General features: G+C 33.3%; 2 protein-coding genes and 1 long non-coding RNA gene across 5 annotated transcripts; 2 read left to right on the top strand and 1 right to left on the bottom strand.

The window, feature by feature from the left end:
* The first annotated feature begins 220 nt into the window (after positions 1–220).
* LOC143079717 (uncharacterized) lies at positions 221–2,434 on the top strand. Its single transcript, XM_076255252.1, has one exon. It carries the CDS (start codon positions 221–223, stop codon positions 1,790–1,792), a length of 1,572 nt encoding a protein of 523 aa, XP_076111367.1. The 3' UTR covers positions 1,793–2,434.
* A 10,520-nt stretch (positions 2,435–12,954) lies between these two features.
* LOC143078160 (uncharacterized) lies at positions 12,955–16,068 on the top strand. Its single transcript, XR_012979079.1, has 3 exons — positions 12,955–13,027; positions 14,914–15,122; positions 15,761–16,068. It is a non-coding gene; the product is annotated as an uncharacterized LOC143078160 (long non-coding RNA).
* Positions 16,069–23,483: 7,415 nt separating this feature from the next.
* LOC143079716 (coiled-coil domain-containing protein 149-like) lies at positions 23,484–195,627 on the bottom strand. Of its 3 annotated transcripts, XM_076255250.1 has the most exons (13): positions 195,374–195,627; positions 184,631–184,786; positions 150,952–151,008; positions 121,054–121,158; positions 88,221–88,343; positions 79,263–79,435; positions 77,658–77,730; positions 63,483–63,570; positions 59,459–59,597; positions 46,151–46,227; positions 39,434–39,859; positions 24,267–24,292; positions 23,849–23,985 (listed from the first exon to the last, which is right to left on the bottom strand). In XM_076255250.1, exons 1-12 carry the CDS (start codon positions 195,440–195,442, stop codon positions 24,288–24,290), a joined length of 1,491 nt encoding a protein of 496 aa, XP_076111365.1. In that variant the 5' UTR covers positions 195,443–195,627; the 3' UTR covers positions 23,849–23,985; positions 24,267–24,287. The 3 variants fall into 3 exon arrangements, with proteins under 3 accessions (XP_076111363.1, XP_076111364.1, XP_076111365.1); XM_076255248.1 differs by lacking the exon at positions 24,267–24,292 and having other exon boundaries at positions 23,484–23,985; positions 195,374–195,625; XM_076255249.1 differs by lacking the exons at positions 24,267–24,292; positions 195,374–195,627 and adding an exon at positions 190,267–190,467 and having other exon boundaries at positions 23,484–23,985.
* Between the last annotated feature and the right edge of the window lie 34,690 nt (positions 195,628–230,317).

The raw sequence follows: 230,317 nt of genomic DNA, 5'->3' as shown, positions 1-230,317 counted from the left end.
GTCGATCAGAAAAGCAGCTGATCATTATGGTGTTAAAAAATCTACCCTTGGGGATCATGTGTCTGGAAAAATTGCAACTGGCAGGAAAAGTGGTAGAAGCACAGTTTTTGAACTGGATGTTGAAAAACAGATTGTTGCGAAAGCCCAATTGGTGTCACAACAAGGGTTCGGGGTATCGAGAAAGCAGCTTATGAGAAAGGAAGGGCAATTAGCTCGTACAATGAAGCTTAAAACTCCATTTAAAAAAGGCATTCCGGGTCAAGCTTGGTGGGACGGATTCAGACAAAGAAATCCGGAACTAGTCCTTCGAAAGCCAGAAAAACTAGCAAGTACAAGGGCTAGAAATTTAAATAAGCCAGAAGTTGATAACTACTTTAAAGATCTGGATAACACCTTAACTGAGCTAAATTTAAGAGATTCGCCAAATGCCATTTGGAACATGGACGAAACTAATTCAAACATGGAACACACACCTGCTAAAAAGTGTTCTAGAAAAGGTGTTAAATCGGTCCCGGGATTAGTTTCCAACTCAAGGGAATCAGTTACGGTTGTCGCCTGTATTAGTGCCGCAGGTATTGCAATGCCCCCAATGAATGTTGTAAAGGGGAAAACGGAAAAATCATTAAATGGATTTAACAAGTCAAAAGGGCATGAAAACGCCGTGTGGGAATTTCAAAAGAATGCATGGATTGATGATGCAGGATGCCTTAAATGGTTCCGTGAGGTTTTTCTACAGAACTGTGGTCCAACACGACCACAACTGTTAATAGTAGACCAACACAGGTCACATGAGGCGTTGGATTTACTGGAAGAAGGTATGAGGGAAAATGTTAGGATACTTGCACTACCTCCCCATACTACACATTTCTTGTGTCCGCTAGACCGCACCGTATTTGGACCGTTTAAAAAACATTACAATTCTGCATGTGACGATTTTACCATGCAATCACCAAGCAATCTGGTAATGAAATGGAATTGGCCAAAACTTAGCAATGATGCGTTTAAACTAGCATTCAGCCACAGAAATATTGTGAGCGGTTTTAGAGCGTGTGGTATATTTCCTTTCAACCCGTCTGCTATTCCACTTGAGGCTTACATGCCTGCCGAGCCTACAAACATTGAATATCCCGAACCTGAAATTACCCGAGAAATTACCACCACAGAGACAAGATCCGAGGAGGAACAGCATGATATTGACCCTAACCCTACAAATACCAGTACCACAGATCTACCGCCATATGATGGTGTTAACCCCGAAATTAATCTCGAGCTCCTCTCTCAGATCGCGGTTGAAAACCAGGATTCAATACTTGATGAAAAAGAAAGGGAAGAGGTGGAAGAAATTTTTAATCTCTCCGTATTAATTGGAAAAAGTACTGAACCGGAAGTAATTGATTTGCCGCTTACTCTCCCCCCTGACAACTCTGGAGATAACATCAGGCACAATTTGCTTCAGGATCACACAGTTGAACCAATTCAACATGGTGCAATTAAACAAAGGCGAGATGACCCTCTATGGTCTTCAACAATGATGCAATCCCCATTAAAAGTTGTTGATTGGAATTCAGAAATTAACAACATTTTTACGGTCGCTTCACATGCAAGTATAAATGAGAAACCGCAAAAAAGAAAAAAGAAACAAACCGGTCACCGTGTCTTGACGTCCGATGATTGCATTGTTGAAAAACGCCTGCAAAAACAAAAGAAGGAAGAGAATGATACTAAGAAGAAGGCCAACGCAGAAAACAGAAAGAAAAAGGCAATTGACGTATTTATCAAGAAAATGAAGTGAATTGTAGCGTATATGATGTACTCAGTTAAAACAGAGCCGTATCAAACAAATGACTCTAGTTATAAACAGTTACGATAAAGCTGTTTGGCTGAACCAGTTTAGTAAATGCATTTCTAACATTACAATCCTCAATGCTCTTCAACTTTGTACTTTATTTGGCCTTTCATTATTTTTGATTCAAGCGACACTGATGAGTCTGGTATGGCCGAAAATCGTGTCTCTGGCGTAGAAAAAATATAAGCACAATACTTTAATTTTAAATACCGTAACAAATTATAAATTTTAAACTTCATTTTATTTAATATTATCTGCTAATCCAAAAGCCCGAGACTGAAGAATTCGTATATACCCATAGCTTGGCCTGGTTCTCTCTACTTTTCTAAGGTATTTCATCATCACTGTACATATGTATATATTTATATACCAGCATATACTACTCGTCTAAACATCAACCCAACAATGTTAGATCTGTAAATTTGCTTTCGCAAATTTTTGGTTCTTCCCTCGCCGGGATTCGAACCCATGCTTCTGTGATATCGTGACACCAAATCGCCTGCACTGCAGCCGTCCCGCTAGACCACACGACCACCTGGGCTCTCAAAAAAAGAGTTTTCGGTGGGCATGTGTTACTTTATATACCAGCATATAGTACCATAGGTAAATAAAGTAGCTAAGTGGACACAGTCTAAATATGTCATCGCAAACAATGAGCAAAACCCATACTGTATACATAAAAAAAGATGTGGTGTAAGTACCAATGAGACAACTCTTGTATAGTCAGCTATAAATGTTCCAACATAATAAGATTTATATGAATTTATCTAAGCATACAAATCTCTCTATCACTACCGTTGAACAGTGTTTCTGTTTGTATTATTTACGGATAAGATGTATATGACAGTGATGACAAAATTTGGTGAGCAACAAACATACCAATAATTTGGGATTCAGCAGCAAAACCTGTGTATACATACATACATCAGTGATCACAAATACACGTATACTTACACTTTCAAAATACTTACAACATTCTATATATATATTCGTCTACTGAATAACAGCCCAACAATATTAAATCTGTAAATTTGCGGAAGCAAATTTTTGTTCTTCCCTGGCCGGGATTCGAATCCATGCTAATGAGATATCGTGGCACCTAATCGGCTTGCACGAGGAAAGGTAAAACTCATCCACAGAAAGCTTGATTTTTGTTGAGCCTAGGCGGTTAAGTGGTCTATATTGTGCTACGTTATCTCAGTGGCACGAGTTCGAATCCCGGCCAGGGAAGAACAAAAATTTGCTTCTACAGATCTAACATTGTTGTGCTGTTATTTAGACGAATTATATATATAGTTTAAAGATAAAAAAAAACACAAAAAATAAATTCACATTATAAATCGAAAATCGTTTTGTAGCGCTTTTACTGCATCTGCTACGGTTAAAAGACAATATTATAAATAAAACGAAAATATTTAAAGAGAAGTAATAAAAAGAGCATATAGCCGGGAAGATTGAGTACAAACTGACACAAAAAACATTCAACGACGACGACGAACAATTGAAACGCCTTTGTTGTATTTCATTTGGAACTGAACTATTTTGTTCACTTTTTAATCATAATACGATAAAAAAAAAAAATTTTTAATAATCAAACATGTTATAAATCACAAAAACGTATATTCATTAAAACTATCCTAAAAAAAAGTCAATAGTCCATATTGTAGTTTCAATTATAACACGTGTCTTTAATTTGAGTAGTGTCCGAAGTTCCCCATTTATACGTCCGAATTTCCCCATTGTTGTCCGAATTTCCCCAATGGCCACGATCTTCAGATAATCGTTATGGATTGGTCCACCAATCACAGGTAAGTATGTGCCAATAGCTATTTTAGGTCGGGAAAATCCTCTTCTATCATGATGATTGGTCGTTTGAAACTTTGGGGGTTCTAACTTCTCTTAAATTAAAACGCATTTGAGACAAATTACGAAGTGTCCGAACTTCCCCATCTTTACCCTATGTACTTACAACTCATATGTATAACAAGTTATTTAACAGAACAATCAGAAATATCTGGACCAAACCATTTGTTTGTGATATATGAACAAAAACATCTAGACAATAAATTTTATACCAATGTTTACTGTTGACGCTACTAAAAGGTGTCTTCTGTCACGTCCGCGTTTTTGGCAGGGAGTGCTTGTTTGTCCAATTATAATAACTCCGGTTGAAATATTATATTTTTCTTTTTTTTTTATTTCGAGGGCATTTGAAACTATCTAAATCGATCAGTAGCTGTTAATTAAAAAAAAAGCAGCAATCTTTCATGAAGATATGGGAAGGGTATATTTATAAAAAAAAACTTGTCAGATATTTTGATACTGTGCGGGATTCAACATTAAGGTTCGGTTCGTTGGATACCAATTTTCATGGCTTTCATGGGTACAGGTGAACCAATATTTTAAATCAACGAATTATTTTTTTTCTATAGGCTTTGTATGCATAAATTGTCAAAACCACGAAATCAATAGATGAAAAATAAACATAAAATTGGAACTTGAACAATCAAAATTCGGGTATGCAACAACACAGAACGGTCTTAAATCCCATTAAAATTGTTTCAATAGTTAGTCTTTATAATAGAAAATAGCTTTTGCAAATGTTATTATTACTATGAAAATGAGTATGGTACGATAGTAAAAAAAGGAACAATTACCGAACATAACCTAAATACTGGTGCCTTAAAGTTTTAAACAATGAGAAAAGAACGATATAAACAATTAAAAGAAAGCCATTTAGTTTAAACATATTTTATCTGCAAAAGTAGCAAAATGGATATAGATATGAACAAAGAAAAAACATTTTATAATGACGATAACCGAAAAGTAATACATGTTATACAAAAATCAAAACCCTTTCTCTCGCGATGTTATGCTGCTGTCAGCGTAAAAGTGTAATGTTAACTGAAAAAATAATCCATTTATCAGTAAACTACAGAATTAAAAAAAGTCTTAGATGTTATTTCTTGGTCTTCAAGATGAGCTTCTGTCTAATTTCCATAACAATCAATGAAGGTTCACACATTTGTCATGTCAAAAAATGTAATCCAAGACTTTCTGTAAATGTAAACTGTAATATTCAAAGTCCATTCATCAGAAATATGCTATCATGTATAAACGAAAAAAATAATTATATTTTCAAACATTTGCTTCAGACATTTTAAAAAGTCATTCAAAAACTTCAGCAAAACTTTAACCCTAGACTGTATCTACTTGTTAATTGTAAAAAAAAAGTCTATTTACCAGTAAAAAACGGAAAATGAAAAAAAATATTTTCAAACAATCTGGATACTGTCTTTTGGTCATAAACATGATAAACAACCTTCTGTCCAATTTCATGAAATTATATGAAGAGCTGACAAAGTTACTGATGTCTCAAACAAACTTTAACCGAAAAGACTGTACCTAAATGTTGACCCCGACGCCGACGACGTAATCTATTATCGGTATGTCCCGCTTTATTAATAAATTTCACAGGCTCGACAAAAAGGGCGGAAATACAATGTACATGTACAAGACTGGTCTGGATTGGAATGAGAGAATTTAAGAATTCATCATTTTTTTGAAATTGAATGTTTTGAATCGTTGTGTAATTCTGACATAAGATTGTAGAGACTCAAAAATGTATAGTATACATATTTACAAGAGAGTTGTCTCATTGCACTTATACCACATCTTCTTATATCTATTTTCCTGAAATGTAAGGTCACCATCAACAGCCAAGTAAAGCTTACATGATTCACGCCATTATTCCGACATCCCATTAGTCCAACAGCTCATTAGTCCGACAGCCCATGTATCCGACAACCCATTAGTCCGACAGCCCAATATTTCAACACTTTTTTTAGACGGGCGGTATAATGATTGGGTCAACATTGAGACATTACAATACAAGTATAATATAATTATCATTATATCACCATTATATCACCATAGGTCTCAGTCAGAATCAGAGCCAAAACAAAATAGAAAAAACAACTAACGGTTTTGAAATCAAATAACAGTATCAAGACCTGTTCTACACAAGTCAAAAGAACTTGATGGTCGCAAATACCCGTTTACTGTCTCCACTAACGCGTCGCCAGTAAACTTAATTTGCGACAATCAAATCCCCAATTGATGCCGTCGGAGCTTAAAATAAAATACAGTTATCTCCTAAATATTAGAGAACGGAGTTGGTCTTTTTAGAGAAAATTTACACATACACTGAAGACAGATGCATTGTAGGAATAATGAGCTGTCGGAATTACGGGCTGTCGGAATATTAGGCTGTCGGAGTAATGGGCTGTCGGAATAGTGGACTGTCGGTGTAATGGGCTGTAGGAATAATGGTTGTTGGACTAACGGGATGTCACCATATCGGCAATGATATAGCATACATTTGTACATCTTTCTAATTAATAAAATTTCTTTCGCTTCATTGTGAAAATGGAACTTAAAAATTGTGAAAACATTATTCATGTGAAAGCCATGTAAAAGAGGATCGTAATGGGGGTACCTTTATGACGAATAACGGTGAAAAAAATCTTGCAAAATGACATGAACTGTAATATCCGGTGCATGACCATTTTCTTAATGACGTTTAAAAAAAATCGTCTGCTTTTGACAATTTTTTGTTTCCCAAAATAACTGTAACGATTAATTTTTTAATATCTCCGAATCTCGAGAATATGCGGCTACATGTATGAAAGAAAGAGATAACTATCTTGTGGGAACGACATATAAAGTCTAAGTCTGTGGTGCACTGGTTGTTGTTTTTTCCTGTATATCATATATATTTATTGTTTGCTTATGTGTTGAAGGCCGTACGGTGACCTAAAATTTACGTCATTTGGTCTAGAGTGGATAGTTGTCTCATTGGAAATCATATTGTATTTTTCTTATTGTAACAAGAAGCGTCAAGAAGCGACAAGAAGAATACTTAACAAAAAAAAATATTTTGATTTACGGACAGTAATAAAGTTATTTTCCTTCTTTTTTTTTTTTATTATATTCAATTTGATAGATATTTTGCTGTCATATTATGCTTTTAATTTGTACATGTACTTGTGTTTAAGAACAATTATATATTTATTTTATAATTTTTTTAACACTCTCTTTGTCTAAAATATAATAAACTGACTGCATGCAAAACGCATTATTCGTGAACCAATGTCCAGAAAAGAAAATATTAATAAAACGTGAATATTTTGTTTTGTGTATTGACTCTTTAATCTCTTGAAACCATGAATAAAGCAATAACAGAATCGCACTACGATCTGTGAAAAAAATGCAAATTTTGATGATCGTAGTACGATCGTGTAGATCGCGGTAAGGTCGTACCACGGTCGTGGTGAGGTCTTCATGATCGTGATGAGCGTGGCCAACTTTGAACATGTTCAAAACAATCGTGGTGCGGTCGTGGCGAAATCAGGTCGTAGTAGAAGCGTAGTGAGAGCGCACTAAGATCGTAGTAAGATCGTAAAGGTCGGTGTACTATCGTAGCGAGAGCGTGATTCTATTCACCAAGACCCAACTACGCTTCAACTACGACTATACCACGCTGTTCACGACCATAGTACGATTATAGCACGCCCTTGCCGTCTTCATCGCGCTCTTCTTACGACCTGACTACGTTCATACTACGACCATCATTCTCATTGTCATTTTCACATAAAAGATATTAAATCTCTCCGGCCTTTATTTGTCTGTATGTAATTAGGACTTCTTGTCCATTTTCTCTAACAGCTCAACCATGCTTCTCGTTTTTTTTTATAGATTAGATCGTTGGTTTTACCGTTTGAATGGTTTTACACTAGTAATTTTTGGGGCCCTTTATAGCTTGCTGTTCGATATGAGCCAAGGCTCCGTGTTGAAGACCGTACATTGGCCTATAATGGTTTACATTTATAAATTGTTACTTGGATGGAGAGTTGTCTCATTGGCACTCATACCACATCTTCCTATATCTATTGACACATCTGTGTCATCTCTGCTATCGTTCACTAAAATGTCGTCATTTGAGCTTTCTGGACCAGCAATAGGTTGTAATTTAGGTTGAATTAGTCGGTTCTTTATCTCTGCCTGATCAGGATTCGTTACTATCAGAGCTCTCTCTGCCTCTACATCAACCCCTACTACTCGCTCACGTGTTCTAGTAGATTTTGGTGGCATGACTGTATTGTTTCCGAGAATCTACGTCTAATCAGAAATAGAAGGAATTGAACTGTATTGATATGGAACACGATGTTGACGTTATTTCTGAGAATGTAGTAAGATCGCGCAATGAACGTAGTATAATCGTGGTAATAAGAACGTGCTATAATCGCAGTAGAAGCGTGGTAAAATCGTGTTCAATCGGATAACTCGTGGTATGATCGTAGTGAGAACGTGATGAGCGTAGAAAGATCTTGAAAAGCGTAGTTAGGTCGCAGAATAAGCGCGGTGAGAACGTGGTATAATCGTAGCGGGATCGTTGTAGAAGCATAATGAGGACGTAGTAGCATCGTGAAAGCAACGAAAATTTACATTTTCATGCCGCTCATACCGCGACCTCACCACGATCTGAATTTATTTTAGATCGCGGTGAGCGTGTAGCGATCGTGGTCTAGTGGGACTGGGGCTTAAGTTAGACCAAAGGATTAGACGAATCTCTTATTTGATAATATAAATATACTGCAATTTGATACCGCAGTCCCACTAGGCCACGATCGAACTACGATCTGTGAAAAAAATGCAAATTTCGATGATCGTAGTACGATCGTGTAGATCGCAGTAATGTCGTATGACGGTCGTGGTGAGGTCTTCAAGATCGTGATGAGCGCGGCCAACTTTGAACATGTTCAAAACAATTGTGGTGCGGTCGTGGCAAAATCAAGTCGTAGTAGAAGCGTAGTGAGAGCGCACTAAGATCGCAAAGGTCGCTGTACCATCGTAGCGAGAACGTAGCGAAGCGTGATTCTATTTGGAGAGACTGCGCTACGATCTCACAACGACGTTATTACGACCTCACTACGACCATCACGTTCTCACCAAGACCCAACTACGCTTCCACTACTATACCACGCTGTTACCTCAACTTGCAAAAGTTAAGACACGTACTGTAAATGGAGGAATTTTTTTAAAAAAAATTTGCCAATATATTTTGGCGGAAGCAGAGTTACGAGAGTAAATCAGATCTGCACACACTTTTAGAGAATCGTGTAGCAGTCATGTGTCCTCGTGTACGGCCGAGTAGAGATCGAAGAGTGGTCGAATGTGGTCGCGAAGGGATCGGGTATTGGCCGAATTGGTCTGGGATAAAATAAATATAAAAGTCGCAGTGATTTGGAAGCGATCGGGCATTGGTCGAGTTAATCTGGAAATGATCGGACATTAGTCATGCAAAGGTCGAAATGATCGAGTACTGACCGGTAAATTTTTTGTATTCTGATCAAACTCGATCTCTACACGATCCTTTCCCGATCGATTCGACCGTTACTCGACGAATTGTCGATCTCTTCTCGAGTGAATTGCTTCTCGATCCTTACTTGAATGTTTTTGACATGTCAAAAACTCTCGGGTAGGAAGTCAGATCGATTAAGAACAAGGTAGACTATCCCGAGCATGCTTGTCGGTTGAGTCAGACCAGTCTCCCGATCACGTAATTTGTCTTGATCGGGCTTGATCGAGTTGATCTGATTGGCAGTGTGAACCTAGCTTTATGATTGATTGCTTGTTGTTTTCTGAACGTTCAGTGGTAATATTTCATGCAGATTAATGACAGAGAGAATAACTTTCAAACAATAATTTTGATGCTGCATGCCTTGTCGTTGAAAATGAATGTTTAAAAGTCCAATAAAAATACATATAAATAAAACCAGGACAAGAGAGAAAGAGAGAGAGACGACAAAAAAAAAAAAACCAAACCCCAAAAACAGCATTATACCAAATATAAAAATATTTTCCATAGATTTTTTATTCATAGTAGGCAACCCTCTTTGCTGGTTGGCTGTAGCATGTTGATCTCACCGACTTTTTAATTTTAAAAGAGACCACTAAAATCGACTTACTAAATAACATATATATCATATGGTTTATAGAATGGAAAATAATTACCCCCCCCCCCCCTAAAAAAAGTACCAAAAAAAAATTGGCAATCAAAAAAAGAATAGAAAATAACGGATTCTTCTGAAGAATACATGTTTTTAATTATTCAGCAATGATAACATTTTATACCACTGATTAAACAATTCATGACAGAGGTCAGACCAAGATAACTATTGACCTCAAAAAGCTCTGTTACAGTAATAGTGAGAAAAAATAATAAAAAGGCCAAGTGATCAATTTCATGCGTCTGAAGCGCCAATTTGGAATTATGTTCACCATTATTTTCACCATATTCGCTTAGCGCAGAATATTTGGGTACTCGCGAATACAATCTAGTTCTAGTGATCGAATTTTTATTCTATCAGATATCATATTTTTGTATGTCGTCTAACCAACACTAGCACTGTCTCTGTTATAAAACTGAACGTTCAGCTTCTCAGTACTAGTACCTCATTTCACAAATAAAATATGATGCAATATACCTTTAATATGCCATCTTAACTTCTGTTTATTATCCGAGATATTTCTTCTTATGTCCCCTGAATTACAATTTATGTATGTAATTTTTCTGTAATTTATATATATTTGCCGTTCGCAATGATTAATATGTTTATTCGGCATGCCATACTCGATAAAATTGCGGACGTGATAGAAAGCACTTTTTACCAAAACGTCAACGGAGATTACATTCCACGGAGGTTACATTTGTTCATTTATCTAACATGACTGAAGATTGAAGTTGTACTAAAATTAAATGCTGAGATCTGTTGGCTAGGGAATTTATTTCCATTACCAAAATGTGTGTTTGTTAAAAATAGACCAATCAACGGAGATGTGACAATTTTCTACTTATCTAGGACTTGCATGAATATTATTCTTTTACTTAAATTAGAAACAATTTTAGTAAGTCTGCCTTTTTGGAGGAACAATTATGTCAATTATTAATATGACTTTCTTGGATTAAGACTCTTACTCTCCGTCGTTTACAAGCAAATTTTCTCCAACGATACAGCCGGACAGCGAATCCCTGATTTGTCCGTTAAAAACCCGGATTTATTATTCGAGAATCAAGTGGAGATAATTTCTGAGAACGTCATCAACAGATGTCGCTGCGTAGAAAAATAATTCCCCGCGGAAGACGACCCGGCAGGAAATCGTGAATGTGTTAAGTTATAAGAATTTAAACGTATGACGAGCGGTATGCATGATATGATAAGTTTTACAATTATTTTAAAGATATAAGAAGTCAAAAAAATGCATCGTTGAATCAGAAATTCAAGTCATTTATTTTCAGCCTTCGGAACCGCCATTTTTCAACATCGACTGTCATTGACAAATATTCAACTCGGGACGAATTGACACAAACCCGTTTTACCTAGGAAAAATAAATATGAGATGTTTATATTGATAAACTGGAACATGGAGAACAGAACTGGGATAGTCACATGTCGTTACCATTCGTTGTTTACACACGAGCACAATTTCAGTACACATCACAAATTCGCCGTTTCAGAATCTAATGCATCCTGGGTAATATTTTCAAAAGCGTACACCAAAGCGTTTTGATTGGTTTAAAACGTCCTAAACAATCGAAATTCAACCAATGACGTAACGTTATTTTCACTTTGGGGTACGAACAATGAAATTACCCATGATGCTTTAGATTCTGAAACGGCCAATTGGTGAGGCCCTACGGGGACTCCCTATTTTTTTTTCTTGAAACTTCTCTGCTCTTGACTAAAACAGCTCATAAATATGAAAAACTTGCCACTACGGAAAAGACAGTCACCATGTCGTTGAAATGAACAAAATCTGTTATTTTTTTGTGATTTATTTCCCTTTTTCCATGCCCCAGTACACAAAAATACAAAAAATGAACAAAATTTGTTTTACTTTCTTATAAATCACTCAGATGTTATGAATTCAGCACATTAAACATATAACACAAACCTCCCAATAACATCCCTTATCAGTGCATTATTTTTTGGGAAGTCCAGGTGTAAAATTTATAGTGACACTTGTCAGAGGGGGAGGACAGGGGGGTACCATTCTCCCTTCTCCCACCTCTCTTCTCCTTTCTCCTACCCCCGTTCTCCTTTCTCCCATTAGAATAAAACATCTCCTTTTAAGATATTTTTTCTTGAAATATTAGAAATTTTTTTAAAAGGAGAGATATTTTATTTTTTCTCCTTTCTCCAACTTTTTCTCCTTTCTCCCAGCCTTCCTCTCCTTTCTCCTACCCTCTTTCTCCTTTCTCCCACTCCCTTTCTCCTTTCTCCTACCCCCTTTCTCCCTGTCTCCCTTACCCCTGTCCTCCCCCTCTTGTCAGGTTTTGTCCTGAATGACATGACTTCAGTGTAAACAAGGATTTGTATAGTAAAATCCTTGGTGTAAACATTCTTAGATCTGATATATCATAGATAAATTACAGAAGAAAATAGTTTGAACAGAGTCAGATCCTTATTTTGTAGCTTTCAGATGTAATTTCAAATGAATGAAGATGATATCACATCATAATATAATATTGTTTGTGCTTATTCCCTATTCATCTTCTAGCAGTCATTCAATAGTTGTTCATTAGATGATTGTACAATTTGCATCCAGTTTGCCTAAATTAATCTCTATTTATGAATTTCAGTTCATTTTATTTTAACAATTATTGTTAAGCTGCATGTACCTGCATTTGATGAGGATTTATATATTAGGTCAGCATGGTATTTTATTTTTTAATTCTTCATTATTACACATATTTCAGTATAACGTGAGGGTACCCAAATTGCACCTATTTTGACAGTTTTTTAACCTACGTTTTTTTATGCTTCAGACAAAAGTTTTCATTATGAGTTTATTTTGTAGATGTATCATTATTTAATATATGATTTCACCAAATTAATTTTAAATCCATATAGAATCATAGAAAAAATGGTCTGACAGTAGGACAACCGGAAGCGCCTGAGTAAGGATTTCGTTTCACGTTTCATGCCGATTGTAAGTTCTCTAAAAAGGGGGGTAATTTCAAGGCCCAAAAAGTTGCAAAATATAGGCTTCTGAGGCTACACGAATTTTGCTGAACGTCTCGGGTTCCCACTTTAACTGTTGGCTATTTTATACCTGGTATAATATTTCATTTGGAAAAAAATATTTGTGTCCTGATTTCATACCAAAATGTAATATTCATAAAAATTAAATCTTCCATAAACATAAAATACAAAGGGAAAGAGCTTACAGACACAGACTCCTCTTTCCCATATAAAAGAAAATAGATAGCCATGCGTCCTCTAAATTCATATCTCATATTTTAAAAGAAATTTACACATTGAAATTAACCACTGAATCTCCATTCCATTTCAGAGCTTACACCTGCATTAAAATGTATCCCCATGACCAGGAACTATTACAAATTTACGGTCACACTAAATTAGCAACAAGAAAAATTTTAGCGACAAGAAGAATTATTTTAACGACCAGAAGCGACAAGAAAACATTTTTTTTTCTTAAAATTTCTTATTTTAAATAAACATTAAAAGAATGTGCAAAAGAAAACAGTTTTAGCAACAAGAAATTTAATATTGATAGATAAAAATTGATAATTTATTTACATGATATTTTATTATTTATTATGTTTCACAGTATTACGTTTACCGTGTTATTATGATATTACTTTTATTTGTTTTAGAACAATAATATATTTATCTTATAATTTGCTTTTTAAAACTCTCTTTGTACAATTTATAATAAACTTGCAGAAAATACACGCACAAATTGGACCATAAAAAAGAATAGGTTTGTTTGCCCAAACGCTACCTACCCAGAAAAAAGCTGCCTACTCAAATTCTTTTATTGTCCTGATTTAAAGAAGTTTTTTTTTTATTAGATAGGCATGAAGACTAATTAACACCCGATACTTCAATTTCTCTTTTTGAAAAAAAAAAAAAAAAATGCCTACCTACCTACTCACTGTCTCAGCCTTTGGGTAGGGTTTGGGCAAACCAAAATATTTTTAATTGTGGCCTTGTGAAATACAAAGAACTGAAATCAGAGACATGCATATATACATATATATGTCTCTGTTAAAATAAAAAAAATATCAATTTATTTCTGCCCGTATATTAAAAAAAAATTGAATGTATATTTCTTTATATTTAATAAAAAAAAATGTGTTCTTGTCGCTAAATAGTCTTCTTATCTCTAATTAGTTAGACCCCAAATTTAATATGCCTGTACAGATTCTTTATATCCCATAGGCGGATCCATGGGGGGCCCGGGCCCTCCCTTTCGTTGGAAAAATTTGGTTGATTATATAGGGAATCAATGAAGCATGACTGGAGCGGCCCCCCCCCCCTTAGGTCACTCACCCCCCCCCCTCTTATGAAAAGTTCTGGATCCGCCACTGTATCCATTATGTTATATTATTCCTATAGGCTATAGTCATATATACAGTGTATACATGTATATACAAACTAATTAGAAACGATAATCCATCATGTCTATTGCCAATATTAATTACTTTTAAAAAATGTACTCCAACTACATTAATATCATAATATTATCAAATTAATGGTGTTATGACAGTGGTGGTTCATGGATTGAAATTAAAACTAGGTTGTGAGTGCCCCATAAATGTATAAAATTTCAGCTTGCATTGTTAAATGGACATGTTGGATATTTATGTACACTATTATAATATGTTTTCTTTGCCTGTAACTTTTATGTATTGAGCAGAAATGCTAGAGGCATAATCATTTATAATACATAATAAATATATAAAATTGAGAATGGAAATGGGTAATGTGTCAAAGAATCAGCAACCCAACCAAAGAGCAGACAACAGTCGACGGCCACCAATGGGTCTTCATTGGAGCAAGAAAATATGTTTTTTCTTGGTAATTTATTTTGCAAATTTGTATTCATGTGTTGATAATAACAATGCAAAATTTTGCTTTGAATAATTTAGTATAATTGATTTAGTAATTGTATGTACATTTGCTTTATATTTACAGGATGGAGAAAGATGTTCAACTTCACTATGAATCAAAAATTCAAAACAGAGGACTTTTATATATCAACAAAAACACTTGCAGAACATGCACATATATGATATACATACAGCAAGAAAACAGTAATCAAATGGAATGTCAAAGACGAGTAATGTTGAAAGCAAAATTATTTTGTTTAAAATAGAAAACAATTTGACTTGAATATATTAAGGGTAAGTAATCCAAATGTGTTTGTTCAGGGTAACACCAGTGGGTTATTTACAATGCGCTATGATTTCAATCCCACAAATATGAAACAAAACATGATAGACATTATGAATTAACACTATTTTGATAAGGAAATAGACTGAAAATATTTAACAGTTAGACAAGAAAATTGCCAATGGAATAAATTTGGAATGGAAGTTAAAATTTATAGTTTATAGGTCCATGAATTATACACAGACTTTAAAGCCAAGTGGTATACTTTTAATAGTTTAAAGATTTTATACTACATGTATTATCTATGCTGTATAATTTCAAGATAGTTTCATTTGGATTCAAAACCTAATTTCAAGAATGAAGGGTACAGTAATTTAAAATTAATTTATAAAGATAAAAAAAACAATATAAGGGAATTAACTCTTACATGATGTGCATCATATCCATGAGAATGTCAAAAGTGTTTTAATAAACTTTTAATTTTACCATTTTTTTTTTTCAGATAAGAAAATGACTTAAGCAGACCATATTTGGGTCAAAGATGCCCATAACAATGAAATATAATATATTAAAACTATCATTCATCTTTACTTTTCAATTGAATCAACAAACTTAATTTAATAACAAAATATTTTTTTTTTATTTTCAGTACACAACACATCCTGTCAGAAGAATAATTTTACTGGAGGATGAAAATTTTGATACCTGGAATCAGCAATGTATATGAAATTTGTTATGAGAGATATATTCATGTATAGAATGGTAACCGAGGTGGTTCAAGTGTTTATTGGCAGACATTTTTGTTGAACTTATACAGGATTGAATAAATGAAACTTAAGCTGACTATGGGCTCAATGTGTTGTAAAAAGAGGATTTTGAAATATGCAGGACTCATCAACATTAAAATGTGCATAAGTGAAATGTCACCATATTTAGTAAAAAAAATCAGATTATTGACTCAGTTGTTTTCATAAAAAAAAGTTTCAAAGCAATATCACTGTTGTATAATTAATAAGATTCCTCATTTTTGTCGAGCCCTGCGACTTTTGTTGCAGAAAGCTTGACAAAGGGATAGTGATCCGGCCGCTACGGCGGCGGCGTTAGATAACTACTGAAAAGCTTTATATTTTAGAAGGTTGAAGACCTGGATGCTTCATCCTTGGTATATAGATGCCTCATGTTACGAAGTTTCCGTCAGTCACATGTCCAATGTCCTTGACCTCATTTTCATGGTTCAGTGACTTCTTGAAAAAAGGTTAAGATTTTTTGTAATGTTAAATTCTCTCTCATTATAAGTAATAGGATAACTATATTTGGTATGTCATACCTTGCAAGGACCGCATGCCCGTCAGACAGTTTTCACTTGACCTCGACCTCATTTCATGGATCAGTGGACAAGGTTAAGTTTTGGTGGTCAAGTCCATATCTCAGATACTATAAGCAATAGGTCTAGGACATTTGGTGTATGGAAGGACTGTAAGGTGTACATGTCCAACTGGCAGGTGTCATCTGACCTTGACCTCATTTTCATGGTTCAGTGGTTATAGTTAAGTTTTTGTGTTTTGGTCTGTTTTTCTTATACTGTATGCAATAGGTCTACTGTATTTGGTGTATGGAATGATTTTAAGGTGTACATGTCTAGCTGGCAGGTGTCATCTAACCTTGACCTCATTTTCATGGTTCAGTGGTCAAAGTTAAGTTTTTGAGTTTTGGTCTTTTTTTTTCTAATACTATATGCAATTGGTCAACTATATTTGGTGTATGGAAATATTTTATGATCTACAATGTGTATGTCAGTCACACAGGTTTTATTTGACCTTGACCTCATTTTCACAGTTCATTGCTCAATGTTAAGTTTTTGTATTGGTCTGTTTTCTTAAACTATGAGCAATAGGTCAACTATATTTGTTGTATGGAAGATTTGTTTGCTGTACATGACTGCCTGGAACAGTTCATCTGACCTTCACCTCATTTTCATGGTTCATTGGTCAATGTTTAGTTTACTTGGTTAATGTTAAGTTTGTGTAAAAGTTGTAATAAAGCTTTATATTTAGGACTATCAACATAATATCAATGATTAGTAAAGAAGGCAAGACATTTCAGCGTGTGCACTCTTGTATTGTATACTTCTGAAAAACGAATATATCTTCCCTCTGGACTCAAGTGTTTCCCTTTTATTTTGCATGCGTGTAATTTAAAGAAAGCTCACTTTAACTTTTGGGCTAATTCAAGTTTTACCATTCCAGAATTATTTGACTTTTTTCATGGTAAATTAGACTTTTACCTTTCACCCATATGTTGTAAAACTCAATTTTGCTTTGATATTTTTTCAAGAATTGAATCACAAGGCTGAATTTGATCAAATAAGCTCACTTTTGGATATTTATCACATATCACATACTTAAATAATCTATTAAATTGTAAATGGAAATGGGCAAGGTGTTAAAAAGACAACCCAACCAAAGAGCAGAAAACATGTCTGACAGAGCAGAATTAATAGTGTGCTTAGATTGATTTCCTTCACTTTTGCCTTATTATTGAGATTTAGTGAAAGAATTTAATTATTTTATCCCTATCAATTTAGGGAGAGGGGAATCAGTATTCAACACTGCATTACTACATGTATAGCCTATCACCAGTTACAAATGTATGATACAACCAACCATACAACATAGCCCCTGTGACTGAAAGGAGAAAAGAGATGCACAACATACAAAACATATTCCATATGGCTAGCTACATTGTATCATTTGAAATATTTCATTGATTTTTTTTAAGTGGAACAGTTTTTTGTAAGAAGTTATTTATTAAAGGTACTACAGTTCCCTTTCAGTTTGCCTGCTAAGGCTTAATTACAGTTCTAATATGAAAATAAGATGCCGTCGGAGCTTAAAATACAATATTTTTATCTCCATTCTAATGAAACTGACAGAAAACAACGTTAAAACATGTATTTAAAATCTGTCATATGGCGTCTGCGCTTGCGCGTACGTCCCATAGCATGAATTGTCAATTGATGCCATGTAAGAAAGTGACGTGATCCAATCAAAATGAACGTTACAAACGTTGTTGCATTAGAATGTTGGGTTGATGTTTAGACAAGTTGTATATTGCTATATATAATTATATATATATATGACTAATAAATAATCATTGACCTAAGAAACTGCAGATTTGAATTAAGTAAAGTCAAGTAGAGATTGAACCTTCACTGCAAACCAGAAAAGCCCCTAAAATTACGCATGCCTTTGATAAAATTAAAAGAGCCCCCCCCCCTTTTTTTGACAAAAAAAAGAAACAAAACAAAACACATAACGATAATTGTATTAACGAACGAAAGGAAAATTATGAAAGAAATCGATATGACCAAACAGATCAGTTGTTCATTTTAAAAACTCAGCGGCCGGTAACAACACAAAGGGTAAAAATATGCACGAAATGAATCCTGATCAACTATAAGTACGATGTAAACAAGTCAATCGCATGATGATGATGTGATGTAGGCCTTTAACTGTTAGTTTACCAAGTAAGGCCTGTTTTGGTATAACGTTGATATGGATTCAACATATTGCATGACTTTCTTGACATTAAGATAAACAAAATTGATACAAAGAAGAAAAGACTCCAACTTTTAATGACATTTTACGTTGACATTTTCGGCGCCGGAAATTGACAACATTGATCTATATATTGACACAACATCGGATGGGGTCGATTCCGGCATATTCTGTTAAAAAAATCAGTAGCACTTAAAATTTATTGATGTCTTAAAATATATTCGTTTTGTTTCAATGATATTAAGTTGAAAATTAATTTCGAGAGATGAATAGCTATCGTGTACTTCAGAAACAAGTGAAAGGAGGACCACGCCCCCATAGTGGGGACATACAAAATAAAGATGCCCGTTCTCCATTTCTACTCGATAGAAGTGCCTAATTTTTTCATAACATCTGCATTATGTACCAAAGAATATAAAATGAAAGTATAAAAAAAATCGAGGCGGAGATTTTTTAGAATCATCTAATAATTATAGCAGACCAATAGACGTAATAGAGAAATAGGCGAAAATGGCGCCTTCTTCAATTTCGAAAAAAAATCTATAATTTTACAATTTATTGACACATATTGATATTTTTATAGGGGTTACATATATAAGGATTCAGCTATTCATGATAGATGAATGAATATTAGCTTTAATAACAGAATCTTTTCAAATTTTACCGGCCATGCAATGAAAAACCTTCAAAAAAAATGAGACCCCTACTTTAAAATGGGTACATTTTTTTGCCTTACTTTGGACACCCCTTTTCTTTACGGATTTTGATGTGAAAAACTAGCGAAATTACGATGTAAAAATTTTAGGGTAATTGAAGGATATGCTTTTTTTTGTACCCCTTTTTAATATCGCTATTTAATTCTACAGTGCAGAAAATCGAAATCCGAAATTCTATGTCCAGATGTGAAAGAATAAGATTTTCTTTTATTTTTTTGTTCAAACATGAAAATAATAAGTAAACTCATATATTTTTCTTTTATAAATGTGCTTACAATCAACAGCATTTACCGCCTGTACTTTGCTGTAAACGAATGAATTCTTTTTACAAAAGCGCGCCATTTTTCAGCTGACGTCGGCCGACGCAAAAAAGTCCAATTTTCGGCGTAGGACTACTGAGCGCCGCCGAATCACATTTTGGCCAAAAAGGCACATCCGGTTGTCCTACTGTGAACTGACCTCCAAACCATCAATGATTCTGTAATGAGGAGTACCCAAATTGCATCCATGCTTAAATTTGCATCGTCAAAAGTCGAATAACAGAGTTGTCGTTTAATTTCTTCAAATATTTGCTTACTCTTAATTTTTTAACAAATAGATACTTTTAACACATTGTATTTGCTAATTTTAAAAAGATGACGTTTTGATGACGTCGCACGGTGACGTTTTCGTACATTTTGCTTTTTCAGTAAACACCTCATCTGTTGATAAATACTGTGAACATTTTGTGTATATTTAAATAGTTTTACCTATGTTGAAAGACATGCATGATATAAAATCATAAAAATTCAAATTGTTTAGTCTCTTGGAAATCTTGTAAGATATCCGCAGCTATTTTTGGTAAATAGGTGCAATTTGGGTCCTCGGTGCAATTTGGGTACCGTTACGTTATAGTCCTATATATGTTACCAGATGTGGTTTTATATCATATGTCTCTGATGGTACAAATTATACTTTTAAAACAGATTTTCATGTTCATTATATAATTATTTTTTCACACCCCATGGCTTTGTTTTATGTTGTGATTGTTTTTTTTTTCAATTTGAGTAAATGCATTACTATCCCACTAAATTACATATAATTAGTGAAAAAGCTATTTTCAGTTTACAGTATATTGTCATTTAAATTTTATCATGTGTATAGCATGTTTTGCAATATTTAGTTATTTGATATACATGATTGGGGATTGGGTTTTAAGTTGACAAATACTTATAGTAGCTGTCACACCCAGAATATATCCTGATACTCTTGGCATTGACCATAACTGTTATTGCATATATATGTACACATGTTCTATGTATAAAGTAACTTGACATTTCTGTTAGAGACTAAAAGTGCATTTTTTTTATATTTGTATAAGTACTCAGAAAAGCAAGGTATCTCATTTTCTTTATCATATTATTAAGCTTTCATCAAATGTATTTATTCTAGAAAAATATAAAATTTCCTTTATTTTATTAAATACAGACATGACAACTCAAGGGGACTGTATGGGTATCCATGTTCTATGTTTAGATTTATATCTCCTAAGCCCTATTAAGTTCTGGATGATTTAAAAAAAAACCAGAAAGTTCAAACTACTACTTTTCATAATTATATTTTAAAATATAATCCCTTTTATAAAGTGAGACAGCACACAACTAAACACATGACAGGTTTGCAACCACTGTCAGGCCAAATCTCAAAATATAGTTAAAATGAAAAACCACTGCAGAGAACAAAGTTCTTTAAAGATAAAATGCAATTATGACATTAATTTGTTCAAGAAAAGATTTTACTTTTTTACTCAGTCTCTCAATACAAAATGAAATAAAGCCCTGATTTTGTTTTTGTTATTTATTAATTTTTCTCAATTTTTATTACCTTGTAATATTGCTACTTACAAACACATAGAAATTACTTTTTTGGTAAAGCCTTAATTCTTATAGAGTACTTTGATTAATTCAATTTTTAATCAACATTGTCAAGGGTATGATATCATATGCCAGTGACCAGAACTGGAGAAGTTGTTACATTTCAGTGTTCATCATTAATAGACCTGACATAAAAAAATACTTGCATATATAAACATATTTGGAATGGAAATAAACATTAAGTTCACAGATATAACTGATATTGGGTCTTAACAGAAATTCTCTAAAAACAATACTGTAGAATAGAATATATACAACAAAATTGTACATTTTATACCCATAATCTTTATAAAATATATTTTCATGTAGATCTACTAGGAAACAAATTTGTTTCTGCATCACTGAATGCTGAATCAAAATGAAGTATTTATGTGTATTCAAGAATAATAATTGATTCTTCTAAGAAGATGTATGCCTTGCAATAATTATTTCCATCAAAGTATGACAAAATAGAGGAAAACATGCAATCAGGGAATATGCTGAAACATTTTTTCCCCCTTTTATGATGGAATTTTTTCACCAAAGCTTGGGGCAAGTATTTTTTCTTAAATTTACAAGTCCAAAACCCCTCACTTTATGTAAAATATTTTTAACCACATAGGATACTTTTTTATATTTGTTCTAATTGTGTGTAGTATTCTAGTTAAAAAACAATATGTTTTTTTCTAACTGAATGTAATAATATAGGCAATTTCCCTGATTTCTAGATGATTATAAGATATTTTTATGGAACATGTCATTAAGTAGTGATTTACCAAAGCAGACATACATTCTGTTATACTTTCTGTCACTGTTTGGGTCCTGATACCTAACAGGTGCCCTCATTCAAATGATTAATTATAATTTCCAAGGTATTTTTTATATTCACACATTTTTCTATCGCACACTGATATATTATTGGATATTTTACCCTAGAATCACTCTTTCACTTACTAAAATTGAGCGAAATGCTTATTTTCTCTCGTTTCTGATCAGCCGTCCCTTCAACAACTTTTTATTCGAGTTATCTCCCTTTGGCCGGTCGCCAGTTTTGGACCTGTTGAATTGACACAATGCGTTTTACCTGGCGAGTTTTGGTAACAATAGGCATTTCAGGTTCATAATATCAGGAGGTATCATCCCTCTAAAGGAATATACGTTACCATTCCGTGTGTCATTTCAATTAACATTTATTTTCTGAGAAGTGTCGCGGCCGCGGCACGTTTTTTCATCTTTCCCAATCAAATAATCAAGGAAATTCTACTTTTTCATTCTTAAAAAAATAACGTAGTTAAAGTTTGAAACCTGCCGTATTTAATGATGTATTTGGTTAAGCATGATGAATACATAAAATAGCTATACGCCGTCGATTTCGTGGCGTCATTGCCGTTACTAAAAAATGTCATTTTTTGAACTGAAAATCACGTGATCAGAATAATAAAATCGACGCCATTATGAGATTTGCTGTCCGGCTGGATAGAGAGTGCGAAATCCTGGGATTCCCGTTCTAAAAATAAAAAGCGATTGTATAGCGATCGAAAAATCTAACGATTCGTCAACGTATGCTTTATGAAACGCACGTAAACGTAATCGTTATGTAGTCGTTGGTTACACGCTAAAATCTACTTAGTCGTTATTAGCGATTGCTTTATGAAACGGCAGCCCGGTAAATAGTCTAATTCGGTTGGTCACATTCAAGAAAGGGAAGGGGATTGTAGTTACGACGTAAGGAACATATCCGATATCATTTGTGATACGGTTATTCCATAACGGTCAACCAACTCGTGATGGCGTCCGTACAAGACACCCCCTTTCTGAAAAAATATGTAGATTAATTTTTATTATCTAACTCATCAAAGGTTTGATCAGCAGAAACTTTCATACAAATTTAAAAAAAAATAATTAACAAAATCATTATTTCTCCATTTCAGAAATTTTCTCATTTTGTTTGCTCAAGTACGAATTACATGAGTGAACACCTTAATTCAAATTGAAAGAAGAGCTGACAAAACATGAAGGGTGATAAAGTGGACAGGATGAATATTAAACCAACAATTGTGTAAATATTGATCAACCATCTACTTTCTGCAAAATGAAGCTTTACCGAAAAAGCTAAATCAGTACTCACTAAGGCCGGATCTTTCAATAAAGATTTTCTTCTCAAAATAATCTATCATAATTAATCCCAAGATATAAATGTTTCCCCATATGATAAAACATTTTTTATTGTTTGCATCAACAGAAATAAATATTGAAATTGTTTTCATTGGCTATTCTGTAATATTAGTTCCAATAAGACCAATTCCATAAAAGAACTGATATATAATTCTGTATATCCAATAGTTATTATTAAGATTTCAAAATGTTGACTGTATTCAATAAACTATAAGGGGATTCAACATTCATTCTCGTTTGAAATGTGGGTTAAAGTCTCCTTTATTAATGAATTATTGCATGCCACAGTTGAAGCTTCGCACTTTTTTTCTTCATTTTTAGATTTCATACTGGCATCTGTTTGTGATTCCTCGGATTGCTGGTTATTATCAACACTTGTCTCTATTATGAATTGTCCATGACTTTTCGTTTTATGAGAAAACCCCACCATTTTGTTTGTGACATCATTCATTAACGATTTCAGTTTACTTTCAGTAACAGTTTCTTCATATTGTTGCTTCTGTAAAGAAATATCTACCAGCTGTCCTCCAGATGCTTAAAAATGACAGAAAAGGGATTGTATATAAAATTTTATAACATTAAATAGATTATTATAACAATGATCTAACTAAATCTTCATCATTAAAAAAGTTGTAAGGGTTCCGCGGAACCCAGTGTCTCGCCTACCTTTGCTGTTAACGCAGGTTTAACAAAACTGAGGAAAAAAATCAATAAAAATATTCCTCTCATTTTTATTTCTTTGTCTTTTTTTTTTGTCCAAGTTTGGTAAAAATCCAGGATAGTATATGAATCTAATAAATGTTTTTAAAACTTACTCTGCAGACTGTGTGTAATGTTTAAACTGGAAGAAAAAATTAAGTACATTTATAAGTAAAATACGGATAAACAGGTACCACATTTTAACAAAATTTCCTTCTAGATTTTGATCATAAACAAGCTTCTGTCAAAGTTTGGTAGAAATCCAGGATAGTTTAAGAAAGTTATATAAAATTTTTAAAAACTGAAACAATTGAGTGAATGTAATGTATCCTGGCAGAAACACTAAGTCCATTTTAAAAGTAAAATACAGAAATGTAACAAAATTTACTTCTGGATACTATCTCATGACCATAAACAAGCTTCTGTCCAAGATTGATAGAAATCCAGGATAGTTAAGCAGAAAAACTAAGTCCATTTATAAGTAAAATACGGAAAAACAGATTTTTTTAATGTAAAATTTACTTCTTGATACTATCTATATAATTATAAAGAAGCTTCTGTCTAAGTTTTGTAGAAATCCACCATAGTTTAAGAAAGTTATTACAATTTCAAAAACTTTAACCACAGAGTGAATATTTGTGGACGCAGCCGACGACGGAATGTAGGATCGCTATGTCTCGCTGTTTCGACAAAAGTCAAAGGCTCGACAAAATAGTTTATATTCAATAAATACAGCTGAACTGATCAAAAGGGTCGTTGTGAGCTATTGCCATTTAATAACGTAATCAAACATAAGACTTCAAAACAGCGACTGACATAAAAACAAAGAAGTAATGTGAATTACGAAACCATGAGTGTTTATATATAATAAATATTGAAAATACCAAAAACATGTAGCACATAACTTTTTCCATAAATAGTGGAAGTGTGCAACCCGCTATATAGTAAGGAGATCATGATGCCCCCGAACTTACAACTGTGATTGAAGCAGCATTTGAATGAAATTTCTATCTAAAGTAACAAAATATGTGACCAAATTGTTTGCAATGCACGGTAGGGATATTTGCAAATGTATGCAAAACACCCTATAACTTAATTAGCGCACAATTCAAAATAATGCTTAACCATCGATGTGTTAATGAACAGCAGATCATAGATTGCATATCATTACTGTGTCGGGAGTTATGATGGGTCTAATGTTAAGAAATCTAATTTTGGTATCATCTATCGATTCAAAAACTACAATTATTTTGCTATTCTATTACTACAACTTTTCTAAGGTAAAAGTAGTCACAATAGAAAAACTTACTTCTTATTCTTAATACAATTTACATTTAGTTTTATTGTTCATTTTAGAGTTAATTGTGAAATAAGAGGCTTCTTAGAGCCTGAATCGCTCACCTGTTTTGTTTTGCTTCTATCTTTCATCAATGATTATTTTTGCTTTTCAATATATACGAATGAGTGGCTTACAAATGCCATTTAAATATTCTTTGTATTTGTCATATAAACTTCAAAAGCAAATACATGCATTTTACCCATATGTTCCATTTTAGCCATAGTGGCGGTGTTTTTTGACGTACAAGGACATAACATACAAACTTTATACTAGATTCATTTGAGAAGATTGTTTAAAGTTAGAAAACATAAACAAAGTGTGTAAAACTGTCTTATAGGGCAATAAGTCCTTACGACATCAGAGGTTCAACCCTGAACAGTTGGGGCAAAAATGAACACAATATTCGTGCTTGATACAGGTTTGAATTTGGATTGTAATTAAATATTTGACAAATATTAGGTTTCTGACACAGAATAACCGTAGTCTAAGAAATAAGAATTGGTTAAATGATATGAATTTATATTCAATATTTTGCTATTGTGCAATACAAGTTGATGCGAATTGATCCCACCCCCCAAAAATTAAAAAATACCCCCCCCTTTTTTTTTTAAAAACCAATCAATTCTTTCCCTCAATAAATTGTCATAATGTCCATTCCAATTTCCAATAGAGTGTGCAACCATAATTACCCAAATAATTTAAAAGCAGTGTAAGTGGATGTTACAGTAATCCAATTTTTTTTTACATTTTTCTTAAAAGTAATTGTCCATTAACCAGGACACCCTTGATTTTCCCACTTTTATGCCCCTAATTCCTAAACGGTTTGAGCCATAAAACCCCCAAAGGAAATCCTAACCATCCCTTTCTGGTATGGAACCCTTTGATATAATTTCAGAGAGATCCATACACCATTCCACAAGATATTGTCTGAAAACTAGGAAAATGCTAATTTGGGCCCCATTGTGACCCCCCAAATCCTAAATTGTTAGGACCACAATCCCCAAAATCAATCCTAACCTTCCTGTTGTGGTTTTATTTTCATGTTTCTATTTACTTGTGCTAAAGTTAGTGTCCGGAAACCAAATATCTTCAGACGACGACGACAGGTTATACCAATATACGACCCCAAAATTTTCGCGGTCGTATAAAAACTGCAAAATTTCCTTAAAATTACCAGTTAAAGGGCAGAACCCAAGAATTTGAAGGCAGATAGATCTTGACCTAATCAACATTTTCACCGCCGACAGATTTGCTCTAAATGCTTTAGTTTTTGAGAAATAAGCCAAAACCTGCATTTGCCCTCTATGTTCTAGTTGTGGCCATGGCGGCCATGTTTATTAATGAATCAGAAATAAGGATACAATTCATAAACTAGATTCCGAAAGGAACATTCATTTAAAGTTAAACAGTATTAGGCACAGTTATTTCAGATGAGAAGATTTTTAAATGTAAGCAAACAAGAACAAATTGTGTAAAATTGTCTTTAAAGAGCAATAACTCCTTAAGGAGTCGATTGGCATTTTTGGTCATATAAAATCCTTTAGTAGATAAACTCATCATAGATACCAGGACTAAATTCTATATATACGCCAGACGCGCGTTTCGTCTACAAAAGACTCATCAGTGACGCTCGAATCCAAAAAAGTTATAAAAAAAGGCCAAATAAAGTACGAAGTTGAAGAGCTTTGAGATCCAAAATTCCTAAAAGTGTTGCCAAATACAGCTAAGGTAATATATAGCCTGAGGTAGAAAAGCCTGAGTATTCCAAAAAAATCAAAATTTTGTAAACAGTTAATTTATAAATATAACAATATCAATGATAATTCATGTCAGCACAAACAGTCTGACTACTTGGCTTGTGATACCCTCGGGGAATAAATCTCCACCAGCAGTGGCATAGATCTTACTTTGCTGAACATTATTGCTCGTAATAGTAAATCTCTATCTATTATTATATTCAAAATAATAACAAACCAGATGCTCCGCAGGGCGCAGATGTATATGACCGCAGAGGTCGAACCCTGAACAGTTGGGGCAAGTATGGACACAACATTTAAGCGTGATTCAGCTCTGAATTTCGATTGTGATTAAATAGTTGACACAACATTGGTTTCTGACACAGAATGAATGTGGTCTAAGCACTTAAACTTAAAAACTTAAAAATTTTAAATTGGACATTTACCTATTACGGTCCAATATCCAAAATCTAAATACATGGTTAGATTCAGCATATCATAGAACCCTAAGAATTCATTTTTTGATGAAATCAAATATTGTTAAATTTTAGACCTTTAGACCTCAATGTTGACCAATTTGATAACCGGGCCCAAATATTAAAAATCTAAATACATGGTTAGATTCAGCATATTGAAGAACTCCATATATTCAATTTTTGTTGAAATCAAAAAAAGTTTAATTTTTGACCCTTTGGACCTTAATGTAGATCAATTTGAAAACGGGACAATACTGTGCAATTGAATATTTCTTGTTATTGCGCAAAACTGTACAATTGAAAATTTCTTGCTATTGCGCAATATTGTGCAATTAGCAATTTCTTGCTATTACGCAATACTGTACAATGGAAAATTTCTTGCTATTGCACAATACTGTGCAATTGAAGATGTCTTGCTATTGCGCAATACTGTGCAATTTAAGATTTCTTGCTATTGCACAATACTGTGAAATTGAAAATTTTTTGCTATTGCACAATACTTAATAAAATAATTTTGGACCCCGATTTGGACCAACTTGAAAACTAGGCCCATTATCAAAAGCCAAAAATCTAAGTATATGTTTAAAATCAGCATATCAAAGAACCCCAAGAATTCAATTTTTGTTAAAATCAAGCTAAGTTTAATTTTGGACCCTTTGGACCTTAATGTAGAACAATTTGAAAACAGGACCAAAAATTAAGAATCTGAAAGCACGGTTAGATTTGGCATATCAAAGAACCCCAATAATTCATTTTTTGATGAAATCAAACAAAGTTTTATTTTGGACCCTTTTGGCCCCTAATTCGTTGGGACCAAAACTCCCAAAATCAAACCTTCCTTTTGCGGTCATAAATCTTGTGATAAAATTTCATAGATTTCTATTAACTTATACTAAAGTTATTGTGCAAAAACAAAGAAAAATGCTTATTTGGGACCTGTTTTTGGCCCCTTATTTTTAAACTGTTAGGACTAAAACTCCCTGAATGAATCCCAACCTTCCTTTTGTGGTCATAGACCTTATGTTAAAATTTCGTAGATTTCTGTTTACTTATACTAAAGTTATTGTGCGAAAACCAAGAAAAATGCTTATTTGGGCCCTTTTTGGCCCCTAATTCCTAAACTGTTTGGACCAAAACACCCAAAATCAATCCAAACCTTCCTTTTATGGTCATAAACCTTGTGTTTTAATTTCATAGATTTCTATTTACTTTTACTAAAGTTAGAGTGCGAAAACCAAATGTCTTCTGACGACGACGCCAACGTAATACCAATATACGACCAAAAAATTTCAATTTTTGCGGTCGTATAAAAATTGCAGAATTTTCTTAAAATTACCAATTTAGTGGCAGCATCCCAACAATGGGTTGTTGAATTCGTTTGAAAATTTATAGGCTGATAGATCAGACCATTTTCTCATTTTAATCCCATGTCAGATTTGATCTAAAAGCTTTAGTTTTTGAGATGTAAGCCAAAAACTGCATTTGACCCCTATGTTCTATTTTTAGCCATGGCCGCCATGTTTGTTGATGAATCAAAACTTTGGATATTATATATAAACGTGATACTCGAGAAGGGACATACAGCTAATGTTTGATGGTATTTGGCCCAATAGTTTCAGAGGAGAAGATTTTTAAAATACTTTACGACAACAGACGACGACGGACGCCAAGTGATGGCATAAGCTCACAAGAAATTGTACATCCGTAAACAGTAACACTGGTTGATGGAAGGTAAGACAATGTATTATATTAAGGAAGCTGGCTTGTCATGTTTTGGAATTTTGGTCAGATTTTCGGAATCCTCTGGTTTTACCCATTTGAATACATTAACAAATTTTGCCCGGTGACCCCCATTTTTCTATTTATAATTCTTTTACATGTATAAAGATAAGCTGTCTGTTGAAGTCTTTTAAAATTTTAATTACTTTTTAATAGTTTTTGAGGACTTTAACTTGTCAATGATAAAGCTATGAAAAGTCAAGAGAGAACATTTTCCCGCCAAAATTTCAATGGCTAATATATCGAAAACGAGCACGGTGACCTACATATTTTTTTCGCTCTTTGGATTCCTTTATTAATCCCCTATCAATATAAACTAGTGTTTTGAAAAGTTAATTACTTTGAAACTGAGAAGCGAACTCCCTTAATTATAAGCATTAATGTATGTTAATTATGTAAATTTGCAAATTTTCAGAAATTAAATCGAGAATAAAAATATTTTAAGGCTAGATAGCGACATTACTAATTACGCAAAATAAGCCAGTTGTACCATCAATTTTGAAATTTTATAAGACAAGGAAAAACTTATTATATTCTTCGACTCGATATTATATATCATCAATCCTAAGTAACATTAAGGGAGTTCGCTTCTCAGTTTCAAAGTAATTAACTTTTCAAAACACTAGTTTATATTGATAGGGGATTAATAAAGGAATCCAAAGAGCGAAAAAAATATGTAGGTCACCGTGCTCGTTTTCGATATATTAGCCATTGAAATTTTGGCGGGAAAATGTTCTCTCTTGACTTTTCATAGCTTTATCATTGACAAGTTAAAGTCCTCAAAAACTATTAAAAAGTAATTAAAATTTTAAAAGACTTCAACAGACAGCTTATCTTTATACATGTAAAAGAATTATAAATAGAAAAATGGGGGTCACCGGGCAAAATTTGTTAATGTATTCAAATGGGTAAAACCAGAGGATTCCGAAAATCTGACCAAAATTCCAAAACATGACAAGCCAGCTTCCTTAAGATATTGACGGTAATACTATATTGTACAATGGATAATGATCTGGGATGTATCATTTAGTAGCCACGCCAGGTTGGAGAATGGATGCTAATCCCAATACTTGAAAATGAATGTCACGCTCAACCTGTTAAATAGCGCGTGAACATTTGTTTAATGGGACATACATGGTTTGTTTGCCACTGAACATACCCCACCACCCTACATCACGCCTGTAGGTGTGATTCCAACCGTCATTATATGACCCTTCATACTTTTTGTGAACTGCCCCCAGGTTTGTTTTTGAGGCAATATAACAATTGTAATGGCCTTTTCAGTGTTCAAAATCGGAAAACGTTAAAAGTTGCCGAAATCCGGTGGAGTAGGAGTCTTTTGATGGCCACTTGAATACTAGTACGGGCTGTATGTATAAACTATTATCATACATACATGCATATATATAAGGTACAGGAACCCAAGGAAGTAAAATATGACCATTTATAAATCTGGTCTGTAAAATCTAGGTGACTGTTTTGTCAAATAACATAGGGCCAATAAAACAGTATGTGAGGTTCCAGTTACATATAAACAGTATATTGAGTCTATTGGAGCAGACTTTTGACTTAAATAGTGCACCATGAAAAATGACCAAAAAATATTAAGACTAAAAAGTCTGGTAGATAGATATAAGAAGATGTGGTGTGAGTGCCAATGAGACAACTTTCCATCCAAATAACAATTTATAAAAGTAAACCATTATAGGCATGGTAACTTGAATCCCACCTATATTGTTTTGGGTCCAAACGGTACCAATGTTTCTTTACCAGATGCAAAAAAAGAACAAAAGTATAGCCAAAACCGGGCAAGGAATCAAAATGATACATTCCTTAATCTTAAATAATTTCCAAAATTTGTAACAGCAATTTTTAATAACATAAAAATAATTTTAAATGGACACGATTTGTCGATAATAAATCCCAAGCCAGTCATATTTACATTCAGTCAGTATGGATACAGATCCACCTTCAAAACAAGAAATACAGAAAGCCATCAATGGACCAGCTGAATGCAGACCTATTTAAGATAGATCCAGTTCTAGCAGCGGATACTTTACATCCAGTATTCCAAAAAATATGAGAACAAGCTGTTATTCACAACAGTTGGTCTGAAGACAACCTCATAACAATACCAAAATCAGGAGACATAATGAACAACTGGAGAGGAAACAAATTACTATCCATTCCAAGTAAGGTCTTCTGCATAATTCTAATATCAAGAATATCAGTGCCCTCACTACAAAAGTCAAAAAGTCTGAAAAGTCTGAAAGTGTCTTGCTAGTATCAACATTGTATAAACATGTCTCGACACTATCTGCATCATCTGATAAGAGTCTTGATTAGTCTCTACCAATTCTTGACTGTCTTAAATTTGTCTCAATCAATCTTGACATTCTTAATAATGTATAAATATGTCTTGACACAATCTTGACAGTCTTTAAGCTGTCTGTATATATTTCGACACATTCTTGACAGTCTTAAAGATGTGTTGACACTATCTCAGCAGTATAAATTTCGCCTGAATTGTGTATAGACACATTCCACACTGTTGGCTTTATAAGTATTTTGATATGAGCGTGACTGATGAGACTTATGTAGACGAAACGCGCTTCTGACGCACTAAATTATAATCCTGGTACCTTTGATAACTATTTAAACACTTTCTTTTGCTGTTATATACTCATTTTTATTATCGCTTAACTAAACCTAGAGGAACCAAGGACTTTTATTGTTAGTTACCCTTTGAGTACACCTAAGTGGGAAAACACCGAATAATCCCCGATGTAGTTTAATTTTGATTATTTTTTTTATTAAACGTTTAATTAAATTGTTTTCAGTACTATATGTCGAAGTTACTGACAAACAGCATTTGAGATTTTTACCGGTCGAAGAACTGCCAGTCAGATTTGCTTTACTAGAATGGATGACTTGAGGCAGTTTTAAAATGTGACCATGCGTCTCTTTTGATTTTATGTTAAATAATTTAACTTCATAATTTTATTAAAGAAAATCCCATTTTAGTACTAAAAATTTAAAGAACTTTTAAAAATGTAGTGGCATGGTCACTCAACTGATAAGTTGCATCGCTGATTACAGGTAAAGCAGTAATTTTCCATATGACAGTCGCGTGTACCCTGGGGTGAGTATAACTTATTTGGAATACCTTAATTCTATTGGGAACATCTTGTCCACATATAATACTTAATATATATATTGCAACAGATAACATAACACAAATTTTCTTCTGATCTTATAAATAATTACTAAATGATTTAAACCAATCATACGATAGACAAATGTCATTCTACATGCATAAAATTCAGTGTTAATATGGTAAATAAACAATTAATGTATCAAACTATGGTTTTAATAAATAGCAAAGTATTATTGTATACTAATTAAGTCTTTCCACTTTTCTGTGGAAAGACTTATTGTTTTTCTTCTGATTATTAAGTCTTTTCACTTTTTTGTGAAAAGACTTATTGTATTTCTTCTGATTATTATTATTTTTTTCTTCCGCCAAATTTTGTTCTTGCGATAAATGTTTGTTTCGCAATATGTCGCTTAGATATTTCTCATATGGTATCCTATAATTTATGCTCTTTTAAATCTCACCCTGTTAAGGCGAACCATTTTCTTTGTAAGAGTTATCTCCCTATTCACTGTTTATCATCTGTGTGCATCTCCTTCGTAACAAAAAAAGATAGCGCCAAAATTCTTTTTACAGATTGTTCGATACATCCTCAGGAATTTTTGGCTTATTTGGATCGAAGCTATTCGATGACATTTTATAGGAGATTACCTTTACAAAATAAATTTGTCGGTATGTTTTTTTAACTCATAAACAGTTAACCGTATAACCCTGGAATGTTTATATTTGAGTCCCCTAGGTCCTAACTTAGAAAATGAGGTCAAGGTCAAAAATCAAGGTCAAATTCTCAATTGTGACTTTTGCTTGTTTTTGCATTTTCTCAGACACTTTGAAAGATACATATAAGAGAACAAGTGCAAAATGTCCGCTTTATTGTTATGAAGATATGATACATTAAGTCTGATACAATTTAATGGCATCTTATAGGAGTTAATGCCCCTGGAATGTCTTGATATGAGGTTATTTGATTATAACTTCAACTAAGATCATTATAAAGGCATTTGACCTTGTATAAAAGGTTAAGTGACAAATGACCTTGAAAAACGACTACCGGAAGTGACCTTGAGAAACCGGAAGTAGAATTTTTTGCAATTTTTTCATATAAATTTACTCAAAATCCATACATTTTGTCATATAGATACATAAACAGATTACTGAAGACTAAAAATGACTTCCAACAAACCGGAAGTGGCCAAGTATCTCCCATTCTACATACAAAAGTATATAGAAACTATATATTTTTGGAATCAGTGTGAAAGAAGCTATCATATGAGACCGGAAGTGACATTCATTTCACCGGAAGTAGCATAATATCTCCCTTATATCACTCAACAATATAATTAAACCATTATTTATCGCATCAGTATGAAGAAACTATCTTCTTATCAAAATTTCTTTGGTGTGGAAAGACTTTCAATTGTTCTCTGAACAATTGGTTTTTAATTATTAAGTCTTTCCACTTTTCCGTGGAAAGACTTATTGTATTTCTTCTGATTATTATTATTATTATTATCATTTTTTTCTTCCGCCAAATTTTGTTCTTGCGATAAATGTTTGTTTCGCAATATGTCGCTTAGATATTTCTCATATGGTATCGTATAGTTTATGCGCTTTTAAATTTCATCCTGCTAAGGCGAACCATTTTCTTTGTAAGAGTTATCTCCCTATTCACTGTTTCTCATCTGTGTGCATCTCTTTCGTAACAAAAAAAGATAGCGACAAAATTCCTTTTACAAATTGTTCGTTTCATCCTCAAGAATTTTTGGCTAATTTGGATCAAAGCAATTCAATGACATTTTATAGGAGTTATCTACCTTTACAAAATAAATTTGTTAGTATGTTTTTTTAACTCATAAACAGTTAACCGTATAACCCTGGAATGTATTTATTTGAGGCCACTAGGTCCTAACTTAGAAAATGAGGTCAAGGTCAAAGGTCAAGGTCAAGTTCTCAATTGTGACTTTTGCTTGTTTTTTCATTTTCTCCGACACTTTGAAAGATACATATAAAAGAATAAGTGCAAAATGTCTGCTTCATTATAATGAAGATATGCTACATTTAGTCTTATACAACTTAATGGCATCTTATAGGAGTTGGTGCCCCTGAAATGTCTTGATAAGAGGTTATTTGATTATAACTTTAACTAAGTTCATTATAAAGGCATTTGACCTTGTACAAAAGGTTATGTGACAAATGACCTTGTAAAATGACTACCGGAAGTGACCTTGAGAAATCCGGAAGTAGCCTTTTTTGCAATTTTTTCATATAAAAGTACTCAGATTCAATATATTTTGCCATATAGATACATAAACTGATCACTGAAGACTAAAAATGACTTCCAACAAACCGGAAGTGGCCAATTATCTCCCATTCTACATACAAAAGTATATAGAAACTATATATTTTTGGAATCAGTGTGAAAGAAGCTATCATATGAGAATGGAAGTGACATTAATTTCACCGGAAGCATTATAGTATCTCCCTTATATCACTCAAAAATATAATTTAACCATTATTTATCGCATCAGTATGAAAAAACTATCTTCTTATGAAAGTTTCTTTCATGTGGAAAGACTTTCAATTGTTCTCTGAACAATTGGTTTTTAATTATTCCAAGGATTTGTATAGTCTTATTGATTTATCAGAAGAAAATTATGAAATGAAATTATTTAACATAAAAACAAAAGAGACGCATGATTATTTTTCTTTATACAATATACTGTTGTTTCAAGTTACACTTACAAAAGCTGGGCATGTACATTTAAAATAATTGAAAATTTGGTTGTATAAATATTTTATAAATACAAATATTGCTATGTTGATATAAACCAATTTAAATGTTGGTTTGTAAATAATCATGCTTTGTAAAACACAGTTTGTTAAGTAAATTTAAGACACAATTCAAAATGTTCAGAATATGCCAAGCTATACTGAAAAAAAATAAGAATGCAGAAAATCTGTCGAGAAATTTCAAGACAGTATTCAAATGTCAAGATGTTGTCAAGAAATGTAAGAGCATAATCCGAATGTCGAGAATATGTCGAGCAAATTTCATTCAAATTTAATATAAATTAGAATTTGTTAAAAAAAAAATAAGACACACGTCATACTTTTTGAGATTGTCGAGTAATTGTTCATGCAAATTAAGACAAATACTGTTTTTTTTTCAGACTTTTGGACTTTTGTAGTGCATGAGTGACAGATAAAACTGCTTGTGAATGATATGGACTTCGAAAAAGCCATAGACAGCTTACACAGGGAAGGTCTTTGGAAATTTTTAAAACTATGGAGTTTCAAGTAAGATAGTGCAACTCATCGAGCAGTTCTATGCAAACTTCTCATGTACCTTTAACTCTGAAGCTGACACTATTTTCCTTGTAAAATCAAAAGTACGGCAAGGATGTGTTATTTCGTCTGTTCTTTTAATAATTGCCATTGATTGGGTAACGGGAAAGACCTTAGCAGAAAGTTACACCGGACTGAGATGGACTGACGATTGAGGATACAAAATAAGTTCATGATTTAGCACTTTTATTGCATACCGAAGACCTTTATACAGGAGAAGACAGGAAAGCTAGAAAAATATGCTGGAATGATTAGAATTGAGATCAATGCCAAAAAGATAAAGTTAATGTGCCTCAAAACAAAGAGACTGCCCGTCGTTTTTGTAGAGAGAAACAGCTGGATACAGTAGACTTATTTATTCACCTAGGAAGTTGTATAACAACAAAAGGTGTTGCTGAAAGAGATATTGGAAAAGCTAGATCAGTTTTCATTAGCCAATTTCTGGAAAACAATAGCGTTTTCAAAGAAGACCAAGCTTAGACTCTATAACAGCTGTGTATTATATTACACCTTTATCAATTGTATATGATTCAGTACTGGAGAATGACTCAGAAAGATATCAAAATACTCTGCAGCTTCCTGACATATATATGAGGAAGATAATGAAAATATTCTGGCCAAACAAAGGCATACAGGGGATCATAAACACCAAGGACATTGAGACTTTGTTGATACTAAGAGATGGAGGTTGCATGGTCATGTTCTACACAAATCATCTGAAGACACATGACCAAGGTAGCCCTTAGATGGACACCAGCAATAAAAATAAAAAAACGAAAGACCAAAAGCAACATGAAGACGCATTATAGAAATCGAATTTAAAGAAAGGGGATATACCTGGGGCACAGTAAAAAGAAAAGCAAACAAAAGAGCGGAAGAAACGTGTTCTTGACTGATGTGCCATAAGACATAGCAAGGACTTCGTCAGTTGGTATTGGTTGGACTGCTGTAACCACAAGGGATAATTAAATGACAAAAAAACAAAGTTTGGTTTATGCTCACCTCTCAAGGTCGTATTAAAATCGAAAAAATAGACTGAAAATGCCATTTTTTTGGTAGGGGTGGTTTCAAACCCACTACCAAATATTCAACATCCCACTAAAAATAAACTATTTCGGACAGAAAACTCTACAATAGGTGGTCCAAATTACATAGCAGACATTTTGATTTATCCATCATTCATCACATTAACACTATGTCACCTTTGATCTTACTGCTATAGTTTTTGAGGTAAAAGCCCAAATTTGCATCCGATCTATTTTTAGCGATAGTGCCCATTTTTTTTTAAATAAAACTTTTGATATAATTTATAATACAGCTTCCCTAATGAACATTCAGTTTAAGTTTAGAAGTATTAGACGCAGTAGTTTCAGAGGATTAAATTAAATATTAGCAAACATGACGATCAAATTGAGTAACATTGTCCAATAATAGGCGATTACTCCTTAAGGAATCAATTGACAATTTTGGCCATCTTAATTTTTTTGTAGATTTTACTTTGCTGAAGATTGTTGCCGTCTACAGTTAATCAATATTTTAAATAATATTCAAGATAATAACAAATAAAATGCTTCGCCGAGCGCGGCCGGATGCCACAACAGAGGTCGAACATTGAACAGTACGTGCAAGTATGTACACAATATCATAGCTTGATATCATACAGTCTGAATTTGAATTGTGATTTTTTACATAATAAAGGTTTCTGACACAAAATAAATGTGGTAACAGATCTTTGAAATTTGAAACGGATTGAAATATTTGCATTAAATAAACGCATCATAGACACCATAATTCAATTTTGTATTTACGCCAGACGCTCGTTGTATCTACAAAAGACTCATTAGTGACGCTCGAATCCCAAATAATTAAACAGGCCAAATAAAGCATTGAAGACCAAAATTCCTAAAAGTTTTACCAAATACAGCTAATACTGTGATATTGTGCAATTTTGTACCTCTGCCCAATACTGTGCAATTGAGGATTTCTTTCTATTGTGCAATACTGTGCAATTGGATATTTCTTGCAATTGCGTAATACTATGCAATTGCAGATTTCTGGATATTGGTCAGTATAGTGCTATTGCGCAATACTGTGCAATTGATATTTCTTGCTATTGTGCAATACTATGCAATTGAAGTTTTCTTGCTTTTGCGAAAAATACTGCAGCCATTGAAGATTTCTTGCTATTGCTCAATACTGTGTAATTGAATATTTCTTGCTATTGCTCAATACTGTGTAATTGAATATTTCTTGCTATTTCACAATACTGTTCAATTGAAGATTTCTTGCTATTGCAAAATACTATGCAATTGAATATTTCTTGCAAGATTTCTGGATATTAGTCAGTATAGTGCTATTGCGCAATACTGTGCAATTGGATATTTCTTGCTATTGTGCAATACTGTTCAATTGAAGATTTCTTGCTATTGCACAATACTATGCAATTGAATATTTATTGCTTTTGCGCAATACTGTGCAATTGAAGATGTTTTGCTATTTCGCAATACTATGCTATAACGCAATACTATGCCATTGAAGATTTCCTGTTATTGCACAATACTTCATATAAAAATTTACACATCATGTTGGGTGTGTATCTCTTGCTCAAATGTAAATTGACAATGTGTACACATCTGTTTTTGATTGTAATGTAAAAGAGGGACGAAAGATACCAGAGGGACAGTCAAACTCGAAAATAAACTGACAACGCCATGGCTAAAAATGAAAAAGACAAACAATACTACACATGACACAACATAGAAAACTAAAGAATAAGCAACACGAACCCCACCAAAAGCCAGGGGTGATCTCAGGTGCACTGGAAGGGTAAGCAGATCCTGCTTTATATGTAGCACCCGTCGTGTTGCTCATGTTATAACAAATCCGGTAAAAAGTCTAATTCATGTATCTGAGGGCCTCAGAGAAGAAAACGTATTGTTACTATCTGTGTACCTTTTTTTTTTTTTTAGAAAAGAAAGAACTATTGTAGTTTAAGATGTAAAGTAAACAGCATGGAATGATTTTTTTGTAGTACCAGTCCTATACAAACTTTTTCTTTTGTTGTACAGTATCACACATTTCCAAGCTTAGAGGTAGAGCTGAGTTCTTGCAAACATGCTAAGCTATTCTACATTCTCTATGATTTGTCCTATGCAAGGAGCTTGTAATTTTTTTTTAAGTAGCGTGTGTCATATGTGTTGCTTTTGTTTATTGTTTTGTCAGTTAGTTTTCTCATTTGAATTCATTTACATTATGTCTAGTTGAGTTCTTTTATAACTAACTACAGTATTAGTTTTGTCATTATTGAAGGCTTTAAGGTCACCTACTTTTACTTATATTCACATCATCAAAACTCTTGGGATACTTGTCTCATTGGCAATCATACCACATGTCTTTAGTATAATAAAGCACAATAAAAATATCTAGATAAATTTTGCCCTTTAAATTCACTTACACAATAAATTGCTCAGTTTTAAATCATCTCTTTCAGTACATTTCACTATTTCCTCCTTTGTAGGAAGAAGGTCTAGGTCATCCAGTGAAACTGCATTATGATCTGGAGAAAGGAATTCAGCAGAATTTCTATAGTCTTTTGACACACCCTGAATCTGCATAAATGAACTGTTAAAATTAGTATTTGTAATATCTCCATGAAGCACAAGGCTGTTATCAGGAGAATTAATATAACTACAATGTGTGGGACTTGTCGTTTCACTGCTGGAATGACTGGTAAGGTCACACTCTAGGTCATCATTATTGAAGTGATCAATATCTTGACCTGTATCTTGTGCTGTATCTTCACTTGATTGAGACATGAGCGGAATTAGTGTCTTTACATCTTCACACTCTGCCCTCAACTTTTCCAGGTTTGGAAGATTGCCTTAAATGACAAAGTAGAGTGAAATATGTTTACATCAATTTAATTTAGTTCTTGTGATTTCAACTTTTCCCTAAAAACAAGTTACAGGCTTATGTTTATAAAAGAAAATTTTGTCAATAAGACACAAGTATGAATACCATTGGGATTAAAATTATTAATACGTAAATTGTCAATTTGTAAATTGTCAATGTGTGTAAGTCCTCAAAGTATAAATTGTCAATTTGTATAGCGTAAATGTGTAATTTCAATTTCTTAATTCGTAAATTGTAAATTTGCAACTTGTATCTTTGTCTTTCAAAAATCTTAATTCGTAAATTGACAATTTGTATATGGATAATTTGTTACTTGTCGATTTGTTAAATGTCAATGTGTTCAATGTTGATGTGTGAAATGTCATTGTTGTATTATGCTAACGATCATAATGACGACAGATGGCGCTCAGTTTCTTCTTCGGCGTATAAGTCTCCTGTAAGAAGGAGCACCACCATATGGAATATATGTTTCGGACCATATGAGTATTTGAACCGTACCCGTACGGTCTGACAAATTTTAAGAAGTTGGTCAAGTTTACTGATTAGACTAGAATATATATTACAGATAAGATAACTGAAATCTCGAATCAATTTTAAAAGTTAACTTGTAAATTGAATAAAAACTTTTTTTTTTTTTTAACTATTTAAAAATTACAGGTTATTCTAATCTGTAAATCTCCTGTATTTAGCAAATTACATGGAATTAATTTTCACTCATTGAAATTGAAGTTATTGGAAGTAATCCAAATGTTGGAAGATTTTTTTGAAGAATATTTAAGAACAAAATCAACGGTACCAATTTTCTTGCACCAGATGCGCATTTCGCCAATACATGTCTCTTCAGTGATGCTCGTGGCCAAAATATTTCAAATCCAAAGCTTATATAAAAGATGAAGAGCTATAATCCAAAAGGTCCAAAAAGTATAGCCAAATCCGTGAAAGGAATCAGAGCTTTGCATGAGGAAGAAACATTCCTTAATTTATAATAATTTCTATCATTTTGTAACAGTAAATTTTAATAACACAAAAAAATCCGTATTTTCATGCCAGTACCGAAGTACTGGCTACTGGGGTGGTGATACACTCGGGGACTAATAGTCCACCAGCAGAGGCCTTTACTACCAAAATCTACAAAAATACTGGTAAGAAATTATAAAAAAAAATCTATAGAAATAAAATAACTAAAAACTTAAATAAGGATTCATATAAACAATTTAAAAATACATAATTTAAATTGAATGTTCGCTTATTCACTTTATTCATCAAATTGTAATAATATTGATTTGTAAAAGCCAATAAAAGATATGTCGGCAAAAATTAATCCATACTGATCCAAATACATATAAGATCCGGCTCGTACTAGACCGTACGCGTACGGTCCAACTATTCTTATGCTCTGGAACACATACATAAGTAATTTAATGAATTATATGCAGCACATACATATATAAAAAAAACCAAAACAAATAGATAAATACATTGTTTGTTTTATATGTCATGTATACCAGGGACTCGGTTTTATAAATAATAGAGGTGACTCGAATAAGCATGTTCGTTAACTGAACTGGTCACCACATCTGTGATGGGGTGTATCACTTCCTGTATAATTAGATACATGGTGTGTTAGTGACCTAAAACGACATATATGTGGTGAGAGCGATATGGAATTCCAAATGGAATTTACTGACACTTATATTTATCGTAGTAGGTCACTAGCACGCTGTGTAACATATTTATCTGACCGACTATCTTCACATTTGGTATTTTGACTAGCGGCCTATCAAAGTGATCAAGTCTCCAATACTTAGTATGAAGATCCTACTTCCATTTGTCCAAACAGAAAACAAATGACAACAATAACCACTTTTTAGCTTTAACATTGTTTTATTTCAATCGTTCATTATATGATCAATTTCTCCGTCTGTTGAATCACTTCAGATTTCTTTTTTTTTTGGCAAGGGCAGTAACTCCGTTATGCCAACAATAAAACTTGTTAGCTTTAATTATGTTTTAAGAACTTATTTGAACCTTTCATTATTAATTTCTTTGTTTGTTGAATCCTTTCAGATTTTCCCTCAACACCGTGTTGTGTTTATAAAGGGTTGTGGCAGCCACATCGCTGCTTTTTATTTTGTTTTGAAAGGGCAGTAACTCTTTACTAGCCCCATATGGTAACATATCATGTAGGGTTTATATTATCCCTTTATTTTTTTAGGACACCCTATATCAAATATACATTATCACCACATGTAGTCCTTTAACCAAGCGTATCTCTATAAATCTAGTAGGTAAAGTAATAAGGTATATATAGATGTGTCGCTGGAATGGGCTTCCTTATCAACTTCGCAAATAGATTACTATCACTTTCTAATTAATATTTGACCGAGTCAAAGATAAAAATGTTTTACATCAAATTTGTATTTTGCAAAACAAAATGAATGAAGTTTTATTTTAAATGAGTCACTTAGTTAATGTTTACTATATATATTAAAACTGTGTTGAATATGTACTATTTTGTAATAAAATCTAAAGAAACAAGAAAAAACTAAACGCGGACCTAAAATGAACGACCAATTATGTGATTTCTTCAGACTTTTTCAAATACTAGAACCATCACATTCACTTTTCGGGGCTGAAAATTTCGGAGCCCAGTAAATAAAGAATGTTCGTCCATTTGCTTCTTGTGTTAAAAAAACATTAGATAATTACATTCTTCTCTGAAATTTGCATATTGAGATTATAATATTAAAGAATAATATCAACCAATTTCTCCCATTATACATGTGGTCCAAAAGGAGTAGGGTCGGTAAGGACCGATTTTGGCCTCAAATTTCAGGTTCATCTGACAAAAGATTTTGACCACTTTTTAAACACTTAAGTGTCTATTTTATTTGAATTAATTAGTTTATGTGAAAGATTTTAACAGATTTAGTCATTAAAAACGATCCGATTCAAGCTCAAATATGAAAAATTTACCTAATATGCCGAAAAATGTCACTTTTCAGATGGTTTTTGGTGAAAATGGAAGTGGCCGCATCCGTGTTCATCTTCAACCTTTATATATGTTATGTATTATCATAAAATACAACTTACATTTCAATATTAAGGATGAACACGAATGCGGCCACTTTCGTTTTACACGAAAACCGTCTAAAATTCAACTAAAATGCTAGAATTATGAGGATTTCAGTAATTCAGCATGACTTAATGGTGCTAGTACCGGATATATGTGTATTGTATTGTCAAAAACAGCCCATATTTATGTAGCAGAAGCATTCTACTGTCCAATAAATAACTAAAGGTTTACATTTTAACAATTTTGTAAAACTGCTATATTTTGGGGCCAAAAAGTGGTCTTACTGAACCTACTCCTTTGTGGCCCAGAACAATATAAGTATAAATTTTCCAGCACCGTCTTATATTTCATGTATATATTTAGTCTAATTTTGACCCTGTCAAATATTAAGTAGAAAGTGGCAGTTATTTATATTTGCGAAGATGACAAGGAAGCCCATTTGAGCGACATATCTATATATACCTTAATACAGGAAGTGAAACACCCCATCACAGGTTTGGTGACCAGTACAGTAAACAAACATGTTTATTTGAGGTCACCTCTATATAAAATCGAATCCCTGGAATACAAGCCATATAAAACAAACAATGTATTTATCTACTTGTTTTTTTATATACATGTGCCGAACATAATTGATTTAAATAACTAATGTATACGTTCCCTATGGCCGTGCCCCTACTTACAGGAGGCTTATACACCGAAGAAGAAACTGGGCGCCATCTGTCGTCATAATGATTGTTAGCATAATACAATGATGACATTTCACACATCGACACTTCACATATTGACATTTAACGAATCTACAAGTGACAATAGTTTAGTATAATTTAGTACGGCAGACACGCGTTACATCTACATAAGACTAATTAGTGACGCTCATATCAAAATATTTATAAAGCCAAACAAGTTCAAAGTTGTAGAGCATTGAGGATCCAAAATTCAAAAAAGTTGTGCCAAATACGGCTAAGGTAATCTATGCCTGGGATAAAAAAAAATCCTTAGTTTTTCGAAAAATTAAAAGTTTTGTAAACAGGAAATTTATAAAAATGACCACATTACTGTTATTCATGTCAACACCGTAGTGTTGACTACTGGGCTGTCAACGTCCACCAGCAGTGGCATAGATCCAGTGGTTTAAATAGTTATCAAAGGTACCAGGATTACAAAACATCAATATACAAATTGACAATTTACGATTCAAGAATTTTGAAATGACAAAGATCACCGTGTAGAACGCCACATGCGGAGTGTCGGCTATTTTTGACACGAGGTGGCAATTTCGAAGTGACGAAAAACTATCAAAGTAAGTTCAAGTATCAAAATTTCTTTTTTTAAAACTCTTAGTACCACATTATGTATTGCACAGAAGGAACTGATATATAATCTATTTCCTGCAAGCAGAAGCAGTCGTTTTCAGTGCTCTGTTTTCTCAAACACCTCTCCCTAGTTTTCTGCAAATTTCTGGATAAAAAACTATTTTAGACGACTTCTACCTGTATCATTTATATAGAATTGAATTCCTTTCATGGAATTTTATAAAATGCCAGCTAATCTTACTTAAAATTAATTGTTGGTTTTAAAACTAGTTTTTCATCAAAATATAAAGTGTCGCTTGGGTGTCAAAGTTTGTGTCTCAAGGGGTAGAGGCTTTTGATAAAAAAGGAATAGATTTGCATATAAATAGGGGTTTATCTTATACATTTTACTACAAACACATCTATTATATTATGATAACACATTACAAACTGAAGGTACTTCATTTTGCCTGGTTTTTTTTTAGACATGTGTTTTCATTTCATAAATAGTAAAAAATGACTCAAAATATTTTGTTTTAAAGCTGGAAAATGATTTCTTTTTCTTTTCAGTCACTATCATGGTCAGAAAAATTCACGACTGTGGCTCAATACACCGAAACATGGAGGAAAATCATAGAAGAGAGCTCCGTATAAGATTTGGCCGAAGCCACCAACAGTCACACTTCATCATTGGCATCAAATTCTTTATCAGGTTCCTTTCAAAAGCACTCGTGCACGCCACAAAAAGCACTCACTCCAAAATGGATTCGATTACTCTCTCCAATGAAACACTCTACGGCATTTTAACATCAAATTAAAGTAGAGCTTCAAGCAGACAAAAAGGCGATGACACTACTATTCTTTACGATTTCAAAATCTTAAAAACTTAATTTGGCTAGTGATTTTTTTTTTATCTTTTATCCAAATGGTAAAAGAAAATAATTTTTCTTTAGACAATATTTCTACACTTCTTTTCCTGGTGATGGTAAGATTAATGACAAAAAGAAAAACATCGGAAATGTGGTATAGGGGAAAACAAATAGGTGTTGGAAAATAGGTGGCTACAAACTTTTTCACTGTAGATTTTTATATGTTATGGGTGGACCAAAAAGTATCGGACATATAACCAAAAACTTGTGTGAGCGTGGAATGGCCGATCCCGAATACGCATTCATCTATACAATTTCATTGGGTTAAACCTTCAACTTGTAGATAACCACCATATAACAGCCTATCATTTGAACTTGGAATTATTTTAAATTATGGAATTTGCATAATTTCTTGTTCTTGAAATTTTAAAAAAATTCCATGTTTATTCTGTGCTTTAATGTTCTGTGCTGCGCATACAGAAATTTCTATTACAAATAAGATTGAACATTATCAATAGAATGAACTGTGCCGTGCACAACACTATCTATACAAAATACATTGTATAGAAAGTGTTATGAACCGCTCAAAACATTTTAATACCAAATAAACATGGAATTCATTAAAAATTCTAAGCACAAGAAATTATGCAAATTATTCATATATATTCTATAATAAAAAATAATTCCAAGATCAAATAATAGCCTGTTATATGTAGATGCAATCAAATGTGCAGTTTGACCACCATGAATCGTATCTAGTAAAATAAGTAACATTAGTATTATTCAAGAAAACTTTGCTATTAAATGTGTTTTCCAGTTCAGATCCTATGTAAATCAATTTTCTAGAACCTCGATTGAAGTTGGGAAGATAATCAAAATCGTATGCAACCTATTCATGAATACCAAAATCATGTTAAAATTTTAATTTGCGAGAGTAAGTAACCAAGTGCAATGTTAGTACCCTTATAGGACATAACTCTGATTGTAACAGTAAATACTCATTTAGTTGTAACACACACATGGTACATTCCATAATCCAGCAACTTCTAATGTCTTGATCTTTTTTTCTAGTTCTGAAACTCTATTCCCTAAAATTCTGAAAAAGAACAACAACCCTTTAGCTATTTTAACAAGAGTGCACAAGCTGAAATATCTCGCCTTCTTTACTAACCATTGATATTAATATGTTGATAGTCCTAATAATAAAGCTTTACTACATAAACTTAACACGATCCAAGAAAATGATGGCAAGGACAGATAGACTGAACGAGAAAAACATATACACCTTACAATCATATTCATTTCACCAAATATAGTTGACATATTACTTGTAGTTTCTAAGAAACAAACTTAACCAAGAAAACTAAACATTGACCAATGAACCTTGAAAATTATGTCAAGGTTAGATGTATAATGACATACAGACATGTACAACTTTTAAAATCAATATCTGCATTAAATATAGTTTACGTATTGCTTATAACAATGTAGTACATAAGAAACAAACTTTAAACATGAAAACTTGACATTGACCAACACCTTACAATCCTTCCATACAACAAATATAGTTGACCTATTGCTTTAAAAACAAGAGGCTCTCAAGAGCCTGTATCGCTCACCTGAATCTACTTTGGTTTTTGAAATCATATAAAAAAAGATCAGATTTGGTTTAAAAAAGGTAATATGCCATTCCATTCTGTGATTTTCTAAAAAGAAGTCATTTGTATGCATTTCCCATAGGGTCCTATGTTAAACTAAGTCTCTCGCTGACGGCCATCTTGGATGTTGGATGGGCGACAAAGTAATAACACTTGGTCAGCATCTCAAAAGGAACATTCATGCTATATTTGGTTCATTCCATGCAGTGGTTCTCTAAAAGAAGACATTTGTATGTATTTCCCATAGGGTGCTATGCTAACCTAATTAGTTATCAAAGGTACCAGGATTATAATTTTGTACGCCAGACGCGCGTTTCGTCTACATAAGACTCATCAGTGACGCTCATGTCAAAATATTTATAAAGCCAAACAAGTACAAAGTTGAAGAGCATTGAGGATCCAAAATTCCAAAAAGTTGTGCCAAATACGGCTAAGGTAATCTATGCCTGGGATAAGAAAATCCTTAGTTTTTTCAAAAATTCAAAGTTTGGGAATCAGGAAATTTATAAAAATGACCACATTATTGATATTCATATCAACACCGAAGTGTTGACTACTGGGCTGGTGGCTGGCGGCCATCTTGGATGATGGATCGGCTACAAAGTAACAACACTTGGTCATCACCTCATAAAGAGCATTCAGTCTATGTTTGGTTTCATTCAATTCAGTGGTTATCTAAAAGAAGTCATTTGTATGCATTTCCCGTAGGGTCCTATGTAAAACTAAGTCCCCCGCTGGCGGCAATCTTGGATGTTGGATAGGCGACAAAGTAACAGCACTTTGTCAGCACCTCATAAGGAACATTCATGCTATGTTTGGTTTTATTCCATTCAGTGGTTCTCTAAAAGAAGTCATTTGTATGCATTTCCAATAGAGTCCTATGTTAAACTAAGTCACCCGCTGGCGACCATCTTGGATGTTTGATCGACGACAAAGTAACAACACTTGGTCAGCACCTCATAAGGAACACTCATGCTATGTTTGGTTTCATTCCATTCAGTGGTTCTCTAAAAGAAGTCATTTGTATGCATTTTCCATAGGGTCCTATGTTAAACTAAGTCCCCCGCTGGCGGCCATCTTGGATGATGGATCGGCTACAAAGTAACAACACGTGGTCAACACCTCATAAGGAACATTTATGCCATGTTTGGTTTCATTCCATTCAGTGGTTCTCTAGAAGAAGTTCAAAATATAAAAAGTTAACGACGACGGACGACAGATGACAGACGCCAAGTGATGAGAAAAGCTCAGTTGGACCTTCGGGCCAGGTGAGATAAAAAACCAGATCAAAACATAACCAGGTGCTCCGCAGGGCGCAGCTTTATACGACCGCAGAGGTCGAACCCTGAACAGTTGGGGCAAGTATGGACAAAACATTCAAGCGTGATACAGCTCTGAATTTGGATTGTGATCAAATTTTTGACATTACATGTTTTTTTTTTACACAAAACAAATGTCAAGATTTTACAAATCAATTAAAGATTTCTTCTTCAAACTTATTTAAATCTAAAATTAAATAGTTGACACAGCATAGGTTTCTGACACAGAATGAATGTGGTCTAATGAACTTAAAATTTTTTTTTTACCTTTGAGCAATTCACTATGCTGTTGAATATCAATCCTCTCAAAAAAATGTTTGAAGAAATTTTCCTTTTATTTATGAAATCTGAAATGAGAAAAATTTAACCCCCCCCCCCCCCCCATTTTTTTTCACATCCCCGTTTCCATTTTTCCAAAACTGATATCAATTCAAATTTCTAATGGAGTTTGCAATGAATGGTAAAGATTGGTTGGTAGTAAAAGTGAATATACATTGTTTATTGTATAAAACAATAAAAAAAACTTCATCAGCAACATTTTATATTGGCAAATTTCCAATGAAGTTATTTACATAAAGTTTTTGGCAAATAAAAATAGAAAATGACATCATAGTCATGTCTGGCAAATGTCCAACATACATTATCTAAAAACATTTTAGATAAGATAAGGAAAAGTAGAGGCTCTCAAGAGCCTGTGTCGCTCACCTTGGTCTATGTGCATATTAAACAATGGACACAGATAAATTCATGACATAATTGTGTTTTGTTGATGGTGATGTGTTTGTAGATCTTACTTTACTGAACATTCTTGTTGCTACAATTATCTCTATCTATAATGAACTTGGCCCAGTAATTACAGTGGAAAATATTTTCTAAAAATTTACAAACATTTATGAAAAATGCTAAAAATTAACTATAAAGGGCAATAACTCCTTAAGGGGTCAATTGACTATTTTGGTCATGAAAACTTATTTGTAGATCTTGTATTGCTGAACATTATTGCTGTTTACAGTTTATCACTATCTATAATAACATTCAAGATAATAACAAAAAACGGCAAAATTTCCTTAAAATTACAAATTCAGGGCAGTAAACTAACAACGGGTTGTCCGATCGATGTGAAAATATCAGGGCAGATAGATCTTGACCTGATAGACAATTTAACCCTATCAGATTTTCTGTAAATGCTTCGGTTTTTAAGTTATAAGCCAAAAACTGCATTTTACCCCTATGTTCTATTTTTATCCGTGGCAGTAATTTTGGTTGGATGGCCGGGTCTCCGGACACATTTTTTTAAATTAAATACCCCAAAGAAGATTGTGGCCAAGTTTGGATTAATTTGGCCCAGTAGTTTTAGGAGAAGATATTTGTAAAAGATTACTAAAATTTACGAAAAATGGTTAAAAATTGACTTTTAAGGGCAATAACTCCTAAAGGGGTCAACTGACCATTTCGATCGTGCTGACTTATTTGTAAATCTTACGATGCTGAACATTATTGCTGTTTACAGTTTATCTCTATAATAATATTCAAGATAATAACCAAAAACAGCAAAATTTCCTTAAAATTACCAATTCAGGGGCAGCAACCCAACAACGGGTTGTCTGACTCATCTGAAAATTTCAGGGCAGATAGATCTTGACCTGATAAACAATTAAACCGTGTCAGATTTGCTCTAAATGCTTTGGTTTTTGAGTTATAAGCCAAAAACTTCATTTTACCCCCATGTTCTATTTTTAGCCATGGCGGCCATCTTGGTTGATTGGCAGGGTCACCGGACACATTTTTTAAACAATATACCCCAATGATGATTGTGGCCAAGTTTGGTTTAATTTGGCCCAGTAGTTTCAGAGGAGAAGATTTTTGTAAAAGATTACTAAGATTTACGAAAAAATGGTTAAAATTTGACTATAAAGGGCAATAACTCCTAAAGGGGTCAACTGACCATTTCGTTCATGTTGACGTATTTGTAAATCTTACTTTGCTGAACATTATTGCTGCTTACAGTTTATCTCTATCTATAATAATATTCAAGATAATAACCAAAAACAGCAAAATTTCCTTAAAAATACCAATTCAGGGGCAGCAACCTAACAACAGGTTGTCAAATTCATCTGAAAATTTCAGGACAGGTAGATCTTGACCTGATAAACACTTATATCCCATGTCAGATTTCTCTAAATGCTTTGGTTTTTGAGTTATAAGCCAAAAACTGCATTTTACCCCTATGTTCTATTTTTAGCCATGGCGGCCATCTTGGTTGGTTGGCCGGGTCACGCCGCACATTTTTTAAACTAGATACCCCAAAGATGATTGTGGCCAAGTTTGGATTAATTTGGCCCAGTAGTTTCAGAGGAGAAGATTTTTGTAAAAGATTTCTAAGATTTACGAAAAATGGTTAAAAATTGACTATAAAGGTCAATAACTCCTAAAGGGGTCAACTGACCATTTTGGTCTTGTTGACTTATTTGTATATCTAACTTTGCTGAACATTATTGCTGTGTACAGTTTATCTCTATCTATAATAATATTCAAGATAATAACCAAAAACAACAAAAATTCTTTAAAATTACCAATTCAGGGGCAGCAACCCAACAACGGGTTGTCGGATTCATCTGAAAATTTGAGGGCAGAAAGATCTTGACCTGTTAAACAATTTTACTCCTGTCAGATTTGCTCTAAATGCTTTGGTTTTTGAGTTATAAGCCAAAAACTGCATTTTACCCCTGTTCTATTTTTAGCCATGGTGGCCATCTTGGTTGGTTGGCCGGGTCACGCCACACATTTTTTAAACTAGATACCCCAATGATGATTGTGGCCAAGTTTTGTTTAATTTGGCCCAGTTGTTTCAGAGGAGAAGATTTTTGTAAAAGTTAACGACGACAGACGACGACGACGACGACGACGACGACGGACGACGGACGACGGACGCCAAGTGATGGGAAAAGCTCACTTGGCCCTTCGGGCCAGGTGAGCTAAAAAGCTTCATCAGCAACATTTTATATTGGCAAATTTCCAATGAAGTTATTTACATAAAGTTATTGGCAAATAAAAATAAAAAATGACATCATAGTCATGTCTGGCAAATTTCCAACATATATTATCAACTACTATTCTATACAAAGAAAAATAACTCCAATTGAAAATTAATTGCTATTGCACAATATTGTGCAATTAGATATTTCTTGCTATTGTGCAATACTGTGCATTTGAAAATTTCTTGCTAATGCACAATACTTGATATGGAATCCTGATTTGGACCAACTTGAAAACTGGGCCAATAATCAAAAATCAAAGTACATGTTTAGATAAAGCATATCAAATAAGCCCAAGAATTTAATTTTTGTTAAAATCAAACTTAGTTTAATTTTGGACCCTTTGGACCTTAATGTAGACCAGTTTGAAAACTGGACCAAAAATTAAAAATCTACATACACAGTTAGATTTGGCATATCAAAGAACCCCAATTATTCAATTTTTGATGAAATCACACAAAGTTTAATTTTGGACCCTTTGGGCCCCTTATTCCTAAACTGTTGGGACCAAAACTCCCAAAATCAAACCCAACCTTCCCTTTATGGTCATAAACCTTGTGTTTAAATTTCATTTATTTCTATTTACTTATACTAAAGTTATTAAACGAAAACCAAGAATAATGCTTATTTGGGCCCTTTTTGGCCCCTAATTCCTAAACTGTTGGGACAAAAACTCCTAAAATCAATCTCAACCGTCCTTTTGTGGTCATAAACCTTGAGTCATAATTTCATAGATTTCTATTCACTTAAACTAAAGTTATAGTGCGTGGGACCAAAACTCCCAAAATCAATCCCAACCTTCCTTTTGTGGTCATAAACCTTGTGTTAAAATTTCATTGATTTCTATTCACTTTTACTAAAGTTAGAGTGCGAAAACTAAAAGTATTCGGTCGACGACAAAGACGACGACGACGACGACGACGACGCAGGACGACGCCACCAACGTGATAGCAATATACGACCAAAAAATTAAAAATGTTTGCGGTCGTATAAAAACACTGAGAGATTAACTGTGAAAATGAGGTCAAGATCAAATAAAATCTACAAGACTGACATCTACATTTACTTAAATATTTCCATATACCAAATATAGTTATAAGAAAAATAAACTGTTATCACAGAGATATGTCTCGCCTTTTTGTAATTTTGATTATGCAAATGTTGAAATCAAAATAGCAATATTTACATCTTACAAAAGTTATGGAAATATTTAAAGTCAATGAACCATGACTGAATTACATGGCTCAACAATCTCCATGTAAATGAGATGTGCCAATGCTAATACAACTGCATACCAAATACCATTGACTTATTATGAGTTGTTACCAAACCTAAATACTAACATTAACTTGTAAACTATGTAAAAGTTTCAAAGTCAATAAACCATGAAGAGGGGGTGGGGCTATATAATCTCCTTGGAAACGATACTTGCAAATGCCAATAAATATGCATACCACATATCATTGACTTAACATTAGCAGTTCATCTGAAACTGATCCAATCACAAACTAATACATGTAAACTAAGATAAGTTTCAAAGTCATTAGACTGTGACTGAGGGGCGAGGCCAAATATTTTCCATGGAAATTGAGATGTGCCAATGCTTATACAACTGAATACCAATTAACATTGACCTACCACTAATGGTTTCACTTGAACTGACCTAGTCAGAACCTAATACATGATAACTTTGAAAATTTTTAAAAGTCAATAGACCATGACTAAGGGGTTGGAGCCAAATTATCTCCATGGAAATGAGATATGCCAATGCTTATAATAACTGCATACCAAATATCATTGACCTACCACTTGCGGTTCCCCATAAACTGACCTAATCACAAACTAATACATGTAAAATAAGCAAACGTTTCGAAGTCAATAGACCATGACTGAAGGGGCAGGACCAAATATTCTCCATGGAAATAAGATGTGCCAATGCTTAAACAACTGCATACCAAATATCATTGACCTAACACTGTGGTTCACCATAAACTAGACCTAATCACACACTAATACATTGTTGACGCCGTCACCGGAAACAGCACACCTATGTCTTGTTTTTTGACTCCGTCAAGGCGAGACAAAAATCTGAAACACAAAAACTTGACTATGACCACCGAAACATGAAAATAATTTCAAGGTCAGATGACACTTGCCAGTGGGCATGTACACCTTACAATCGTTCAATACACTAAGTATAGTAGACCTATTGCTTATAGGGGCGTATGACATTTGCGCCGATTTTGAAAACTTTCATTCTTTCATTTGCGCCGATTTCATTTTTTCAAAATAAGGAAACATTAAGCCAATCAATTGTTGACTGCAGAAAACTAGTGGGTTCTAAACTTCCAAATGACAGTAATTTTTTAAATGCGGTTGAAACAATTTCTAGAGATTTGTGTGATAAATTACATCAACAGAGGTTAACTCAGATCAATGCTCTATCATTATAAAAATTCCTCATTCATCACATGGAATTGAACTTTTTTCAATACTTTTCAGAGTTCAATACAGTTATATCCATGTTATGATTGATACTTCATAACATTTGTACAACTGGCTAACAAAAAATGGTCTTTAATGATATATAAAAATAAGATTTGTCTCATTGGCACTCATACCACATCTTCTTATCCACATCTTCTTATATCTATTCACCTGTAACTTACTTGTAATTTACCTGTGCAAAAATTGGCACAAATGGAAAAAAATATATGCGCAAATGAAAGAAAAATCGGCGCAAATGCAAAACGCCGGCTTATAGTAATTTGTAGCTAATATATGGACTGGACCACGAAAACTTAACATGAAATGAGGTCAAGATCAAATCAAAATCATATTGTAGCCATTCTATAGAAGAATGGCTGTATCTATACTATAGGAATCTAATAACAAACAGCATATTACATTCTAATTTTTAAAGTAATGTTGATAGAGCTCTGAAATTAATGTACATTTCATGATTATGATGATAGATTAGAGTTTAATGTCAAGTGGCACAAATATATATAAATACATGTACATATGGAGAGTTGTCTCATTGGCACTCATTTAATTTTGCCTTTGTGTTGCTGAATACTGAATAGTTTTAGTTGAACTTCAACTTACTTTGTGAATGCAACTTCATATTGAGTATGGTCGAACTCCTAGGTAGATGACTATTGGGTTACTGATATTATAAATCATAGAAATTTTATACTGATAGTGATACTATATAGATTTGATGCAAAATATGCTATTAAGTGATTTAGAACATAACAAGCTTCTGTCCGAGTTTCAAAACCTTTAACCAAAGAGTGAAATTTTCTGGATGCTGCAGCCGGAATGAAGAATCACTGTGTCTTGCTTTGGCGACGATAATAAGTCACAAGCTTGACAATAATAGAATCAAACCTTATAATACCCTGTCTTTTTTCAGTCAGAGTTTTTTCTTCTCTTTCAGTTGTAAAAATACATGATGTCCAACTATATTTTTTACGTTTTAAATCGCCGCGATATAGCCTTTATGTGCTAATGCGGCGTAAAGCAACCAACAATCAATCAATCAATCATGTTTTAAATAAGTGAACAAATATTTTTTTCTGTCATTTTTTTAAAACAAACAATTTTTCTTCTCTTCAGTGATGAGTCAAATTATTTTTTTCTATACATTTACCAGAAATAAAAAAAATTCAAGACTACCTTTATTTTCTTCTGTTGACTAGCTAGGGGTTCAGCCTTTGAGGCTGAAATTTCATGCAGGTTTTCAACAGTTAAATGAATAAACTTGGCATCAGATCATAATATCTAAATATAAAGTTGAAAGCAAATGTCTTGTTACATCCAGGTGTCATGTTTCATCTTATCTCAGCAAAGATTTGAGCAAATAGAAGCATATGTCCATCTCCCATATCATTTATTTTTTAAGCTTGACATCCCTTAAGACCATTTCATTGTCATGTGTTATGCTATTTGAAACCTTTATTTCCATGAAAAGTACATTTGTAATAGAAGATGTTTTTTTCTAACTTTTAATAACTTCTGAAAATTGTTTTTTGTGGAAAATATTACATTTCATATTTCAGCCCCGCTTTATTTGAAAACCTCTATTTTTTGGCCCATGGTCATTGAAAATTAAGTTTGCCAATTTTTTTAAGATTCAGTTTGCTATCTTTTACTGTAGATAAATGATATCATATACTTAGGGACATTAAAAGTGCACAGTTTTGTATCTCTTAGTTTTTTAAGCCAAAATTTGATAGTTGATTTTTTTTCTATTTCAACATCACAATTCAGCAACCAAAGTTCAGATATAAAAAAGACCACATTTTCTTTAATTCATATCATATGGCTTTGAAACTGGATAATCTGTCTCATAATACCTAAAGCTTATGTCATACCAAGTTTTTCACACCAAATAGGCCCCACACCACAATTAATGACCCTGTTTGTCCACGAATATAGTTAAGTTAAGGTGTTTTTTTTTCTTTTTTTCATTCTCTGCCTTCCTGATTTCTTAGTTTTTATAGGGTGGAAATAAAATAAAAGAGTTAATATGAATTGTTAGATGCATTATTTTAACTATTCAGTTGTGGGAATGTGTGATTAGTCCAGTTGCAAAGGTAAAATTTATAGTTTTTGGAATATCTATTGACTTGTCCATACCAGTAGGGATGTGTTTTGGCTAATTTAATGAACTATACAGTAAGTATTTTCCTTCAAAGTGGACATAAAATAATGTGAGACTTGTGCTTTAGTTATCAAAGGTACCAGAATTATAATTTAATACGGCAGACGCGCGTTTCGTCTACATAAGACTCATTAGTGACTCTCAGATCAAAATAGTTATAAAACCAAACAAATACAAGTTGAAGAGCATTGAGGACCCAAAATTCCAGAAGGTTGTGCGAAATCCGCCTAAGGTAATCTATTCCTTGGTTAAACATTACACAAAACAGAAAAAAATTAAAATTCACAGTGTATTTTTTTTTTTTTTTTATTTCACAGAAAAAAAAAACGTTATAAAGAAATGATTGGGAAATTAATTGTGCCAGGTCTGTGGTCTTATGAACTTTCCCCAATCTTTTCCCAAGGAAGACAACCGTGATCAGCTATTAATTTTTTCACCTGATCTTTGGGTATTTTCAACTGCAAATGTGCTAAATTTTGAACTTGTTTGGAACTGAGAATTGTAATGGTGATCATGTCGGACCAATTTTCAACTGCAAGTTGGTTTCTTACACAGCTTAAAAAGTAAATCATGACTGATTGACAAAATTCAAAGATCCAGTTCTACCATAAACATACTTAACAGTAGCTTATGGATAATACACTGAAGGTAATAGATCATACATGTTGTCATTCTTATTCTTGTAATTAAATTACAAAATCAATTAAAGGAGAATGTTCTATCTTTTATTTTTCACAAGGAATCAGATATATATTTCTTTCTATGTGCATATATTTTTATATTTGATATTAACAATCACTTTAATATTCTTGTGTCTATTGAAGAAGCTATATCCTGCTACCGGTATTCTAGCTACATGTTCATTTTTTCTTCACAAAAATATAAGTACTAAAATCATGCAAAACAAGAAAAGCTTATAAGCTCATCACCCATATAAAACAGATATGACCCTCTTTTTTACTAGCGCACAAAAGAGCACGATTAAAAAATGCCACATCTGTATTCAACATTTAAAATTGTTGTCACACAATTAAACCCCCATGGAGATTTTCAAAAGTTGGCAGGTATAAAAAGTCATCTTTAGACTAAATCCTTTGGAAGGGTTGATTGTTATTATGGTCTTGGACACATGAGTTATCAGTTTGTTGTGATTTGATCAATCTAGTTTTCTATTATTACAAGTTCTCTCAAATCTGTACAAGAAAACGGCTTAATGTATGTTCAAAACAATAAATGAAAATCAAATTTTGTCGCTGCATTGAAGACCCATTGGTGACCTTCACCTGTTATCTGCTCTTTGGTCGCATTGTTGTCTCTCTAACATCTTCCCCATTTCCATTCTCAATTTTTATTTTTCATGATATACAGCAACAAAATACAACCACTCATTTGCCATCTTTTGACTTTGTGTGTATGTCTATTCTCTGGAGGTGTTGCTTGTTCATGTAAAATTTTGTCTTTTGTTCTGTTTAATATAATATATTTCTTGTTGTCCCTTTTAAGTAAGACCACACTTATAAATATTTTGGTTTGTCAAAACCCTACCCTAACATGCCTAAGGTAGAGATAGTCGGTAGGTTGGTAGGGACTTTCTTTTCTTTCTTTCATCAATTAGAGTGTCAGATGTTTTTTAGTCTTCATGCCTACATGTTATTATATCTGACTTAAACAAGAGTGCACACGCTGACATGTCTCGCCTTCTTTACTAATCATTGATATTATGTTGACAGTCCTATATATATAAAGCTTTGTACTGTAAAACTGTCACATAAACTTCACATTAACCATGAAAACTAAACAGTGACCAATGAACCATGAAAATGATGTCAAGGTCAGATGAACCATGCCAGGCAGGCATGTACAGCTAACAGTTCTTTCATACAACAGGTATAGTTGACCTATTGCTTATAGTTTTAGAAAAACAGACCAAAACACAAACACTTAACACAGTGCAATTAACCGTGAAAATGAGGTCAGTGTCAAATAAAACCTGTGCGACTGACATATAGATCATAAAATATTTCCATTGCATATAGTATAAGAAAAAAGACCAAAACTCAAAACTTAACTTTGACCACTGAACCATGAAAATGAGGTCAAGGTCGGATAACACCTGTCAGCTAGACGTGTACACCTTACAATCATTCCATACACCAAATATAGTAGACCTATAACATACAGTATAAGACAAACAGACCAAAACACAACCAGGTGCTCTGCAGGATGCAGCTTTATAAGACCTCATTAAAGCTTGATACAGCTCTGAATTTGGATTGCGATCAAATTTTTGACATAATATGAGTTTCTGACACAAAACAATGTCAAGATCTTACAAATCTATTGCTTAATATTGTGCAATTAAAGATTTCTTCTTTAAACTTTTCAAAAATGTAGAATTTGAGAAATTTGAAGAAGAAGAAAAAAAATTGTAAACAAATACACTCCCACCCCCCCCCCCCCCCCTAACCCTGTCATTTTGACAGAGAGATCCATACACAGTACAGTTACACACAAGTTATTGACTTGAAACTAGAAAAATGCTTGTTTTGGCCCCTATTTTGCCCTTTATTCCTAGACTGTTAATTTCTAAACTTTTGGGACCATAACCCCCAAAATCAATCCGCAGCTTCCTTTAATGGTTATAGACATTATGTTAAAATTTTATTGATTTCATTTTACGTATTCAAAAGTTGTTATCCGGAAACAATCTGTCTTCGTACAACGCTGACAACGCCGCAGACAACGCTGTGATACCAATATACAACCAATTTTTCAGTCATATAAAAACTTAACTATAACCACTGAACCATGGAAATGAGGTCAAGGTCAGATGCCAGTTTGCAATGTACAGCCTAGTCATTCCATACACCAAATATTCATTTTTTTTTATATAAATAAGGAAGTTAGTTTTCTAGTTTGAATTGTTTTACATTGTCATATGGGGGTCTTTTATAGCTGACTATGCGGTATGGGCTTTGCTCATTGTTGAAGGCAGTATGGTGACATATAGCTGTTAATGTATGTGTCATTTTGGTCTCTTGTGGACAGTTGTCTCATTGGCAATCATACCACATTTTCTTTTTTTTATATAGACCTATTGCTTATAGAATCTGAGATATGGATTTGACCTCCAAAACTTAACCTTGTTCACTGATCCATGAAATTAGGTTGAGGTCAAATGAAAACTGTCTGACAAGCATGAGGACCTTGCAAGGTACACACATACCAAATATAGTTATCCTATTACTTATAATAAGAGGGAATTTAACATTACAAAAATCTTAACTTTTTTTCAAGTAGTCACTAAACCATGAAAATGAGGTCAAGGACATTGGACATGTGACTTACGGAAACTTCGTATCATGAGGTATCCATATACAAAGTATGAAGCATCTAGGTCTTCCACCTTCTAAAATTAAAAGCTTTGAAGAAGTAAGCTAACGCCGCCACCGCCGGATCACTATCCCTATGTCAAGCTTTCTGCGACAAAAGAATCAATTTCAAACATCAGGGCAGTAAAGTATTTTGAGTACTGATAGGAATCTTTTTTCTGGATAGGTAGGGTAAGGGCAAACTAATGTATTCTTTTTTATGGCCTAAAAATCACAGCCTCACACACACTTTTCATATTTAATTATTTACTTACTTGTTTGTTTTTCTTTGATGAGACAAAGCTAAGTTTTTATCATTGACAGTTTCAAGCAAAGCTGATGCAAGAGCCTGAAGGTCTGACATAGCTTGGGGTGTAGCTGCCATCTGTGTGTGGTCCTCTAAAATCTGATGTACTGGAAAAAGAAGAAATCTTTTCTCTTATTATTAAAACAAGAGTGCACATGCTAAAATGTCTCGCCTACTTTACTAATCATTGATATTATGTTGATAGTCCTAAATATAAAGCTTTATTATAACTGTCACATAAACTCAACATTAACCAAGAAAACTAAACATTGGTCAATGAACCATGAAAATGAGGTCAAGGTCAGATGAACCATGCCAGGCAGACATGTACAGCTAACAATTCTTCTATACAACAAATAAAGTTGACCTATTGCTTATAAATTAAAGAAAAACAGACCAAACACAAATACTTAACACTTAGCAATGAACCATGAAAATGAGATAAAGGTAAAAAAAAACCTGTGCAACTGACATATAAATCATAAAATATTTCCATACACCAAATATAGTTGACCTATTGCATATAGTATTAGAAAAATTGACCAAAACTCAAAAACTTAATTTTGACCACTGAACCATGAAAATTAGGTCAAGGTCAGATGACACCTGTCAGCCAGACATGTACATCTTACAATCATTCCATACACCAAATATAGTAAACCTATTGCACATAGTATAAGAAAAACAGACCATATCACAAAAACTTAACTATCACCACTGGACCATGAAAATGAAGTCAAGGTCAGATGACACCTGCCAGTTGGACTTGTACACCCAGCAGTCCTTCCATACAACGAATATACTAGACCTACTGCTTATAGTATCTGAGATATGGATTTGACCACCAAAACTTAACCTTGTTCACTGATCCATGAAATGAGGTCGAGGTCAAGTGAAAATTGTTTGATGGGCATGTGGGCCTTGCAAGGTACGCACATACCAAATATATATATCCTATTACTTATAATAAGAGAGAATTTAACATTACAAAAATTCTTAACTTTGAGGCATCTATATACAAAGTATGAAGCATCCAGGTCTTCCACCTTCCAAAATATAAAGCTTTAAAGAAGTTCGCTAACGCTGCCGCCACTGCTAGATCACAATCCCTATGTCGAGCTGTCTGCAACAAAAGTTGCAGGATCTACAAAAATGGGGAATATGTCCCTATTGCATACCATTTACAGTTATAAAGGGACATAACTAAAGTGACTCTACCGTAATTTGTTGTTGATCTGAGTTTTGTAGCACAATGTAATAAGTGTGGTTTTAAAGATTCATAACATTTGGTTGAGACACACCTAAGTTAGAGAACATACACGAAAAATTCAGCAATTTATATGTTTATAAGGGACATAACTAAAGAACAGTAGAAGTGACGCTATACCTTATTTCGATCTTAATCTGTAACATGTGGTAATAAGCATTGGTATAAGTTTCATAATATTTTGTTGAGGCAAACAGAAACGAATAAAATACTTTGCCTAACGCACCTGGTACGACCACAGTGGTCAAACCATAACAGTTGGGAAGTTTGGACACAATATTTAAGCTTGATGTCAAACTGTCTGAAATTTTGACATAATAAAGGTTTCAGACACAAATTAAATGGGTAAAAGATCTAAAAAATTTGAAATGGGTTGAAATATTTGTATTAATTTTCAATTGAAGATTTCTTGCTATTGCCCAATAATGTGCTATTGCACAATACTGTGATACTGTGCTAATGCCCAATACTGTGCTACTACACAATAATTGGATATTTCTTGCTATTGCCCAATACTGTGCCATTGAAGATTTCTTGCTTTTGTGCAATATTGTGCAATTGAAGATTTCTTGCTATTGCGCAATACTGTACAATTGAAGATTTCTTGCTATTGCGCAAAACTATACAATAGAAGATTTCTTGCTGTTGAGCAATACTGTGCGATTGAAGATTTCTTGCTATTGCACAGTACTGTGCAATTGAAGATTTTTTGCTATTGATCAGCATATAACTGAAGATTTCTAGCTTTGCACAATACTGTGTAATTGAGCATTACTGTTCAATAGATGATTTCTTGCTATTTCATAATACTGTGCCATTGAAGATTTCTTGCTATTGTGCAGTACTGTACAATTGAAGATTACTTGCTATTGTGCTATTCTGTGCAATTGAAGATTTCTTGCTATTGCCCCATACTGTACTATTGTACAATACTGTGCAACTGAAGACTTCTTGCTGTTGAGCAATACTGTTCAATTGAAGATTTCTTGCTATTGCCTAGTACTGTGCAATTGAAGATTTCTTTCTATCGAGCAATACTGTGCAGTTGAAGATTCCTTGCTGTTTGGCAATACTGTTTGAATGAAGATCCCTTGCTGTTTGCTAATACTGTTTGAATGAAAATTTCTTGCTATTGCCCAATACTGTACTGTTGTACATTACTGTGCTATTGCGCAATATTGTGCAATTGAAGATTTCTTGCTATTGGGCAATACTGTGCAATTGAAGATTTCTTGCTTTGGAGCAATACTGTGCAATTCAAGATTTCTTGTTATTGCACAATACTGTGCAATTGAAGATTTCAAAAAATTTTAAGAAAAAAATATATGAACTCCAAAAAAAGAATATCCAAGAAACATTTTGACCACATTTATTGGGAGTAATTAACCAAAAACCCAACCCCAGATTTCCCTTTGAGGTACGGAACCTTGAAGTACAATTTTAGAGCTATTCGTACACTAGTACATATACACAAGTTGTATAAGAAACTACAAAAAGGTTTGTTTTTGGCCACTACATTTTACCCCTATGTACTATTTTTAGCTATGTCAGCCGTGTTGGTTGGCAGGAATGGTCATGGAACATAAATATTAAACTAGATACCCTAATAATGATTGTGACCGAGGTTAAATTCGTCTCAGTTGTTTCAGAGGAGAAGATTTTTGTAAAAGTTAACAGACAACAAAGACGATCAAAGATGCCAGGAGCCAAGTGATGAAAAATTAATTTCATTGCCTAAAATTAAGTCTGTTATATATACAACAGTAAGCAGGATCATTTTCTAAGAAAGGTGATTAAAAATTACAATACATGTAAAAAATTCAAGTAATGTTCGATCAAATTATCCTTATTTTCAATACAAAATCAAGCAAACACAAAGTTTACTCGATCTTGTTAGAACAGAAAAGTGAAAGTCTTCTTCACTTTTTTTCAGCAAAAAAAAATGGGATGAACATCATGACCATAAAGATAAAGCCTTTAAAACTATGCTCATTAATCATTAAATTCAGATAAATGAAAATAAATCAGTTTTAAAATTTTGCTCTCAATGGAAACCAACTTTGGGACGTACGAACAGACGTACAGAAAGACAAGGGTAAAACTTAATGCCCACTTCATTACGGCAGGGACATTAAAACTTCAACCACAGATTGAACCATAATTTTGACAGAATGATGAATTTCGGATTGCTATGATTCTCTTAAGGGACATAAATGTTACAGGCTCGACAAAATTTCATTGAACAGAAAAGTGTATAACAGTAAACCCCTTCCATTGGAGCAGGGTTATAATTAAAAGATAAAAAAAAAATGGAAACGTATAAACCTTCTGACAAATATTGGAAATACAGTTATGTCCTAATATTGTAGGCATATAGGATCACTTGACACTTCATAATTAAGTAGTCAGCACTTCTGTGTTGACATGAATTCTCATTGTCACAATAATAAAAGAGGGAATATAAGTCAACTGTTTACAAATAAGTTTTTCTCTATACTAAGGACTTTTGGAAATTTTGGCCCTAAATGCTCTTCGACTTCATACCTTACTTTGCCTTATACAATAGAATAGAATAGAATATTTGTATTTCCAAAATTACAGGGCCCAGAATGGGCATAAAATCAGATACATTGATTGACATAATAGACATAGAGAATCATTGATGAGTCATGTAGACAAAACCTTCATTTGGTGTACAAAATTTTAATCCCGAGAGTTTAAATACCTTGTTTCTGTGTAATAACTAACCCTCCACTTCTACTTTGTCCTAGTTTTAATGAAGAACTTTTAGTTTTTCTTCTCTCTAGTAAATTCTACAAGAAAAATATTGTAAATCTAGAAATTAAACATATGTTTTAATTTGAAACATTTATACCTGCAAGTGTTTTGGCAAAGAATATACAAATAAAGAATAGGCATTGGCAATGTAACAATTACATTTAAAATTAAAAAATATCTATCTGAGGTACCAGTGCAATCACTAAATCAATAGTGCACACACTTAAAAGATGGATGAAAGATACCAGAGGAACAGTCAAACTCAATGATTGATAATAAACTGACAACGCCATGGCTTTAAATTAAAAGACAAACAGACAAATAATAAGGCACAACATACATTTGACATAGAAAACTAAAGACTAAGCAACACGAACCCCACCAAAAACTGGGGATGATCTCAGGTGCTCCAGAAGGGAAAGCAGATTCGCCTCCACATGTGGCACCCGTCGTGTTTCCTATGTTATTACAAATCCAGTACATAGTCTAATTCGGTAGGTCACATTCGTGAAAAGGGAAGGGTATTGTAGTTACGACATAAGGAACATATCCTATATAATCTGTTAAACGGTTATTCCATAACCAACTCGTGATGGCGTCCATAAAACTTACGAAGGGATGTCTTTAAAAAGATGAGTTAAAAAAGATATTTCAATTTTAATGCAAAAAAAATGGCATTATTTTCACCAAAGGGAGATAATTTAGAGCTTTTTCAATGATATAAACATTTTAAAAGTCATCTGGGGCCCACACAAATTGATTTTTTGGGTTGATTTTTATACCATATTACAAAGTTACAACTAATAGTGTAATAAATAAAATTTGTAAGGAAAAAACAATTGTTTAAATTTTTGCTGAATTTTTTGTTTACCCTCTAGCCTCCTTAAGTTAAGTTCTGTACTACATAAGAGTAGTAAGCTTATTTGTATTAAAATTCTTTAAAGCATAATTTTCAATAAGATACAAAAACAAGATGTGGTATGATTGCCAATGAGACAACTCTCCACCACAGACCAAAATGACACAGAACTTAACAACTATAGGTCACTCTATAGCCTTTAACAATGAGCAAAGCCCATACCACATAGTTGTTGATTCCTTATAATGTTTTTATATATATTTTTAATTAAGAAAGAACACAACATCATTTTGACAATAAACCAATGGCTATGCATTGAAACTTTCAGAAATAGATACATGTATCTGATTTTGACACACTAAATATATATTGTTTATAAAATAAAATCTAATTCTAAACAAACTACTTGTCTTTTTTTATGAGATACTCAAAGTCTACTTATCAATAAGATACAGAGTTTGTTTTGATTTCAATTATGTCTAATTAATAAGGAGATTTACATTATATTGCCCCAGATTATATATTATACTCTATTGATAACGGGGCGTTTATAATCTGTAATTAGGTTGGTGATCTAAACCAAGGAGGTTATATGAGAAGGAGAGTGAACACTCTGCTTGATACAAAATTAGCATCCCCAGGATAGCAGTTCGATCAGAGAAAAATGATAAAATTAGAAAGAAACCGACATGTTTATCACCCACTTGACATGGCCCTGGGCTGTTACCGCGAGCAGTTAGGGCTATTAGATCAATCGCATATGTCACATGATTGTTATCAGTGACTGGGTCATTAAAGTTCAGGTGTATTTTTGGTACCAATGCCGTGTATAGGTGTTTATGATATGGAAAAAGATTCGACCACAATTTCAAAATCAATCGTCTGTCTACGGTGAAAATAGATAAAGAAATGACAAAGTTATGAGGGTTTAAAGGAAAGTTATTTTGCGATTTTTATTCAACACTACATTGTTTTAAACAAAGATTTTCGCTTCACTTTTCAATTTCTGTTTATGAGAATTGGCAGGTGATAATCATAGAAAATATACGAATATGCAAAGTATTACGGTGTCCGGTAACGACCGCAAGGAATAGTTGCAATTGAAACATAGAGAAATTTATCGGGAAGAACGTAATAGTGGCTTTCTGTTGATATTAACATTGACGGCAATGAAACAGATGTTCGTTTCATTTCTATTGGTACTAAAAGTTTACTTTTAACCAAAAAAAATAATTTTTAATTACTTAATAAAAAATATCACAAAAAATCTTTTTAACATGTCAATAATTGAATATCCGGTCAGTTTATGACACCTCGGGTGTTTCCATTCTTACTCGGGTACGTAATTAAGACAAAATCTCCCTCTGTGACAGGTTCGATCTCAACTAATTAGCACCCACTTACAGAAAAGTCGGTAACAATTTATGTGTAATTATTGTCTTTCGTCCTCTCTCCTTCTCATATAACCTCCTTGTCTAAACAAAAGGAACAAATTATGCATAAATTATCCTATGTCATTATAATTATAAATTTGGATCTTTAAAATTAGCTGAACTGATTAATTATTCTACTTTTTTAACATTTTTTTCATAGAAAACTTTCAACATTGTAATTTACTATGTTAAAATATACCTGTTTTTAATGAGTAAATAAAAAAAGCTAACTTAATTTGTTACAAAAGCAAATTTGTGAAAAAAAAACTTAAATATAAACAAGAAGTAATTGTAACAGAATACGAAGTCTCCCAAACAAACCTCCCATATTCATTTGATGTGTTTCATTTCTTTTGATATGTTTGATTGTCCCCTACAAGAATTTATATGGTTTAGGGGTGGGGATCTGGACCGTTTACAAGATACTAGCACATTTTCAAATTGAATGGGGTGGGGGTGACGACCCCCAGGGGCTTCCCTTCAATTTCATTTCATTTCATTTGTTTTATTGTCCCATCCAAGAATATATATGGTTTAGAGTTGGGGATTTGGACCGTTTACAAGATAATAGCATATTCTCAAATTTAAGGGGGTGGGGTAACCCCAGGGATTCCACCTTTATTTCATGCGATTTGTTTTATTGTCCTATGATCATTTCTGAAGACTTTGTGTGTTTATCACTTAAAGTTTTCAAGTAATATTTATTTGAAAGTTTTCGAAAATAAAATTCCATAGGGTTCTTTAGTAAACCCCTCCTTTCTTTCGGCCCCCCCCCCCCAAAAAAAATACCCCTTAATAGACTCCAATGCACAAACGAACAATTCATGGTTCACCTAGACATATTAGTCTAACATTTAATGAAACCCTAAGTAAATCTAACAAGTGATTTTGGAGAAACGCTGCGGACAAGTTCAAATTTTAAAGTGGCGGAAGAAAAAGAAAAAGAAAAAGAAAAAGAACTAGAATTGCCATTGCAAGCAATAGCGGATGTCACATTACCCCCATTGCCACTAAGCGGCAGCCATTTCAAAAAATTTAAACATATATGGTGGCTAAACATCTTTCTGTAAGTTTTCAGTACATTTAGAGCATTTTAAAAATTATCACATTTTTGTGGTTTTCATAGCAACAGCAGCCATTTGACATTTTCAAAGTCAAAAGTCTCATTAATACATGCCAGTTAACAATAATATCAAGTTTCATTAAGTTCAAAGCATTTTGATAGTTTTTTTTTTATATTTTATCAGTTTCCAGGACAACGGCAGCCATTTTGGAAATGCCAAAGTCAAAAGTCTGTTTCAGACTTGCCAGTCAACAATCACATCAAGTTTCATTGAGTTTGAAGCATTCTGAAATTTTTGAAATTTTTGCTACTGTATCCATGGTTACAGAAGAGTTCCAATGATTGTCAAAATCATTCAAAACCTGTATATAGTGGACAACTATATTGTGTAAAAATTTGATAATTTTTAGTTCAAGCATACCAAAATTATTCACCAAACCCTGAAGTTTTTAGAGCATTTTGACACTTATGCATTGTTTTCATGGTAACGGCAGACATTTTGGAAATTCCAACGCCAAATTACGCATCTACCAATGTTGCTCATCGTTACTATGAAGTTTCACAAAATTTGGAGCATTTTGATATTTTTGAAATTTTTGGTGTAGTTTCCATGGCAACATAGTAGTTCCAATGATTGCCAAAATCATCCAAAACCAGTATATGCTCGGCACCTACAATGTATCAAAATATAATGATTCTATGTTTAAGCATATCCAAATAATCCACCAAAACCAAAAAGTGGAATTTTTCACAGTACTTCCGTATCCATGGTAACGGCAGCCATTTTTTATGTTCTTAAGACCTACTGCAACCGAAATTTTGTGTTCCTCATTATAGTTAACTTTCATTAAGGTTGGTTCCATTAGCTGCGAGAAAACTGCCGGAAAAAATAGGTGGAAGTATAATAATAATAATTAAAAACCAATTGTTTAGAGAACAATTGAAAGTCTTTCCACATGAAAGAAATTTTGTTTAGGAGATAAGTTTCCTCATTCTGATGCGATAAATAAAATGGTTAAATTATATTTTTGAGTGATATAAGGGAGATAATATAATGCTACAGGTGAAATTAATGTCACTTCCGATCTCATATGATAGCTTCTTTCACACTGATTCCATAAATATATAGATTCTATATACTTTTGTATGTGGAATGGGAGATAATTGGCCACTTCCGGTTTGTTGGAAGTCATTTTTAGTCTTCAGTTATCAGTTTATGTATCTATATGACAAAATATGTGGTTTCTCAGTACTTTTATATGAAAAAAATTGCAAAAAAGGCTACTTCCGGTTTTCCGAAGGTCACTTCCGGTACTCTTTTTTCAAGGTCATTTGTCACCTTACCTTTTGTATAAGATCAAATGCCTTTTCAATGGTCAAATGATAGCTTATTGTACGCTGATTCCAAAAATATATGGTTTCTATACAATATTTATTAAATAAAGGGGATAATTTGTTACTTCCGGTTTGAAAAATGTTACTTCCGATACTATCTGAATATTCACTTGACACTGATTCCAAAAATATCTGGTTCTATATACTTTCATAATAATACAGTACAAAAAATAGCTACTTCCGGTTCACACAAGTTTACTTCCGGTTGTTTTTTTACAAGGTTAAATGGTTTGAAACCTATTGCAAAAGGTTTTATGGATTTATCATGTATACATTTGAGGTAAAATCAAAGGTCAATATCTAGAACGTCAAATTAAGCTTTGACCTTGAGATCAATTTCAACGTCATAAACAAAGTACCTCAATTCAAAAGATCATAGGTCTTAATTATATTTGGTTGATGAGTAATATCACCATATGCGTATTTTCAAATACAAGAGGGGAGAAAACTCCCTTTAATGTTCAACATACCCTTGCAATCAAAATTCCACGTGGTATGACATGACGCAACTAACAATTTAGGAAAAGTAAATTGGTCGATATCTTATACAGTTTCTGGAAATTAGTGGAAATAAGCCAAATTCAAATTTAGAATATGACCTTGACCTTTGACCTTGACCTTATTTTCAGTTTTTTTGGACCAAGGACCTCAAATAAAAAGATCCTAGGTCTCTATCACTTATGGTTTACAAGATAGAAATGCATATCACTTATATCAAATGCATAAGGGGAAATAACTCTCATATGGAGTGTTCATATCGCTTCGGTAAAAATAGGACAAATCATGTAAAGGATATAACGAGCAATTTTATAAAATAAATTTGTCGCTTTCTTTTACGGTTGCAAAGGAGTTCTGGACACAAGGAAAACAGTGTTTGGGTAGATAACTCCTACAAAGAAAAGTATTCAGTTACGCAGGTTAAATTTCAAAGACGCATAAACTGTTTGATATCTATGGAACGCCACAGCTGTCTTATGTGGAATTCTGATATTACTTTATGTTGTTTTCTTATAACTTAATGATATTTTGTCTTTACTTAATATTGTTTGACATTACGTAATGATATTTTAATATAACTCAATATGGAATAGTCATTACTTAATGATATTTCAATATTACACGATATGGTTTTGTATTGACTTGATGTAGTTTTGCCATTACTCAATATGGTTTTGTCAATACTCGATGTGGTTTCACCATTATTCAATATGGTTGTGTCATTAGTCAATGCGGTTTTAACATTTCTTGACGTGTATGTAACTTAACGTAATGTAGTTGTTTCATTACATGATGTGGTTTTGTTATTTCGTAATGATGATTTGTCTATTCTTTATATGGTTTTAACATTACGTAATGATGTTTCAAAATTTGACGATTTTACACTACTCTGTTTTATTATTTGATGTGGTCTTGACATTCTTTGATGTGGTCCTGTCATTCTTTGATGTGGTTATCCCATTACTTGATGATGTAAAACTACGTGACCAATTCGGAAAAACCTGTTCTATTTTAAGATAGATTTCAATGTTGCATGTGCCTTGAATGTGTGTGGCCATCCATCGAATAAGTTCATTCGAATCAAAGTTCGGGTTACTGTTTGAATTAAACTTTGAGTTAGTTTTCGAATTCAAGTCATGCTTAGAATTAAAGTTCTTGTTAGCATTGAGTTTCGAGTTGGACTTCGAGTTTGAATGTATGTGAGTGATAAATCATAACCTAACATCGGCCTGTAACAGTAGTGTAAAAGCACAACACGAGAAAAAATGTAAACTATACAAAGTGATGCCCCCGCACTCCACTCATTTAACCGCTTATACCCCAAAAAGGACAAAGTGCAATTTTTCTCCCAAAGAGGAAAAATAATAAAAAAAAAAAAAAAAACCCTGACCACATGCACACCTTCAATACATGTACAAACAGCCAGTAGAGTGATAAATTCCAAGAATTCAAACTGTAGGAGGAGTTGTCTGGAAACGCCCTACTTATGCAAGTAAATTTCTCCCAAAATGACAAAGTTCAACTTTCTCCCAAAAGAGCAAATATTAATAAAAATTAAACCCTGACCACATGCAGTACACCTTCAATATATGTACAAACAGACAGTAAAGATAAAAAACTTCCTAGGATTCAAACTGTTGGAGAGTTATGCGGAATAACTATATACCAATAATGGGACGGACAGACGGACGGACGGACAGAGGTTAAACACTATGCCCCTAACTTTCAGTTGCGGTAAAGTTGCGGTGGCTTAAAAATAGTTTTAATTGGCTGACTCAATAGATCAGTGTTACTGGGTAATTTGTATCCATCGGGGTGATCTCGGGTTCCCCAGAAAGGTAAAGAGATTCTGTTCAACTATGGCACCCATTGTGTTATTCGCGAATTTAAACTGAGTGATTTGGTTTTATTTGATAGTTCACATTCGAGTAAAAGATGACGGTATTATGGTTACGACAACTGGAACATGTTCGTCGTCACATGTGAAAGATATTCCAAAAAGTTTATTTTTCAATTAGTGGGAGGTAGATCAGAGAACTCAATTGATTAAAAATAAAAGATTGATTTTCGTATATACACGCTAAAAAAAAAATCGGAGAATTCTTATTTTATAGTATTGATGCTTTGTCGCTTAGTCCGAGTCCCCCCCCCCTGATTTTCCTGTAACTAAAGTGTGAGTTGGTTTGAATTGTTTCATTTGTTAACAATAAAGTATTAGTCTTTTGATTTTTGTCGGGCCTGCGACATCAATGTAGCGGCAGTGAGACACAACAACGTCGTCGATAGTGGCGTCATTTCGGGACCTTTTATAGCTTACTATGGGGTATGGGTTTTGCTCATTGTTGAAAACGATACACTTTTTTAGGTAAATAAAACCGAATTAAACTGTTTTGACATGATAAATTTATAACCTCCATGAAGTGTTTTTAAACTTGTATAGGAGTTGTTCCTCAATATCAAGAAAAAGCATCTACAGAAAAACATATTTTTTTACCGATGAATGTACAGACGATCAACATTACGCTTTTACACTGAAAGCAGCTACATCAGGCGAGACACAACGTTCCATGGAATATTTTACAAATTTATTATAATACTGCTTCTATTTGAGAACTTTGGATGAAATAACAGGACCAAGTGGTTTGGGGATATCCAAATTATGTCCGAAATACTGTAAAATGTTTAGATTTATTTTTATTATTATTGTCTACCGTTCCCCTTTTTCATACCAAATAACTATGAACAACCACTCGAACTTTAATTTGAACTTTAACTTTGGCCATACCCATCCAAAGCACATTAAACAAACGACATATTGAAATCTGTTAAAAAATAAGACATATTTTTTTCGAATTGGTCACGTGGTTTTACCTCATCAAGTAATGGGATAACCACATCAAAGAATGACAGGACCACATCAAAGAATGACAAGACCACATCAAATAATGAAGCAAACACATCAAGTAGTGTAAAATCGTCATTACGTGATGTTGAAACCATATAAAGAATAGACAAATCATTATTACGAAATAACAAAACCACATCACGTAATGAAACAACTACATTACGTTAAGTTACATACACATCAATAAGTAATGACTATTCCATATTGAGTTATATTAAAACATGATTACGTAATGTCAAAACCATATTAAGTAAAGACAAAATATCATTAAGTAATAATAAAACAACATAAAGTAATATCAGAATTCCACATAAGACAGCTGTGGCGTTCCATAGATATCAAATACCAACTTAGAGGCTCCATAGGTTGCATTTCTGTAAATATTGACAATGCAATTTCCCATAGGAACTCCTTTTACGGCTAAAACTGTACCACTTTTACTATGAAGTTTTGAAAAAAATCTTATCCTAGAATTGAAAGTTCATTTGCACCACAATTTTTTTCAAAGGTCAAAATATAGGGCTGTGCGGCATATTTTCAACGTTTATATGCCCCGAACTTCTCAGAGTTGAAACTTACACTTATTTTCTTAACTACCCCTACCTCGAATGAAAGGTTACCACAGATTTCAATGTAAACAATAAGCACGTGTTTATTTACTGGTAACATTCCCCAGTTCTGTCTCTGCGATATGGAACACAGAGAGCATAACTGGGAACCAGTATGTAAACAAAATTAATTTTCTATGAATATTCTATTTCTCCCCAAAAGAGGCGTGTTGTCAGAAACAGCTGTATTTACAAAGTGCAACCTATAGAGCCTGTGTCGCTCACCTTGGTCTATGTGAATATTAAACAATGGACATAGATGGATTCATGACAAAATTGTGTTTTGGTGATGGTGATGTGTTTGTAGATCTTACTTTACTTAACATTCTTGCTGCTTACAATTATCTCTATCTATAACAGTACTTTCTGTGGAAAATGTAATTGAAAATCTTCAAATTTTAAGAAAATTGTTAAAAATTGACTATGAAGAGCAATAACTCCTAGGGGGTCAATTGACTATTTTGGTCATACTGACTTATTTTTAGTTCTTACTTTGCTGTACATTATTGCTGTTTACAGTTTATCTCTATCTATAATAATATTCAAGATAATAACAAAAAAACAGCAAAATTTCCTCAAAATTACAAATTCAGGGGCAGCAACCTAACAACCAATTATCCGATTCATCTGAAAATTCCAGGGCAGATAGATCATGACCTGATCAACAATTTTACTTCCTGTCAGATTTGCTCTTAATGCTTTGGTTTTTGAGTTATAAGCCAAAAACTGCATTTTACCCCCATGTTCTATTTTTAGCCATGGCGGCCATCTTGGTTTGTTGCCTGAGTTACCGGACACATTTTTTTAACTAGATACCCCAATGATGATTATGGCTAAGTTTGGTTAAATTTGGCCCAGAAGTTTCAGAGGAGAAGATTTTTCTAAAAGATTACTAAGATTTACGAAAAATGGTTAAAAATTGACTATAAAGGGCAATTACTCCTAAAGTGGTCAACTGACCATTTTGGTCATGTTGACTTATTTGTAGATCTTAGTTTGCTGAACATTATTGCTGTTTACAGTTTATCTCTATCTATAATAATATTCAAGATAATAACCAAAAACAGCTAAATTTCCTTAAAATTACCATTTCAGGGGCAGCAACCCAACAACAGAGGTCCGATTCATCTGAAAATTTCAGGGCCGATAGATCTTGACCTAATGAACAATTTTACCCCTCAGATTTTCCCTTAAATGCTTTGGTTTTTGAGTTATAAGCCAAAAACTGCATTTTACCCCTTAGTTCTATTTTTAGCCATGGCGGCCATCTTGGTTGGTTGGCCGGGTCACCGGACACATTTTTTAAACTAGATACCCCAATGATGATTATCGCCAAGTTTGGTTAAATTTGGCCCAGTAGTTTCAGAGGAGAAGATTTTTCTAAAAGATTACTAAGATTTACGAAAAATGGTTAAAAATTGACTATAAAGGGCAATTACTCCTAAAGTGGTCAACTGACCATTTTGGTCATGTTGACTTATTTGTAGATCTTACTTTGCTGAACATTATTGCTGTTTACAGTTTATCTCTATTTATAATAATATTCAAGATAATAACCAAAAACAGCTAAATTTCCTTAAAATTACCATTTCAGGGGCAGCAACCACACAACGAAATGTCCGATTCATCTGAAAATTTCAGGGCAGATAGATCTTGACCTGATGAACAATAAAACCCTGTCAGATTTGCTCTAAATGCTTTGGTTTTTGAGTTATAAGCCAAAAACTGCATTTTACCCCTATGTTCTATTTTTAGCCATGGCGGCCATCTTGGTTGGTTGGCCGGGTCACTGGACACATTTTTTAAACTAGATACCCCAATGATGATTATGGCCAAGTTTGGTTAAATTTGGCCCAGTAGTTTCAGAGGAGAAGATTTTTGTAAAAGTTAACGCAGGACGTCGACGACGGACGACGACGGACGCCAAGTGATGAGAAAAGCTCAATTGGCCTTTCGGCCAGGTGAGCTAAAAATCTAAGTGACATATTGCGAAACAAATATTTATCGCAAGAACAAAATTAGGCGGTAAAAAAAAAAAAAAATAATCAGAAGAAAAACAATAGGTCTTTCCACAGAAAAGTGGAAAGACCTAATAATCAGAACAAAAACAATAAGTCTTTCCACAGAAAAGTGGAAAGACTTAATAATAATACAGAACCAGATGCAGGGCGCAGCTTTATATGACCGCAGAGGTTGAACACTAAACGGTTGGGGCAAGTATGGACACAACATTCAAGCTGGAATCAGCACTAAATTTAGATTGTGATAAAATAGTTGACACAGCATAGGTTTCTGAAACAGAATGAATGTGGTCTAATGAACTTAAAAAAAACTATTTTGCCTTTGAGCAATTCACTATGCTGTTGAATATTAATCCTCTCAAAAAAATGTTTGAAGAAATTTTTTTTATTTATGAAATCGGAAATGAAAAAAATTGAACCCCCCCCCCCCCCCACCCCAATATTTTATTTTCACATCCCTCTTTCCCTTATTCCAAAACTGATCTCAATTCAAATTTCTAATGGAATTTGCAACAATAACTACTCATTTAAATATATATTAAAATGTAAAAAAAGTGCTTGTTATCACTGAATGGTAAAGATTGTTTTAATTTATCAGTTGGTTGTAAAAGTGAATATACATTGTATATTGTATAAAACAATGATTTAAGTTGATTCAACTACTATTCTGGACAAAGAAAGATAACTCCAATTGAAAATTTCTTGCTATAGCACAATATTGTGCAATTAGATATTTCTTGCTATTGCACAATACTGTGCAATTGAAAATATTTACTATTGCACAATAATGTGCAATTGAAGATTTCTTGCTATTGCGCAATACTGTGCAATTGAAAATTTCTTGATATTGCACAATACTGTGCAATTGAAGATTTCTTGCTATTGCTGAATACTGTGCAGTTGAAAATTTCTTGCTATTGCCTAATAAATAATATAGTAATTTTGGATCCTGATTAGGACCAACTTGAAAACTAGGCCCATAATCAAAAATCTAAGTACATGTTTAGATTCAGCATATCAAAGAAGCTCAAGAATATAATTTTTGTTAAAATCAAACTTAGTTTAATTTTGGACCCTTTGGACTTTAATGTAGACCAATTTGAAAAAGGGACCAAAAATTAAGAATCTACATATACAGTTGGATTTGGCATATCAAAGAACCCCAATTATTCAATTTTTGATGAAATCAAACAGTTTAATTTTGGACCCCGATTTGGACCAACTTGAAAACTGGGCAAATAATCGAAAATCTAAGTACATTTTAAGATTCAGCATATCAAAGAACCCCAAGGATTCGATTTTTGTTAAAATCAAACTAAGTTTAATTTTGGACCCTTTGGACCTTAATGTAGACCAATTTGAAAACGGGACCAAAAACTAAGAATCTACATACACAGTTAGATTCGGCATATCAAAGAACCCCAATTATTCAATTTTTGATGAAATCAAACAAAGTTTAATTTTGGACCATTTTGGCCCCTTATTCCTAAACTGTTGAAACCAAAACTTCAAAATCAATCCCAACCTTTCTTTTGTGGTCATAAACCTTGTGTCAAAATTTCATAGATTTCTATTAACTTATACTTAAGTTATAGTGCAAAAACCAAGAAAATTCTTATTTGGGCCCTTTTTGGCCACTAATTCCTGAAATGTTGGGACCAAAACTTCCAAAATCAATCCCAACCTTTCTTTTGTGGTCATAAACCTTGTGTTAAAATTTCATAGATGTCTATTCAATTTTACTAAAGTTAGAGTGCAAAAACTAAAAGTATTCGAACGACGCAGACGACAATTTTGCTGTTGTTTAAAAAGAAACAGAGGAAAAGCAATGTCACCCGACATTGTCGATCGGGTGACATAAAAATAATAATAATAAAAATAATTGAAGGTCTTTCCACCAAAAACAATGTATTCTAATAGGAAAGTTGTAAAATTAAGTTTAAAATGTCATTTCAATCGTCAAATGATAGCTTATTGTACGCTGATTCCTAAAATATATGGTTTCTATACACACAAAAAAATAAGAGAGATAATCTGTTACTTCCGGTTTGAAAAATGTTACTTCCGATAATATTTGAATATTTACTCGTCACTGATTCCAAAAATATCTGGTTCTATATACTTTTATATCAATGAAGTACAAAAAATAGCTACTTCCGGTTTACACAAGGTCACTTCCGGTTGTTATTTTCAAGGTTAAATGGTTTGATACCTTTTGCCAAAAGTCTCATGGCTTTATCATGTATATATATGAGGTAAAAGCAAAGGTCAAAATCTAGAACGTCAAATTAATCTATGACCTTGAGATCAATTTCAAGGTCATAAACAAAGGACCTAAAATCAAAAGACCATAGGTCTTAATTATATTTGGTCAATGAGTTATATCACCATACGCATATTTTTAAATACCAGAGGGGAGAAAACTCCCTTTTACGTTCAACGTATCCTTGCAATCAAAATTTACGTGTTACGACATGTCGCAACTAACAATTTAGTAAAAATAATTTTTTGATATCTTATACGGTTTTTGGGAATGACATGAATGAGTGAAAATAAGCCAAATTCAAAATTAGAATATGACCTTGACCTTTTACCTTGACCTAATTTTCATTTTTTTGGACCAAGGACCTCAAATAAAAAGATCCTAGGTCTCTATCACTTATGGTTTACAAGATAGAAATGCAAATCACTTATATCAAATGCATAAGGGGAAATAACTCTCATATGGAGCGTTCATATTGTTTCGGTCAATTTAGGACAAATCATGCGAGGATATAATGAGCAATTTTATAAAATAAATTTGTAGTAATCTTTTACGGTTGTGAAGGAGTAGTGGACGCAAGGAAACTAGTGTTTGGGGAGATAACTCCTACAAAGAAAAGTATTCCATTACGCAGGGTAAATTTCAAAAGTGCATAAACTGTTCGTTATCATATACCAAATATCTAAGCGACATATTGCAAAACAAATATTTATCGCAAGAACAAAATTAGGCAGAAGAAAAAAAAAAAAATAATCGGAAGAAAAACAATAGGTTTTTTCCACAGAAAAGTGGAAAGACCTTATAAGAACTGAGCAAAACAATAAGTCTCCAAACTTTGTTTGGGAGACTTAATAAGTGATTAATGCAATGAGATGTCATCTCTCATAGTCATTCATGTTGAAAGTCAAAATTGCAAGATTTTTTGAATATTTCGGATCCTTAGTAAGAGATTCTATCTAGAAAATAACCGTCAACTGTATGTCAGGTGTTTGTGGTCTGGGATATCTGTTGAACAGACTTAATTTTTAGTTCCTTTTGCCTTTTCAATTTATTTTTATATATTATCAATTACAAAACCTTATATTTAGAAACTGTTGCCATAGCCATTGATTTTTCTTCTGCCATCTGCTTTAAGCTCTCTTGTAAATACCTACAAATATGATTAGATAAACATGAAAAAATGTGGTAAAGATTGTCAATAAGACAACTATAAACAAGAGACAAAATGCTTAAATGAAAGCAACTATAGGTTACTGTAAGACCTTCAACTATGAGCAAATCTTATAATGTAGTAAGACATAAAAGGACATGGCAGTGTTAAAAATTGTAAAGGTTGCCCTTTGTAAATACACAAACCAGGCCTTTTTTGGGGAGATATATAATATTCATAGATATTTTGTTTTGTTACTTCCAGCAGGTTAGCAGATATGTTTTGATTTTTGACTAAAACATTTGTAAGGGTTCGGCGGAACACGATGTATCGCCTACTTTTGCTGTTGCAGACAAAGACAAAATGTAGAATCATTATGTCTTGCGTCACAGGCTCAACATAAATGGAGGAAAAAGTAATAAAACATTTCCTCTAGATACTATGTTTTGATTGTAAGAAGCTTCTGACCAAGTTTGTAAAAATCCAGGATTGTTTATGAATCTTATAAATGTTTTAAAAACTTTAACCGCAGACTGTAATGATTACTGGCAGAAAAACTAAGTCCATTTATTAGTAAAAAATGTATAAACAGGATTTTTTTACAAAATTTCCTTCTAGATACCATCTAATGATCATAAACAAGTTTTTGTACAAGTTTAATACAAATCCAGGATAATTTAAGCAACACGTTGGGTGCCACATGTGGAGCAGGATCTGCTTACCCTTCCGGAGCACATGAGATCACCCCTAGTTTTTGGTGGGGTTCGTGTTGTTTATTCTTTAGTTTTCTATGTTGTGTCGTGTGTACTATTGTGTACCTCTTTTAAGAAAGTTATTAAAATTTCAAAAACTTTTAACCACAGAGTAAATATTTGTAGTTACGTTTCAAGTTTATATAATTACATTAGATGTATGTTTCATTATAATACTTTATTCTGATTGGCTAACTGCACATCACATGTTATTCCTTAAGCAATTGCAGTACTCAATAAAACTTATCATTCATGATAACACATGGTCCCACAATAAAGTGCACAGGTGAATTAAATATTTTTTTTTTTTATAAAATTCGTGTTTTCATGATCATAGCTAAAAAATGTAATTATAAGTATTGAATGCTTCTTTTTGTAACTTCATAGGGTTGTAAAAGCGTTGACCGTGCGCACATTTTTAGAATGTACTTCGGTCAACGCTTTTAAATCCCAATGAAGTTACAAAAAGAAGCATTCAATTCTTAAATAAAGATTCATCTTGAAAAATCTCAGATTCCGTGAAAAGGGATACAAGCAGAGAGTTCATATATAAGCCAAACCAGTTACATCATCATTTATGTGATTAGGTTAACTTTTCTGAAATTGGAAGTATCGAAGAAATTCATTATTTTTTTTAAATTTCAAGGGACAGATGTTGACTCTTATGATATACCTCCTCCTTTTATTGTTTTGGTCATGTAAAATATGATAAAGAACTAATTGATTTGAATATCAATCACAGTTATTTTATATCTCTTTGTACAGTTTAAACTAACTTACTTGTTTTCCATACCAAGTGCATCTATATCAACAATTCTGTTCTCATCTCCTTTTAGAATGTAATTGAGTTCCTGGTTCAGTCTGTCATATTTACTTTTATATGCCACCCTTTCAATTACTAATTCTTCTTTTTCATCTATCACTTGTTGAAGATCTCTTTCTAACTGATTAATCTAAAAATTAGATTTAATAATATTTCATGTTGCTAGTGATATTTGACAAGCATTTCATATCCTGTAAGGGTTTTCAGGGAATGGTATCATTAACAACTCATGAATTGAAAAAGAAGGCCATCAAATACATTTGTACTAGGGATGTCAACGAGTACTCCAGTATCGCTCGGTAGTACCAAGTATCGATTAAAAAAAGCATATTATGAGTATAGCATGACAATACATAGTCCCCTATCGGTGTCATATGGTATTTTGAACCCCCTAAAAAGTGAACCTAGGGTCCAGGGTCATTTTTCACATATGGTATTTTGACCCCCCCCCCCCTGAGGTATATTGAACCCTCCTGTTTTTGATCAATAGTATTGCAGATAGCCAACAAATTGTAAATTAGATTATCATTTTTTTTAATTTCAGGTTTTAAGGAGGGGTTCAATATACCGCAGGGGGGTCAAAATACCATTGCTAAGTAAAATTTTCAAAACATCTTTTCCAGCATGTTTTACATAATGGTTATTGAAAAACTGGTCATTATCGTGATATATGGACTGCCCACAGGACAGTGGTATAGACTGAGACAGCGATAATGACTGAGCCAAAGGCGAGGTCATTATTGCTGTCGCAGTCAATACCAACGTCCTACGGGCTTTCAATATATCACGATAATGACCAGTTTTTCAATAACTATTGTTTATTTCATTGAGAAACTGTTTTAAAAAGAATTCATAAAAAAAAATTAAAATTGTTGAAAGTAACCTCGAGATAATGTACGATTTCTTTAGGATAGAGTGAAGACCAGTCACAGTTTTAGATATCTATATAACAAGTCACTTCAATATTTGAAATACAAAATAAAGTTTACTTTAATTTCATCAGTAGCAAAACGGTCATTAGAGTTATCTGCACTAGCAGACGTGTCTTCTCTTTTCCTAACTGTAAACTGCAAACACGTCTGAATCGCGTTGCGCTTTATTACGGACGTCACTCAAACAGACAAACCACGCACCACCGGTCATTATCATGTGAAAGTCTGTTAATAACCAGTTTTCCGGTCCGTTTTGTTCTGTTAATGACTGATGGAACTTATTACTGAAGAATAAAGAATTTCTTGTGGCCTCTTTTTATCAAATAATTTAAGATAAGCTTATTCTTAACCGATATGAAATAATAATACATACAAACTACTTATTGGAGTATTATTACTATGTTAAGGAGTTAGAATAGCTTGAATTTTTGAAATTCAAAGATATAGTAGGGGGTTCAATATGTCGCAGGGGGTTCAAAATACCATGGCTAAGTAAAATTATCAAAATGTCTTTTCCAGCATGTTTAATACATACTAACTACTTATTGGAGTATTTTGACTATGTTAAGAAGTTAGAATAGTTAGAATTTTTGAAATGAGAGGTCTATAGTGGGGGGTTCAATATACCCAGGGGGATCAAAATACCATCGCTAAGTAAAATTTTCAAAACATCTTTTCCAGCATGTTTAATACATACAAACTACTTATTGAAGTATCATTACTATTTTAAGGAGTTAAAATAGGTCGAATTTTTTAAATCCAAGGATATAGTAGGGGGTTCAATATACCGCTGGGGGTCAAAATACCATGGCTGAGTAAAATTTTCAAAACATCTTTTCCAGCATGTTAAATACATACAAACTACTTATTGGAGTATTATTACTATGTTAAGGAGTTAGAATAGCTTGAATTTTTGAAATTCAAAGATATAGTAGGGGGTTAAATATGCCGCAGGGGGGTCAAAATACCATGGCTAAGTAAAATTTTCAAAATATCTTTTCCAGCATGTTTAATACATACAAACTACTTATTGGAGTATTTTAACTATGTAAAGAAGTTAGAATAGTTAGAATTTTTGAAATGAGAGATTTATAATAGGGGGTTCAATATACTGCAAAGGGGGGGGGGGTCAAAATACCATGGCTAAGTAAAATTTTCAAAACATCTTTTCAAGCAAGTAAAATACATACAAACTACTTATTGGAATATTTTTACGAGTTCAAATAGCTTGATTTTTTGAAATTCAAGGATATAGTAGGGGGTTTAAATAACATGGCTGAGCTGAGACTACTATGTGTTATATAAAAATTTCAAAACATCTTTTCCAGTATGTTTAATACAAACTACTTATTGGAGTATTTTTACTATGTTAAGAAGTTAGAATAGTTAGAATTTTTTAAATGAGAGGTCTATAGTGGGAGGTTCAATATACCGCAGGAGGGGTCAAAATACCATGGCTAAGTAAAATTTTCAAAACATCTTTTCCAGCATGTTTAATACATACAAACTACTTATTGGAGAATTATTACTATGCTAAGGAGTTAGAATAGTTAGAATTTTAGAAATGAGAGGTCTATTGTGGGGGGTTCAATATACCACAGGGGGGTCAAAATACCATGGCTAAGTAAAAATTTCAAAACATCTTTTCAATCAAGTAAAATACATACAAACTACTTATTGGAATATAACAATTATGTTAAAGAGTTATAACAGCTAGATTTTTTGAAATCCAAGGTCTATAGTAGGGGGTTCAATATACCATGGTAGGGGTGTCAAAATACCATGGCTAAGTAAAATATTCAAAATGTCTTTTCCATCATGTTAAATACATACAACTACTTATTGGAGTATTATGATTTTGTTAAGGAGTTGGTATAGCTAGAATTTTTGACAAGAGACGTTTATAATAGGTATTCAATATTCAATACCATGGCTAAGAAAAATGTTCAAAACATCTTTTCAAGCAAGTAAAATAAATACAAACTATTAGAATATAATTACAATGTTAAAAGAGTAATAACAGCTAGATTTTGTGAAATTCAAGGTCTGTCTATAGTAGAGGGTTCAATATACCATGGTAGGAGGTCAAAATACCATGGCAAAGTAAAATTTTCAAAATATCTTTTCAAGCAAGTAAACACCGCAGGGGGTCAAAATACCATGGCTGAGTAAAAGTTTCAAAACATCTTTTCAAGCAAGTAAAATAAATAGTAATAATACTCCAATAAGTAGTTTGTATGTATTTAACATGATGGAAAAGATGTTTTGAAAATTTTACTTAGCCATGGTATTTTTGACCCCCCTGCGGTATATTGAACCCCCTACTATAGACCTTGAATATCAAAATTTCTAACTATTCTAACTCCTTAACATAGTAATAATACTCCAATAAGTAGTTTGTATGTATTTAACATGATGGAAAAGATATTTTGAAAATTTTACTTTGACATGGTATTTTGACCCCCAGTACCATTGTATATTGAACCCCCTACTATAGACCTTGGATTTCAAAAAATCTAGCTGTTGTAACTCTTTAACATAGTTATTATATTCCAATAAGTAGTTTGTATGTATTTATGTATTTTACTTGAATTGAAAAGATGTTTTGAAAATTTTACTTAGCCATGGTATTTTGACCCCCCCCCCCCCTTTGCAGTATATTGAACCCCCTATTATAAACCTATCATGTCAAAAATTCTAGTTATTCTAACTCCTTAACATAGTAATAATACTCTAATAAGTAGTTTGTATGTAGTTAACATGATGGAAAAGATATTTTGAAAATTTTACTTTGACATAGTATTTTGAGCCCCAGTACCATGGTATATTAAACCCCTATTATAGACCTTGAATTTCAAAATATCTAGCTTTTATAACTCTTTAACATAGTTATTATATTCAAATAAGTAGTTTGTATGTATTTTACTTGCTTGAAAAGATGTTTTGATAATTTTATTTAGCCATGGTATTTTGACCCCCTGCGGTATATTGACCCCTTATTATAAACCTCTCATGTCAAAAATTCTAGCTATTCTAACTCCTTAACATAGTAACTATACTCCAATAAGTAGTTTGTATGTATTTTACTTATTTGAAATGATATTTTGAAAAGCCATATTTGGCACAACTTTTTGGAATTTTGGATCCTCAATGCTCTTCAACTTTGTACTTGTTTGGCTTAATAAATGTTTTGATATGAGCGTCACTGATGAGTCTTATGCAGATTAAACGAGCATCTGGCGTACTAAATCATAATACTGGTACCTTTGATAACTATTTACACCACTGGGTCGATGCCACTTCTGGTGGATGTTTCGTCCCCGAGTGTATCACCAGCCCAGTAGTCAACATTTCGGTGTTGACATGAATATCAATAATGTGGTCATTTTTATAAATATCCTGTTTACAAAACTTTAATTTTTTCGAAAAACTAAGGATTTCTTATCCCAGGCATAGATTACCTTAGCCGTATTGGACACAAATTTTTGGAATTTTGGATCCTCAATGCTCTTCATCTTTGTACTTGTTTGGCTTTATAAATATTTTGATATGAGCGTCACTGACGAGTCTTATGTAGACGAAACGCGCGTCTGGCGTACTAAATTATAATCCTGGTACCTTTGATAACTTTTTACTTTGCATGGTATTTTGACCCCCCTACCATGGTATATTGAACCCCCTACTATAGACCTTGGATTTCAAAAAATCTAGCTGTTATAACTCTTTAACATTGTAATTATATTCCAATAAGTAGCTTGTATTTTTTTTACTAGCTTGAAAAGATGTTTTGAAAATTTTACTTAGCCATGGTATTTTGACACCCCCCCCCCTTCTGTGGTACATTGAACTCCCACTATAGACCTCTCATAACAAAAATTCTAGCTATACTAACTCCTTAACATAGTAATAATACTCCAATAAGTAGTTTGTATGTATTGAACATGATGGAAAAGATATTTTGAAAATTTTACTTTGCCGTGGTATTTTGACCCCCCCAACCATGGTATATTAAACCCCCTACTATTGACCTTGAATTTCAAAAATTTAGTCACTTAAACTCCTTTATAAAGTTATTATACTCTTTTGAGTAGTTTGCATGTATTTTACTAGCCTGAAAAGATGTTTAAAAAATTTTACTTTTTAGATTTAACTGAGCCATGGTAATTTGATCCCCTCCCCCTTTTTACCATTGAAAATTAAAGCTGAAGTCTACCATTGCATTCTTTATAAATGTTTCAAATTTCATATAATTAAAGTGTTCAAGCTACATGGTCTAGTTATAATGCTTTGAGAAGTTTTTTTGAAGGAAATTTGGTTGGTGAAGACTTCAAAGCACTTATACCAAGAAAATATTTCTTTTAACCTATCATGGAAAATTGACCTCCCCTTCTTTTACGAATAATTTTTAATCTTTGATTAGCTTTTATGTAATGTAAAATGTTTTATTAATCATCTAGAATGAAAAAAAAGGGGGGTTCAATTTACCATGGGGGTCAATTTTCCATACATGGGGGTGCAATTTACCATGGGGGGGTCAATTTACCATAGCGGTATTTTGACCCCGGGGTCAATTTACCATGGGGTTCAAAATACCATATGACACCGGTTAAAAATCATTGTAATAGAACGAAATGCTAACTTAATCTAAAACTTGTTATGGTGTTAACTACATAAAATAACAAACAAACCTACCAATTAATTCTTCCAACAATTTACTCCCAGAAAAGGGAAAAAATCCATTTATCTTAATACAATATCTTTAACAAATCTTTAGAAAAAAATGATTTATTTCCCTTTGAACAGAAATCTAGTAATTGATAAGTATATCAAAAATCTAATTCTAGGGAAAGTTAAACCAGGTACTCCACAGGGTGCAGCTTTATATGACCGCAGAGGTCAAACCCTGAATATTTGGGGCAAGTATGGACACAACATTCAAGATTGATACAGCTCTCAATTTGGATTGTGATTAAATAGTTGACACAGTATAGGTTTCTGACAAAGAATGAATGTGGTCTAATGAACCTAAAAATATTTTTTGCTTTTGAGCAATACACTATGCTGTTGAATATTAATCCCCTCAAAAAGAGTTTGCAACAATAACTACTCATAAATACATCATAAAATATCAAAATATAAAATGACAGTCATGGTTATAATTAATATTAATTGATAGTAACTTCTAACATGTTTAAATATTAATTTATAGCTAATCATCTCAAGACAATCATCATTTCTTAATACATATTTTACGAGCAATGTAAGGGAGGTAAACACACTATATTTAACAGTATTCTTTAAATAGAATAAACTTACCTCCCTTACACTGCTTTTAAATTGTCTAGATTGTGCTTTAACCAGAAAAACCCTTGTTTTCCCCATTTGTTAAATGTTTGCCCCTTATTGCTAAATGATTTGTGCCAGAACCCCCCCTTAACCATCCCTTTGTAGTATGGAAACTTGTTGTATAATTTCAGAGAGATTTATATACTTAAAAATAAGATATTGACTGAAAACTACAAAAATGCTTATTTAGGCCCCTTTTTGGCCCCTAATTTCTAAACTTTTAGGACCATAACCCCCAAAATCAACCTAAACCTTCTACCTGTAGTATTAAACATTGTGGTAAAATTTCAGAGCAATTGAAATACTTATTTGCAAGCTGATATCCTGAAAATACATTTCTAGGGAAAGTTAAAAATAAATGAGTTATTTCCCTTTTAATAAGTATTTCATCAAAAATCTTATTCTAGGGAAAGTTTAACAATGAGAACATAAAACAAAAGACCAAATATCAAATCAATATCTTCAAGCATCAAGAAAAAAGTATGGAAAACTGATTTGCCAGACTGACTGATGGACTAACGGACATACAGACAGAGTGCAAACCTAAAGTCCCCTTCGACTTTGTCGGTAGGGGACTAAAAATTATATAATTGACTAATCTGTTTCTTGTTACAATGATGTTGCTTTCTATCGTTTAAACACAAATTCATTTTTCTTGAAAGTTCCTCCTGGGAAATTGTTTATTATTCAAAATTAAAAAAAGCTGTAAGGGTTCCACAGAACCCAGTTTCTTGACTATTTTATGAATGAAATTAATGTTTTAAGAACTTTAACTGCAGACTGTATGTAATGTTAACTTGAAGAAAACTAAGTCCATATATAATTAACATACAGAAAACTGGAAATATATTTTTACAAAACTTTCTTCTGCATAATAGCTTTTGATCATAAACAAGCTTCTGTCAAAGTTTGGTACAAATCCCGGATATTTTAAGAAAGTTATTAAAAAATTTCAAAAATTTAACTACAGAGTAAATGTTATATTAACTGGCAGCAAAACTAAGTCCATTTATAAGTAAAATACGGATAAACAGGATTTTTTTATTTTACTAAAATTACTTCTGGATACTATCTTATGATCATAAACAAGCTTCTGTCCAAGTTTGGTAGAAATACATGATATTTTAAGAAAGTTATTAAAATTTTAAAAACTTTAACCACAAAGTGAATGTTTGTGGCCGCCGACGATGACGCTGAGGCCAACAACGGAATGTAGGATCCCTATGTCACACTTTTTCGACAAAAGTCGAAGGCTCCACAAAAATCAAAGTAGGTTCGAATGTTTGCGTCTTACTGTCATTTAAGATTCCTCCAAATAGAGATACATGTACAATATATGAACAAGACCATTTACCCAAGGCTGACACTTTTAGCTAATTTTAGTCACTCCCTCATATTTTCATCGTCAGGACTCTTAGTTACCTTACAAATTTGAGAAACGCTACGTCCCAGAAAAAGTTGACAGGATAATATTTTTAAATAAGAACAAATTCGTTGTACCCTAGCTGTATCAACCCTCAGAGAATGATTAATGGCATCAGTAAGTTCTAATAATCACCCCTTTGTTCATCATTAAATGTGGGTTTTTTTTTTACGGATTTACAAATACTGTTGTTCAAGTTATAATTTGTCCATAGATATTAATTAATTACTTGATTAGATTATTAACAGATTACATGATATATACATGTAAGGCCTAAAATAAAATATTGTTTGTTTCCCCGATCCCGACCGACCCTCCAAAAAACAGCGACTCATAATATTTTATTGTCAAAACAATGTCCAATATTATTTTATTCATTTCCGATTTTCAGGCTTGCAGGATCGACCAATATTGTTAAACCTTAATGGAAAAAATAAAAATTATTTCCCTCCCTACCTTCACACATCTGGCTTTGCAGTGTTGGGATTGGGGAAAAAAAAACAATATATTAATTTAGGCCTAATAAATAAGCTATTAATTGTGGTATAAAATTCCTTGAACTGTTATCTAGTCCTAGGTAAAAATGTTTAGGGTTTTACGAACTTAAGATAACCTTCAATACATAAAAAGGGTCATTTTTTAAATGTCATACCAATAAAGTACTATAGTATCGCTTGGTTAATCCAACGAGTAATCGATTAGTAAATTTTCACCGAGTTGACCTACCCAATTTGTACAAGTGACTTAACAATATCGTGAAACAATATTTTGTGTTAATTTCTTCTAGTTAACAGAAAATAATATATCATTTTCAATGAAGACAAATATCCTCTTTGACATGCTGTTGACATATACTGACAGATTTTAAAATAGCAACACTATATTATTATTTTTTTATTCCCATTTTCAAATATGCAATTTTTTTATAATTTTTTTTTATATTGTCTAATAAAAATTAGCAAGCCTGAAACTTGCATTGATGGATCAAATCATGTAATATGCACTGAAAATCTGGTTAATCGTCGCATAAGACTAAAAGAGTAGTATCTAGAATTAATAATTGAGATGTGACCTTGACATTGGATCCAACAACCAAAAACATCAATAGATATCTTTCCTTCTCAGCATGCAATTCAACCTATATAAGAAAATGTGATTTAGGATTGACACCTATAATTCACCAAAGAATTTTATTACTTTACAATTATTTTTACCTCTTCTCTCGATGCTTCCAGTTGTTTGACAAGATCTTCCCTTTCATGTGCAGGAAAATGTCTGATGTTAATGCCTTCGTCTGAAGTTCCAACTCTTTGACGAGCAATCTGTTCTCTTAAAAGCTGAAAAGTTATATCTAAATGAGACACTCATACACAAGATTCTAAAACAAATTAAAATAACTGGAATTCAATAATACCAACATCTTCATTTAATCCACATCTTTATTCATTCATATAGTAAACAAACAAAAAAATACAGCAATATATCATATCCTTGATACATACTTGCACATTATTAGTTGCATATCACTAAGAATCTGATGCCTGATCCATAACATATATCCTTCATACATACTTGTACATGATGTCATCAATATGCTGATATCTGATACCAGTATATAACTTATCCTTGATTATACTTGTACAGAATTGCTTGTAGGTCACTAAGAAGCTGATATCTGATAATAATGTACCTTTGATACATACTTGTACAGAATTGATTGTAGGTCACTAAGAATCTGATTTCTGATAATAATATACCTTTGATACATACTTGTACAGAATTTATTGTAGGTGACTAAGAAGCTGATATCTGATTTATAATATACCTTTGATACATACTTGTACAGAATCGATTGTAGGTGACTAAGAAGCTGATATCTGATATATAATATACCTTTGATACATACTTCACTGTGAATCATCGCCACCGGAAATTGGGTACTAACGAAGCAGAGAGAAATAGAAAAAAAAGTAAACAAGTTAAGAATTCATTCAATTTAAAGCATTTCCATTCATTTGATGAGGGTGCCGCTTATAAAATGATTTTCTGATATATAATTCTTTAATCAAGTTATCGGGCCGATAAGTACAAAATTAAGGCAAGATTTTGTGTTATACTCCAAAACTTGCCCCTTAGTACCGGAAAATTTAGAGGTAAATCGTCCTCTGTCGCCCCATTGTCAAGATATTGAACTGTTTTTCATTATTTTTCCAGACACGTTTTTAGATTATTATAGTGTGGCATCATATTTACTGAAATTTGTTGACAAAAGATGTTTTTTAAAGAATATAGACCATAAGAAATAACTTTCCCGGGTACGGCAACTTGCTTGTGTTGACAAATTTACTGTATGGCAACTTGCTAATTTTAAAATATTTACATGCCGTCCTTTCAAAGAAAATAAAGTATTTAGTTCAAATATAATCTAATAATGCATTTGATAAAAATACTATTCGCTTGACAGTATTTAAGATGTATACACAATACAAGGCTTTAACACAGTTCTATTACATCTTTTACATACCAGATGTATACAATTAAAAAAGCAGGTAAATGTTGTAACTTTTGAAAAGGCATGTCACTGTTTCACTGACCTGTTTTTATTCCCCTGACGTACTGCTAAGTGTAACCCATGTCTGTGCGACCCGTAAAATCAAATAACATCTACTACGAACAGGTTGAAATATTTTTCAATCCTAACGGTGCATACTCATAAATTCTTATGGAAAATCCACGAAAATATAACTGTTGGTTTGATAGCGTTCATTTATTTATTTGCCTTCGTAAACAGTTTTGTTAAAATACTGTAATCGGTAAATTCCTATCATGAAAGAATAACTTGGGTACACCTTTTAACATCCAGGCGTGCTTAAGTTGCACTTTTTTCTTTTTATTAATTAAAATGATTTTAATTTTAGCATCTATCTAAAGATTATATTATTTACACACACACACCTACACACAATTAGGGATAACTGTTTATTTTGAAACACAATTAATTCACATTTAAATTCATCCAAACAGATCAGGCCGAGATCCATACGACCATACTTTTATAAGTTTTAAAACAGAGAAGGTGAATGTGTTTGTAAACAAATAATCACGTTTACAAATGAATCATTTCAGAAATTAAAAAAAATAAGCAATGCATTTAACCCAGCACATACTTTATGTGTCTGTCCGAAGTCTCAATCCTGTAGTTCGGTGTTTAACCTTGGTTCATCTATATCATATTTGTTGTTTTTCATAAAAAATATTGTTGAGTTAGGCCGTTAGTTTTCTTGTCGGGGCTTTTTTTTAACCGACTATAGGGTACTATTTTTCGTTGTTGAAAGCCGTACGATAGCATATGATTGCTTGCATACATTTTATTTGACCCTGATGGATAGTTATCGTATTTGCTATCATACCACATCTCCACTGTTTATATTAAAAAAAAACCAGCATCAACAAAAGATGAATGGTCGGGTTTTTTTGTTTTTATTAAACTTACAATATTTCACCCTAATTACAAATAAGACAACAGTCGTTAGTAGTATAACGATATATGAATGTATTTAGGATAATATGGTTGAAAAAAAACTTTTTGGACAAAGTCGAATAGCGGTACGCAACGACGACTTCTGAACGGAATTAACTGCATATAGTTTATAATATTTGATATTAAGTTTATTTTGTATATTTGTAAGCCTGTAAAGCTTTGATATCGACAAAATATTGTCACTTGATATTATCTATACAGTGATTAAATTCATCTTAAAATTACAATATATTGCAAGACGCCGTACAGACAAAAGTTGTTATTTTGCAATTCGCCGTACAACGTCCTGCAATTTGCCGTACAATAAACAAACAATATTTTTGTCCATATTCTTTAAAAAACATCTTTTTGACATTAAATTTCAGTAAATATGATGCCACACTTTAATAATCTAAAAACATCTGGAAAAATAATGAAAAACAGTTCAATATCTTGACAATGGGGCGATAGAGGACGATCGACATCGAAATGTTCCGGTACTAAGTGGTAAGTTTTGGATTATAACACAAAATCTTGTCTTAATTGTGTACTTATCGACCTATTAATTTAAAGAAGTATATATCAGAAAATCATTTCTTAAGCGACACCCTCATCGAATGAGTGGAAATGCTTTAAATTGAATGAATTCTTAACTTGTTTTTTTTTTTTCTATTTCTCTTTGCTTCGTTAGTACCCAATTTCCGGTGGCGATGATACACAGTGTACTTGTACGGAACCGATTGTAGGTGACTAAGAAGCGGATATCTGATAAAAATTTGTAAGGGTTCCGTGGAACCCAGTGTCTCGCCTACTTTTGCTGTAAATTGCAGGATCAACAAAAATGAGGGAAAAAATCAATAAAAATATTCAGCTTGATACCATGTTTGGATTGTAGGAAGCTTCTGTCCAAGTTTGGTAAAAAATCCTGGATAGTTTATGAATCTAATAAATGTTTTAAAAACTTTAACTGCAGACTGGATGTAATGTTAACTGGAAGAAAAACTAAGTCCATTTATAGGTAAAATACAGATACACAGGTACACAATATTAACAAAATTTCCTTCTAGATACTAGCTTTTGATCATAAACAAATTTCTGTCTTAGTTTGGTATAAATAAAAAATAGTATAAGAAAGTTATCAAAATTTTAAAAAAATTTAACCACAGCGTGAATGTGTTGTTTCCTGGCAGAAAAAGAAGTCCATTTAAAGTAAAATATGGATTTGTCATTTTACATAATTTACTTCTGGATACTATCTTATCTATAATACTAAAATTACGAGGTCCAATTTGTCAGCCGTCATCGGGTAAAAACGACAAATCAAAGAACTCAACTCTATATATAACTAATATAGGACAATGGTGTAGATTAAAAATTACACCGGTCCAGACCCTTTTGTTTTCCACATAATTAATATTGCCAATAATTAACAAGTTCCGGGTCGAATCCGATACCCGATACCAATAGTATATTCACCTGTTAGCTATTACCTTATCTGTACGTTCCGCATTTGACAGGCGCACCACCAAACGGTGTACTTAGGATTTTGCTATATACACGGGTCATAATCAAAGGGCTGACACTACTTAATTCAATCATTGTCAAATTGTTCCCTTTTGTAGTTTTATTCAGCAATCAGCAAGACTTTCTAAGGTAACTAATATAGGACAATGCTGTTGATTAAAAAATACTCCATTCCTGGATAGCCAGGACCTTTTGTTTTCCAAATAATTAATATTACCAATAATTGATAAGTTCCAGGTCGACGGGTTCAAACAGAAAGATTTGAAAGCAGAGAAAACTTTGTATCTTATAATCGACATGACTTTATCAGATGACAATACTAATTACTAAAATAAGGCTTAGGCATAGTTATATACTTTAATTCAGTCACGGACCCGCGATATCACGGGTCGGTACTTGTGATAATAAACAAGCTTCTGTCCAAGTTTGGTACAAACCAAGGATAGTTTAAGAAAGTTATTAAAATTTTAAAAAATACAACCACAGAGTGATGTAATGTTTTCCCGCAGAAAAACTAAGTGCATTTATAAGTAAAATACGGAAAAAATGGAATTTTATTTTCACAAAATTTACTTCTGGATACTTTCTTATGAGCATAAACAAGTTTGGTAGAAATCCAGTATGGTTTAAGAAAGTAATTAAAATTTCAAAAAACTGTAACCACAGAATGAATATTTGTGGACGCCGCCGACGACGACGATACCGACGACGACGGAATGTAGGATCGCTTAGTCTCGCTTTTTCGACTAAAGTCGAAGGCTCGACAATAATATACCTTTGATACATACTTGTACAGAATCGATTGTAGGTGACTAAGAATCTGATTTCTGATAATAGTATACCTTTGATACATACTTGTACAGAATTGATTATAGGTGACTAAGAAGCTGATATCTGATAATAATATACCTTTGATACATACCTGTACAGAATCGATTGTAGATGACTAAGAATCTGATATCTGATAATAATATACCTTTGATACATACTTGTACAGAATCGATTGTAGATGACTAATAATCTGATATCTGACAATAATGACAGATACATAATTTACCCTTGTTAATACTTGTATAAGATTGGTTGTAGGTCACTAAGAATCCGATATCTGATATATAACATTGGTTGTAGGTCACCAAGAATTTGATGTCTTATTCATAATGTACCTTTGATTAAATAAGAAGATGTGGTATGAGTGCCAATGAGACAACTCTCCATCCAAGTCACAATGTAAAATAAACTGTTATCACACAATATGTCTCGCCTTTTTGTAATTTTGATTATGCAATTTTGAAATCAAAATATCAATACTTTAACATTTTACACAAGATATGCAAATATTCAAAGTCTATGAATCATGACTGAGTTACATTGCTAAACAATATCCGTGTAAATGAGATGTGCCAATGCTAATACAACTGCATACCAAATACCACTGACTTATTATAAGTCATTCCAAAACCTAAATACAATTGTTAACTTGTAAACTACTAAAATTGGTACTAGTACATTTTTTCTTTAATTAATAGGAGGTAAACAAAACACAAAAATATCAAAATTGATACTAGTCTCGAACATTTTTTTTTCTTTAATATATTTAGTAGTTTAGTATTCAACATTCATAGACTAAATGCTGTTTAATAGCTAGATTTCTATGCATTGTGTGTATAATATTTTTTCTTTTCATTAATCTTATATCTTATTGCGCAAAAGACTAAAGATTATTTTAAAAGTTTTGTCTGGTTTTCATGAATTCTATAGTCCTCGTTTCACGTTTCAAAGTACTCCAAAAAACCTGCTGTAGCTCTTCATATTATCAGTCAAAAATCAAGTTTGTTTGATAACAAATTTGTTGTTTTCTATTTTTATTTCATGTTCAACAGAAATCAGTAACGTACGTATGTACCTGTAATTTAATGTGTCCAGTTCATCAAAATTGAATGACTAGGAAGGCAAGGCGAACAAAAAAGTTATTGACATCTAGCTACATATATAATTTGTGCATAAATAGTTTCCTTAAAAAAAAATTCCAATTGGTTTGATAAAAAATCTGAAATAAGACTGGCAAAATAGCACCCTTTTGCCGGATAAGGTAAAATAACACCTAAGAGGCTATTTTGCAGGAGCCGGCAAAATAGCGCGAGAACCATATTCGAAAATCTACTTGATATCCTAATGTTAACGATTAATTGACATGGATATACGTTTCTTCGAAATAGTGATTGGATATTGTTTGATTGAGTGGTTATTTCATTTCGAAGTGTGTGTCATGGGAAACGCCCAGGTAAACAGAGACCCTCTCCATATGATCCAGAACTTTCGAAACTGGAAATAAACTAGAGGCTCTAAAGAGCCTGTGTCGCTCACCTTGGTCTATGTGAATATTAAACAATGGACACAGATGGATTCATGACAAAATTGTGTTTTGGTGATGGTGATGTGTTTGTAGATCTTACTTTACTAAACATTCTTGCTGCTTACAATTATCTCTATCTATAACAGTACTTTCTGTGGAAAATGTTAATGAAAATCTTCAAATTTTAAGAAAATTGTTAAAAATTGACTATGAAGGGCAATAACTCCTTAGGGGGTCAATTGACTATTTTGGTCATAGTGACTTATTTTTAGTTCTTACTTTGCTGTACATTATTGCTGTTTACAGTTTATCTCTATCTATAATAATATTCAAGATAACAAAAAAAACCGATTATCCGATTCATCTGAAAATTCCAGGGAAGATAGATCGTGACCTGATCAACAATTCTACTTCCTGTCAGATTTGCTCTTAAAGCTTTGGTTTTTGAGTTATAAGCCAAAAACTGCATTTTACCCCTATGTTCTATTTTTAGCCATGGCGGCCATCTTGGTTTGTTGGCCGAGTTACCGGACACATTTTTTTAACTAGATACCCCAATTATGGCCAAGTTTGGTTAAATTTGGCCTAGTAGTTTCAGAGGAGAAGATTTTTCTAAAAGATTACTAAGATTTACGAAAAATGGTTAAAAATTGACTATAAAGGGCAATAACTCCTAAAGTGGTCAACTGACCATTTTGGTCATGTTGACTTATTTGTAGATCTTACTTTGCTGAACATTATTGCTGTTTACAGTTTATCTCTATCTATAATAATATTCAAGATAATAACAAAAAACAGCAAAATTTCCTTAAAATTATCAATTCAGGGGCAGCAACCCAACAACGGGTTGTTCGATTCATCTGAAAATTTCAGGGCAGATAGATCTTGACCTGATAAACAATTTTACCCATGTCAGATTTGCTCTAAATGCTTTGGGTTTTGAGTTATAAGCCAAAAACTGCATTTTACCCCTATGTTCTATTTTTAGCCATGGCGGCCATCTTGGTTGGTTGGCCGGGTCATGCCACACAATTTTTAAACTAGATACCCCAATGATGATTGTGGCCAAGTTTGGATTAATTTGTCCCAGTAGTTTCAGAGGAGATTTTTGTAAAAGATAACTAAGATTTACAAAAAAATGGTTAAAAATGGACTAAAAAGGGCAATAACTCCTAAAGGGGTCAACTGACCATTTCGGTCACGTTGACTTATTTGTAAATCTTACTTTGCTGAACATTATTGCTGTTTACAGTTTATCTCTATCTATAATAATATTCAAGATAATAACCAAAAACAGCAAAATTTCCTTAAAATTATCAATTCAGGGGCAGCAACCCAACAACGGGTTGTCCGATTCATCTGAAAATTTCAGGGCAGATAGATCTTGACCTGATAAACAATTTTACCCCTGTCAGATTTGCTCTAAATGCTTTGGTTTTTGAGTTATAAGCCAAAAAATGCATTTTACCCCTATGTTCTATTTTTAGCCATGGCAGCCATCTTGGTTGGTTGGCCGGGTCACGCCACACATTTTTTAAACTAGATACCCCAATGATGATTGTGGCCAAGTTTGGTTTAATTTGGCCCAGTAGTTTCAGAGGAGAAGATTTTTGTAAAAGTTAACGACGACGGACGACGACGACGGACGACGACGGACGACAGACGACGGACGCCGGACGCAAAGTGATGGGAAAAGCTCACTTGGCCCTTCGGGCCAGGTGAGCTAATTAAACTTCATGCAGAATTGAGAAGAAAGAACATTAAATTTCCAATTGACACTAGGAGAATGGCTAATTGGCTCTAGTTCGTTGTTTTGTTAAACCTTCCGAGTGTCGAGGAAATAAGCGGCGGTCATAGTAAATAGAAGTTACATCACAAGAAACAAGTGCGCAATACCATAATGCACCTTAACAATGTAAAACAAAACAAGAGTGCACACACTGAAATGTCTCGCCTTCTATACTAATCATTGATATTATGTTGATAGTCTTAAGTATAAATCTAAGCTTTATTACAACTGTCACATAAACTTTACATTAACCAAGATAACTAAACAAAGACCAATGAACCTTGAAAAAGAGGTCCAGGTCAGATGAACCATGCCAGGCAGACAGGTACAGCTAACAATGCTTCTATACAACATATATAGTTGACACATTACTTATAGTTTAAGAAAAATAGACCAAAACACAAAAACTTAACACTGTGCAATGAACCGTGAAAATGAGGTCACGGTTAAATAAAACCTGCTCGACTGACATAAAGATCATAAAATATTTCCATACACCAAATATAGTTGACCTATGGCATATAGCATTAGATAAAAAGACCAAAACTCAAAAACTTAACTTTGACCACTGAACCATGAAAATGAGGTCAAGGTCACATGACATCTGCCCGTTAGACATGTACACTTAACAATCATTCCATACAACAAATATAGTAGACCTATTGCATATGGTATGAGAAAAACAGACCAAAACACAAAAATTTAACTATAACCACTGAACCATGAAAATGAGGTCAAGGTCAGATGACACCTGCCAGTTGGACATGTACACCTAACAGTCCTTCCATACACCGAATATACTAGCCCTATTGCTTATAGTAACTGAGATATGGACTTGACCACCAAAACTTAACCTTGTTCACTGATCCATGAAATGAGGTCGAGGTCAAGTGAAAACTGTCTGATGGGCATGAGGACCTTGCAAGGTACGCACACATCAAATATAGTTATCCTATTACTTATAATAAGAGAGAATTCAACATTACAAAAAATTTGAACTTTTTTTTCAAGTGGTCACTGAACCATGAAAATGAGGTCAAGGACATTGGACATGTGACTGACGGAAACTTCGTAACATGAAGCATCTATATACAAAGTATGAAGCATCCAGGTCTTCCACCTTCTAAAATATAAAGCTTTTAAGAAGTGAGCTAACGCCGCCGCCGTAGCCGCCGCCGCCGCCGGATCACTATCCCTATGTCGAGCTTTCTGCAACAAAAGTTGCAGGCTCGACAAAAACAAATTATGGAAATAGAACAGCAATTTAGTAGACTTAGTGTGTACGCTTCCGTGCAATGTTTAAATCTTCAGCTTTGAATAATAAAGTAACTGTTTGTTCAACTTGACAATATTCCAACAAGAGTGCACACGCTGAAATGTCTCGCCTTCTATACTAATCATTTGCTATATATGTCTCTGATATTATGTTGATAGTCCTAAGTATAAAGCTTTATGACAACTGTCTCATAACTTAACATTAACCAAGATAACTAAACAAAGACCAATGAACCATAAAAATGAGGTCAAGGTCAGATGAACCATGCCAGGCAGACATGTACAGCTAACAATGCTTCTATACAACATATATAGTAGACCTATTACTTATAGTTTAAGAAAAATAGACCAAAACACAAATAATTAACACTGTGCAATGAACCGTGAAAATGAGCTCATGGTCAAAAGAAACCTGCGCTACTGACATAAAGATCATAAAATATTTCCATACACCAAATATAGTTGACCTATCGCATATAGTATTAGATAAATAGACCAAAACTCAAAAACTTAACTTTGACCACTGAACCATGAAAATGAGGTCAAGGTCACATGACATCTGCCCGCTAGACATGTACACCTTACAATCATTCCATACAACAAATATAGTAGACCTATTGCATATAGTTTGAAAAAAAACAGACCAAAACACAAAAATTTAACTATAACCACTGAACCATGAAAATGAGGTCAAGGTCACATGACATCTGCCCGCTAGACATGTACACCTTACAATCATTCCATACAACAAATACAGTAGACCTATTGCATATAGTATGAAAAAAACAGACCAAAACACAAAAATTTAACTATAACCACTGAACCATGAAAATGAGGTCAAGGTCAGACGACACCTGCCAGTTGGACATGTACACCTTACAGTCCTTCCATACACCGAATATACAAGCCCTATTGCTTATAGTATCTGAGATACGGACTTGACCACCAAAACTTAACCTTGTTCACTGATCCATGAAATGAGGTTGAGGTCAAGTGAAAACTGTCTGACAGACATGAGGACCTTGCAAGGTACGAACATATCAAATATAGTTATTCTATTACTTATAATAAGAGAGAATTCAACATTACAAAAAATCTGAACTTTTTTTTCAAGTGGTCACTGAACCATGAAAATGAGGTCAAGGACATTGGACATGTGACTGAAGGAAACTTCGTAACATGAGGCATCTATATACAAAGTATGAAGCATCCAGGTCTTCCACCTTCTAAAATATAAAGCTTTTAAAAAATTAGCTAACACCGCCGCCGCCGCCGCCGGATCACTATCCCTATGTCGAGCTTTCTGCAACAAAAGTTGCAGGCTCGACAAAAATAACAGTATCATTAAAAGTCCGCCCGTACACTTTGGCCCGCCAGTTTGAACCAAGCTCTACAGGTAACTACTCGATTGAGTCGGCGCTTCAATGTTTTCAGTCACTGTCTTTGAATAAGCATGTTCCTACCGCGGTTGCATGCTCGGGAAGTCAGTGATCGTGAAACAAACGAACCTGTTACGGTTATTTTGCAGAACACTGCCTTTGATCACCTCCACCTAGACAAATATAACAGTAGCAACCCAATGACTATATTTAACCAAAGAACATCCAGAGGTCGTCATACAGTAATCAACAGTAGACAGGTGTCAATTCAGTAGTTAAAGATCGAGTCATTGCAACTATAGTTAATTCCGCAAGTCCGTCCAGCATACCTGTCAACCTATAACAATGAAAATGCAAGTGATGACCTGCATAGAAGAATGAAATCTCAGCCCATAAGGCGTACAAATTTTTCAGTATTTAGGGGACATTTTTTTTTATAATTTATATCAAATTAATTTTAAAATTTTACAGAGTATTAATTCATTGTACTTGAGGGCCATTGATAGATTTTTGTTATATTGCCTTAATTCCTTTTTCATATTCATTTCATGACATTCAATGTGTCAATTTCTGTTTTCATTCCATACATAAGTCATATATGAATGAATATGAATGAATACTTTATTTGCGAAGCATATACATGCTATGGCAAACGCAAATATATACAATATAGGACAAACAAAAAACAGCAGAGAACAGTAGTTACAGAGTATACAATAATATTATGACAATATATGTGATCTAATTTTCTAAGCTGCATTTCAATAGCTATATAGTTTTACTCTCTGAGATTTAGAATGAGCTTGTAATAAATTATCTAACTTGTGCTGATTTGTAAACAGTAGAATAAAGGTAACAAGAGGCTGTCACAACGACAGCAAACCGGATTTATTAATATTTATTTGTGTCCTGGCAATATCACAAGAACCATTACTGATGAATGGTGAAAGTCAAAATCGTCAATATCAAATTTGACCTCCATTTTGTCATCAGTATCAACATATTAAAATTTGAAAAGCTTAGATTGAATGGTTCATGAGTAAATGCAACAACGTGAATGGAAACGCCATTTTACAATCTTTCAAGAACCATAACGCCTGAACGGTAAAAGTCAAAATCGTCATTATTGAACTTGACCTCTATTTTGTTATCAGTAACAACATATAAAAATTTCAAAAGCTTTGGTTAAATGGTTCATGAGAAAATGCACGGACACGACTGGAACACCATTTTTCAATCTTTCAAGAACCATAACTCCTGAACGGTAAAAGTCAAAATCGTCATTATTTAACTTGACCTCTATTTTGTCATCAGTAACAACATATTAAAATTTGGGAAGCTTTGGTAGAACAGTGCATGCGTAAATGCACGGACACGACTGGAAACTCCATTTTTCAATCTTTCAAGAACCATAACTCCTGAACGGTAAAAGTCAACATCGCCATTATTGAACTTGACCTTCATTTAGTTGTCAGTAACAACATATTAAAATTTTAAAAGCTTTGGTTGAACGGTTCATGAGTTAATGCACGGACAACATTTGATTGCCGCCCGCCCGACCGCCCGACTGCCCGACTTCCCGACTGCCCGACTGCCCGGCCGCCCGGCCGCCCGCCGTACATCCGCAAATCAATAACCGACATTTTTGTCACAAAAATCCGGTTAAAAATTCTATACGCACAGATCTATACGTCGGACATGATAAAACAAAATGATTCGTCCTCTAAAACATTCATATTGCAACATATACATATTCTGTTTTCTCTTTGAGTATTTAAACGACCAACTTCAACATTTAATTTAAGTGTGCCGCTACGTAGTTTTGTTAAAATAGAAACATTACAATGAAAATCTAAGTATTTCTTAAAAACCAAATACTAGTTTATATCGTTTATAAATACAAAGTTTGTTACATTCTTCTAAAGCTGTATTCCAGCTTTGTAAAAATTGATCTCTAATACGTGTTTTTATACAATCAAATGATAATTTACTAGTATCTTGTGAAATCCGTACATCATAAAATCCAAGGTTACATAACAAAGGAGTAGGTCCGGTAAGGACTCATTTTGGCCTCAAATTTCAGTTTCATCTGACGAAAGATTTTGACCACTTTTTAAAGACTTAAGTGTCTATTTCACTTGATTTAATTAGTATAAGTGAAAGATTTTAACTGATTTAGTCATTAAAAACGATCCGATTCAAGCTCAAATATGAAAAATCTCTCAAATATGCCAAAAAACGTCACTTTTCAGATGGTTTTTGTCAAAAATGAAAGTGGCCGCATCCGTGTTCATCAACAAACTTTATATATGTTATGTATTATCATAAAATTCAACTTACATTTCAATATTAAGGATGAACACGAATGCGGCCACTTTCGTTTTACAAGGAAATCGTCTAAAATTTAACTAAAATGATAGAATTTTGAAGATTTCAGTAATTTAGCATGACTTAATGGTGCTACAACCCGATATATGTGCATTGTATTGTCAAAAACAGCCCATATTTATGTAGCAGAAGCATTCAACTGTCCAATAAATAACTAAAAGTTTACATTTTACAATTTTGTAAAACTGTTATATTTTTGGGCCAAAAAGAGGTCTTACCGGACCTACTCCTTTTTGACGTTAGACGCCCAATTAGTGTCACCATTATTTGCATCTTCGTACAAAAGTTTACAAACTTCATATACAATATAAGGTTTATTAGTTACAATATGAATCCAATATTTCAGGATTTTATATTTTCTCAAAATATGCAATGGCAAGTGTACAAGTTCACCATATAAAAAAATTGTAGGGACTTTTTTTACCAAGTTTCAAAATAAATCTACACAATCTATTATATATATCAGCTCTATATATATCACCAGCACGATGAAAACCTCATATCTCAGACCCATAACTTAAAACGGATCCAACCATACTATCGAATAGAAAAATGTGTTGTTCAGTAGTCACATATATTTGTTTCAATGAATTTATTAGTGAAGATAACGCTCTTGATCCTTGTTGAGATAAACACTTTTGAGTTTGTAAAAATTTTCAATTATAGTGGAGCAAGACACCGAGGTATACATAGGAGTTCACAATTTCTAATTCTCTGTCGTTGTAATAAAAACGGTTTACCACAGGCCTCAATCCATTTCGAAATACAACAACTTTTGTCTTCTCCGTGTTACTTCTATGTTCCATTTATTACAATATAATAGTAATTTATTCAGTAAATGCTGCAACACATTCGTCGATTTTCCTAAAAGTACAGTATCATCAGCAAATACGATCAAATATATTAAAAATCCATTTAGAGACACGATGTTTATCTGTTTCAACGGAAATATCTTGAATAATGTCGCTAATAAAAAAATAAAAAAAACCAGCAAAGGCGATAAAGGTTCCCCTTGTTTCACACCAAGAAAATTGTCAAACGCATCTGACAGCACTCCTCCAGATCGTACACGAAGACGCACTGACAAATATAAAGTTTTAACAATAGAAACAAATTTGTTACTAATGCCATTGTTTAGCAGTTTGTACATTACAATTTTTCTGTGTAGCTTATCAAAAGCCTTGCGAAAGTCCACGAAGGCAAACAAAAGTTGGTGTACTAAAACATGTGATATAATTCCATGCAGTGTGAAAATGGCATCTATAGTTGAACGACCAGGACGAAATCCAAAATGATTGTCTATTAATTTCTGTTCGTCTTCCGACCACGACAGCAAACGTTCCGTTAATATGCTAGTAAATATCTCAGAAAGAATGTTCACCAATACAATCGGCCTGAAATGACAGATAAGTCTAGTTCGAAGTAAACAGGCATGTGATCCGAAAATTCGTTTATAGGTAGCACTTTAAAATCATTGATTAATCTATATTCGCTCGGGGGCACTAGTAGGTAGTCATTTACACTTCTTCCTTGGGCCGTATAGAACGTAAAATTACCATCTTTGTCATTACAAAGTCTGCCATTGGCTACAACTGTTGATTGGCAATTTTTGGCTTCAATATAATTCTATTGTCTATTCTTATGTCTTTATTAAACTATAAACTAAACCCACCAAGTAACAGGTACCTGAAAATAATATAAACAAAATAATAGAAAACAGAGTAGTTAACAATCTAATCCTTTTCTCTTTTCACTAGAAATGTTAATGTCCAAATAAAAATGAAAACGAAGGCAATTAAAATGTCATAGTATCAAGTATTTATCTGATCTTTCTTCTTCTTTTTTTTATTGTCAGTTGCACTTATTACAAAAGGCTTGAATTCAAAAGTCCTTTTTCAAAACAACGTAAGATGTCTTGTCCAGAAGCACCATGCTTTGTAAGAGCATTGGCGATTTGTTCATTAGTCTGAATTCATTTTACTTCTTTAAGCTCTCCACCTTGAAGCAATTGCTTTATTGCATTTATCTCCACCCTCAATCTCTTTTCTCCAACAGGTTTGTCAAGAGTATATTGCATGATAAAGGTCTTTGTTGTCAACGAAACAATCTACTGGAGTATGCATCAAATCGTTCTCATTATGCATTAATTCCTTAAACAGAGCTGCTAAAGATATAACACAGTCCACACCATTAGCTAAGGCCAAGGCTTCGCTTGCCAAAGTACTACGTAAAACCCTTCTTAATTTCTTAAACTGCCAAGTGATTGGGTTCACTTTACCATCATCGCCCATCAAAAGCAAAACATAACCACCCTGACTTCCACCATCTGGAAGATTTCCAAATAGTGCATCACTGAACAAAAATAAATTTCACATTATGTCCAAGATTCTGGAATTGCTGTGAAACGTGATCTTTTTGCACCTTCCTAAAGTGCTAGACTTAATTTTTGATGAAATAGCAGCAACATCAAATGCAATGTCTGGACGTGTATGTCTTGCTAATCATAACAATTGTCCTATTTTTTTATCTCAATAGTGTCTGTTCTGATGATGAAAGAGGAGATGTTTTAACTCTGTCTTTATCTATTAAAACAGTCTTCAACTTTCTGACATAGTCTTGCTGGCTGAGTACAATAGTTTCATTTTCTTGGCTGAGGTCAAGACCCAAATATTTGAAAGACTCACAGGATTCTTTCCCTACCTTGAACATATCCCTAATTCTGGACACAACACTTTTCTCAAAGGAACTGGATCCTGCCCAAAGAAAGTCATCTACATGAACTGCTAGGACACCAGTCAAACCTTTTTCATTATACCAATAAAATACTGCTGAATCAATTTTGGATACTGTTCCTCCACAATCTAACAATGTTAATTTTACTTTTTCGTACCACTTTAAGGATGTATCAACAAGACCATATACACATTTGTTAAGGCGCAAGACTTTACCAGTTGCTTAAGCTTCTTTAGGAGGTCTCAAGTAGACTTCTCTTTGCATTTTCTCTCCATGGGAAAGCAGTTTTAATGTCCGCTGAATCAATTGACCATCTTTTACTAGCAATAATTGATAAAATTAGTCGTAGAGACTGCTTTTCACATGTTGGCGAATTCTTTGGTATCTCATCTAGGCTGTCTTCTTCAAAACCTTTTGCTACCAATCTAGCTTTTCTATGAAATTCGTTCTCTAATTCTTTCATAGTATAAACCCATCTTGTTGAAATACAGTTTTGACCATTGTCTTCAACTTCTTCATAAACATTGTGCTTTCTCCAGTTATCCAGTTCTGCCTCTCTAGCCTCAGTTAAATCAATATCACTTAAAAGTACATCCTCATTCACCTCATCTGATTGGTTAACAACTTTCAAATCATTAACTGTTCTTAGATCAATTGATATCTGATCACCTCTCATATTTTCTGGCTGATTATATTCTATATTGTACCAGCTCTTTTTAACAGTTGTAGCCTTTCCTGCCCTGCCTAAAATTATTGCTTCTCTTGTGTCATTTTCACCAGGGATTTTAAAATTCACTATCTGATCCTTCTTTGATTTCATACAATCATTTGCCTGTGACTCAGGATTATGTTCCATACTTTCCTCATGTATATCATTCTCTGCCTGATTTTCGAAATCAAAACTGTCTCTCCCTTCAGATTAAGGACCATCTTCACCATGCAAACTACCATTCAAGCTACCAGCATGACTATCATTTTGATCAGCACTTTCGTCTGCAGATTCTTCAACATTTTCTTGGTTTTCATCATTCTCAGTATCATTTTGATGAGGCTCTTCATTGTCACTCGAATAGTATACTAAGTCATGATCTGGTTCAGTGTTGTTGTTATATGTCGCAGCTTGCGGCTAACGCACAGGAGTTGACTTTGTTGTATGCTTATGAATAATCTTTTGTTTTCTTTCAACATCAATGTGTCTTTTTATTCTACTTTCATGTACACGCACAAATGTACCTCCATATCGTACAAAAACAACTACTGTGGGTTCATTTTTATTCGTGGTATACCAATTTTCGTGGGTTTCGTGGGTCACAGCGAACCACGAATTTAAGAATTCAACGAAGAATAATCCCGAGAAATGTGTATGGAGTCGGATGTTTATTTCCGGTTATGTTATGCAGTTCTAGTATAGTGTTGACTAGCGATAAACATTGTAACATAACACGTGTGTTTTATTGAAAGAAGTATTTTGATTAAATCTATAATAAATATATCAAATATCAGTGATAATTTACTTTTTAAAATTGATTAAAACTGTTATGGAAAATACTGCAAGTTGTTAATTACCGTGTCATAGTTTGGTTAAACAGCGATTAAAAATCAATAGGATTAAGTACAGGGATATTGCCCGTAGGTAAAAGTGTTTATGACAGAAACATTTATTTTCACACCTTATACTTATATCACTGTTTATTATATCGTGATAAGGGAAATGAGCTTTCAATCATAAAGTTTTGAATGCCTTATAGAATTCAGACAAGAATTTATAAATTGTAAAATAAATAAATAATTAGTTGTCTCTGTACATTATTGTAATCGAAGTTATCAATGAACACTTTAACCTTGTATGACAAAGCGAGGAGTTTGACAATTCAAAACTTTTTCAATGAATTCCTTCTTTTTTGTTTTGTTTTATTATTGATCAAACCTAGGAGGTTATATGATCTCCTAAATCAAAAAGAAATCCACGAATTACGTATCTATTTTGTTGTTGTTAGCGATCCACGAATTTACGTATACCACGAAACGTCTTTTTTTCTCTATCCACGAAAATTGATACCCACGAAAATAAATGAATCCACAGTACGTTATCTTGACGAATTACCCAGCCTGGTCCTTTCCACTTATTGTCTCGAAGGAAGAAAACGTTGTACCTTCTGATGCAGGAGGCTTGTTAACTATAGTCGATGGCATGTTTGGGTTCCTTCCAAAAACTATTTGATATGGACTGTAGCCATAGACATTTAACAAACTGTTCTTAGCATGAACTGCCCAACTGACGGAAGTCTCCAATGAAAGGTTAGAGCTCTCTCTCATTTTATTGATTGTTTCTGTAAGCGTTGCGTTGTGTCTTTCCACTACACCATTGGACCACGGACTTCATCCTGCTGTTGTTTTTACTGACATGTTCAAGTTTTTTGCCATGTCTCTAAATATCTGTGAATTAAATTCACCTCCATTATCTGTGTAAACACCAACTTCAGGTGCACCATAAACGCCAACCCATATCTGCATGAACCTATCTACAATGACTTTAGAGTCCTTTCTTCTGATGATTGCAGCTGCACTCAATCTGCTAAATAAGTCAATAGCATGTAGATAATAAAAGTTATGGTCAATTTCATAAAGGTCCATTGCCACAATTTGATTGAAATCATTTGCATGTGAAAAGACAACCACTGGTTTAGCTTTTGGATGCTTGAACTTATGGCAAATTAAACACTTTGTGCAGATATCTTTAAGAATGTTCTTTGTTTCAGAATCAACAGAACCAGCACTTTGCAAAAGGGATACAAGTGTATCTGATGATGCATGTCCAAACTGCTTGTGCAACTTAAAAAGAAATTCCTATTTCTTCTTAAAAGATAATTTTGTATCAATGATAAAAACCTCCTCAGTCTCATTTTTATTTCTGTTTGTGCATTGCTTGTCTTTAATGTTGATACAGTAATGACCACTTGAAGTTAGGTTCACATCAACTAACTGTCCAAACATGGTAACCTTGTCATTGCTGAGATCTAGAATAGTGCTTGCTCTTTTCAGAGAGGTTTTACTTAACAATAACGGTATTTCATAATCCACCACTTCTGTTTCAATTGAGCACTTAACTGACCCAATTAGTGCTGGAATTTTCACTTTCTGATATGAATATACTGTTTGTCCATCACCAAATTTGAATGGTACATGACTTTCATTACAAGTAAGTTGATCAAGTCCTGTATCAAGTGATTCTACAAATTCGTATAACCATTTAGAACCTCACACTGTCTTGGAACATGCAGTATCAATAACTGCAGCATTGTAGGCTTCTGCGACAAACACTGTTAGAGGCTTAAATTTTTGTGCTGAGGTAAATAATGTTATGTTCACAATTTCATTTAACTCATCACTCTCATGTTCTGTTAAATTCACATCGAGCTGCTTGTGAGGACAATCCTTGACCCAATGAAATTTGGAATCACATGTTATACATCTTGAGACATTTCCATTGAAGACTGGATTCATTTTAGTCTTAAGTCTACTAGAGTTGGTTGATCTATCAGCTCGATTCCGAGGAAAATTTCTTCTTGAACTTCGACCTCATCACTGACAAAAGCTGATTCTTCTTTTACAGTTACAACAGAGTCTCGTTCTCCAGGAAAATTTTGAAATTTTGATGCAAATATCCTATTCAAAGCAGATTTCATTGTGTCGAATTTAAGGTCAGAACATGCAGTTAATGCCAGCTGACGATTACTTTGACTTAACCCATCATTGTCAAGAAGTTTAAAAGCTAGAATTGCACCTGGGAGTACCATTTCATATTTATTACATTTATTTTATCTCTGCTCAAACTCAATGATATAATCAGACATGCTTACATCATCTACTCCGTGGAACTGATCAAATACAGTATATGCAGCATAAGCCTGATCTATTTCATCCTTCTCAAAAAGCTTGTCCAACTCAGTTATCAGCTTATCTAGCTTATCAGCGTTCATTATCACTGAACTAGTATATATTTGTTTAGGGGCCAGCTGAAGGACGCCTCCGGGTGCGGGAATTTCTCGCTACATTGAAGACCTGTTGGTGACCTTCTGCTGTTGTTTTTTTCTATGGTCGGGTTGTTGTCTCTTTGGCACATTCCCCATTTCCATTCTCAATTTTATCTACTCCTTCGTCAACATTTAAATCACTGGGATCTACTTCCCTTGGTTTTCCTTGTAGTGACAAAGCTAAAGCCAAACCTCTCTTCTTCTTGTCAAGATAAGTCACGAGTTGCCACATTAAAACTTCATTTTTCAATGTTGATAACTTTTATCTTTGGTCAAACCTGGTGGGTTCTTGTAACTAGGTGCTGTTGCCATCTGTATAAGCTCTGCTATCACTGTTGATTGGCTATTTTTTGGCTTCAATATAATTCTATTGTCTATTCTTATGTCTTTACTAAACTATAAACTAAACCCACCAAGTAACATGTACCTGAAAATAATATAAACAAAATAATAGAAAACACAGTAGTTAACAACAACTAAACCCGTGTTAAAACACATTTGTAATAGTTTACGGCCATATGCATCAACTGTTTTGCCCATTGAACTTCTGTCAGAAATAATGAGGTTTACAACGTGCTCTACACTTTCAACATATTTATCTAGATCATCATTGAGTAAAAAATCACTTAATTCACCTATGCGGCTATTTAAATCTCCACACACCAAAACAATACCTTTATCCCTATAGTTATTTACAATACTTTCAATAATATCGTGAAAATCTATATCACATAATTGGTAATAATTAGATCTTTCGTGTGGTACATAAGAAAAACAAATAAAAATATCTTTATCAGTATTAAAGAAACTATGGTCAGGTTTTAACAGAATAATACCATCATTTAATTCTTTTTCAACAATAATACCGTTACATAAACAAATCTTACAAAAACAGCAATACCTCCTTCATTTCTAGTACCTATATATTTATTACGAAATACACAAGAAATTCTTTCAAAACCATTTATAACTAACAAGTTATTATTTTTTAACCATGTCTCACTGAGAAATAAAATATTATAATCATTTGTTAAGTCCAAAAAGTCATTATCTTTGTAGACTGAAGTTAAACCATGAACATTCCAACATTTATAACTAACAAGTTATTATTTTTTAACCATGTCTCACTGAGAAATAAAGTATTATAATCATTTATTAAGTCCAAAAAGTCATTATCTTTGTAGACTGAAGTTAAACCATGAACATTCCAACATAGACATTTTAATTTACAAAATTGTTCTCTGGATTTGTCCTATGGCAAATATTCCTTCCCATTTACAAATATATGGTCTTTCACAAAGTAAGTCTTAATGTCCCGTTCGCGTAAATCCATTACAATCGGCAGCTTTTCTTTTCTTCATTTCTGAAATACCGAAACATGTATCTTTTAGATTTTTTGCGTTTTTTTCACCAAATCCCGGCTTTCAAAATTTGAAAACTTCACTAGAATCAGACGAGTCTTCTCACCATGCTTTCCTAGACGATAGGCCTCAGCAATAGATAACTTTGTGGCCACATTTTCTATTTTCAGACTTTCATCGCAAAATTTGTATATGATGTGGGTACATTGTTCACCTTCCGATTCCGGTATATTGTAAAATATCAAATTATTCCGCATGGACCTCATTTGAACGTCTATTAACTCGCTCTTCAGTTTGGTATTTTCCTTACGAATAACATCTAAGGTTTCCCCTATTTCATTTCTGATTTAATTTGCTTCGAAATCTTGTCAAGTTCAGTTATAAATTTAGAAAAAAACAACTTTCTGTGTATCAATATCGTTGCTGATAAGCTGGGAGCTTCTTTCTGCCTGGTCTATTCGATCGTCTATCGATTTGGCATTTTGTTCTTGTTTATTTACTTTAGAATTTATAGACGTAACTACCGAGTCAATTTGTTCGAGCTTACCCAACTTAATTTCAAAGCTATCCATTCTTCGGAACATTTCGTCAACCCAACCTGGCCTTTGTTCTGGAAATTGTTGGGCGAGAGTTGATGTGTGATGGACTTGGTGTATAGGATACAACATTATACCGGGGTTACCGTTAATAGGTGTAGAGCAAAGATGTTGACTCTGGTTCTGCATTTGGAACATCGGACTGGGGCTTTGTGAATACATTAAATTTGTATCGTTAAAGTACCGTGGTTGATTAAAGCTACACATTAAATTCACATTATCTACTGTAGAAAAGGTTTCATTGTTTACATTTCGAACATCATCTGAACCATTCAAGTGTTCACTTATGTGTTCCTCTTTGTTTACGTTTGATAACTTTTTTTTATTCCTTTATTTACTTTTCTTTTTAAACGGTTTTTTCTTCTTTTTTTTTTACAACAAATAAATATTCTTTATTCTTCAAATTGCTTGTTACAACTTTACTTCATTGTCCAAGCTTCAATAAAATATCCCTGTGAAATGCTTTCCGAGTATCCAGGAAAATACACAGAATATAATAAAATATAAACATTGTTTTTTTTTCCATCAATTAAATCAATTTTAACTTTATGAAAAATACATTTTGAGATACTGTTTTGTTCTCATTCATAAACCTTCGTATCATACACATCTAAAAATTTCCGTTTTTGCTCGGATACATAGTACGACTTGTAAATACAAAAACCTAGTATTGTCAAGAAATAATTAAAACCGTTATACCCTTGATCTGATTTTTTGTATCCAAATACTATATGTTTTGCTAGTATCTTGTTTTGAAAATTAATTTTTGATAGAAGATAATGCACTTTCTCCCAAAAATCTTTCAAAAATGAACATGTAATAAAGAAATGCAAATAATCTTATTCTTTTGTTTAACAAAAATTGCATTTATCGTTTTTTTTTCTTAACGGATTCATCAAAAGCAGTATAATCACTTGTGTTGCTATTACTGTTACTGTTATTTGTTCTTTTGACACCTCTGCGAGGCATATTACCATAAAATTTTCACATTTTCTTTCTCTCATTAAAAAACACTGCCGTCCTCCATTTGTCACATGACTGTCAGATCATATCAGCCGTTGATATTCAAATAAAATTTGACCTTTTGGATTATAGCTCTTCATCTTTTATATAAGCTTTGGATTTCAAATATTTTGGCCACGAGCATCACTGAAGAGACATGTATTGTCGAAATGCGCATCTGGTGCAAGAAAATTGGTACCGTTAATTTTATTAAAAGAGGTAAAGATGAAGAAGAAAAAATTAAAATTTTTATTTTTTAATTGTTCTAAGGTAGAAAAATAAGTAAATGTATTATTCTGCTATGTTTTTGCATTCAATTTTATCTTTTCACAAAAAAACATAAGTTTAAGGAGATTATTGTGAGATGACAAAAAAGGGAAAGTAACTTGAATTGTTTTTAAAACAAAATTTAAATACACAAATTATTTACGACCTAAAGCTACGGTAATTGGTGTTAATTAACAGTGTGTTTGACACCAAAGCTGTCAAGTGCAGCCATGCACTAAAATTGGTCACTTGATTTGAAATCACACAGGTAGTTGAACTTCTTGTCCAGGAAGAAATACGAATTTACTGAATATTTCAAAAGAAAATCTCTTACGAAATCAGTCTAAAGGCTTAGGAATCCGGGTGAAAACGGTCTATTTTCCGAATTCCCGGGTTATCTGGTCACCCGGCGGGCAGGACGGTGATCCCTCAGAATTGTGAAAAACTCGGGTCACACCCGCAGGATCCAGGTCAGTTGACAGGTATGTTTTAAGCACGATCAACAATAGTCGAAAGCACCTTCGGTACCTCTTGGATCATACAGAACAAAATTAGGATTTACCATACTACTGCAACAGGGACTGAATAATAGCATGGAGATTCAAGTACATATACTAGTATACGTCTGCATTTCTTAAGGATATGCAACTGAATATCTTGTATTGGTGGAAACTTTGCTTAGTTTGTTAAGTATACGTAATATCTATGTAATTTAATGTATTTTATTTTACTCCGCTGGGATTTCCCCAGGTCGTTTGTTCTCTTAGTAAAGTCGGGTTGCTTATATACATAATAACTAGAGGCTCTTTAGAGCCTGTGTCGCTCACCTTGGTCTATGTGAATATTAAACAAAGGACACAGATGGATTCATGATAAAATTGTGTTTTGGTGATGGTGATGTGTTTGAAGATCTTACTTTACTGAACATTCTTGCTGCTTACCATTATGAGGGTCTGGATGGGGGGGGGGGGGGGGGGGAGTTGTCTGTTATTCTGTAACATTTAATTTTCACCCCTTTTTTCTCTAATCTTTAAAAAATTAACGACTTTTTTTGGCCTGTTATTCTCTAATCTTCCATTTTTTAAGGGCATTATTCTTTAATCATTTCACCCCATCCAAACCCTCCATTATCCCTATCTATAATGAACTTGGCCCAGTAGTTTCAGAGGAAAATGTTAGTGAAAATTTACAAATTTTATGAAAATTGTTAAAAATTGACTATAAAGGGCAATAACTCCTTAGGGGGTCAATTGACCATTTTGGTCATGTTGACTTACTTTTAGGTCTTACTTTGCTGTACATTTTTGCTGTTTACAGTTTATCTCTATTTATAACAATATTCAAGATAATAACAAACTAGAGGCTCTAAAGAGCCTGTGTCGCTCACCTTGGGTCTTGTACATATTAAACAATGGACACGGATAAATTCATGACATAATTGTGTTTTGGTGATAGTGATGTGTTTGTAGATCTTACTTTACTGAACATTCTTGTTGCTACAATTATCTCTATCTATAATGAACTTGGCCCAGTAATTACAGTGGAAAATATTTTCTAAAAATTTACAAAAATTTATGAAAAATGTAAAAAATTAACTATAAAGGGCAATAACTCCTTAAGGGGTCAATTGACTATTTTGGTCATGCAAACTTATTTGTAGATTTTATTTTGCTGAACGTTATTGCTGTATACAGTTTATCTCTATCTATAATAATATTCAAGATAATAACAAAAAACGGCAAAATTTCCTTAAAATTACCAATTCAGGACAGTAACCTAACAACGGGGTGTCCGATTCATGTGAAAACATCAGGGCAGATAGATCTTGACCTGATAAACACTTTTACCGCGTCAGATTTGCTCTAAATGCTTTGGTTTTTGAGTTATAAGCCAAAACTGCATTTTACCCCTATGTTCTATTATTAGCCGTGGCAGCCATTTTGGTTGATTGGCCAGGTCACGCCACACATTTTTTAAACAAGTTACCCCAATGATGACTGTGGCCAAGTTTAGTTTAATTTGGCCCAGTAGTTTCAGAGAAGAAGATTTTTGTAAAAGATTACTAAGATTTACGAACTAGAGGCTCTAAAGAGCCTATGTCGCTCACCTTGGTCTATGTGAATATTAAACAAAGGATGCAGATGGATTCATGACAAAATTGTGTTTTGGTGATGGTGATGTGTTTGTAAATCTTACTTTACTGAACATTCTTGCTGCTTACAATTATCTCTATCTATAATGAACTTGGCCCAGTAGTTTCAGAGGAGAAGATTTTTGTAAAAGATTACTAAGATTTACGAAAAATGGTTCAAAATTGACTATAAAGGGCAATTACTCCTAAAGGGGTCAACTGACCATTTCAGTCATGTTGACTTACTGTGGGTTCATTTTTATTCGTGGTATACCAATTTCCGTGGGTTTCGTGGGTCACAGCGAACCACGAATTTAAGAATTCAACGAAGAATAATCCCGAGAAATGTGTATGGAGTCGGATGTTTATTTCCGGTTATGTTATGCAGTTCTAGTATAGTGTTGACTAGCGATAAACATTGTAACATAACACGTGTGTTTTATTGAAAGAAGTATTTTGATTAAATCTATAATAAATATATCAAATATCAGTGATAATTTACTTTTTAAAATTGATTAAAACTGTTATGGAAAATACTGCAAGTTGTTAATTACCGTGTCATAGTTTGGTTAAACAGCGATTAAAAATCAATAAGATTAAGTACAGGGATATTGCCCGTAGGTAAAAGTGTTTATGACAGAAACATTTATTTTCACACCTTATACTTATATCACTGTTTATTATATCGTGATAAGGGAAATGAGCTTTCAATCATAAAGTTTTGAATGCCTTATAGAATTCAGACAAGAATTTATAAATTGTAAAATAAACAAATAATTAGTTGTCTCTGTACATTATTGTAATCGAAGTTATCAATGAACACTTTAACCTTGTATGACAAAGCGAGGAGTTTGACAATTCAAAACTTTTTCAATGAATTCCTTCTTTTTTGTTTTGTTTTATTATTGATCAAACCTAGGAGGTTATATGATCTCCTAAATCAAAAAGAAATCCACGAATTACGTATCTATTTTGTTGTTGTTAGCGATCCACGAATTTACGTATACCACGAAACGTCTTTTTTTCTCTATCCACGAAAATTGATACCCACGAAAATAAATGAATCCACAGTATTTGTAAATCTTACTTTGCTGAACATTATTGCTGTTTACAGTTTATCTCTATCTATAATAATATTCAAGATAATAACCAAAAACAGCAAAATTTCCTTAAAATTACCAATTCAGGGGCAGCAACTCAACAACAGGTAGTCCGATTCATCTGAAAATTGCAGGGCAGATAGATCTTGACCTGGTAATCAATTTTACTTCATGTCAGATTTGCTCTAAATGCTTTGGTTTTTGAGTTATAAGCCAAAAACTGAATTTTACCCCTATGTTCTATTTTTAGCCGTGGCGGCCATCTTGGTTGGTTGACCGGGTCACGCCACACATTTTTTAAACTAGAAACTAGATACCCCAATGATGATTGTGGCTAAGTTTGGTTTAATTTGGCCCAGTAGTTTCAGAGGAGAAGATTTTTGTAATAGATTACTAAGATTTACGAAAAATGGTTAAAAATTGACTATAAAGGGCAATAACTCCTAAAGGGGTCAACTGACCATTTCGGTCATGTTGACTTATTTATAAATCTTACTTTGCTGAACATTATTGCTGTTTACAGTTTATCTCTATCTATAATAATATTCAAGATAAATAACCAAAAACAGCAAAATTTCCTTAAAACTACCAATTCAGGGGTAGCAACCCAACAACAGGTTGTCCGATTCATCTGTAAATTTCAGGGCAGATAGATCTTGACCTGATAATCAATTTTACTTGTGTCAGATTTGCTCTAAAGGCTTTGGTTTCAGAGTTATAAGCCAAAATCTACATTTCACCCCTATGTTCTATTTTTAGCCATGGCTGCCATCTTGGTTGGATGGCCGGGTCACGCCACACATTTTTTAAACTAGATACCCCAAAGATGATTGTGGCCAAGTTTGGATTAATTTGGCCATGTAGTTTCAGAGGAGAAGATTTTTGTAATAGATTACTAAGATTTACGAAAAATGGTTAAAAATTGACTATAAAGGGCAATAACTCCTAAAGGGGTCAACTGACCATTTCGGTCACGTAGACTTATTTATAAATCTTACTTTGCTGAACATTATTGCTGTTTACAGTTTATCTTTATCTATAATAATATTCAAGATAATAACCAAAAACAGCAAAATTTCCTTAAAATTACATATTCAGGGGCAGCAACCCAACAACGGGTTGTCTGATTCATCTGAAAATTTCAGGGCAGATAGATCTTGACCTGATAATCAATTTTACTTCATGTCAGATTTCCTCTAAATGCTTTGGTTTTTGAGTTATAAGCCAAAAACTGCATTTTACCCCTATGTTCTATTTTTAGCCATGGCGGCCATCTTGGTTGGTTGACCGGGTCACGCCACACATTTTTTAAACTAAATACCCCATTGATGATTGTGGCCAAGTTTGGTTTAATTTGGCCCAGCAGTTTCAGAGGAGAAGATTTTTGTAAAAGTTAACGACGACGGACGACGGACGACGACGGACGCCGGACGCAAAGTGATGGGAAAAGCTCACTTGGCCCTTCGGGCCAGGTGAGCTAAAAAAGGGTTAAAAATTGACTATAAAGGGCAATAACTCCTAAAGGGGTCAACTGACCATTTTGGTCATGCTGACTTATTTGTAAATCTTACTTTGCTGAACATTATTGCTGTTTACAGTTTATCTCTATCTATAATAATATTACCCGTATGTTCTATTTTTAGCCATGGCGTCCATCTTGGTTGGTTGGCCCAGTCACGCCACACATTTTTTAAACTAGATATCCCAAAGATGATTGTGGCCGAGTTTGGATTAATTTGGCCCAGTAGTTTCAGAGGAGAACATTTTTTAGCCATGGCGGCCATCTTGGTTGGTTGGCCCAGTCACGCCACACATTTTTTAAACTAGATATCCCAAAGATGATTGTGGCCAAGTTTGGATTAATTTGGCCCAGTAGTTTCAGAGGAGAAGATTTTTGTAAAAGATTACTAAGATTTACGAAAAATGGTTAAAAATTGACTATAAAGGTCAATAACTCCTAAAGGAGTCAACTAACCGATTCAGGGGCAACAATCTAACAACCAGTTGTCCGATTCATCTGAAAATTTAAGGGCAGATAGATCTTGACCTGATAAACAATTTAATCCCCTGTCAGTTTTGCTCTAAATGCTTTGGTTTTTGAGTTATAAGCCAAAAACTGCATTTTACCCCTATGTTCTATTTTTAGCCATGGTGGCCATCTTGGTTGGTTGGCTGAGTCACCGGACACATTTTTCAAACTACATACCCTTAGATGTTTGTTGCTAAGTTTGGTTTAATTTGGCCAAGTAGTTTCAGAGGAGAAGATGTTTTGTAAAAGATTACTAAGATTTATAAAAAAATGTTTAAAATTGACTATAAAGGGCAATAACTCCTAAAGGGGTCAACTGACCATTTTGGTCACGTTGACTTATTTGTAAATCTTACTTTGCTGAACATTATTGCTGTTTACAGTTTATCTCTATCTATAATAATATTCAAGATAATAACCAAAAACAGCAAAATTTCCTTAAAATTACCAATTCAGAGGCAGCAACCTAACAACCATTTGTCCGATTCATCTGAAAATTTGAGGGCAGACAGAACTTGACCCGATAAACAATTTTACCCCATGTCAGATTTGCTCTAAATGCTTTGGTTTTTGAGTAATAAGCTAGAAACTGCATTTTACCCTTATGTTCTAATTTTAGCCATGGCGGTCATCTTGATTGGTTGGCCGGGTCACGCCACACATTTTTTTTAACTAGATAACCCACTGATGATTGTGGCCAAGTTCGGTTTAATTTGACCCAGTAGTTTCAGAGGAGAAGATTTTTGTAAAAGTTAACGATGACGGACGCAGGACGACGACGGAAACAGGACGACGACGGACGACGACAGACGCCACGTGATGAGAAAAGCTACAGGACCAGGATCTAAAAAGGAACATGAACTCTGAAGAGCTCTTTAAACGACTGCTATTAATAAACAAATATACATGTTCAAGCTCTTATATCTAGGTAATAAGAGCAGATACGTATATACAACGCAAACATACAGACAGACAGCACATGCATGTATTAATACTTAGATAGCACATGCAAAATTAAGTTAAGCAAGATATATATTCAAACAGATGTCAAATAACATCAAATAGAACACACACAGTAATTAAATCCCTATTTTTCTAGATTGCTCGACACCTGTCGGGATTTCCCTAGGTGAACATTCTACCTTTTTCCTCCCTTTTTAGCTAACCTGGCCTAAAGGCCAAGTGAGCTTTTCTCATCACTTGGCGTCCGGTGTCCGTCGTCGTCCGTCGTCGTCGTCGTCCGTCGTGGTCGTCCTGCGTTAACTTTTACAAAAATCTTCTCCTCTGAAACTACTGGACCAAATTTAACCAAACTTGGCCACAATCATCATTGGGGTATCTAGTTTAAAAAATGTGTCCGGTGACCCGGCCAACCAACCAAGATGACCGCCATGGCTAAAAATAGAACATAGGGGTAAAATGCAGTTTTTGGCTTATAACTCAAAAACCAAAGCATTTAGAGCAAATCTGACATGGATTATATATTGTTCATCAGGTCAAGATCTATATGCCCTGAAATTTTCAGATGAATCGGACATTCCGTTGTTGGGTTGCTGCCCCTGAAATGGTAATTTTAAGGAAATTTTGCTGTTTTTGGTTATTATCTTGAATATTATTATAGATAGAGATAAACTGTAAACAGCAATAATGTTAAGCAAAGTAAGATCTACAAATAAGTCAACATGACCAAAATGGTCAGTTGATCACTTTAGGAGTTATTGCCCTTTATAGTCAATTTTTGACCATTTTTCGTAAATCTTAGTAATCTTTTAGAAAAATCTTCTCCTCTGAAACCACTGGGCAAAATTTAACCAAACTTGGCCATAATTATCATTGGGGTATTTAGTTTAAAAAATGTGTCCGGTGACCCGGCCAACCAACCAAGATGGCCGCCATGGCAAAAAATAGAACATAGGGGTAAAATGCAGTTTTTGGCTTATAACTCAAAAACCAAAGCATTTAGAGCAAATCTGACATGGGGTTACATTGTTCATCAGGTCAAGATCTATCTGCCCTGAAATTTTCAGATGAATCGGACATTCCGTTGTTGGGTTGCTGCCCCTGAATTGGTAATTTTAAGGAAATTTTGCTGTTTTTGGTTATTATCTTGGATATTATTATAGATAGAGATAAACTGTAAACAGCAATAATGTTCAGCAAAGTAAGATCTACAAATAAGTCAACATGACCAAAAATGGTCAGTTGACCACTTAAGAAGTTATTGCCCTTTATAGTCAATTTTTAACCATTTTTCGTAAATCTTAGTAATCTTTTCATCTGAAACTACTGGGCCAAATTTAACCAAACTTAGCCATAATCATCATTGGGGTATCTTGTTAAAAAAAATTGTCCAGTAACTCGGCCAACAAACCAAGATGGCCACCATGGCTAAAAATAGAACATGGGGTAAAATGCAGTTTTTGGCTTATAACTCAAAAACCAAAGCATTAAGAGCAAATATGACAGGAAGTAAAATTGTAGATCAGGTCACGATCTATCTGCCCTGGAATTTTCAGATGAATCGGATAATCGGTTGTTAGGTTGCTGCCCCTGAATTGGTAATTTTGAGGAAATTTTGCTGTTTTTTTTTGTTATTATCTTAAATATTATTATAGATAGAGATAAACTGTAAACAGCAATAATGTACAGCAAAGTAAGAACTAAAAATAAGTCAGTATTACCAAAATAGTCAATTGACCCCCTAAGGAGTTATTGCCCTTCACAGTCAATTTTTAACAATTTTCTTAAAATTTGAAGATTTTCAATAACATTTTCCACAGAAAGTACTGTTATAGATAGAGATAATTGTAAGCAGCAAGAATGTTTAGTAATGTAGGATCTACAAACACATCACCATCACCAAAACACAATTTTGTCATGAATCCATCTGTGTCCATTGTTTTATATTCACATAGACCAAGGTGAGCGACACAGGCTCTTTAGAGCCTCTAGTTTCTTTATTATTTATTTTTATTTTGAAAAATATTTAAAAAGACATAATCTTTCAATCAGTTTAATTGGGGTCTGGAGCTGGCTATCAGTAACTACTAGTAGTCCTTTGTTAATTTATGCATCATTGTCATTTTGTTTAGTTTCTTTTGTTACCTATTCTGACATCGGATTCAAACTTCTTTTGAAATGAGTTTTACTGTGCGTATTGTTGTGTATTTGTTTTTTCTACATTGGCAAGATGAAAAACGGGGGAGGGTGGTTTATATATCAAAAAACATGTTTAACCCCGCCGCATTTTTGCGCCTGTCCCAAGTGAGGAGCCTCTGGCCTTTTTTAGTCTTGTATGATTTAAATTTAGTTTCTTTTATATATTTAGGAGTTTAGTATGACGTCCATTATCACTGAACTAGTAATCATTTTAGTTTAGGGGGCAGCTGAAACATGACTCCGGGTTCATGGTTTTCTCGCTGCATTGAAGACCCATTGGTGCCCTTTGGTTGTAATCTGCTCTACAATCGAATTGTTGTCTCTTTAATATATTCCCCATTTCATTATCATTGTTTTATAGAAAAAAGTTTTCGTCTCTAAGAGAGAAACAAATAATGCTCAACAATAGATAAATGCTCTGTACCTTTTAAAGAGAATGTCCCTTACATAACAAGAAATTGTCAGGTAATGCAAAGGAATCCTGTCAAACCAAAAGCCACCAGGTGACATTAACATTCATATGTATTTCCAGAGTTTAGACTTTCTGTAATGTACCAATAAATATTTTATCTTTCCCTTGTACACACATGAAGAAATATATACCATAAGGATCTTTTAGAAAAAAAAATGAATATCATGGAAAATTTTCGATTATTTGATTTTTGTTTAAAATAAATATTAATGCTACACCATAATTGTTTTGAAACAAATATCAGTACTCTAATTTAAATCTTATATTTAATAGTATTTTTTATTATTTCATAGACAACTAGACATCATTGCATCTGATTTTGTCATTAATTTTTTTTAATTCAATATAAGCAAAACCAGGTATTAAAACCGATAATGAAAATTTAACTTGTGCACAAAAAACTTGTGATTGCAAGCCTGTCTAAGTCGATTCATAAACAGTTGTGGTAAATTCTGACACAATGTTCAATAATCTATATTAAGAGAGATCCATTCACTTTAACACTTAGTTATTGTCTGGAACTAGAAAAATGCTTGTTTTGGGTCCCTTTTTCCTGCATGGTTAGAGCAATTTCCCACAAACTCAATACCTGCCTTCCCTTTGTGATATGGAACCAGATGGTAAAATGTCAGAGAGATCCATACATTTACACACAATTTTTTGAATTTAAAGTACAAATAATTTCAGAGAGATCCATTCACTTAAACTTTAGTAATTGTCCGGAAACCAATTTTTTTTCTGACGAAGATGCACACGACGATGACTTCATAGCATTTTACGAACCCATTGCGGTTGCATAAAAATATGACAAAGTTTGGGTTATTCCTGCTTTTAATGCAGGGACCCTCATTTACATTCAAAGATCGTCAGTAGAAAAAAAATTCCGGTATTGATTTATGTGACTTCCATATGTATTTTTTTTATCTCAGTACCTTAATGTCTCCGTTAGCATCATGAAGCTTTTGCTTAAAATCTTCCACTTCAAATTCTAATGACTTATTTCTCTCTTTGCATGAAATCAACGAGCTTCCAAGATTCTGAAAGATAAAAAATATTTTAAAGAACTAGATATTTGCATTATACAACTGTTTTTCCTTTAAAAACTTATATTGATGACTCCCTATTGCAAGATCAGTACTATAATAAATGTTGTGAGAATACAGTAGTTTAGACAAACTTAATTGCATTTTTATGATTCAATTTCAATGAAAATAAATTGCTTCGCTGAGCGCAGCTGGATACGAACGCAGATGTTCAACACTGAAAAGTTGGGGCCAAAATGGACACAATATTCACGCTTGATACAGGTCTGAATTTGGATTGTAATTAATTTATGGACACATAATAAGTTTCTGACACAGAATAACTGTAGTAAAAGAACTTCAAATTGGTTATATGATTATATAATATGACGACAACGACAACGTGATACCAATGTACGACCAAACATTTTTCAATTTTTTTGCGGTCGTATACAAATCAGTTATTATCACAACCCAGAGAATTGTTTTTCTTATGTTATATTATTGATTCAGCTGAATTTAAAATGTTTCAATCTGTAGAAAAGATATAAAATAAGAAGATGTGGTATGATTGCTAATGAGACCACTCTCCAAATGATACACAAATTAACAGCTATAGGTCACCGTAAAGTCTTCAACAATGAGCAAAGCCCATACTGCATAGTCAGATATAAATGACCCTGAAATCACAAGTGTTAAACATTGCAAACGAGAAAACTAATGTCCTATTTAATGTACAAAAATATGAACGAAAAACAAATGCGCAACACAGCGATAAACAACAACCACTGAATTACAGGCTCCTGAATTGGGACAAACACATACATACAGAATGTGGCTAGGTAACACATTTTATCGGAATCCCAACACTCCTCTAACCTGGAACAGTGGTGTAACAGTACAACATAAGACTGAATTATAAAAATCAGTTGAAAAAGGCTTCTTGACTGATCAGATGAATACAAATAGAAATACCTATAACAAAAACATAAAGTGAACATGGCTTGGTTCTAATACATCCCAACAACAACAAAATATTAAGAACAGATCTAAGAGTTCTCGCAATTACTGACAGGTAGTTCAAAGACAATAAAAACTAATAAAACAAACATTCTGTGAGTATTGCATGGCAATACATAGTCCACAACCGGTTAAAAATTCATTGTATTGGAACACAATTCCAACTAGATATATAACTTTTTATGGTGTAAACTATATACATGTAACAAATATCAAGTCAATATCTTCAAGCATGACGAAAAAAGTGTTAAAAACTGATTATTCAAGTGAATTTTCTAAGTCCAAGGGCCATAACTCTGGACAAAATCATCAGACCGGACAAAATTCGAATTTGATCTTTACCTTGTCATGATAAAACAATACACTGAATATTAAATCATTATTTTTAAGCATGAAGAAAAAAGTGTGGAAAACTGATATGCCTGACTGACGGATGGACAGATGGACAGACAAACGGACAAAGGTGAAAACCTAAAGTTAATATTAAACAAAGGACACAGATGGATTCATGACAAAATTGTGTTTTGGTGTTTGTGATGTGTTTGAAGATCTTACTTTACAGGACAATCTTGCTGCTTACAATTATTTCTATCTATAACGTAATTGGCCCAGAAGTAACAATAGCAAACATTTTGTAAATATTAACAAAAAATTACAAAATTTATGAAAATTGTTTAAAAATTTACAATAAATGACAATAACTCCTTAAGGGGTCAATTGGCCACTTTGATCATGTTGACATATTTGTAGCTCTTACTTTGCTGTTCATTGTTGCTGTTTACAGTTTATCTCTATTTATAATAATATTCAATATAATAACCAAAAGCTGCGAAATGTTCTTAAAATAATCAATTTAGGGGCAGCAACCCAACAACAAGTTGCCCGATTGGTCTGAAAAATTCAGGACAGATAGATCTTGACCTAATAAACAATTTTATTCACAGCAGATTTTCTCTAAATGCTTTGGTTTCAGAGATATGAGTAAAAACTGCATTTTACACTATGTACTATTTTTAGCCATGTTGGCAATCTTGGTTCACGGCCAGGTGATCCGACAATTCTTTTAAACTAGATACCATAATGATAAATGTGGCCAAGTCTGGTTAAATTTGTCATAGTAGTTTAAGAGAAGATTTTTGTAAAAGATAACAACAAGAGTGCACACGCTGAAATGTCTCGCCTTCTTTACTAATCATTGATATTATGTTGATAGTCCTATATCTAAAGATTTACAAGAGGTTTCTAATAAAATGACATACGTACGTAACTCGACGTACGGACGTAATGGGACGGGTTATTTCCAACCATCAAATTTGGTTGAATTCGCTCTAAAGTCTAAACAAAGTATAACAAGACTTTTAAAATCACACACTGGAATGATCGTCCATATGAATTTTTTTTATTATGACGAACAAATTATAGAAATATTGATATATTTATATTAATCACGTGTTTTTCCGGATTCCTGCCTTTATTTTACTGACATAAGACCACTTAACAAACGTATCCCATACCTATCATGCGTACGATTCGAGTTATCTTTCGTGGTTTTAATTATGAAAATAATTTTTCAATATAGTTTGCAGATAAACGCCCCATTATACTTTATTTCAATCTTTCTTTATAGTGTATCGATCTTTTTATTACATTGTTTCGGGAAAAATATTCAGAAGGATATGTTTCTGACAATTTCAGAAATATCGAAAGCAGAATTTGTCAGAATCTATCTTTATAAAGATTGCAAATTCATAACTATCGCTTTCATTTACTTTATAAAAAAAAGATTTTTCATTTATTATACAATATATGCATGGATAAAGAAATACCAATATATGTGTTAGTTTTTTCAAGAATTAAGGTGTGTTCGATAAGGTATTATTTTGTATCATTTTTTTTAACTGGAATGCTATCGGAGTCCGAATACAAAAGATGTTTCCAGGGAATATATGCAATATCCCTTGAAGTGAACTCACTAAGAGTATTTTATCTATTTTTTTATGAAGAACTAAAAGGGGCCACCGAATTCTTTTTTATGTGTAAATTATTCACGGAAATGTTTAAGGAAAGTAACATTGAACAACTACATAACATAGTAAGATTTTGTTGCCGGATGCGAATACAAGATGCATCATAAAGTGAATAAGTTAGATACGGATATTTTTTAAAGTAACAGACAAAGTATAACTCAACTCGCAAACAACTGATCAAAACAAAAGGTCATAACTGCGCGCTTTTTTTTTACAAAGAACTTGTTACTTTTGGTAGGTTAAGTTTTGAACAGACATTTGACATTCCTACATTTTATGGAGTACTCTTCTACATTGTTTAATATAAGCAATACTTTATTGTTCTCCAAGATATTACATGTATCATTCATACATGTTGACAAAAGTTAAATTTATAAAGTTAAGAGACATAGTGTATCTTAAACTTAGTATTTCCAGATTTGTAAAAAAAGCATTTTAGAGGAGGTCATACATATAATGTTGTCTATCTTTATTCTAACTCCTAACCGGATACTGAGAATTAAGCCTTTAACAAGAAGTTTCATTGAAATATATTGACTGAATGCACACAATAAATATATTTTAATGATATAATTCCACAAATCTGAATTTTTCGTAGACAGTATATTTTTGCCATTGTGTGACCTATCAAGAGTATGATCACCCTACACCTATTTTGCGATTCATATTTTCAAGTAACCGTTCACTCCCTACTAGCATAGCCGTCTTTACGCCAAGGTGAGGCTTTAACTGCCAGGATTTAAATAATTTGCCTCACCAGAAATAAATTAAAGTTACGGTACTGTCGATTGTTTGACAGTTGGTTGCTTAACGTCCAGTGGCAAATCTTCCATGCACAATTAGCGTGTAGAAAATGTGACATTATATCTAAAAGATGCATCGGATTCAAATTTCGTACTCTGATCGGACGGGACAGCGTGCATATTCATCTCGCATATCTAAACGGACTCCAAACTTTGACAATGGTTTAAATGCGTATCGGAACAAGACCAATAGTGACCATATTTCTATTCCCTTGATCATCTTTTAGAGGTTTCTGTCAAGACGTGGCAACCAAAGAGACAGATATTGAACGCCAAATATATTAGAAAAAATTATTTAAAGAAAATTGACCTTATATTACACCTACGTTTGTACGGGCTCTTCCTAGAATGCATGCACCATAATAATTAATGAAGATATGAATAAATTAACTGGTTTAGTAAAGTTTAGTTTAGTTTAAACAATATTTTATTCAAATAAATTGAATTGGATTGTAAAGTGTAATAATATTTGTCCTACAGATGCGTCCTCATAAATTCATTTGATAAAATTCTACGGAAAGGTGACACAGATGCAACAGCGATTAATGTTTTTGTTTACCTTCGACAAAAGTATAAATTATAGAATTAGAAGTATGCTTAAAAGGAGAAGAGGCAAGTCGTTTACACCTTTTACATTCCGGCGTGTTTGAAACGGTTTTCTTTTTCTTATCACATGAAAATGAGAATATGGTCACGCTTCATATTCCATTATTTTTATTTCTTCAAACATAATTTTGATTCATGAGCATTAAGAGATAATAAATGGGTCAATTTACATGACGAAGAAATGATCGGTGTGTTTGATTACCGGTTACTGAACTAAGTATTCAGTGGCGGATCCAGAACTTTTCCTAAGGGGAGCCCGCTGACTGACCTAAAGGGGGGGGCCATTCCAGTCATGCTTCAATGATTCCCTATATAATCAACCAAATTTTTCCCACGAAAGGGGGGGGGGGGCCGGGCCCCCCAGGTCCCCCCCTGGATCCGCCTATGGTTTTCCCTTTAAGTATGTTTTCGATGAAATCACCCCAAATTTGATAACACAATATGGAAATAATTAAAATAGTAGTTTGTTCTAATTTCTAGATAATATTTATTCCAACAAAGTGTGTGTATTCAACGAGCCAAAACGTCATGCAGTCTATTGTCCCCTCCGTCGACCTTCACTGCAATAGGCCGAGATACGGTCAGATAGGTCGGTTATGACGAGTAATTTCATTTTATTGGACATCTCTACTACAACTGTCACATAAACTTAACATAAACCAAGAAAACTAAACATTAACCAATGAACCATGAAAATGAGGTCAAAGTCAGATGAACCATGCCAGGCAGGCATGTACAGCTAACAATTCTTCCATACAAATAAAGTTGACCTATTGCTTATAGTTTAGGATAAATAGACCAAAACACAAAAACTAAGCTCTGAGCAATGAACCGTGAAAATGAGGTCAAGGTCAAATAAAACCTGCCTGAGTGACATATAGATCATAAAATATTTCCATACACCAAATATAGTTGACCTATTGCATATAGTATTAGAAAAGAAGACCAAAACTCGAAAACTTAACTTTGACCACTGAACAAGAAAATGAGGTCAAGGTCAGATGACACCTGTCAGCTAGACATGTACACTTTAAAATCATTCCATATTCCAAAAATAGTGGACCTATTGCACAAAGTATAAGAAAACAGACCAAAGTACAGAAACATTTACTATAACCCCTGAACCATGAAAATGAGGTCAAGGTCAGATGACACCTTCCAGTTGGACATGTACACCTTACAGTCCTTCCATACACCGAATGTACTAGACCTATTGCTTATAGTATCTGAGATATGGACTTGACCACCAAAACTTAACCTTGTTCACTGATCCACGAAATGAGGTTGATGTCTAGTGAAAACTGTCTGACAGGCACGAGGACCTTGCAAGGTACGCACATACCAAATATAGTTATCCTATTACTTATAAAAAGAGAGAATTTAACATTACAAAAAAATCTTAACTTTTTTTTCAAATAGTCACTGAATCATGAAAATGAGGTCAAGGACATTGGACATGTGAATGATGGAAACTTCGTAACATGAGGCATCAATATAAAAAGTATGAAGCATCCAGGTCTTCCACCTTCTAAAAGCTTTTAAGAAGTTAGGTAACGTCGCCGCCGCCACCGCCGCCGGCACCGCCGCCGGATCACTATCCCTATGTCGAGCTTTCTGCGACAAAAGTCGCAGGCTCGACAAAAATAAACCAAAAATTGTTAAAAATTGACTATAAAAGGCAATTATTCCTTAAGGGGTCAACTTACCATTTTGGTCATGTTGACTTATTTGTAGATCTTACTTTTCTGAACATTATTGCTGTTTACAGTTTATCTCTATCTATAATAATATTCAAGATAATAACCAAGAGCTGCAAAATTTTCTTAAAATTACCAATTCAGGGGCAACAACCAACAACAACTTGCCCGATTGGACTGAAAATTAAAGGGCAGATAGATCTTGACCTGATAAACAATTTTACCATTTGTCAGTTATGCTTTAAATGCTTTGGTTTCAAAGATATAAGCCAAAATCTACATTTTACCCCTATGTTCTATTTTTAGCCATGGTTACCATTTTGGTTGGTTGGCCTGGTCACCGGACACATTTTTCAAACTAGATACCAATGATGATTATGGCCAAGTTTGGTTAAATTTGGCTTAGTAGTTTCAGAGAAGAAGATTTTTGTAAAAGTTAATGACGACGGACGACAACGGACGACGATGACGACGGACGCCTTGAGTGATGAGAAAAGCTCACTTGGCCCTTTTGGCTAGGTGAGCTAAAAATGACTATGTGCAATGTTAAGATACATGAATCATCAGATTGTAGATCCATGAAGGTGAATAAGTATACAACAATAATATATAGTTTGCTTTTAAGTTACTGATAATAAAATCAATATTGATATACAAATAAAAACAATATTCAAAGATCTTATGACTTGGATTGAATTGGTAACCTTTTAGAATAAGTTTAATTAAAGGATTGATAAGTTTACCAGGATCGTTTCTTAATTTTCAAGCACAGTTAACATCTCTGTAAAAATGATGATGTGCTGTCCCGTTCATTCAAACTTCGAAATCTTTTTTTTTCTATGGAAGAATTAGGTAAACGTTTAAAGCAATTTGTGGTAACGAAATCCCTTACTTAATAATTTATGAGTAATAGATAGATTATGTTCATTTAAATCTAAAACATCACAACAGACACCTGCATTTTCCAACAAGTTGTGAAACGTAAACACCGTAAGATGGTGCCAAAGGAACACCACCATTCAGAAAAAGGAAAATTAACAATAGGGAACAAAAATCGTCCCTTTTGTTGTAGTGTGGAGTTTCCCGTGTAAAACTGAAATATCTAAATCTAGGAAAGAATAGTTATTTTATCGTATGCATTTGATTTATCTACAGTAAGTTTCTTTGGGTAAATTTCGGCAGTAAAAGACCGGTAAGTAAAGACCCGAATAAACTATTTGTAATTGATAATTCAACAATACTTACCATTATCTTGATAATATTTTTTAATTATTTAGAAAAAAATATCATCAAGATAACGGTACGTACGTGTTGTTGAATTTATCAATTGAATGCAATTCAGACTGGTCTTTAATGAGTTTGGTCATAAACTGTTAATCCTAACAGTACAAAAAGTCTGATAGTAAACGGGTTCAATTAGTGCCCATAGGGGTACCTACAATATGTCGATAAACTTTGTTACCAAAACGTACGCAAATATTATCAAGTTAAAAATTAATAGCTTCAATCATCTCATCACACCTCCAGTAAGTATATCTAGCATATCAACCTTTCTCATTAGAGAAGAAGGCCTTAAATGAGTTGCAGCTAATAAACTTGGATTCAGATTTACCAAAACGACCATTTAATCAATTGGGAAAACTTTTGTTTGATACGATTTCAATTTCTGCTCATTTTTTTACTGTCAAATTATTATTTCTTTCTTCTAAAAACCTATTTTCTGAATCTTTGTCCAAGTTCGTAGTTGTGCCTTTCTTTGTCATAATACAGCATATAAAAGAACTTGAAAAATCTCAGATAATAATAAAATGCATCATTGTTTTATTTCCCACCCGAAAAATATGCCATGTCAATTATTATCAGCAACTATTTAATATTATTCACAAAGAGTGAAACGTTTAAAACCAGGTTCATTCACCATTTTGACAGTTGTTGTCCATTCGTTTGATGTGTTTTATCCTTATATTTGCCATATGATTAGGGACTTTCCGTTTTGAATTTTCCTCATATTGTTGTGATTTTACTTTTTAAATGGACTGGGAACAGATGTACAGACATGTGACATCAGCACATGTAGTTTTGCGCATAAAATTCAAGTGAAGATATTGGTGTATTGTATATGAATGAACAGATCTGCCTTGGTATATAGCTTTAAGAAGTTTCATGAACATCTGTAATTCAGCATTTGTTGATAGTCCTAATGCAGAAAGGACGAGAAGTATACAATGCTTCATAACAAGTAGAAGATATGTTTCAAGATAATTTAAGGTTGTAGGAAACAATGTAACATGGTAGGAGCATGGTTGACTATGGTTTTTGATTGTAAGAAGCTTCTATCCAAGTTTTTTAAAAATCCAGCATAGTTGATGAATCTAATAAATGTTTTAAAAACTTTAACTGCAGATGGTATGTAATGTTAATAGGAAGAAAAACTAAGTCCATTTATAAGAAAAATACGAATAAGTAGGTACAAAATTACCTTCTAGATATTAGCCTTAGAATGTATTATTTCCTGGCAGAAAAACTAAGTCCATTTAAAAGTAAAATACGTGAAAAAATGAAAAAAATGGAAGTTTACATTTGGATACTATCATAAACAAGTGTCTGTCCAAGTTTGGTACAAATCCAGGGTAGTTTAAGAAAGTTATTAAAAATTTTAAAACTTGAACCACAGAGTGAATGTTATGTTTCCCGGCAGAAAAACTAAGTCCATTAATAAGTAAAATATGGAAAAACGGAAATTTTATTTTTACAAAATTTACTTCTGGATACTATCTTATGATCATAAACAAGCTTCTGTCCCAGTTTGGTAGAAATCCATGATAGTTTGGGAAAGTTATTAAAATTTAAAAAACTTTAACCACAGAGTGAATGTTTGTGGACAGCGCCGATGACAACAAGTCTAAGTTTTGTAAAACCCAGGGATAGTTTATAAATTAACTGTTTACAAAATTTTGAATTTTTTGAAATACTAAGGCTTTTCTACCTCAGGCATATATTACCTTAGCTGTATTTGGCAACACTTTTAGGATTCGGATCTCAATGCTCTTCAACTTCGTACTTTATTTGTCTTTTTGTTAAACTTTTTTTGGATTCGAGCGTCACTGATGAGTCTTTGGTAGACGAAACGCGCGTCTGGCGTATATATGAAATTTAGTCCTGGTACTAGTATCTATGATGAGGTTATTAAGAAAGTTATTAAAATTTTAAAAAATATAACCACAGAGTAAATATATGTGGCCCCACCGACGACAACGACAGAATGTAGAATCTCTAAGTTGTTATATTGATGCTGAGGTGGAGGAAATAAATAATTTCAAAATTAAAATTTAAAATCGTCTTGTTATTCATAGATTGTGAAACTAGTATACGGGTAGGTCTTCTTAACCTGCCTCGCTGAGCGCAGCTAAATACGCCCAAAGAGGTCCAACCCTGAACAGTATGGGCAAAAATGGAAACAATATTAAGCTTGACATTCTTGATACAGGTCTAAATTTGGATTGTAATAATGGTAATAATATAAAAGGATTATGAATAAATATAGTTAAAGAGTGTAGTGTATTAAATTAACGTTTTTTGATTGAGTTAAGCATGCCAATTGATATTTTATCGTATGTTTTTCTATGCTGTGATGTTATGCTATTGTTTCAGAAAAAGGGAGAAGGTTTGGTACCATTAAAACGTTTAATCCCGCTGCAAATGTTTGCACCTGTCCTAAGTCAGGAATCTGATGTACAGTAGTTGTCGTTTGTTTATGTTATTCATACGTGTTTCTCGTTTCTCGTTTTTTTATATAGATTAGACCGTTGGTTTTCCCGTTTGAATGGTTTTACACTAGTAATTTTGGGGCTTGTTGTTCGGTGTAAGCCAAGGCCCCGTGTTGAAGGCCGTACATTGACCTATAATGGTTTACTTTTTTTTAAATTGTTATTTGGATGGAGGGTTGTCTCATTGGCACTCACACCACATCTTTCTATATCAAAGAACTTTTAATTGGTTATATGAATAGAATTTATATTCAATTAAAGATGTATTGCTGATGTGCAATACACTGTGCTGGTGCGCAATACTTAGTAAATCTGTTGTCAGACTATTAACAAATAAAGTTCAATTTCTTCTCAATGTCATATCTGAAATTTATGAAAATCCATAGGGAGATATCATCAATAGCTATAAATAATTCACCAAAGTTTCATGAGAACTGCTGAAAGCATTTTTTGAGTTATTGTCCAAAATCTGGAAAATCACCCCTTTTAAAATGAATAAAACCCCATCACTCAGAAATGTGAAATCCAAAATTTATAAAATTCTAAAGGGAGCTTACATCAACAGATATAAACAATTTCCCAAAATTTTTTCCAAGTTGATGAAAGCATTTACAGTTATAGTCGAAAAACTTGAAAATCTCCCCTTTTTTAATGAATAAAACTCCAAACTTGGAAACGGTAAATCTGAAATTTATAAAACTAGAGGCTCTAAAGAGCCTGTGTTGCTCACCTTGGTCCATGTGCATATTAATCGAGGACACAAATGGATTCATGACAAAATTGTGTTTTGGTGATGGTAATGCGTTTGTAGATATTACTTGACTGAACACTCTTGCTGTTGACAATATTTCTATCTACAATGCACTTTGCCAAGTAGTTAGAGTGAAAATATTTTGTAAAAATTTACAAAAATTTACAAAATTTATGAAAATTGTTAAAACTAGACTATAAAGGGCAATAACTCCTTAAGGGGTAAATTGACCATTTTGCTCATGTTGACTTATTTGTAGATCTTACTTTGCTGAATATTATTGCTGCTCACAGTTTATCTCCATCTATAATAATATTCAAGATTATAACCAAAGACGGCAAAATTTCCTTAAAAATACCAATTCAGGGGCAGCAACCCATCAACCCATTGTCCGATTCATCTGAATAGTTCAGGGCAAATAGATCTTGACTTGACAAACAATATTACCCATTGTCAGATTTGCTCTAAATGATTTGGTTGCAGAGTTATAAGCCAAAATCTACATTTTACCCCTGTTCTATATTTAGCCATGGCGGCCTTCTTAGTTGGCTGGTCGGATCATAGGACACATTTTTTTAACTAGATACCCTAATGATGATTGTTGCCAAGTTTGGTTAAATTTGGCCCAGCAGTTTCAGAGGAGAAGATTTTTGTAAAAGTTAACAGACGACGCCGGACGACGACGACGAGAGACAACGGACGCAAAGTGATAAGAAAAGTTCACTCAGCCCTTTGGGGCAGGTGATCTAAAAACTAAAGGATAATCACATCAATATATATAAACAATTCACCAAAGTTTTATGCATATTGGTTAAAGCATTTTTGAGTTAATGTCCGACATGTTGAAGACGAACGGACAAACGGTTAACGGTATACCATAATACGTCCTGTAAACAGGCGTACAAAAATGTATTAACTGTTTGATATCATATACCAAAACAGAGACGAAGAGAAAAATTAAAGAACCTTAGTGAGCACGCTCACATACCCCACGTCCCCACATTCTCATTGGAGAAATTAAATAAGTGTAAGAAAAAAAATTGTATAAGAAAAAATATTGAATAAAAATTTCCTGTCAAAATGCACCTCTTCATAGTATGCCCTTATTATCTACAAAATTTCATGAAATTCTGATGTGTGGTTTCAGGAGTTGAGATGACAAACTGTTGTAGAAGTACATTGACGCAAATAAGTTCAAAGGGGCATAACTCCTAGAAAAAAAATGAATCGTAATTTCCTGTCGGTATGCACATCTACGTAGTATGTCCTTATTATCTACAAAATTTCATGAAATCTGTTGTGTGGTTTCAGAGGAGTTGAGATGACAAACTATTGAAGTAGTACCTTAAAGCAAATAAGTTCAAAGGGGCGTGACTCCTAGAAAAAAAATTGAATCGTAATTTCCTGTCGATATGCACATCTACATAGTATGTCCTTTTTATCTTAAAAGGTTTCATGAACTTCTATTGTGTAGTTTCAGAGAAGTTGCGATGACAGACTGTTGCAGAAGTGCATTAAAGAAAATAATATCAAAGGGGCGTAACTCCTAGAAAAAAAATTGAATTGTAATTTCCTGACGAAATGCACATCTACAAAATATGTCCTTTTTATCTAACTAGAGGCTCTCAAGAGCCTGTGTCGCTCACCTTGGTCTATGTGCATATTATACAATGGACACAGATAAATTCATGACAAAATTGTGTTTTGGTGATCATGATGTGTTTGTAGATCTTACTTTACTGGACATTCTTCTTGCTACAATTATCTCTATCTATAATGAACTTGGCCCAGTAATTACAGTGGAAAATATTTTCTAAAAATTTACAAAAATTTACAAAAATTTATGAAAATTGTTAAATAATGACTATAAAGGGCAATAACTCCTTAAGGGGTAAACTAAAAAATTTGGTCATGTTGACTTATTTGTAGATCTTACTTTGCTGACCATTATTGCTGTTTACAGTTTATCTCTATCTATTATAATATTCAAGATAATAAGCAAAAACTGCAAAATTTCCTTAAAATTACTAATTCAAGGGCGAAAATTTCAGGGCAAATAGATCTTGACCTGGTAAACACTTTTACCCCATGTCAGATTTGCTCTAAATGCTTTGGTTTTTGAGTTATAAGCCAACAAGAGGCTGTCACGACAGCAAACCGGATTGATTAGGTCTTTCCACTTTTCGTGGAAAGATCTTTTGTTTTTCTTCTGATAATTTTTTTTTTCTTCTGCCGTCTGAGATGCTTTTTTGTCTTACAACATATCGAATGGATTTTTTGGCCAATGATGTTGTACAGTAATGAGGGTTTCAAACCTCACCCTGTGTGACCGAACACTTATTCTTATAGGAGTTATCTCCCCGCATCCCTTTTTTGTTGTTATCGCTATATCTCTAAAACCGTATAAGATTTTAACAAACTGTTTTCACCAAATTGTTCGTTTATTCTTCAAAATGATTTGGTTTATTTTGACTTGAGTGATCGGAAGATATCTTATAGGAGTTATTTCCCTTTGAAAATTTGAGATAGGCGATTTGTTGGATAAATTCATACGTTATAAGTCGTAGAGGCCTACAGTCTTTTGATATGAAGTCCTTGGTCCATTTGAAGGAAATTGAGGTCAAGGTCAAAGGTCAAGGTCATGTTCTAAATTTTGAATTTTGCTTGTTATCGTTATTCCACAGAAACTGTGACAGTAAATGATATGTGTTTGCCAAATAACTGTTTACAATAAGGCGCAACTTCAACCTATTTCAGTCAAAGTGTTTTGGTTAACCCTTATAGGAGTTTTCTCCCCTTATGTATTTCAAATCAGTATTTCTCCACAACCATACAAGTGATTGACCTCCGGTCTTCCGTTTTGAGTTCACTGACCTATGACTTTGAAATTGAGATCAAGGTCATAGGTCAAGGTCATGTTATAAATTTTGAATTTTGCTTGTTATCGTTATTCAAAAGAAGCTGTTACAATTAATGATATGATTTGTTTGCCAAATTACTGTTTACAAAAAGGCGCAACTTCAACCTATTTCAGTCGAAGTGTTTTGGTTAACCCTTATAGGAGTTTTCTCCCCTTATGTATTTGAAATCAGTATTTCTCCACAACCACACAAATGATTGACCTGGGGTCTTCCGTTTTGAGTTCACTGACCTATGACTTTGAAATTGAGATCAAGGTCATAGGTCAAGGTCATGTTATAAATTTTGAATTTTGCTTGTTATCGTTATTCAAAAGAAGCTGTTACAATTAATGATATGATTTGTTTGCCAAATTACTGTTTACAAAAAGGCGCAACTTCAACCTATTTCAGTCGAAGTGTTTTGGTTAACCCTTATAGGAGTTTTCTCCCCTTATGTATTTGAAATCAGTATTTCTCCACAACCACACAAATGATTGACCTGGGGTCTTTTGATTTGAGATCACTGACCTATTACCTTGAAATTGAGGTCAAGGTCAAAGGTCAATTTGACATTCTAGATTTTGACCTTTGCTAAAAATTATTTTCTGTTCATACTAAAACAATTAAGTCTTCTGCATATACCTATTAATCTTATTTTTTTATATCAATTCGAAGAACCAAATTACATCAACAAGGAGTGACATTTTCTAACATTGTTTTTTAAATTTCATTCTTATAATCGAGGTGGAAAGAACTTCAATTGTTCTCTGAAGAATTGGGTTTTAATTAACATTTATTTGTGTCCTGGCAATATCACAAGAACCATTCAGGGTTTCCGCTGGCGATAAAAATTCGTCATTTGCGAAAGAATTTGGCGAAAGAAATATATAGAACGATTTATTTTCCTCCATCTTGTTTATTTACTTTTTTCGAGTTTCTCGGACTTTACCTATCAGACAATACTCGGAATTCACCTTGACATCATTAAGATTTGGACAGAAAATCAATAATCAGCTGATTGCATTTTATAGCTATCGACAACAAAGGACTAATTAATAAAGGTGTTGATTGAATTGTTTGACAAAATGATATGGTTAAATGGCTTCCGCTAAATGTCACATACATAATTTATTTACCACTTTGCGACGCACGTGTTTGAAGCAAACTTTTGACGTCTCCTCTCTTTTTAAAGATAGTTTAGAAAAGATAGCTGTTGTTGTGACGAAAAATTTTCAAAAACAAGAAAAATCTCCGATTTAAAACTTTAATTATCTTTTGACTTTAATATAGGTATTTGATTAGGGAGACTGCTTTAAAGTCGTTTGAGTGACACGTGTGTTTCAAGCATAGTTTTACGTCTCAACTTTTTCATTTACGATGGTCAAAAAATGAAACCTGTCGTTATGAAGAAATCTATCCAAAAGGTTGGGAACAACCCCTTGAATGAGAGTAGCCCTTCAATGTTATGACTACACATGAAATGAGGGATCAAAATATCATGTGATAAAAGCTTTTGTTTTGTTGTAAAAACCACTTCTTAGTACAAAATTAAAGGGCACATCAATATTTTTCTTTTAAAGAAACTTTCCCTATGAACTATACTGGTATTATATAATCAAAACCTGTCCATTAATTTTGTTGTATTCCAGGACTTATATCTTCTTTATTATTAAAAGTATAGTGGCCCCCTCATTTAGAAAAGTTGTTTAAAATACAATGAATATTTTTCCTTTTTATGTTAAAAAAAAAATCTGTTGTTTTAAAGTAAATGTTTAGTGTTTATTCATTAAATGTAGACTCTAGAATAATCATAGACACGATTGGGCAAAATCACCTCATTTAAGGGAAAAAGGGGGTGGGGTGTAAGAAAAAAAGGTAAATTTTTAAAGAAAAATATAGTTATATCTTACTTGGCGAAAAAAATAATAAAGTGGCGAAAAATATATTGTTTTGGCGAAAGAGGTGGCGAAAAAAATAATTGACCCAGGGGAAACCCTGGAACCATTACTGATGAATGGTGAAAGTGAAAATCGTCAATATCAAATTTGACCTCCATTTTGTCATCAGTATCAACATATAAAAATTTGAAAAGCTTACATTGAATGGTTCATGAGTAAATGGAACAACGTGAATGGAAACACCATTTTACGATCTTTCAAGAACCATAACTCCTGAACAGTAAAAGTCAAAATCGTCATTATTGAACTTGACCTCCATTTGTCATCAGTAACAACATATAAAAATTTCAAAAGCTTTAGTTGAATGGTTCATGAGAAAATGCACGGACACGACTGGAAACACCATTTTTCAATCTTTCAAGAACCATAACTCCTGAACGGTAAAAGTCAAAATCGTCATTATTGAACTTGACCTCCATTTTGTCATCAGTAACAACATATTAAAATTTGGGAAGCTTTGGTAGAACAGTTCATGTGTAAATGCACGGACACGACTTGAAACACCATTTTTCAATCTTTCAAGAACCATAACTCCTGAATGGTAAAAGTCAAAATCGTCATTATTGAACTTGACCTCCATTTTGTCATCAGTAACAACATATTAAAATTTGGGAAGCTTTGGTAGAACAGTTCATGTGTAAATGCACGGACACGACTGGAAACACCATTTTTCAATCTTTCAAGAACCATAACTCCTGAACAGTAGAAGTCAAAATCGCCATTATTGAACTTGACCTTCATTTAGTTGTCAGTAACAACATATTAAAATTTAAAAAGCTTTGGTTGAACGGTTCATGAGTTAATGCACGGACAACATTTGATTGTCGCCCGCCTGACCGACCGACCGCCCGGCCGCCGTACATCCCCAAATCAATAACCGACATTTTTGTGACAAAAATCCGGTTAAAAACTGCATTTTACCCCTATGTTCTATGTTTAGCCATTGTGGGCATCTTGGTTGGTTGACCAGGTCAGGCCACAAATTTTTTAAACTAGATACACCAAAGATGATTGTGGCCAAGTTTGGATTCATTTGGCCCAGTAGTTTCAGAGGAGAAGATTTTTGTAAAAGATTACCAAGATTTACGAAAAATGGTTAAAAATTGACTATAAAGGTCAATAACTCCTAAACGGGTCAACTGACCATTTTGGTCATGCTGACTTATTTGTAAATATTACTTTGCTGAACATTATTGCTGTTTACAGTTTATCTCTGTCTATAATAATATTCAAGATAATAACCAAAAACAGCAAAAATTCCCCAAAATTACCAATTCAGGGGCAGCAACCCAACAACAGGTTGTCGATTTCATCTGAAAATTTGAGGGCAGATAGATCTTGACCTGATAAACAATAATACCCCACGTTAGATTTGCTCTAAATGCTTTGGTTTTTGAGTTATAAGCCAAAAACTGCATTTTACCCCTATGTTCTATTTTTAGCCATGGCGGCCATCTTGGTTGGTTGGCCGGGTCACGCCACACATTTTTTAAACTAGATACCCCATTGATGATTGTGGCCAAGTTTGGTTTAATTTGGCCCAGTAGTTTCAGAGGAGAAGATTTTTGTAAAAGTTAACGACGACGACGACGACGACGACGACGACGACGGACGATGGACGACAAGTGATGAGAAAAGCTCACTTGGCCCTTTGGGCCAGGTGAGCTAAAAAGGACACGTGAAATTCTGTTGTGTGGTTTGAAAGGAGTTGCGATGACAAGAAACAGGACTGACGGACGGACGGATCAAAAACATTATACCCTCCCGCAACTTCGTTGAGTGGGGTTTCAAAATATAATTAAAACATAAACTGTTATCACAGAGATATGTCTCGCCTTATTGTAATTTTGACTACGCTAATGTTGAAATCAAAATAGCAATGCTTTAACATCTTACACAGGTCGGGAACACTACCTTATATGGAAATGCATGAATTAGCATACTAATGTCCTCGAACATGTAATTGTTTTTTTACGTTTGACGAAATTTACTTTTACCTGGGTTTTTGACCAATCAACTAAATGAGTAACAATGCATGATGGACTACTACGTGTTTACAATCAACCAAACAAGCATGTTATTTACTGAAATAAACACATTTGTTTATGCAATGCAGGATTGACAATATGGCTTAGTTTTTCATTTTTTGTATCCAAATTTATAGTTCGTGATATAAAGTATTCGTTCCATGCTCAGATTAATGAAAAGTTGTTTCTATGCGAAGAAACAAGTGTTTGAATTACCGGATGTACAGCCAGTAATAGTTTGATGATGACACTGAAATTTCAGGTATTTGTCCAGCAGACAGCAGCGAAACAACAGTGAAAAATACAATTACCCATCAGACAAACTTACTAGTGTAAAGTTAGCCGTCGATAATAGCCGGTGCTAATATTCGTGGGGTTCAGCAACTGTTGTATAGCTTGTAGCTATAGATAGTTAATAAAAAATTAGAATCATATGAATTTTGTGTTCGTAAAAAGGCAAAGACTTAGAGTTTGTTAAAGATCTGACGAGATTACTAAACTTTCTAAGATTTCACAATACTAATTTTATGATATTGTACCTTCTTATATGATTAAAAAGTAATTTAATTCGAGGAAAAGAATGTGTTTACTTCTTTGTCTTAAACAACAAGGAATATTCATCAATCGGAGCCAATTATAGCCGATTATACGGTATGGGTATTTTTCATTGTTGAAGGCATTACAGATTCCTATCACTACTTACATCCATTTCATTTGAGCTTAAATGGGCAATCATACCACATCTTCTTATTTTTGTATACAAACATCTTTCAGAATGTTTGATTTTCCATTGTGAAATATATTTAGTAACGTCTGTAGAACACTAGGTAATATTTTCATTTTGAGAATTTGAAAAGATACAGAACATGCACAAAGCCTATATCATCCATCATATTTCATCGAAACTACACAAGACCCAGAGGCAAATTTAGTGGGGGCCCCTTTATGGGAAAAAATGAATATAGTGAATCACTGAAGCAAGACCAAAGCGGGCCCCTATTAGGCAGTCAATGGGCCCCTACTTATGAAAAATTCTGGATCCGCCAGTGAAGACCTTTTTGAATTCTTGTCTGACAGTGTTAAAAAAATCTATAGGTATAATTGATTTTTTACATATTTCTGTATTTGGGACTTACTGGTCATTTTGTTCTAAAGGTAGTGAAGCAGCAACTGTTTTTCGGTCATTTTATTTTCGTCTTTGCAAAGTTCGATTTTTTTCTAATAGAGACATTGGATTTTTTTAATGGACTCGTACATTTACCAACCTTATTAAAACCATTAATAATGATATCCATTTTATGTGCGACAAGGTGGTAGCATTGATATATTTTGTGAAAATTGCAGCATTGGAAATAAAGCTATTATATTTCTTTCTTTTTTTGGGGATACATTTCTTCTTCTTTTGTATATTAAATGAAGCTGTTGTTGGTTTTTTTGTGTTTTTTTTTTTTTTTTTGGGGGGGGGGGGGGATTGGTTTACACATGTTATTATTGATCCTTTTATAGCTTACTTTTCAGAATTAAACCTAAAATTGCTTACTTTACAAGATTGTGTCTTGGGTGGAAAGATGTCTCATTTGGCACTCTGATTGAACATATTACTTAATGAGTATTGATCAAATATTTCAGTCTTATCTATGAATGTAAGGGGCATAAGAGGTAAACATGCATCTATTGTTTGTTTTCAAGAGACTCACAGTAATGAGGATATCGAGAAACCTTGGCAAAATGAATGTCACTGCAACAATAAAAGTGCTGGTGTTAGTGTGATGATTAAAAGGGTCTACATTTTAAGATTCATGACCAGAAAGGTCGTTTTATTGTTTTAGACTTATCATTATATGAACAAAAGCTAATCTTTGTAACTGTTTATGGATTTAATACTGATGAACCATCATTGTTTAGTGATATTTTACACAACATATCTTGCTTTACTAATACTAGCATCTTAATGTGTGGTGACTGGAATGTTGTACAAGATTTTCATATGGACACTTATAATATTCTGCACAATAGAAATTTGAACTCTCCTAATAAGATTGAAGAAATTTCAAAAACTTTAGATCCATGGAGAACCTGTCATCCAGATGACAAAAAATTTACTTGTCGTCAAACCTCTCCTATCAAGCAGAGTCGATTAAATTATTTTTATTAAGTGAAAACTTATTTTCACTTAAGAAAAGTACAACCAGATGCTCCGCAGGGCGCAGCTTTATACGACTGCAGAGGTCAAACCCTGAACAGTTGGGGCAAGTATGGACACAACATTTAAGCTTGATACGGCTCTGAATTTGGATTGTGATTAAATAGTTGACACAACATAGGTTTCTGACACAGAATGAATATGGTCTATCAACTTAAACTTAAAAACTTAAAAATTTCAAATTGGACTTTTACCTATTATGGTCCAATATCCAAAATCTAAATACATGGTTAGATTCAGCATGTCATAGAACCCCAAGAATTCAATTTTTGATGAAATCAAATAATGTTCAATTTTAGACCCTTTAGACCTCAATTTGGACCAATTTTATAACCGGGCCCAAATATTAAAAATCTAAATACATTGTTAGATTCAGCATATTGAAGAACCCCATATATTAAATTTTTGTTGAAATCAAACAAATTGAAAGTTTAATTTTGGACCCCGATTTGGACCAGCTTGAAAACTGGGTCCATAATAAAAAATCTAAGTACATGTTTAGATTCAGCATATCAAAGAACCCCAAGAATTCAATTTTTGTTAAAATCAAACTAAGTTTAATTTTGGACCCTTTGGACCTTAATATAGACCAATTTGAATACAGGACCAAATATTAAGAATAAAAATACACGGTTAGATTCGGCATATCAAAGAACCCCAATGATTCGTTTTTTGATGAAATCAAACAAAGTATAAATTTTGGACCCTTTTGGCCCCTAATTGCTAAACTGTTGGGACCAAAACTCCCAAAATCAATCCCAACCTTCCTTTTGTGGCAACCTTATGTTAAAATTTCATAGATTTCTGTTTACTTATACTTAAGTTATTGTGCGAAAACCAAGAAAAATGCTTATTTCGCCCCTTTTTGGACCCTAATTCCTGAACTGTTGGGACAAAAACTCCCAAAATCAATCCCAACCTTCCTTTTATGGTCATAAACCTTGTCTTTAAATTTCATAGATTTTTATTTACTTATATTAAAGTTAGAGTGCGAAAACCAAATGTCTTCGGACGACGATGACGACACCAACGTCGTACCAATATACGACCAAAACATTTTCAATTTTTTGCGGTCGTATAAAAATTATTCCTGGATACAAAACAGATCACTCAGCCATTGTTTTTTACCTTTTCTGCCAGTCTTGATAAAAGGGGTAAGGGATATTGGAAGTTTAATTCACAGTTGTTGAGAGATACTGAATATGTTGAAAAGGTAAAGATGTGTATTAAGGATACTGTTTCTGTGTATCTATCTTTCAGACAGTAGAGATGACCTATTTCATGTACAACAAAGTACTGAAGATGAAAATCCGATACTTGTCCATTACACACAGTATATCTAAATCAAAAGAATAAGAGCTACTCTGAAACTTGAAGAAGATATACAAAATTTAGATATTATTATGAATACAGCCCCTACTGAAGCTGTACAGATCGATTTAAATGATAAACTAGAGGCTCTCAACAGCCTGTGTCGCTCACCTTGGTCTATGTGCATATTATACAATGGACACAGATAAATTCATGACAAAATTGTGTTTTGGTGATCATGGTGTGTTTGTAGATCTTACTTTACTGGACATTCTTCTTGCTACAATTATCTCTATTTATAATGAACTTGGCCCAGTAATTACAGTGGAAAATATTTTCTAAAAATTTACAAAAATTTACACAAATTTATGAAAATTGTTAAATAATGACTATAAAGGGCAATAACTCCTTAAGGGGTAAACTAAAAAAATTGGTCATGTTGACTTATTTGTAGATCTTACTTTGCTGAACATTATTGCTGTTAACAGTTTATCTCTATCTATTATAATATTCAAGATAATAACCAAAAACTGCCAAAATTTCCTTAAAATTACCAATTCTGGGGCAGCAACCCAACAACAGGTTGTCTGTTTTGTCTGAAAATATTAGGGCAGATAGATTTTGACCTGATAAACAATGTATTCCCTGTCAGATTTGCTCTAAATGCTTTGGTTTCAGAGATTTAAGCCAAAATCTACATTTCGCCCCTATGTACTATTTTTAGCCATGGCGGCCATCTTGGTTGGTTGGCAGGGTCACGCCACACATTTTTAAAACTAAACACCCAAATGATGATTGTGGCCAAGTTTGGTTATATTTGGCCCAGTAGTTTCAGAGAAGAAGATTTTTTATAAGAATACTAACTAGAGGCTCTAAAAAGCCTGTGTCGCTCACCTTGGTATATGTGAATATTAAACAAAGGAAGCAGATGGATTCATGACAAAATTGTGTTTTGGTGATGGTGATGTCTTTGTACATCTTACTTTACTGAACATTCTTGCTGCTTACAATTATCTCTATCTATATATAATGATCTTGGCAAAGTAGTTTCAGTGGAAAATGTTAGTAAAAATTTACAAATTTTATGAAAATTGTTAAAAATTGACTATAAAGGACCATAACTCCTTAGGGGGTCAGTGACCATTTTGGTCATGTTTACTTATTTTTAGGTCTTACTTTGCTGTACATTATTGCTGTTTACAGTTTATCTCTATCTATAATAATATTCAAGATAATAACAAAAAACGGCAAAATTTCCTTAAAATTACCAATTTAGGGGCAGCAACCCAACAACCGGTTGTCGGGTCAATCTGAAAATTTCAGGGCAGATAGATCTTGACATGATAAACAATTTAACTCAGTCAGATTTGCTCTAAATGCTTTGATTTTTGAGTTATAAGCCAAAAACTGCATTTTACCCCTATGTTCTATATTTAGCCATGGCGGCCATCTTGGTTGGTTGGCCGGGTCACCGAACACATTTTTTAAACTAGAAACCCCAATGATGATTGTGACCAAGTTGATTAAATTTGGCCCAGTAGTTTTAGAGCAGAAGATTTTTGTAAAAGTTAACGACGACGAACGACGACGGACGAAGGACGACGACGGACGAAGGACGCAAAGTGATGGGAAAAGCTCACTTGGCCCTTCGGGCCAGGTGAGCTAAAAATTTAGAAAAATGGCTAAAAATTGACTATGTATAATAATATTCAAGATAATAAGCAGAAACTGCAAAATTACCTTAAAATTACTAATTCAGGGGCAGCAACTCAACAACGGGTTGTCCGATTTGTTTGAAAATTTCAGGGCAAATAGGTCTTGATCTGATAAACACTTTTACCTATGTCAGATTTGCTCTAAATCCTTTGGGCCAGGTGAGCTAAAAAGTTAGAATCCATGAGAGAGTAGAAGATAACGGGTTTACTATTACGGTCCCGGGCAAACTGGCATGAAAATGCTGAAAAATGTTCCCAATACTTTTTAAAATTAGAAAAGAGAAATTTTAAAAAGAAGACAACGGTTGAAATGCTTGGTGATCAAGGTAATCATATATCAGACCAATCCACGATTCTCTCAGAACAACATAATTTTTATAAAAAATTGTATTCAAAGAGAAACATTGATTGTTCAAGTGTTTTTCACGATTTTGCCCTCACCCAGGAACAACATGACCTGTGTGAGGGTAACTTGACATATGAGGAATGTGCTAAAGCAATGAGTAAGGTGAAAAATGGGAAATCCCCAGGAAGCGATGGATTTTCTGTCGATTTTTACAAATTCTTTTGGAGAGATCATGTTATATCTGTATATTATGTAATGTTTACTCTTCTCTCCAGAGGAGCTGGAGTTATAATATATTATCAACCAACCAAGTTTTACATGGCAGCAGAGTGAGATCCACCCAATTTTGAAGAAAACAGATTAGAAATTGACTTTTGTAGAGAAATAACATTGTAGCGTATAGAGACTAAATATTCAGTGTTGTGATTTCTAGTATAGTAAAGTGACACTCATCTTAGTGTAGATTAGCTTAGTGTATTGGAGATTAGTGAAGTGTTTTGTAGATTAGCGAAATGAATTGTAGATTAGCGAATTGTACTGTAGGGTTAAAATGGTAGCATCGGTCAACTATAAAGTACCACCTGTATTTACTGAACAGAAGCTTCATAGCAGATGGATTGATGAAATTAAAGCATGGAAGGGCTTGACTGATCTAGACAAAAAGAAGATGGCTATAGAGATAGCATTGTCACTCCCTGAAGAAGGACTAAATTCCATTCGAGATAAAGTGTTTAGCAACTTAAGTTTAGAAGCCTTAAATGCAGATGATGGAGTAGATAAGCTCATTGAATTTATGGACAAAATTTTCAAAAAAGATGAGCTAAGTGAAGCTTATGAAGCATATTCTGAATTTGATAGATTTAGGCGGAGTGAGGTTAGTTCAATGGAGGAGTATGTAACAGAATTTGAGAAATTGTATAACAAAACCAAAAAGTTTACAATGGAACTGCCACAGCCTGTGTCAATTACGAGCAAGTTGAATCACTCTTCAAGCAGATGGCAACTTCTCTTGAAAAGTTTTTTGGACAGCAAGCTAGCAAAGATATGGGAGACAGAATTAGTGGAAGCAGCATGTATGGCTGATGAAGAGGTAAATTATTCAAGGAATCGTTTTGGGCGAGGTAGAGGATATAGAGGGAATCAAAGTACAAATAGAGCAAGTGATACAGACCACAAAGCAACTCTAATTACAAAGCAAAATTCAACAAATCTGTCAATTCAAATAGACCTGATGGTTTGCCACTACGTTGTCTCAGTTGTGATTCAATTAGACATTTGGTAAAGCAATGCCCACACTCTTATGAAAATATGGCCAAGTCAAATCAAGGTGTTGAAAAAGCTGTGTTGTTTACTGGAAATAAGTCACAGGAAGCTCTTGTTCTTTTGACAGAATCTGCCAATTCAGCAATATTAGATAGTGCTTGTACTTCCACTGTAGCAGGGGAAACATGGATGAAATGTTATTTAGACTCCCTCGACTCTTTTATAAGAGAAAAAGAAGTAGAAAACCCAAGTGAAACTCTTTTCAAATTTGGTGGAGGTACAGTTCTGCAATCAACAAAGAAGGTAACTTTTCCATGTGCTATTGCAGGTGTTGAATGTGAAATTCAAGCAGATGTTGTAACAAGAGATATACCATTGTTGTTAAGTAAGGACTCCATGAAGAAAGCAAAAATGAAGCTAGATCTTGAAAATGATAGTGCAAATATATTCGGAAAAGATGTTCAACTGCAGAGCACATCTTCAGGGCATTATTGTGTACCAATAGATCAATTGAAAATTGATATTAAAGTTACAGCCGCTGCACTTGTAGCAACAAAAATGACCAAAGACAAAACCAAAATCATAGAAAAACTACATAAGCAGTTTGCTCATTCATCAGCCAAAAGACTGAAAACTTTGTTGAAAGATGCAGGTGGTTATACCAAAGAACACTTAAATTGTGTGGATGGAATAACAGAAGGTTGTGATGTCTGCAAGAAATATAAGAAAACTCCAGCTCGACCATTTGTCTCACTTCATTGGGCCACAGAGTTCAATGAAGTGGTTGCCGTTGATTTAAAGGAATGGAAACCTAACACATACTTTTTGCATTTAATTGATATTGCTACAAGATTTAGTCTGGCTACAGTTATCAAAAGGAAAACACCAGATGTCATAGCGGACAAGATAATGTCTCTGTGGATAGGGAGTGGAATGGGACCTCCAAAGCGTTTCTTAGCTGACAATGGTGGTGAAATTGGAAATGAAATTTTCCGTGCTATGAGTGCTAACCTTAACATTGATGTAATGCATACTGCTGCTTATAGTCCTTGGCAGAATGGTATTTGTGAACGTAATCATGCTGTGGTTGATGACTGTGTTGCAAAAATATTGGAAGATCAACCAAAACTAAATTTAAACGTAGCTTCAGTATGGGCCTTGAATGCAAAAAACAGTCTCTCCATGGTATATGGATGAAGCCCATATCAACTTGTTTTTGGAACAAACCCAAACTTGCCAAACGTGCTCAATGATAAACCTCCTACTTTGGAGCACAATACAGTCAGTCAGACATTTGCCATTCATCTAAATGCATTGCACTCTGGTAGGCGTGCTTTCATACAAGCAGAGTCATCAGAAAGAATAAGAAGGGCTCTAAGTCATAAGATTAGAGCTTCTGGTGAATGTTTTCAGCATGGAGATAAAGTTTATTACAAAAGAGATGATGATAATAAGTGGAAAGGCCCTGGAACCGTCCTTGGTCAAGATGGCAAAGTAGTGTCTGTAAGGCATGGAAGTATATATGTCAGGGTTCATCCATGTAGGCTTATCAGATGTGGAACAGAGTTAAATGATATGCCATCTAAGCAACTAAATGTAAACAAAAACAATGCACAACCAGTTAGAGAGAAAATTCATCAAACTGCAATTTATGATAGTGATGATGAGGAAAACATCAATAGAAATGTGGAACAGAATATAGAGGAACAAGAACCTGTACAAAATGAAAATGATCATCAGCAAATTATACAACTTCCTCAAATGCAAAATGATGACAATGAACAAGTAGATCAAAATATTGCACCTGGAGCAGCATTTGATTACCTTGAACAGCATGTAAGGCCAAAATAAAACAAAACCAAAGACATTCCATATGTATGTGAAAATATAGTATACAAAATGAAAGAAAATGACACATGGGTCAAAGCTAAGGTTGTGAGTAAAGGTGGTTAATCAACTGGAAAAAATTGGGCTTATTTGAACCTTCAGGATGAGAATGAAGATGCTCAGGTTGGCATAGATTTTGCTAAAGATGTTCAAGAGTGGTGTACAGAACAAGATGTAGATGAAGACAATGCAGTTGTTGTTCCTCAATCTAGGCATAATGAGAACCAAGTGAAACATGCTAAACAGCTAGAAATGGACAATTGGAAATCATTTAAAGTTTATGATGAAATTCCATATTCAGGCCAAAAATTAATGTCAAGAAGATGGGTTATTACAGAAAAAGAAATAAATGGAGAAAGAAAAGTGAAAGCTAGGTTGGTAGTGAGAGGGTTTGAGGAAAAATATGAAGTAAAATCAGATTTACCAACCGTTCACAAAGAAAGTCTAAGATTATTTTTACCTATAGCTTCTACTTCTGAGTTTGACATTCATTCAATAGATATAAAGGCAGCATTTTTACAAGGTAAAGAAATAGACAGAATTATTTTTGTAAAACCTCCAAAAGAGCTTTCTTCTGATAAATCAGTAGCATGAAATCTAAACAAGTGTGTTTATGGACTTATTGATACCTCTAGGAACTGGTTTCTTAGTGTTAAAAGGGAACTTCTACAACTAGAGTTTATTCAGTCTAAGCTTGATCCTGCCATTATTTATTGGCACAAAAACAACAATCTTGAAGGATTTTTCCTAATGCATGTAGATGATTTTCTATGGGCAGGAAGTGAACATTTCAAAAAGCAGGTTATATGTCATCTAAGGGACAAATTTGATTATGGGAAAGAACTAGACAGTAATTTCAGATATATAGGTCTAAATATTCAACATGAAGGCAATTACTTACAGCAACATGATTATACAGATGAACTGAAGAAGCAAGAGCTGACATAAAGAATGGCATATATCCAGAAATTGTTGGTCAGTTACACTGGATTGCCACACAGAGTAGACCTGTTTTGTGCGTTGATGTTTTGGATCTTTCCACTTCTGTACAGCTAAGTGAAGCTAAGACTCAATCAAAGTTGAATAAAGTAATCAGAAAAGATAAAAACAATTCATACATAAATAAATATCCAAACTTAGAAAGTCTAAAGAACATTGAGGTAATACTCTATACCGATGCTTCATATGCCAATTTATCTGATCGTGTTTCAAGTGCCGGTGGATATGTGATATTAAAAGTACTCTAGCTGCGGAAGCTTTACCACTTGTTGATGGACTAGATGCTTGCAATTTTGTACGGAGCATTCTTCAAGAAATGATAAAATTAAATGCAAGAGAATCTATTCCAATCAAGTGTTTCACAGACAACAAATTTCTGTGTCAAAACATTCACTCAACAAAACTTATTTCTGAGAAACGATTGTGTTTAGATTTAGCTAGCTTCAAAGAAAGTGTTAGTCTTAGTGACATCACAGTCACATGGATTAAAAGCAGCCGCCAGATATCGGATTGTTTAACTAAAGCAGGAGCTGATTTCCATCCCTTGATCAAAGTTCTCAGTACTGGGAAAGGACCATGAAATTGAAACCGAACATTCAAATTGACAATGTTAAAATTTTAGACATTTGTTTTGTTTTCTTAAATATTTTAAATTCTCGCATGGAATAGACCATTAACATTTCAAGTTTTGCCAACAGACAATTAACTTTTAGTTTAAAGAAAGACGCAGGAATGTGTTATATCTGTATACTATGTAATGTTGACTCTTCTCTCCACAGGAGCTGGAGTTATAATATATTATCAACCAACCAAGTTTTACAGATCTTGGACCATTTGTTTTTCGATCATTATTCTATGGATATGAGTGGACTTTTTTTCAGATTTTCAATATCAAAGTGTCATAATTTTTATACCAAAAGAAGGGAAAAAAAGGCGATATATTGGTAATTGGCGACCTATTAGCCTATTAAATACAGACATTAAGATAGCTTCTGCAGCTATAGCAAACAGAGTCAAGTCAGTATTACCAATTATTATTAGTGACACTCAAGAGGGATTTATCAAGGGGAGATTCATTGGGGAGAATACTAGATTATTGTATGATTTGATGCATTATCTTGAATATCACAACATGAGCGCCTTACTTTTATTGATTGATTTTGAAAAGGCATTTGACTCTGTTGACTGGGTATTTTTACAAAAGCCATTAAAAAGTTTTAATTTTGGTCAATCGATGTGCAGATAGTTCGAGACTCTCTACAAAGGTGTTAAAAGTTGTGTAATCAACAATGGCAATTTATCTATTTTTTTCAATCTCGAGAGAGGTTGCAGACAAGGTGACCTGCTCTCCTCTTATTTGTTTGTTATTGGTGAAGAGTTATTATTGTTGAAACTTAAGTCAAACCCCAAAATTCATGGTATCCTCATTAATGAAAAACAAAAACTTTTAAGTCAGTATGCAGATGATACTTTTCTAACTTTAATTGTTTTGATTCTTTTTATATGTTATCTGGGTTGAAAATGAACAATTCAAAGACAAGAGCTGTTTGGATTGGTAAAAAAAAATATTCTGATCAAATATTGTGTCCTAATAATATCTTATGTGGTCACACACAAACTTTAGATTTTTAGGAATAGATTTTTCACTTGATTTAAAAAGTATATTTGATATTAATTTTAGAAAAAAGATCAAAGAGGTTTCAGCTATACTAAAAAACTGGCAACATAGAACATTAACATTACTAGGTAAAATCACTGTAATTAAGACTCTGGCATTGCCGAGACTGATTCATTTGTTGACTGCCCTGCCAAATTTACCTCACTCACAATTATATGAGCTGAGTGCTATGTTTTTTAATTTCATTTGGAATGGTAAGAGCGTAATACTCTTATTGCAGATTTTTCACAGGGAGGTTAAAATATAGTGCATTTGCAGTCTTTCTGTACATATCTAAAATTATGTTGGGTAAAGAGATATTTATCAAATTCAGAGGGTACTTGGCAGAATGTTTTACTAGCAGAACTAAAACAGTTAGGTGGTGACAGAGTCTTTACATTTCAAAATTGAAACGGCCAAATTCAATTTAAAGCTTATTAGCAGATAAACATAATTTGAAAATAGCTCTTAATTCTAAAACCAAAGAAAGATAATTCTCGTAATCAATGAAAGATAATTTCATAATAAAAATTTTGTTTAAATTTTATAAGAAGCATTTTTATGCTAATAATAACTAATGTCAAAGTAATAATAAACGAGTGACTGGTAAAAAATAATGTTAATCCAATTCTTAAAGCAATGCATGCATATATCATACACTTAGTCTTCTGTGCACAAAAGCTTTAAATTGTACTCAGAATATAAAAGTTATAAATAACTTAGTGTGTGTTTCTTATTCAGCAATAACATAAAATGCTGATACTAATACTTATATAAGAAGTATTATTTCATTATATAAAATCTAAAGAAAAGCAAGCATAAAGAGTTTTTAAAATATATATTTGATAATACTGTATTATAATTAAATCACCTTAGTGCTGGTTGAACATCTGGATTTGGTTTCATCTAAGGATGGTGAATAACATGGCTGAAATAAATAAATGTCATTTGATTTTATCTATGCAAAGTCTTATTTCACAAATAGACTAGAAATGGCATTGTTAGTGAGTGGTGGTTCCTTGAGTAATGAAAATCTAAATAAACATAAACAGCTGTGCCACGAGCGCATGATACGCCTGTCATCTTGTGTGTGAATTTTTATGCAATAATCATGAATAGTTTCTGAGATACAGCTTTATATGTAGTGCTCACAACATTATATGCATAGCTCACAACATTATATGTAGTGCTCATAACAATATATGCAGTGTTCACAACATTATACGCAGTTGTCAAAACATTATATGCAGTTGTCGGGACATTATATCATGTATATGCAGTGGTCACAACATTATACGTTTTTTGTTGATGAAGGTGATGATCAATGATGGTGATGATGATAATTGATGTATGTGAAGGTGGTGGTTCATTCGGTAAACTTTGGAATTTTTTATTGGAAATTACCAAATACAATGTTTTAGACTTTAAAGAGAGAAATGTATGTATTACTGAAAAATTATTACACAAGGGTTTTCGATATCACAAACTAGTCAAATCATTAACTAAATTTTATCATCGGTATAAGGACATCATTCGTAAATATAGCTCAACATGCAGACTTCTTATACGTTCAGGTATTTCACAACCAATATTTTATGGAAATTTTCTTTATAACGCACAAAAATGTCAGTATTCACCTCAGAAGCTAACATAACATTTAAATAGACTTATTAAGAAGGGATATAGTTACGTTACTGTTGTCAGGTCATTAAAGATTGCATATTTTGGCGTTAATATTGATTCACTTATAGGGTCTTTGCATCGGAACTAAACACATTTATTTAAAAACCAGTTGTTGGCATGACACGGGTTATGTTCTTCTCATATATGTTATGATGGTATGATAATAAACCCCTAACGGGAAGGATTGTGCCTGATATTCATATGATGAAATCATAATCTTTCAATCAGTTTAATTGAAGTCTGGAGCTGGCATGTCAGTTAACTGCTAGTAGTCTGTTGTTATTTATGTATTATTGTCATTTTGTTTATTTTCATCTTCTGACATCAGACTCGGACTTCTCTTGAACTGAATTTTAATGTGCGTATTGTTATGAGTTTACTTTTTTGCATTGGCTAGAGGTATAGGGGAGGGTTGAGATCTCATCAACATGTTTCATCCCGCCGCATTTTTGCGCCTGTCCCAAGTCAGGATCCTCTGACCTTTGTTAGTCTTGTATTATTTTTAAATTTAGTTTCTTGTGTACAATTTGGAGTTTAGTATGGCGTTCATTATCACTGAACTAGTATATATATTTGTTTAGGGCCCAGCTGAAGGATGCCTCCGGGTGAGGGAATTTCTCGCTGCATTGAAGACCTGTTGGTGACCTTCTGCTGTTGTCTGATTTATGGTCGGGTTGAGGTCTCTTTGATACATTCCCCATTTCCATTCTCAATTTTATGTTTGATAGTGACCCGCAAACAAATTTAAACAGTTGTTGAAGTCATGTTATCAAGGCAATTTGATTGAACTATATCAGAAAACAATAACGCCTGCTATTGTCTACAATTGGACAGACATAATGTTATTAATTTATTGGAAATTCATTCTGAGGAACAGATGAAACTAAGAGGTGAATGAATGAACTAGGTCTGTTCGTCGTAAGAAATATGCATGGCATAATGTTAGTTAAATAATAAAAATTTTAGTTAATGAAAATTTGTATGATATATGCCTCGAGTTCATTTCCTACTGAAGATCTTTAGCAAGGTGCCACTCAATAGTCGGTATTTAGTTTTAAAAAACTAATTACATTTTAAATAAAAAATAGTCGGCTTTCTATAAGACCTAAGTGCCATATTCATTCACTTATATATATCATGATCATTATTTGGCATCAATTTTCAGAATTTGATATTTTTACATGAATAAGTTTCTAACAGATATGGAAAATGCAGTTTAAAGCATTTCATTGTAGGTGTTTAACGTAACTTTACATCTATTATTCCAATTTTTTACAAGCTTTTTAGCATGTCAAGCAGTTTCATAAGAAAAATTTACCCTTTCAAGATCCAGTTTAACATTTTCATTTATAGTTATCATCTCTTATGAAAACTTAGTTTGTGGGGATGAATAAAACGTTTACTACGTTTGTTCATCAGTCCGCAGTTAATATATATGCACAAAAGTGGTATTCTTGCCAATGAAACAACTTTCCACAAAGGAACCAAATGACACAGAAATTAACAACTATAGTTCATAGTACGGTCTTCAACAATGAGCAAAGCCCATACCGCATAGTCAGCTATAGAAGGCCCCGAAATGATAAATGCAAAACATTTCAAACGAGAAAACTAACAGCATAATTTATGTACAAACAAACGAACGAAAAACAAACATGTAACACATCAACAAACGACAACCACTGAAATACAGGCTTCTGACTTGGGACATATACATACTGAATGTGGTGGGTTTTAACATGTTAGCGGGATCCCAACCCTCCCTCTAACCTGGGACAGTGGTGTAACAGAACAACATAAGAACAAACTATGAAAATCAGTTGAAAAAGGCTCAACTCATCAGATGGATACAAATATAAATACATCTAACAAAAAAACAGAGTGGACGTGGCCGATACTTGTATATCTCAACAACAAAAAGACACTAAGTACTGATCTTAGAGTTCTCGCAGTTACTGACAGCTAGTGCAAAGCCACAAACAACTAATAAAAAAAAATCATGCCCCTAAGTTTTTGCATTTAGGTAAAGATTGAAACAAATTATTGGATAGTAACGATTGTCCATGAAAAAAGAGTCATCTTGACCTAATCAATTCTGGTTAAGATACATTAAGTCATAGAAATGATATCTTTTAGATCGCACTTCTTTGATAATAATGGACCTTGAAAAAAGTTGGTTGCCTCGACCTATGTTTTATGATTGGTTAATTCTGATTAAAATGTGTGTTAAGGTTCAGATGATAGCAACAACACATAAAAGAGGAATATATGTTTTAATACAACCGCAATTTTTTTTTTAAATGGTCTTATATTGCTATCACGTTGTGTCGTTGTCGTCGTCATCGTCGTCCTGTCGATGTACATTAGTTCCACCTAACAGAAGTTTTAATAGAAACTTTGTTATAAACATTGTCATTAATATCTATACCTAACTAATATTGTTTATCATTTATTCCGTTAGGAACATATACTGTAATATTTAATCCTATGGAAATAATATTCCAGAATAATTTTTCCTTTTGGAACTTATATTATGAAGGAAATTCTATTCCGAGAAAGTCTGAAGTCTAATAACTTTTGTATAAGTAAATAGAAATCAATAAAATTTTAATACAAGGTTTATAACCACTAAAGAAAGGTTGGAATTGAATTGGGGCTTATGGTCTCAACTGTTTAGGAATTAGGGGCCAAAAGGGGGCCCAAATAAACATTTTTTTTTAGTTTCCGGACATTAGCTTGTGTTGGTATGGGTCTCTCTGAAATTGTACCACAAGTTTCCATACCACAAAGGGATGGTAAGGATTGGCTTTGGAGGGTGGGGTTATGTATCGTGTACTTGGCTGGGGGACTATGGTAAGCACAAGTAACGAGAGACGAATAAACTGTTTCTCAAATCAATTTTTATTACATCTCCATGCTACTACATTGGCAGACGACAACTCAACGTAATCATAATAGCTAAAACATGTTCTACGTTTTCTGACATAATAGTATAACTTGTGTGAGGCAGTCCCGATTAACCAGAAGACCCAAAATAGGAATATAACATCCCCGCCCCAAATAATCAAATTTGAAAAATTTTGTCTGGTTATCGGAAGTGCCGAACCCATTACAATATAATTTGAAAGACTGCTTTCTTCCTTAATCCATTATATATTTCTACATTCATACTGTAGTATACTCTGAGATATTTCATACCATTTCTTGCTACAATTACTTAAATAAGCATACATGTCTATGTCATGATATTGTATATTTTGCAATGGTAACTTTGCGTTCCTATCTTTGTGAAATTAGTAGAGATATATACTCTTAAATTGACTTCAAATGAAAATATCAAACTACAAAAGCTTACAACCAGACACGCACAAATCACTCACAATCACACACACATACAAGATCAACATAATAATATGAAACAGAAGATTTTATGTGTAACTCGCACACGAAATTAAGTACCAAGCACAATTTTATATTCCACAATATGTCTTAATTGCAAGTAAATTTGGTTGACTTAAATTCAGTTAGTATACAGTAATAAAATATCGGCATAATGGTAGTTGTAGCTAAACGCAGTCTTCTTTTTATATAAATCGTTGAGATGCAATCATCACCAATAAAACTAAAACTAATGTTTTAACGACAGGATTTTATCTCTGACTATAATCCATCCTAATTGAACATATTATATAGACGATACAATTATCACCAAACAAAAATGGAAACTACGGTATAATTACAACGTGATTTTCATTCTGACTGTACACCAGTATAATTGATCACTATTTAAGTATTGGCGATACAATTATCACCAAACAAAACTGAAACTAAAGTTTTATAACAACGGGATTTTATTTCTGACTGCACTCCAGCATAACTGAACACTTATTATAACATTGGCGATACAATTATCACCAAACAAAAACGGAAACCAACGCCTTATATATATAACAACGGGATTTTCTCTCTGACTGTACCACAACATAATTGAACACTTATTTTGATATTGGCGATACAATTATCACCAAACAAAATCGGAAACCAATGTCTTAATACAACGGGATTTTCTCTCCGACTGTACATCAGCATCATATAACACTTATTATTTCTTTGGCGATACAATTATCACCAAAACACTGTAAATTTCAATGGGAATAGATCTTTGATACAAATTATTTACACAAAGCGCAATCTAACATATGTTGACTACATAGTCCTCATTCAATTAAAGGAGGAGGTCGTTTAATCATGAGTTCCTGAGTTTTCGGTGGTAATTGTGAACCTGTAAGCCACTCGGCATTTTAGGCAGGTTCACCAACTTTTTGCACGAGATATAGGAATCATTCCTTATTCGCTTTTTCGCCAAAATACGTTTGACTTTGAAAACGCCAACATTGACTGTTTCCAACGCAACAGAATCTAAATTTGTAAAATCAGAATCTATTATTTAAATCTGTTGAAGGAAATGTGGATAACGGGAAAGCTGGCCTCTGTACTTTGATTGATTGACCCATTGATTGAAAACACAACAGCGGGTAATATGAATTCCCATTCTTTCCATTTTTCTATATATGGGGTAATGTATTCCGCTAGTGTTCTGTGTGTTCTTTCCATAGCCCGAGACAATGATGCATAAAACTCGGTATAAAATCCTGATGAACACCAAACATTTTACAAACTTCCTGTGTACAACTTCCTATAAACTCAGAACCTTGGTCTGAAATCAGTGTTTCACATACTCCAAATTGATATACTAGACTAAATACTGCATTTGAAACAGTAAGCATATCCTTATTCCGAATAGGCAATACAAATAGATATTTTGAGAACATATCGCTTGCAGTAAATAAATATTGGTTTCCGTTCGGAGATGTTTTAGCGGCTTTTGTTTTCAGATTCGTAATTTTCTGGATTGACAGTCATGACATGACGCAACATAATCTGTAACAATTTTTCCCATCCTAGGAAAATAAAAATCATCTCTCAAAAACTCCAGTGTATTTTGAATACCGCTATGACCACCTAGCGGCGAGTCATGAATCATAAATAATATCGTATCGATCATTTTGTGAGGAACAGCTAACTGATATGCGGACTTGCTTTTATTTGGCTCTGATTTAGCTTTTCTGTTTCGATACTGTACACCATGTATCAATATATAATCTGGAGCTTTCAGAAGTATGCGCCGAGCATGTTTTTGAGATAGAGGGAGTTGGTTATCTTCCAAATAAGTAATAATATGTTTATATTCAAAATCATTCCGTTGTTCATTTTTTACTTTTGCCATGTCCTTTACTCCCTTACACAAATCAATATGATTCTTATCGTCAGTTATTTCCTCATTTGTTGACTCCGCGGAATTTGTACTTTTAGCACTGTCATGTGGTCATCTTGAATTGTACTCACAAATTGGTAACAATGTTCATTACATATTCAGTAACCATTCACTTATTGAACAACCAATCACAATGTATGTTACATATTAAGTAACCAATGATAATGTTTGTTACAGGAGGAAGTGAGTAGAGACATCGCTGTAGTTGTAGCAGTTGTGGTTCAAAATATTGATATTGCGTGTCCTGGTAACGTTCTTTTTGTTTCCCATGGCCGTAGGCTCATCAGTGTCGGTGTCATATGGGTCCTGATTTTTGTCGCAAAATAATACTTAAACTATCGGTATTTCCTTTCCAGTATGAACAATATCTTTGTCGGACATATCATTAAGACGTAGATTTCTGATGTTTAAATAATTCCGCAAAGTCTTTACCACCTTGTTATTCAATTTCTCAGACTTCATCAGTTATATATGGGAAATAAGGATCTTCTTCCGTTGGACTTTCAACTTGTAAACTATTTGGGTTTTCACAGCGAGACAAAGCGTCCGCAACCTGCATCTGCTCAGCAGGTTTGTACTCAATTACGAATAAAAATTGTTGTAAAGCGGCAAGACATCTTTCATATATGGCCCCTTTAAATTGTTTCTGAAAAAGAGGTTGAAGCGCCTGGTGGTCACATTTGACTATGAATTTAACACCCCTTAAATAATTGGCACAATCTAGTACGCTCGTCACCATACCTAAGAGTTCCAACTTTGTCGGTCCATATGATTGTTGCCAAGGCTTTAGAGATTTTGAACCAAAGCGGATTATTTTCGGTTTACTAATTTGTGAATCTTTTTGGTAAAGCATATATCCAATGCCTCGAGAAGATGTATCTACTGCCAACCAAAAAGGTATGTCAAAAGACGGAGAACTTAAAATTTCCGAGTTAATGAGACGTGTTTTCAATTCATTTAATGCCATTCTTTGTTCAGATTTCCATTCAAAACGTTGATTTTTCTGCAAAAGTCTATTAAGTGGATAAATCAGGACACTGAAATTGGGAATAAATTTCCTAAACCAGTTGAACATGCCGATAAGACGACGGAGCTGTTTAACATTTTTCGGTTCTGGGTAATCTGTTATAGCCTGAATACAGTCCTTGGGAGGGCGTATACCGTCCTTTGATAGCTCATGACCAAGAAAAACGCACTTCTGAGTTCTGGTTTGCAAAGTAACACTTCTTTGCACCTAACTTTAACCCTGCTGATCGAAATCTTTCGAAAGTCTCGTTCAAGTCGTTCAAATGTTTCTCAAATGTTTCCGAGCAGAGCAGGACGTCATCCAAGTAACACAGACATGTCCTAAATTTCAATTCATGGAGCACCTTGTCCATTAACAGCTGAAAAGTATTTGGAGCAGTTTTTAGACCCATCGGTAAAATTTTGTACTAAATCCGACAGAGATTCAGTTAATTCTTGCAAATTTGGAACAACGTACTTGAAATCCTCTGTTTGAGCGTTCAAATGACGAAAATCGCAGCAGAACCTAAAATTTTGAGAAACCTCTTTATCGGTATTGGCACTGCGCTTTGTTACTAAAACGACGGGCTGGTGATTGGCAATTCCTCTGATTCACTAACAGGTGTAATGATACCTTGTCGTAGTAAATCTTCCAATTGTTCCCGTAATATTTCACGCTTATACGGTGGTAACCTATATGGATTCTGATGTTTTGATACTGCATTTGGTTTGAGATTTATTTTATGTTCATGTAAATTCGAGATCCGGGTTCTCTTTCGTGACAAACAAATCTCGATTTTCATATAGAGACATCGTTGTAGTTGTAGCAGTTGTGGTTCAGTCAAATCTTCGGCAAAATTTGGCAAACATATTCACACTTGAATCTACTGATTTACTCGGGTTGAAAGGAAGGTCCTGTCCTTCAACAATATCAATGCTTTAAGTCACAAGTTCTATATTTTGTACTTTAGAACTGTCTGTATTGTCACTCATTCTAACATATTAATTATCATTTGATAAAACAGTAAATTCTGCAATATTTTTGCCTTTGGGCAGTGTAATACGAACGTTACTTGCATTTAATATCTTTATACGAACCCTGTGATTATGTGGTACAACAACAAGCGATTTCGCTATCATAAGTCCCTGATGTAACGCAAATTGACTATTCAAGCATACCCCTTGCAACCCTACCATTACAAAATTTGACACTTTGTCGCACGCCAAAAGCTCAGTGTTTTGCTCAATACAGATTTTCTTTGTAGTCTGGACATGTATGTTCTTTACACCATAAGAAAAATCACTAAAATCTAACAACACTTTATGAGTCCGTAAATATTCAGTCCCCAAAATTATGCGAAACAGTTGGTAGAATGTAAATATCAATAATTTGCTCCTGGTCATGAATGATAGCTTTTAACTTCGCTGTTCCAAACACTTAAATCTTGTCGTTATTAGCTAGTCTAATTTCAGGATCTGATAATTGGTGAAATGAAATTTTCAGTTTATCAGAAATTGAATCAAAAAGGTTCTTTGATGGCGTTACCTGTATCTATAGGTGCAGCTACATTCAACTGATCAAAAACAACTTGCATATACAAAAATTGAGAGTTAGCAGTCACGCTGGCACTTACTGCGGAAACCCCGGACGGCTGTGCCTGTCGGCCAGGTTCATTTGGTTTCCCTGAACTATATTACTTATTGTAAAACAAAAGGCTGTGGTGTGTCCAAACTGATGACATAGCTGACATTGAGCGTTCGGCTGTGACGCACCGGCACTGTTCCAGTTACACACTCGTTGAAAATGACCCAACCCTTTACATTTTCTGCATTCTGCGTTATCAAACCTAGATTGACGGGGAAACACATTATTTGGGGGCATTTCATTTCGTGTATTTGATTGCTGACCAGTATTTATTTTAGAAACAAATTCTGTAAGCAACTTTATTTGCTTCTTCATTTCGCTTAGCTCTGAAGCTTTCTCTGGGGGTTCCACATGCTGAAGTTGCGGCTTATGTTTTATTGCATTAACAACATCATTATGCATTTTAGCTGCTGTTAAAGAACTTTGAATGTCACTCAAATGACCAGTTCGGACAAAAAATTACATCTTATCTGGAAGCCGACTAATAAATTTAGCTACTACCTCATCATCTGGCTTCTGCAAAATTTGTGCTTTTTCTAGTATCTGACTATAATAATCCTCGAGCGACTGACCAGGGGACAAGACCAAACTTTGAAATAATTTCGCTCTCCATTATTACAGTGGCGCTATGTAAATTAAAATTTATGAATTTTTCTTTAAACAAAACACAAATATTTTGCCAAGACTGTTTTGACTCATCGCTTAAAGAATTGAACCATGTAAGTGCGGGTCCTTTTAAATGCAAGTGAAACGCCGTGATTCAGCGTTTTTCCTCCTCAGTTAAGTCGTAAAGTAAGACATAAGATTCAAATTCTGCTAAAAACCGCTTAGCATTATCATGTGGGTACCCTGAAAATGTGCAACATTTAGCCATTTTATCCATAGTTACGAAATGTCGGTAATGGTACAGGCGTATCTGGGACTGTAGCTATATTAAATGCTTGAGGGGTAGTGTCGCTTTCATTACTGGGTGTGGGAACAGTATCAACAACAGAGGACTTGGATTGATCAAGGTCTGGAAATTCGTTTTCCTCAATAAAACTATCATTCAAAACGGAAGCATTATCGTCATCACGATTACTGTTTAAAGGAACTGTAATACTTATATTCATTTCACATATTCGGCCCGTGTGACGAGACAACCCTCACCAATACCATGTAATCCTACCTTTATGTATATATAGATATAATCAAACTGTTTTATACAAATAATGATCCAAGAATATAGGGCAAGGCAGTCCTCACCAAACGACCCTTTTTTATATATATATATTTCCCTGATTTGGTATACAATACTAGAAGTGACGAGGCAGTCCTCATCAATTAATACATCAAGCAGATTTTTGTTGTTGAAACAGTTGAAGTGGCAAGGCATTCCTCACCAATAAATATCATCTATATATAAGCCAACTTTGAAAAAACTCATTTAACCATAACGATGCAGAAAATAAATCAGTAGTGTCAATCTCAACAAGGTCACAACGTGCGGACAAAAGACACCAAAATGTCAATCACTTGTTACCTGCTTGTCTCCTCAAAATTTCATGAAACTTAACAATGTCTGTAAACTAGTTTATCATCTTTTAAAATCCTTCACCATATCGTGTACTTGGCTGGGGAACTATGATAATCACAAGTAACGAGAGACGAATAAACTGTTTCTCAAATCAATTTTTATTACATCTCCATGCTACTGCACTGGCAGAAGACACCTCAACGTAATCATAATAGCTAAAACATGTTCCACGTTTTCTGACATAATAGTATAACTTGTGTGAGGCAGTCCCGATAACCAGAAGACCCAAAATAGGAATATAACATATGGCTCAAACTGTTTAGGAATTAGAGGCAAAAAGAGGGAAAAACAAGGGTTTCTTGTTTAATGGCCAATTAAGACAATTTGAAACCAGTGTAAGGAAGGTAATCCAAATATATTGAAGTAATCCAAACATAATGTATGATTAACTCTCTTACACTGCTTTAAAATTATGTGTAAAGCTTTTTTTCTCATATCAGATTTCAGAAATTTTGCAAAAAAAGTGGGGGATACATTTTTTTCTTCTTTTTCGGGTTGGGGTCAATATGCAACAGCATAGTGTATTGCACAAAATCAAAAAAAACGGGGGTTGGGGGGTTATATTTCTAATTTTGGGAGGAGTGGGGCAATTGGCAATAGCGTAGTGCAAAAGCAAAAAATTAAGTATCAATTCAAATATATAACCAATTCTGAGTTCTTTGACTACAGTTATTCTGTGTCAGAAACCTATTTTGTGTCAAATATTTAATTACAATCCAAATTCAAACCTGTATCAAGCGTGGATATTGTGTCCATTTTTGTTCCAACAGTTCAGGGTTGGACTGGTACTAGTACCTCTGTGGTCGTATCCAGCTGGGCTTGGGGAAGCAATTTATTAAATACTTAAAGTATATATATATTAAGTTGCGAATATAATGAAACTGATCTTCAAAATAAGTTTAAATGCCTTGATGTGGAATAAATTTGGTAAATTGATCATACTTCTTAATTTCCTTATTTCACTCAGTTTTAAATATTGTATACTTCCTTAATGCTAACATGACTTTAATAACTGTTTCAATTTGTTTGCTGGGCATTACCAATTATAGATTTGATAATTTCCGCTAAAAAAAAACTGAAGTTTACCGAATTTGAACCACAACCATCACATACATCAAACAACATCATCACCATCACTGATCACCTTTATCAACAAAAAACATATAATGTTGTAACCACTGCATATAATGTTGTGAACACTGCATATAATGTCCCAACAACTGCAAATAATGTTTGGACCACTGCGTATATTGTTGTGAGCACTTCATATAATGTTGTGAGCACCGCATATAATGTTGTGAGCACTGCATATAATGCTGTGAGCACTGCATATAATGTTGTGAAAACTGCATATAATGGTGTGACCACTGCATATAATGGTGTAACCACTGCATATAATGTTGTGACCACTGCATATAATGTTAATCATCTTCATAAGGCAGTCAGGGTGTTCCATATGATACACAAGATGATTTTGAGACGATAACTTTTCAAGTCAATAAATACAAATAATGGGGTAAATTTCACTCATTTATCATAGAAATGTTATAAAAACTAGAGGCTCTCAAGAGCCTGTATCGCTCACCTGATTCTACTTGGGTTGAAAAATGTTAAAATTTGGCTACAAAGTAACAAAACTTGGCCAGCACCTCATTAAGAAAGGAACATTTATGCTATGTTTGGTTTCATTCAATTCAGTGGTTCTCTAAAAGAAGACATTTGTATGTATTTTCCATAGGGTCCTATGTTAAACCAAGTCCCCTGCTGGCCGCCATCTTTGATGATGGATCGGCTACAAAGTAACAACACTTGGTCAGCATGTCATAAGGAACATTCATACTATGTTTCGTTTCATTCCATTCAGTGATTCTCTAAAAGAAGTCATTTGTATGCATGTCCCATAGGGTCCTATATGTTAAACTAAGTCCCCCACTGGCAGCCATCTTGGATGATGGATCGGCTACAAAGTAATAACACTTGGCCAAAACCTCATAAGGAACATTCATGCCATGTTTGGTTTCATTCCATTCAGTGGTTCTCTAAAAGAAGTCATTTGCATGCATTTCCCATAGGGTATGTAAAACTATGTCCCCCGCTGGGGGCCATCTTAGAGAATGGATCAGCTACAAAAATAACAACACTTGGTCAGCACCTAATAAGGAACATTCATACCATGTTTTGTTTAATTCCATTCAATGGTTCTCTTAAAGAAGTCATTTGCATGCATTTCCAATAGGGTCCTATGTTAAACTAAGTCACCTGCTGACGGCCATCTTGGATGATGGATTGGCTACAAAGTAACAACACTTGGTCAGCACCTAATAAGGAACATTCATACAATGTTTTGTTTCATTCCATTCAGTGATTCTCTAAAAAGAAGTCATTTGTATGCATTTCCATTAGGGTCCTATGTTAAACTAAGTCCCCTGCTGGCAGCTATCTTGGATGATGGATCGGCTACAAAATAACAACACTTGGTCAATACCTCATAAGGAACATTCATGCCATATTTGGTTTCATTCCATTCAGTGGTTCTTTAAAAGAAGTAATTTGTATGCATTTCCAATAGGGTCCTATGTTAAACTAAGTCCCCCGCTGGTACCCATCTTGGATGATGGATCCGCTACAAAGTAACAACACTTAGTCAGCACCTCATAAAGAACATTCATGCCATGTTTGGTTTCATTCCATTCAGTGGTTCTCTAAAAAAAAGTCATGTGTATGCATTTCCCATAGGGTCCTATGTTCAACTAAGTCCCCCCACTGGCGGCCATCTTGGATGATGGATCGGCTACAAAATAACATCACTTAGGCAGCACCTCATAAGGAACAATCATGCCATGTTTTCTTTCATTCCATTCAGTGGTTCTCTAGAAGAAGTTCAAAATGTAAAAAGTAAACGCCAACTACGGACGACACCAGACGCGAACACCAAGTGACGAGAAAAGCTCACTTGGCCCTTCGGACTTGAAGTATTCAAGCAGAATGAACAACCAATATAAAAGTTAACTGTCTCCAAGGAAGTTTCAATAAGTTCTTACGTAAAAATTAAATTTACACCGCATTTCAGAGAGGGACATAAAAGGTTTCTTTTTAAGTGATTAATTTGTTGTAATACAGTATTAAAAAAAAATCATTTTCTTACAACTATATATTTATTAAAGTATTTCCTAGGAAAATGTTCTATCATATCAGAATATAAGAAATTAGGAGAAAAAGCTCCCCAAAACACCGAGTATGGCTTGTTCTGTCAACTGAATATTCAAGGTAGAGTCCTATTTCAAAGAATTTTTCTCATAAAATGTGTTTTGGAGACTCAATCCACTCAGAACATTTAATATTTTATAATATTTCCTTTAAATAGCAAGAAATTTTAACAAATGAGACTACTCACAAGGTCATAGGTGCATGTACAGCAGAAAAGCCCTTCGGACCCAAGAAATTAATAACGTGTTGTTTTCAATATTTTTTTCATCACTGGGTTGGTACCTCTGCTGGTGGACTATCAGTCCCCAAGGGACCTTAATAGTTTCTTAATATTTTCTAAATTTATAAAAGGACAATTTTAATAAAGTTTATTAAATCATGTCAGTACCGAAATACTATCATCAGCTCAGTAGTCAGTATTTCGGTACTGACATGATTTAATAAACTTTATTCAAATTGTCCTTTTATAAATTTAGAAAATATTAAGAAACTAAGGTTTCAACTCCCTCAGGCAAAGATGGCTTAAGATGAATTTGGCTATTTATTTTAGGTATTTTTGACATATAGCTCTTTAACGGTTTTGGTACTTATAGATCTATGGAATTCAAATGATTGGTTTGAGCGTTCCTGATGAAGGTAAATCCAGAAAAGCGCTTCCGACACAAGAAATTAATAACGTGTTGTTTTCAATATTCCCATATAAGGTGTAATACCACCATTTATTTTCTCTACTTTAGTCTTTGATAAATTTGCACTTTTCAAAAAATTGTGCAGAATTTATCTTTGTTTTATTAATACAGAAATACTTGGCATGGGTAAAGTTTTATCCTGTCCAGTACTATAGAAAATATTTCACATAATATTTCATTGCATAAAAGAAAACAAGAATGTGTCCATAGAACACGAATGCCCCACTTGTACTACAATTTACATGTTCAGTGGACCGTGAAATAGGGGTCAATACTTAAATTTGTCATTAAAATTAGAACCAGATGCTCTGCAGGTCGCAGCTTTATACGACCGCAGAGGTTGAACCCTGAAGGGTTGGGGCAAGTATGGACACAACATTCAAGCTGGATTCAGCTCTGAATTTGGATTGTGATTAAATAAATAAATTTGGTGTATTTACTGTCTTCTGATTGGTTAAAATTATTAGTTTTATTTTCAATGTTGTCAATTTTGATGGCGACACGCCCACTCTGAAGTTTAGTATTCATACGCCAACATGTTTGTACGTTGTTTTTGTTAATATAAATTATATAAAAAGTTCTTTGTGCCTTAATTTTTGATAGAAATTTATTTATAATGAATGGCAATAATTTATTTTGATTTTATTGAACCATAAAACTAATTTTTGACTCTTCACATTTCACATAATCCACTTCGCGGATTATTCAATGTGAATAGTCAAAAATTAGTTTTATGGTTCAATAAATTCAAAATAGATAATAGCCATTCATTAAAAAGCTGACACAGCATAGGTTTCTGACACAGAATGAATGTGGTCTAATGAACTTAAAAATTCTTTTTTTCTTTTAAGCAATTCACTTTGCTGTTGAATATTAATCCTCTCAAAAAAAAAATTGTTTGGAGAAATGTTCTTTTTATATCTGAAATCTGAAATGAGAAAAGTTGACCCCCTCCCCCCAATTTTTTTTTCATCTCCCCTTTTCTCTTATTCCAAAACTGATCTCAAATTTTTAATGGAGTTTGCAACAATAACTACTCATTTAAATACATTATAGTCATGGTTAAAATTAATATCAATTAATAGTAACTTCTAAAAAAAAATGGAGAATGTGTCCAAAGGGACACAGATGATGCCCCCGCTAGCATATAACGTTATAAAAGGACATAACTCAAGAACTGTAAAAGTGACACTGCCAAAAATTGAACTTAAACTGAGTTTAGAGGTAATAAGCATTATATACACATTTCATTAAATTGAGTTGAGACAAACTTAAGTTAAGAGAACAGAAACAATTTTTTTTTCAATTTTTTTCATTTGTAAAGGGGCATAACCCTAGAATGGTAATCAAAGTGCTTATAATCACTGAATGGAAAAGATTGTTTTAGTTGGTAGTAAAAGTGAATATTGCATGGTATATTGTATATTGCATTGATTTAAGTTGATTCAACTACTGTTTTGGACAAAGAAAGATAACTCCAATTTTCAAAGAATATTTCATAAAGCATTGGTTTTAGGTGATTCAACAACAACAAAGAACGATAACTCCAATTTATTGTTTTGAAACTACAAAAATGCTTGTTTTTGGCCCCTTTTCGGCCCTTTATTCCTAGACTGTTTGCCCAATAACCCTTAAAATATATCCCAACCTTCTACTTATGGTATTAAACATTGAGTTACAATTTCAGAACAATTGAAATACTTATACACAACTTATTGTCCTGACACTAGATAAATGCTTGTTTTGGGCCCTTTGGGCCCCTAATTCCTAAACCCTAGGGACCATAACCCCCAAAAGCAATCCCAAGCTTCCTTTTGTGGTAATAAACATTGTGTTAAAATTTTATTGATTTCTATTTATTTATACTAAAGTTATTATATGGAAACTGTCCGTCTTCGGACGATTCTGACGACGCCGACGAGAACGCCGACGTGATACCAATATAAGAACGCAAAAAATTTGCAGTCATATAAAAATCATATCATAGGGAACATTTGTACTAAGTTTCAAGTTGATTGGACTTCAACTTCATCAAAAACTACCTTGACCAAAAACGTTAACCAAAACTTTAACCTGAGCAGTGAGTTCGCACTATCTTTTTCTTTGTTCATTGGACAATAAAATTGGGGTCAATACTTTAATTTGGCATTAAAATTAGAAAGATCATATTATTGAGAACATGTGTACAAAGTTTCAAGTTGATTGGACTTCCAACTTCATAAAAATCTACCGTGACCAACAACTTTAACCAAAACTTCAACCTGAGCTATGCAGTTTGCACTATCTTTTTCCTTTATTCAGTGGACCGTGAAATTGGGATCAAAACTTTAATTTGGCATTAAAATTAGAAAGGTCATATCATGGGAAACATGTGTACTAAGTTTCAAGTTGATTGGACTTTTACTTCATCAAAAACTACCTTGACCAAAAACTTTAACCTGAAGCCGTAGGAACGGTTGCACGGACGAACGAACAGACGAACGGATGTGTCCAAACTTTAATTTGGCATTAAAATTAGAACCAGGTGCTCCGCAGGGCGCAGCTTTATACGACCGCAGAGGTCGAACTCTGAACAGTTGGGGCAAGTATGGACAAAACATTCAAGCGTGATACAGCTCTGAATTTGGATTGTGATCAAATTTTTGACATTACATGGTTTTTTTTTACACAAAACAAATGTCAAGATTTTACAAATCAATTAAAGATTTCTTCTTCAAACTTTTTAAATCTAAAATTAAATAGTTGACACAGCATAGGTTTCTGACACAGAATGAATGTGGTCTAATGAATTTAAAAGTTTTTTTTTGCCTTTGAGCAATTCACTATGCTGTTGAATATTAATCCTCTCAAAAAAATGTTTGAAGAAATTTTCTTTTTATTTATGAAATCTGAAATGAGAAAAATTTAAACCCCCCCCCCTTTTTTTTCACATCCCCGTTTTCCTTTTCCCAAAACTGATATCAATTCAAATTTCTAATGGAGTTTGCAACAATAACTACTCTTTTAAATACATCATAAAATATTAAAATGTAAAATAAAGTGCTTGTTATCACTGAATGGTAAAGATTGGTTGGTAGTAAAAGTGAATATACATTGTTTATTGTATAAAACAATAAAAAAACTTCATCAGCAACATTTTATATTGGCAAATTTCCAATGAAGTTATTTACATAAAGTTATTGGCAAATAAAAATAGAAAATGACATCATAGTCATGTCTGGCAAATGTTCAACATACATTATCTAAAAGCATTTTAGATAAGATAAGGAAAAAAAGCTTCACCAGCAACATTTTATATAGGCAAATTTCCAATGAAGTTATTTACATAAAGTTATTGGCAAATAAAAATAGAAAATGACATCATAGTCATGTCTGGCAAATTTCCAACATATATTATCAACAACTATTCTATACAACTCCAATTGAAAATTAATTGCTATTGCACAATATTGTGCAATTAGATATTTCTTGCTATTGTGCAATACTGTGCAATTGAAAATTTCTTGCTATTGCACAATACTTGATATGGAATCCTGATTTGGACCAACTTGAAAACTGGGCCCATAATCAAAAATCAAAGTACATATTTAGATAAAGCATATCAAATAAGCCCAAGAATTTAATTTTTGTTAAAATCAAACTTAGTTTAATTTTGGACCCTTTGGACCTTAATGTAGACCAATTTGAAAACTGGACCAAAAATTAAGAATCTACATACACAGTTAGATTAGGCATATCAAAGAACCCATTTATTCAATTTTTGATGAAATCAAACAAAGTTTAATTTTGGACCCCCATTTGGACCAACTTGAAAACTAGGCCAATAATTAAAAATCTAAGTACATTTTTAAATTCAGCATATCAAAGAACCCCAAGGATTCTAAGTTTAATTTTGGACCCTTTGGACCTTAATGTAGACCAATTTGAAAATGGGACCAATAATTAAGAATCTACATACATAGTTAGATTCGGCATATCAAAGAACCCCAATTATTCAATTTTTGATGAAATCACACAAAGTTCAATTTGGACCCTTTGGGCCACTTATTCCTAAACTGTTAGGACCAAAACTCCCAAAATCAAACCCAACCTTCCTTTTATGGTCATAAACCTTGTGTTTAAATTTCATAGATTTCTATTTACTTATACTAAAGTTGTGGTGCAAAAACCAAAAATAATGCTTATTTGGGCCCCTTTTTGGCCCCTAATTCATAAACTGTTGTGACCTCAACTCCAAAAATCAATCCCAACCTTCCTTTTGTGGTCATAAACCTTGTGTTAAAATTTCATTGATTTCTATTTACTTATACTAAAGTTATTGTGCGAAAACCAAGAATAATGCTAATTTGGGCCCTTTTTTGGCCCTTAATTCCTAAACTGTTGGAATCAAAACTCCCAAAATCAATCCCAACCTTCCTTTTGTGGTCATAAACCTTGTGTCAAAATTTCATAGATTTCTATTCTTTTAAACTAAAGTTCTGGTGCGAAAACCAAGAAAATGCTTATTTGGGCCCTTTTTGGCCCCTAATTCCTACAATGTTGGGACCAAAACTCCCAAAATCAATCCCAACCTTCCTTTTGTGGTCATAAACCTTGTGTTAAAATTTCATTGATTTCTATTCACTTTTACTAAAGTTAGAGTGCGAAAACTAAAAGTATTCGGACGACGACGACGACGACGACGACGACGACGAGACGGCGCAGACGACGACGCCAACATGATAGCAATATACGACCAAAAAATTAAAATTTTTGCGGTCGTATAAAAATCATATCATGGGCAACATGTGTACTAAGTTTCAAACTGATTGGACTTTAACTTCATCAAAAGCTACCTTGACCAAAAACTTTTCCCTGAAGCGGGACGAACGGACAAAAGTCCGACATGGGGGGTCCAATTTCAAACTCAATATTTTGTATTTTTTTTGTCTTGCCCTATTACCAATACTTTAAATTTTATAATTCCAAAGGTTCAGGCAGAATGAAACAGACATGTTGAATAATTTTAAATTTTAATAGCATACATCTCAAAAAAGTTGAACAGAAAACATACTACTTATAATCAAGTTTTGTAATAAAACAGTCAAGAAAACATTGCTCTAACCTTTTCCAAATGAAAGTCAATATAAAAAGAAAAATTCTAATACCAAAATTTCCATATTTTCTGCTTAATCATATAATAACAATCAAATTGAATAGCTTAATTTGAAAAAAATAATAATAACTAGTGATTGAAGTTTTTGCAAATAAAAAGAATCTTAATATATTTCAGTTGAAATAGTAAACTTTGAAAGCCCTGAGTTTTTGTGATCATTTGCAAAAATAAAAATGTCATTTCATTGTACCGTTTTTATGTAATTATATGTAGAAAAAGCCTTCTATTTTCAGTATTTTGTCACACGACTGACATATTTTACAAAGATTGAAAAATGCTATAAACTTGCACAAAAAATCACTTAGCACATTGCTATATCATTGATTTCAATTACTGATATCTTTTACTATAGGACGTTCTTTTTAGGGCAATTTAAAAAAACCAAAGAGAGGCACCCAAAAATGTCAGGAGTGTGACAACTGTCTTTAAACATCTATCACAGAATACATAGGACTTAAATGTCTTCTTCTTCTTAATTTTTCAGAAGTGGCTATTCCAGAGAGAAAAAAAAATATTACAACTGTGATATGTTTATATCATAGATGTGGGAGTGCATTATATATGTCAGGAGGGTGATGCTTTTTTAAGGCATTTTCTGTCAATTCATAATTTCACAGAGACAAGTTCCACAAGTTTCTTTGTGTTAGAAATGTTTAAACTAAGTTATATTCCTATCATTTACCTCTTAAATGTGTTATTTATCATGATTGTTTTGGCACAATCAGTTTTAATTAGTCATTTTTCTATTTTTTGTGCACAGTAATGCAAATTTATCAAAAGGAAATAAGTGTCTACAACTATAACATGTATAATATCATATAGGAAAGTGAGATAATGTGTTTTGTACAAAATAGATCAATTATTAAGTCTTTCCACTTTTCTGTGGAAAGACTTATTGTTTTTCTTCTGATTATTAAGTCTTTCCACTTTTCTGTGGAAAGACTTATTGTTTTTCTTCTGATTATTATTATTATTATTATTATTAGGTCTTTCCACTTTTCTGTGGAAAGCCTATTGTATTTGTTCTGATTATTATTATTATTATTTTTTTTTTTTTCCGCCAAATTTTGTTCTTGCGATAAATGTTTGTTTCGCAATATGTCGCTTAGATTTTTTTCATATTGTATCGCATAGTTTATGCGCTTTTAAATTTCACCCTGCTAAGCCGAACCATTTTCTTTGTAAGAGTTATCTCCCTATTCACTGTTTGTCATGTGTGTGCATCTCCTTCGTAACAAAATAAGAAAGCGACAAAATTCTTTTTACAAATTGTTCGTTACATCCTCAGGAATTTTTGGCTAATTTGGATCGAAGCGATTCGATGAAATTTTATAGGAGTTATGTACCTTTACGGAATAAATTTGTCGGTATGTTTTTTTAACTCATTAACCGTTAACCGTATAACCCTGGAATGTTTTTATTTGAGTCCCCTGGGTCCTAACTTAGAAAATTAGGTCAAGGTCAAAGGTCAAGGTCATATTTTAGATTTTCATATGTCTTTGATTTCCCTATAATTCTTGAATGGTTATAGATACAGAAAATTTAAGCAGTGAAAAATGTTCAGTACTTCAAGGGGCAACTTTGTTACATTATGACTGTATTGGTGTTACCATTATGTAAGGGACATAACCCCCATTGATGGTTTATAAAAAGCCATTATTAGGCAAAACTCTTAAACAAAAGGTCCTTGACCCATAGGGTCTTTTGCAATGACATTGTGAAGCAATGACCTTGACAAAGGTCACAAGGTCAAAGGTCAAGGTCATGTACATATGTGATTTGGGGCACGACTTGAAGAATTTTATGTGTGTTTGCCAACCAACCAACCAACCAACCAACCAATCATGATCAATCAATAATGATCAATCAACAAATCATGATCATGATCAATCAACCAATCATGATCAATCAACCAATCATGATCATGATTAATCAATCAATCAATCATGTTTCCGTCTCATGTGTTTAATATAGGGTTCAAGATCTCCTTTGTTTCTTTTTCGCTGTTTCAATTGACCCTTTCCAACGTGTTTAACCAACCAATCAATCAATCAATCAATCAATCAATCAATCAATCAATCAATCAATCAATCATGATCAATCAATCATGTTTCCGTCTCGTCTCGTGTGTTTAATATAGGGTCCAAGATCTTCTTTGTTTCTTTTTCGCTGTTTCAATTGGCCCTATCCAACGTGTTTAACCAACCAACCAACCAACCAACCAACCAACCAAACAACCAACCAATCAATCAATCAATCAATCAATCAATCAATCAATCAATCAATCATGTTTCCGTCTCGTGTGTTTAATATAGGGTCCAAGATCTTTTTTGTTTCTTTTTCGCTGTTTCAATTGGCCCTATCCAACGTGTTTTACCAACCAACCAACCAACCAACCAACCAACTAATCAATCAATCAATCAATCAATCAATCATGATCATGATCAATCATGATCAATCAATCATGATCATGATCAATCAATCATGTTTCATGAAAAATTGAAATTTAATATTGTTCTTGCGTCACTTCTGAAAAAAAAATCCACATGTACTCTGAAACTACAAATACAATCGACCTCAAAATTTGCAGTCAGCAGGGCATACATGTACTAAAAGTTTATAAAAAAACTTGGTGCAGATATCTCTCAAAGCTTTTCCTAGAGAAAAGAAATGGCAATGCCGTAAAAATCGCTTGCTAGGTCCGTAAATCTCAGTAAAAACCTACAATAAAATGTCCGCTCCGAGATTGAAATACTAATCTGTGTTACAAACAGGTGCTGAAAAATGTACATTATCAGAAAATAATCAATAAATGTGTTTTAAAGTTACACCGGATCAAATAAATCCAAATCATGCACTGCTTGTAAACTGTCATCAAAATGTCAATTTCCTACAATGACAAAAGAAATTACATTGTGTGCATTCCGTCTCTATACATGTTGTCTGTTCAAAGTCCCCACCTAAAAAGGAATAAAAAGACTATCTTTTCGTTATTATAAACCCGTGTCACGTGATGTGGCGCGCGCGCTGTACCTAAAATAAAAGAAAAACTTTCCAAACTAAACATGAAACTTCTCCGGTAACAATAATATAGACCCCATACAGAAACAAACAAACAAACAAACAAACAAACAAACAAACAAACACCCCCCCCCCCCAATTCAATTAATTTTAAAGGGGGAAAGACCCCCTACAATTGCTTTTTTAAAGCAATTGATTTATATTTATTATTTTTTTTTTCTTCCGCCAAATTTTGTTCTTGCGCAAAATGTTTGTTTCGCAATATGTCGCTTAGATATTTCCCAAATGGTATCGTATAGTTTATGCGCTTTTAAATTTCACCCTGCTAAGCCGATCCATTTTCTATGTAAGAGTTATCTCCCTTTTCACTGTTTAACCTTTGTGTGCATCTCCTTTGTAACAAAAAAAGATAGCGACAAAATTCTTTTTACAAATTGTTCATTACATCCTCAGGAAGTTTTGGCTAATTTGGATATGAGCGATTCGATGAAATTTTATAGGAGTTATCTACCTTTACAAAATAAATTTGTCGGTATGTTCATTTAACTCATAAACAGTTAACCGTATAACCCTGGAATGTTTTTATTTGAGTCCCCTGGGTCCAAACTTAGAAAATGAAGTCAAGGTCAAAGGTCAAGGTCAAGTTCTCAATTGTGACTTTTGCTTGTTTTTGCATTTTCTCCCACACTTTGAAAGAGACATACTAAAGAACAAGTGCAAAATGTCAGCTTTATTGTAATGAAGATATGCTACATTTAGTCTTATACAATTTAATGGCATCTTATAGGAGTAATTGCCCCTCAAATGTCTTGATATGAGGTTATTTGATTATGACTTCAACTAAGTTCATTATAAAGGCATTTGACCTTGTACAAAAGATTAGGTGACAAATGACCTTGACAAATGACTACCGGAAGTGCCCTTGAGAAAACCGGAAGTAGCCTTTTTTGCAGTTTTTTCATCTCAAAGTACCCAGAATCAATATATTTTGTCATATAGATACATACACTGATTACTGGAGACGAAACATGACTTCCAACAAACCGGAAGTGGCCAATTATTTCCCCTTCTACATACAATAGTATATAGAAACTATATATTTTTGGAATCAGTGTGAAATAAGCTATCATATGAGATCGGAAGTGACATTTATTTCACCGGAAGTAGCATATTATCTCCCTTTTATCACTCAAAAACATAATTAAACCATTATTTATCTCATCAGTATGAAGAAACTATCTTCTTATCAAAATTTCTTTGGTGTGGAAAGACTTTCAATTGTTCTCTGAACAATTGGTTTTTAATTATTATTTTTTTTTTCCGCCACATTCTGAAATTTTTGTTTCGCAATATGTCGCTTAGATATTTTGTATATTGTATCATATAGTTTATACGGTTTTAAATCTCACCCTGCTAAGACGAACAATTTTCTTTGTAAGAGTTATCTCCCTATTCACTGTTTATTATCTGTGTGCATCTCCTTCGTAACAAAAAAAGATAGCGACAAAATTCTTTTTACAAATTGTTTGTTACATCCTCAGGAATTTTTGGCTCATTTGGATCGAAGCGATTCAATGACATTTTATAGGAGTTATCTACCTTTACCAAATAAATTTGTCGGTATGTTTTTTTAACTCATAAACAGTTAACCGTATAACCCAGGAATGTTTTTATTTGAGGTCCCCGGGTCCTAACTTAGAAATATAGGTCAAGGTCAAAGGTCAAGGTCATATTTTAGATTTTCATATGTCTTTGATTTCCCTATAATTCTTGAATGGTTATAGATACAGAAAATTTAAGCAGTGAAAATTGCTTAGTACTTCAAGGGGCAACTTTGTTACATTATGACTGTATTGGTTTTACCATTATGTAAGGGACATAACCCCCATTGATGGTTTATAAAAAGCCATTATTAGGCAAAACTCTTGAACAAAAGGTCCTTGGCCCATACGGTGTTTTGCAATGACATTGTAGAGCAATGACCTTGACGAAGGTCACAAGGTCAAAGGTCAAGGTCATGTACTTAGAGGCAAATTGTGTGTTTTTTGGCACTATTTAAAGAGTTTTGTGTGTTTGAATTCCAACCAACCAACCCTCCAACCAACCAACCAACCAACCAACCAACCAATCAATCAATCAATCAATCAATGATCAATCAATCAATCAATCAATGTTTCTGTCTCATGTGTTTAATCAAGATCTTTTTTGTTTCTTTTTCGCTGTTTCAATTGCCCTATCTAACGCGTTTAATCAATCAATCAATCAATCAATCAATCAATCAATCAATCAACCAATCAATCAATCAATCAGTGCATGCAATTTTCTGTCTCATGTGTTTAATCAAGATCTTTTTTGTTTCTTTTTCGCTGTTTCAATTAACCCTATCCAACGTGTTTAAACAACCAACCAATTAACCAATCAATCAATCAATATATCAACCAACCAACCAACCAACCAATCAATCATTGTATATATGCTTCCGTTATGTGTGTTTAATACGGGGTCCAAGTTCTCATTTGGGTTTTTTCGCTTGTTTCAAGAAAAAAATCCACATGTACTCTGAAACTACAAGTCCAATCGACCTGAAAATTTGCAGGCAGCAGGGCATACATGTACTAAAGGTTCATAAAAAAACTTGGAGCAGATATCTCTCAAGACTTTTCCTAGAGAAACGAAATGGCAATGCCGTAAAAATCGCTTGCTAGGTCCGTAAATCTCAATAAAAACCTACAATAAAATGTCCGCTCCGAGATTGAAATACTAATCTGTGTTACAAACAGGTGCTGAAAAAATGTACATTATCAGAAAATAATCCTTAAATGTGTATTAAAGTTACACCGGATCAATTAAATCCAAAACATGCACTGCTGGTGAACTGTGATCAAAATGTCAATTTCCTCCTACAATGACAAAAGAAATTACATTGTGTACATTCCGTCTCTATACATGTTGTCTGTTCAACATCCCGACCTAAAGAGAAATAAAAAGTTTTCGTTATTATAAACCCGCGTCACGTGATGTCTCCTCAATCATGCGCGCGCGCTGTACCTAAAATAAAATGAAAACTTTCCAAACTAAACATGAAACTTCTCCGGTAACAATAATATAGACCCCATACAGAAACAAACAAACAAACAAACAAACCCCCCCCCCCCATTCAATCAATTTCAAAGGGGGAAAGACTGTCTACAATTGCTTTTTGAAAGCAATTGATTTATATTTATTATTATTATTAAGTCTTTCCACTTTTCTGTGGAAAGACTTATTGTTTTTCTTCTGATTATTATTTTTTTTTTCCGCCAAATTTTGTTCTTGCGATAAATGTTTGTTTCGCAATATGTCGCTTAGATATTTTTCATATTGTATTGTATAGTTTATGCGCTTTTAAATTTCACCCTGCTAAGCCGAACCATTTTCTTTGTGAGAGTTATCTCCCTATTCACTGTTTATCATCTGTGTGCATCTCCTTCGTAACAAAAAAAGATATCGACAAAATTCTTTTTACACATTGTTCGTCAAATCCTCAGGAATTTTTGGCTAATTTGGATCGAAGCGATTCGATGAAATTTTATAGGAGTTATCTACCTTTACAGAATAAATTTGTCGGTATGTTTTTTTAACTCATAAACCGTTAACCGTATAACCCTGGAATGTTTCTATTTGAGTCCCCTGGGTCCTAACTTAGAAAATTAGGTCAAGGTCAAAGGTCAAGGTCAAATTCTCAATTGTGACTTTTACTTGTTTTTACATTTTCTCCCTCACTTTGAGAGATACATATAAAAGAACAAGTGCAAGATGTCTGCTTAATAGTAATGAAGATATGATACATTTAATCTTATACAATTAAATTGCATTTTATAGGAGTTGTTGCCCCTGAAATGTCTTGATATGAGGTTATTAGATTATAACTTTAAGTAAGTTCATTATAAAGACATTTGACCTTAAACAAAAGGTTAAGTGACAAATGACCTTGAAAAATGGCTACCGGAAGTGACCTTGAGAAAACCGGAAGTAGCTTTTTTTGCAGTTTTTTTTCACAAAAAAGTACTCAGAATCCATATATTTTAACATATAGATACATAAACTGATTACTGAAGACTAAAAATGACTTCCAACAAACCGGAAGTGCCCAATTATCTACCATTCTACATGCAAAAGTATATAGAAACTATATATATTTGGAATCAGTGTGAAAGAAGCTATCATATGAGACCGGAAGTGACATTCATTTCACCGGAAGTAGCATATTATCTCCCTTACATCACTCAAAAGTATAATTAAACCTTTATTTATTGCATTAGTATGAGGAAACTATCTTCTTATCAAAATTTCTTTGTTGTGGAAAGACTTTCAATTGTTCTCTGAACAATTGGTTTTTAATTTTGATTTAAAATGGTATATTTTAAAGAAGTTTCACGGATTAATCATTCAAATGTTATTAGTCACACTCCTGACATGAATTTAACATTTTAAGAAAAATATGAAAATTAGCTATATTTTTAGGACAGATAATTGAACGACAGATAGTAAAATGAAGAAACTTTTGATAAAATTTCCATTCCTTAAAACATCCACTAGACTTGCTGAAATAAGCCAGGCAAAATTCTCTAGAAGAAATGAATCAAAGAAAGAGACTTCAAAAGAGAGAACCCGCAAATACTGGCAGAATCTGAAATTGAAAAATGATCAGAGGAAGTTAGACAATCTTAAACAAAATTAAAAACTACAAAACCAAGGTAACAAAAAAAAGCTTTAAGAAAGAAGAACTTTGAATTCCAAATTTGGTAAACAATATAAAGAAAAACAAAGGCAGTGGCAGAGAAACAGTAGAAAAAGAAATAACAAGAATGTGTCCCCAGTACACGAATGCCTATCATAGGGAACATGTATACTAAGTTTGAAGTCGATTGGACTTCAACTTCATCAAAAACTACCTTGACCAAAAACTTTAACCTGAAGCGGGACAGACGGACGAACGAACAGACGGACGAAAAAACGGACGGACGGACGGACAGATGCACAGACAAGAAAACATATCGTAGGTGGGGCATAAAAATTAAAAAAAAGTTGGGTTGAATTGGGACTTAGAATGGAACAAAAACAGCTGATTCAAATGAAAACAGACCTGTGACCATGCCAGATTCTGGATCTACAGTGAGAAAACAAACGTGTACAATGCACTAGAAAACAACTGCCAGAAAGCCTAGTGGATGTTTTAAGGAATGGAAGTTTAATTAGTTTTATCATAAGTTTCTTCATTTTTCTAGCTGTCTTTCAATTATCTGTCCTAAAAATATAGCTAATTTTCATATTTTTCTTAAAATGTTAAATTCATGTCAGGAGTGTGACTAATAACATTTGAATGATTAATCCTTGAAACTTCTTTAAATATACCATTTTAAATCAAAATAATTGATCTATTTGTACAAAACACATTTCCTCACTTTCCTATATGATATTATAGTTGTAGACACTTATTTCCTTTCATAAATTTGCATCATTGTGAACAAAAAATAGAAAAATGACTAATTAAAACTTATTGTGCCAAAACAATCATGATAAATAACACATTTAAGAGGTAAATGATAGGAATGTAACTTGGTTTTAACATTTCTAACACAAAGAAACTTGTGGAACTTTTCCATGTGAAATTATGAATTGACAGAAAATGCCTTAAAAAAAGCGTCACACTCCTGACATATATAATGCACTCCCACATCTATGATATAAACATATCACAGTTGTAATAATTTTTTTTTCTCTTTGGAATAACCACTTCTGAAAAATAAAGAAGAAGAAAAAACATTTAAGTCCTATGTATTCTTTGGTAGATGTTTAATCAAAGATCAGATTGCTCTGAGGGATACGATTGCCATTGTTTTCATTGACACATGTATACATGTAGCTGGATAATATTATTTTCACAACTTATTCAACTGCACATGTAAAATGTAATTTACGTAATCTGAATAGTTACAAAATAGCCAATCCCGGTTAAAAGTGTATGAACAATGTACTTAGGCCTATTGTGTTTAATTTTTGTACTATCAATTCCAAGTTTACTTTCCACAGCAGTCACTGAGACTCAGAGTGAGAGAAGTATTTCACTTCGTATCTTATCACCTATTTGCCTACGTTAATTCTAGGAAGAACCCCATTCCTAACTCTTTAAATATTTAATTTCCTTTGGGTCAGTGATCATGACTCCTTTCTGTACACATTCCTCGGTTTAAATTGAGATCATTTTTAATATAATACGACGTTTATCGACAGAACGAGTTAATTTTTCTCAACATTTGTTTTGATTGATTCAGAATTCACGGAAGCGACTTCCAGAAGGGAGACAACTTGAAACAATAATATGGAAGACTCCATTTCGCCTGAAGGGGTGCTGAAAGTAAACCTTTACGATGTGGACTACATTTATTTTAATTTAGATGATGCATATGATTTAAAAATATGCAACAACAATAACCCTCAATAGCAGACATACATAGAAAGGATCCCATGAGTTATAAATTAATCAATTGAGTGGTGAATCCAGAGCAACCATTTAACCTATAGGTACCTCTTGATTGCAGTCAAAAAAACTATACGCATGCGCATAATTACATGAATTACCTAAACAAACCCTGTAGTAAGAACGTATATTAAACCTAAATGGTTCTCAAATTTTTTTTATGGAAGTACAATATAAAATATCAGTTTAACAAGAAGTAATTGTAACAGGATGCTGTTACGAAGTCTCCCAAACAAAGCTCCCATAACTCGCCATTCATATGTTCATTTGATTTGATTTTTTGTCCCAAGAATATATATGGCTTACGAGTAGGGATCTCCACCATTTACAAGTATTCAAACAGGAGGGGGTGGTGGTGACCCCCCAGGGAAGTTACCTACATTTCATTTGATTTGTTTTATTGTCCCCTACAAGAATATATATGGTTTTAGGGTGGGGATCTGGACCGTTTACAAGATAATAGCACATTCTCAAATTGAACAGGGTGGGGCGACCCCCAGGAACTTCCCTTTAATTTCATTTCATTTGTTTTATTGTCCCCTACAAGAATATATATGGTTTAGGGGTGGGGATGTCGACCGTTCACAAGTTTTCAAACAAGAGGGGGTGGGGTGACTCCCTCCAGACTTCCCTTTTATTTCATTTCATTTGTTTTATTGTCCCCTACAAGAATATATATGGTTTAGGGGTGGGGATCTGGACCGCTTAAAAGATAATAGTACATTCTCAAATTGAACGGGGTGGGGGTGACCCCCAGGAACTTCCATTTAATTTCATGTGATTTGTTTTATTGTCCCATACAAGAATATGTATGGTTTAGGGGTGGGGATGTTGACCGTTTACAAGTTTTCAAACAAGAGGGGGTGGGGTGACCCCCTAGGGACTTCCCTCTTATTTCATTTCATTTGTTTTATTGTCCCCTACAAGAATATATATGGTTTAGGGGTGGGGATGTTGACCGTTTACAAGTTTTCAAACAAGAGGGGGTGGGGTGACCCCCCAGGGACTTCCCTTTAACTTCATTTCATTTGTTTTATTGTCCCCTACAAGAATATATATGGTTTAGGGGTGGGGATCTGGACCATTTACAAGATAATAGCACATTATGAAATTGAACGGGGTGGGGATGACCCCCGGGGACCTCCCTTTAATTGCATTTGATTTGTTTTATTGTCCCAATCAGGAATATATATGGTTTAGGGGTAGGGATCTGGATCGGTTACAAGATATAAGCATATTCTCAAATTGAAGGGGGTGGGGATGAACTCCCAGGGACTCCCCCTATATTTCATGTGATTTGTTTTATTGTCCTATAATCATTTCTGAAGACTGCATGTATCTACCACTTACAGTTTTCAAGTTATATTCATTTGAAATTTTTAGAAAATAAAATCCCATAGGGTTCTATAGTAAAACCCTCCCTTCTTACTACCCCCCTTAATAGCCCTTAATAGACCCCAATGCACAAACGAAAGATTGATGGCTCACCTAGACATATTAGTCTACCATTTTACGAAATCCTAAGTCAATCTGACAAGCGGTTTTGGAGAAACGCTGCGGACAAGTTCATTTTTTAAAGTGGCGGAAGAGGAAGAGGAAGAGGAAGAGGAAGAAGAATAATAAAAATAATAAGAACTGACCAAAAACAATAAGTCTCCAAACTTTGTTTGGGAGACTTAATAATGGTGACATATAAGTAAAACTCCACATTTAAGTTCTTATATAACAGAAATAGATTTATCGGAATTCAGAGAACTCTCACATTTTATCCACAACTGGGGAATTCCCTCTGACATGTTTCTAAATTTATAAAAATACTAAATATTAATACTGCTTAATTCTGATTTTCCGTGTTGTGAAAAACACGCATATAGGTCAAGGGAAATATCAAACATGAAGATTATGAAAAGAACATTATATAATAGACCGTTGGTTTTCCCGTTTGAATGGTTTTACACTAGTAATTTTGGGGCCCTTTATAGCTTGTTGTTCGGTGTGAGCCAAGGCTCCGTGTTGAAGGCCGTACTTTGACCTATAATGGTTTACTTTTTAAATTGTTATTTGTATGGAGAGTTGTCTCATTGGCACTCACACCACATCTTCCTATATCTAATTATAGGAAAGTTGTTTAAGTTCAATCCCTTTGTTTGTTTTTACCTTTTAAACCAAGACAATCATAAGAATCTGAGATGGTCCTTAATGTTTAGAATAAAAAGGTTGTGGTGAGGGCATTGTCCTGAGCCACTGGTATAAGTCTGCAGATTGCTTGAAAGCAAGCTTATCCCAAAAAACAGTTGTCACACTCCTGACATTTTTGGGAGCCTCTTTTTGGTGTCCATTAAAGCAATAAAATATGTAATTTAGAGCACCAATATACCCTTTATTATAGAGCTAATGTACTAATACAAACTTATTTCACATACTGACATTATCAGACTTTAAAACATAGTTACAAGGAAGCTTTGATTTTAAAAGTGCCATTTTTTTAAAGACTTGTTTTTTGTACATACCTTCACAATAAGGTCAGTGTTTACTTATTTTAAAATTTTATTGGATAAAATTACAAAAATATTAAAGTCTAATGATGTAGCAATTCCTGTTTACAGTTTATCTCTATCTATAATAATATTCAAGATAATAACCAAAAACAGTAAAATTTCCTTAAAATTACCAATTCAGGGGCAGCAACCCAACAACCTGTTGTCCGATTCATCTGAAAATTAGAGGGCAGATAGATCTTCACCTGATAAACAATTTTACCCCCATGTCAGATTTGCTCTAAATGCTTTGGTTTTTGAGTTATAAGCCAAAAAATGCATTTTACCCCTATGTTCTATTTTTAGCCATTGCGGCCATCTTGGATGGTTGGCGGGTCATCGAACACATTTTTGAAACTAGATACCCAATGATGATTATGGCCAAGTTTGGTTCAATTTGGCCCAGTAGTTTCAGAGGAGAAGATTTTTGTAAAAGTTAACAAACAACGCCGGATGCAAAATGATGAGAAAAGCTCACTTGGCCCTTCGGGTCAGGTGAGCCAATAAACAGCTGCGCCATGAGCGCATGATACGTCCGACGTCTTGTGTGGAAGTTTTATGCAATAATCATAAATAGTTTCTGAGAAAGTTTTAAGCAATTACCATTTATTGCTTTTGAGACACGGCGGGACATGTGAAACCCCCCACCCTGTTTTTTTTTTACAAATATTTTGAATCAAACCAAAAAGTAAACAGATCTTTAGATTAATATAACAAAGAAGTGTGTACAGTTTCAAGCAATAATCATAAATTGTTTTTGAGATACGGCGCGACATGTAAAAAAAAAACGTCCCCTTTTTTACAAACTACTCAATAACTCAAAAATAAATTTTTGACATTACCAAAAAGTATACAGATCTTAAGTTTTAATATAACATAGAAGTGTGTAAAGTTTAAAGCAATAATCATAAATCGTTTTTGAGATACGTCACCACATGTAAAAAAAACCTCCCCCTTTTTTACAAAATACTCAATTACTTAAAAATGAAATTTTGAATCATCACCAAAAAGTATACAGATCTTTAGATTAATATAACAAAGAAGTGTGTAAAGTTTTAAGCAATAATCATAAATCGTTTTTGAGATACTGCGCGACATGTAAAAAAAACCTCCCCCTTTTTTACAAAATACTCAATAACTCAAAAATGAAATTTTGAATCATCACCAAAAAGTATACAGATATTAAGATTAATATAACTAAGAAGTGTGTAAAGTTTTAAGCAATAATCAAGAATCGTTTTTGAGATACTGTGCGACATGTGAAAAAAAACACTCCCCTGTTTTAGTTACAAAGTGCCGCAACTCAAAAAGTTTAAATCTTATTTTCACCAAAAAGTATACAGATCATTTGACCATCATAAAAAACAACTATATAAAGTTCATGAAATTTAGATAAGTCGTTCACAAGTTACGGTGCGACATGTTGACGCCGGACAGACAGACGGACAGACGGACGGACAGACAGACAGATGGACGGACAGACAGACAGATGAACGGATGGACGGACGGATTGACGGACACTGGACATTTGTATACCATAATACGTCCCGTCAAAATTTTGACGGGCATAGAATTTTCAAGGGCGTATAAAAACAGCAAAATTTCCTTAAAATTACCAATTAAGGGGCATCAACCCAACAACAAGATGTCTGATTCATCTGAAAATTTTAGGGCAGATAGATCTTATCCTGATAAACAATTTTACCCAATGTCAGATTTGCTCTAAATGCTTTGGTTGAGTTATAAGCGATGCAATCCTTGATTTTAATGACAAATTTCTACTAGTCAGCTACCACCAGCTGACAAAATCTACTGCTCTGACGCAAATTTTACTGGTCCTGGAGAACCAGACCAGCTTTAATTTCGGCCCCTGTGTACCAGTATAGGGTAGAAAAATTCAAACTTTGTACAGATTCAAAATCACCTATATCAGCATGCAATTTACTTCCAACAAATATTTGACAATTCAAAAGTTATTTCACTATTTTCAAAGACCTTATTTGAACAATTTATTGTCACTTCTGTTTTTTTAGACGTATAAAGGGAAAAGCCCAGCTGGAGAGGAAGTAAATAATCAAATCTATTGTTGAGTTGATTTTTTAGGCATATGGCATCCTAATGATGCAGGCTAGACAAAAGTTCTCCATTTTGGAATCTCATTTGTACTAAAAACTTACATGTCCAAGTTGTCGTTTAATATTTTGGTATCTCTCTTGTAACTGCTCAGCCATTAATTTAAACTGGTCCCTTTCACTTCTGCAATGGTCCAACTCTTTACTTATAATCATAAGTGCTTGGCATTTGCTTTCAAGTTTCCTCTTACAAACTTGATTCTACAAGAAATAGAAAACATTAAATACAACAATTGTCCTTAAAAAAGGTAGTTACTAGCCAACTACATATGACTATATAAAGGGAAACTTTACGTACATTTGGCAATATAAAGAAGGAAGTTTTTTGATGGTTTGAAAACATAAAGAGAAAACTCCATTAATAAAGGTTAAACAATTTGTATACAAAATTCATCTAAAAATACTATAATGAATAAATAATACACATTCAAACTATCTGTCAATACTTCATGGTATTAAGAAATATAGGTCAGTCAGGAGACTACTACTTGTACAACTTTGTTTTATTAAATTGAAGAAGTGAATAATAACAAACTTTTATAAATAAATTTGTAATATTCGATATTACACTTTAAGGTTGGAATAGTCTCCACTTTATTTATTTTTATAGCCTTCCCACTTTTTTTCCAAAATCATTTTTTTAGCCGACACAATCTAATTAAATTTAAATCTCATCCACTTGCTCATTTTTTATGCGCACACGACCAACCATAAATAAATTGCTTCACTGAGTGCAGCCTGATACAACTGCAGAGGGTGAACCCTGAACAGCTGGGTCAAATTTGGACACTATATTCAAGCTTTGTACTGTCTGAATTTGAATTGTGATCAAGTTTTTAACATAGTATAGGTTTCTGACACAAAATAAATGTCTATTGTTCAATACTGTGCATGCGATTAAAGATTCTTCTTGAAATTTTTCAAAAATTTGAAATTTGAAAAATTTTGAAAAAAAAATGAAACTCCTTTAAAAAATTGAAACCCCCTAAACTTTTTGAATCCCCCTTTTAGCAAATTACCCCCACACTCAATCCCAGCCTTTCCTTTGCAGTTATGCGCGATATAGCCTTTTTGTGTTAATGCGGCGTAAAGCAACCAACAATCAATCAATCAATCCTTTGTAGTATGGAACCTTGTAGTACAATTTCAGAGATCCATACTCTTAAACACAAGCTATTGTCTAACCAGGTGCTCCACCTAGCGCAGCTTTATACGACGGCAGAGGTCGAACCCTGGACAGTTGGGGCAATTATGGACAAAGAATTCAAGCTTGATACAGCTCTGAATTTGGATTGTGATCAATTTTTTTTGCACAATGTTGTGCAATTAAAGATTTCTTCTTCAAACTTTTCAAATATTGGGGGGAAAAAAATTGAAAACTACCCCCCCCCCTTTTTTTTTGGCAATTAGTCCAAAACCTGACATTTCTTTATACATTATTTACAAGTAGTGTAAGGGAGGTAAAAACGAACATACCCAACATTATATGTTAAATGTTTTAGAATTACCTCCCTTACACTGCTTTAAAATTGTCTTAATTGTCCATTGACCAGAACAATTTGAGCCATAACCCCCAAAGTCAGTACTAACTATCCCTTCATGGTATGGAAACTGGTGGTATAATTTCAGAGAGATTCATACACTTAAACACAAGTTATTGTTAGAAAACTACAAAAATGCTTATTTTGAGCCCCTTTTTTGGCCCCTAATTCCAGAACTGTTGGGACCATTACCCCCAAAATCAATATTAACTGTCCCTTCATGGTATTAAAACTTGTGGTATAATTTCAGAGAGATTCATAAACTAAACACAAGTTATTGTTTGAAAACTACAAAAATGCTTATTTTGGGGCCCCTAATTCCTACTATTCGGACCATAAACCCCAAAATCAATACTATCCTTCCTTTCATGGTATGGAAACTTGTGGTATAATTTCAGAGAGATTCATACACTTAAACACAAGTTATTGTTTGAAAATTACAAAAATGTTTATTTGGGCCCCCTTTTTGGCCAGGGTTGGCAAAAACCCGGGTTTTATGAGTATTGCCCAGCCCAGTGGGAAATACTGGGAAAACCCGGGTTTTACTGGGTTTTAGTGGGTAATACTGGGCAATAATGGGTAATATAAAATACTGGTCTAAATTTTATAGAGGATTCAGTGATCAAACACAAATGTAATATATTTGAGATATATATAACTTGTTTTATTTGTCTAGATTGGTCAAACTGTAAATATAAAGCAAAAAAAAATTTTGTTTTCAAATAAGTATAACTCTTATTAAGAAGTAAGAAAAAAATACATTTAAATAATGTATATGTACTGTCACTAATTAATAAGTAATTATTTAGATTAGAACACAGATTTGTTTATGTAACAATAATCAGCCCTTTCAATTCTATAAATGTTAATGGCATGACCCCCTTAGGGTGTTTATTTAGCAATATGAATGTACAACAATTAAAATAACAATTCACTTAAAAAATGCATTTTTATCAAAGTTTGGGTTATTGAAACAATGCTTGGAATTATTGATAAACAAGGTATCCTTAAATGTGCAAATCTTGTATTCTGTTTACATATAGAATAAACATGATAAATGAAGAACAGAATGAAATTGAATTTTTCATTCTACTAGAAATGACTCAATGGTTATCTGTATAAAAAGTATATATTTAGCTGTGATACTATAAAATAACACCAAGTCTTAACTATTATGTGTTAAAATAAGCTTAAAAAATCATATTGCCCAGTAATGCCCAGTATTACCCATTTCTGGGAGTATTGCCCAGCCCGGGAAAACCCGGGTTTTCCCACCCGGGAATTCCCGGGCGGGTAATACTTTGCCAACCCTGTTTTTGGCCCCTTATTCCAAAACTATTGGGACCATAACCCCCAAAATCAATCCCAACCTTGCTATAGTAGTAATAAAGTAGTAGTAAAATTTTATAAAGATCCATTCACTAAAATTAAAGTTGTTGTCCAGAAACTAGATGTGTCTTTGGACCACGACGCAGACGATGAGATGGTTGTATAAAACTAGAAAAATGCTTGTTTTTGGCCCCTAATTCCTGCATGAATTGGGCAATTACCCCAAAACTCAATCCCATCCTACCTTTTGTGATATGGAACCTTGTGGTACAATGTAAGAGATCCATACACTTACACACAAGTTATTGGCTAGAAACTACAAAAATGCTTGTTTTTGGTCCCTTTTTGGCCCTTAATTCCTAAATTGATGGCACCATAATTGCTGAAATCAAGTAATTGTCCTGAAAGTAGAAAAATGCTTGTTTTGTGCCCCTTTTTGACCCCTAATTCCTGCATGAATTGAGCAATTACCCCCACACTCAATCCCAGCTGTCCTTTTGTGATATGGAACCTTGTGTTACAATGTCAGATGAATCCATACATTTACACACACGTTATTGGCCAGAAACTACAAAAAAGCTTTTTGGCCCTTAATTCCTAAATTGATAGCACCATAACTGCCGAAATCAAGTAATTATCCTAAAAGCAGAAAAATGCGTTTTGGGCCCCTTTTGGGCCCCTAATTCCTAAACGGCTGGAACCATCATCCCCAAAATCAATCCCAACCTTTCCTTTGTGGTATTGAACCTTCTTATCAAATTTTATAGAGATCCATTCACTTAAACTAAAGTCATTGTCTGGAAACCAAATGTGTGTTCTGACGACGACATCATACCATTATACGATCCCAAAGTTTTTTTGGGGGTCGTATAAAAATGAGTAAGTGCCAAAATTTAATTTTAATTTATAGATTGAATATCTACAACTTTTATCACAATACTTTAGAATAAAATTGATTACCAAAAAAAACACACAATATTATAACTAAATATTAAACGGAGTTTAAATGGTAGAACATTGTAGTAAGCATTATATATATATATACTTTTCATTTCATTATTGCTGACACCAGAAACAGCATACCTATGTCTCACTTTTTGACTCTGTCAAGCTAGACAAAAACTCTGTAACTAGGAAACATAAAATCTAAAATCATAAGACATGTAAGAATCGAAAGGGAGCTCATGTCAATAGATATAAACAATTCACCACAATTTCTTGCAAGTTGGTGAAATACAAAAAAGAAGATGTGGTATGATTGCCAATGAGACAACTGTCCACAAGAGACCAAAATGACACAGACATTAACAACTATAGGTCACTGTATGGCCTTCAACAATGAGCAAAGCCGATACTGCATAGTAAGCTATAAAAGGCCCTGATACGACAATGTTAAACAATTCAAACGAGAAAATTTACGGACTAATATATATATATATAACTAGAGGCTCTCAAGAGCCTGTGTCACTCACCTTGGTCTATGTACATATTAAACAATGGACACAGATAAATTCATGTCGTATAAAAACAGCTTAATTTCTTTAAAAATTAACTATTGGGGGCAGTAACCCAAAAACCAGTTGTCCAATTCATCTGAACATTTCAGGGCAGATAGATATTTACTAGATAAACAAGTTAACCCCTTGTAAGATTTGCTTTAAATGCTTTGGTTTCAGAGTTATAAGCCAAAATCTACATTGTACCCCTATGTTCTATTTTTAGCCATGGTGGCCTTCTTGATTGGTTGGCCTGGTCACCGCACCCATTTTTAAACTAGATACCCTAATAATGATTGTGGCTATGTTTGGTTAAATTTGGTCCAGTAGTTTCAGAGGAGAAGATTTTTGTAAAAGATTACAAAAATTTACGAAATATTTGTAAAAAATTACTATTAAGGGCAGTAACTCCTTAAGGGGTCAACTGACCATTTTGATCATGTTGACTTATTTGTATATCTTACTTTGTTGAACATTATTGCTGTTTACAGTTTATCTCTATCTATAATAATTTTTAAGATAATAACTGAAAACGGACAAAACTTCCTTAAAATTACCAAATCTCTGTGTATTATATTGTTGAAACTGCTGGACTGGCATGATACATATATATACATATATATACACATTGATAAATGAAAATGTATTAAATTTTAAACATGCAAAGAATATATTTATTGGCAAAATGAAGCAATTTAAGTACCAAGTCACTTTGGCATTTTTTTCATATAAACAATTAAAATGAATTATTTGATAATTATTAATAACATTTATTGAATACATTTTAATTACAAAGTTGCTTCATATATTAAATTTCAAGGCAGCAACTCAACAACCCATTGTCTGATTCATTTGAAAATTTCAGGGCAGATAGATCTTGACTTAATAAACAATTTTACCCCATGTCAGATTTGCTCTAAATGCTTTGGTTTCAGAGTTATAAGCCAAAATATACATTTTACCCCTATGTTCTATTTTTAGCCATGGCGGCCATCTTGGTTGGTTTGGCAGGTCACCGGACACAATTTTTAAACTTGATACCCCAATAATGATTGTGGTCAAGTTTGCTTAAATTTGGCCCAGTAGTTTCAGAGGAGAAGATTTTTGAAAAAGTTTACGGACGACAGACAACGGATGCAGGACGCTGGCCGCCAAGTGATGAGAAAAGCTCACTTGACCTTTCAGGTCAGGTGAGCTAAAATTCAGTTGAAAAAGGCTTAACTCATCAGATGGACAAAAATACAAGTGGACGTGGCCGGGTACTTGTACATCCCGACAACAAAAAGACACTAGAGACAGATCTGAGAGTACTCACAGTTATCTGACAGCTAGTTCAAAGCCAATAACAACTAATAAAAAAAATCATGCATCTAAGACTAAACTATCAATCCGTACACATCCAACATCCAATGGATTTAGTGTAAAGACGTCATAAACAGCTAGAGAAAAACATGACCTTGTGCAATGTCAAGTTACAGGTATCGACAGATTGTAGATCCATGATATGTGTACATGTATATAACATACTAGTAATATTTAGTTTGCTTTAATTTACTGATAACAAAATCAATATTTATACAAAACAAGAGGCTCTCAAGAGCCTGAATCGCTCACCTTAAATTGTTTGCTTAAATCTTTCACCAATGATTATTTTGGCTTTTCAATTGATATAAATGTTCTTTAAATCTGTCATATCTTCTTCAAAAGCGAAAAAAAATGCATTTTCGGCTATATTCTATTTTAGCCATAGGGGCCATGTTTCTTGACATACAAGGAAATAAAATAAAAAAAATTATACTAGATACTCTGAAATTCATTCAGCCTAAGTTTAACTGAAATTGATTCAGCAGTTTCAAAGAAGAAGATTTTTTAAAGTAAGCCAACAAAAAAAAAAATTATGAAAAATGTCTTTGAAGGGCAATAACTCCTTAAGGGGTCAATTGACAATTTTGGTCATTTGACTTATTCTAGATCTTACTTTGCTGAACATTTTTGCTGTTTACAGTTTATCTTTATCTATAATAATATTCAAGATAATGACCAAAAACTGCAAAATTTCCTTAAAATTACCAATTAAGAGGCAGCAACCAAACAATGGGTTTTTCCATTCATCTGAACATTTCAGAGCTGATAGATCTTGACCTAATGAACATTTTTATCCCATGTCAGATTTTCTCTAAATGCTTTAGCTTTTGAGATATAAGCCAAAATCTGCATTTTACCCCTATGTTCTATTTTTAGCCATGGCGGCCATGTTTTTTGACGAAATGGAAAATAAAACACAAACTTTATTCTAGATACCCTAAGGATCATTCAGCTTAAGTTTGGTTGGAATTGGTTCAGTAGTTTCAGAGGAGAAGATCTTTGAAATAGTTTACGACGGACATTGACGACGGACGACGACAGACGCCAAGTGATGGCAAAAGCTCACATTTCCTTTTAGGAAAGGTGAGCTAAAAATAGATATATACTAAACACAATATGGATCCTTTAGCCTTAGTTTGGTTTATAAGTTTCAGAGGACAATATTTTAAAAGTTAAACATTGAACATGATGAACTATTGTGTAAAGTTGAGTTAAAAGGCCAATATTCTAAGGGGTCAAAAGCCAAATTGGTTATTATGCTTTGCTAATTGTTGAAGGCTGTACAGTAACCTATAGTTGTTAATTTCTGTGTCAGCTGATGGATCTTGACATAATAAACATTTTCACACCTGTCAAATTTGCTATAAAAGCTTTAGTTTTTGAGATATAAGCCCAAAACTGCATTTTACCCCTATGCTCTATTTTTAGCTATGGCAACCATATTTTTTGACAAAACAGAAAATAAAACACAAACTTTATTCAGCTTAAGTTTGGTGGAAATTGGTTCAGTAGTTTCAGAGGAGAAGATTTTTTAAAGTTAGCAAATATGATGAACAAATTGTGTAAAATTGTCATTAAAGGACAATAACTCCTTAAGGGGTCAATTGACAATTTTGGTCATATGAACTTATTTGTAGATCTTACTTTGTTGAACATTTTTGCTGTTTACAGTTTATCTTTATCTATAATAATATTCAAGATAATGACCAACCAGATGCTTCACAGGGCGCAGCTATATACGACCGCAGAGGTTGAACCCTGAACAGTTGGGGTAAGTATGGACACAACATTTAAGCTGGATTCAGCTCTAAATTTGGATTGTGATTAAATAGTTGACACAGCATAGGTTTCTGACACAGAATGAATGTGGTCTAATGAACTTAAAATATTTTTTTTGCCTTTGAGCAATTCACTATGCTGTTGAATATTAATCCTCTCAAAAAAATGTTTGAAGAAATTTTCTTTTTATTTATGAAATCTGAAATGAGAAAAATTTAACCCCCCCCCCCTTATTTTTTCACATCCCCCTTTCCCTTTTTCCAAAACTGATCTTGATTCAAATTCCTAATGGAGTTTGCAACAATAACTACTCATTTAAATACATCATAAAATATTAACATGATTAAAATGTAAAATAAAGTGCTTGTTTTCACTGAATGGTAAAGATTCTTTTAATTTATCAGTTGGTAGTAAAAGTGAATATACATTGTATATTGTATAAAACAATGATTTAAGTTGATTCAACTACTATTCTGGACAAAGAAAGATAACTCCAATTGAAATATCAATTATATATATTGTATAAAACAATGATTTAAGTTGATTCAACTACTATTCTGGACAAAGAAAGATAACTCCAATTGAAATTGCAATTAGATATTTCTTGCTATTGCGCAATACTGTGCAATTGAAAATATTTGCTATTGCACAATACTGTGCAATTGAAGATTTCTTGCTATTGCGCAATACTGTGCAATTGAAAATTGCTAACTATTGCACAATACTGTGCAATTGAAGATTTCTTGCTATTGCTGAAGACTGTGCAATTGAAAATTTCTTGCTATTGCACAATACTTAATATAATAATTTTGGATCCTGATTTGAACCAACTTGAAAACTGGGCCCATAATCAAAAATCTAAGTATATCAGGCCTCGACAATAACGCTTGTCCAATTGTCCGGTACCAGAGGGAAAAAAGGTCAGACAAGTAAAAGCTGTATCAAGCTTGTCCGTCGGGACAAGTGCAATTATTCAGCAGAAAATCAATTTAATCCAACTTTGATGAACGTAGTAATTGTAAACAAAAAACAAGAAAACAAATATTAATTTGACATGTTTCTGCATTTTGTTTATTCAAATTCAAAACCTTTTTCTTCAACATGTTTACTTGCAATCGATAATTTCTGACTGTTTCTTTGTCAGGTACTTTCTAACAGGTAAAATGTATACTATTCTCGGAAACCAGTCTTACTGATCCAAATCAAATGAATGATGATGGCTTGGTAGAAAAGGTAACTTTACACTGGATAGGTTTAGCTCCAAGTTTAAGAGACAGTTTGGCACCGTAGGAGACATATTTAGTAGACATGATTGATAGACAGTTTGGCAAGGCAGTAGACATTTCGGACCAAGACAAATCAGTACCTCATTTTGCTACCTTATTCTGTTCCTTATTAAAAATACCATACTGGTAATTTTTTCACAAAATTTTTTTTTTATTTACCAATTTTTAATTCACAAAATCATTAGAAAAAAACAATACTGACAATATGGAGACCTATAGTTGGTGATTTGTGTGTCATTTGGTCTCTTGCAGAGAGTTGTATTATTGGCAATCATACCTTATCTTCTTTTTTTATTGATTGCATTTCAATAAACTTTTTTCAACTTAAAAAAAAAAACGGGATACAAATCCAATGAGTGTACAGGTCTACCAGATGGCGCCTCATGTTTAAGTCTGATAAGACAGGCATTGATGAAAAACTAGAACCTAAGTCCTGTGACATGACTAGATTCTGTTGAACTTGACTCATATTTTTGGAAAGTATTTCAAATCAAAAGAAATACATCAAATCCTGTTTATTGTTTAAATTTGTTTTCTTCCTTTAATCAACTAAAAATGTAAAATTAGGTTATTTTTTAGGAATTTTTTGGACAAGTAACAACTTCATTCGGACAAGTAAATTTTGATATGTACTTGTCCTACAGGACAAGTTGAAAAAAAAGTTATTGTAGAGGCCTGTATATGTTTAGATTCAGCATATATCAAAAAAGCCCAAGAATTTAATTTTTGTTAAAATCAAATTTAGTTTAATTTTGGACCCTTTGGACTTTATTAAGAATTAAGAATCTACATACACAGTTAGATTTGGCATATCAAAGAACCCCAATTATTCAATTTTTGATGAAATCAAACAAAGTTTAATTTTGGACCCCGATTTGGACCAACTTAAAAACTGGGCCAATAAGTACCGATTATCAGGTTGTCTGCATGTTGATATCGTAAAATATCAGCTGCGAGACATAATATGAAGCTTTTTGTCGAGTAAGCGCAGCGAACGAGATCAAAAAGTCTTCATATTATGTCGAGCAGCTAATATTTTACAATATTAATATGCCGATAACCTGATAATCGATTTATCGGGCTGTATTTGCGTCTTTTGGAAGTATTATCTTAGTTTCACCAGCAACCAGAAGTTGACTTGATAAGTTCGGGTCAAACTTATCAACGTCGGTTCAAACATTATGACGTCGCTGATATGTCCGGGTCAAAGTTATTAAGGCCAGGTCAACGTATTTGACGTCACAAAGCCGTGATATGGAGTTTTATTAAGAGCTGAGCAGATTGATATAGACAGTTGGACGACCGATAATAAAAAATCTAAGTACATTTTTAGATTCAGCATATCAAAGAATCCCAAGGATTCAATTTTTGTTAAAATCAAACTAAGTTTTCGCTAAAAAGGTGCAATTTGGGTACTCGTTGCAAGTTGGGTACCTTTACGTTATGTAAAACAGTAGGATAACTCGTATAATTTCATAGACGTTGCCAGAATCCGATTATAAAGACTTTTTCTTCTCCTGGAGATATAACCTTTTATTTTGATCCACATGCCATGGATTTCTCATTGATAAAATAACATTTCTGTGGTGCTTTGACTATAACGGTTATTCAAACAATCATTTAAAAGTTGTTGTTGGTCCTTAGTTAAATAGTGCTGATGAAGTTATTTGTCAGTGTCAGGTCCAGAGGTTTGAAATGTGGGGGGTCGAGGGGTTGGAACTCCTCCTTTTATTTTGATGATCAATCCGTTGAATGGGGACATAAAGTAAATTAATCATATAGTTGGAACCACCACACATCCCCCTTTTTATCCTTGGTTGGGAACCTCTTTTAAAAATGACTTGATCAGCCCCTGTTCTTGTAAAAAAGGCATCAACATAAAAAAAATATAAACGGCATGCCTTAAATAATTTAACGCCGTAACGGTCTAATTTTTAACAAAACAAATTTAACATTATAGCTTGCTTAACAGATTGACTAGAGTAGAGGTACCTCTGCACGTAATGCCTCGAATCTAGCTTTCATTCTGTTTAACTGTTCCATTTCTAGAGAAGACATCATCAGTTAATAAGTTTGTTAGTATGTTAAAAATCGGAAAAATCGATTTTGCCGCATATTCATTTCTGTATCTAATAGTTTGTCAGCACTGTGTGTCCAAACTCTATGAGCAAAAGCGCGTTCTTGATTCTGAAAATTATATATAAACAAGTTTTAGCTTTCTAAAAAAGCTATGGACTGCTTCGCTCTACACTAATTTGTGTAATGCGAGTCCACTTTTTTAGCTACGTTATTTTAACGTAGTTTCGTATTTAACCGAAGTTTCGTATTTAAGAGTAGCAGACGACATATATATCACCACCAAATCACTGAGACTATTATAACAGTATCGGATATAATTAAAAATAAATTAAAAACAAAATTGAATTAGTGGAAAAAGGAAAATAATTTATTTATATCTTTGTTAGAACCAGAGACATATATACAAATATGTGTATATATGTCTCTGTTAGAACTATTCATGTCAAGAAATCCTCGCTAAAAATTCCGGTCGACCCCCTCATATCCAGAAATCAACGCCACTTTGCTTATTTGAATATTATACTAAAGAAATCGAATACGGGTCACGGAAATTACATTAAAATGATAGGGAATTTTGAAAAAATGTCTGTTTTAATTTTAATTTAAGTGATAGACAGGTTGCCGGGGCAGAAAATGAATATACACAACAATATACACCATTTAAACGAAACATAATGACTGTTGTTGCAAAAATACAGGTTCCTGAGCTATTTTAAAAATCGAAGCGAGAGGCTTTTAACATTGCAGTGTAAAATACAGGCTAAAATGGCTGAAACGTCAAATTTGCAAACTTCGTGTTGAAAATTGGCTTACAAGGTCATTACAAAAACAGGTTGCCGGGGTGAAATATGAAACTTGAATTTCCAAAGAATAAGCAAGTCCAAACCTTGTATGTGTAGTCTTTGAACTCTAGGTTCCCACGTAAAATTAAAATGTCACTATTTCAAAAAAAAATAAACTCACGAAAGCACGAAAAATTCACTAAATTCGCGTTCATTGTTTTGATTTTGACCGCCTGACAACTTTACGGAATTATCAAAGTGATTGTAAATAAGGACTCTGTGACGGGCAACTTATAATATCCGTGTTTTAAAGATTTTAATGATATCAAGCCAGTCCAGTTCAAAGTACTATCACGTGGTACAATTCTCATTTACATATTATGAATATTAATTAGCAAAACCACTACTAATTTCTGGCTATGTACGGCAGTCATTAGTAGCTAAAGATTTGATTTCACAGTGGCGTGGCTAGGCTATTTTCAAGTGTACGCCCAAACATCGGCGAGGGGTTTGGGGTCCCCAATCGGGTTCAGGTTAACGCGTCCAGTGGTCCACATCCTGAGGCTAACGAGTTATGGAGAATGAGATACCATTTTTGTCATTAAAAAATCATCAATAGCAACATACTTGAGAGTCTAATTTGTTTATCTCTGGTGTTTGCTTTATTAATTGTGTAGTGATTTGGAATCTAATGGTCATTGGTTTAAGGGGAAATGTCCAAAACCAGTTACTTTAAAATATGTATAAAAGGAGCCTCATTCGGTTAAAACCATAGGTACTTGTCTAAAAAAAATATTCCTATATACAATATATGTGTTATATTAAGGTATATATGATTTTTTTTTTAGACAAGTGCTTGTGATCAAAACCCCTTGTTTGTGCAAATTTCGTTATTGGACATGAATTCATTAATTTTAATAGATGTTCAGGTGCATTGTGAACATTCGTAAAGGGTCCTGTGGAACCCTGGTTCTCGCCTGGGATAACTTCCCCGAAAAGAGAATCAATTTATCAGTACATTACAGATAATTTTTTCTTTATCTGGAATATTACCTTCTTCCCAAGTTTCATGACAATGTCTGAAGGTTTTCTGGTTTATCATGTAAAAAATAATAATCCCAGACCGTCTGTTAAGTAAGAAAATATAAGTCAACTGAAAAATGAAAAAAAAGTACTTTCAAAATTTTACTTTAGACATTAATCATGAAAAAGCTTCTGCCAAAGATTCATAAAATTCGATGACAGTTTGAAAAAGTAATTGATGTGTAACAAACTTTAACCCCAGACTCTATCGACTTGTTATTCAAATAGAAATTCCTTCTATCAATAAAATACGGGAAAATAAAAAAAATACATTTCATCATTATGCTCTGGATACTCTTTTGATCACAAAAAGCTTCTGTCTAACTTTTGTAAAATTTCATGAAGGTTTGACAAAATTAATGATATTTAACAAAGATCTTTAACCACCTAAATGGTGACGACGCCAACGAAATCTATGATCGGTTTGTCTCGCATATATATCGCAGGCTCAATAAAAAAAGGCAAACCACATATCGAATCTCAGCAGGCAATGCCATTCTTTGAACAAAAGGATAGTAATAAGTAGCATTCACAGAAGATTCAGACTTTGACAGAAAATGAACAAATATATAACACGGTACCATTCGATTGAAAAGTATATGTCACTTGTATTCGCAATTAAAAGCTACTGTCTGATGATTTACAAGGCTGATGTGCTTTTAACCCGGTCTCTAAAAACACCGCAAAGGACCTCCTTTGTGCACAAAGGAGCACAAAGGAGCACTAAGGACCTCAAAGAAGTTTAATAAGAGCACAAAGGACCTTAATTTCCCTTTAAAGCATTAAAATATTATAATTCCTGAAGAAAAATGTAAAAAAATTAAAATAGTTTCAATAAAAATTGCGATTTTTATGACGTACGATTTGGTATAATCACCGGTATCGGTTTGAAACCGACTTTATATCCGGGCTATATGATAGCTCATGTATGTGAATTTTTAAATAGTTTTAATATGATATTAATGATAAAAACGTCATTTATTATTTTTAATATTTTGTTGTAATATTTTTTAAGAAAAAAAATATGTATTAAGTTAAATTGGTATTAAAGTTGAAGATATACGAACTGCACAGTCATGTGTTTTGTAATGGGTACGGATATGCATAATATTACGACCCTTTTCTATAAGATTTTACTTAGTAATACATTCATGAATTAGAAAATATTGAGAAAACACAAACATATGATATAAATACAGACTGGGTAATAAACCGAACAAAAATAAAGCAAACATTGTTGGTCAAGATTTCGACTCGAGCATTAATAAGGATTGTTTCATGAAGACTTGATAGCACTTGGGATGAAAAAACGTTATAAATTCTTTACAGTTAATTATTAGCGTTAAAAGACTGTCTTTAAAAACAATTACATTTAGAAAATAATAAAATATGTATTTTTAAATTATAAATATATTTAAAAAAACAAAAGAAAACTATAGACATATGCACAATAATAATATACCTACGGGTCTCGAGGCCAATACAGCAAACCTTGAATCTATACCAGTGCCAATACATAAACAGCCAGTTAAAAACACTATAAAAACATAGTGTATTTTGAAGTTTATGAAATACGGATTGACAAATTTAAACTAATTACCTACCTTTATAATTATTGCCATAGTATTCCCTTTGTGCCTTTAGAAACGTTTTCGTCATGGCAATACTGACATATTACCATACATAAGAAAGCTAGCTGATGATGAAATATGAAAGCAAAACATCGGTATCCTTACATAATTTTCGTAGTTTTGGTAAAGTCTGTTATCTTAAAATATATTACAACAACAAAATATTAAGAATAATAATTGACGTTTTTATCATTTATATCATATTACAACTATATAAAATTTTACATACATGAGCTATCACTTTCCCGGATATAAAGTCGGTTCCAATCCGATATCGGTGATAACATCCAATCGTACATTATAAAAATCGCAATTTTTATTGAAATTATTTTATTTTTTTTACATATTTCTTCAGGAATCAGAATATTTTTATGCTTTAAAGGGAATTTCAGGTCCTTTGTGCTTTTATCAAACTTTTTAGGGTCCTTAGTGCTCCTTTGTGCTCCTTTGTGCACAAAGGAGGTCCTTTGCGGTGTTTTTAGAGACCCCTTTTAACCATGCAGTTCTTTTTAATTTATTTAGATTATTTTTATTTACCTAAATTCAAGTGTACGCCCGGGCGTTTTGACGTAAACGTAGAGCTCTACGCGCCTGTTTCATTCAAGAAATTAATGTATGACCTTCATGTACGTGTCGCTTAGAACACGGCCATATACCAAATGGTCAAAATTAATCGTCCATGTAATTTGCTCTATGGGGTGTTTGCAGAATTTCAACGGAGGCAATTTCTTGGCATGCATATCTCATGTATCTAGATTTTATTTTTAATCAGTTTATAGTTCGTTGATAAATTGTATTTATGTGGCGACTCTTGAAAATGCAAATGTGATTAATCTTATCCATCTTTTAGGTACATTGTTTTGCTACAGGTCCGTTAATTGTATCTAATATACAAATATTTTACCTGTAAAGACAGGTAGTCTCAGTCAGGATCCTACTTCGTCAAAATTATCTCCCCATTACGCCAGTTCATTTTCACAATCGTAAAAATGGAAGCCATTGTAGCGATGACGCGCTACCAATTTTGCTCTTGGAAACCGATAAATTTATCCACATTGCACCAATACGATCCTTATATGTCAGTTATATTTTAAAAGACAAATGTATCAACTAGCTAATGAGCATCAGTTAATGATCTTGTCTGCATTGATTCAACTTAAAACTATTGTCTGATCGGTTGTTAGGTGGAATTTTCGAAAAATCATAAACATTTAAAAAAAATCTAATTAAATATTTCGTGGAAGGGCAGACTAGATTTTTTTAGTGGTTGAAGACTATAAACCCTAGTTATCACACACAAAAAATTAGAATTTTTCGAAGATATGCATTTTCATCATCCAACTTGTAAGACTGTCGTCAAGTACTTTCAGTAAAAAAAATAGCTATTCGAACACACCTTCCCTGTTTGTGTGATTCATTAGATAGGTATTTCACTTGACCCATATATTTCATCTTTTAGTACTGTTATTTTTTTGTGTTATAAAGTCAACCTGTAGCTTTAATTTATAAAAATGATAGAATCTGAAGCGAGACGATGTATGAAATATTCTTACTTTGAACGATATCAAGACAAAATACTCAACTCAAACACGCCCTAACATAAAAAGGTGCACTCGATTTTCTCTTTTCGATACAATTGTTACCTATTTTTTGGAATTTTTTCTTCAGTCACATAATGGAAGGGCAGACACGAAAATTACTGAACTAATAGATTGATATGTTTTCCGTCCGTGGTAATTTTTTCAAAAAAATCGGAGGTTATGCATTTTTGTCATCCAACTTGAAAGATACCCATGTCGTCGACTTGATATCTAATTGTTCTGCTTAACTATGTACTAGATAGATTGAAAACTTATGCAAATGGTGTTTTTGAAATAAAACACCTCGTAATTGAGAAGAAAATTGCAGTTTTGTTTGTTTCTATTAACTTTTTAAAAATTTGTCACTATAGTAAACAATACAGTAAACATTTATCGCCTTCTCTAATAGAGAGCTTCGATTCTTTTGTTCTATTTCAACCTGGTTTCCGACTGGTCTCAATAGCATGGGAGATGAATTTGTTTCACAGCTGGGTGCCCACAAGATACACGAGGCTCCGTTTATTGCAATTAACTTGTATACTTGTAAGGTATTATTACAGCTGAGTACCCAAGTTACATGTTTTTGCAGTAATAAAATTGAGAATGGAAATGGGGAATGTACCAAAGAGACAACAACCCGACCATAGAAAAAAACAACAGCAGAAGGTCACCAACAGGTCTTTAATGTAGCGAGAAATTCCCGCACCCGGAGGCGTCCTTCAACTGGCCCCTAAACAAATATATACTAGTTCAGTGATAATGAACGCCGTACTAATTTCCAAATTGTACACAAGAAAGTAAACCTTGTTAATTACCGTCGTTGCACTTAAGGTAGGATTCGGGAGGGTATAATTGGGGTTTTACATGGGCAAAAAATGTAGAGAATGGAAAAAAATGGACCGACAAATAAAGAATAGAAACTAATTCGGTGTTAAAAAATTAAAGAATAGAGAATAATTACACAGAAATAATCAAATCAAATATTTTATTATAGTAAATAAAGAAACCCCACCTAGAACCTCATTCAGATTATCCAGCGTAAAATTAATTTTTGAACCCATATTTTTTTCGGTTTCAACACCCTATCTCTTTTGTCTATTTATTTTTATTTCTAGTTTGATAATTAGGTGTGCGGTTTATTCCTGATCACATAGTCGTTGCTTTCTAAAGATTCAGCTAATAAGGATGCCTTTCATAGTCAGTAATAAATGATAATTAAAAGATTTCCTTTTCAATCAATTTAAAAAAAAAATAACTACAAAAGAAGCAGCAACCACAGGTGCTTGTCAATCAAAACGTCAAGCTATATATCAGTGCCCCGAGTGTGACAATACATATTCTTCCGTTTCTGGTTTCCTTCGCCATTTAGGAAAAAAGCACAGTCTAATCAAGATAAAAGGTAAGTAATAAGACTCTACTCAGAGACCAAACAACACAGAAGTAAACATGGTAAACTTAAGGAATTCCGAAATCGAACTGCCTTGAACAATGACCAAAACCCATACCATAGTGAGCTATATAAATAAGATAAAGATAGTATATTGTTGTTTCCAAATCTTGTGTTTAATGGCAACATTTACAACGAAATGCTTTATATTAACAGGAATTGTCTATAACAAAAACAACAATTTTGAATAATAAAAATGAAAATCCCTTTTTCAATTTGATCAATAAAAAGTATGGTGAAGAATTGTCAAATTTCAATTTCTGAGCTAAACGAGAGCGTCAGTGGCAAATATTTCTCGAATATGGGGTTCATTGCGTTTTTACAAAATCTTTATGAGATTTTATGACGTTCATTATAATTTTTTGTACCCTAGTGATTGAAGTTGTATAAAGTATCTAAAACTCAATTTAATTTGTAATATCACGTTGTTTTTTTGACAATTTCCAAATATTACCACACTGAAGAAGTATTTTTGGTGGTGTATTCTTGGTGTACCAAATCTAGTTATATACCATTAAATGTATAGTGCAGTTCCAGGTTTAATGACACAAGATCTTCTATATGAAGAAAGCTTCCAAGTTGCATAACTAAATAATCAAATTGTCTAACAAATCATATCTATGTTTACATGTGTGTAAACATCGAGATTTTTTCAACACGAGAAATATGGACCCTCTTTCGTAAACCCAAACAAGGAACAATCTGCTGACAGTTTTCCATGTGAAATTTCTGAGAAGCAAAAACATTGCAGAATGTATAAAGATGTAGCAAGGTCAGATCCAAACAAGAAAATTAAATATGATAGCATATGATGATGTCACCCTTTCTGTCAATATAAATTTGATTCACTACTGCTGTCAATGATGAATATTTCATGTACAGTCAATCTGATGATCCCGATCAGGATACTGCATTTCAGTGGTTGGGTGTGGTTCATGTTTGTCATATCTGATTGTTTGTAAATTTCTTTGTTAATGTAGACTATTCCTTTTTTCTACTGAAATATATCAACATCTCCTCTTTTAATAGTATTAGTATTGCTTATCCCTTTAATATATCAAGATGTGTGGTTACTTGTGTGTTTTTTAATTGAACTGTCATTCAGACTGAGCATGTTTGTAAATTTCTGCAATCCAGTCATAGAAATCATCGGCATATAAAAATAAACATGTATATCAAAATACATAAATATTTATTTCTCCATATACTGAGACAAGCATAACAATATGACCATGAAATTTTAAAATAATTATTATTTTTTTCACTTTGTCCAGTAGACTTCAAACTTCTTCCAAATCCAATGCATGATTTCTTTCTGGGATAATCCTACAATAAAGAATATGTTATCAATGAAAAATTATAAAGAACCTTTATCGTAATAAGATATCATAATATAAAAAAGATGTGGTATGATGGCCAATGAGACAACTGTCATCAAGAGACCAAAATGACACAGACATTAACAACTATAGGTCAACATACGGCCTTCAACAATGAGCAAATCTTATACCACATAGTCAGCTATAAAAGGCCCTCAGAGAAAAGGCCCCGAAATGACAATGTAAAACAATTCAAACGAGAAAACTAACGGCCTTATTTATATAATAAAATGAACTAAAAACAAATATGTACATGTAACACATAAACAAACTGCAACCACTGAATTACAGGCTCCTGACTTGGGACAGGCACATACATAAATAATATGGCAGGGTTAAACATGTTAGCGGGATCCCAACCCTCCCCTTGGCCCTAACCTGGGACAGTGGTATCAACAGTACAACATAAGAACGAACTATCAAAATCAGTTGAAAAAGTATTATCTCATCAGATGGACAAAAATCATAAGAAGTGGACGTGGCTGGGTACTATAGTTATAGTAGTCTCAGTTTAAGGTTATATATACAATAAGAAATCTACTTCGTCAAAATTATCTCCCCATTACGCCAGTTAATTTACACAATCGTAGAAATGGAAGCCATTGTAGGGATGACGCGTTGCCAATTTTGCTCTTGGAAACCGATAAATTTATCCGCATAGCACCATTATGATCCTTATATGTCAGTTACATTATAAAAGACAAATATATCTACTTGCTAATGAGCATCAGTTAATGATCTTGTCTGCATTGATTCAACTTAAAACTATTGTCTAATCGGTTGGCAGGTGGAATTTTTAAAAATGCATAAACATTTAAAAAAATTCTAATTGAATATTTCGCGGAAGGGCAGACTAGATTTTTTTTTAGTGTTTGAAGACTATAAACCTTAGTTATCACAAACAAAAAATTGATTTTTTTCCGAAGATATGCATTTTCATCATCCAACTTAAAAGACTGTCGTCAAGTACTTTTAGTAAAAAAAAATAGCCATTCGAACACACCTACTCTGTTTTTATGATTCATTAGATAGGTATTTCACTTGACCCATATATTTCATCTTTTAGTACTGTGATTTTTTTTATGTTATAAAGTCAACCTGTAGCTTTAATATATAAAACTATTAGAATCTGAAGCGAGATGATATATCAAATATTCTTGATTAGTACGTTTTCAAGACAAAATATTCAACTAAAACAGACAATAACATAAAAAGGTGCACTCGATTTTCTCTTTTCGATACAATTGTTACCCATTTTTTGGAATTTTTTCTTGAGTCACATAATCTTTCTATATAGAGCATAAAGTGCTTTCTGTCCTTGTTCTGCTAGCTTCTTTTTCGTTATTACAAATTTCCCATTTTGGTTTAAAAGTAAACCAAGATAGGGGTACGACTCCACTCTTTCAATAATTGAACCATATAGTTTAAAATTATCCATCATAACGTACTTTCTTTTAGACACCATTTGCATAAGTTTTCAATTTATCTAGAACATAGTTCAGCAAAACAATTAGATATCAAGTCGACGACATGGGTATATTTCAAGTTGGATGTAGAAAATGCATAACCTCCGATTAAAAAAAAAGATTACCACGGACGGAAAACATATCAATCTATTAGTTCAGTAATTTTCGTGTCTGACCTTCCATTATGTGCCTCAAGAAAAAAATCCAAAAAAAGGGTAACAATTGTATCAAAAAGAGAAAAGAGAATGCACCTTTTTATGTTAGGGCGTGTTTGAGTTGAATATTTTGTCTTGATATCGTACAAAGCAAGAATATTTCAAACATCATCTCGCTTCAGATTCTATCATTTTTATATATCGAAGCTACAGGTTGACTTTATAACATTAAAAAATCACAGTGCTAAAAGATGAAATATATGGGTCAAGTGAAATACCTATCTAATGAATCACAAAAACAGAGTAGGTGTGTTAGAATAGCTATTTTTTTTACTAAAAGTACTTAACGACAGTCTTTCAAGTTGGATGATGAAAATGCATATCTTCGAAAAATTATAATTTTTTTGTGTGTGATAACTAGGGTTTATAGTCTTCAACCACTAAAAGAATCTAGTCTGCCCTTCCACGAAATATTTAATTAGATTTTTTTTTAAATGTTTATGAATTTTCGAAAATTCCACCCGACAACCGATCAGACAATAGTTTTAAGTTGAATCAATGCAGACAAGATCATTAACTGATGCTCATTTGCTAGTTGATACATTTGTCTTTTAAAAAACAGCTGGCATATAAGGATCGTAATGGTGCAATGTGGATAAATTTACCGGTTTCCAAGAGCAAAATTGGCAGCGCGTCATCCCTACAATGGCTTCCATTTACGATGGTGAAAATGAACTGGCGTAATAGGGAGATAATTTTTGACGAAGTAGAATCCTGACTGTGTATTCATCCCATATGTACCAAGTTTTAAAATAGTTTTATTGATATACAAAAAAATCTTGATATTCCTTAACGAAAGGTTAAACAGACAGAAGAAGTATACGTAACAGCAAAATATTTTCATTTACCTGTGTATAGTTTTTTTTTTTGCAAATGACGTAATTTTTTTTCGAAGTTGATATTTTATTCTGAATTTTTTAGCATTTCACAGCGGTAGAATACTTTTACTCCAATTATTCATTCCTTATTTTTTATTAACTTTGTATTTATATTCTATCATTAGATAAAATTTATTCGTTCAGTGTATGTTCATTTGTGTTACTTCGTCCATTGATTGAGTTAAGTCATTCCAACGGATATTTTATAGCGTGTCTTTCTATGTTGTGATGTTACACTATTGTTTCAGATAAGGGTGAAGGCTTGGTATCATTAAAAGGTTTAACCCCGCTGTAATTGTTTGAACGTGTCCTAAACATTGCCATTAAAGTGCGAGGTTTGGCATGCCACAAAACCAGGTTCAACCCACCATTTTTTCCTTTAAAAATGTCCTGTACCAAGTCAGGAATATGGCCATTGCTATATTATTGTTCGTTTCTGTGTGTGTTACATTTTAACGTTGCATCGTTTGTTTTCTCTTATTTTTGAGTGTAATTTCACCTTGCGATAAGACGTGTCACGGTACTTGTCTATCCCAAATTCATGTATTTGGTTTTGATGTTATATTTGTTATTCTCGTGGGATTTTGTCTGATGCTTGGTCCGTTTCTGTGTGTTTTACATTTTAGTGTTGTGTCGTTGTTCTCCTCTTATATTTAATGCGTTTCCCTCGGTTTTAGTTTGTTACCCCGATTTTGTTTTTTGTCCATGGATTTACGAGTTTTGAACAGAGGTATACTACAGTTGCCTTTATCTAAGTCAGGAATATGACGTTCAGTGGTCGTTTGTTGATGTGGTTGAACTAGAGTTAAGAAAAATCAGATATGAATTGGTGGGTTTTGTTTGTAATCTGTGTAAATCGACCTAAAAAAACGCAAAATACATATTGTCCAAACCTTAATTAATCATTATATGCATATATAAACCATTTTGAATCAATTCCATACCAAAATGTAGAAGAAATCACTGATCTGAGTTTGTGGTCATACCACGTTTCTTGAAAGTTGTGCTTTCGTGCCATAACTGTTATTTGACATTTATATGCTTTGATTTGCGTTTTCTTATACCAATATTGACAATAAATAATAGGAAGCCCTATTTTTATTTTTTACGAAATCATAATACATCGTGAGATCATTTTTATTGTGCTGGTAAGAGTAACCAAATACAAAGTACTGTGTGATTTTTGTTTATTTTTGAGTAGTACAAGTTCCGACCCGTGATATCGCGGGTCCGTGACTGAATTAAAGTATATAACTATGCCTAAGCCTTATTTTAGTAATTGGTATTGTCATCTGATAAAGTCATGTCGATTATAAGATACACAGTTTTCTCTGCTTTCAAATCTTTCTGTTTGAACCCGTCGACCTGGAACTTATCAATTATTGGAAATATTAATTATTTTGAAAACAAAAGGTCCAGGGTATCCAGGAATGGGGTATTTTTTAATCAACAGCATTGTCCTATATTAGTTATCTTAGAAAGTCTTGCTGATTGCTGAATAAAGCTACAATAGGGAACAATTTGAAATGATTGAATTTAGTAGTGTCAGCCCTTTGATTATGACCCGTGTATATAGCAAAATCCTAAATACACCGTTTGGTGGTGCGCCTGTCAAATGCGGAACGTACAGATAAGGTAATAGCTAACAGGTGAATATACTATTGGTATCGGTATCGGATTAGACCCGGAACTTGTTAATTATTGGCAATATTAATTATGTGGAAAACAAAAGGGTCTGGAGTGGTGTAATTTTTAATCTACACCAAAATAAAGATTTGTGATTTGAATTTTTGCAAAAAGTTAAAAATATCTATTCCGATATAGATAATATGGATAATTTGGATAAATTGGTTTTATGTCTTTCTTGTCCGTCAATTATGCAGTATGCTGCTTCATTTGTTAAAAAGTCATGGTCACTGAGGAGGGTGGACTCAACAACTGCATGATAGATACATATATGTATATAATGTTTGGTTCTTTTGTTGGTTTTTTCTGTATGATGTATTGTAAAATTACTATGTTGATTTATGTATGCCTTAACCATATGGGTACAAATGTGCATTATATTCAATAAATATATTAGTTATATATAGAGTTGAATTCTTTGATTTGTCGTTTTTACCCGATGACGGCTGACAAATTGGACCTCGTAATTTTAGTATTATAGATATATATATAGGCAATTACAAAATTTATCCTAGATTGGATAACAGACTTTCTGTCATATCGAAAACAAAGAGTCTCAGTCGATAGTGAAACTTTAGAGTGGAAAGATGTAATATACACGGGGGGTCAACTTCCTATTATTGGGTATACGGGGATGTGCCAAAAATATGGGTCATAATTTTGCGAGATTTTATATAAAAATGACCCTCCTTTTTAATGACATCCTATATTAAAATGCATTTACGTTTGATAACTATATATTGATTCGGGGTATGATCTTCATATCATATATAAATATGCTATTGAGAATCATACATTATTAATGGTCAATTATTATATTAAATTAAATCAATTCATTTGAAAGTTCACCTTTCAAACAAAGTGCTTTCAAATAAGTTCCCAAATGAACCCCGGTGAGTAAGTGCTTATATAAGCATGGCTCATATTTTAAATATTGTATATAAGTATAGGTCATTCTTTCTTAAATATTTATATAACTATAGGTACTGAATTTCAGTGAATGTTATATTAAAATGGGTACGTTTTTTGAGGCAAAAATGGCACACCCCTACCAAGAAAATATCTAAGTTACCCCCCCCCCCCCCCCCCCCCGTGGTAATATATGGAATACCGCAATGCTCAGTACTAGGCCCCATGTTATTTGTTCTAAACATAAATTACCTGCCCGATTGTGTGACATGGGATGCCTACTTATCTGCGGACGACACCAAAATCTTTAGGATCATTGAAAACAAAAACAGACCAAGTTATACTGCAACAAAATGAAGTTAAAAAACCTTGAACAGTTGAGTATTACATGGCTCCTTATTTATATGCAATAATACTCTAGTTCAGGGAAAGCTTGCCCGTCGCGACCTAGAATTCTGAGTTGGTCAAGCGTTTAATTAAAATTCATGCGAGAATATGCGAGATTTGGATGAACTGGGGGCAAAGTCATATATATGGTACACATCAATATTCGATGTTTATTAGGACGCCCGCCGCTTTCCAGTTTACCTGTGAAGTCGTTGAGTGTCATCTTTTTTTTGTTTGTTTATGTTTATGTTTAATAAAGTAAAATAAAAAATATTGTGAAAATTTTGAAAATTACGGGAGACTGAAATTGGAAAAGAAATTTGAAGGAAACTTGAAAATTACGACTTGCAAATAACCAAAACGAAATGTTTGTAATAAAGAAGGAACGAGGTCCTTCAAGTCCCTGAAAGTTGTTAAGAACTTTGAGGAAGTTTATGTGCAGACATATCATCTTTGGCGATTGAGAATTATTTCCAGAAACATGCTGGCGTAATGGCATTAATTTCCAAAACAGTCATGATATCATGCAACGGTGACACTACATAATTTATTCTTTTTTGCTTGTTTCGAGAGAATATAGATAAACAACCTAAACCATATGATTGTCATGTAAAACGGGGCTTTTTGAAAAGTTGTTGCTGGTATAACACATAGTCGATATCATGAATGATATTATGCGATGTATTAAAAAAAAAGATAATCATGGCTTCATATATGTTATGTTTTCAATATTGTATAAATAGTCTGATCGTTAAACCTTGGAACAGTATAAAAGTTCCTTGTTCAAACCATAATAAAATAAGTTCCCATAAAAGCAAACAGCTTCAGATCGTCATATGGAATTAAACTCCGAGTTAGCAAAAAAGCCACACCCACCAATAAGATATATACAATGTCTTTACTCTGACTGTTGCATTTTGAACAAACAAGTGAAAGGTCCAGCGCAATGTAAAACAAAACAGTTTCAACATTCATATATCATTATCAAGATCTTGACCTGCATGGATATGCATTTAACTTGCAACTGGACGATTAAACAAAACGGTTATTGATGACTGCATGAAAAACTTTAACCTCAGACAAAACATGAAATTAACTGTTCAGGAAAGTCCATTTAGTAGTAAAATACGGAAAAATGAAAATAAATATTTGAAAAATTTTGCCCTGGATACTGTATTTTGGACATGAAGAAGCTTCTGTCCAAATTTCCCGAAATTCCATTATGTTTGACAACGATTTTGATGTAAAACAAAACTTTAACAACAGACTGAACCTAAATGCTGACGTAGTTGGCGTTAATGCTGACGACGGAATCTAGGATCGCCAAGTATCGCTTTCGCGAAAGTTGTCAAAAAGAAGGATGTATGTCAACAGATCCAGATTTCAAGATTTATTAGGAAAACACTCAGACACATATACAATGTGTTACAAGAGGTCATTATTGATAACATATATACATTAAATATGACAGAAAAGAACAAGTGATTAACAAATTATTACAAACAAAATTTAAAGAAGAGAAGACAGTTTTCTGATAAACATTGACAATTTCTTATATAATTCAATATTGCAAAGTGACAAAAGACCTTCCATTTTTACAATGTTTGGATTATTTCTATAATATTGTGGTAAATATCTGTTTCTCAAATCTACTATCTGTGCATTTTTACAAATAAATAATATATGATATTCATCACCAATATCTTCTTTGCATAAATTACATTTTCTTTCTGATTTTGGTATATTGTACCATCTACCAGTTTCTATAGGCAATCGTAAGTTTGCAGTTCTTAGTTTTGAAATTCAAATTCTAAGTGACTCTGGTAAATTAATAAGATATCTTTCTATTTCAAAACTCTTTTTGAACAGTGAATAAAATTGTCCACGCGATGTGGTGTGCAAATCACTGTACCATTTTTGTATGAACTGGTCACACAAAATTTGTTTTAGTTACTAAAACCTTTTCGTATACAGCAAACTGGTTTAAAAAAATAAAGCTCATGCCTAACTCATTGAATATAGATTCTATGTGGTTTATCCACTTGAAGTTCACTCCGTGATTGCTTTTTAAACATAGCATCAACTTGTATAAAGTACTGCTAAGTTTATTGTCATTTAATACTAATTTACTCCAAAAAGAAATCATCCTCAATTTGTCCCGAATTTCGAGTGGAAACCTCCCAATTTCTCCATAAACCATAAATGATGCAGTTGAATTTCGAACTTTCAAAATTCTCTTACAGAATTTCAAGCGGATTTGTTCAATAATTTTTAGGTTTTCAAAACCCCACACTTCTGAACCGTACAATAAAATTGGTTCAATCATAGAATCAAACATTTTTAATTGTATATCTATAGGTATTGATTCATTACGAAATAGTTTGTAAATGCAATATAACACCTTTTGTGCTTGCTCAACAAGTTTTTTCCTTGTGTAAATAAACGTTCCATTATATTTGAAAATAACACCTAGGTATGAATATGTATCAACAATTTCAAGGTTCCAATCTTGCAAAGTAAAAGTAAAATTCTGTCTCGTTTTTCTTTTACAAAAAATCATTCAGGGCCGTAACTACATGGAGGCAAATGAGGCAAATGCCTCATGTTGGAAATTTGAAGAAAAAAAAATTGAAACAAAAGCTTGTCTTCATATCAAATTGTTTTCACGGCGAGTGTCTTGCAAAAAGCAAGTTCCATTCACTCTCTGATGTCGCCCCTGCATGTTTTTCGTGATCTACAAAACATACGTATCAAGTCATGCACACAAAATCAAATATATAAAGCAAAGTTCATATCAGTCACTGGACATAAGGCAACCAAAAAACAATCAACCTATTCTTTATATTTCATCATTTCTTTATTATATTATCTAAAGGTTTCGTCCCGCCCCTTATCGATTTTTTGCACATTATTCTCTCTTTGTAAACCCAATTCCTGTCCTGAAAAATAGTGACTTAGACTAAAAAAACATGTTTAACCCCGCCGTATTTTTGCGCCTGTCCCAAAGTCAGGAGCCTGGCCTTTGTTAATCTTGTATCATTTTTAATTTTAGTTTCTCTAGTATATAATTCGGAGATTAGTATGACGTCCATTATCACTGAACTAGTATACATATTTGTTTAGGGGCCAACTGAAGGACGACTCCGGTGCGTGAGTTTCTCGCTGCATTGAAGACCCATTGGTGGCCTTCGACTGCTGTCTGCTCTGTTAGTCCAGCAGCTAAGTCCAATATTTTGGGACAATTGATCACTTAATGGTAAAAGCATGAAATTTTGCACAGTGTTAGTTATGATGCTTATAAACATTTTTGGATATGGAGCTATACAAAAAAAAAATCCTCAATGGCCGCCAATTTCAAAATGGCTGCCAACAGTGATGAAGCTGAGTCCAAAAATATAGTATTATTTATCATTAGAAAATAAAAGCACAAAACTTCGCATATTGCTGGTTATGATGGTAATTAATATTTTCTGAATATGGAAAAATAAAAAAATAATTCTATAATGGCCGCCAATTCAAAATGGCCGCCCACAGTCATGAGACAGAGTCCAAAAATAAAGTATAATTTATCAATTGAAAATAAAAGCACACCACTTTGCATATTGCTAGTAATGATGCTTATTAATCTTAACGAATATTGAACAATCAAAAATAATCTCAAAATGGCCGACAAATTCAAAATGGCGGCCAACAGTCATTAGGCAGAATAAAAAAAATTGGTTTAATTGAACATTTGAAAATAAAAGCACAAAACTTTGTATATTGCATATGATGCTAATTTATCTTTTCTGAATATGGAAAACAATTCGATAATGGCCGACAAATTCAAAATGGCCGACAAAAGTCTTATTTTCAAACATTATATCGTGTATATCTAGAAAGCCATTAACAATCAACAAATAGTTGTGTTTTGCGAAAATTTCAAGATTTCAGGTTATCATCTTGAATTACATACATTTTGTTTGTCTTTTTGACTTTTGTGATTCAAGCGTCACTGATACGTCATTTGTAGACGAAACACGCGTCTGGCATACAGAAGTTATCCACAAGGAATATATAAACAAATTTACGATCATAGTTCTTACAACATGGCTAAAAAAGACATTCAGGGTATCAAGTGTAGAATATGACAAACCAACTAAATCAAATAATATTGATTGGGCAAATTGCATCCTATGCCAAGAAATTATAGATGAAAAACTGATATGCCCATTTGGTTCTAAACGTCTCAATGTTGGGGCTGGTTATCAATCTTTAGCTGATAATATTAAGAAGTTTCATGCATTGCGATTAATGCCTGAAGGCATTAATGTGTGCATTGAAAACTTAGATGAGGGATCTGGAATAGCACAGTCTTTCATTGACCACAAGGCATGTTGGCATAAATCTTGCAACTTAAAACTGAACAGGACAAAGTTAAATAGAGCAGAAAAACGAACATCACGTGAGAGTATAGATGAAGCCACCACATCTCCAAAAAAAAACTAGACATAGCTTTTCCGTTCAGTCCACCAGTAACCCGTCTGTGTGCTTTTTCTGTAATGAAAATGGCCAAGAAGCCCTTCACGAGTCCTCAACATTTGGACAAGATACACGTGTGAGAGAATGTGCAGTAAAATTAAATGACACATTGTTGCTTGCAAAGTTAAGTGCTGGTGATCTAATTGCACAGGAGGCAAAGTACCACTCTAAATGTTTAGTTTCCCTATATAATCGTGCATCTCGAATTGAAATGAAAAATGATAATATCGAATCTAAGAAAGAAAGGCAAAGCCATGGCATTGCATTTTCAGAACTAGTCTCTTATATAAATGAAACAAGGTCATGCGATGAGACCATAAGTGTTTACAAATTGTCAGATCTATGTAAACTGTATACGGAAAGAATAACATGTCTAGGTGCAGATGTTTCATCTAGAGTTAATAGTTCACGACTAAAAGACAGAATTGTATCTAATTTCCAAGACTTAGATGCTTACAAACAAGGCCGTGAAAACATTCTTGCTTTCAAAGATGACATTGGTCCTGCATTGAAGAGAGTCTGCTTAGAAGACTTTGATAATGAGTTTGTCAACATATCAAAAGCAGCTACGTTTGTTCGTAAAGATATTTTCGCATCAAATTCAGAATTCAAAGGAACCTTTCCAAAGGGATGTCAGGAAGCTTCTGTACCCCAGTCATTGCTTTCTTTAATCAGTATGATTCAGTTTGGACCCAACATTCAGGACCGTTCCTATTCTCAGTCGACATTAACAATAGCACAGCTTCTGATGTATAGTTGTACAAAGAAACAATCCAACCGTCACATGAAAGATCATGAACCTCCAGTTTGTGCTTATTTGGGAGTCATGATCCACTGTAAGACTAGAAAACGTGATCTAGTAGATACTTTCTTCAAACTTGGACTGTCTGTCTCCTACGATCGAGTGTTAGAAATTTCTACTTCAATCGCCAATGATGCTTGTCGTCGTTATGTTCAAGAAGGTATTGTTTGCCCTACCAATCTATTGCAAAATATATTCACTTCATCTGCTGTAGACAACATTGATCACAATCCAAGCAGTATATCGTCAAAAGATTCATTCCATGGTACAGGTATATCAACATATTTCAGAGGATGCTCAAGGCGTTGTTCAAGCATTGGACCAATCTGAAACTATGTTGAAATGTCAGTCAAAGAGAGTTTCTCTTTTACCAGAGAGTTATTCAAATCTTCCACCAGCTGTACTAAGATTCAACGAACCATATATTCCATTAGTTGAAGGAGAACTTTCAATTGATATGTTCTCATTCCCAGCTGCATTAAAAGGGGAATTCAAATGGCTGAAACATGTTGCAGAAAATTCAAGTGTTAGGGCTACAGTGGGTACAAATATTTCATGGTCCGCCTATCATGCTGCAGTCCTGCCAGATGGGAATAAATTACCAGCAGTGTCTGCCCTTTTACCTCTGTTTCATGAGCAAGCAAAATCTGTTGCAATGATACGACACTCATTGAACATTATTCGTAGCGCTGTTAGAAAGCTAAATCCAGGCCAAACTCCAGTTGTTGCTTTTGACCAACCCCTTTTTACTGTAGCAAAATTAATACAGTGGAACTGGCCTCAGATATATGGTGAGGATCACTTTGTTATGATGTTCGGTGGCCTACACATAGAAATGGCTGCGTTCAAAGCACTTGGAAGTTGGCTTGAAGATAGTGGATGGACTATGTAATATTCACTAGTAAATGCACAGGTTACATCACCAGGTACAGCTGATTCATTCCTAAAGGCATCTCATGTTACAAAAACACGTAGAGCACACCAAGTTACAGCATGCACACTTTACCGTCTATTGTCAAATGCTTACTGTCAATACAAAGATGTTTTGAGGGATGATGAGGTTACCTTAGAATTTGAAGACTGGTGTTTGGAACGATCTAAAGAATCTCCTCATTTTAAATTTTGGTATACAACTCTCCGATTTGAATTGACAGTATTAATATTTATAAGGTCTATACGTGAGGCTTACTTTTCATTATATATTGAAGCTCTCTCAAAGATCATTCCTTGGTTTTTTGCCTTGGATCACACCAACTATTCACGATGGCTACCAATTCATCTGCGTGATATGGTTCAGTTACCAAAAACGAACCCAGAAACCCACAGAGCATTCCTTGAGGGCAACTTTGTTGTCAACAAGACCGAGAAGAAATTTTCCTGTATGGCTATTGATCAAGCCCACGAACAAAATAATGCTTGTGTTAAAGCATATGGTGGTGCTGTTGGGTTGACGGAAAATCCAGGGGCGCTTCGTAGATGGATGGTTGCAGGGCCTGAAATGGCTAGGTTGGTAAATGAATTTGAAAATGTCACTGAATGCTTTGTGAACACTAACGCATCTACAAGAATCTTTCCTGATGGATCTGCAGTTGTTAATATGCTTAAGCCTGTCAATATCAAATCATTTAATGAATACGCTTTAAAAGTGTTTATACCGTTTATTCAGAATATTGGAAAAGATGTACAAAGAATTGACATTGTATTTGACACATACATTGACAATAGCTTAAAGGCATCTACTCGAGGAAAACGTGGGAAAGGTATTCGAAGACGAGTTCAAGATGAAACAAATGTACCAGGAAATTGGCAGGAATTCTTGCGCCTAGATGAAAATAAAATTGAGTTGTTTCATTTTCTCGCTGATAAAATAACCAGTGCTGGTATCGACAATGAGATCGTAGTAACTGACCAGATCAACGCCCTTGGAAATACTGCAGAACACAGCTACGAATTGTTAAGCCCATGTTCACACGAGGAAGCTGATACTAGAATGTTGTTGCATGCCTTAGATGCTTCCCTGAAAGGCCACAACAGAATACTGATCAGAACAGTTGACACAGATGTTGTTGTCTTGTCTGTCTCTTGTTTCAACAGACTGCAAATTGAACAGCTGTGGATAGGTTTTGGCACTGGAAAAAACTTCCGATATATTTCAGTTCATGGATTGTGCCTTGCTCTAGGACCATTGAAATCGAAAGTCTTTCCACTGTTCCATGCTTTTACCGGTTGTGACACAGTCTCAGTTTTTTCTGGGAAAGGTAAGAAATCAGCTTGGGACACATGGTCCGTATATGAGGAGTTGTCAGATGCATTTCTGCAGATTATTGAGAATCCAAATGAAGTGGAAATTTAAAAAGTGTTGAAAGTAATAGAACGGTATGTTGTTCTTTTGTATGATCGGTCTAGTACAGCTCAAACGGTGAATGAGTTAAGAAAACAGTTATTCACACAAAAGACAAGAACAATTGACAATATTCCTCCAACAAGAGATGCACTTCTTCAACATACGAAACGTGCAGTTTACCAAAGTAGTGTTATTTGGGGAAATTGTTTAGTTGCAAATCCAGGTATGCCATCACCAGATTTATTTGGTTGGCAAAAACTTGATGGTACTTGGGTGCCATTCTGGTCTGTGCTTGCTGAAGCTTTAATGTCATGCCAAGAGCTCAAAATGCCAAGATTGGATGTGAAATACCTGAACGTATAAGATGTCTGCATGTTGAGTTATATTTACGAATTATTTCCTTATACCGGTGATAAAATTGAGGAAAATGTTTGAACCAGTTTGTGATATCGAAAACCCTGGTGTAATAATTTTTCAGTAATACATAAATTTCTCTCGCTAAAATGTAATACGTTGTTACATACACGAGCGAATCGTACAAGTTGAGATATATAAACACCATAAGATGGTGACAAGGGAACGTCACCATCTAAAAATGGATAATTAACGATAGGAAATGAAAAATCATCTCTTTTATCATAAATTTTTGTATTAAGCTTCCCGTTAATGATATAGATATCAAGATCGAGGAAAGGGCAGTGGTCATTGTTAGTATTAGCTTTATTTAAAGTAAGTTCAACAGGATAAATTTCTTTAGTATACATACTGAAGTCGTCATTATTGAGAGCCAATATACCATCCAAATATCTAAAAGTATTGTTAAATTTTTGAATCAAATGTTGTTTCGATGGTTCTTTGTTAATTTTAGTCATAAATTGTAACTCGCGTAGAGGAAAGACCTTAAATAAACAGAAGTAACAATAAACAAAAGTGACAATAAACAATAGTAACAATAAACTGGTAACTATTCTAGATTCTTTACCATCCACACTGTTGAAAGAAACGTCCTAAAATGCATGGGTATTTGATCAAAACATTTGAATTTAATTTTTAAAATTATATATTATATCAGTATAAAATAAAAAAAAAGTGAATCCAAGGGAAAAAATATGGACGGATATATTTATTGAAATATAAGGAAAAGGGAAATATGAACACTCATATCTACCGATAAAAGTATCAACTGTTAAATCCGATAATGCAGTTATAAAGTTATTGATGGAAATTTTTGTTCATTTCGCACAGAATTTTAGTATAAACGTGATATTGGAGGCAAAACATATGACATATGAAAATGTGGTATACGTGACTTTATGAATTGAAAAAAATACTTTTGAAATATAGGATATGGGATATAGCTAATCCCCCCTCCCCCCCCCCAAAAAAAAAAATACACGACCAAAAACAACTTAAACGCACACACAACATTGAAACTTTGAAAAAAATAAAATTATCTACTTACCACAATAACTGACTCGACAGCAGCTTCATTTTCCATATCTTTTACAGTTACATTATATTTTAAAAGGTTGTTGTCATTTATAAATATAGATATCTAAGTAAATTTGTCCTAAATATTAACCTGTGAGTTTCTTCATTTATTTTTATATGCGTTAATGTCATCGTTAAACTGGACATTTGCATTTCTAACACACAAAATACCATTGAAATGCTGAAAGACACATGTATTATGTTTCAGTTACTATTATCCGATAAAGAAATTACGATTATCAAAGAAGAAAAATGCCATAGAGTTACGATTATCATCCCGAATTATTTAACGGCAATTTTCAAAGCGCTTAGACAATTCCAGTGCACCGTTACGATTCAAATATGATGTAATGGTATAATTACCTTGCAGCTGAGTAACTATTGACAAAAACATGCTACATTTGAGAAAAATGTTTGTAAAGATTTTACCTATATCTGCCGTCGCCATATTGGGATAGTCGTAATTCCAGTTACGATTATCTCTTTAATACCAGTAAATTCATGAGTCTATCCTGAATTGATTGTGCTGTATTTAGACCCTTTTACTACGATAATTGTTACATGCACACGTATAAAAATTGCATTTTTTATCTGACGCAATCATAATTTTTAACGTTGTTTTCAATTTAGACGTGTTGATATTTATTTCGTTTGGGATTGTATTATATTTTCCCTCCGGTTTATATAATCCGTACATCCTATTTTGACTCTTTTAAATTCAAGAGGCTATCCTAAATTGAAGTAAATTAAATGGCCTTTCAAATACTTTTCTATCCCTAATATCACTGAAGAGACATTATTTGTCGAAATACGGATATGGTGTAAAAATTTAGCTACTCATGTTGTGGTTTGCCATATTTGCCGCATGTTTATAGTTTTCTACTTGGTATTAAATTAATAAAGAGATCCATTTTGTTACACCTTTTGATCAATTTATTTGGCAATCGTCAATGTCAGTCAGCAGGGTTAAAGAACATAAGTTGGTCGACTTGTAGTCAAATGTTTTGTTAAAATATATTTTTTCACTCTTTTGGTCTTCTTGAAAATGTTGTTAGTGCTGTATTTAGAACCCTCTACAACACAATTTGCTACATGCACACGTATGAAAACTGCAGTTTTTTGAAACACAATCATAGGTTTAAACGTTGTTTTCAATTTAGACTTGTTTATATTTATTTCGTTTGAACTTGTATTTTATTTGATTTCCCCGCCGGTTTATATAATTCATCACCCTTTTACATATAAGAGTCTATCCTTAATTGAGGTAAATAAACTCATCATAGATACCAGGACTAAATTGTGTATATATGCCAGACGCGCGTTTCGTCTACAAAAGACTCATCAGTGACGCTCGAATCCAAAAAAGTTAAAAGGGTCAAATAAAGTACGAAGTTGAAGAGCATTGAGGAACAAAATTCCTAAACGTTTTGCCAAATCCAGCTAAGGTAATCTATGCCTGAGGTAGAAAAGCCTTAGTATTTCAAAAATTCTAAATTTTGTAAACAGTTAATTTATAAATATAACCATATCAACGATAATTCATGTCAACACAAAAAGTGCTGACTACTGGCAATTAAATGGCCTTCCAAATACTTTTTGTTCCCTAACATCACTGAAGAGACATTATTTGTCGAAATCCGGATATGGTGTAAAAATTTAGCACCTAATGGTGTGCTTTACAATCTTTGCCGCAAGTTTAGTGTTTTCTACTTGGTATTAAATCAATATAGAGATCCATTTTGTTACACCTTATGATTAATTTGTTTGGCAATCGTCAATGGCAGTCAGCAAGGTTTAAGAACATCAGTTGTTCGACCTGTTAGTCGAATGCGTTTTGTTAAAATATAAGGGGGTCAGTGAAAAAACTATTTGAATTAAGTTTTTTATCCTTCATTGAACTTTTGATGTCGTCCCTTACAAAACTTTGAATTTTTCGAAAAACTAAGGATTTTCTTATCCCAGGCATAGATTACCTTAGCCGTATTTGGCACAACTTTTTGGAATTTGGATCCTCAATGCTCCTCAACTTTTTACTTGTTTGGCTTAATAAATATTTTGATATGAGCGTCACTGATGAGTCTTATGTTGACGAAACTGGCGCCTGACGTATAAAATTATAATCCTGGTACCTTTGGTTATAATAAACGTTGTTTTCAATTTAGACTTGTTTATTTTTATTTCGTTTGGGCTTATAATATATTTTTTCTCCGGTTTATATAATCCGTTCATCCTAGTTTGACTCTTCTAAATTGAAGAGGCTATCCTAAATTGAGGTAAATTAAATGGCCTTCCAAATACTTTTCGATACCTTACAGCACTGAAGAGACATTATTTGTCGAAATCCGGATTTGGTGTAAAAATTAAGCATCTAATGTTGTGCTTTACAATCTTTGCCGCAAGTTTATTGTTGTCTACTTGGTATTAAATTAATAAAGAGATCCATTTTGTTACACCTGGTGATCAATTTATTTGGGAATCGTCAATGTCAGTCAGCAGGGTTAAAGAACATAAGTTTTTCGACTTGTAGTCAAATGTGTTTTGTTAAAATATATTTTTCACTCTTTTGGTCTTCAAGTCAAATGAAAATGAGTCATTATTATATAATGTTTATAAAGCTAACAAGCAGTTAAATGATGGATTTGCTTCAAAAGTTAAGTACCGGTCTTTGTAAGAATCATGCAGGTTCCTGATGATTGGCGATTCATGACCCCTCTTCAAATGTCTTTATATTTTGTTTATGAGGAGGCAATGGTATGAAAATAAGTTTCATGTATTATTTTTTTTCTTTTGAACCTTGGTTGCCATGGAAACCATCCTTACAAAATTTTGCCGAAATACGCCCATAAGTAGCCTTTGAAAATTGAAATATAAGGGGTTTTAAAGAGCCATAGAAATAAAGTTAATCAATACAAACAATATGTATATTTACAGTATTGACAAACAAAACCCCAAACTATAAACAAACGTTAAAATTTTGAATTTACTAAATAGTTTGTTTCCATAGCAACCATTTGAAAATGTGTTAAAATTCGAAAGTGAAAAATTTCAAAAACTCTTAAATTTTAAATCGGTTTATCTCCCAAGACCAACAATACCATGACATGTCATTGACAAATTTTGAAAGACCACATTCTATATATTAATAAAATGAAAAGAAAGTCGTGTGTTTTTTTTTTTCTTTAAAAAATTAATTTTAGTCAAAAATTGTCAATTTTCACCAAAATTCAGATTACCAAACATTTGAATACTGAAACTTTTTGAACTTAAAAAGCTAAAACATTCCATTTATACGTGCATTTCTGACACAAATTTGGTTATCATAAATGAGAATATATGATTGATAGAGATATTTTGGTAGAGAAGGATTTTTTTCTCTCTGGGCATGGTGCCCCCTCCCCTTTTTTTTCAAAATTCAAAAAAATATAAAAAATTTAAAAGATGGAATTCAATTGTGAATATTTTGAGCATTAAAACATGAAATTTCTTCCAAGGGAGAGAGCAATAATAGAACCTCCTTCACCATTTTTATATATTAAGAATTTTTTTTAGAAATGGGGAATGTGTCAAAGAGACAACAACCCAAACCAACAACAGAAAATAGCCAAAAGGCTGAAGACTGAATGAAGGATAGCTGCGTCCCTAATTACACTTGATTTGTGCAAATTGAAATTTACAATCTTTAAGTGCTATTTCTTGGTCGTTAATTGACTCTGTCCTAGTTTCATTTCAAATTATGTAAAAAAAATAGTCTTAGACTGTCTTCATATTTTAACTCTACACAACAGGCTCTAAAGAGCATGAATCGATCACCTGTAATTTTTTTTGTTAAATCTTGCCTTTCAATATATATATATATCAATGAGTGGCTTTAAAATTCCATTTAATTGTTCTTTGTATCTGTCGTTTTTTCTTCAAAAGCAAAAAAATGCATTTTACCCCTATGTTCAATTTTAGCCATAGTGGCTAAGTTTCTTGAAGTACAAGGAAATAAAATACAAAATTTATACAAGATACTCCCAAGTTGGGCTGAAATTAATTTAGAATATTCAGAAGAAGATTTTTTTTTAAAGTAAGCAAACAAGATGAACAAATTGTGAAAAAAAATCTTTAAAGGGCTATAACTCCAGAAGGATTCAATTGACAATTTTGGTCATACAAACTTATTTGTAGATCTTACTTTGCTGAAAGTTGTGCTATTTACAGTTTATCTTTGTCATTAATATTATTCAAGATAATAACCAAAAACTGCAAAATTTCCGTACAAGTAACATTTTAGTGGCAGCAACCAAACAATGGGTTGTTAGATTCATCTGAAAATTTGCTCTTAAGGCTTTAGTGTTTGAGATATAAGCTACACACTGCATTTTACCCCTATGTTCTATTTTTACCCATGACGGCCATGTTTTTTTTACAAAATTGAAAATAAAACACAAACTTTATTCTTGATATCATAAGGATCATTCAGTTTAAGTTTTGCTGGAATTGGTTCAGTAGTTTCAGTGGAAATGTTTCAAATATTTAACACCGAACAGACAACGATGGACGCCAAGTGATGGCAAATTTCACAGTTCATTTGAAACGGTGAGCTAAAAAACCTACGTCCGTTCTATCAGAAATAAACTGAAAAAAAAAATTAAAAACTTGTACCATCGAGAGCGCTAACGAGGCTACTTTCCATAAATTATAATATTTTTAAGGTTAGTAACTCTTTTTAAAAAGTCCATTGTCCATCATTATAGAACTTATCCGAGATATTGTTGATATTAAACTAGTGTATAAGTTTTATTAAAAATCTGGCAAGAATTGTACCTGTGGGAGCGCTTACGGGGCTATTTTCCATAAATTTATTATTTTCATGGGTTATAACTGTTTTTTATAAAAGTCGATTGGCCACCAACCACCAATATATAACTTGTACATGTGCCAGCGCTGCAAGGAGCGGACAGCCAGATGGACACAAGGACGGATGGCAATCAAAATTTTAAGCAGACCATGTTTAAATTTTTTTAAAAAAGTTCTACTTTCGATTTTTTTATTTAAAAAAATACTATTTTTGATAAAACAAAAATAAAAAAATCAAATCTTTTTTTTTTGTCTTAAGACAGTAGTTTTGATAAGAAAATAACTCTCTGTAAAGATTAGACCAATGGGAAAGTTTTAAGCTTGGTACAGTGTATCCAATTTCATTGTCAATGGAAAATACCTTGCCTTGTATCGTTTCTTTTGTGGACTAGTATACTATAAAACCCCTTATATTTCAATTTTCAAAGGCTACTTATGGGCGTATTTAGGTAAAATTTTGTAAGGATGGTTTCCATGGCAACCAAGGTTCAAAAGAAAAAAAATAATACATGAAACTTATTTTCATACCATTGCCTCCTCATAAACAAAATATAAAAACATTTGAAGAGAGGTCATGAATCACCCATCAACAGGAACCTGCATGATTCTTACAAAGACCGGTACTTAAGTATGGCCTCCATTATCACTGAACTAGTATCCATGATTATTTAGGGGCCAGCTGAAGCACGTATTCGGGTGCGAGATATTTTCGTTACGTTGAAGACCCATTTCAAGACTTCGGTTGTGTTTTGGTTTGTTTGCTTTTGGTCGGGTTGTTGTCCCTTTGACACATTCCCAATTTTCATTCTCAATTTTAATAAAAACATTAAAGATCAATTGTGCGAACATTATTATAGTGAATTAGCTCAGCACAAAGAAACGAGCTATATGACAAAGGCCGAAAACTTTGTTTTAAGATAAATCACTACTTTAAGAATCTAAACTGATTGGTTGATTGATGTGATTGTAGACATTAGTTTTGATAAGAAAATAACTCTCTGTAAAGATTAGACCAATGAGAAAGTTTTAAGCTTGGTACAGTGTAACCAATTTCATTGTATATGGAAAATACCTTGCCTTGTATCGTTTCGTTTGTGGACTAGTATACTATTGCGCAGAGTCAGATTATGTACACATAATGGCTATTACTATTTACCTCCCATGTAAATCGACATGTATCGAAACCTTTATGCAAACACTTATTTGTCAATATGTCAATTTAACTGGGTTAAAATTGAAATTGAAGAAGAACTACAGAACCTTTCTTTCTATTCTAATATGTAATAATCTAACTTATGAAAAAGATTTGAAATAATGCGGGACACAGATGATGCTCCTGCTTGCATATCATAAAAGTTATAAACTGACATAACTGAAGAACAGTAAAAGTGACACTTACCAATTGTGTACTAACTTTTATGGTGATAAGTATTGTGTAAAAGTTTCATAACATGTGGTTGAGGCAAACTAAAGAAAGAGAACAGAAACCAACTTTGGGACATACTGACGGACGGACAAGGATAAACCTGAATGCCCCCACAAAAAATTCAGCAACTTTTTCCTCTATAAAGAGGCATTGCATTGAACAGTGAAAGTGACACCATCAAAATTCAAAGTTGATCTGTATTTGGTGGTTTTAAGCATTGTGTATAATTTTAATAACATATGGTAAAGACAAACTAAAGTTAGAGAACAGAAACGGAAAATTCAGCAATATTTCTATTTGTAAAGGGGCATAACTCTTGGACGGTTTAAGTGACACCACCAAAATTCAAACTTAGTCTGTGTTTTATGGTAATAAGCAATGTGATTAAGCTTCATTATATTTGGTTGAGGCAAACTAAAGATAGAGAACAGAAACCAACTTTGGGACATATTGACGGACGGACAAGGGTAAACCTGAATGCCCCCTCAGCCACTGCGGGGGCATAAAAATGTGTAAATATAACAATTGATTAGATAAGTCAAAATGCAATGAATGGTCATTGCACATGGTTGTCATAAAGGTTTGAGAATCAAAACAGTATATAATAGTAAGGACCAGCAAAGGAGTAGGTCCAGTAAGACCCCTTTTTGGCCCCAAATAAAGCAGTTTTACAAAATATTAGAATGTAATCTTTTAACCTATTTATTGGACAATAGAATGCTTCTGCTACATAAATATGGGCTGGTTTTGACAATATAATACACATATATCGGGAACTAGCACCATTAAGTCATGCTAAATTACTGAAATCTTCACAATTCTAGCATTTAAGTTAAATTTTAGACGGTTTCCGTGAAAAACGAAAGTGGCCGCATTCGTGTTCATTCTTAATATTGAAATGTAAGTTGTATTTGATGATAACACATAACATATATGAAGGTTGAGGATGAACACGGATGTGGTCACTTCATTTTTGACAAAAACCATATGAAAAGTGACATTTTTCGGCATATTTGGTAGATTTTTCATATTTGAGTTTAAACCGATTCGTTTTTAATGATTAAATTAGTTAAAATCTTTCACAAAAACTAATTGAATCAAATGAAATAGACACTTAAGTGTTTAAAAAGAAGTCAAAATCTTTCGTCAGATGAACCTGAAATTTGAGGCCAAAATCGGTCCTTACCGGACCTACTGCTTTTCCTCAAGGCCACAAGAAAAATATGTTTTGAGAACCATAAAAAATTCGATTATTCTGCCGTATATAAATAATAATTCAGTTAGGTTTTTAAAAAAAAATAATAGACAAGCTGTCCTTTTTCACAATATACAATAGAAACATTGACAAATTCTTGCACAATTTAATGTAGATCGTTGGTATATTTTTCCTCAGATAGAACATGAAGAATTTGTATGCCCCCACCGTAGCAAAGGAGGTATTAAGTTGTACCCTTGTCCGTAAGTACGTCCGTTCCAGATGTAAACCCTTATACAAATGGAAAAAAATGCTGACTTTTTTGTTTCCGTTCTCTAACTTAAGTTCATGAAGTTTGCCACAACCAAATGTTTCGAAACTTATACACAATGCTCATTCTCTCTTTTTCGTCTGTCTGACATAGTTCATCTTACCCTGACCTCATTTTCTTAGAACATTGGTAATGTTAAGTTATTATGATACTGGTATTAAAATATTTACATAACGTTTACAGAGTTTCAAAAGTAATTCAATGATAAATAAAACCAACCAGACATTTCAGGGTGAGCCTTCTTGCTTAGCAGATCTTAGTCTAGGGTTAAAGTTGTTAAAGCATCAATCTGTTTCAAAAACCAACAATGAGTTGCATTAAATTGTTCCTGTAACTTCTTTATAGACATTTTGTATCCTGAGCTATTTTTTTAAATGTTCATTAAGATTTGTTTTATAGATAATCATGTTATGCTCATTGTTGAAGGATATACGGTGACCTTTGGTTGTTTATTTGTATGTCTTTGCTCTCTGGTGGAGAGTTAATTGTCTCATTGACAATTACAACACATCGTCTTATTTTTATACATATAGACTTACTAGTAGTTAAGTTTTCGATTCAACATTATTCTTTTTTCATTGACAGCATCAGTCTTAGATACGACAACGGGTTATGCGTATTACATTTTTTTTTAAACTTCTGAGAAATCTTACATATAAGATTGAAGGGAGGGGATACATATGCTGCCCTCAACTTAAGAAGTTGTGTTATGCTTGAATTCTTAAAATACTTTTTTTTCAACAAATTTTATAATTTTGAAAAAAAAAAAAATCGAAAAAAGGGGGGTGCACCATACCATGAGTGATGATTTTTCATTTTGTACAAGTATATCTTCATTTATCATATATATTCTTGTATACAATTAACAAATGTGTGTCAAAATTGCACATATAAAAGGAATATTTTAGCTTTTTAAGTTACTAAGTTTTTAATCTGAATTTTGGTGAAAATTTACAATTTTTGACTAAATTTTTTTTTTTTAAAGGAAAAAAAACGCACGACTTTATTTTTATTTTATGAATATATAGAATGTGGTCTTTCAAAATTTGTCAATGACATGTCATGGTATTGTTGGTCTTGGGAGATAAACAGATTTAAAATTTAAGAGTTTTTGAAATTTTTCATTTTTGAAATTTAACACATTTTTAAATGGTTGCTATGGAAACAAACTATTTAGTAAATTCACAATTTTTATGTTTTTGTATAATTTGGAGTTTTGTTTGTCAATACTGTAAATATACATATTGTTTGTATTGATTAACAATATTTCTATGGGACTTTAAATTCCCTTATTTTATATTTTTCATATATTCAGGCAAAATGTTGATTTGATGGTTACCATGGCAACGGGCATAATACAGGGAAAATAAAGACAGAATTTTACTCATCTACCAAAGTTCTTATGATATAGGGCAAAAAAAAAAATACTTCTGTGACATGTCATGAATCACCTTCTGTCTGATTTTTAAGAAAACCGGTACAAAAATGCTACTTTCAAAATTGAATTTCACTCATGTTTGGGAAAATCAATGTACCTTCTCTAAAAAAAGATTACTTTTAGCCATCGTGAAGAAGCTCAATGAAAATTACATTATATTTTGGAGAAATTGTCTCTTTAATGATGATAATTCAATAAATGGAAATAAACTAAAAACCTACAGAAAATTTAAAGTAAAGTATGAACTAGAAAAGTACCTTTTATTGAATTTAGATAAAAATGTTACAGTTTGTATGAAACACAATCATAGGTTTCAACGTTGTTTTCAATTTAGACTTGTTTATATTTATTTCGTTTGAACTTGTATTTTATTTGATTTTCCCGCCGGTTTATATAATTCATCATCCTTTTAAATATAAGAGTATATCCTTAATTGAGGTAAATTAAATGACCTTCCAAATACTTTTCGATCCCTAACATCACTGAAGAGACATAATTTGTCGAAATCCGGATATGGTGTAAAAATTAAACACCTAATGTTGTGCTTTACAATCTTTGCCGCAAGTTTAGTGTTTTCTACTTGGTATTAAATCAATATAGAGATCCATTTTGTTACACCTTGTTATTAATTTGTTTGGCAATCGTCAATGGCAGTCAGCAAGGTTTAAGAACATCAGTTGTTCGACCTGTTAGTCGAATGCGTTTTGTTAAAATATAAGGAATACAATATATAAATACAAAATAAAAGGACCCACGTAAAGAAATCACTAAAAAGAAAATAATGCTCGTACAAAAATAAATAACCGAAAAGATTACTAGGTGCTCCGGAAAGGTAATCATATTTTGTATTTAACTTAATTTATTAATCCCAACAGTTTAGAAAAATTAATATATACATATCGTAACAATACAACAAAGGATGTTTCGTCCCCTGAGGGTATCACCAGCCCAGTAGTCAACACTTCGGTGGTGTTGACATGAATATCAATGATGTGGTCATTTTTACAAATTTCCTGTTTACAAAACTTTGAATTTTTCGAAAAACTAAGGATTTTCTTATCCCAGGCATATATTACCTTAGCCGTATTTGGCACAACTTTTTTGAATATTGGACCTCAATGTTCCTCAACTTTTTACTTGTTTGGCTTAATAAATATTTTGATATGAGCCTCACTGATGAGTCTTATGTAGACGAAACGCGCGTCTGGCGTACTAAATTATAATCCTGATACCTTTGATAACTATCAGCAGAGGACTGGGATATTCTCACTTGATAAAGGCATTCAAATGTGGAATGGTGGTAGTTATTCGATGAACAAAGACAATACACGTACATGTATATGTCAATAAACATGATATAAAATAAGAAGATGTGGTATAATTGTCAATAAGATGGCAAAACGAGTCGAAAGCTCAAACACGAGTGGACAACAACTGTCATATTCCTGACTTGGCACAGGCACTTTCCTATGTAGAAAATGGTGGATAAAACCTAGTTTTGCTACTGGTTGAACAAAGCTCTCTTTATAAAAACATGTATCACTGATAAGGGGTGTGAGTTATTATCTAAATGACAAAGAACACACGAAATCCTTTTATTTCATGAGTTTCTTCATAATAATAAGCAGTATCACACAGTTTATTTGAGTTCGAACAACATTTAATCAAACCATATTTCAATCGTAAATATAAAAATTAGGAGATGTGGTATAATTACCAATTAGACAACTAACCACAGAGTTCAAATGAAGTGCATGTAAGCTGTTATAGTCGGCTATAAAATCTCCCGACATAAAAAATATGAAACAATTGAATTTCGAAAACTGACGGCCAAATATATAACAAAATAATTTCCGAAAAAACATGACAGAAATGAACAAACGACAAATACTGAACTACAGGCTCCTGAATGGAGACAGGCAAATAAAGATAGAGGCGGTGTTAAATATGTTTTATGCGCTCAGTCCTCCTAAAACTGTAACCACACAACACAAGACCAAACCATAAAAATCTTACTTTGCTGAACATTATTGCTGTTTACAGTTTATCTCTATCTATAATAATATTCAAGATAATAACCAAAAACAGCAAAATTTCTTTAAAATTACCAATTCAGGGGCAGTAACCCAACAACAGGTTGTCTGATTCATCTTAAAATTTCAGGGCAGATAGATCTTGACCTGATAAACAATATTATCCCATGTCAGATTTGCTCTAAATGCTTTGGTTTTTGAGTTGTAAGCCAAAAACTGCATTTGACCCCTATGTTCTATTTTTAGCAATGGCGACCATGTTTGTTGATAGATCACAACTTCGGATACAATTTACAAACTATATACCCTAAGGAACATTCAGTTAAAGTTTGGAAGTATTTGGCCCAGTAGTTTCAGAGGAGAAGATTTTTGTAAAAGATCACTAAGATTTACGAAAAATGGTTAAAAATTGACTATAAAGGGCAATAACTCCTAAAGGGGTCAACTGACCATTTCCGTCATGTTGACTTATTTGTAAATCTTACTTTGCTGAACATTATTCCTGTTTACAGTTTATCTCTATCTATAATAATATTCAAGATAATAACCAAAAACAGCAAAATTTCCTTAAAATTACCAATTCAGGGGCAGCAACCCAACAACAGGTTGTCTGATTCATCTGAAAATTTCAGGGCAGATAGATCTTGACCTGATAAACAATATTACCCCATGTCAGATTTGCTCTAAATGCTTTGGTTTTTGAGTTATAAGCCAAAAACTGCATTTGACCCCTATGTTCTATTTTTAGCAATGGCGACCATGTTTGTTGATAGATCACAACTTCGGATACAATTTACAAACTAGATACCCTAAGGAACATTCAATTAAAGTTTGGAAGTATTTGGCCCAGTAGTTTCAGAGAAGAAGATTTTTGTAAAAGATTACTAAGATTTACGAAAAATGGTTAAAAATTGACTATAAAGGGCAATAACTCCTAAAGGGGTCAACTGACCATTTCCATCATGTTGACTTATTTGTAAATCTTACTTTG

The sequence above is a fragment of the Mytilus galloprovincialis genome, chromosome 6 (assembly GCF_965363235.1).
Source record: "Mytilus galloprovincialis chromosome 6, xbMytGall1.hap1.1, whole genome shotgun sequence".
In the NCBI taxonomy this organism is placed as follows: Eukaryota; Metazoa; Mollusca; class Bivalvia; order Mytilida; family Mytilidae; genus Mytilus; species Mytilus galloprovincialis.
The sequence above is the reverse complement of the archived record's forward strand: the minus strand, read 5'-3'. Positions and strand labels throughout refer to the sequence as shown.

Bases quoted from the DNA above. Each gene is read 5' to 3' on its own strand.
- LOC143079717 (XM_076255252.1), top strand. From the start codon at position 221: ATGAAGCTTAAAACTCCATTTAAAAAAGGCATTCCGGGTCAAGCTTGG.
- LOC143079716 (XM_076255248.1), bottom strand. From the start codon at position 195,442: ATGATGTCTTCTCTAGAAATGGAACAGTTAAACAGAATGAAAGCTAGA. The intron at 121,159-150,951 runs GTGATTTAATTA...TTTATCTTTCAG, and splicing joins GATGTTCAACCAGCACTAAG to AATCTTGGAAGCTCGTTGAT. The intron at 88,344-121,053 runs GTACTGAGATAA...ATAACTTTTCAG, and splicing joins ATGCTAACGGAGACATTAAG to CTTTTAAGAGAACAGATTGC.